Consider the following 288358-nt stretch of genomic DNA (forward strand, 5'->3'; position numbering starts at 1 on the left):
AATCTCTTACAGAGTCACAGAGACATAGAAGCTGGTCACTGAACTGCAGCAGGAGGTATCCACATCTAGGACAATGGTCTCCGAACTTAAGACGCTTATGACAGACCTAGATGATCAAATGGAGGACTTGGAGGGACAGTCCCAGAGAAATAATCTCTGATTTGTGGGCTTCCTGGAGAAGGCGGAGGGGCAGTCCACTGAGCTGTTTCTAGAAAACTGGATAATTAATATGATATAGCTCAGACAACTATGTTTTTCACCACTGAGCGTGCCAACCGAGCACTGGCTCCGGTGCCTAAATCAGGGGCACCGTCCAGGGCCATAATTGCACGCCTATTTAATTTTCACAATAGGGATGAAATACTGCAACATGTTAAAGTGAAGGGTACCCCCCATTCGAGAACAATAACATAATGATTTTCCTGGACCATACCAGAAAGGTACAAGATCTTCGTAAAAATTACGTGTCATCCAGGAAACGACTTCGGGATCGGGGCATCCGGTATTGCCTAATGTTCCCAGCAAAATAATGAGTCCCACATGAAGGGTTCTTTGTTCCCCCAGAGGATGCTAATGACTGGCTTGACTCTTTCCGCCATGTACCACACAAACACTAGCAAAATTCAGTAACTCTGGGGCACCTCGTAGGAGTGCGAGGAAATGGAGACCCAACACGAACTCTGCACGAAGCTCAGATCATCAACACACTGGAAAGATACTAGTCCGGCCCGACTGCACACTTATGGATTCAAATTGTGTGCCTAGGGGGCTGTATCATTATACCATCTTTGTTGTGCCTTTAAATGTACTAGAATTATAGTTTAGTGGCACGTCTGTATGACTTCTTTATCCTACTAGGGAATGGTGTTTTCCAAATGCATATACTTCATGGTATGCTGCATATTTCAGTTGTATTGGGGCCTATTAACTGGTGGGAGGTCAGAGTAGATGGCAAACTCACTTCCTATGGTTGGAGAGCCTTTGGCCTTGCCATCTGAGGGAGATGCAAAACTCACTGCAAGATGTTATAGTTACTGTTGGGGGGGCCAAGTATTTCATGCTCACTACTTGTGGGTGGGAGGAAATGTGTTTTTTTTTTACCTTCTTGGCAGGTGCTGGGATTCAACTGTTTTTTAGGTATTGTCATCAAAAAGAATGTGTGTTTGATTATACACTGAACTACCTGGTGGAGATTACGGACCAAGGCATTGGGGTGCGTGCCATGCTGTAGGTCAAACAGATGGTATTGATGACATGGACTCATGGCCACCAAGTGGGAGTTTGTGACCTGGAATGTAAGGGGACCAGGTAAGACTGATAGGTGACAACAAATGTACTCAAATCTACAGCATTATGGGGTGTCTGTGGTGTTCCTGCAGGAGACTCATACCTGGGGAAACTCCATTACAAGCTTGAAACGTAGGAGGCGGGTCACATTTTTTCAACCTCTTACTCTGGTTATGCGAGGGGGTCCTGATGTGGGTGGCCCCTGGAGTCCCATTTGTGGCTAGGGGTGTGGTCTTAGATTCTAATGGGGGGCATACCATCGTTCAGGTACAATAAAATGACAGGGGTATCTGTTTTTTTTTGTTTTGTTTTTTATTGAATTTTGCCATATACAAATAACATACATTAACACAAACGAGTCCCCTCATCATAGCAATAAGTGGTAAATGCTACAGTCCTCTTCAGCTATAGCGTTGTCCCGGACAGCAAGGGGAAGTTAACGAATGTATCTCATAGTAAGCATCAGTATCGAGGGACACTTCTCCAAACCACCTCCACTGGCTGTCAAACGACATAGTCCGCAACGCCAGTGCAGGAGGCAAGTCATAATCAGCAAAAGACTCAGCATATCATCGCAGAGGGGGAAAACAGCAGAAAGAACAAACAGACAGAGAGGCAGGTGGAGCACACAACCAAGTCATGCTAGCCCATCTCAGCAGCACAAGATCATACCCAGTCCAGGGAGGGGAAGAGCCTCTAGCGTGGGCATCGCCAGCCACACCACATACTCACTTCGGGTCACCAGATATTCATTCAACGGGGCCCAAATATCCTTAGGACGAGACCCTTCAGGCATAAGTTCCCAAAAAACGGGGCGTGGCCAAGATGGCGACCGGAGCAGCAGCATAAACTGCGGCTCCGATCCCTGGGCCGGTAAAGCATCCTGTTGAAGGCGCCCGGGCCCCCCCCAGAGTGGGTCCGACTGCCGTTAAGGGGGCTGCCCAGGGGCGGCATTGTTGAACGCGGCCGGAGACGCGATACCGTAGCACGGCTGGCGATCGGCCGGGTTGAGGCCGTGATTGTGCTGCGGACAACGCGCTCGCGGCGAGCGCTACATGGAGTCACTCGCGACCCGCTCCCAGAACACGGGTTTGCGATCTGCTGAGGCGACACAACACCATCGTTTTTTACCCGGTGGTGAGAGGCGCTGGGGTACGCCGTCTGGCCACGAGCACTCTGGAGGGGCGGTGCCGTCCAGGCCACCTCCGACGCGGCGCCATCTTATCGAGATAAGCCCTGCCGTAGCAGGCTTAACTGTTTTACACCCAGTGAATGGGGCTCCCCGTACTGTGGCTCTCTTGCTGATCTGCGACAACACACCGTTCCGCGGCCGACCTGGAGGTCAGACCGCACGGGACACGCCTCCTGTTGGTGTGGCCTGGGGATCGCGCTGCATGCATGGAGGGCGCCAGCGGGAACTCTACACAGAACTGTGCGCCGTTGCGACGCGCCTGCCCGTGAGGAACATCTTGCAAGGGCGGCGCCGGCTGGAATCTATGCACTGCGGCGAAGCCCCTCGCGGGCCGAGACCTGTCGAGGTAGGCCCCTCCGCACCATAATTACCGAGGTGAGCAGCCGGTGCGGTTGACTGTGTCCTGGCTCCCTCCGCTTACCCACAGCTACACGGCGCCCCGCGCTCCGGCTACTGATTAGTCCATCGCATCAACAGGCCCACCAGGCGGCGGCCAATACTCAACACCTCTGCATCCTTTGCAAATAACAGCGCCTAATTCTGTCATAAAAGGCCCACTGGCGCGTGGGTGGCGCTGCGCAACTGCGCGTCACATCAGGGCGCACACCCCGAAAACTCACTCTGCGTCGTTGCTGTGTGGTGGCATCGTCCTGTGGCATCCCTGCTCCCTGCACGGAGCAGTCCGCGAAAACAGGTACACAAATTGACCGGCTCCAGTGTTGCAGGCCACGTTGGATGATTAATTGCGGCCAACTAAATGTACTGATTCAATGCGGATTGCTACACCAGCACAGGGGGCCACAGCCGCAGCCCCTACTGTACGGATCCTTGTCCTGCACTGGCCCGTGCTCCACCTCTAGGAGATAGAGGTATCAGGAAATCAGCTATCTGGGAGAGTGGAAAACACATAACGGACCTGGCCGTCTATAAGGGGAGTGCCTATTGATGACAGTTATCGTGTGGTAGGGCACACACGCCTGAATCATCCCTCTTGGGACACTAGTTACCATGTGCTGCTGCAACTTCCGTCACAATGCACAGCGTATTGCTCCCTATCCCACCAGTCTTATAAAGTCATACCAGCACTGTCATTAGTAAGTGTCACAAGTGATAGCAAAAGTACCAGGCCCTTATCTATCTAAAGCCTTGCTTGATCCTGGCCTTGCTCCTCCTCAACGCCTAGGTTGAACTGGCAGGACACTTGACTAGGTCGCACATACTGCTTCGCGTTTTCTCAGCACGCTAACGCCTAAGAGCTCCTGTACTTGCCAAATGGTCAAACCAAAAACCTCACGTGCACCGCTGGGCAAGATGGAACACGCCACCTCATCCTCCTCAGAGCCCTATGCCACCACACAAGTGGCACTTCAGAAGCTAGAATTGACCCTACAATCACACACATCACAATTTGAAAAGATACTACAAGCCATTCTAGACACTAAAACTACTCTAGAAGCTAAAATAGGTTCGGTAACAGAAGGTCAGATACTTCGCACTGACCAACACGCACTGGCTGATAGGGTATCGGAACTTGAAAGAGATACTGTGGCCCTCCCCCGCTCGGTGAAAGATCTCCAATCGCAACTAGTTCACTTATCGACAGAGGTGGACTCTTTAAAACGCAGAGCTGAGGATGCAGAGGGTAGATCCCGTCGCAACAATATCCGTATGGTGGGATTTCCCGAGCGTGCCGAGGGCCTCAGTGCTGAACTATTTATAGAGAAATGGCTTACTGATACTATTCTGAAGGATAACATCCCGAAGTTCTTTTCTGTCGAAAGAGCACAGAGGATCCCCGCCAGGCCTCCCCCTCCTGGCTTACAACCACGCCCGCTTATAGTAAGACTCCTTAATTATCGTGACAGAGATCTTATCCTACAGCTATTCCGCAAATCTGGTCCGGTAAGCTTCGAAGATGGTGTGATTACAGCCTACCCAGATTTTACAGAAGAAACGCAACTCGTTCTACCATGTTAAGGCGTGTCTCCGAAAACATAACATTAAGTATGCGCTGTTGTTCCCTGCCAGACTCCGGATACAAGATGACACTCGCACACTCTTTTTTACTTCTCCAGAGGACGCCTGGACCTGGCTACATGCCAAGGGGCTAGCCGATCCGTTAGACACAAATGCTCTGGGAGCCGATAGACCCTCCTCCACGTCGGGTCGTAGACAGCGCAAAAAACAAGGCGCGAAGCCCTCGCCTGAACAAGCGCAAACTGAACGCTCCCGTCTCCTGCGAGCCACATCCAGATTTGTTAACGCGTCACCTACTGCCTCCTCTACACAAGCGGACGCTGAGCAGGAACAAGATGCAAACTCTGATTCAGCTGAATCCACACGTGGCCCTACCCTCACACCACGCACAGCAGATGATATCTGCTAAGCAGCTGGGCCCTACTGGTTCTTACAAATCGGGGACAGCATCACAATACTATTACACCTCCTTCTGAGCGCCATCGGCATCTACCTGCTACGCCGCGTGATTCGATTCTGCCCCTGGGCGGCACACTCTTCACCACAAGTGAACAGGGCAGGGTAAACCCTAGACTCTGTATCAATGCTTCCCGACACCCCCCTGCTCCATATGGACCATTCTCTCATGCCAGCAATTGCTGGAATTGATTTCTATTTTTCAATTCAGTTGTTATTGTGTGTTGTTTTAGAGTGTACCCTTTTATTTAGTCGTTGGTTTTATCACATGTTAGTTAATTGCAAATGCAGCAGCAAATGTACATGTCATGATTATCATAGCAATAGGACTACAGCTCGCAATGTCGCAGGAACAAGTTACCCAATCTTAGCGTGCGCACGTCACAATGTTTTTATGTCATGGTCAGCAGACACTCATTCCCTTGGACATACGAAAACCACAAAAATATCATGGCCACTCAAACACATCAGAGTATAGCAAAATACAAGGTGCTCACATGGAATATTAGAGGCATGGCAACTCCACAGAAGCGTCAGAGGGTTTATGCCTTTCTCAAGAGACATCAGATACATATAGCATTATTGCAAGAAACACATCTCTCTAAAACTACGCTAGAAAACACACGCTCAAAATGGAAGGGGCAATTGCATGGCACAACTTCTTCATCATTTGCCCGCGGGGTAGCGATTTGGATCGCCCCCGGGATTCCATTCACCGTGTCTCGCACACAATGTGACTCAAATGGTCGCCACGTGATAGTTGAGGGCATACTAGATGGATCCCCTTTAGCCCTAGTTGCACTGTACTCCCCAAATGCAGACCAACGCGATTTCCTATCTACACTTTCAACCGGCAACCTTAACGACCCTACGTTGGAATGCGTTTGGGGAGGAGACTTTAACAGTGTCTTAGACACTCAAATGGACCGCTCGTTCCCCCCGCTTACCTCAGCTCCTTCCACTCGTGCCTCTCAAGCACTAGCAAGTTGGGCTTTAAACAACGGCCTGAGTGAAGAATGGAGGACGGCCCATCCCGCCCAACGGGAATACTCTTATTATTCCCCTGTACATAAGTTGTATACCAGAATAGATATGGTCTTTGTATCTGCAACAGTGATTCAGAAGGTGTGCGGATCTGAATACTTAGCGCGCACTATATCAGATCATAATCCTTTATGTGTAACGATAGCTTGGGGACACATGCACACTCGCATACCAACGTGGCGCTTACAGCCGGAAGCCCTTTTAGATCCCCCCTTTCAAACAGATATAGCAAAAAAATTAGCTGATTATTTCCTGCTAAATAAAAACTCATCATCATCCCGCTCTATAGAGTGGGATGCCCATAAAGTGGTGATACGGGGACACTGCCTTGCAGCCACGGTAGGGGTGAGAAAAGCACTCACTAAAGAACTACAAACACTAGAGGTAAAAATCCGCAATGCGGAGGCTGCGGTTGTCAGGGACGAGTCCATACTAACAACACTGAATTCGCTTAGGGCCGCCCATAACGAAGCAGATGCTAGGCTAAGCAAACATGACTACAGACATTATATAACAAGACAGCACGCTGAAGGAGACAGATCCGGTAGACTATTAGCCTGGCTGACTCGACAGCCCTCACAGCCAACGCCTATCGGCGCGATACACTTAAACCCCGACGTTATCGTTAACACTCAGTCTGGCATCAATGAAGCCTTTTTCATATATTATCGTACACTTTATACGTCTCCTCCCCCTCCGTCGGAATCACACCTAACTGATATACTACAACTTGTCTCTCAAAACCAACTTATCCTCGATAACACCCATATTCTGGATGGCCCCATTACCATTGAAGAACTGCGCTCAGCTTTGGCACAAATGGCGCGCAGTAAAACCCCCGGGTTGGATGGACTTCCGGTGGAATATTTTAACTCTCATGCGAGTCATCTCCTGCCCCCGCTCGTAGAAGTGTTTAATGAGGTGTACCATAATTTGCAAATGCCAGACTCCATGCGCGAAGCTTTAATAGTGGTCCTTCCAAAAGCTTGTCGAGACCCCCTTGATGTTAAATCATACAGACCGCTCTCTCTCCTAAATACAGACTGCAAATTACTAGGGAAAATGTTAGCGAATAGGCTCCTCCCCTACCTACCGAGTCCGAGAACATCAAGATCAGTCCGGCTTTATTCCCGGTAGGAGACCCTTCCTAAATATTAGGAGACTGCTTCATATAATGCATAACAACACAAACACCGAAGCGGTCGCCCTCTCCCTAGATATTGAAAAAGCGTTTGACACACTAAGCTGGAATTATCTTATTTGCACACTCAGGGCGTTCGGCTTCGGACCTGGCTTCATAAACTGGATCAAGACGTTGTACTCTAAGCCCACAGCACGTGTAAAAAATGGTCGCATTATCTCCGAAGCATTTTCCATAAGCAGAGGCACCAGACAGGGTTGCCCATTGTCCCCCTTGCTGTTTGCCATTGCTATGGAGCCACTGGCAATCAAACTACGTAGTTTCGCGTATGTGTGGGGCATCCCGGAATCTAACACCTATCATATCATATCTCTATATGCAGATGATGCCCTGATTTATCGGCGTAATCATTCTACCTCCATGTCAGAGGTGCTGAAATTGTTGGACTCTTTTGCCCTCGCCTCTGGACTTCACGTCAATTGGTCCAAATCCAGTATCTTCCCTCTTATCTCCATTCCGGCTGATGCACATACAACACTTCCACAATATAAACTACCGTGGTCATATACAACCATTAAGTACCTCGGGGTGCAGATTTACCACTCTGTTATAGATCTAAAAGAGGGCAACATTGACAGAGTAGTGAGATCCACTCGCAGCTCGATACCATTCTGGAGTTCACTCCCCTTATCCCCGTTGGGCCGGGTAGCAATTGCCAAGATGCTTATCCTCCCGAGGTTCCTATATTACTTTACTGCTCTGCCAGTGTGCCTGCCACGCTCCTTCTTTAGTAAATTACATTCAATATTAACCGACCTACTCTGGGGCAAAGATAGACGTAGAGTAGCGTTGACCATAACACAACATCCGCAGGAAATGGGCGGGCTGGGCATGCCTAACCTCGAAAGATACTACGCGGCCGCCCAATTGTCGTGGCTGACTGGATGGCTGCATGATGCCCCTTCCGCTGAGGGCGTACTGCTGCAGTCATGTATGGCCCCAAAGGGGCTGCTGCTCACATTGTTATCCACCCCTCACTCCCTACCCTCGAAACACATACTGATGGAAGCAGCTCGCTTTTGCTGGTATAGATATGTCCATGGCAAGTCCCCCTCCCCCCCTTATTCACCCTTGATACCGCTGTTTCAATTGCCGGGCACCCAAATTATTTCAACTCATCATAACACACAGGACTTAAATACACTGAAGGTAGGCGATCTATACTCCCATTCCGCGCTGTGCTCCTTTACGGAACTGGTGTCTGCCGGGGTGATGCACAATGGGGCCTTTTTGACATACAGCGCCATTAAACGGCTGCTAAACAAGATCTGGGGCCTCGGCAATAATATACCCCCTGAGTCCCCATTGCTCACCACTATCCTTACAATAGGTAGCGCAAAAGGTACCATAACTAAAATATACAAAATACTATTAGCAGCAGTTTGCACTACCCTGCCGCACGCTAAAGAACGCTGGGACATGGTCCTTCCTACGCCATTACCACAAAAAACCTGGATCGCAGCTCTTGCAACGATCAAATCAATATCCCGAAATCCTCGCTTACGCTACACCCAATTCAATTATATTCACCATGCTTATTTATCCCCAGCCCGCATTCTAAGAATATACCCGAACACAACTCCGTCGTGCCCAAGATGTGCTACCCCGGCAGCCGACTTTTACCACATGGTTTGGAGTTGTCACTCAATAAACTCAGCCTGGCACCGAGTTACACACGTTACAGCAGACATCTCATCCCTCGCATTATCCCCCACACCAGAGTCCTGCTTATTGGGCATACGTCACCGCACTAGGGGAGATAAACAGGCACACAGATTCATAGACTTAGCGTTTGTTGTATTCAAACGTCTGATTGCAACACATTGGAAGGCTCCACATGTTCCATCCCACTCGGTTTGGCTGCGCGACCTACATAGTCGCTCACAGGCCGAGGCGCAGACACTCAACCTATTGCAACGTAAAGGTCTCATTGAAGTGGGCCCTGAAGTCTGGAATACCTTTGTGGTGGCAATAGAAGCGCGTGATGACTTGCACCCCCCGTGAATAGTGCACCATACACAAATTTTACAGCAAGGTGGATACGATCAGCAGGATACTTGAACTGCCTCAATCTCAATTATAGACATTGCTGACACTCTCATTCTAATCCTCAAAGTATTAACCTAACAAACCAGGCTGTCTCCACTGCGTACAAGACTTTACGCAGGCCAAACCCAGTTCGATCAATGCCAATTAGGCTCAGCATCCCGCTGTACCCCACAAAACATAATCCTTGCCCCCACCTCTGTCCTTCGCTCTTCACACACTTACATATATCAGCTGCATTCCTTCCTCTAACCCCTCCCTACCTCGGCTTGAGGTAGCAAATATTATCAATGACATTGGTCGTGCTTAGCTGCATTGTTATTCGGCAAGTAGTTGTCGCACAGTATTTAAGCTGTATGTTTCCTTTCTTCCTGCTCTGTTAGCAATATCTTATGTTTGTTTATAATTTGATTTTTCTCTCTCTCTTTCATACCAGTTAATATGCAACGAGGCCGTGCAAGATTATTTATGCAAGTAAATAATTCGATAAATTGTAAACAGCCAATGTACTGGTATGTGAATGTTATGTTTAATAAACAGATTTTAAAAAAAAAATTAAAAAAAAAGTTCCCAAAAAACCGTCAGCTGGTCATGACAAAAGGCAGCATCTCGCCACCATTCAGATCTACGCAGCGCTCTCTTCCTACCCCAGCACATGGCAACCCTATGCTTGGCCAGCAACAGAAGCAGGCCCACTATATGCCTATGCGGCCCCTGGATCTCATCTCCGCACCCAAGCAGCACAACCCTGGGAGAAACAGGCATCTCCAGATCAACCATTTCAGTAATCACTTGCCAAACCTCTACCCAAAAAGCGTGGACTTCCACACACTCCCACGCCAAGTGCAAAAATCCTGCATCCAGCACCCGACAGCGAGCACAGCACGCATCCGCACGCAAAAACATAGAGTGGAGCCCCTAAGGTGTATAATATAGAAGTGCAAAATCTTAAAGTGCAGCAGTCGCAACCTATAATTCGGGGACAGCGCTCTCATATGAGCACAGCAGCTGCGCCACACTGCCTCTGTGATGGGCTCCCTCACATCTCTCTCCCATGCAATCCTGGAGGACTCCCCAGAGCCACTCCTCTGCTCTTGCATACAGTTATACAGTTTGGTGACCAGCTTGCTCGGCGACCGTGCACTACAAAGCACCTCCAGAGCTCGGAACTCCAAGAGGGCCCCGGCCGGGCCAAGAAATCGGTCCCGCAACAGAGCACGGACCCGGAGAGCATACATGCGCTGCAGCGCCGTACCATCACAGCCAGCCAGCGCCTCAGAAATGTCGAGCAGACGACCGTCCACCAGCCAGTCCCCCAGCTCTGTCAAGCCAGCATTTTGGAGAAAACCACGTACCCCGCCGTCTCGGAACATCTGAGCATCAGCAACCGCCATGACGGGCAACGAAGGAGCAAAAGGCGCAGTAACCCCAGAACGCTGCATCAACACCCCCCACGCTCTCACTGTGCATGCCACCGTGTCAATTCCCTTAACTCAGGACTGCACTTGACTCCCGAGCACGCGCATTAAGCCATCTGGCCACACGGAGTCACTCTCAGGCGCCAAATGCGGCAAGTAGCAAATCGGATTCAGCCAATAGTACGCAAAGTGTGCCTGTGCACAGTAGTAGTATAACTCCAGATCCAGAGCAGCAAGCCCGCCCAGTTCAAACGGCAGCGTCAGTCTCTCCCAGGAGATGCGCTGCTGGCGTCCCGCCCATGCCAAACGAATTAGCGCAGGGGTCGTAAGTAGCCCCTCGCGAGCGGAAGGAGAAGATTCACAAACAGATACAAGAACTTAGGGAGAACCACCATCTTTGCAATGGCAATACTCCCAATTAACCATAGTGGTAGGGCGTGCCAAATCTCAACCTTTTCTTCTAGCCATGACAGTGTAGCACCGTAGTTAGCCAGCCATAATGTTTCAACATCGCAGCTCAGCTGTATACCCAAATAGCGCACCGGCCCCTCTGCCCAGACCAGAGGGTATCGAGAATCAAATCTTATCACATTGGGAGTCAGAGGCAAAACCATCGATTTCGACCAGTTGATAGTGATGCCAGAAAAGGTACCAAAGCGCACGATTTCCTCCAATAAAATATCCAGATTCTGACCAGGATTCCGCACGTATAGTGCGATGTCATCAGCATACAAAGATATCAGGACAGGTCGCTGTCGAAACTGTAAGCCTCTATCATTGTATTTCTGTTGCAGCCCCGCCGCCAGAGGCTCCATAGCCGCTGCAAAAAGGAGTGGGGACAGCGGGCACCCCTGATGCGTACCGCGCGCAACAGGAAATGGAGCCGACACGCATCCGTTAAGGCGCAACCTAGCCGTAGGCAGAGTATACAACAATCTAATTTAATTCACGAATCGCGCGCTGAGTCCCACTCGGCCTAAAAGTGCAAACATATAGTCCCAAGCCAGAGAATCAAAAGCCTTGGCGGCGTCAAGAAATACCGCAGCCGCATTATCTTCTGCCCCCCAGTGAGCCCGCCACCACGAAAAAGGTGCGCAAGTTGTGACATGTAGACCTCCCGGGGACAAATCCCGACTGATCCGGTAGCACCAACCTAGGGAGAAGTGGCTGCAGACGCGCCGCTATCATTTTTGCCAGGATTTTATTGTCAATGTTGATCATAGAGAGTGGACGGTACGAGTCGCATTGCATCGGGTCGGGTCTGGTCTTTCCCAGGCTTCAGGACAGTTACTATCAAAGCCTCCCAGAGCGAGGCTGGCAGTGACCCAGTCGCCATGGACTCCGCATACACCTCCAACAGGCACGGGGCAAGAATATCCACATATTCTTTATAAAACGCTGGGGTCAGGCCGTCTGCGCCCGGGGACTTATCACCAGGTAGGCCACGAATCGCCGCTGCCACCTCCTCCACAGTGAACGGTTCATCCAAATACACCCTGTGCGCCTCATCAAACCATACTAGCGCAATATCCGCAAAATACGTCTGTGCAGCCGCCGCACTCAGGCCCTCCGGGGCCGCATAGAGCTGCGTAAAATATTCTGTAAACACTTGCATTACACCATTCGATCCCGTCACCTTTCCTCCCTCAACGTCAACAACCTCAGTAACATAATTACTGGCCCAAGGCCTGGAAGCATATCTGCAAGTGTGCGCCCCGCTCTCTCACCCTCCCCATACCGACTGAGTATGTCTCCCGGAAAAACAGATCTCTCTCAGGGAGGCCTCCTCATATAAGGACACCTCTCGCCGGATCTCCGCAAGGACCTCTCTGGACCAGCTCGCAGCCGGGCGCCTCTCCAACTCTATAAGCCTTCCCTCGTTGTCAGCCATCTCCTGTCTCAAGGCCTTCACTATGCCATGTTGTTTCGAGAGACACACTCCCCGAATAACAACCTTAAATGTCTCCCATAAGGTACCCGCAGACCCCACAGATCCGCGATTCTCAGCAAAAAACAGCTTAATCACCTCACGTACTTCCTCCCGAAAGGCCTCATCTCGAAGCGCCCCACAAGGCAACCGCCACATAACCGACTGGCGCAGTTCGCTAGGTATCACTAGCTCCAGCCTAATTGGCGAGTGATCCGACAATGTGCGGGGGAGATCATCTACCACTCTCGTCCAAACCTCCACATCTCTGGTACCCAGCCAATGATCTATTCGGGACCAACTGCCATGGACATAATCCAGACACGTTCCCTCTCTCACATCTCCATGCTTCCGCCGCCACAAGTCCACCAGCGCGCCACTCCGCATCACTGCCGCTAAAGACTTATCCGCAGAAACATGCTGCACCCTGGCCACACTCTCACGATCCATCTTAGCATCCAAGATCACATTAAAATCACCACCCCAGATCACTGCCCCCACACCTAGCGACTCCACACGACGCCACAGCTCCAGGAAGAACTCTGGGTCATCAACATTCGGCCAATACACCGCCACAAGCCGACAAGCTCTGTCAAGCAACGTACCGCTCAGTAAAACATATCTGCCATTTGGATCAACAATAATTTCTCGTGTGCGCCACTGCAACCCCTTGCGAATTAAAATTGCGACTCCACGAGCATAGCCAGAGTACGTTGAGCAGTGAGCCTCACCAACCCACCCAGCTTTCCGTCTGCCCACCGCAGTCGCCACCAAATGTGTCTCTTGTAGCATACAAATATCAATTTCATGTCGCTTAACATATGCAGCCACCAATCGAGCCTTCCGCCTGTCGTTAAGCCCACGCACATTCCACGTCAAACATCGGACCAACGTCATATCATCACCCCTCATCCCATTCTACTGACATCCAACGCTGCACGAGAAAGCTCATCTCCACCTGCCAGAAACATAAAGAAAAGATAACCAAAACTACATCTGAAACAGTCACCCTACGACCAGAAGAAACCCGCGCCTCCCCCCACGCACTCAGGCCCCCCAATCGGACCATTTCAGTGACCCGCCCGCTCAACCCCCAGACCCACCCCCTGTAACTAAAGCAAAAATTATCAGGACTCATCCCAGGGGCGGTAGCTGGCCTAACAGCTCTCCACCCAGTATACACTAGGGAAGAGGGGCCCATGGGCCAGGTAGCAAACTACACATCAGGCGGATCCCTGCACAAAGCGGCCCGCGCACCCCAGCAGCCCCAATCAATTCTATTAGGCCAATCAAAGCCGGTTAGTCATTGTCACTTAAGACGGCGTCCTCTGCCCCCGGCCCCCCTGACTCCGCAGCCCCCGCCCTTTAGGCAATCGTCTAGCAAACCTGGCCGCCTGTTTTGGGTCCGTGAAATACAGCGCCTTGCCCTCGTGCCGCACCCTCAGCCAGGCCGGATATAATAGGGCGAACCCGACTCCAGCCTGGCTCAACAGCCGTTTGGTCGGCAAAAAAGCACGCCTCTGAGCCTGCACACCAGGGGTGTAATCAGGAAAAAAGTTGATTTCCGAGTTCTTGTACACCAGCAGCCTTCTCTCCCTTACCAGTCGAAGGACAGCATCACGGTCCCCGTAATTCAATAGGCACGCAATAATTGGACGCGGAGGAGTTCCTGGCGGGGGCTGAGGCCCCAAGGACCTGTGCGCCCTCTCAACCTACAGCATCCGTGAGAGCTCGCCTGCGAACAAGTCCAGCAGCATACTCTCCACAAAGTCTTCCATGCGACCCATATCAGTCACCTCCAGCAGCCCCACAATGCGGATATTATTACGGCGGGACCTTGCCTCCAAGTCCTCATTTTTATTCCATATCACCTCCAGGATGCGCTCCATTTGTGCAATCTGTTCTCTATCACCCCGGTGTGCATCTTCCATTTCCGACGTGCGTGACTCCAGAACCTCAAACCTGGAATCGTGGTCATCGACCCGGGCTCTGATGCGGTGGAGCTGTTCCGTCACATGGTCCAGCTTGGCGTCAATGCCAGCCAAGCTAGTCTTAAGCTCCAAAAACATGGACCGCACAGACACCTCCGGGCTCTCCTCTCCAATCTCGACATCACCGGGCTGGGAGGCAGAAGCAGCACTCCTCTTTTTCCCACCCTCGAAGGTGAGTTTTGCTTGTCGTTGATCTGCCTTGCCCATAGTTCAGCTCAACACATACGGACTCCTGCCAGCGCTATAGCAATGGAAAGGATCCGGAACAATGGGCTCCCACCACCGATATCGCTCTCCCAGCTGCCCAGGTCGCTCCGCAGGTCCGCCAGCCAGCATCCAGGTCACCAGGCCTACCTCAAAACACTCCAAAGAGCAGGCCAGTCCGTGCTGGTGCCACACGATGCTCCACTAGCACCAGCTCAAGCACAGTAAATTTGCACTGCAGGGGGTAGCCAGGCCCCCAGTCAAATCCAGCACCCCTGAGAGAGGGGCTATCTACAGCTTCAGGCCCTCAGGAAACCGTCACGGGCTAAATCAGCAGCACCATCACCAGGTCACCATTACTCACTTTCCAGCAATCGGCCCTAGAATCCAATCAGGCACTCCAGATAGCGCAGCATATGGCCTCCAGTATAATCTGACGGGCCCTCCTGGGCACCGCCCAGGGGGGTGCACCACAGAACCAAGCCGCGACCCCCCCCAGCCGTCCACTCACCAATGTCAGGTGCCTCCGGCCGCCACAGTCCTCAGGCCTGTCCCCCCCCTCTCAGGGCCAAACCAGCATTCCGCACTGGGCCCGCTCCTCGCTCGCCCGTCTGCGTTACCAGGCCGTCCAAGCCCAGGCACCACCAGCAGCAAACAGCGGCCCAAAATCCAAAGGGCCGCGGGCCCGAACAAGTCTCTTCAGCCGCGGGGCCACGGAAGCCCCGGGGGGCACGAGGCAGCAAGGGCCACGGCTCGACCAAGCCGCCGATCAGGCCCCCGGGCGCACTCTCGCTCCCGGCACAGCACGCTCGCCGGGAGCGGCTTCAGGCCTCCTCACCTCCTCGCTTTCTAAACCACGCGCGTGGGCGGAGGCCAACGTCAGGCCCGCCCACGCGGCTTCAAGTTCCAGCTCCGGCCTCGGCCGCTCCAACGGCACCCAAAGCGTCACAGGGGCTCCAGCAGGGTATCGCCCAGGTCCGCCCCCGCCACAACCGCCTGCAGGATAAATAAAACAAATAAACGGCCCGGGCCCGGCAGAGCCTCACACGGTGCCGGCCATCTTGCCCGGCAGCCAGGCCACGCTCCAGGGATATCTGTTTAATGTCTATGCGCCGAATGTGGATGATGGGGCCTTTTTTGGTACGGTGAAGAATGTGGCAGCGACACACCTGGGTACTGGGGTCATTCTGGCTAGGGATCTGAATTGTGTCCTAGATGGCAAGATTGATCCGCTTTCCTCAAAGGTGGATACAAAACCATTAATGATCGGTTCTCTGACAGAGGTTATGGAAAGTTTGGGGTTGCTGGATGTGTGGAGAGTGCAAAATCCTAACATTAAAGCATATTCATGTTTTGTGCCAGCTACGGGTACTTACAGCCGCCTGAACTATTGTTTGACCTCGGGCGCATTACTACAGAGTGTGGACAGTGCTTCTTACCTTGCACAATATATTTCTGATTACTCACCCCTGTTGGTTTCCTTCAGAATGTCTCAGGATGTCCCAAGGACGCCCCTGTGGAGGATTCGGGTGGAGGCCCTGAATGACACAGCCTTGAATGAAATGGTGAAAGGAGTAATTAATAACTATTTCGTAGAGAACTAGGGTAGTCCATTGATGAGGGCAATTTAATGGGACACCATGATGGTGGTGCTCCGTGAGGAATGTCTGAATACAACCTTTTAGATGAAACAACAACGTATTAAGTTGTTTGACAAGATGGAACTGAAATTGGGTAAACCGCAGGCGAAGCTGGTGGATCAACCATAGGGACTCTAGAAGTGGAGAGAATGTAAATGGGAATTGATGGAAATATGGGAATGCCTCGATAAAGTCACCCAAACTAACTTTCAGCAGCCACTTCATTTGGAGGGAGACAAGGCAAGCAGATTACTTGCCACATTGCTACGCAATGAGACGCAGATACCCCCTTTAGTAGGAATCTGAGATAAAACGGGTAGGATGGTATGTACACAGGGGGACATACTTGAGGTCTTTGCGTCCCACTTCCAAACATTAGATGCACCCCTGTTTCCTTGCTACCCTTTAGAACAACACAGCTACCTGGTGGGTTTGGAGATGAAGGTTATTACAAGGGAGGAAAGTGTTGCATTGGGTGCCCCCCAACCTAGGAAGAGATAACAGCAGCCATTAGGGCACTGAAGACAGCAAAGGCCCCTGGTAGAGATGGTTTGTCAGCATAGCTCTACCAATGCCGGACGGGTACTATATCTGAGAAACTCCTTGAAGTCTACACTGAAGCATATGATAGAGGGGTGCTCCCAGCCTCTATGAAGGAGGCCTCATAGTTATGCTGCCTAAGCCAGATAGGTATGCTGCAGAAGTTGCCTCTCATCGGGCCTGTTCCATGCTAAATGTAGATGTAAAGATTCTGAGTAAGGGGCTGGCAACTCGGCTACTGCCATACATGTCCTGCCTTATACAGGAGGAAGAGTCTGGCTTTATTCCAGGGTGTAATATCCTCTGCAACTTACGGCAATTTTCGCTGATACAGCATCCATTGGAGGCCGAGAGGGACCCCTATGCACTGGCCCTCCTCAACATTGAACAAGCATTTGACTCCCTTTTGTGGGACTACTTGTTGGGGGTACTCCACTGGATAGGCATTGGGGATACATTTCTGAAATGGGTACAGCTACTTTTGTCAGCCTTAGTAATCAGTACCCATCATGTTGCCTCTCCTCACTGAGTTTTGGGAGATATCTGGGCTTTAAGTTAATTGCACAAAATCCAAACTGTTGCCAATGGGAGGTCTGGCTGGCCTGCATGCGGAACCCCTCCCCTGGAAGGCACTTTAGTGGGAGATGGGGACCATCAGATACCTGGGGTTAGATTAACAAATGGTGGGGCCGAGTTTGGGGCGGTCAATCTGTATTGAGTGGTGGAGAGCTTGAAACTGTCCATAAAATCTTGAAATACTCCGAGACTGTCCCTCATGGCGAAATTGGCTATAGTGAAAATGATTATACTACCTTGTTGCCTACATGCCTGTCAGGGAACTCTGTGTGAGATCCCTAGTGTAGGGTTTCAGGAGCTCAACAAATTGATCACCAAGCTACTACTGGCTTCAGAGAGGAAATGAGTGAGCCTATTCACCCTCCGGTGCTCTTGGATAGGGGTGGCCTTGAGTGGTCTTATCTCAAATTATATTATCTTACGGCTCAACTACACCCCACAGTGTAGTGGATGGTTGACAGCAAAAACTGTGAAACCAGATTACTACGAAACACGTATGGAAAGACATCTTTCCTAGAGTTACTGATGATGGAAGCTGGAGTGCCGATCACTGTGCCACTTGTAGTGGGCCTCATGGTCAAGTCCTGGGAGAGAGCAATTAAGATAGTATTGAGGACCACCAGTAAATGGGAAGAGGGTGCGAGACTCTGCACAATCTGTATCCAGATGACCAATTCATCACATTAGTTGACGGTGTCCTCTTTTGGTCTCGGTTTGGGACACTTTCTACAATGCTCTAAAAAGCTGCCACAGCCCCGGGCGTATGACCATCATTCCCTGACACCCCTTCGGAAGTCTTGTACCCTTATAGTTATACTGACACTGGGAAGAGGCCGTAGACTGATTTCACATTTATGCAGAGCCCTGAATACCTCCCAAGATATAGGACAGTGCCTGTCGGGACGGGCCCCTATTAAAAAAAAAAAAAAAAAGTTGAATAGACGGCTCCTCATTCTGGGTGTCATGCTGGCGAAGCGAAGGATAGGCATTCATTGGCTGTCCTCCAAACAGGCTGACTGGAAAAGAGATGTGGCTGAATGGGCGATGGCTGAGGAGTGCTGTAAGCGCAGATCCTGGAGGGATCACAAATTGTTATGCAAATTTGAGAGCCTGGACATCGATGCTCACTGATTTGTTGGACCCTCCAGATACGTGTCCATTGTGACCTGTATGAAGTGAAGGGAACTAAATGCTAATAAAGGGTGAGTCTGTTGTAGTGATATACATGTCACAGTTGCAAAAGTATGTGAGGCAGTATTGTTACTTTCCATATATTATGATCACTTACGTTCAGTCCTAATATGTGAGGGGGGCCTTTTTAATGGGGCAGGGGACTTGCGGACCATCGCTGAATTGATGTTGACTACTTGTACGTCACATGATCCACTGCTGATTAATTTTGTCGATATGCAGTACTGTAATCTGATGTTGATTAAATGGCAATAAAAAATAAAATAAAATCTTGTAAAATTATGACCGTTATTCTCAGCTCACATCTGAAAGTGCTTTCATATGCGGTAATGAGGATAAAGGAGTTTTGGTAAAATAAAATATTTGCTTAAGATCAAACAATTTAAGCGGGAAGTTGCAATTTATCCAGGTTTTCTGGTTTCACTTTGTAATAAGCAGCGGGGTAGTTGCAATTTATCCAGGTTTTCTGGTTTCACTTTGTAATAAGCAGCCACTAATGGGGTATCTATTTGTCTCTCCTTTTTACCTGAAATCTTTATGCTTTGTCTTTACCTTTGTGCACGAAAGGCACAGTGAGTGGCAATCAGAAGCCACTTGAAATGTCACCCCGTTATGGCTCAGTGGTCCAACTGGACCTTGGGCTGAGCCAGGGTCAAGCTTCATCCTCGAGCTTTCAGTGAGTCACCTGCCTCTAGTTCATATACTTAACAATCCCTTCATAGACAGGTCACAGCTACTTTACCACAACAATTTAGTTCAACTTGGAACACACTAGATAACTCTCTTCTTCAGCAGATGTTGTGAATCGTTTTAAGCATGCAGGTGTCAGCTTAGGAAGCACAGTCAGAGCAAAGCTCCTTACCTTCTTGTGCAACATGATGCAACAGCTGTTCAAAGCACTGAATAACCCAATCATAATGTCACAGACACCTTGAATAGGTCTCTGAATTTGTTTTCTTTGTGCGCTTCCTTCTACTCAAGTAACTGCTATGCCTTGAACAGTGGTCTGAAACTTAGAAGGTAGAAATCCACGGTTTGAAAAACAATCTTTAGCTTTTTAAGAGATACTAATACTTTTTTTGAAAGAAAACGACCTACAGGCCTCCATCAATTTTAGAAACAACAGGTTAAGCTCCACATTTTGATAACCCTGTGCAGCTTCATACACGGTTAAAAGTAAGATTAGCGCCCGACCGCGCCCTGCTCAGTTCCTCAGCTCTCTCCACCATGCCACGCTCAAGTTCTTCATCGACAGTCAAGCACGTGCGCAAACGTTTGCGCCATGACGTCATGCGGATCAATCCATTCTAGCTCCCGTGTGGAATCGTCCATCTCAGACCAGCAACGCGCGAGACAAAGGACGCCCTCTGCGCGTCACTGCCTTCCAGAACTTTCCCTTCTTGCGTGTGTACGTCACCGCGCTCTCTCCTAACACCCCGTCCCTTCTCCTCGCCTTTCGGGCGCGCGGTTTGAGCTGCGCTCCATTGGGTCCCGACTACGTCCTTCAACCGCTGCTGCCCGCCCACGTCCTCCCCGTCGCCTTGAGTGTGGGGCTCTCCTGGTTTAAGCTGGCAATAATGTCCGCCTGAGGACGAAGCACCTCAGAAACCCCCGTCCTCGGCGTCGCGCAAGACCCGTGCTCCGACGATTGGCCAGGGAGTATCTGAGACGCCGATATCACCTGAAGGAACTCCGAGGAAAGAACTGGGAGCTACAGCTCGTCACAGGCCTCTTCAGAGTCAAGCAGCTAGCTGGTGTCGGATCAGCAAGTTCGCGTTCTGGGCCCGCTTCTCTGAGGATTCCCGACATTCAAGATTCTCCTCAGAAACTTCTTTCCGTTCCAGTATCACTTCTGACAGCAACTGGACCCTTATGTTGCTCTAGAAACTGCCAACCTGACGCCGGAGTCATCTGAAAGAGTACCTCAAGAGTAGAAAAGATCAGAAAATGCCCGCCCATCCTGAATCCCCTTGAAAAATGCCCACTGTGATAGCTCCTCGAATGAGCCTTACGTTCACATCTCAATTCATAATACTCAACCCCCGTGAGAACCTCAGGAAATTCAAACATCACAAATGTCTGAGGAAGTGGTAGGCCAATGAGTGTTGCCCCAGAAAACTATTTATCACTCCACTGTTGACCCAAAAAAGCACCCGCCCTTCCATAATTACCACAGCACACTAAATAAAAGCTAAAATGTCTGTCAAAAATCGCCATGTTTCTATTTCAGAAGTTGCAGCAGTCCCTGATGAATCCAACCCCAACACCGGCAGCTCTAATGTTTCCTCAGTGAACACACACAGCACTGATGAGTCTGGGACCAACAAACCATTGAAATCTAGATTGAGAAAACAGCGCTCTAAAAGCCCAGCAAGAAGAACACCTACGAAAAGGTCTCCAAAAAGCAAAAGGCAATCTAAAAGTCCCTCAAGAATTACACCAACCACTAAAAGCATCTCAAAAAGTAAACCACGCTCTAAAAGCCCGGCAAGAAGTACACCACCCCCGAAAAGCTCCTTAAAAAGCAAACAGCAATCTAAAAGTCCTTCAAGAAGTACACCACCAGCTAAAACCACCTCAAAAAGTAAACCGAAGTCTAAAAGCCCCTCGAGAAGTACTCCACCTCCTAAAAGCAGTGCAAAAAGTAAACTGGGTTTTAAAAGTCTTTTCCGGAGTAAACCATCCTCTAAAACCCCTCAGTCTAATCCTGCCTCAGACAGTGCACAATTTTCTAGACCCTCAAAGAAAAACTTTTTTAGCTCCTCTAAGAAAGAAAATCTTTCTGATACCTCCTCAGGGAAAATTGCCACCCAAAAATTCTCCCCAGGGAACTCAGATGCTCCTATCGCTTTGGGTATTACTACCAGTCCCGAAGCTACCAGTGTATCCAATGCCACATCAGTAACATCTGACTCAAATAATGTTTCAGTGGGCAATAAATCATCTAGTTCTATAGAACTTTGTTCTCCCTGTATTCCCTTAACCAAGAGCACATGCCCTCCTGAAAGTTCCCCAGGGATTACTCTCCCTTTTAATGTGACTCCAGAAGTGATCTGCTCTTCGAATATCTTTTCAGAGTGCCCCCACCCTATTAGAGTTTCCCCAGGAATAACTTGTCCCTCTAATATAAACCCAGAAGTTATATGTCCTGCTGTTCTTTCTCCTGGACTGCCCTGCTCTACTAATTTACCTTCAGAGGCGAGCTACCCAACTAGTATCTCCTTGGGAAAGTCTTGCTCTTGTGATAATTTGTCAGGGAAATGTTATGCATGCCCCAGTGATGTTTGCAATGACACCTACCCTAATGACAACTCGTCATGGATTACACACCCCTCCCCCATCACTCCCTGGACAACTTGCCCATATAACTCCTCATGGAAAATCTGCTCCCCTAATATCTCTTCAAAGAACATGTGCCCCTCTTATACCTCAACAGATATTACCTGCTCGCCTAATATCACCTCTGAGAAGACAAGTAGTACAAGGAACTGCTTTACTACTTCTGCCAACTCTTCAAAAAGTGAAATTTACTCAACAACCAATTTATCACAACCTGTTTCTAAATGGAAATCATGCCCATGCACTGTTGTGCCTGTGTCAGCCTGTTCCTGCTCTTTTTCCATCCAGGAGACTTGCCCTAATCCTCCCACACTGATTACCTGCTCTCATCCTTCATCAGGAACAATCTGCCCTTGTGCTTCATCCTCAGGCCACATGTGTAAGTACATGTACTACCCGAATTGCAAACATGCTGTATACTCGCCCCTGTGCCAACTAAACAGAGAATCAATGCCTCATCGGTGCAAGTCATGCAATGACTAATTGCTCATCCCCTGTCTCTTCTGAGTGTACCTTATGGAATGTAGGCACCTGTGCCTTCTCCAATACATTCGTTCACTTTCACAGGACCACCTATACTCCTATAGTCTCCACAAGCTCTGCCTGCTCATTTAATATTTCCAGTTCTTCGGCAGTCAAATATTTCACATGACTGTAGTAACCCACACAGTACTGCTGCATTAAGAGTTTTCCTCCCTGCACTATCATGGGAATGCCCTTCTGGCCTGCCTCCACTCTGTACACGTTCCTTTAAAAAAGCATAGATTCTTTTCCACTCCGCAACTATTGGGCTTGCCCTCGCTACCATAATATACCGACAGGACAATATCTCATCTAATATTTCCCTATAGAATAGCTTTGTTCCTACTCAGTTTTCAAAAATTGACCCTTTTACTAAAATCTCCCTTTAGGTTGATTAGCTCTCCAATTTTTTTTAATATACACTACTCTAATATATTAATATATATTGCTTTTTTTATGTAAGCAGTATGTGTTTGCTATATTTATTTTAATTACCTGCACATATGATCATCTTTCCCTCTACTATGTTAACACAATCTCCTCATATCGCAGACAGATCTAAACATATCATGTTAAACTCTCCCTACATAAATTACCTATGCACCGTACCTTCATAATATATCTCCTCTGATATGTTTCATAGATTATCAGTCTCTCTGCTAAATTTGCAAAGATTATCTGTCCATCTGTAATATCTAAATAAAATGCCTCCCCATTCTGTGTTAAAACCAAATCTATCCCGCAGAGCTGACTATTTCTACAATTTTACGCTTTACTGTATTTACACAGATTACCTTCCCCTTTCCTGAAATTCAGCATTACCTGCTATGATGTCTGTGCTAGTCAAAAGTTTCACGTGCATCCGCAGGAATGACGTAAATTATTGTTTTATTGTTGTACCTACAGTCTATGGAAGAAAACATAGACATTGCTCATATGTTTCATATGGGCATTAGTATCCTTTTCTGTAGCCAATAAGATGGAAGCCACATACCAGGAATGCAGCAAGTTAAAATCACACATTGCAACAAATCCAAAAAAGTATACAGTGTATTGGATCAATTGTTTGGAGTTGTGGAGCTTCCCTTTGACACCTACAATAGAAGATGAACATGGATTGGCGAGACTCTTCATTGTATAGTCAATGTGAGTATTTGTTGGGCACTTCTAGTTTATTTAGCTTTTTCTTGCCATTACAGGTGGGTAAAGTGTTACCATGTTTCTGTATTCTAGCATCATCTCTATATTCTCTATGTTTCCTAGGTGTGTTCTTGTGTGTGTCAGTGATACAAGTTCCCAGTTAAGATCACATCATATGTGGGTCCTTGGTCAATGTGTTTTTGGGCAAGCCATTATTCTGTTCTAATTACCAAGCCAGTTAGTATGATTTCTTAATTCCCACTTGGGAGTCTTCGGTAGGTCTGCAAAGATGGATTTCCACCCCTGTTCAGGATGTCTGTCTACTCTCACAAATGACTTTGATTTACTGACAGGGCGCTGCAAGACTTAGAATGTGGTCTTCTGTATTTTCTCTCTAGTTTCATGGAGTGATGCAAGATGTTATTTGTTGACTGTGGTCCACTCTATTGCCATATTTGCATATGCAGGAAGATAATGGTGTTGATGAATTTGTAGGCTGTGCAAATAAATTTTGTAACATTTTGATTTGTATTGAACAGAACTTACAGAAAAAAACGCTTCACATTCGTTTTTTTTTAAAAAAAATATATTTTTATTAACATTTTGTTGTTACACAGTTTTATACTTGTTCATTTTACATGCATTTTTTGTTTATAATGCTATATTCTGCTTTTTGCTCATTGTTTGCACTTTTTATTATCATTAGTCTTAATGTTCTTTATTCAACAAATTGTATTCATTTACTTGTTAAGGCGTATTTCCTTTCTTCAATTCGCTGTTCTGCATAATCAACAATCAAACAACAAACTTGAACCCCTTCTTCCTTGTAACTTGGGAGGGTGGCATAAGGGGTTAGGTGCAGGAAGATAAGGGTGGTGGGAGGGGAAGAGGAAGGTGGGGGAGAGGGAGAACACGAGGTATGTGATATACAGTTTCTGGTGACAATCTTATTGGACTAGTTGGGGGTAGGGAAAGGAGGAAGGGGAGAAAAAAGAAAACAAAGGACCCCAAAAGGTCAACTTTACGGCTTTGTGCGAATGGCTTTTGTGATTGTTAGCTTGAAGGTACTATAATGTATCCGTTTTTGGGTGGGGGAAGATGTCAACCCAGGGCGCACTGGTGGGGGCGGCGTGTCACTCATGTTGCTTGCTATTACTGTCAGTGGAGTGGGGGTCAGAGGTCCAACTGTCCTCACACCCTTACTCTTGGTGTGATCTATGTGTTGTTTGGGTCTGTTTTTGGGTGCCTATCTATGTGCTTCCACCATTTGGTTCCATCCTCGGTGTGGATTGGATTTCACTAGTTTCTCCTACTGGGCTTGCCAGCCTCTTATTTATACTCTCCCAGCTCGTCATTAAATTCTCCTACCCCGGAGCTATAGGAACCTGGCGAATATTCCTGGCTTCTTCTGCTTTTAGGACCTGTAGTTCAGCTCTAGACCATGTTGATATATCCTTTTTCCAGTCGGACAGCAGAGGGTGATCTGTGGTCTTCCAGCCCCTCGAGATTAGTCTCTTATAAAGGGCCAGGGAAAGGTCCAGAAAGTGCCCCTTCACTTTTCCGCAAAGCGCAGCTGGTCTGAGGCCCAGCAGGCACAGCTCAGGGGTGGGTCTCAACTCAAACTCAAACAATTCAGTTAGGGTGGGCAATATTTCCCTCCAGCCTGTCTGGATCGCTGGGCAAGTCCAAACCATGTGGTCAAAATCCGCCCCTCCTCCTCCGCATCTCGGGCAAGTCCCCGAAGCCCCTCCATATATACGGAACAGTCTGTGAGGCGTGAGGTACGTTCTGTGTAAATAATTATACTGAATATATCTTAACCGTGTATTACGTGATACCTTCCGGGGGTAGGCCAGTATTCTCTTCCACTCTGAGTCCGTTAGTTCCCGCCCAATTGTGCCCTCCCACCGTCCTCTCAGCGACCGTAATGGGTCTAAGGCTGCCTCAACTTGGGCCCGATATATTTTGGTGATCAGATGTGATTCCTCCCCTAATGTCAACAGTGAGTGCAGGACCTCATGTGTGGTAGGTTCCGCATTCACCGTGTCTCAGTGAGTCTTAAGAGTGTGTACTAGCCTCCCGTAATGCAGGAACTGCCCCCCGGGAACACCCTCTTCCGTTAATTCAGCAAATCCCCTCATCACTCCCTCCTTGAAGAGTCCTCCCACTACTTCTATTCCATCTGACAACCAGGGGCCAAGTCCCGTGCTTCCCGGCCCCCTCCCCCTAGGTTCTATGGCGAGCACCGCCAGGGGCAGAGCTGGGGAGTATGGAGGGCCCACTCCCACCCTTTTCGTGCATCTTTTCCAGCATGCCATTGCCACTTTTATCATTATATTGTTCCCAGGGGGGGTTATCTTTCTGTTCGTCATGCATGCCGCAATCCACGGCATGTCAATTGCTCCCTGGGCTGTATATAAATCCAGTTGGCCCCGGCCCGCAAGCTAGCCGGGTATCCACTGTAATTGGGATGCCAGGTAGTATGCCTCAAAGTCAGGGGCTCGACAGCTTCACATTCGTATGCATATATTAACAAAACTACCATTCTCAGCATGTGCACATACAAGATCTGGCTTTTTTTTTAGTTGACATAGTTTAACCTGCGCTTTTGGGTACTCTCTGAGTACATACTACATCACAAAGCAAAATACTTCACTGCCCTAACTAATTATAAAGGAATACGTTTCTCTAACCTAATAAACAATACTTCTCCTAATATGGCCTCACTCTGCCCCTCCCCCCAAGGCACCCGCAATCATGTAAGCCATCTCAAGGATGTCCCACTCGTCTCCTCTGCTGTATCTCAGATTAAGATCATTATTTTTTATTTTTATTGACATCCACCACTACTAGTGTTCGGATTTTAGATGGAGTAAGGTGTACACCAGGTAGTTGTGACAAGTATTTAATCACCGGAGCCCAGACTCTATCATATTTCTTTTCGGTTCTCTGAATCTTGTGTGTTAATTTTTAAACTACAATTGTGTGTTCCAAATTCTGTATCCATAACCCCTCCATTGTACTCTTGAGTGTATCCACAATCACCAGACACTTTACTGTCTTCCAGCTGTCAAGTCTCATGCTATTTATGGGTCTTTTATTGGGGCAGTTGAGGCCTCTGCATTTAAAGTGATTAGCTTGAATAATGTACATCAGGCATACATGAATCCAATATTTTACAACTGGTGGTGCGTGTATTTTGTGGTGCAATGGATGACAGCCCACATAATGTGAAACTGTCCTAACTTGTAATGTGACCATGGAAACACAAAAAAGAAAACATAGGGTGTGAATTACTCTATTATCCGATGCACAGCGGTCATCTTCATCAGTAAGTATTGGGGATACTGTGTTGTATAGGAGATGTGTTACCTTCTCCCTGTTGCACGTGTCTTTCTGCGGCTCATACCCCACCATACCTTGACTTGGATAGACAGATGTGTGAAATCACCGGGCACACAACAAGGATATTTCTCACCATAACAAATCTTAATCCCTATACACAGTTCCAACAATGCCACTACTTTAATGTTCATGCTAATGTCATTGTTTACATATATTCTGTTGGAGATCCCAGACCCTCAATCTGTGTTCCCCCTTTGTTGATTCTCCCCCCCACCAAGACCATTTTTGGTAACAAAAAACATGTTTAATGTCTCATTTAATGCTTTCTGGTTGCTTCCTTTTAAATAGCATTTCTTGATTGTCAGAGGGCCTCATAGTGTCCTTAGTAAATTACTCACCAGTCTTTTTTTGCGCCGAATACTTGGAAGAGAACTCTCCTGTTTGCAACTTTATTATCCTTTCAAAACCTTTTCAGATGAACTGCACCATGATTTTCCCTTTTACTAATAATCTGTTGAGTTTGACCACCATGTCTCTGGGCTGTTCCCTTTTTGAGTTTTCCTGTATAGGTTACCCCACAATTTCTTTCAAGACTCCTCCGAACAGCTCTGTGACACAGCTTGTTATATTGTTTCCTTGTGGGATCTTTTTTCTAGATCTTCACAATTTGTCAGAAGCCATTTAGTCTGAAACTCTAGATGACAGATTGTGGTGCGTCAGCTAAAGCTTGAAGTTAGGCTTCTGCTTAGTCTAGCCTTTGCCTCATGCTTTGAAGGTCTGTTTTGATTTCTAGTACATAATTCCTGATCTGGGCTATTAACTTCACTAGGCCACCCTGAAATAATTACTCTGTCTAATTTCATCTCGCTAAGCTCTTTCATGAATTAACCTTGCTTAGACACCATTGTTTCTGTGATGGTCTGGGGGCCTTTGTGCTGTTTGAGTAAACACAAAAAATCTGACATTGGTGTTAGCTGTGATTTCTTGTGCGGGTACTAAATGTACCAAATAATGTGGCACGATTATTGAATACCCCAGGTTTATATACATTGTGTGCAAGACACCCAGTTGATTCAGCCCTGTTGCTGTTCTTTAAGATAGGCCCATCAGAAAAGCTTTGTTTGACACTCTTGCTCAGGGCTCCTAAGATCACTAGTAGGTAAGATACACGGTAGTTCCTTGTTACTTGAACAAAATTCCAGCAACCACAGGGGGTTTGTGAGGATTGCTTCTGACCTCCTTGATCCTGCCATTAATTTCCGCTGTACATAAGTGTATTTGCTGCACTCATGACTGGCTATGTTAGGCAATTGCTTATGCTAGTAGCATGGCTCTTGTATTATGAGAATTATGGTTTCATTTTTTTTACAGGTCCCACAAGCTCTGTAATCCTCTCCTGGGACTGAGCTTGCATGGTGCTCTGTTATCGTGTTCACATTCTTCTTCAGTGCGGACCTCTCAGCCATTTTATAGCTGTCTTGTTTTATTAATTTTTTAGTTTATTTTATAAATTAAATAAATTCACAACTAGGAAGTAATAATGATCCTCTCTTAAACAATCATGAGTCTTAACCCTCCGCTCACACCTACAGTTCAGCACTCTGCTGTTCTCCTGCTAGGTTTGTGCTATACTTGTACTGCTACTTTCAAATAACTAGAACATCCTGTGTCATATTAGAGAAGGCTTTTTTGTGAATTGTTTCCATTGCACCACACTGCATTTACACAAGACCATCAATTTGCTCCTATTTGTTACTATGCTGGGGATTTTCCTAGCTTTAATGCTCAAGAAATGTCAGTCAACTTATTTTGACTAAAAGACAGCCATAAAAATACTCTTCATACAAAATAAAATTATGCATAACATCATGTAAAATATACATTCCAATGATAACCAAGAACAGATAAAATTAATCCTCACTAATACAAAAGGAGATTCTCCCCCCACCCCCTTCAAATATCTAGCAGTCTAATGCAGGCAGACTGCTGAACCATACCTCTTCCTTGTAGCCAAAGAACTTCAGATAAATTTAATAACTGCATAACAAGAGTGTAAAATGCCTAGTTTTTGCAAATAAGCTAGAGCTGCCTTATTTTGTCTGTTTGCAGCATGCAATATCAGGACCAAAACGTGCTTATGTGAGAAATACAGTGTGCAAAACAATATAATGTCCATTGTGATTTGGTTTGAGATATGATCACAAGGGCAGTTGGAAAGAGTAAGAAACCAGATGCCAGGCTCTGGGAAAGCCACTAAAGTGTAAATAATGTTAAAACCCAACCTAGCAAGATCAAATGTGTGCTCTATATTTTGAATGAAGGACAGATAAAAAGCCAATTCTACTGATGATTCAATAAGTTTATAATTAGAAGCTAACTGCAAGTTGTAAAATTCTCTCACACAACTCCCATCTCCCCATTAAAATAAAAAAAAAGGTCTCTTACCAAACCTTTTGTACCCTCTTTTATACTATCTGGGTTCAAGAAGACCTCTGGGATCCCCAGGACAATAAAAACTAATTTAACATACCTTAACCAGGGAATAGCTGGAGCATTGTAATCGGAAAGTTTTGGAAAAGGCCCTCTTTCAGGGTCACCCCCAAACGTTATGCCTTTCGCCTCCCACAATTTGGTAGCTTTTTGCTTGTTGACCTTAGGACTCTGTGCACTTCATTACTGCTAACCAGTGCTAAAGTGCTACTGCTTACTCACCTAAAAATAGGTTGATTAGCAAATACTGGATTGCCTTATTAATTAAATTTACATTTAGGTCCATTGTAGAGTGGTATACTATATACATAGGGCCTGAAAATTAAATACTACTAATGGGCCTGCAGTACTTATTGTGCCACCCACTTAAGTAGCACTTTAAAACATGGCAGACCTGCCATTGAAGCGTGAAGGCAATGTCCCACTGCTATGTCAACTTGGCATTTCAAACCTCTTGCCTAGCCTTAAACTTTCCTTTTATTACATATAAGTAACCCCCAAGGTAGGCCCTAGGTAGCCCATAGGGCAGGGTGCTATGTAATTAAAAGGTAGGATATTTACTTTTATGTTTTTACATGTCCTAGTAGTGAAAAACTCCCAAATTTGTTTTACACTACTGTGATGCCTAACCTTCCCATAATATAACATTGGGGAGTCCTTATTACATTTAATTTGCTGTAATTCCTAAATGGGAAGAGGCACATGTGGCATGTTTGGTACCTATGAACTTGTAATCATCTTTGCCAAAGTGTTATCCAACTTTGTGAAACTGACTTCTGTTACAGCCTTCTGCTTCATCTTGCTTAAGATTTTCGACTTCCATCTCAGTCACGAAGTCTGATGGTAAAATTCTTCACCACGGCTTTGCTCCACAACTATCCGACGATGACGCTACCTCCACGGACACTCCTGCAGCCTTGCCCGGCCAAACGTCTTTGTTCTCAGAGGCTTTTAATTTAGAAATTTTCTAAGTCGATGGTAAGCACTGACTGAGCCCAATCTTTTTGATGTGTCCAAACCATGCACTACTGCGGTCAGCCTTAACTTGTGACTTTGCCCCTTTCTATCGCGACCAGATGTCTGGGGTTGGCACTTTTTGCTTTTAAATGCTATTTTGAACCCAGAATTTCAAAATTCATAACTCAGGTTCTACTGATTGGATTTTTGTTATTTTGGTGTCCAGTAATTTATTACAATGTTCTCTCTTTTTCTAAATTGGTATTTTATTTTTATTGTGTTGTGTTTTCACTTTTACTGTTTGTGTGCTGCATAAATATTTTACACATTGCCTCTAAGTTAAGTCTGACTATTTTTTTGTGGCAAACTACCCAGGATTAAGCACAGGGTAATTTAGTGCCTTTTTGTGGTTCACCCTGCAATGGATTGTGGCTGTTGTGTGACCAGGGCTCACACCCCAGTCAACCAACAACCCAATTTCTCACTTTGGTGTTCAGCGGTGTGGATCAGGACTTGTGTTTATGCAGTACCATACAGTTGATTTTTGTTACACAAAAATACCAGATAAATAACTTGGCATCATAATGACCTCTTTTTAAAAACTACTTAGTCCCCATTGACTATTTTCTTTCTAAATTTAAGTAACCCTATCTTCCTCTACTACATTGGAGATGGAGCTGGTGAATGTTGACTACCTCACTAAGATTGGGCTGCAGAAGCTCTACAAGGTGAAGGGGCTGAATGTGGACATGAAATCTTCCAATGTGGACCTACAGATAGTCCTCTGAGCATGTGAGGAGGTCAGGAGGCCACAAGCAGCAACAGAGGAGGATGATCCGAAGTCTGGGACCAAATGATGAGAACCAGAACCCAGAGGAGAACCCAGAGCTACAGGGAGAACCCCCACTACCCACAAGAGCAGAATTAGGATACCCGAGATGGGACAGGGAGCAGTGTGTCTTCCAGAGGCCTCATTTAAGTGGAGTTGGAGAATAAGAGGGAGGAAAGGAAATTCAGGCTGAAGCCAGAGCTAGTCAGGCTAAAGTTGGAAAAGGAGAAAGCTGTGGGCCTTGGCTGAAAATAAACTACTGTTGAAGCATGAGCTAAACATGAGGGAGTTAGACATTTAAGCAAAGCCGGTGGAGCAGTAATGGCGGCAGTGAATCAGCAGTGTTTACTTGAGAAGTGAGATTTTGCATACCCAAAGACCTGGTGCCGAGTATGTGATGTAGATAAATGTTTTTCAGCCTATGAGGTGGCCCTGAGGGTACACAAGGTCCCAGAAGAGTACTAGGGGATAGCTTATGGAGGTGCATGCCCACAGTGCGGAGTGGGCTCACTTTTGACAGTAGTGGTAGAAGACCAGACCAAGTATGCCCCCATGAATACCATTATTTTTTCCAAATTTGGGCTGACTCCCTTAGAAATACAGGCAACGGTTCTGGGACAGCCACAAACATCCAAATCAGTCTTAAGTGGATTTAATAGATTATGCCAGCAAGCTACTGAAGGGCTGGGTGAGGGGCATCAAGGTAGAAGATTTCACTGGGCTGTACAACCTGATTTTGAGGGAGCACATGCTCAATATTCGTTTTACAGACCCACACCGACACCTGGTAGATAAGAAGCTTGCTGGCCCTAGGAAGGGTGCTGAGGAGGCAGTTCTCTGGGTCAGCACCAGAGTGTCAAAAGGTACCTAGAAGTGACTCCAAGAAGTGTGGTTCAGGTTCCTCCCCCGTTGCAGAGTGAGAAGGTCTAGGGAGATCCAGGCAAGTCTCTGGGGAAAGGGTCCCCAGGTCCCTTCTGAGCAGAATGAGGGTGGTTTTGGTTGGCAGTGGCCCGGGCACCCCATTTCCAATCCCACTGCTTTGTTTGTTCTTAACTAATACACAAGCATGGGGAATCCGTGCAAAGAAAGCCCTTAATTGTGAGACCTGTACTGGGGTGGCTAATATGGCCTTAGGGGAGAGTAGATCCCAGCGGCAAGACATATTACATGCCCTAATCTTCCTTAGTTGGGAGATAGACTCAGAGGGCAAGCTTGTGATCCCAGAAGGTGGGAGTCACCGCTTTCACCAGGTGGAAGTAAATGGGTTCCCTGTCACTGCTCTGAGGGACAGTGGAGCTAGGCAGATCAGGGTAGTAAAAAGGCTAGTTTCTCCAGAGCAGTACAACGGCCAGGTGTGTAGGATAACTATGGTCCATGGGCAGGACATTTTACTCCCTATAGTCCTGGTATTTCTGAAGTGGGGTGGGGAGGTGGTCCAAAGAAGGGTCATGGTTACTTCCTAGATGCCCATAGGCTGCATTCTGGGGAATGAATTGCTCCCGGAGTCAGGAGAAATGGGTGGGGCAGCTGCCACAGTTGCCCGAGCAGTACTGTTTTCTGGGGGTACCACTCCACAGCAGAGGATACAGAGGCCAAGATGGAGGGGGAGGAAGGATTCACCTCTAACTCCTGATCAGCCTTGGTTTTAGAAATGATGTCTCTAGTTGGCAGTCGGTGTGAACCCTGTCCAAGTAGGGACCCTTACTCTAGTCAGGATAAGGGAGATACCCGCTCAGATAACTCCTGCTCACCTGCTTGGTAGCTTGGCACGAGCAGTCAGGCTTATCTCAGAAGCAATGTGTAAAGCATTTGCATAAAAAAAACAGTAATACAGTGAATACACTACAAAAGGGCACCACACCAGTTTTAGAAAAATAGCCAATATGTATCTGGTATCTGTGTAAAACAAGACCAAAATGATAAAAATCCAACATACAGTAATAAATATATTAATTTTGTAAGATTTATCTTAAAAATACAGATCTTTTAAGTCGATAGCTCCGCCTGGGGCTAGCCTGGTGTCGTGATCAAAACCAACAGTTCAGGCCGGCCGCGGCATCGAGGGCCAGCTAAAATGTCGGGAAGACTCGCAAACAGTAACTTTGCATTTGCAGGGCATTGTGATCCTCGCGGTGAGCTCCGGAGAGCGGCGTCGTTGGTGTCCGGTTCCGGAGTCAGTGCGGGAGTCGTCGGGCCTTTGAAGTCATACAGGTTGTAGATCGCACTCCAGGCTGATGACGTCAGGAGTGCTGGCGTGGATGGCGTTGGGGCTGCAGTTCGAAGTAGGACGTGGCAACGTGCTGTGCCCACAGGTCACGGTGCAGGCAGCGGCTCAGTGACTGTGTCCAGTGGCGTTGGTGACACCAGGGCTGTGGTGTGGTAAAACATGTGGTGTCCATAGGTCATGATGCAGGCAACATCATCGTCGTTGCTGAAGCGCTGTCGTCGGTAGGCCCAAGCCAGCGGTGCAGGACAGTGCTTTGTGAGCCTGACAAGCGGTGTCCATAAGCCACGGTACAGGCAGGGATGCCTGGTGATAACACTGGAGTCAATGGTGCTGGCGTCAGTTGACTGGGGCTGCAGTGCAGGACGGGACAGTGCTTTGTGCTCCTCGCGAGCAGTGTCCACAGGCCACAGTGCAGGCAGTGTCGTCGTCAGCAGGAGCAGCGGTGTCGGGGATGCCCAGGCTGAGGTGTGAGCAGGCAATGCCAGAGTGCAGGGCCCACAGGTCGCGTTGCGAGCAGTGGCTCGGTAAAGTCGTCCGATGACGGCGTTGTTGAGACCAGGGTCGTGGTGCGAAGCGGGGCAGTGCGACTCCGTGCGGCGTCAGCAGTCCCCATATTAACCTATGAGAGATAGGCCTTGTACAGTGAAAACCGAATTTGGCAGTAGTTCACTGTTAGGACATATAAAACTCACTGGTATATGTCCTACCATAAACATTTAGTGCACCCTGCCTATGGGGCTACCAAGGGCCTACCTTAGGGATGCCTTACATGTAGTAAAATGGTAGGTTTAGGCCTGGCAAGTGGGTACAGTTGCCAAGTTGAATTGGCAGTTTAAAACTGCACACACAGACACGGCAGTGACAGGGCTACTAATGTGGGTGGCACAACCAGTGCTGCAGGCCCACTAGTAGCATTTGATTTACAGGCCCTGGGCACCTCTAGCGCATTTTCCTAGGGACTTACCAGTAAATCAAATATGCCAATCATGGATAAACCAATCAACAGTAAGATTTACACAGAGAGCATATGCACTTTAGCACTGTTCAGCAGTAGTAAAGTGCCCAGAGTCCTAAGACCAACAAAAACTGGTCAGAAAAATTAGGAGGAAGGAGGCAAAAAGACTGGGGATGACTCCGCAAAAAGGGCCAGGTGCAACACTTAAGTTACAAATCTTGGGCTGAGTGACCAGTCTGAGGATACCACCCCTGAACTGGTGGGAGGGAGAGTGGAAGAAGGGTGCCTATTACCTGGGACTGCTGCCCCCCTCCCCACTTTGGGAAACCTCAGAGGCCAGATCCTAGGGAGGACTGGGACCTGGCTTTGGACACTGACAGCTGTCAGTGGCCTCTGTTGGTTTTTGTTCTTGTGGACAGATGTTTCCTTGGGTTGGGGACAGGAGTCTGATCGAAGGGGTGAAATGGACCGCATCACTTTGTTGACCATGGTGGTATTGTATTGTCTGTCTACTGGGATGCATCTGAGAGCAAGTTAAGGTCAGGTGCTGCTCAAGTGGGATTCACAGGTGAAGAGAGTGGATCCCCATGGGTCAGCTCAGTGGTTCAGGAGATTGTAAACATAGAGGTCCAGCTGAACTCAGAGATGCATAGAACTGACGAGTGCCCCTGCAGTAGAGGGTCATTGTTCACGTTTTACTGCCTAAGCAGGGAAGTCAATCAAGATATTGATTTGTCTACCCTGGTGTTAGGCTGGACAGGGGTCGTGTTGAAAATACCCACTCTACAGGGTCATCCCCAAACCTTTTGCCTTCCTCTTTTTTTTTTTGGCTAGATTTTTGCTTGTTGGCCTTAGGACTCTGTGCACTTTACCAATGCTAACCAGCACCAGTGCTGAAGTGCTTGTGCTCACGCCCTTGATAATGGTTTGATTGGCATATATCTGACTAGCATATTTAATTTACACGTAGGTTTCTTCTAGAGTGACATACCTAGGGCCTGTAAATTAAATACTACCAGTGGGCTAGCAGTACGTGTTGTGCAACCCACATAAGTAGCACTTTAAAACATGTCCCAGGCATGCCATTGCAGCCTGAAGGCACTGTCCCACTGCTATGTCGAGTTGGCATTTTACCCCTTTTATTACATATTCGTCACCTCTAAAATAGGCCCAAAGTAGCCCTTAGGGCAGGGTGCTGTGTAATTAAAAGGTAGGACATTTACTTTTAAGTTTTACATGTTCTAATAGTGGAAATCTCCCAAATTTGTTTTTCACTTCTGTGAGGCCCACCCCTCCCACAGGATAACATTGGAGATTCCTTATTACATTTAATAAGCTCTAATTCCTAAATGAGAAGAGGTAAATATGGCATGTTTTTAGTACCTATGAACTTGTAATGATAAACCCTCTTTAATGGTAAAGGCAAATGTATCATTACAAGTTTGAAAATGCCACTTGTAGAAAGTTGCCATTTTCTTTTCCTTAGCCCCATGTGCCTGCAGCCTGTCCTAGGTCTCATTTCTGGGTGTAACTGATAGTTGGGATTTTGTGAATTCACCCCAGACAGTTATACAATAGTGTGATTAGCTGAGCGCGATTGGCCGGGGGCGAGCTGAGCACTGTTTCACTTGCACCCAAATAGGCAGTGCTTTGGCTCCTCCCAGTAGGCTTCTCTGGCCTTTATTGTGAGTGCAGCCAGCTTGGGGCCAGAGCAGGGGAGGCAGAACACCCAAAGGACCTTTCCAGAAACTTCTCCCACCTTTTAGGAGCAGGCCACAAGGCTATAAAAATAGGGCTCTCAGGCCCACATTTCAGTTGACTGCTGGACATGCAGAAAGACACTGAGAGGACTGCCTGCTTCTATGACCTGATGTGTAATCTACCAGTCTGCTGCTTAACCTGGAAGGACTGCTTTGCTGCCTGGAGATAGTCTTGAACCCTCATCAAAGGCCAGCCCTGCTGTTGAGCCTTGCATCTCTACCTGCACCCAGGACTTCCTGAAGTGACTCGAAGGGCTAGTTTGATGGCCTCCTGTTCAGAGCCACAGGGACATAACAGGCTCCCACCATCTTGATCCCTTCTGCTTCGTCCCGCTGGAGATTTTGGAATTCCATCTCAGCGACTAAGCATGAAGATAAAAATCTTCACCGCTGCTTTGCTCCACAGCTATCCAACGACGATGCTCCTTCCTCGGACACGCCTGCAGCTTTGCCCTGCTGAACTTCCACATTCTCAAACTTAATGTATCCGAACCACACACCATCGCAGTCCGCCTTAACTTTTGGCTTTGCCCTGGTCCTGTGTGACCAGATGTCGGTGGTTGGTGCTTTTTGCTTTTAAGTGCTATTTTGAACCTTGAACTTTAAAACTTCATACCTCCGGTTCTACTGATTGAATTTTTGGAGTTATGGTATTAAATGATTTATTAAAATTCTCTCAGTTTTTCTAAATTGGTATGGTAGTTTTATTGCCTTGTGTTTTCACTGTATTGCTGTCTGTGTGCTACATAAATACTTTACTGTACGTTAAGCCTGACTGCTTTTTGTCCTAAGCTATCCATGATTAAACACAGGTTAATTTGGTGACCTCTAGTGTTTCACCCTGGTTGTGGCTTTTGCTTGATCAGTGCTCACACTCCAGTCAACTTACAACCCACTTTCTCTTAGAAAGGAAGTCTTGAATTACCTCCCTTGAGAAACCAGCTGCAGGTGTCCCCCATACACTTATTAAGAGTAACAGAGGACTAAGTTTTAATTTTGTCGCCCAGAAACTCTGAAGCCCACTTCAGAGTGGCATATAAAAGAGGGGAATGATTGAGGTGCAGCCAAGCCATCAATCTGCGCAGGAATTTATTTTCCCAACCTTTTTGAGGTTGGTACGAATCCTTATGCCCCCATACCCAAGGGCCATAGCATGCTATTGCAGCACACTTACTATTGTGAATGGTAAATGTTTCCCTTACTGGTTTATGGCCCAATCTATTGGTGGAACTAAAAACAGATTCAGTGGATCTCTGAAGTTGCTGGACTTTTGATCTGTATAAAAATTCCCAGCTGAAAGTTGAGTAAAACAGAATCCCTAGATCTGTAACACTTTCCATCTTGTCTAGCTAGACACCTCCCTATCGAAATGTCTTTGTTTTAGTATTTTTATGCCCCAATTTCATAATAAGGGACTTACTGAAGTTTGTTTCAAGATCTAAATCGGTCATAAAAACACTAAAAGCATCCAGAAGTATTTGGAAACCGTATGCAGTTCTGAAGATTAAGACTGCATTGTCTGCATAGGACAGTACCGGAATCGACATGTTCTGTAACTGGCAAATCTTTCCTACTGAAACCAAGAATCTCTATAGGCCATAAATATATATTAAATAAAGGAAAGCAGAGGGGCCACCACACAACCTTGGTGTACTCCCAAGGTGGATTTAATATCTCAGGAAAGTCACTCATAATGGATTTTAGTCACTGTTCTAGTGCATCCTATATAGCAAATCCATCAGGGCTTGATCAAACCATAGCCACTTCCCCCTCCAGAATATTAAAGAATTTAGATTGATTTACCTTGTCAAATGTGCAGGAGAGGTTCATAAAAGCTAGATTTGTGACCATCTCTTGGCCTTGACATATTTCCCTATTGTAGGCTGAAGAGTAAAACACTGGTTATAATGCCTAACCCTTGACGAAACCCACACTGCACCCTGAAGAGAATCTGTGGTTTTTTTCTACCCTAACTTCCAGTTTGGAATGTAAACTTCTGCCCGGTATTTTTCAGGAATTGCCCTGCAAAGAAATTGAATGGAAGCAGGAAGGAAAGTTCCTACCCCCTTCTTTATAAATAAGAGCCACAACTGCTTCATTCCAGAATGGAATTAGCTGTCCTGTTACGGCAGTGCTAATCACATTTGTTAGGAGAGTGCCCAGAATGAATTATTTTCTTTAAACAAATCCATTGGGACATCAATTGGGGCTTTCCCATTGCATGATGTTAGACCTGACAGCCTTAGGGTGCCCCCCCCCAACCTTTCGCCTGCCTCTCTCCAGCTTTCTGACACTGTGTGTGCTGGTTGTAGGACTCTGAGCACTTTACCACTGCTAACCAGTGCTAAAGTGCATATGCTCTCTCCCTTAAACATGGTAACATTGGTTCATCCCAATTGGCATATAACATTTACTGATAAGTCCCTAGTAAAGCGCACTACATGTGCTGAGAGCCTGTAAATTAAATGCTGCTAGTGGGCTTGCAGCACTGACTGTGCCACCCACCTAAGTAACCCCTTAACCATGTCTCAGGCCTGCAATTGCAAGCCTGTGTATGCAGTTGTACTGCCACTTCAACTTGGCATTTAAAGGTACTTGCTAAGCCTTAAACTCCCCTTTTTCTACATATAAGTCACCCCTAAGGAAGGCCCTAGGTAACCTATAGAGCAGGGTGCTATGTATGTAAAAGGCAGGACATGTACATATGTGTTTTATATGTCCGGATAGTGAAAAACTCCTAAATTTGTTTGTGAGGCCTGCTCCTTTCATAGACTAGCATTAGGACTGCCCTCATACTCTTTGAGTGGTAGATTCTGATCTGAAAGGGGTAACCAGGTCATATTTAGTATGGTCAGAATGGTAATAGAAAATTCTGCTTATTGCTGAGGTCGTAATTTATAATACTATTTTAGAAATGCCGCTTTTAGAAAGTGAATATATCTCTGCACTTAAAACCATCGGTGCCTTACTGTCTGCCTCCAGTCAACGTCTGGTAAGTGCTGCTTGACAGCTCCCTTGTGCATTTCACCCAGACAACCACAGGACTCTGTCACATCTGCATACTGAATGGGTCGTCTTGGGTTAGAAGGGTGGAGGGCCTGAAACTTACATTTCAAAGGCCAGTAGCCTGCCCTCACACAAAGGACTAATAACCCCCCACTAGGACCCTGGCAGACAGGACTGGGCAGAAAGGGGAATTTGTGCACTTCAAAACCACTCTTTGAAGTCTCCCCCACTGCAAAGGCATTTTTGGGTATATAAACTGGGTCTCTGACCCTACCAACTCAGATACTTCTGGACCTACACCTGCACCCTATCAGGAGCTGCCTGGCTGGCCAAAGGACTCCAATGGACTGCTTTGCTGAGAAGGACTGCTGCCCTGCTGCCCTGCTGGCCTTTGACTTTGCTAGAAGGACTCTGCCTTTCCAAGGGCTTGGATTGAGTTTGCCGCTTGTTTCTCAAGTCCCAGGACCAACAAAGACTTAATCCCTTCAAAAAACGCCTTATGCGTCAAAAATCAATGCAACGCCTGCAGAAATTGACACAAAGCTTGCATTACAGTGTAAAAATAGCCATACAGCCGACTGGAACGACGCAACACCAACTTCCTGACTGGAAATTCAATGCAGTGCCTGCTGTGCGACAGAAAATTCAACGGATCGACGCAGCACCTGCTCCTTCCAAGCGCATCAAGAACTTTCAGTGCATCGTTCCTGGGCATTAAAATGTCCCCGCATTGCAGTGAGGAACCAAGACTGCGTGCCAAAAAATGACGCAAACCCCTTGCAGCGTGGAAAGAAACAATGCATCGTCTGTGACGTGTTGTAAAACGCAACACCTTATTTTTTTGACCCGTCTTCTCTGCGGTCTCCGTTCGTTGGTATTTTTGAGGCATCACAGGTACTGTGTGTAAGAAACAACTGCTTATTCGAGACATTTAAAAGTGATATTTCAACTTGTGTTTATTGGATCTTGTCGTTTTGACCTTATTTTATTCAGATAAATATATATTTTTTCTAAACCTGCGTGGTGTATTTTTGTAGTGTTTTCACTGTGTTACTGTATGACTTATTGCAGAAATACTTTACACATTACTTTCTAAGTTAAGCCTGACTGCTCAGTGCCAAGCTATCAGAGGGTGGGCACAGGATAAAGGGAATTGTTCTGTGACTTACCCTGACTACGATTTCCTAATTGAACAAGGGTGAATACCTCTGCCAACTAGAGACCCCATTTCTAACACATGAATAACATCCTTAACCTCAGTCGAATGGCTAAATAAAAATGCAGGTTTCTCATAGAGTTGGTTAAGTTCCCAGTTAGCCGGGTGAGGAATGCCATTTAACAGATAAAAAATTGATGAGACGTGTTCAACCCAGGATCGTACTGTGATGTGCTTTTCAATCATGGGTTTGTTATAGCCTGAGTAAAAAAAGGTTTATTTACAATGTTCCAAAAAACAGTATTATCCTTGGCTGCTTGCTCTAGATCCCCCCCCCCCCCCCCAGCTTCCTTTCTAAGCTCCTCTTTTCTCAAATCTATAATTTCTTTGTAAGCCCTTCTGCGTGATTTCATTTTTTTTCCTCTGGAGAAAGGACATTTAGAAAGAACCGTTTTAAGTTGCTTTACAAGCATGGTTAAACCAACCTTGGGGAGGGAGTTTGCTTCTGGGCTGTTTGTGTATCGGTAATCTTGAGGAAATGGAAGTACAAGGGGAACAAAAGTCCTCAAGGATTCTTTCAGGGGCTTGATCATGTAATGCCAAAGTTGAGATAGTATTCTGATAGGCTCATGCATAGATGCTTTTCTATCAACCTTTTCCCATTTGATTCTGGTTCCACTATTACAGGAATGCACTACTTCCTGACTCTTCTCTTGTAAGCCATCCTCAGCTAAATTGAAACCAAGGGAAGCTATAAGTGGATTTTGATTGCTGATACAACTAGCAGCTATATTCTAATCCTGCTGTAAAGGAATTAGATCAGCAGAGAGGGTTAAGATCCTGTAATGACTCACAAAGGCCATGTTTCTAAATATTATAATCCTACCAACTGCCTTCCTGTAAGGAGCTTGTTTGAAATGTGTAATTTCCTTCTCCTCTGAGTCCCTTAGGCCACAGGATGATATGTTGCTAGGACTACACAAATGAAGATTAAAATCTCAAACCCATACAATTAAAACCATATTTAGAGCCGGCTTTGCACATCAGCAAATTGTTCTTCAAGATCATCAATGACCTTAGTATAATAGACATCAAAAACATTACAATAAAAATTAATCTGCATTAAATCAAATGAGTCATGCAACACAAATAATATTTGGTAAAAACAGGTGACATTAATTTCCTTGACCCTAAATTTAGCCAGCTTGACTGAAATAAAACCGTCCAAGTCCCCTTTTGCTTTACAAGAGTGTGAGGGCATAGCTGGGCAACTAATGCAATAATAATAATCCTTTAGACTAATTTCATCAAGGACCACATTATGTGAGGGGTTGGAAAGATGACCTGAAGTTCCTGTACCTCAAGTAGGGATTTCACTAGTATATTATATTTTACACACGTTTTAGGCACAGGCAGATTTAGGACCTGATGTTAGATGCTGGCAATAACGGTCCTGCAGTAGACTTTTTGACTGGAAATGCACCCACTCTATTTAGATGTCAGCTGGAGCACAGGCGAAAGACCGCAGATAGCCTGCCGTCGCCACCAAGAAGCCTTGCCCGCACTGACAGCAGCATAGGCAAAAGTGGCTGGCAGCAGGTTGACAGCCCCTTTAACCTCTGAGCCAATCATGATATGCAGTTCCGCTGATGCAACTGTGGCAGCTAAACCTTCACACCTGAATTGGCAGACTAGGAGCTATAGAAGGATTAAATTCACATTTTTATTGCTTTCCAAATATCCTGCCGTCATGAACCGGCTGCTACCAGTCCTACCGTTGCTCCTGGGACAGGTCCCAGATGGAAATCAACTCTGTCATCGCCAGAACAGAAGGTAAGTCAGAGGTATTCCTGTTGCCCTCAGAGTTGTAGCATCACAGTTCACAGTAATGCTAGACTTATGCATGGCTCAATAATTTGTGCCAACACCACCATAATGCTGTGCAATACTAAAGTAATGTTGTAGTCAGAAAATTTATCAGGACACAGTAGACCCCAAGATGTAAGTAGCACCCACCAATCTGGTACGGACTGCCTTCATGGCAATGGACACCTACATAAAAAGTGTCAACAATCCCAAATAGAAATTGTCTGCACAGCTATGTGCAATAATGTCCCAAAAATCTTGAACGTATCAACTGAAAGAGCATACCTATTCTGAACCAAACAATCCCATGATAAAGTAGCAAATACATTACAACATGCTACAGGTGGTTGTACACAGAATGTACTACAATTTTTACTGGTGAACTGCAAACATGGCAAAGTCCCATATCCCATTGGTGTGTGAAATATATCACAAACATAAGATCCCATTTAACTGTAAAATGCCAGGTTCCCTGTGTAATGCATATGTGCAGATTATTGACATGTAATGTCAAAATGAACACAGATGCATTCTTCAGTCACAAAAACAGAAATATATTTGATTTTAGTGTAAGTGTCCAATGACATGAAGGCTTACGCCACAATTAATATGGCCATCACAAATGTACAACAATAATGTATGTATTGACAAAATATCTAAAAGATACAACCTGTGCTTGTGGAGGGGTGGATTTTCATTTGGAAGGGATGGGGTGGGATGTGGAAGGGGTGGGAGGCTGAAGGTTAAAGACGTGTGTGTGTGTGTGTGTGTGTGTGTGTGTGTGTGTGTGTGTGTGTGTGTGTGTGTGTGTGTGTGTGTGTGTGTGTTTTGAAGGTGTGGGAGCTTTGGGTTCTGGTGTATGTGCTGCATCATTAGATTTGTGTCTCTTACTGATTGTTGAGTGGGTGAGAGTGGGTGTTTGGGTCCAGTATATGTGTGTTTAGTGGATGTGTGTTGGTATGGTGCCTGTATGTTGTGGTTGTGTGGGGTGGGCTTGTGGTGGGTGTTGGTGTAATGGTGGGTGTTATGTCTGTGGGGGTGGGTGGTTGTGTCTTGTGTGCACTGGCTAGGGGTGTGATTGTGATGTGTGTGGATGTTGGTGTAGTGGTGGGTGTTGTGTCTGTGCTGGTGGTGTGATAGTGTCATGGTGGGTGTGATATAATTAAAAAAATGAGGGACTGGGAGATTAGTGGTCCAGTGTACAGTCTCCCTTGGTCAACTGTTTGAAAATATAAGTACACTGTTCCAAGAAAAAGCAAAATAGCACAGGGTAACCCTTATGTTAGAAGCAAGTGCCCTCACACACCCAATAGGGTGTCATGCTTCATCGGGCATGCTCCTCGTCAGACCGGCAGTGCAATGTCTGACGGGCACCCCTAGAAGGGGGCTCTTTGCCAGAGATCTTTTTTCTGTGCCATGATAAGGATACAAAATAGTCAATGCCCTCTTTCAGGCACTATAACAAGTAGGAGAGTGAAGGGAAGTTAAAACTGTCTCAAAACCCAAACAAGACACCTAAATTTAATGGTTAAATAAAGGGTAATGGCCAAGGTGATAAAAACACAAAAGGCGAGTGGGGAATGAGATAATGCTCAAGCACTCTCACAAAACAATCAAAAATAGGGGTTGGGAAACGATCTCAAATCCTTATGAGCAAGATCAACATGTTTCGTGTCTTAGATGGTCCATATGGATCCAGCGACACTTCATCAGGACCAAAACACTCAAATGAATACTACTCCTATTGATCTAATTACAACACTTAAATAAGTCCACACCTGTCAATCTGATTAGACTCCAGTCACTTACTAAATGTAAACTGCACGTCAGGCTAGTCTGTCTCAGGGTAAGCCTCCACAAGGATGCAGGCCATTAGTGGCAGTCAGGGTGAAGAGCATCTGCCTGGATCGCTGAGAGTACTGCCAGACTTGGCTCTCATCAGAGTTGTGTGTCACCTGACACAAGTCCTCCTACCTCTTCTGACAGTGCAGGCTATGCCGCTTGTGGACCCCTGGGTCCGGACCTTCTTTGCGAATGGCCGTCTAGATCTCCCACTTCTGATGGGCGTTGACCTGTGTGGATGACATAAAAGAAAAGAAAATTCAGTATTTCTGTTTGGCAGTACTGCTGTGACATTATACTTTGGATATTCTTAAGTACATGCACCAAACGGTTATTAGATTTTTTTCCCAGCAAAATGTTACAGGCAGATCGAAAATACTGGTTTGCAGTGATCTCATGTGCACCATCAATACTTTCTAGCTTCTCTTGTTACATTATCAGGCCTACAACCTCATCTTGGCCAGGGCTATGCAAACTGCCCTGTTGTGAGAGCAACCCTGATTACTCACAATCATTGTGAGCTACAAAAGGCCAAACCACCTGTACAATCCTTGCACATAATCACACTCAAAGATACAGTTTCTTCCGCTTAAACTCCCAAGAGTCAAAATCCATGGTCTGCATCACATATAGTGACTAAGGGCAAGATAGAAGGGCTGCTGTGTGTGTCAGTGAGAGCAGGGATTTGTGGTTTGTGTGAACAAGTGTGTGTTGAAATGAGACAGACTGGGATGGATGATTGAGCCAGTGTCATCTGAACTCTCTGCACATAGGTTTAAACCATACAGAGCAACCTAATAAACATTATGTGCTGGAATCCCACGTGACAGTACAGCATCAGACAACTCCAGACCCTCTTCATTTTTAACTCAACATAATTTCAACATTGGCTGGATGTCAGTCATGCTACTGGTACACTGTGTACCGGCCACTGGTATTCAGTGGCCTGCTGTTTGTGTGATGAAATAGGATTTGTGTGTTACATGGATACACAATACAACTTCAACTTTCAGGTGACTTAAAATTGCCATGCACGAACATTTCAGACGACAAAAACCAATCTGTTCCAACTACATTATTCTGTCAGCTCCAATCACAGCACTACCCCAATTACAAAAAACGAACAAAATAGCTTGTGTATCAGAAAGGAAGAGGTTACTCAGTCAAACATTCCCCAATCAGACATGTACACGTTCCTCTGGGGTTCCATAGAGTTGGCTGTACAGGGACAGAACCTCCCTGGCAAGGAGCTCCAGCTCCTCTGTGCTGAACGCAGGGGCCCTGTCACTTGTTTTGCCCAGCATCATGGCTTCCAGAGGTTGGTAATAGCAGCAAAAAAACAAGAAGGTCTTGATGGCTGCAGTGTGCGGAGGCACGTGAGTGTTGTTTCACAACGCGGCGTTCAAGTACACAGCAGATGCGATCTGTGGCAAAGATGGACACAGCCATTGGCTTTCATGTGTTGCCATCACACACGTTAGCCTATGGCAGAACCTGTCAGGGAAGTTACAACCTATTACGTGGTCAACTTCCGCTGTCGAGTAGCCAATGTCCTGATGGCAAGGTCAGACAGCCTCCATTTTAGGGTGTGAAGCAATTATTAGTGCGTCACCAGCACTCAAAATGGAGGCTAGTGTATTTCTAAATGTCAAAGATGAATGACGCTTTTCTTGGCAAGATATAACACAATACAACGTCAACCGTGACTGTGTTTGACACCGAAAGTGCTGCGGGGGGAAGTACTACCTTCTTTGACTGTATAGTTGTAGGAAACTTTTTTTTTTAAATGATGTGCATTTTAAATGTATTATTTGCACATAATGGAAAATAATACATTTTAAAAATTGTGAATACTTTTCCAAAAATTAGATGTTGCTGTGTGTACATGTTTTAGGCAATGACATTTCTACTATTACCAAGAAGTCAGATGTGTGTTGTCATCAAAAGTATCGTGTGACCATTTCTGCTGATCTTTTTCCCATACATACAGACATCTGAACCCCAGCCATGGGTAGGAGGAGACAGCCTCAGCTGTTCCAGACCTTGCCACCATGGAGGAAAGTGATGTCATCAAACAATTTTGACTAAATAGGCAAACTATCCTGAATTTGTGTCAGCAGTTGGAGTCTGATCTCCTCCCTCACAATATGAATCCAACAGCAATGACACCAATAGTAAAAATGCAAGTAGTACTGCATTTTGTTGCCATTGGCACTTTTCAATACACTGTGGTAGTATTGGGGAGGCATGTCCCAGCCAACTTTCAGAGGTGTGCTACAGGAAGTCCTTGCTTCCTTGATGAAACACATCAACAGTTACAACCAATTCCCATGTCCACAGGATTTGGTCACGGTGAAGCGAGAGCTTTATGGTTTGGTTGGACTACCACGCTTATTGCCTTGGTGCTACCACACTCAAATGAACAGGTCTACCGCAATCGGAAGAACTTCCATTCCATCAATGTGCAAGTTGTCTGCTTAACAGAATTATACATCTTAAGTGTGTGTGCCTGCTTTCCTTGGTCAACACATGATTCATTCATCCTACGGAACAACCACGTACCCATGTAAATTTCACAACTTGGACCGGTGAGGGCCTGGCTTGTTATTAGGTACAAAATGATTTGACAATCTTTTGCCTGAATCCTAGTTCAAGAAGGGACAATGGCTTGATATGCGAGTAAACCTTCACATGTTCTGCCCCTTGAGAGCAGTAATTGACCTCTATGTGTTGCTTCCATTTAGGAGACTGTGCATACTAACCGTCCCTGGTTATTGGCACAGCTGAGAAATCCAACAATGCCAGGGAAAGTCCGCTTCAGTGAGGCCCATGGAAGAACACTGAGGCCAGTGGAGTGGGCTTTCGGGCTCCTCAAGGCTAGGTTTAGGTGGCTGGACAAGACCGGTGGAGCCTTCCTCTACTCACCTGATGAGGTGTGCCACATCAAGGTTGCCTGCTGCAGTATCCATAACATCGCCCGGTGAAGGAACATCCCTGTAATTGCAGAGGATGGGGACCATGATCAGCCACCATGTGAGGATGTTGAAATGCCCAATGAAGGTGACACTGGTGAAAAATGAATTGACCCTCGTCAAGATGTGATTGTTACCGGAGTGTAAGTTTACATTTACAAATGGTAACTTCCAATGTCAGTACAACTTGTGACATAAGGAACATATCTGTCTGCTACGGTAATTTGTTAGCAATGGTCAGTGCAGGAAAATTCAAGGCAAAGATGTTAGTGGATCAGAGTTTTCCTACATTGACTACTGTGGGCATTGACGGAGATTAACTGTGCTTGTCCTACGTATGTGTGTCCTCATGACTTGTTAATTGAGTTTGATTTATTATATAGTAAAAAATAATTTCCCCTTGTTATTCTGTTTCAGGGTCCTTCACCATGTCATCTTCATTTAGATCAGAGGTCTTCAAACTGGGGGGCCCGCCCCCTTAGGGGGGCCCCAAGTGATCCGGGGGGGGGGTGCCAGACACTGGCCAAAAGAAGCATTATACAGATAGCAGGCCTTTGTTTTATTCAGAAGCATGTTATTGAATTTTTAAAAAGGTAACAGTACTTAACTGCAATGTTTAAATATGTCTAGACATATTTCAACATTGTCATCTTTATAAAATAATTGTGAAACATTCTGAGGGGGGCCCCAATGATTTTTATTTTTCAACTGGGGGTGGCGCTGCATTAAAAAGTTTGGAGACGACTGATTTAGATGTTTCAACGTTGTGACATTTGCTGTTTGGAAGTACAAAGTGGATATGTGTTAATCCTGGGACAGACACCCACTTGGGATGGACAAATCCTTTCCAGAGATAACTTGCACTCTGATAGTTTGGAAGTTCCGAAGATTGTATTAGACCTGTTTTCTGTGTGACGCTGCCATCAAGGCAATACATGTCACTTGACTTGCTCAAACCACATGTATGTAAAGCCCTAGCATACTTTTCTTCCTTCACAATAGCTAAATCTTCAATTTTTGGACAGTGGAGTTAGCTGTTGATGTGTTTCCTCAGAGGTGGTTTAACTTTTTGTTAGCACAACACTGATTGATTGGCGAATGTGTCATTGCACCAGATACTGCCACAGTGTCCTGTAATAGTCATGTGGCCTCAAATATTGTTTCTGCCATGATGTAGACTATTGGTGTTATTGATCTAGGATTCCTCTTGTGAGATCAGGATGTATGGCTCCAACTGAGGTTGTGCATCAGTGATAGTTTGTCTATTTTATTTTATATCACCGCATAATCCCTTTTCTCCATGGTGTCAAGGTCGTGGAGGGTATAGCCCTGAAAGGCAAGGACTGTTGGGGTTAGGCCTAGTATTTAAACCTAGATTTCATTTCTACAAGTACTTGTTACCAACATACGTATGTTCCAAATACATTCTGAGTTTGTTTTCTTTAAATGAATTGGGTAACACTTTACCTATTTGTCATTTCAACATTTGTTTGCAAATGAATGTTCAAACGATCTGAGAAGATGATGGTGGAAGATGGACATGACAAATGAAAGGCCACAAATAATCCAACAAGAATCTTGTAGTCTGTGTCCATACCATTTATTATCATGACACAAAAAAAGAGTAAGGTGGGTCAAAAAAGAATAAACAAAAAGAGTCTTTAATGGTTGATGGAAACATGGTAGTGGAACCAAAAACAGTTTGGATACCAATGTCCAAAATACAATTTTCCTCAGAAAAGGTAAATGTGTCCATGAAGCAGTCCACAGAGTGAATGATAGACACACACAGGAGGAAGTTAGGTTCTGCGTTTCTTTGAGGTGTTGGCCTTGCCATCCTCTTCTGCTGATCCGGATGACTGTCCCCTCCTGGGAGGAGGTGGGTGGCACAGGTACAGTGACTGGGGTGGTAGGAGCAGGCTCCTCATGTGGCAGGACCTCCCTGTCATGGCTGGTAGTGGTGTACTTTGACCAGATGTGGAGGGACCACAGACCTGGGCAGTTGGAATGGGAGAAGCCCTGCACATTTGGTGATAGATGTCAAATAACACTCCAGCCAGGGAGCTCATTCTTTCATTGTGGTTCTGTAGCTCTAAGATGTGCTCTCTCTGAACTTCCTTTATTGCCCGAGCTCAGTTAGAACCCGGCCCATCACTTGGCTGGCCCACAGACTCCCACCCACAACTCCACCCCCTACTACCCTGTGCCCTTGAGGCAGTGTGCCCCATTCCACTTGGTCCCGTCAGAACATGAGGATGTGTTGGTGGTGTCTCAACTGCAGACAGGACTGGGGGGTGGGAGAGGTCACAGGACTGGTGTGCACTCCTCAGTGCACAGGATGTGGAGTTGTGATGCTGAGATGTTGTTGCAGCTGTGGTGAGAGGTGTAGGTGTGGGCTGAGTTTGGCTCACTGGAGCTGTCTGCCAGATGGGGGTGTCTTGCCTGGCTGATGGGGTCCGCTGGGCAGGGTTGTTGGACCTGTGAAGGCTGCAGAAAATATGCAATTAATACATAATTTATCATTTAATGTGTCTTTGTCTACAAATGGACAAACCTAGAAAAGTTTAAACAGAGTGATAGACTGGTTAGGCCTTTGTTTTGTTTCAATTATTTTAATACATGCAGCCTGATTAACACATATGACAACTCCAGTGCTATCATTGTTGAAATGTCCTGAAATGCAAAAGTGTTATTTCAGAATTGCATGTTACATGCAGCAGACCTTGAATCTAACACAGTGGTGAGTAGCTTGGAGTATGGGACCATTCCAAGGCCTAGCAGGCAACAAAACATTGGAATCAAAGTGCTTCAACTTTCAAATATCACTGTATTTGGTCATCAGATGGACAGTGCAAATTAACTTGTGTGTGGCTACTACTTCTATTCAGCATGCCAAAACACATTTTAGGAAAACTTGGATTCAATATACAATGAATTATATAAGCATTTTCATCAATTCTGTGTCGCTATGAGCAGATGTCAACATGATTGTGATACACAAGAACTGACATTTTAATCCATAGAATGACATGGTGACTGACAAATGCACTTGTTTTTTTAAATGTGTGTGCATATGGCAGTAAAGGACGGTGGAACATTACATTGCACTATTGTTTTTCAGATCTAAAAACAGAGCCTCAGACAATACTTGTTTAAAAAGTAAGTTGCACATATCACTTTTGATGACTATATTGGAGATGAACACGCATTTGAAACATATACACGCATATGGATATAATGTAACTAAGAGGAAATACTACTTAAAAACACAATACTTTACAGTGAAAATGGATGTAGTTTTGGACCTGTTTTTGGAAGCACAACAGCATACATTGATGGAAAGTAATTGGCAGAGCCAATGCAAGGGATGATCCACGGGGAACTACACACAATTGGACTATACATATTGCACATTGTTAAAAGGCGAGCTTCAACCATGCTGCTGGTAATTGGTATGACACTATGGGGGTCATTCTGACCCTGGCGGTCAAAGACCGCCAGGGCGGAGGACCGCAGGAGCACCGCCGACAGGCCGGCGGTGCTCCAATGGGGATTCCGACCGCGGCGGTAAAGCCGCGGTTGGATCGGCACCACTGGCGGGCTCCCGCCAGTGTACCGCCGCCCCATTGAATCCTCCACGGCGGCGCAGCTTGCTGCACCGCCGCGGGGATTCCGACCCCCCCTACCGCCATCCAGATCCCGGCGGTCCGACCGCTGGGATCCGGATGGCGGTAGGGGGGGTCGCGGGGCCCCTGGGGGCCCCTGCAGTGCCCATGCCACTGGCATGGGCATTGCAGGGGCCCCCGTAAGAGGGCCCCTACATGTATTTCACTGTCTGCTGCGCAGACAGTGAAATACGCGACGGGTGCAACTGCACCCGTCGCACAGCTTCCACTCCGCCGGCTCGATTCCGAGCCGGCTTCATCGTGGAAGCCTCTTTCCCGCTGGGCTGGCGGGCGGTCTGAAGGCGACCGCCTGCCAGCCCAGCGGGAAAGTCAGAATTACCGCCGCGGTCTTTCGACCGCGGAACGGTAACCTGACGGCGGGACTTTGGCGGGCGGCCTCCGCCGCCCGCCAAGGTCAGAATGACCGCCTATATTTTGTGTAGTCAAAATTAGCTATATCTGTTTTGCTGAAGGTGTTGCAGCATTCTAAACGTCTAACTGAAGCACAGGACTCCATTAGTGAGACATACATAGTTGAAACTTACCAGTCTCCACTCCTCCAGGTTTTCATGTCAAGCATTCAGGATGTAGGATCTGCAAGACCATCTCCTACAAGGGAAATAGTGGCAGTGGGGGGCTGGGAGAACCAACACCAGTCTTCTGGGCCTCCAGGTGACGCTTGGGGCCAGTGAACAAACTTTGCCCCACAGGTCATTCCACCTCTTCCAGTGTGTGCAGGTTGTTAGCTACAGCATTCACTATGTCAACTATTCTGGACCACGTTTGTCTGTTTTGGGCTATGGAAGTATTTTGTACTTGTGCTCAAAACAATTGTGGTTCTACTCTTATGATTTTATCTACCATGACAGACAACTCTTCCTCTGAAAATGGGGAACTCTACTCCCTGCTAAAAAGATGAAGCAAAAACAATTAATAATGGTTTTAACATGAAAATGTAGAGGGAGAGTAAAACAGAAAAAAACTGTCTCCTTTGTGGCAATACCTGCACCCAAATGTTGTTCTGCAGTGTGATGGCAAAGGATCATGGTCTAAAATGGAGTGTGTTTAGTAGTTTGTTTTGCAGGTGTTCACAGTTGTCCAATTTACAACAGGTGTGGGCTGCTAGCATCCATCTAATGGCCACAGCCATAGTACTATACTGAACGATTTCTGCGATGGACTCCCTCTGCCATGGCCCGCCACTGACCCACCACCAGCAAAACTGTGTGACCCAAATAAGCCTGGCGGGATGCCGCCATCAAGATGGCGATGGAGGACCTATTCATCTGCATTAGAATCCGCCACATCGATTACTGGATGCAGCTGGCATGACGGAGTATAATCCGTTGTGGTGATCTTTGGCTTAGCAGCAGTACATCTAAATACAGCAGGCAGGAGACAGCCATTGTTACAGTCTTTTTGGGCCTGACGCGGCTTAGTGGTGCAACTGCCAACATCTAAAACGGGCCCTAAGTGATTTTCCCAGAATCACACAATGTTGAGTCAAGGCTGAGGCTATCTGTAGCTTTGCCCCACCCACATTGCACTGTTGCAGGAGATACACCCAATACAAGCAGAAGCCACTAAGCTACACAGGCACTGGTGAGGCCAAGTATTTGCCACTAATTTCTCCACCTGTGCTAGGGGCTTATTGATGGTGATGAAACTAGACTCCCCCTTTGTGGCAGAGGACACTGTTATAGACACAGAAGGCCCATATGTGATCTTGAAAGGCCGCCTTGATGGTCATCAAATCCTTATAGGCTTGATGTATGCTCCCAATTCCAAGCAGGCCTTACACCTTCACAACCTATCTGAAACACTGTCCCGCTGGAATGGGCTGCTGTGGCTCATAGGAGGAGATTTAGATTGTGTCCTCAACACTGCCCTTGACTGTTCCTTCCCGCCACTGTCTCGTACATCTGCAACCTTCAGCGCTCAAGCATTGCATGACTGGCTCCAACATTGACAGCTGGTCAACATTTGGCATTTCCGTAATGCAGACACAAGAATGTACTCACTTGTCTCCTCACCACACCAACTACATGTCTGCATAGACAGACAAATTGGCACAACCTCACTACTTCCTTTCGTTTTATACTCCGAGTATCTGGCCCATACTCATTCCGACCACAATCCTCAGTACCTACAACTTGTGTGGGATGCAGATCCCCCTCTTATTCCTACCTGTGACTTGCAGACAACTACCTTGGAAGACCCCCCCCCCCCCCATTCCACGCCTCTCGACATTGCCATTCCAAACTATTTTGAGCTTAACAATGACACGGCCTCCACCAAACTAACAGAATGGGATGGATTTGAAGTGACATTACAGGGACATTGCTTGGAGACGCAGTGGAACATGCAGCAAATACTCAATAGGGACATCTCATGTATTGAACATACACTTTTAGATTACAAGTGGTGCAGAACCCCACCAACACACATCAATTGGCAGAAATGCACTTCATTTTTGGAAAGATTACATAGTCTTCATTACTCTGCCTACTCAGTCCTCACACAGCCGATAGGTCTGGGTGGTTACTAGCGTGGCTTATCCGACACAAACAGTCCACACATCCCATAACGACGCTGCGATCCGCCGACACATTACTCTATACCCAATGTGAAATAAATGATGAACTAACGTCCCATTACATGCTCTTATACCAGTCAGTCTCTAATGTGCGCCCTCAAGACTTTGACTCTTTCTTCTCCACAGTATCATTGCCTTCCATCACATCACATCAGACCAGCAAGCAAATCTAGATGATCCTATCACACTGTTCGAAATCCAAGAAGCAATAAGAGCACTTGCCACAGGTAGATCTACCTGCTGAATTTTATAAAACTATGTCTCTTCACGCCCTGCCTGCTGAGATTGTATGAAGCAGACCTCTCAGCCACCTGTCTTCCTCCCTCCCTACTTAGCTCCCTCCCCAGGCGAGACTGAGATCCCACTATGTTGTGGTTGTACAGACCTTTGTTTGATTGAGAGATGTCGAGAATGTTGTTGTCCACACGGAGCTGAGCGTTGGTCGCCTTTTTGATGACCTTGGCTGGAAAAGACAATAGAGAGATGGGGCAGTAATTCTTGACGTCCAAGGGGCCAGCCATGGGTTTCTTCAAGTGAGGACAGATCTCTGTGTGGGTGTGTCGGAGCTCAGGTGCGATGGATATGTTGGTCGTGTTGAAAATGTGGTGAGGACAGGGGTCTGTAGGGGCTCCGGAGTGTATGCTGCTCATGATGGTGTGGGTCTCATTTGTGGAGAGTGTGATCCAGCGGTGTAGAGACTGTGGTGGTTCGATAGGATGGATCTGGGGGGGGGTTGTTGGAGGGCTCGGAGGGTCTTGGGATCCAAAGCTGTTGTGTAGGTCTTTGATTTTCGGGTGGAAGAAGTTGGCTAGCCTGTTGCAGAGGTCTTGAAATGGAGGGGTGCTTGTTGTTTCTGATTGGGGAGGGAAGGGGTTTGCAAACTCCTTGACCACGCCGAAGAGCTCTTTGATGTTGTGAGCGGTGGTGCTGATGCAGTCCTGCAAGGTGGCTTTCCTGGTGACTTGGATGAGGTAGTGGTGGGATTTGGTGGCCGCTTTGAAAGCCTAAAAATCTTCCTGTGACTTTCTGTTCCCCCATCTTTTCTCTAGCCGTCTTCAGGTGCACCTGGAGTGCGGGGTAGAACCAACTTGCCTTGTGGTGGTTTTTGGCTGAGGTCTTACGGAGTAGTGCTAGGGTGTTGGCGCATTCGGAGATCCATTGGTGGAAGTTCTGTGCTGAGATGTTTGCGTCTGCGGTGAGGGGTGGGGGAGACTTGCTGAAGATGTTGGAGAGCTGTTCCTCAGTGATCTGGTTCCATTTTCTGCTTGGGGCGCAGAGTGTGTGGAGGTGGGTGGTCGGTGAGGTGATAGTGAAATGGATGCAGTGGTGGTTGGTCCAGTGAAGGTGCTGTCGACGGTGATGTTGTTGCTGGTGGAAAAGATGGTGTCAAGCATGTGTCCTGCGATGTGTTGGCGAGGTGACCAGTTGTTTTAGTCCGATTGTGGTGGGGTTGTTGAGCAGGGAAGTGGTGTTGGTGTTGTCACTACTGTCAGTGTGGTAGTTGAGGTCGCTGGTTGAGGAAGTGAGAGCATGAGGAGAAGAGATGTCATGGTGAAGTCCAGGAAGCTGCTGACCTCAGAAGGCGATTGTTGGGGTTCAGCCTTCCTAATGTCTGCTACTTTGGCAAGGTCCACCCTAATCCCTTCACCAGAGAAGATGTATCCACAGAACTACATGTTGGCAATCCTTTGGAGCCTGTTGTTTAGTCTTTATTTGGGGTCTGAGATGGTAGGGGCATACATTAAGATATTATCACTAACACATGATGTCATCAAGTGTCAATAGGACTTCTCAAATTGCATTCTGGAAAACTTCCACCACCAATGAGATGCTGAAGTTGAGGTGGCGATAACTCCTAAGGTTAGTGTTGGAAATTATGCTTTTTACAGGGTAATCCCCAAGCGTTTTGCCGCCTTCCTCCTATTTTTTCTGACCTATTTTTGTTGGCCTTAGGACTCTGAGCACTTTACCACCGCTGACCAGGGCTATAGTGCAAGTGCTATCTATCTAAATGGTATTGGTTTATCCATGATTGGCATATTTGATTTGCTGGTAAGTCCCTAGTATAGTGTACCATGTGTGCCCAGGCCACAACGGTAGCCCTGTAAACATATCTCGGACCTGCCACTGCAGTGTCTGTGTGCAGTTTTAAACTGTCAGTTCGACCTGGCAAGTGCACCCACTTACCAGGCCCAAACCTTTTACTACATGTAAGTCACCCCTAAGGTAGACCCAAGGCAGCCCCGTGGACAGGGTGCAGTGTGTTTAAAAGATAGGACATGTACTGGTGTGTTTTACATGTCCGGATATTGAAATATTGCTAAATTTGGGTTTCACTATTGCAAAGCATATCTATCCCATAGGTTAATATGGGGATTCCCTAGAAATGTCTTTCAAGTGTAATTGCCGATTGAGAGCAGATAGAGATATGGAGGTTGGGGAGTCTCTGAACTCGCAATTTAAAAAAGCATCTTTTGGTGAAGTTGTTTTTTAAATTGTAAGTTTGAAAATTACACTTTTAGAAAATGGGCATTTTCTTGCTTAACAATTCTGTGCCTGTGCCTGGCTGTGGAATAAATGTTTGGGTCAGGGTCACAGTTGGGCTGTTTGTGAGTTCACTGTAGACAGTCACACAAAGAGAGCTAAGGTATATCCTGATGGGTCTTCCTGGGTAAGAATGGAGGGAGGAGCTGACACTTGCACCTGAATAGGGCTGTGTCTGTTGTTACACAAAGCAGTCTCCAACCCCCTAGAGTGTGTATGGGGCCAGGATAGGGAGAGGCAGGGTCTTGTGCACTACAGAGACTTTCCTTTGAAGTTTGCCTACTTCAAGGGCAGAAATGAATATAAGAATTGGACCTCTGAGACCACAACTTAAGAACACTTCTGGGCTGAGGACATTCTGCCAGGAAGAAGAGCTAGATGCCGTAGGCGGGACTGCCACTCTGCCTGTTGCTTTGTTGTGCTGGCGATTGCTGCTTCTATCCTGGGAATGAAAAGACTGGACTTTACTTTCTACATCCTGCTTCGCAAGGTTCTCTAAAGGCTTGGACTGAGCTTGTCTATTGTTAGAAGTCTCAGGGACAACAAAGACTTCATTTGCCAGCACCTGGGCTCTCTTGCTGAGAGTCCTGACATGCCAGGTGGTGCCAAATCCACTTCCGGGGCAATTATGGTGTAACCAAGAAGAAAGCAGGTACATGGACTTCAGAACAACTTCAAAACTGGTATTGCTGTCTGACTCCGCACCGCTGCCTTCACCACAGCTATGGTCCCCGCTGAGTGAAATGACTAAGATTGGCACTGCAGCGCATCTGAAGTCCCACCACAGCATGAGTCCTGAGTGTTGTGTTCCCGATGTCCGTGACACCCGACTCTGCCACAGCACCTATAGCTCTGTGGTGTGACTGCGACACTACCAGGTCAATGCCTTGCGTCTTTACCTGCTGGATTCGTGAACCTCACCGGATCGTAAGGAACTGACACCTCACAACCGACTCCGCATCACCTCCCCTGCAACTAGATGTAACTGATGCATCACCTCCTCTGCCTGGCAGTAACAAACCGACACTTCACCTCCCTGATAGCTGTAAGGAACCAATGCTGCACCGCCTCCAGTGATGTCTCACCTCCCTGACTCTGTGCAATGTCTTTGCTTCCTCATTGTTCCGAAGGTACTGTGTCTGGGATCCGTGCGACACACTGACAACCCTCACTCCCTTGCGAGTGGCGGCGGACTGTTGTGAACGAGTCCGTCAATGACGTCATGATAGCCCCATTTGGAGCTATTGTGTTTCTGAGCGCTTTACTGAGATTTAATCTTTAAAAATTCTTAACTTTGCTTGTGTAGGTTGGATTTTTGTTGTTTTGCTCTCGTTTTAATCAAATAAATATTGGCTAATTCTTAAACTGGTGTGGAGTCCTTTAGTAGTGTTTTCAATGTGTTACTGTGTGTATGTACCAATACTTTACACATTGCCTCTGAGATAAGCCTGACTGCTTGTACCAAGCTACCAAAGGGGGTGAGTGGGGGTTATCATAGCTGTGAGGCTCCCTTACCCTGACTAAAGTGAGGGTCCCTACTTGGTCAGGGAGCAAACCAGTGCCAGCTACAGACCCCATTCCTAACAGTCAGCATGGGTAGAGAAGGTTGTTATGTAGTGACACTTCACTGAATTGTAGCTGGTGGTACACCAAGTTCAAATTAAGGGCCTGATTAGGAGTTTGGCGGACGGGTCAACCCGTCTGCGAAACTTCCAACAAGGAGGTTGCCACCATACTGGCTACCTCCCCGTCGGGCCCATTATGGCTTTCCCGCTGGGCTGACAGGCAGAACCAAGGTTTCAGCCCGTCGGCCTAGTGGTAAAGTGGTGGCAGCATTGTCACTGGCTCATAATCGAGCCGGTGGCAATGCTGCCGTCCACAGCGGGCACCAGAACCCTCACAATGCTGTCTTCACAGCAGACAGAGAGCACTGCTACGTAAATTTTGCGGACCAACGGATACATGTAGAACAGCTCCGCAGGACTTACCATGGTCCCATAACTTCTTTATCTTTCATGACTCTTTCTATTACACACGGATGATACATACCAAAGGTTACAATTGTTTTGAAATAGCCATACATCAAACATCCTCGCTCTCCAAACTTGGACACAGTTCTTTCACACCATATATCTAGTCGGACATCTGCTATCTGTGAAAAAGTCACTGTGTGACGAAACACGTGTTGGCTGTGTATGAATACATATATATTCCAAAGGCTATTACTATATGTTGCCTATGACTTAACCGACTATACAGAGCATTTGTTGATCCAAATAAATTACTGGAACACAAAGAAGATTACTGTAGTATTCACAAATGGACTCCTGGCATCAGAATTCGTTGTTGTGTTTGTAAATATCTGTGCTTTGAGTGCTGTGGTCTTAGCTGTTTTATGAGCATTGTGAGAGTGCTGGACAGGGGGGACACCTGCACTGCTCATGCCAACTGCATGGGCAGTGCAGGGGCTCCCCCGTGGCTCCCTGCACCTGTTTTCTGTCAGTCTTTTCATGGAGGTGAAACCGCCATGAATAGGATGGCGGAGAACCAGATTGTAATCAGCAGGGCGGGGCTGACTTCAGCGGTGCTCTTGCTGGTTCCAACCTCCTCAACTGTTAGCCCGTCAGGATGGAAGATCCCGGTGAAGACCTCGGTAGGTTAGCAAGGCTGCCTGCCAACCTCGTAATGTGGCAGTCAGACCGCAACTACTGCGATGGCCCGAGGACTGCCACACTTGTAATCAGTACATTCCAGTGCAAGTTCTTGTTCTGCCAGGCTGCTTGAGTTTACTACCAACTACAGTGGGAGAGACCACCCAGGTGGTTGTTAATCCACATCATTTGGACTATTTCAACGTATGAGTTTTAGTCAGAACACAATCGTCCCACATTGTAAAATCGTACACTGAGGTGTGCTGGTTGGTTCAGAGTTAAAACTTCGTACACAGAGATCAAACTGGTATAACTCTGTACTCTCCTCTTCCACCTTATGCTTAGATGGAGGATGTATAATGGGTGTTCTCTACAAAGTCAACTTTAAGCTATGCAGTGGCATACATGATCAGCAATTTACTAACAAACCTATCTTCAATCAATTCCAGTGCAATTTTGTCTGCCAAAACGTATGGCAGGGGCTGCCCGTTATCTATTGCCATTTCAGCCACACCTAGAACCATTCCCCTTTCTTCTCATGTACCTTCCTTTTTATTCCAGTGCTGGGCTATACTGTATTTTTTTCCATTTTGCCTTCTTGAGCAGCTGTCTGTTCTGGGAACTCAGGGGCTCTTCATTACTTCCCCCTTGCAAGAAATGTTGATTGTGGCGCTGATGTCTTCACAAGGCAAATATGTTTTAAGTAAAATGTTGTCACCCAAAGGCCATTTCTAGACTGCATTGCCTCGGGTTGCCAGCTGAGACAATTTAATTCCCCCTCTCCCCTCACTCACTTTCCACATACACCTCCACGTTGGGTGTATTGGTTACTTGCATGTGGAGGCATGGCTTGACAAGATCTAGCAATGGCTCCTGATCCTTGGCTACATGTCTGCCCCTTTGGAGGATGGATAAATGTTTCCAGAAGTATACTGTCTTCCTTAAAACCTCTTCCCAAACCATAGCGAGGCATTGTTTTGTTCACATCTGTTTGCTACAACCGCAGTAAAGAGTACATGCTTGAATGCTTGTTAAGAAATTAGTATGTGGCGTTGCAGCCAGAGCTGGCAATTCTCGAACTTGGGACCGAGATTCGAGCCTTGGGGTGAGCTTAATATGTTGTGATCCTGGGCAAATTACTTAGACACTTTGGGTTAAAGTAAAGAAAATCATAGCGTCATAATGCTTTTATTTTCTTTACTTTCAGCCATGTTAAACAGCAGTGCAATTGCTGCTGTGCAACATATCTAAAAACATTGACAAAGAATTTGCATAGGCAAAACCTATTGGCTTTGCCAATGCTTTTTTTTTTTTTTAGGTGTGCTAGAAAAGAACGAACATTTGTTTTCTCTTACATGGGTATTCAGCAGGATTGTCACATAAATTCTCTCACTTAAAAGCAAGGGGAAAAAACTAAACACCAAGCTCCCTGGAAGAAAGAGCCTGACTTTTGACCTTTGTCTTTCAATGTGTATATAGCAAGTGTGATAAGATGATAACAAGATTCAGAGACATGTTTCCTGATGAAAGCAAGTTTGGGAAACACTACAGTAACCGCAGTCTAGGCAAAGGGAGGGGGGATGAACTGAACTTGGAAAGCCTTAAGCAAATAAAGGCAGAAAATAGCCAAAAATTTGAATTACAAAGCCAATGGACTTTGACACTGGAGGCCACTTCTAGAAACTTGGCGCCTAGAATATTTCAAATGTACTCTGGTATTCTCGCCTTGCTGCGCACCCCGCAGTGCCCCAGGGGCACTCTGTAGGGAACACGCGGCACCAACACTGTGACGTCGGGCGCCGCCCACTGACGGGACAGGCTAACAGAGGAGGAAGAGGAGCCCGCGGGGAGGAAGAGCGGCAACAGTTGGCGCGCTCCTTCCGAGGCGTCCACCCTGCGCGTGACGTACGAGCTAGCGTCTTTTTGTTGCTTAATTGTGCGTAGATGGCAGTGACGTAGATGACAGCAGGCCAGCCCGGCGCCCTCCTCACACCTAGGCGTGTTCTGTGCGCTGCCTCGGTGAACCCTCGCCCGTTCAAGTACAAAGGCTTCGCAGGCCACGCGTTGGACTCCCCCTCTGTCCAAATAAATGGACCCGGAGGCGCATGCGCAGCGCAGCTGTCCGTACGGGTCGATGGCGGCGCCCGGCGCGTGTTTGCCGTACAGCCCAGCCACTCTGTGACGTAAGGCGGGCGCACGCACTTCCGCGCAGGCGCAGAGGGCACTTGGCCGTTTCTCCGCTCGCTGATGTCGTAGAAGAAGAGGCGACGGACGGGAGAAAGAGCGGGGACGGGTGAGAAGGCGGGGGGTGGGTGGGTGGATCTGGGGGGCGGTGCGGGGGCACGCGCGATGCCGCGCCGGGGCAGGGCCCGAGGGGCGCCCTAGAGCACGGGGTGGAAACGGAGGGTTTGGGAGGAAGAGGTCAGGGGGGAGAACCAGCCCTCGCCCCCAGCCACGGTCACCCAAGCCCCCTCCCGGGCATCGGGGCCGCGAGGCACACCAGCAGCACTGCCCCTGGATTTCCTCCGCCTTCAGAATGTCCACACCGCCTCCTCCGGCACAGACAAGTATCCCTCCCGAGGCCCCGCTGAGGACCGCAGCCCCCGCCCCCTGCAGACTTGAACAGTCACCTCTTCTGCACCCTAGAACTTCCTCCCCTGCACTGGGCGGCTCTATCACTCCCGCACCCCCCGCCGCCCGGCGACACCTCCAGCGACAGACAACTGCCCCATCTATAGACATAACCCCCTCCCTTTCTGTAGCCATTGATACTGCCCACCCTCCAGTGTCAACATATTAACACTCATCCACCCCAGATATAGATATTCATCCCCCCCAACTGCGGATGTTAAAGCTCCTTTCTGGAACTATAACCTCTCCTGGCTCCCCAAAGTGAACTCCCTCCCCAGACTTATGTAATGAAAGCTCCATCTGTAGCAATATGCCAGTTTCACCTCCCAGTCTAAGTGTGAAAAGTAACACCCGTTTCTGTTGGTATAAAGGCCTTCCAATCTCCATGCTGTGTATGTATGTGTATTTATAGAGCGCAATCCTGGCTAGGAAGCCACGGAGCTTGAGGGCGTGGAAAACTACAAGATTGTTTACATTAAATATCCATTACACATATGCATGTGGCGACAAGCGCCGAGGTTGGATTTGAACCTGGGTCCCAAGTCCCGAAGTCAACAGTTTTACCTGTTAGACCATATCTTCTGCCTAAACAAACAAAGCACAGTTCTTCAGCCTTAGATATCAGTACTCCGTATGGTGCATAATAACATCCTCATCAGTAGATACAAACACTGCTCTCTCCACCAACCGTACATGCTTGTACCACCCACAGTAACGTCCCTCTTCATGATTGTGCTGCACTCCAGAGTTATCAAATCTTACACCAATCATGGATACTAGCACATTTCATACCTAGCCATGATAGCCTAGAATGATGTGGCTTCTTAGCTTTCTGCAACGGCCTTTTCCATGTGTGAAATTTGGTTTACAGAGAGATCTGTACTTTCCTCTGCGTGAATTTAATTGGAACCAGGACCAGCTTAATGATCCTCTTGGTGGCCCCAGAGCAGTTCCATGTCACGCCCAACTGATCTACGTCCCTTGACTCATTGTTTCTGATCACTTTGGCTTTATTCAGGGCTTGGGGCAATGATGGCAACTGATGGTGGTGTTTGTATGGGCTGTTGTGGTAGAACTTCTGATAGATACCTAACGTCATGGTGGTCACTGGACTGATGCCGTTGTGTGACCTGTGGCAAAAATAGTGGTGATGATTTTTACTGGGCTATTGATGGGATCTCTGCCACAAATCATAGGCCTGCCACTCTTTCTCACATGAGGGGTTATTAGAGAGCTGTTATGCAAGCCAAGAGTTACTACTGTCCCACTCATATGAATACTTTAAAGCAAACAAGTGAATTAAATAAAGCTTTCAAAAAACGTTCTGACCCAGAGTGTGTAAAGTACACCCACTGCATCATATTAACACTGTACTAATTAATACTTGTATTTCAAATTGAAGTTCTTCATGATTCAACAGGCGACTATCTAGAACACACAAGCATTCCTTGTTTCCTCTTGACCTTACCCCTAACATTTCTTAGAATTTTGAGGTCAGTGAACATGTTGCTAGTGGTAGATGCAGCAAAATCTGCTTGGTGCGCCCGGGGTTTTACCACCAAATACATGATAAATCACTGCGGGGTCTGTACTTCTCTGTCTGATTACTCATGTGCATGTAATAAGGCCCTCCTTCAGTAACGAACATTGTCTAATCTACCATTTCCTATCAAAAATCGGTAGGAGGGAAGTTAAAAACAACCTTGGTTATACCTAAACAACAACAGAAGACTAGTCTTTATATTGCTGTAGATGTTTAGAGGTGCGGATTTTGTTAAACAAAGGTGAAGACCTTCTGACTGCCCTGAATGGAAGACCTGTTAGTGATTGTCTTTCTGACACCTCAGCCATCTAAGGCGAAATGAAATAAATCTAGATTTGTTTGGCTGGAAAAGATTGTCTTGTGAGATAACTTAGTTGCTCTTACCTCCTCCTTTTACATGTTTTATTGCTCCGTATTGACAGGCTATCAAACTGTACCACCTTTAATTCACATACATGTTGAAAACACACACACACACATCCAGGATAAGGCTCCGGGATCCAAAGAACCACTTACAAATATCTTGTGCATGAATTGACGTTGGGTTATGGAAATAGTTCGCTAGAATGGGGGAAAACAGAGGTCTGCATTGTAGGAGTGAGCCTCACATTTCTCTGCTTTTCCTAGCCACACCTGCTGGGTTAACTCACAATTCCTATAACACTGATGTAAAACACATGGGAGACCTTTTTGACAGGGTTTGTCAATTTTCCTGCGCACCAGTGCAGTGTTGTGGTCTAAAGTACAAACTTTAATTTTTCTTTGCTCTGGAGAGAGCACCCACTATCATGCACTAACCAGCTTCCCATGTCCCTTTGAGGTTGCATGGTGAGAGCCTCCTGTAGGTTGGACGTTATAGTGCACTGATCAAAACATTGCAGATAGTCTACAATTTGCAGTTAGAACTTATTTACATTTTCAAAATCATAAGCGTTACCTCCGCCTTGAAGTCACTCCGTGCCTGCCAGTGTACAAAAAAACTTGATCATTTTGAGACACACATTCTTCAAATTCAAGAGGAATCTCAGATTAGTGCCAGTCCACTGGAATAAAACGGTTAATGAGGTACCCCACTCAGTTTCCTGCATCTCCACCTTTAGAACAACATTGACTCAGCCTTAAAATTTCAGGACCACTCTCTTCAAGGATGCTTTTGGAGTATCAATGAACGTGACTAGTAGAGGACAACTGTTCTGTGTTTGACAGCATGCACTACTTCAAGAGCCTCTGCACCTGTGACAATTTTAGTATCTACAAGGTGTTGGCTTGACCCCATACTGTGTTCTCTTAGACATATATTTTAAGAGGTTAATGAACCATCTCTGAGACAATCAACCGCTGTCAGGATCGCTACATCAGTTTCAGCTCCCAGTGCTCTAAAGTGATCTCACTGGGGCTTGTCTTGCGATTTACAAAAGTGATTAAATTAGCAACTTGTTGTGTATTGGATTTTACTTTAATCTGTGCTTGAGATCATGATGGCATTGTTAGCCATTGGAGAACGACTAATGGGCCCTGTGCTCTCTTTCCACCGAAGGGAAGTTCGCCACTTGGTAATAGTCATAGGTAGTCCTTTGGTACTTCTTACTGGGACAACTGCCTTTTCATTGAAGAAGTTCCTGTTGTAAGTGACCATGTTTTCCATAGTTTTCCTCCCAGTTTTTTTTTTTTTTTTTTTTTGCTGGACCCGTTTTTATTGGCTTTCGACTGTCCCCTTTATTCCTAACCGTGGTAAGGTGCTAATGCTCTCCTTTCCAAGCATGGTAAAATTGTCCTACCTCTACGTGTTTCAAGACCTGTAAGTTACATGCTGATAGTGGGCCTGCAGCCCTCATTTTACCACATACTAAGAGTAGCCCTGTAAAATGTCTAAAGCCCTCCATTTCGACTTGGCAATATAAAGTTGTTCCCCAGGCCTAAACTTTTCCTTTTTGATACTTATATATCACCCCTTAGGTAGGCCTTAAAGGCTACTAGGGCAAAGTGCATTGTATTTGAAAAGTAGGACATGTGCACTTAAGATTTACATGTCCTGGCAGTGAAAAACTCCCATAATTATTTTAATTTTCACTTTTGCAAGGCTAGCCTCTCATAGACTAACAGGTTGCCGTATTATTATATTTAATGATTTAATAAGTGTTAACTTCATTTTAGGAACAGCTAGAGAAATACTTATTCCACTCATTTGAATTGTAATTTTAAAACCTTTTTAATGGCAAAGTCTGATTTTTAAATTACCATTTTGGAAAAAGAAACACTTTTAGTTAGAAAGGTGGCACTTTTTCCTTAAATCAATTTTGTCTTTCTGCTAATGTCCAGGGTCACATGACTGTTAATGGCTCTCCTGTGGTGTGATATGTACCCCCCCCCAAACAGTCCACAAAGGGCCTTGTGTGTTGGGGCGATTTTCTTTTCCTGAGCATGATGGCCTAGGGGTTGTTCTCACCCCTTTCCTAAACGCTGAGGGGTAACTTGAAGGCTGTAGACTTTAGAAAGTGCTTGCCCTTTCACTATTAAATGTAGCTCTCCCCTTGACCTGCCAGCTCTTTGTTTCACTAGCTATGCTGAAACCAGTCCAAGGGGAAAGGTAAAAACTGTCTGGAACCAGTTTGTTACAACAAAGGGGGTGATCCCCTTCTAAAGGCTGGCACTGGGTATAAAACTAGCACCCTCGGAACCTCTCATGGGACAATGCTTGACATGCAGAGGTTCAGAAGAGGGACTGTCCTGCTGCTCGAGGCCTGAAGAAAAACTGAAACTGCCTGGTTCCAACCAAGGAACTCAGAAGTGACTCCAAGAGTCAGTTGACTGAACTTCTGTTTAAGCTGGAGAGATACAAAAAGCTTCCAGAGGCCTTTCTCTGGAACTACCCAGCTGATGGGTACCTACTGGACCCTCCTGAGATGTGCTGCTGGCCTCTGCATGAGTGAGCCCTAAACCCCAAAAGGCATCCCTTCAGGTCCTGGACCCTGGGCTACAAATGGAGTATGCTCCTCCGACCTTAAACTGGACTCCAGGTGAAAATCCAGAGGCTCCGAGGTCTTTGCCTAGAAAAGAACAGTCCCTGGTCTCCCTACGAATGCTAGCAGACTTCATGGAGGCCAGTGTGGAAATCCTTACTGGGTACAAACCTAGGACTTCACATGCATGGAGCTCTTTGCATTGAGAACGACCGCCCCATGTTTCCCAGCAACTCAAAGCTCTAGTCATCGACTGACTCTTCATGTGGACAACAACCTTGTTGCGGTCCTACGTCAGTGCAGTGTTCTGTCTGAGGCATAGAATTTCAGCAACCTGCTGTCGACCAGCTCCTCTACGGTGCCAGCCTGGAGCACAACTGCTGACAATCTCATGAGACAGGCCTAAGTTAAAAGATAAACTTTACATAGGATGAGCCTGGTACCTATTTCTGACTTGTGCTCTATTGGAGTCTCCCTTAACTTTTGACTTTGTTCCGTTCACCTGTGAGCAGATAATGACGATTTTTTTTTTTTTTTTTTTTGCGTTATTCTACTAAAATCATTTAAAATTAATATAGCCGGTTCTACTTATTGGATTTTTGTCATTTTGGTTTATTGCTTACAATATTCTGTCTTCTAAATTAGTGTGGGAATTTTCTGGTGCTGTGTTTTTACTTTGAGTGCTACATAAATGCTTTACACATTTCCTTTAAGTTAAGCATGACTGCCTAGCACCAAGGTTTCAGAGGGCTAAGCACAGGTTTATTGGTGACTTTAGTGGTTCACCCGAGAAGGGTTGTGTTTATTACTTGATTGGAACTCCTACCCCTCTCAACTAATAACCTAGTTTTGTTACAGTTCCCTTTGCATATACACAGGTGTACCTTGTGCAGTGGTCCTAGAGGGTGGGGATGACACCAGTGAGACGTGTATGTGCATCTATCTATTTCCACCACTGACACATGGGTGCAAGTTTTGTTCTAAAGAGGTAACATACACTTCCCAAGACCTCTCACTCATCCTTCTTATAGCTTGTTCAGTACCAGGAGTATAAACATCTCTAGGTTCTTCTTGCGAGGCAAGTGAAGGGGCGCCAAATTCGCATGATGGAATAAAAGGCTAAACATTACTTGTTTGGATTTTCTGTTATTTTGTCTTGGGTTAGTTTATCTCTTCACAGTCTACTTCTTATCAGCACTACAGTGTCTTCCTGTCCCGAGCTAGCTTGTAAGAAAACAATCGCCTTGACAAATGGGATTTCTCATATTTAATGTGCAATTATTTGGGTTTTACTTATTGCTGTATGTGCAAAGCTCTTAATGTACGAGTTACAAGACCCCTTACATTGTGTGTTTAGGTGTTTACCTTAATTTTGTTCATATGATGATTAAGGTCCTTTGTTGAAAGTTGTAATCTCTTCTTTCTCTCCGCAGATGCCTCACTGATGCTTCTGTCTTCAGAGGACTGCTTTTTATTTGCAGTTTAACTGTTGCAACTTTGACCTTCCTGAGAGCCAGTAGCTACTCTTTACCATTTTGAAAAGGCAGAACCTGTTAGTGGGTGCTTGCAGACGGCTTCGTTTTAAGGTTTTGTACTGGATCGTAACTACCAATATGTTTACAAAGAGTGAAATGTCATAGAGGAAACGTGGCTGCATTGCATTAGCTCAGTCATACCAATCGCCGAAGCTTTGCTGCCGTGGCACCCACTGGCGGCAGCAGGGACACCTTCATGGCAAAGCAGGACGGGGGCATCATTGTCCTGGATGATGATGATGACGACGATGAGCTGAAGATTGGCTCTTCTTGGGTTGCTCGACCGTGGAAACTCCCTTCCCCTTTGAATGTTCAACGGCGGACGTTTACCACTGGTTCTTTGACTCAAACCCAGAGTCCTTCCTCTGCTTCCAACCTTCCGTTGAAAACCCACCCATCTACTTCAAAAGCTAATTTGCGGTCTGTTCCATGTACTCAGTCCCAGACCCCACCTTCCACCTCGAAGTCCCACCCCACAACGCATCTCTCAAGCAGCGAGAGTTTGCCAGCCCCTCAAACCAATGGGTCAGATGTGATGTCCGTGTCAGATAAAGAGTCAGCACAGATTTTACTCAAGGCCACAAATGAAAAACTGTTCAAAGAGGTGAGTTTTTCTTTTTTTTGGCCTAATTATTTATGTGATCTTTCTTCCATGATCTTTTCCATTTGACAAGTATGAGTTGCTAAATGAGCTTCACAACTGGAAAAAAGGCTTAATTTGGAAATTTAAAAGATGTAAATTGTAATGGTTAGGTCTGCATCGCCCAGGAAGTTGTGGTTATGTTGTCAGTACTGTATTTTGTTCTGTGGGCCGCCTTTTGTATTGTGTTGCTGTGAGTGCTTGATGGAGTTGTTTTGGTTTTTCTTTGGGTGCATTCTTGCACTGTCTTTTGTGTGTTAATTCTGATTAGGGGAGTACCCTTGCGTATCATGTGCGTGGTTGGTTGGCTGTATTGTTTAGCTGTGTGTAAGGTTGAAAGTGTGTTTGAATGTCATCTGGCTGGTCTGTTAGTTGTTTGACAGCAGTAAATTGGAGGCGTGTAAGCGTATGCGGTAGCACGCTTTGTGCTTAATCACCTGTGTTGTATTGGGTTTGGTGAGGTTGAATTGTTTAATGATTTCTTGATTGTGATGTGTGTGCTGAGGTTGGAAGCTCCTCTATTATGTTCCTGTGTAAACTCTTTTGCACTGTTGTATAGCTGTTAATGTTGGAGGTAAGTTAGTTTCCTTGGCAGTTTTCTCTGGTGACTTGGTTGTTGTGAGGTACATTTGGAGGTGATGTAGTATATGGCTTCTGAATAGCCCTGCATCGATTTAGGCAGGTGAGAGATTGGAGGTTCTGCAAATTGGTTGAGTGGCTGCTTTTTGGATATTTGAGGGTGTTATAAAATTGGCAGCGGATTGGTTTGTTCAGAAACTATCCTTGAAAAGACCCTTGTTGTTTTCTCTTTGTATTTAGTTCATGGACCTTTGTGGAAATGAGACTGTTGAACATCCCGAGGTCATGTCTTTCTTATTGGGACGTTATCAAAAAGCCAGTCCAGCCTTCCTGGCCTCAACTGAGTTCCGTAACGTGATTGGCCGTTGCCTTACTCGAGTCCAGAACAAGAAAAGTAAGGTATATGTTTACATCAATGAGCTCTGCACTGTTCTGAAGTCCAATTCTGAGAAAAAGAAGGTAGTGCTTAGCAGCGCTCCTGCCCCTGCATCAAAGCAAAAGCAGTCACAGCAGCTTCAAAGTCATCCCCCAGCTGATAACTCTGCCATAAAAACCACTGATGACTTTGAGCAAGACGAGAAGCAGGAGGATAATGAAGATACTGGTGCAGAAACTAAGGAAGATGTGGAGCATCGCAAAGCCTCCAAACGGCAGATTCGCTACCTGGAGAACCTTCTGTCAGTTTACACCACAGAGATTCGTAGGCTTCAGGAGAAGGAGCTGGATCTTACGCAGCTGGACGATGAGGACTCTATTTATATCCAGGAGAACCGTCTGAAGCGGAAAATGATCCGCATTTTTGAAAAGCTGTGTGAGTTAAAAAGTTGCTGCAGCCTCACTGGCCGGGTCATTGAGCAGCGCATACCATACCGTGGAACACGCTACCCTGAGGTCAACCGCCACATCCAGAAGTTCATCAACAAACCTGACAATTTCCCTGACTATGGTGATATCCTCAAGGTCATTGAAAAGGCAAACATTCGTCACAGCTTGGATTTGACCAAACGGCAGATGCAGAGCATGGCTGCAGATGCCTTCCGTGAAGTGGGCAACCGGCTGCAGGAACGGCGACACCTAGACATGGTGTACAACTTTGGAAGTCACCTAACAGACCAGTACAAGGCTGGTGAGTAGAATTTGCTCCATGGCAGGTTTATTCCTTTATAATTATATAACAGCTAGCATTGCTTCTCTGGCATATTGTTGTGTCAATCTTAGCATATGCTTTAGTCTGCCCATCCTGGTTGCTATAGTTCTCATCCAATATTTGGTTACTTTTGCTTTTTGTCTGTCTTTTGGTTTGCTTCCTCACTTCCTGTTTTTGCTTGTCAATTGGTTGTGTTTTGTTTGATCCACCCGTTTCACCACTTCCTTACCGTATAGGTGTCACGTTCTCTTCCTCCTTTCCGCTACTCCCTTTGGTGTTTCTCTAGCTTTCTCTCCCTGCTTACCTCCATTCCCACGTCACTCCTTTATGCCTGTGTTAATAGACCAGCGTCATCTGTTTTATGGTTCACGGAGTTAGATTAGCCCACATTCTCAGTGGTACTCTTCTGTGGCTTTTGCATGCATCACATTTGTTGTCTTCTGAGCACTGCCTGATTGTTGGAAGAAAGAGCATTTTAGTGAATGAGTTTTCTTTTCCTGTAACTCCATTTGTTTCAAGACATGATTTTTGTCAGACTGTGTATTGCTTACTGGTAATGTGGCCTCAATGATAATGTTATGCTTAGATTGCCTAATCTAGATCACTGCTCCATGTTTCCATGCTCATTGTTCACAGCACTACTTTCTCTAGAGTCCAAGGATGTCATAGCTGCAGGGTAGGGCACAGTAACACCTGGGCGAGACTTGGGCTGGAGCATACTATAGGTTCCAACACATTGCGCATCTTCTTGCTGCGGACCTCTGTTATTTTGCTTTAGCTACCAGTGATAAGCCACTATTTATACTCGGAGCCTGAGAAGCCGTGACCTTGCTGTGTACACTGCAATTTTATCTTGATAGTAGGGTTCTTTTGTGACACGCCGTCATAAAATCTACAAGAGGTAGATGTTACATCTCGGATGAAAGCTGAGGAAATTTCGGGTTAAAGTACCTAGTTTTCATTATCATTGATATGTTCCTACTGTGCAGGTTGTGGTAGCAGTTGAGAAACAGCTGACTGAGCCAGTTAGTTTGATTTTACGTAGCTTTGTCACATAGTCAGGGCCACTGGAATTATGCAGTTGTGCAGCTGTGGCGATTTTCACATAATTGTAGATTTGTCACTTTTGCCACATAATCCATCATCTGATGCATAATCGGCAGGTTTTAACAAAACAATTGTTTCTAGGGTAGTCGATTCAAAGGTTAGTAAAAACACAGTGACGTGTTCCTGCACAGTGAAAGGCCCTTTGCAAAGCTGGGCTGGTCACCTTTCTGTGGCTTTTTGCTATATTTGGGTGTTAAATTGGTACTAATAAGGTGTACCTAACGACCAGACACTGTTAACAAGCTCAAAAATGACAAAATTATGTCGTAATACTATCACAAAATATACAGCATAATGGTGCATAATTTGCCTTTTCTTTCCACATAATTTTCTCAACCCTGCCGCATAATTTCAGTGTCCCTGCACATAGTGTACTCGGTTATACACATTTAGATCAATCATCATTATAATTCTAGGCACATAAATGTTTTGGATTTTCAGCATTTATTTTTGTAAACTACTTGTATATTCTTGGTTCTAGCAAGACCATCACACCTTACTAATACCTATAGAAGAGAATTGCAAACCAAATTAGAACACTTTGGGTAAAACTTAGTTTTGAGATTATTTCTAAAATCTAATTGGGTAATTGATCTCAATTTATCCACACAGTTAAAATGAATTGACATAATCTGTTCTAGAGCCAATAATTTCTGAGATGGCCCACCTCTTTCCATTATCGTTAACAAACGACAGAATCTTCCAGAGTAATTTTAAGGGGTCTGATCACTCAGAAACCAAGGCTGATACCTGATTAGGAGATAGATTAGAGTCAGTGTTTACTCTCAAACTATTAACTGCCTTTTCTGCAGCCACATGTCTACTTTCTCATTTGTCACCATCCCCCAGTTTTTCTCTATGCTCAACTTAAGCTGGTTACTTCCCTCCCTTTCCTGGATGAATCCCAAACTGTTGGGATTGTACACCTGACATCAGACTGCCACACAGTCTAACTAGCTACTGTTTATCTTCGGCAAACATGTGAAAGATAACTGGTTGATGAATTTGACCAGCACTTCGGTTAATGAGGTGGGCAGATGAAACATAAGCCTGAAGAACCCCATGTTACGGGGTAACATCGGGCCCATATATGGCTGGAGTCTGTCTGATTGCGTTATTGCATCAACCTTCAGAGTTTTAGATCTGACGTGAAACTAATTAACCTGCTAGCACCTCAACCACATGTGACTCGATACCATTTTCCGAGTTGTTCAGAATGAAGATGTTGGAGGAAAGGGTCTTTGTGTTTGGAAAGGAACGCATGAGAGATTCATTCATAATGTTAGACATCACAGAATGCCTTTTGGTCATGGATAGAACACTGTCCCTTTTCTTTTTCCATGCCCTCGATGGATATGGTACTGGAATCTACACTAGTGTCCTATTTTTAGGGTCAGTTGGTAATTGGCTGCTCATTTAGACGAGTAAGAGGGAGGAGTTAGAAACCTGTTTACCTGTAGAGTATTTCAGCTGATCTACCAGGCCACTGACTGAATGGGACCTGCTGCCAGTCACCATTTACTATGCTCTGGCTCATGTAAGCCATCATTTGTATAAATGAAATGCCTGCAAATCTGCCTTTTCATATTATGCTCTCAGACTCTGAATCTTGCTGCAAAGAACAAAATGATGGAAGTAATACTTGAATTAATATCACCCAATTGTCATCGCCCGAGCAACATTCCAGCCCATTGCTTTTCATGTATTATTCCACATCAGACAAAGACCAATCATATGCACATTGGTCTTCGTTGTGCTCCACTTTAAACATTCCAGGCTGAACTGTCAGGCTGTGTCCCCTCTGATCGGAATACAAGCAATACCGAACCTGTTTCAGCCAATGTAAGCCTTATCATTCTGCACAGGATCATGTTTGGACCTACCTGTCACACTTGGAGTGTCTGCTCTGACAAAGTGATGGGAAGAATGCTGCACTTTATAGAAGGCAAATTATAACAAGCAATGGAAAGTGAGCGTTTTCCTGTTTTTTATTTGAATCCCACATCATCTTCATAGAGATCTTAACTTACTGCTTTCGTTGTTGAGGATGTTCATGAAACTTTGGATGAATTGAAGTGAAGCACTTCTTCAGACTTAATCAGTGTTCATTGTGAGACAAGTGCAGGTATCAACATTGGAAACCCCTGGACTCTCATCCAGTTTGTCTGGATTTCGCGTAAGTGTCCTTTTAATTCAAAAAGCCCATAACCCCACTGGTGATGACACTGATCCAGCAGTGATGAGAAACTGTTGTGCGATATCCGTGGTAATTGTAGCTGGAAAGTCTCATCTCTATATAAAAAAATGTATCTGAATATATGCAAACTGCTGAAGTATTAATTGTTAATTAAGCAGATTTCCATCCAGTCCTCAGTACTATTTGTCCTCCTTTCCGCACTGAATGACCTCACAATCTCTGGTGGTGGTTTCATGGGAGGGGCTCAGCGAAGGTAAGGTGGATATTACAATAGTAAATTGCTTTTCTGATCCTCACTTGACAGAAGTCTTACGGGCCTGCTGAGAGGGAACCACTTTCTGTGCTTCTTAGAGATAAGCTAGAGTTATTTGCGACACACAAACTCACCTATCCATTGAGATCTCTGCCTTTTATTTCAATAGTTATTTGTTATTCACAAGGTGCAACCCGTCACAAGAGGCATCATGGCACTAGTATACAAACAACAACCCTACATCTGAAAAAGGACGCACACAAAGATTAACAGAAAAGTCAAGTCCTTTCTGGATTTCCTGAAGACATAAGTGTCTGGATTGAGGGCAGCTGCAGGAGAAGGGTGTTCCACAGTTGGGCCCCTAACACTCTCAACTATCTTCCACCACAACAGACTTTCCTGTTATGCGGAATTATCAGTAGGGCCTTAAATCCATGGACCACACTAAATGGCAGTGAAGTATGACCACATTTGGGACCAGTATGAAGCACAGCTCAATATACAAAGTGCCCGTTGTAGGGCCGTTGCTTAAATTGGCAAGCAGCTGCCTGCTGTGCATGTTTGAGTGGATGTGTATTTACTTATATAGACCCAAAGGTGATCAACCAGCAATCTTGTATGCATTGAAGCTTTCTTAGTTGTTGTTCAGGTAGGCCACTCTATACTGCGTTTTCATATTCTGACCAGACCACAGGAAGAGGCCTCACATCTGAGGCTCGCTGCTCTTCTGGAATGAAAGGCATGCTTTTCCTTAGAGTGTGAACTAGAAGAAATTAAGCTGACCAGACCTGTTGTATTCTCGAGCCGAAAGTTAATTTGTCATCTAGCCATACTGTAAGGTACTTCACCTGTGAGGCTGGGAAGGGCAGGTCATCTATCGAAGAGGGTTGAAAACTTTGAGCAGCATGAAGGTGCTTATAAGATCGGAACCTACTCTTGCTCCTGTTTTAATTTAAGGAAACTGTCCTACATCTACGTGTTGACTGAGGATAGGCAGGCCTTTATTATTCCTGTGTTCTAGGTGGAACCAGAGTCCAATTTCAGTAGCTCTTGGGTGTCATCATTGTAGGACAAGACCTTGAGCCCATAGTTACAAGTCAGTTCCAAAAGTGGTTGCACATAGATATTAAAGAGATTGGGAGAAAGCTCTGTGCCCTTGTAAACTGTGGACAGTTTTCCTCCCTCTACCCTTTGAAATGATCAAAGCCTTCTCACTTGGGTTCTTAGGATAAACTACATTATGGCCGGGAGACCCACTGTAGTGCTGCATGCAAAGACACGTACAAGGGAGAAGCTCAAGGTAATCTTTCTGCGTCCAATATTTATACACTTCAATGGACATTGAGTACAATAGCTCATGCATATGTTACAATCCGGCATGCACATCTGTTAATCATGAGAGCTCTCTCTCAGCCTGTATCTTTTTTGATAGTGACGCCCTACACTCAGTGGGCTAGAGGTGTTCTGCTACCTATAGATAAGGTAACCTGTTCTGTTTCTTGGCACTGTCTGTGTTCTTTCCCTGCGTACGCCTTTCTATGTAGTGAAACTCAGGGCATAGGGCGTATTTTATAAGTTTGTTTTCTGCAAGTTTATGTGGTTGAGTGGCACAAAATGGAGTCTCTTCACAAGATGGATTTAAGGTTCTATTACCTATATTCACATTCCTCTCCTCTTGTTGAATCTTCAACACTTATATCCTTCTGATCTATCCTTGTGTACTCTATGATGTTTTTTTCTAGAGTGCCTATCTGTGTTATTCCTTTGTAGCACCATTGCAATATTGTTTGGAAGCAGTATAATAATAAGACAATGGTTATTGGTAATGAGGCTTTTAACAGGCCTGATAGCCAGGGTGGTAGCCATGAGAACTAACCGGAAAGCTAACTACTGGGACCTTCTGTTATCCTTCCTTGCTGTCCCTTAAAGCATGCAAGGCCTGAATAGCCTTGGTCAATATTCCATTTTCTTCATCATTTCCTGGGATGAACGTACAATAGGAAGACCCACCATCCTGTTTTGCACAACAGTGATGCACCTAACCCAAAGCTCTTCTTTGATGGAATTGAATCCATCTTCTCTGCCGTTTACTAGTAGCATTAAATCATACCTGGTCAGTTGTAACCAACGCGCTTTGGCTATAATTTGTGGGGCAAGCATCAGTCCTGCTGGAGAGATGCTAACCACCCATATCTCAGCTCTGTTCCACAACCTGTACTCATCTGGCACTGATTGCACATCTGGGGTGAAGTATTGGCGTACATCCATCTTACATCTATGCACTGGCGCATGTTGTCACTCCTGTGCATGTGCATCTTCCACTGTTATATTGTCATGTACTGGAACTATCAATTTTTGGGAACACCAATATGTCAATGGAGCATAGGCCCTTCCAGCTATATGGCAGCACATCTGCTAACGTACCACATACCCAATAGATATCCATCAATGCTGCAACGCCCTCCTGTAGGTATGTCATATCTATTATCTGTTCATATTCATTCCTACTCTGTGTCCCATTTCTTCTAAAACACAGTGTATTCTTCGGAAAGCAAAATGTGTGTCCCACATATGCATAATATTCATACATGTCTGATTCTATGCTATATCATTATTATACCTTTCCTTTATCACCCTCGAGGGGCAGTCCATCGTCATATTTCCTCACCATTACCCCCTGATATAAGCCTCAGCCTGAATTGTTCACAGAGGCCAGTGTTCACAGGTGGAGTCGCTATCATTATTACATTTCCTAGTCTTTAGCCTTGCATCTGCCACTGTTAAAATAATGATTTTGGTTGGCTGAGAAATCCTGACTCTTCAAACTGGCTATAATTTTGAAACATTGATGAGCGTGTTCCTCTAATATCGCTGTGCAGTTCCATTTTGGTGTTGAAAAAGTTCCAACCATGAAATTGCACTCTCCCTTTGATGTAACATGACATCAGTGTTATCCAACATATGGGGAATAGGCATTCTGAACCCTTCTTATTTATTGGCAATCAACAGCGTGTGGTTTAAGAGTACAAACAAAGCAAGATGCATTGAAATGTGCAGTAACTGTTGTATGTAAACTTCTGTACCACATGTTCTGGCACCACACGGGATGCATCGACTGCTGAGATACTAGCAAGCTTGTTGTAAGTGAACCCTGTTTATAAAAAACCTTGACAGCGCTTGTGAGGGCTGACATATATGCTGATATTTCTTGCCATACTACATCAACAGTTTTAAGTGCATCCATATTTTTCCTTTATGGGGCGTCTTCTGTTGGCATGGTTCTGCCCGTGACAGTTTGGTGTGGCGTTGGGTGATGGCTTTGGGAATGCCCCATTTTTGTTACTTCTTCATTTAGAAGGAATTTAGCCGTGTTTTTTTATCCGCAGCGTGGCATGGGCCTGCTTCTGTCCACCTAGAGAAAGAACATACTACCACGATCATGTACCTCATGGTGTTACATCTTTTGACCCTTCTGCAAAGTTAATGTGGAATTCTTGGAAAGGATCCTCGGCCTAGGTATGGATGATGGTGGCAGTGCTGGTGGTCTGGGTGAACTGTATTGTTAACAGATAAGACATTGATATATAAAACAGTCAGTTGGTTTTGGAAGGTCTGGAACAATCAATCTGTTGATATAGTGTCTGACAATGTCTTTTTAGGGACATGAGTTGGTAAGTGTAAGTGTGTTGATGCTAAATGGAGCAGTCTCCGGGGCATCACTAGTTGGCCCGTATCTATATGTTTATGCAGAAAATCAGTGGATATCCCACATCCTTTCTGTTCCCAAACCTCCTTTTCCTCAGAATGAGCGGTTTCTTGTATGTTCTGAAGGTAGGATGCTGCGAATGTCATAAAGAGGACATCACCTCCCTCTGTATCACGTCTGCACTGTACATATGGTACTAGCTATCTGCCTAGCATCCTTAGCTGTCTGGTCAGCTATGTTGTTGCACTGTGACACAGCATCCAAGCCCCTCATATGCGCTTGGCATTTTACCACTGCTTTGTCCACCCCCCTCTTCGCAGTTCTGTTATTAGTTGTTGTAAGAGGGGGCCATGAACTACTGGGGTACCATCACTCTTCTGTAAACCTCTTCTCTGCCAACTGGTTATCCAGGAATGGACAGTAGAGGCTACATATGATGAGTCTGTATGTATTATAACATCATCTGGAGGCACCAATTGTAATGTCTGTACCAGGACTTGTAGTTCCACTGCTTGGGCTGAGAAGTGCAAAGGCAATGGTAAGTACTGCAGTACTGAGTACATCACATTAGATTAGTCTGTTCCACGATGACTGCACCTGTGTGTCTAATTCCTGTCTCCTGATCTATCATAGAGTATTCATCAGTATATAGTATCCGGTTGTCCTCAGTTGGCATCTCTTGTGCTAGGGCAACATGTTGTTCCCCATGTGTGGCACAATCCTGGTCTGTCTCTACTAGGAACTGTGCAGAGTTAACAGAGTAACAAAGTAAACACACTATTTTAATAGCTGCATTAGAAAGTATGACTTCATATCCGGATGCCCTTTGAGTTGTGATTTCTGTAAAACTGCAAAAGAGGCATGTTTGGCATACAATGTGGTGGGGATACCATGTGTCCTTGCTGATGCTGTCTCTACATCAGTCTGCTGCTGCTAGGGACTGCTCAGAGGCAAAATGTCTTCTCTGGATATAATAGCATGCCATAAAAAGCATTTTTCAAGCCTATGACAGAAAAATACTTTGCATCCTTTGTTTGTTTGTAAGGATAAATGAGGGATCAGGAACCACTGGAAATTCCTGCTGCACAGTGGCATTCAAAGGTCGTAAATTCTGGGCCATTCTTCAGGTATTCCCATTGCCTTTGCACACAGGAGAAAAATGTCAGCATGGAACACTTTTTTAACCCTTCATTATCTAGCAAGACAGCCTACCATAGAACATCCTCTTTGCTAACATGAATTTCGCCTTATTTTTGGGATATTGTTCTTATGATCTTGTGGTATGTCCCTTTTTCATATGATACCTCTTCTGACTTGACTTCACCGGGTTTACACTGTGAGGACTTCACACTTACTATTAGGGAAGGGTGTGGTTTGGTTATGACTAACATCACTTCTTCTTGCTTTTCGGTGACGTACAGGTATTACAGCCTTACAGATCTGAGACACCATTACTTATTTTGCATGTACGCAGAATCTTTCTAATCTCTTGTTCAGGGTTACCGTGCACAAGCTTGAAACAACGACTTAAGTGCTATCTTCTCATGTGATTATAAACCAACACCTTTGAGGGAGTATTGTACGTTCCCTGTAGAAGGCTGGCCTGGCTTATAGTGGGTACCTTGTGGTACTTACACCTTGTGCCAGGTCCAGTGATCCCTTATTAGTAGAATAGAGATGTTTCTAACATTTTAGGCTGATAGAGGTAGCTATGGCAAAGCAGCTTAGGCTGAACTAGGAGACATGCAAAGCTCCTACTATACCACTTATATCATATAGCACAATATCACAAGAAAACACAATACTCGGAGTTACTAAAAATAAAGGTACTTTATTTTAGTGACAATATGCCAAGAGTATCTCGGAGGATACCCTCACTTAGGAGGTAAGTAATATACACAAATGATATGTACACAAACCCAAAACAGGTAAGTAACAGTAAGAAAAGTAGTGCAAACAATGTAGAATCACAATAGGATGCAATAGGTAGACATAGGCCTAGGGGCAACACAAACCATATACTCCAAAATTGGAATGCGAATCACAAATGGATCCTAGGCCTATGGGAAGTTGTAGAGGGTCGCTGGGACTGTAAGAAAACAGTAAGGGTGTCCAAAATACCCCACCCCAAGACCCTGAAAAGTAGGAGTAAAGTTACCCTACTACCCCAGAAAGACAGAATAGTCATGATAGGGGATTCTGCAAGAACCACAAGCACCAGCAAAACACTGAAGATGGATTCCTGGAACTGAGGACCTGTAAAGGAAGGGGACCAAGTCCAACAGTCACGAAAGTGTCCGCGGGGGGGGGGGGGCACTAAACCCCAGATGAAGGTGCAAAAGGGGGCACAAAGGAGGGTCCCACTACGTCAGAGTCCAACTCAGCGAGTTGGGCAATGCAGGACAGAGTGCCGGGGACCCAGGCTAGGCTGTGCACAAAGGAAGTCCTGGAAAAGTGTACAGAAGCCGGAGCAGCTGCAAATCACGCAGTACACAGGTTTGCTGTCTGGCGTGGGGAGGCAAGGACTTACCATCACCAAATTTGTACAGAAGGGCCACTGGACTGTGGGAGACACTTGGACCCAGCTCCTGTGTTCCAGGGACCACGCTCGTTAGGATGAGAGGGGACCCACAGGACCGGTGATGCAGAAGTTTGGTGCCCACTTTGGCAGGGGGAAGATTCCGTCGACCCACAGGACATTTCTTCTTGGCTTCCAGTGCAGGGTGAAGGCAGACAGCCCTCAGAGCATGCACCACCAGTAAACCGCCGAGAAAGCCGGCAGGATGAGGCGCTACAATGTTGCTGGTAGTCGTCTTGCTACTTTGGTGCGGTTTTGCAGGCGTCCTGGATCAGTCAGCGGTCGAGAGAAGTAAGCACCTATCAGGAGGGGTCTCTGACGTCACCTGCTGGCACTGGCCATTCAGATGTCCATTGTGCCCCAACACCTCTGAATCCAAGATGGCAGAGTTCTGGGACACACTGGAGAAGCTCTGGGCACCTGTTCTGCTTTCCTACTTATCTCATATCAGAGCTTACAGAACCTCTCTGGAATGCACTTCTGAGTTCAAAGAAGACCTTTATTGTTGTTAATTCTTCCCCACCCACAAGTTCTTGAGAGACAAATTAATAGATTTCAAGCACACGTTCAAAAGAGTAAAAGTAGTTGCAGCAAGAAAACAAATTGTATCACAGTACTTCTCAGTTGCAATGTACACAGCATATAGATAATATATTCAAAGCAAAGCATAAAAGTCAAAATTCATCACCGTATGAGCAAGTAGGACCTATCTTCAGCTTCATCTTTCTGGGGTCTGCAAGTTGATGACTCCGGTCAACTGCGAGAAAGAGATTATCTACCCACATGGGAGACTGGCAACTGACGCCTGGTTCCAGCCTGAAGTCCAGCAGATTCGAATCTAACTCACTGTAGCCCGAGTCATCCTTACAAAAGCGTGCCCCCTCCTCTCAGACTTGGGAAAACTACGCAAGCCTTTGGAGACTGGCCAGATCTCCTAGACTTCTCCTATTCCCAAGGCTGAGCAGAAAGGAAAACACCAAATGTACTCTCTATCAGGTCTAGTCTGGTGTGAAGAAAACAGCTTGGTTAATCTTGTGGAAAAACACAGCTTGGAAGAATACAGACATCTGCGATGTTACAACTGCAATGTCTAACTCCACGTTAAAGCCAATAGGCAGCTAAGCTGAATACAGAATGTAATGTCTAATATCATGTCAAAGCCAATAGGCAGCTGAGCTGAATACAAAATGTAATGTCTAATATCATGTCAAAGCCAATAGGCAGCTAAGCTGAATACAGAATGTAATGTCTAATATCATGTCAAAGCCAATAGGCAGCTGAGCTGAATACAGCATGCCAAAGCCAATAGGCAGCTGAACTGAACAAAACATACAATGTGCTACTGGTGAACATTGAGCAACTAATATGCGCAGCGGTGAAACACAAAATCATTGGTCAAACACAATTAATAGCATCACAGCACCTCCCCTGGGAGGTGCTGGTCAGTGGAGTGGTCACTCCCCTTTCCTTTGTCCAGTTTCGCGCCAGAGCAGGGCTGGGAGATCCCTGAACCAGTGTAGACTGGCTTATGCAGAGATGGTCACCATATGTGCCCATCAAAGCATTTCCAGAGGCTGGGGTAGGCCACTCCTCCCCAGCCCTTCACGCCTATTTCCAAAGGGAGAGGGTGTAACACCCTCTCTCATAGGAAATCCTTTGTTCTGCCTTCCTGGGACTGGGCTGCCCAGGCCCCAGGGGGCCAGAAACCTGTCTGAGGGGTTGGCAGCAGCAGTAGCTGCAGTGGAAACCCCGGAAAGGCAGATTGGCAGTACCCGGGTTCTGTGCTAGAGACCCGGGGATACATGGAATTGTCACCCCAATACCAGAATGGTATTGGGGTGACAATTCCATGATCCTAGACATGTTACATGGCCATGTTCGGAGTTACCATTGTGACGCCACATATAGGTAATGACCTATATGTAGTGCACGCATGTAATGGTGTCCCCGCACTCTCAAAGTCCATGGAATTTGCCCTGAACAATGTGGGGGCACCTTGGCTAGGGCCAGGGTGCCCACACACTAAGTAACTTGGCACCTAACCATCACCAAGTGAGGGTTAGACAACTAGGTGACTTATAAGTTACTTAAGTGCAGTGTAAAAGGGCTGTGAAATAACGTGGATGTTATTTCCCTCAGGCTGCAGTGGCAGTCCTGTGTAAGAATTGTCTGAGCTCCCTATGGGTGGCAAAAGAAATGCTGCAGCCCATAGGGATCTCCTGGAACCCCAATACCATGGGTTCCTAGGTACCATGTACAAGGGAATTATAAGGGTGTTCCAGAGTGCCAATGAGAATTGGTAAAATTAGTCACTAGCTTGTAGTGACAATTTCATAAGCAGAGAGAGCATAAACACTGAGATTCTGGTTAGCTGAGCCTCATTGATACAGTTAGGTACCACACAGGGAACACATATAGGCCACAAACTTATGAGCACTGGGGTCCTGGCTAGCAGGATCCCAGTGACACCTATCAGACATACTGACAACATAGGGTTTTCACTATGAGCACTGGGCCCTGGCTAGCAGGATCCCAGTGAGACAGTAAAAACACCCTGACATATGCTAGAAAGAGGCTACCTTCTTACATTCCCCCTCTTTTTTTTTTCAAAATGTTTTCACACAATTGGAAACTTTACAAGGGTTATGATGGAAACTAAAACAACAATCATGAGTCCCTGTTACTGTCATTCTATCTTACTTTTCCTCTTTTTGCATATCCATTTTGCAACCTTGTGAACATCTTGATGACGAAATGCGTGTCAGCTGTTGTTCTTTGGATTCACCGTGCCTTGGATAAATAAATTCCAACTATTCACAGATCCGCGTTCAGAACCTTGATTTGTCCACTACGATATGGACTATTCTGGTGTGCCTTGGTAACTCAGTAATAAACCTTTCAGTGTTGATTGGACCTTCAATTGGCACAACCGCACCCGAGGTGGTTGGGTGCTGTACCAGTAGGGCACCCTTTAAATACTATCTGCACCTTTAAACACTATTTCCCCTATAAATTATATACACATATAGGGAGTGAGAACATGAAAGCATAGCCACCTTTCTTATTAGCTCACCTCTCCTGACTTTGATCTACTGCTTCCAATACCCCATATTTGCTTGTCACCCTTATGCCCATCAATAAGAGTACTGGTACCTCTCGTACTTTAGCTTTGGGTCAGGCTTCTCCAACACGTAGCTTGTGTGCTATGGGTAGCTCACCAGCTACCTGTAAGTAGCTCTAATGTGTTCAGCCCAGCCTAGTAAATCAGAAACTTTCCTTGGTTGAGATAATACGGTATATCTGTGTCAAAAATGGAAAGCATGTATTTACAATGAAAATGTATGCATTTTCAGAACTCATTAGCTGATGCTTGGAGAAAAATATTTTATTTTCTAAAATACATTTAATGCTGACATTGACAGATTAATCGTGCAGAGCTGTAGAGACTTAATACTAATACTATTGCCTTGATACCAACGGCCCTGCAGCTATGGCTTTTATGTATTACCAAGGTAGAATCATTCCACATTCTCAAAGGCTTTTTACACTGTTGCAAGCAACCATGCCTGATGAACTGAGGTGATCAGTGCTTGCGGTCTTGCATATAGTGGCCACAAGTATAATCATGCTCTGATGCAGTCACCCTTACACCAGTAATAACATTAGTAGCTCAGGATAATTTTCATTGAACAATCTGATCTGAACAGAATTTTAAGTGGTATCTCTAACCACTTGCCTGTCAGTATTGGTTCAGCCATTAAATTATATGTTCTATCCCTACTTGAATACTGGACCTATTCAGTGGGACCCCTCTTGTTTGCGGGTCCCATTTCTTTGGTGGTGTTCTGAGGCTCCTGCATTTTAATGGTACCCTAGGAGTAGAACAGCACATTGATCTATCTGGACAAAATGTTATTGTCATTTTACATTTATGTAACCGGTCTCTACCCAGTACAATTGCAGAGGTCTGAGGGGCATATAACAATGATTGAAAAATTACTGTAGCCCCAATTTGGACTAGAATGTCACAGGTATATGGTACTGTCATTATTTTATCTGAGAACCCCTGTGCAGCCATCGATTTATATTTGAAAATTGCAGTCCTGGATCGCTGATGAATGATTGTGTGGCCCCTGTGTCAAACAAAAACTTGTACTTTTTCCCTAATATACATATTTGAGCTGTTGGTTCCTGTTGTTAATTGGAAGTTCTAGATAGAACTGGACATTAGGGTCTCAGGTCCCGACCATCCTGGAAATGGATTGCCTCCTTGTACAATCATACCTTCCAGCATTTGTCTGGAAATATATCTTCTCTAGTCAATCCTCGTGTCGGAGGTGGTCACCTCCCAATCCCATGGTATTCATATCTTCCCCAAAGGGCATGAAAGTTGGGTCCAGTCCGTCCCCATCAAAGTAACTGTCTCCCCCATATTCTTACATCATTGGAGGTGACCCTACCGTCTTATGGGTGGCCCACAATATGTGCCCTTATTGTGTTGATTATGGGTGGCGTGTAATATGAAATGACATGGAATCTTGCTCCTGAGGGTTATTCTTCTCGTAAGGGTGTGTAACTTGATGTGACTATGTCTGTGACTGATTCGAATTTTGTGTTGCTATCATCTAATTTTAGAGTAAATTGGTTTCAACGTGTCCTGAATACTACTTCAACTTTCCATCATCCTTCTTCTCTTGATTAGACCCCTGTTTTGTGTGACGCCCGTTTCTTACAGAAACGTTGTCCAGATTGGTGTCTACACTACTCGTGCTGTCTCGCACAGAAGCATTGTGGGCAGAAGTGTTTCTTCTATAGTAGACCTTGGAGGGGGTCACACTTTCTCCTCTAAAGTGTGCATGCCCGCTATTGCTTTCTTTAATAGAGGCTTTACCTCCTTATATCGGTTTCTACATTCTTTTGTTTCCTCTTAAGGGGGAGGTTCTGTAGGAGGCGGGAACCATGAATCTTCTGACCCCTGCTCTACCTGTTCAGGCTGAAATTCGTTTCCTTAATTCACAATCTGTTTCCTTAATTTTCTACCCTTGTAGGCCCCATAAAGGTATGTTTGTACGTGACTAAGAGTCACTGAATCGAATGTTCCCTCCTTTGGCTACGGGTGTGAACTTTTACATGTACCCTTATACCATTCCTCACAATGTTTAGCAATTCTTTTTGAGTCCTCCTTGAATAGTTTTGAAGCAGGTTGTAAAGAAGACATCCTGATCATTCGTCTCAAACTATATGTACTAAATACATAAAATATTAATTTACTCACAACACTACATGAACCATGTCACCACAGTTTCCTCATATTGCCACTACTGCTAGTGGCACTTAATTCCTGCCGAACCTCAGTGGTGTGAAATGGTTTACTTTCTAATGTTAAACTTAATGCAGACACTTGGACGTTTCTGATCAAAACAAGTATGACCAGACTTGTAGTCCACCTCAAAATCTGTACCTTATGTTCCTTCTAAGACCCTTAAGCGGTAATAGAAAATAAGGGCAATTTTAATACTTCGGAAACCGGCCTGGGCTTATCTGTTGTTTGTTGCTGCGGGGTGCCACACCCCCTACCGATTAGCATCTGCTCACCTTTTGTACGCACTTATAACCGGAGGGTTATGACGGGAGGAGTCCCTGGGCCTGACTGGTCCAACTGCAGGGGGTCTCCTGGCTGGCTTCACCAGTGTCCACTGTGGACAATTTTTCTCCCTCTGCCCTTAGAAGTTATCATAGCCTCATGTCTTGGGTTCTGAGGATAAACTTTATTCCATGTCCAGGAGACTCACTGTATTTCTGCATGCAAAGTCACGTACAAGGGAGAGACTCAAAGATAATTTGACTGTGTGCAATATTTATACACTTCAACGGGCATTGAATAAAATAGCTGATGCATATGTTAGAATCTTTGGGCTGAGGGGTATTCTGCTACTTATAGATAAGATAACCTATTCTGTTTCTTGGAACTGTTTGTGTTCTTTCTGTGCCTACGCCTTGTAACTAATCTCTGTACTGAAACTCAGGGCGTAGGACATACTTTATAGGTTTGTTTTCTGCAGGCTTTTTTTGGTTGAGTGGCACAAAATGGAGTCTCTTCACAAGATGGGGTTAACGTTCTGTTTCCTATCTTCACACCCTGCCGCACACCTCTGATTACTAATTGCTCTTCTGATCTGAAAAGGGGCAAATACACTACTTGTGAGTGACCAAAAAGGAAAGTACCTGAGAGTTTAGAGGCACTTTCAACAACACTGTTGATTTAAACGGTTTAGTAACAAGAAGTTTGCAGTACTAAAAGTGGAAGATAAGTTGATAAGCTTCCAAGCAGCCTGGACATCCTGGTCAAGAGTGAGTCATGTCTTATCAAAAGGGCTTCTGGGACCACCTCCTTACTGTGCCTTGGATGAGTGCCAGCTTGTCACCATTAACTGCATCAGTTGTGGAGGATGGTCACTTGGCCAGATGTTGCTTCTGTGATTTTGTAGACTGCATCAGCGAGGTAATTGGTTAATAGTTTTTCAGTTTGGAAGGGCCAAGATCTAATTTTTTTCAATATGGGGTTACAATTGCTTTTTACATGCCAAAGGCTTTGGTATCTACATGCTCATGTCCTAGGAGGAATTAATGGAAATATCTTCCTTTTCTCATGTTGGCAAAATAGAAGCGGTTGTAGGTTCAATGCTGGATCGTGCCAGTGTTCTTTCTGTTGGTGTACCAGCTTTGACGTCCAGGTGTTATTCACAATCTAGACATAAGATTGGATACACTATATTCTTAAATGCTTGCCTCATTAGGAAATCACTTAGTTTGATTCCATGTATTACTAATAGGCAAGAAAGACAAGGTCTTAACCCTTGAAGTCCATTATATATGGTGCTATGCTGTCTTGTCCTAGCATGAAGCAGCTACCATATCTGCTTTTCTCAGGGAAAAGCAAGACTCTGTTGGATTACTAGAACTCTGTGGGTCAAGTGATGTAGATTAACACTGTGGTCGCAAACGATGCCTGAGATGCAACTTAACTTATATACCTATAACATCTCTGTGTTGAAGGTACCAACCCCCCTCATCTGATTCCCTAAGCTTTCTCTCTCCTTATGTGACCAGCTCTGTCATGTTATGCTGTATGATACATAACTTCTGGTCCAGTCTTAAATGGAAATAGCTAAAATTATCATTGGCGTGCACCTGTAACACATAATGCTTACAGAAACGTGGCTGCTTGAAACCTCTCTACCTCTCATAGATTTACTTTTAGCCACTTAACGACTTCATCTTTTGCATGTACATATAGGATAGAATTGGCTGTGGAATTCAGATGATCTGCTGCAGTTCTGTTCCTTGCCATCTGGTGTGTTCCAGTGCTCTCCTTATCGTTATTTACCACCCTCTGGATGAGAACAACATCTTTGTTGAACAGTGCTTGTCACTCTAGGCATCCAGCAATATCCATACCTTTGTTGAAGACTCCAGTCTTCACTGGAGTCCACTATGGGATTGCTTGTCCTCCTTCTTTGCCTTCTTCCTCCATAGAATGATTTGATCCATTACCTCTTGAACCCCCACAAACCCTGAATCTGTTAATCACTCAAGATGATTGTATTTTAGTTGATGACTCCCTCATAGTTGACCTAAAAGCATAAATGTGGGACAATTTAAGAAGAACAAACAATGGGTAAGAACAATCAACACTAAAGATTTTTTTTTTAAATATATTTTATTGGTTTTATATTTCAGATATACATTACAAATCGTAACATCATCAACCACAGGATTACAGTATATCTGCTTAAAAGAAAACATATGAGAACCCTATCCCCCTCACACCACACACGTCACTGATCACTATTAAACCTTCACCATTATTCCTTACTGCGTTTAGCGAATACCTTAAGCGTGTGCTAATTAGCCAATGGGTAGACCCCATATGTGTCTAGCATGGGCTTTTTGTTGCTGGGACTGTATCACCAGCCGTGCGGTAATAGCTCGGGATAGGGCCTGTCGCTACCAGAGAGTGCGGAGAGTGGGTGCTAGCCCATTGCGCTGTGTTTATTCGCGTGTATGCGTGCCGATGAGCAGCTAGCTTGTTAGGGGGAGGGGTATGCAAGCCGTTGCGGCTTTGTGTATACCGTGCGTGGATTGTGCGGTTTGCGGAGAGTGCATGAATGTAAACATGCTGTTTAATCTATCATTGCGTTCCCGGCTCATGGAGGTTTATCATCATTTTTGGCCTCGAGTTTAGCTACTAGTATCTCCCATGCGGCACTTCCTGTATGCTGTTGTCCCTCTCGTGCCATCTTTTTCAATACTTGATGTTCCGTGCGGGCCCAACGTAGTGTTAATATGCTCCAAGTTTTCCGAACTGGTGCCGTGGGCGCCTTCCAATGCATAGCTATTAATCTTTTGTATATTAAGCAGGCTAGATCTATAAATTTATGCAGGTGTCTTAGTTTTTTTGATCTCGTCCTCAGCCCCAGTAGGCAGGATTTGGGTTCTGTTATCAGAGTTAGCCCTGTTAATTCGGAGAGCTCCTGGACCACCTCCGACCATGCTTTTTGTATGTTAGGGCACTCCCAGACCATGTGATAGAAGTGAGCTAGCGGTGCTTTACATCTAGGGCAGGACGGGTCTGAGTCCGGGAACATGCGCTTTATCCTGGCAGGGGACAGATATGTTTGGTGTGTGTAGTTGAACTGGGTGTATCTAAATCTGGGATTCCTTGACACTCCACGGGCGTGATGTAGGTCAGGGAGGACGGAGTTCCATCTCTCCCTTGCTTTCTCCGCATGCGGCTCAGGAGGTTTATTCAGGATTTTATATAGGTTAGATATTACTTTTGTTTGAGCATCGTATTGTAGAATATGGTGGATTGTAGGACAGGATTCTGGTTCACTGTTGCCCTGCCCCCATGTTTTTTTGATTGCATGGCATATGGCATGATATGTCAGGAATTGACCAGAATTTTTTCTTAGTGAGATCCTGTATTGCCTCGAACGACATAAGCCTTCCGTCTTCAAAACAGTCGCCCACTGTCTGCACCCCCGCCTCTGTCCACACTGCCGTTACTTGCGCGCAAGCTCCCGACCACTCCGGGAGGTGGTCCAATGGAATGTATGGAGAATAGGGGAGCACAAGACCCCCTCCCTGTACATATTTGGCCCAACAGGCGTGCACAGCCGCCATCAGTGGACTAGCGTTTCTTGACTTGGGGTGTTTGGACGCCAGCCATTGCAACAAGGGGACACCTTTCAGCCAGTTCCTCATCCACGTTGCCTCCGCCATTGCCGGTCTGTGGATCCAATTCTGAACCCACTGCAGCTGTGCGGCTGCATAGTAGCGTTCAAAGTTGGGGGCCCCAAGGCCCCCCACTTCCACCGGGTGCTGCAGCATGTAAAGAGCCACCCGAGCTCTGCCCCCTCCCCAGATGAGTCGCCGCAGAACTAAGTTCAAATCTCCAAAGAAACTTTTGGGAATAATGATCGGTAGAGCCGCGAAATAGTATAATAGTCTGGGCAGAATTAGCATGTTTGCGATCACCACCTTCCCTGGTGGGGAGAGCGGGAGTTTATTCCAAAACTGCAACAATCCTTTTATAGCGGCCAGAGCCCTGCCCAGGTTGCCGTCTCTGAGATCTGCTGTGTCATGGTATATATTAATCCCTAGATATTTGAACGTTGCAGGGCACCATTTTAAGCGCCCAAGTAGGGGAGCCCCTTGTCTCTCGGGCGGCCACTTTGCGAGGGGGAACGCGCATGACTTTTCCCAGTTTACCACTAAACCCGACAGGTCTCCGAACTTGGCTAGCAGTGATATTACCGAGGGGACAGCAACCTGCCCCTTCCGAACATATATTAATGCATTATCTGCATATAACGAGATTGTATGGTGGACCCCATTTCTAACTATCCCCCAACTGTGTGCCATGGAGCGTATTCTTGCCGCAAGTGGCTCCATTGCAATTGCAAATAACAGTGGGGATAGTGGACAACCCTGTCTTGTGCCTCTTGTGATTGAAAAACTGTCGGAGATCACCCCACCTGTCTTCACCCTGGCTTGAGAGGCCGAGTATAGTGTCCGAACCCAGCGTATGTAGTTGGGGCCAATACCCATGCGGCCCATTGAGGTCAGTAGATAGTCCCATTCGAGCGTATCCAACGCCTTTTCAATATCCAGCGAGAGCACCATTTCTTCGTGTGCGTCTGGGGGGTGGCACCCATTATGGACAATAATCTATGGATATTTAAGAAGGTGTTGCGCTTTGGTATAAAGCCATTTTGGTCGTCATGTATTATAGTGTGCATGATAGGGGCTAGTCTATGTGCCAGGATTTTTCCTAATATCTTACAGTCTAAGTTTAGGAGCGATAGTGGTCTGTAGGATTTAACTTCTGTGGGGTCGCGCCCTTGTTCGGGGATCACCACTATCAAGGCTTCTCTCTGTGATGAGGGGAGGTTCTCGATTGCCCACGCTTCCTCAAACACCCTCAGCAGATGGGGTTTTAGGGAGGACGAGTAAGCCGTGTAATATTCCAGTGGGAGGCCATCCGCGCCAGGTGCTTTATTCCTGGGCATCTGCGCTAGGGCTGATTCTATTTCTCCCAGTATTAAGGGGGCTTCTAACAATTCCCTGTGGGTTTGTGTTAGCTGTGGTAGGACAGAGCCCGACAGAAAGGATTTGAGTTGCGAAGGGGTGCACGAGGTGCGTTTGGTGTATAGCTGTGCGTAGTATTCTCTGAACCTTTAATTTATCTCAGCTTGTGTGGTGGCCATATCGTGTGTGTCAGTTCGGATGGCCCTGATTGGGGGTTGCTGTCTATCCTCACGTAGTAACCACGCCAGCATTCTGCTTGACCTATCCCCTTCTGTTTGCAGACGCATTAGGTGATAGTTATAATCGTGGCAGCGGAGTTTGCTGTCTGCCTCATTGTATTTTGTGCGCCTTGCTTTTAGGACTGTGTAGGGGATCTCACCACGTGCTACCGCTATTTCTGCCACTCTTAGCTCTTTTTCTAGTTTGTCAATTTCCATCTGTAGTGTACGTCTTACTCCCCACGTAGACGATATGCAAAAACCGCGGATCACTACCTTATGCGCATCCCACTCTGTCGCGCGTGACGTTGCCGTCATAGCATTTGCCTCCCAGTAATGGCTTAATGTGGATTTCAACGTTTCCGCAAATGCTTAGTCCTGCAGGGCTGCTACTTGAAATCGCCAGGTGGGAATCACCTAACGTGTCTTACCCCAGTTCAGGACTATTCTCAGTGGTGCATGATCTGACAGGGTTTTTGCTAGGTATTCTGACTCCCCAAGCAATGCTCCTAGATCCTGAGTGCCCCATATTATGTCTATTCTAGTGTGGGTTTTGTGCGGGATGGAGTAGAATGAGTATTCCCTCTGCTGCGGGTGTCTCAGGCGCCATAGGTCGTATAAACCCATAGTACCCGCCCATTCCTGCAAAGGACCTGGGGATTTCCTATGTATCACGGAGCTCGCCAGAGCGTGGGATCTATCTAATGATGCATTCGGGGTGCTGTTAAAGTCCCCTCCCCATAGGGCGGGAGCCATTGGATTAGTCAGTAGTGTCGGTGTGAGTGAGCCCAAGAATCCTACAATCCCGGTGTTTGGAGCGTATACCCCAACCACCGCCAGCTGTCTGCCATCTAATTGGCCCTCCACTACCACATATCTCCCGCCTTGGTCTATCTTGTGAGCCGATATGTGGTATGGGACCCCGGGAGCGATCCAGATCAGCACCCCCCTTGCAAATGCCGAATACATGGTACCTATAAGCTGACCCCCCCCCCATCTTGCGCGTAGCTCTCGCAAGTCTGGCTCTAGAATGTGCGTCTCTTGTAGTATGGCAATGTGTGCTCCCGATCGCCTAAGGCGTGCAAATACTCTAGATTATTTGGTCCGTGTACCCAGTCCCCTCACATTCCATGTCACCATAACATACTGGTTTATATTATTGCCCCTGTGTGGCGTCATTTGGGTGCCTGAGGTGGCACACTGTGCTTAGGATGTGGTCTCTGTGCCTAGCCCTCTTTATCAATGCCCCTTTTGCACTTTCATTTATTAAAGGGGTCTTGCGCAGCGTTTCCCTCTGTGTTTTAAGTGAATCCGGCGTGTGTGTATATACTAGACTACTGAACCCAACCACCCCAAAAGAATCCCCAACCCCACTAACTATTTGTGCACAACTTCTAAACCTATTCATGTGATATACAACTCGTATCCGACTGGATTTCTGTGGAGGAGTATACATATATGCCAGATGTGTCTCTTTTGCTTGGCTCACATCTTTCCGCAGTCTAAGTCTGCTATTGTCATTGGGAGCCCCCCGGTTTTGTGTGCGCTCTGCGCTCCCTCCGCCCCCCCCAGTCCCTCCCCTCCCGGTTACTTATGCTTTCATACCAAAGTTACTCATTGCTGGTTGCACTTTCGCCTCAGCGCTCATCGTCTCTCCGGAGTGGGGGGCACGCCTGGCACTGTAGAGCCTCCAGTGCTGATGCCGCCAGTCCATAAGAGCAGTTGAATGCGTTCAGAGTTCGTCAGCTGATCTGGGGGTGATCCTCGGTCCACCCAGCTCGCCTGTTATTGTGGATACGGAGCTTGTTGCGTCCGAATCTGTGCCCGTCTCAGGGGGTTTTCTGGCCGAGGTGAAGCTACTCTGCATTAGCAGGGGGGTCTCTTTCAGTATTCTTGCTCTTTCTTCTGCCGCCTGACGGTCGTTTGGTTGGCCTCTAGTTCGCCTCTTGGTCCGTTTTCTTGAGGTGGATGTTTGCCATTTCTCATCTCCTTCTGAGTCTTCTCTTGTTAGGGCAAGACCCTTGGCGTGCAGCCAAGTCCAGGCGTCTTCTGGCGTGGTGAATATGTGGGTGTGGTCTTCTGACACCACCCTCAGCTCCGCGGGGAATAGCAAAGCGTACTTAATATTGTGTTCTCGTAACCGCAGTTTAATTTTTGCACAAGAGTTCCGTTGGTTCTGTACCTCCTGCGTGAAGTCTGGGTAGGCATTAATGGTCGAGTCCTCGTATTTGTAAGAGCCTTTATTGCGGAACTGTTGTAGTATTGCGTCTCGGTCTCTGAAGTTGAGGAGTCTGGCGATCAATGGTCTAGGTGGCTGGCCTGGGGCCGGTGGTCTGCCCGGCACTCTATACGCCTGTTCTATCGAAGAACTTGGGTGGGGCGCCGTTCAACACCTCTTTGATGAGCCATTGTTCCAGAGCAATTTCCGCGTCGGGTTGTCGCATTGTTTCTGGAAACCCTAAGAAGCTAATGTTATTGCGGCGCGCCCTGCTCTCTGACTCTTCCGATCTTCTCCAGAGCACTTTCAGCTCTGCGTCCATGCGTTGGATCTGTTTTCGATTATCTTGGGCCATGGGGGATAGTTCAGATAGCCCTTCCTCGTTTGATTTCACTCTTTCCGCTAGTTTGCGGTGATCTACTCGCAGGAGGTTCAGGTCTTGTGAAACTGCGTCTATCCTATTTTCCAATGATGATTTAGTGTCCATTATTGCCTGTAGCACTTTCTCAAACTGCGCAGTGTGTGCCATAAGAGTGTTCTCCAATGACTGTAGGGACGTGTTGGTCTGTTGGTCGTTGGGCGTTGTGCCTGTAGTGTTGCGGTCTAGATGTTTAGTAGTTTTGGCCCTTCCAGCCATTGTGACTGTCCAGGAGTTTCCTTGTAGGATGTTGTTGTGTGCGGCTTAGCGCCAATTCCACAGGGGGAGGGATCGGCCTCTTGACTGCTGTTCTCCAAGTGGCTTGCTCTTTTCTGTCCCCTTCGTCGTAGTGATTAGCAGGGCCCCAGCTGGGCTTATTCTTGGCTTCCGAGTATTACCAGTGCAGCCTGGGGAATGGGGGACGCGCACGATGTCAGCTGCGCTAGGCCCTTGCAGGTTGCATTGCTGCTCCCGTCGCGTGGATAAGTCCGCTGCGCGTCTAGTTAAGGTTCAGCTCGCCACCAGGGCGATAGGAGCATCAGGCAACAGCTGTCCCACGGGTCGCCCCACCAGGCGAATCGACCGGAAGGGATCGGGTCTTTTTGAGGGCCTCTAGGCGAGTCCTGGTGGTGTCTCTTGCGGACTCCGGTGATCAACCAGAAGAGCAAGGCTCCCACTTTATGGGAGGTTAAGTCGAGGGGGGGCACAGGCACCTATCTTCCACCCTCAATATGGCTCACTTCCAGGTTGCCCCTCACTGTGAGGCTGGGGCCGACTCGGTACCGCCCGTGTGCCCAGAGGTGAAACTCCACAGCATGATGTGGCCAACAGTCAGAAGCCGGCCCTCGTGTGCTATTTCGTTTGCTGGAGGTAGACACAGTGAATTGCGATAGTGGCACATATGCAATGGGGCATTCATAAAAGACTAGCCTAGCTCAGCGTTGCCTACAGTCATAGCCCAGTCCTTGTGCTCCATTCCTCGCTGGCATTGGGAGTACAATGTTCCCTGCCCTCTGAGTGAGACACTCATTGGAACATTCAGTGATAGTACTATGCTATCTAGGGTCAGAGGACAGCCATCATGCACCATTCCTCACATTAAAAGTGCAGTGGTAACTACATTCAGAGATAGCCACTCGTTGGAAGAGTTCACTCAGCAAATGATAGCTCAGCGTTACAACTGGAGGTCTCCACTTGTTTGTTCATTTCTCACAGCCTGGGTTAGCACAGTCTTACAGCATAGTCCTCCTATGTTGTTCAACTGGTAATACAAATGTGCCTACCGTCATAGGTAGGCACCCACTGGATCTTTTGTAAAAGCTAAAGATAGTCCCTGGGCCAGAGAAAGCCCCCGCAGGACCCAGGCTGAGCCCCGGTGGCCCCACCTCCACTGGGGCGGGGAGGGAGGCGCAGATCCTTTGTTTTGCCACCCGTGCGGCAAACGCCAGTCGGACGGCAGGGGTGGATGCCCTCTCTCTGATTTCCCAGCACGTGCGGGCGTCTGGCCCTGCCGGCCAAAAGCTGATCGCGTCTGGTGCCGCCCAGGCGCAGTGCACTCGGCTCTGCCGCCGCGACCGCCTCCTCTGGACCGCGTGATCAGGCCAGGGGCCGCGGCCCAGCGACCTCCGGGCTCGTGATGAGTCCCCTGCCGTCCAACCTTTATTCTGGGCGGGTCGGAGCGCCCGCCAAATTCCGCAGTTCTCGCCGGGCGATCCGCTTCTCTTTGGCCAAATATGGAGGATCGGCGGGCGCCCTTAAGGATACTTTTCGGCAGGCCCTGGACGGAGCAGTCGCTCAGGCGTCCATCCCGGCTGCCATTTTGGCTCCTCCCCCAATCAACACTAAAGATATTGCTACCTTTATTGTTACATTATCACCCGTGGTTCCTTTAGAATTATGTGAATGATGGTAAAATGCATTCAATGCTATGGTGACCAAGATTGTTAATGATATTGCACCAGGTAAAGCAACATTAATCAATTGGAAGAGGTCTGTATCTCAGTATACCAAGGAACTTAATGACAAGACAAAAGTACTCTCTGAGTTGAATTACTCTTGGTGCGTCAATCCTTTCGAAGGCTAATCTGGAACACCTCAGTGCGGCCAGAAGGGCATAATCCAAATCAATAGCCGCACATATTAAATTATCCAACAGCCCTAAAGAGCTTTTTTAAATTGTTAAATCTGTCACAAATGCACCGCCCTCCACAAGTGTTATTACATTTGAAAAGAAATGTGAAAAATGTAGTTGCTTCTTGATTTCATGGTCTGCGCTTTTGAAGATTCCCTTCTACCACTTCCCAGTTCACCTCTTCTGCTCATAAGCTGAGTACCTTTGAACAGTTCACCCAGTTTCAAAGCAATGTCACAGACAGAACATCTGTACATTATTTCCAGACTTAAACCTTTCAGCTGTGATGCCGACCTGAAACCTTATAACCTAGTAAACGGATACATACAAATCTTGCCCCATACTTGGCCAGCTTGATTAATCTCTGACCTTGTCACTGATAGTTTAAAGATTATTTTAAAATGCATTGTCAGCCTGCTTAATTTTTTTTTTTTTTTTTTTTTTAAATCTACCGACCTTTCCGGCCTGCATTAGTTCTGTCTGGTACCTCGCCTACCTCTTTAAGCTAAAATCAGTAAGATTGGGTAAACGACAGTAAGCTCCTCATTTACTTTAAAGTCTGGCTTTAGAGGAGGCTGCAGTACTGAAACAGTCATCCTGCAAATGATTGATACTGCCCTGCATGTTATGGACAAAAGTGACTCTTGCCTGCTGATATTAGTAGATCTTTCATCTACTGTGACACAGTTAATCATTATTACATTATTCGTGCAGTAAATCATACTGTCTGCTTCCAATTTGAGGTTCGGAGGTGGGTCAAATCATGCCTCAAAAAATGCTCTTAAGTTATAACAATTGATAACTATTTTCCAACCTGCAACTATGAGTTCCGAGGGGTCTGTCTTAGCTGCTGTGCTGTTAACCTCTACAATGAACCACTGTGTTATTGGATAACTTGGCATTTCATTCCACCAATATTCTGATGACAAGCAATTCCATGGAAAGTCTCTTCTCCTGTGGACATAATCTTGATTTCTTTGATTCTGGATAGCGTACAAGCCTGGGTGACTTTGCACCATCTTAAATTTAGTGCCAATAAATCTGACCCTACACCACAGTGCACTAGTCCACACTACTCCACTCCACTCTACGCAACACTACTCCCCACCCCTCTACTGCCCACCATGCTGCTGTATTCCACAGCAATCTGTTTTACACCTCTGTACTCCATGCTGCTTTATTCTATGCCACTTTGTGCTACCCCCTTTCTGCTCTGTGCCGCCCGCTATGCCCCTTCACTCTGCGTCACTCCATTCCAATCCACTTTCCTCTATGCCATCCCACTCCACATAGTGCCACCCTAGGGCGCACTACCTTTGCGCCACTCCTCTGAATGCCACAGCAATCCTCTCAACTCTAATCCACCCCACTTTGCCACTTTGCTCCTCCCTGCATCACTCCTCTCTACACCACTCTACTCTGTGCCACACTACTGTACACCATTCTCCTCTGCGCCACACCACTAACTTTCAGCCATGCTGAATAGCAGCCACTTGCTGTTCAGCATGGCTAAAAGACAGTGGCACAGCCAGTGGCTCTCACATAGGCAACACCTGTTGGCTTTGCCAATGCTTTTTGTTTTCTGTATTCTTGGAATCTGGGGGTATGGTTCATCACTGAATAATATTGCTCTGGTAGCCTGACCATATTTTATATATTTTTGATTTCTTATATTTAGATTTGTCTGTTTTGGTCCTGATTTACATTCACCTCTGTATATAAAGATTATTAAACTTAGGAGTCCTTTTTATGTTACAACTCATTTTTTCACTGATTTGGTACTGTATATATTGTCATGTGTTTACATCTATTTACCGTCATATATGCTCTAAAGCTATCGAGCTTTTTATGTACTGTGTAAAAATGTTCAATAAACACAATAGTTAATATGATGCTTTAAAGCTCTTTGTTCTATCAAAAGGGCGTGCACATGCTTTCATTCCTCCATATCAACCTAATCCTAATTCTAATACAGAATCTTGCTAATTTATTGACAACTCTCAAATGTCTTTAAATTGCTTAGGCATTCATAGTTTTTCAGTTTCTGCTGTGGAACAAAGGAATGCTTTTCCAGAAAATTTGAGCCCCTTCTACTGTTGCTAAGTTTAGACAACCGTTGTAAGACTGGCATTTGTTCTCAAGTCTTGCCGTTTGGTCAATTGTTACTTCATATTTGAGGTTTCTGTTATGAAGTTCATCTGAGCACCATGAACTTTCTAACGTACAGATGATGTATAGCTAGTAGTACCGTAGCCCACTTGACATGAAGTATAGAATTTTTTTTAATTCAGTGTCAGGATCAGAGGGTCCGATTATGCTTGCCTAAAGCTGAGCTGCCACAACCAAAACAACATCCACAAGGGGTTTGTAATAAAATGGCTTAAACGTAGATTCCGACGACCGGTCTGCTGCCATTAATGTATCCTCTAAAATAGAACCTAAATGTAGGAAAGTACCCTCTTTCTTGACATGTTTACCCCCATTCTCTGCCTGTTGTAGGTGTGCTTGACTTTGTTCTATGGGATCCTGCTAACAGGACCCCAGTGCTAACGCTCTCTCCCTTCTAACTTGGTAACTTGGTTACACACACCCCACTTCTGATGGATACAACTACCTGTGGATTCCTCACCTCATGAATACTCCCATGGCGCCAGCATTCGACGGAAATCTTCTTACTAGTCTCTGCACGTCGACGAGGACGTCACTGTCGCCCACGCGACGCCGTCTGACGTCATACAGGCAATAAGAGGTCCTCGACGACGTGCGGACGTCAGTTCCCTTTTTTCCGTGCATTTGAAACGGTTATCTTCGAGGGAGCAACTGTTACTCTTGCGGTTACAGTGTATATCTTGCTGCGTAGTCTTTCGCTGTGGAAATAATGTTGCAGAGAAAGTCTGGATTTAAGCCTTGTCGTGAGTGTGGAGGCAAGATGTCGGTGACGGATCCTCATTCCGATTGCCTTTGGTGTTTGAGCTCCGACCACGACGTCTCGACTTGTGATTCATGTCAGCACATGAATCCAAAGGCTCTTAAAGAACGTGAGGCGAAGCTGTTTATGGCCAAGTCAAAGGAGAAGCATCACAAGAAGTCTTCTCCAAGACATCGGCGTCATCGAGACTCCCGGCGCCGTAGAGAATCTCGGCGTCATTCAAGGGAGGCTCGTTCCAGGTCTCCGGATCGGCGCCGAAGAACATGGGAGGTCAGCCCCACGGTTACGCCGCATCCTTCGACGCCGTTGCCTTCTCCGGCGTCTCCAACTTCACCTGGACAGGCGTCGGTGATTGAGGTATTGGAGCCTCAAGTGTTTTCTCCGGCGCAGACGCCGAGGCCGGCGTCGGGGTCGCCTCCGAGACAGGCACCCCAGTATCCGGCTTTTCCCACCCCTGGAGCCGATAGTTCCGCATTCTTGAATGCGATGTATGCCATCTTCCAACAGATGGCTCCAGGGGGTGCTCCGGCTGGGCCTTTGGCCTTTTCTTTGGGTGATCCTGCGCCTCTTCGGCCGGCACCCTTTATGCCCTTTCTCCCGTTTGGGAACGTGGGCTCAGGGCCAGTGTCGGCGCCGGTGGCCGCTCCGGTGGCTTCGGAAGGATTGGCCCCAGGGATTTCCATCCCGTCGACGTCGAGATTTCGGCCTGTGACTCCGGTGGGTCCATCCGTTTCAACTGCTCTTCAGTCGGCGCCAAAGTTACCTGTGGCGCCGGATGCGGCGTCGGTGGCTTCGGAAGATCGGCGCCGATCTCCGACTTCGGCGGAGGCATTGTCGACTCCGCGGATTGAGCAACGACTGCATTCAAGGAGACGTGCTCTCCGGGTACTAGAAGAGCAGGAGTACCAACGAGCCCTAGAGGAAGGAGAGCTAGAGGACTCGGGTGATGGGCTGCGTGGACTGGAGTCGGCCAGTGGGCTGGACACTTCCCCTGAGTGGGACCTTTCGTCCCCGGGGGAATATACTGAGGAGGCTGCTTCCTTTCATGCAGTGGTACGGAAGGCAGCTAGTTTTTTGGACCTGCCTTTGCCGGTGGTGGAGGCGAAACAAAACCTTTTGACAGAGGTGTTACATCCGGCCTCAGCCGCGGCGGAGCCTCTGTTACCTTTTAATGACGCTCTGCTGGATCCGGTTTTAGAGGTGTGGAAGAGGCCGGCATCTTTCCCAGCAGTTCACAGAGCCGCGGCCAGGAGGTATCGGGCGGCTCCAACTGACCCTGGTTTTCTGTCCAGGCACCCTACGCCGGAGAGCTTGGTGGTGCAGGCCTCCTGTTCGTCCAAGTCAGCGCCTGGTTCTTTTCCGACGGTGCCTGGGGACAGAGATTCAAAGAAGCTAGAGGCGCAGTCGAAGAAGATTTTTTCGTCCTGCAGTCTGGCGTTAAAAGCCACCAATGCAACCTGTATCCTGGGGAGGTATATTCATGCTCTGATGGATGACATCTCCTCTTCGTTTACAGAGCTTCCCCAGGGTCTTTTGGATCTTGTCTCAAATGCCCAGGCTGCTGCGACCCAAATTATCCAGACGGGACTGGATACCACCGACTCGGTAGCCAGAGCAATGGGCACAACTGTGGTGGCAAGGAGACAGGCCTGGCTCCGTAACTCAGGCTTTTCGGCTGATGTACAGTCCACATTGTTGGATCTCCCGTTTGATGGGGACAAACTGTTTGGGGCTAAGGCTGATTCGGCCTTGGAACGTTTTAAGGAAAGCAGGGCCACGGCTAAGTCGTTAGGGCTCCAAGCTCCTTCTTCCACGGCCTCTTCCAGATTTTTCAGGAGGTTTCGTGGATTTGGGCGTGGCTCTTCCTCCTCTTCCTTTCGGGGAAGATATCAGCAACCTGCCTCTTCCCATCCCTATAGATCTTTTAGGGGGAGAGGTAGGGTCCGCACCAGAGGAGCCTCTCAGCAGCACTCTGCCTCTTCCTCATCCTCTGGTGGGGTGCAGCAGGGGAAGCAGCCTTAGGCTTCCACCATTTCCAACTCACGCCTCTCCTGTAGGGGGAAGATTACAGCATTTTCTCACCAAATGGGAGACTGTTACGTCGGACAATTGGGTTCTCAGTGTTGTGGGAAAAGGCTACACCCTTCCTTTTCGGGAGTTTCCGCCCCTCATCCCGCCCCGCCCTTCGTATTGTTCACAAGAACACCTCCTGTTGCTAGAACAGGAGGTAGAAGTCCTCCTTTTAAAGGGCGCGGTGGAGTTGGTCCCGGAGCAGGAAAGGGGTCAAGGAGTTTACTCAAGGTATTTCCTGATTCCCAAGAAGGATGGTCGTTTGAGACCAATTCTGGACCTGAGGATCTTGAATTGGTTCCTCAAGCAGGAAAAGTTCAAGATGCTGACCCTAGCACAGGTGCTTTTGGCGTTGAACATGGAAGACTGGATGGTGTCTGTCGACTTGCAGGATGCTTACTTTCATATCCCGATAGTCAAGTCACACAGGAGGTATCTCCGGTTTGTGGTGGGATCGCAACACTATCAGTTTGCGGTCCTTCCGTTTGGTCTTACTTCAGCACCTCGAGTCTTCACGAAGGTGATGTCGGTGGTTGCGGCAGAGCTCAGAAGGAAGGGGATAGCAGTATTCCCTTACTTGGACGACTGGTTGATCAAAGCCAAGTCCCCGGAGCTTGTGTTGCATCATCTGCAGTCAACAACCCAGTTGTTGTTCGACCTGGGTTTTTCGGTGAACGAGCCCAAATCTCACCTAGAGCCCTCTCAGCGCCTCCTGTTCATAGGGGCAGTACTGGATACAACATTGGGTCGGGCCTTTCCTCCGCCTCAGCGGATTCAAGATATTCAGGATTTGGTTCCAATGTTTCGAAATGGAGCGGTAGTTCCAGTCCTCAAGGTCCTTCGTCTGCTCGGTCTTTTTGCCTCCTGCATTCTGTTGGTCACGCATGCTCGCTGGCACATGAGGGCTCTTCAGTGGTGCCTCCGAAGGCAGTGGTCTCAACACAGAGGGGATCTAGAGGGTACTGTCAAGATCTCCAGAGATGCTGCTGTGGATTTGAAGTGGTGGATTGTAAGCAACAATCTTTCGCAAGGAAAGCCGTTCCAGCAGTCGCCACCAGTGGCCACAGTCATAACGGATGCTTCCACTCTAGGGTGGGGAGCTCATCTGGGGGATCTGGAGATCAAAGGTCTTTGGTCTCCAGAGGAACAGATTTTTCACATCAATCTGTTAGAATTACGGGCTGTACGTCTGGCTCTCAAGGCCTTCCTCCCTTCCCTTCGTGGTCAGTCGGTACAGGTCCTAACGGACAATACTACCACGATGTGGTACATAAACAAGCAGGGAGGAGTGGGGTCGTACCTTCTCTGCAGAGAAGCTCTTCGACTATGGTCCTGGGCAAAGGACCATCGGATTTGCTTGATAGCAAACCATCTGGCCGGAGTTTTGAACGTGCGTGCGGACTGTCTCAGTCGCCACTTCTCGGCAGACCACGAGTGGCGTCTCCATCCAGATCAAGTCCGTTTAATCTTCCAGAGGTGGGGGTTTCCTCGGGTAGATCTGTTCGCCACTCGAGAGAACGCGCATTGTCCGTTGTTCTGCAGCCTTCAGTATCCGATGCAGGAAGCGTTGGGGGACGCGTTTCAAATGACCTGGTGCGGCCAGTTGCTTTACGCGTTTCCTCCCATACCCTTGATTCCTCGAGTATTGAGGAAGATTCGCCAAGACCGGGCTCTAGTAATCTTAATAGCTCCGGATTGGCCAAGGAGGGTGTGGTACTCCGACCTTCTCCAACTCTCAATGTGCCCGCCGCTCCGTCTCCCTTTCAGGGCAGACCTCCTCTCGCAGGGGCAGGTTCTACACCCCAACCTCCAGAGTCTGCACCTACATGCCTGGAGATTGAACGGGGCAACCTGAGTTCCTTCTCTCTCCCGCCTGAGGTAGTGGATGTTATATTAGCGGCCAAGCGACACTCCACTAAATCTATCTACGCTAATAGGTGGTCTAAATTTGTTGCGTGGTGTGGAGAGAGGCAGATTGATCCTTTGCATGCTCATCTATCGGACGTTTTGTCTTTTGCTCTATCTCTGGCGCAGAAAGGTTGTGCAGTGGCTACCATTAAAGGTTATTTATCGGCCTTGTCAGCCTTCTTATGTCTTCCAGACCAACCATCTTTATTTAAATCCCCTATTGTTATCAGATTCTTGAAAGGTCTTCTAAATCAATATCCTCCAAAGCCATTCGTTATGCCGCAATGGGATTTGTCCTTAGTCCTGACTTTCCTAATGGGGTCCCCTTTTGAACCTATGCATTCTTGCCCCTTGAGGTATTTGGTTTTAAAAACAGTCTTCCTGATAGCTATAACATCAGCAAGGAGAGTGAGTGAGTTGCAGGCCTTATCAGTAAAACCCCCTTATACAACTTTTTATGGGGATAAGGTGGTGTTGAGGACCAAGGCTGCTTTCCTCCCGAAGGTTGTTTCACCCTTCCATTTGGCTCAGGCAATTACTTTGTCCACGTTCTATCCTCCGCCTCATCCTTCCAAAGAGGAAGAAAGACTGTACCGTCTGGACCCAAAGAGAGCGTTGAGCTTCTTTATCGATAGAACAAAGGATTTCAGGCTGGAGGATCAGCTGTTTATTGGATACGTGGGCAAGAGGAGAGGAAAGGCAGTCCACAAGAGAACACTATCCAGGTGGGTTGTTCTTTGCATTAAAATATGTTACTCTTTGGCAAAGAAGGATCCTCCTGAGGGCATTAGAGCTCATTCCACCAGAGCTAAGTCGGCCACTTCGGCCTTGGCCAGAGGTGTTCCTGTGGTCGACATCTGCAAGGCCGCAACTTGGTCGTCCCTTCACACTTTTGCAAAACATTACTGTTTGGATTCTGAGGTTAGAAGGGACGGCCATTTTGCACGGTCAGTGCTGCAGGATTTCTTGGTTTGACCATTTAGGCACCCACCGCCGGGCGTGGTACTGCTTTGGGACTCTATTCATGAGGTGAGGAATCCACAGGTAGTTGTATCCATCAGAAGAACGAGTTACTTACCTTCGGTAACGACTTTTCTGGTGGATACATTAGCTACCTGTGGATTCCTCACCTCATGAATAGAGTCCCAAAGCAATGCTGTAAGCGTGGTCTCTGGCCATAGAAGTTGTCAATTTATCTAAAGCCTCCGCGTAGAGGCCTTTGGGGGTTTTTGAACTGTGCTTGTCAGTGGCTGTCAAATTGCTGCCTTCAGCTGTCAGTCGGGTTTGAAGGTATCCAGCCCTGTTGTTGGGTAAAACCACATAGTTAGCATTTAAGAGGTCAATTGGCTTTCATGAGGTCTTTAACTGACTGTTACACCCATGGGTCAAGCTCTTCCACCAAATTTTCCTCTAAAGATCCAGTAACGTTGTCATAATAGTAGCCCTGTATGGCGTCGTCATAATCTTTGTACATTGTCTGCCAAGCAGTTATAATTACCTCAGGAGAGTAAAATTAGCAGTGTGCAGGAAAAAAAGAGACAATTCTACTAATCTAGAGCAGTCGGGGGGAGTGATGCAGATGAAACACCAAAGCAGGTCAAATTTCAGCTAAAACAGCAGAGTTATATTTAATAGAGCATGGCGAGAGGACTTGCAAAACTGTAGACAGAACCTCTGCTTTATTTTCCACACTTGGGGGAGCTCTCACCTCCCAGGGAGTGGTCGGGGAGCATGTTGAAACGAAGGCGTGAGGCAGAGAAATGTAACTCGTCTCTTCACCTTTAAAATAGCCTGCAGTTGCAGAGATTGACAAATCAACAAGTCACACCTGTACACGTTGAAGTAGAAAGAGGGCAGTGCGGTTGGAGGCCGCGCGTCCTTGCTCCCCTTCCTTCTGTCCACGTTTAAATGAGCGAGAGCAGGAATCTCCTCCACTGGGAGGTTAAATGCTCCCTGAAGATGCTTGGGAAGCGCACTAAATAAAAAAAAAAATTTAAAAAAATCTGAAAGAAAGACGCATGGAAGTGCCTAAATTACAAACTGTAAATACCATGAAGCTTGTACAGGAAACAGTGTTTCTCCTATCACATTAAAATATGCTGTGATAAGTACACAACCAATACCATATCTAAATGGGCTTTGTTTTATGGGGTAGGTGTTTTTTTTTTATGACTGTACTACTCCTTTAGTCACTTTCTTTGATTTTGGTGACAAAACTATGCTAACGGGGTACCATTGAATTCTATACTTGTAGATGTACACTTCTTTTGGGACTTCAGGATAGCCATTTAGGCATTTATGGAATTGATGCCCTATTTAGTTGCTGCTTAAGGTATGCCTTCCTACATCCTAGGAGTGATTTCTCTTCTCTTATGACGATATTTCTTTGTCAGACTTAGGAGATTTGCTTGCTTGGCATTTCTTTGGGATCTTATAAATGCACTGCTGGTCTTTATATAATGGGTGATTTTTATGTAATCATGGATAAGTTTTAGGATATTCACGCGGGTGTCATGACTTCCGTCATGTTTTTCCTTTGGCACTATAATATTACCCTCTATGTCAACGATTTACTTTATAAACATCAGGCATAGCTCTGTTGCTGTGCAGCTAGCTTATCTAATGGTGGCTTCATGTCCAATTTATTATTATTTTTATTGCTCACAAATATTTCACTCTTGGAGTTAAGGTCTTCCACGAAAGTCACATGGGTGTTGGTACTGGTTATCCATTATGAGTGATTTTGACTTTAATCATGGTCACAACTTGTATTTTTTACAGCCCTGATGAAGTCTTTGAGACTATTTATCTCACAGGACGAAACACGTGTTGGCTGTTGTTTGCTGGTTTTGTTGTTCTAATGGATACTTCATTCCAAGAATAAATTGAACTATTGCCAATTATCCTGGTCCGGCTTATGCTTGATGGCTTGGAACAAGACACCGAAGCCATAAAACACACGGAGGAATGAACTGATAAACACGAAGTGCCCTGACATCTGTTGCTGCGGAGTCAGGAATGAGTATGGGATCAATGTCGATTATGGGCCCAATCGACGCCGAGTGTGTCAACTGCTGCCCAGGTGCCAGGGAAGGGCACAATGGCTTGACTGGCGTCGGCTCGGATCCAGAGACGGATCCTGGTGTGCCCTCTGGACAGAGGCTGAAGCCACTGGTGCGGAACCCGAGGGGGCCCCTGCCAACCGTTCTGAGCCGTGTGGTGTCACAGGAGGATTGGTCTGCCCAGATATGAGGTGCATGGCCTCATGAAACTCCTTGAATTGGGCAGGGGTGACTCCAGCTCCCAGAAACTCAGGGCGGTGTGGAGTCGACCCAGAAGCAGGTTCTGAGGACAGAGGCTTACAAGGACGACACTCCTGCTGCCTCGCATCGGGCTAGCGACAGGGTGAAGTCAAACGCTTGTTCTTATTTGACTTCTTCTTGTGACCCGAATGTCCCATGGGCTTGGAGTGGGACGAGGATGAGTGGTGATGGCATCGCAAACGGTCTTGTGACCTTCCTCTTGAGCAAGACCGGGGGCGACGCAGAGCCGACAACCGGGCCGCCGCAAGCTTAAGGGAACGCTCGCTCAGAGCCTTTCGGTTCGTAGCCCAGCAGTCAGTGCACAACTTCGGGTCGTGGTCACGCTCCAGACACCACAAGGTGCGGATCTGTCACCAACATCATGTGGTGAGAGGACTCGCACGGCTTGAATCCGGTCTTACAGGAAGATATTGCGACGCACCAAGAAGTCAAAAAGTTCGACAAGAGTCATAAAGCGAATGAGGGTATCTCTTTTTGGGATACATGTGTAGGGTGGTTTGGAAAGAAAAGAACCGACGTCGCCACACCAGGGTGGGGCCTATATACAACCACGTCATCACGGCAACGAACGTGGAGTTGACTGACGGCACGCAAGGGTACTGCTTGAAGAAAAATCTCTGGATCCAGTCTGACGCCTGGGTTAAATTATGAGAAAAGGAATCTGCATCTAGAACATGTCTCTACCAGATAATTTGTTACTGAAGTTAAGTAACTTGTTCATCTAGCACTAGAATGTGCAAGCTATGAAAATATATGGGTTATATATCATTAACTTTGTATATCCTACTTCAAACTGTTCTGTTAATCAAGTTATTTCTACTTAAAAGATAAAATACTGACTGACCTTAAACGTTATTACGTCCTGTTTCATTCGGTATCTAAATCTTTATCCTGTACCATCTCTTCTTCACTGAGAGCTAAGTGACCAATATGTGTACTCAGTAACAGTTTTCAGCTAAGTTTGTCGTTCTGAAAAACTTGCAGCTCAAAACATTTTAAAGCTCTCCCAAGCTTTCCTCCCTCTTTCCAATTGGGTGACTACTTCTGAGAATAGTTGCTGGAAGGGTGAAGACCTCCTCTTCAGGGATTCTGATGCTTATGGCAGATGAAATAATAGAGATATATGATTAAGACAGTTAACAACCATTGTAACTTCGTTCTTAGTAATTCATCCCCACCTGTCTATAAAGTATTTGCTCACACATGGCACAGGTGCTGTGTGTGAGCTGGAGCAGAGCCTGCGAGACAACAGACACTCCCACTCACTGGCTTCTTTGCAGAATCTTCAGTATGTTGTGATGCTTTAAATACGTGACAGGTGTCCTGGCACCAGCCCTCTTGTGCCATCTTGTAGTTGTTCCTAATAGAACGGGTGTGACTGTGATGATTAACGCTTTCTATTTCTCTCCCACCTAGGGACTGACCCAGCCCTGATGGACCCTACCCTTGCTCGCCGCTTGCGAGAAAACCGCTCAGTAGCACTTACACATCTTGATGAAGTGGTTAGAAAGTATGCCGTGATGCAGGATGAAGGTGAGGAAGAGATGGATCGGAGAAGGCGACGAGGTTCCATGCAACTGAGGAGAGGAGTCAAGGTACTGAAATGGTGTCCATGCATTGTTCAAGGATGCTTCAGACTCATTCTAATAGCGCTTAACAATCCCCACATCAGTTAATCTTGCCATGACTTACAGGGGTTTAGGCTGCAGGTATTATCTTTACCAAATCTTCCCTCCCTACCCTTTTGTGATGACACATTGCCAATGGTTCCAGCAACAGTCTTTGATTGCTTTATTTTAGACCTATTGTTGGAAGTGGCATTCCCTTTCTAGTGTGTTTTTTTTATCATTAGTTTATTGTAGAGCTTACCAGGTTTAAGGGGATTACAATGGGGAGACCTTTTGCTGTGGTGAGATTTATCGGTCTCATGAATTTCTTCAGTTAATTTTTCTGTTGTTTTCACTTTATATGCCAGCTAGTATCAATGTCAGGTCTTCTTGGTGGCTGGTCGATTTCCTGTTTGTGAGAAGAAAGGGCTTTCCCCCTATGTGTTACTACACCTGGCTCCAGAGTGCAAAGTAGAATAAGAGTGAAGGAAGAAGCAGATTGAAGAAAACTCTGGATGTGAGAAAATACGAAATTAAACAAAAGAAATCTGAGTATTTGTTATTATTAAGGATTCTTGCAAAATTACCTGAAAACAAAAGGCATTTAAACATACCTGCACACTAGTTTGATACTTGGATACATTTTGTGTTGTGGAAAGGTTAGATTGCGCAGAGTAAACCAGAGTAGGCTCTCTTAAATGTCCTTGGTCGGGTGTCTGAGATCTGTGGCAGCCTAAGGAAAGTGCGCCATTGCCCCCTTCCGGAAGATGTCAGCCACAGCAGATGGTGTCACTCCGGGGCCAAATGTGTGTCGCCTTCCAAAGCTTCCTTGACTTGAGAGGAGCCAGGTTTGCTCAGCGCTCAAAAGAGGAATGTGCTACCAGTTAATCACTGCTTGAGGAAGAATACCAGGCCTGAACCGGGAAAAGCCGTCGGGTCATGGACAACGTTTCTTGAACTGTAGTTTGAGCTTATTGAGTCACGGTCTCTCTCCTCCCAGCTAGGGTCATAGAACTCCCTGGGCCCGCAATACCCAGCTAACTGCAAACACTCCTATTGCCAAGTAAGATGAGGCAGAGCAGACCCTGACACTTGACACGATAGCTAGTGCTTCAAGGACACCATTGTTGAACATATTGACTAAGGTGAGGTACATTAATGGAGTAGATTACTAAGACCTATCACACGGGGAGTAGTACCCTTTCAGATCGTTGTGATATTGTAACATTCATATGCATATACAGGAATCACTAACCTTCTTGATAAGGTATCCATGATCCTTGAACAATATGGGGTTAGGTTGAAATGTCATCTTTTTGCCAGGATGTAGAGGAAGAACACGGTTCATTAAGGACAGGTTGTAGGAAACTGGGTCTTTATACAGTGGACCACAAAAGAGGGACACTGTGTAAAGAGTAAACCCCAGAGTTATTACAAAGACACAAATGACACCCCAAAGCTCTCTCTTGTGATAGTGTGAGCGAGTAGGCATGTCGGAGGGTAGTGCTAAGCATGTAATGCACACACATAGGCAGTATGAGAGACACACAACAAAGAAAGTCAACACCAATTATTAAATAATACACACTTTTATATAAATTTAGGTGCAAAGATCATTGTAATCAGGTCAGTACTTTGAGTTACAAATTTTTACAGGTTTCAAAAGTCTGCATCCGCAATTTTACCTTTATGGTAGAAAAAACATGTATGGCAGACAAGTATTCCACGGCAACTTACAGGATTGTTCTCCAGGACTTAAGGTGTAAGGTGAGTATGAGCAAGGTCGAAGGCCACACTAACAGGTCAGCTCAGTGGGGCGAAGAGGGTGGGGTCAGGGGCGTCCTGGTTCAGAGGTGTGCTAAGGCATCAGGTGCCCCATTCATTTCAGTGGAAATGGTTCAATTACAAAGATGCTGCAGGTAGAGTCTTAAGGTCCAGTCTGGATGAGCCACTGCAGGGGGGTAAGGGTAGGGAGGCGTTGGTCGGGTCAGTTCTTGTGATGCTCATGGATTTAGGGGCCCCAGTGGTCCTCTTCTTCTTGGTTGGGGACGGCCGGGTGAAGAGGTGTCTTGGATCGTCGGGTTTCCATCACCGGGGCGGTCATGGTAGAGGGGGCCCACAGAAACAGGCTGCAGCCATGGACTGGGGCTCCAGTCCAAAGGAACCAACAAGTGGCTCGGATCTCATCTGACTGAACCAATAAGTGACTCAGGTCTCATGAGGCTTAGGGACGTAAGGACACCCGTTGTCCTCATCTCCTCTGTCTGGGGTGGTTGGGTACAGAGGTGCAGTGGACTTTTGGGCTGTGTCACCAGAGGCATTCACTGTAAAGGGGGGCCTGCAGACAGGCTGCAGCTCTGGTGGAAAGTCCACAGTGGGCAAACTCAAGGTGGGTTTTGTCTCTGGAGGGCTTGGGAACCATGCTGAAACAGTTAACCCACTTCAGCTAGGACTAGGAGGCTCGGATGCTGTGGTGGTGTTCAGTATTGGGTTTTGATGGTCCTGGCTCGTCTTCTATGGGTACCTGCAGAATCAGGCAAGCAGCTCCTTTGCTCCAAGGAAGATTCTTCTGGCAATTTGCGAAGCACTGGCATCTCTCTGGATTTCTTGGAGTCTGCACAGCGGTAGGACAGGTCAGTTGCTGAACAAGGGTCGGGTACAGCAAGGAGGCTGGCAGGGTTGGTGCCAAGTTAGTCGTACTCCTCGGGTCAGCCTTTTAAAAAAATTTTTTATCAAGTTCTTCTTTTGTGTCCAGTAGGATCTGAGGTCCTGGTATAATTTAGTACTAGATTTAGCAGTGTTAAGGGGAGTGAGGGCTAGTAGCCATTGCCTACTTACCCCAGGAGTCACTACGCCCCCTAAATGATGACTTCCTTTTGGGAGTGGGCCTCCCTGTCCCAGAATTCCTAATTCTACCACTCACAAAATGGCAGAATTCCTAAGGTTGGGTTAACTTCCGGCTGGTCACCCTAGGAGTGTGACCCTAGAAGTGCGTCCAGCCTGCCAGTGCAACACTCCTGCATAGCTAATTTTCCTGACTGTCCAGGCGCCAAATGGGCCCTGGGTCAGGGGTGCTGGCATCCTCTCACCCCTGAATGAAGCCAGATCTGCATACCAAAGGCGGTGGGCTCTTTGAAGCTCCCCTGCCTCGTAATGCATATTTGGAGGTCTTCCTGTTTAGAGGGGTGTGTAACACCCCTGCCAGAGCAGGTTCCCCCTACCAGAGTTTGTTCCCGACTGCCTGAGAGCAAAAGCTCTCACCCTTTTGGGGGGAAGAGAGGGGCGGGGGGCAGACACTCTTCTGTTGGTCAGCACACCAGCAGTTGGTAGGTTTTCAGGGGGCACCTCTAAGGTGCTCTCTGTGTGCATGTATTAATAAATCCATCAGTGGAATCAGTGAGGGTGTATCCATACAAGATGTTTGCTACCAAACATCTATATTTTCAGTGAAGCCCTCATGTAGCTGTGTAACTCATATTGACCATTGTCCAGCACATGTATTTAAAATGCCTTCCCTTTTCACTTACTATGTATAAGAATCTACAAAGACATAGTAGGGACAAATTTGCTAATGCAGATAGGTCACCATCTATAATGCACCCTGCTTTAGGGCTGAAAGGCCTTCTGTTGGGGTGACTTACATACATTACAGGCAGTGTTAGGGGACACGACACACACGTGTATCATGCTGTGTTTTCACTTTTTAGAGCACCTTGTCACACAGCTTGCATTGGCAGTCTGTGTAAGTTTGGTGCTTTGTCCCTTAGAGTGGCAAAAGTTATGCTGCAGCTCTTAGGGACCCTCTTTAGTACCTATCCCGTAGGTACCAAAGGTACCACTTACTAGGTACTTACAAAGGTGCTAGAGGCCTGATCACTTGGGGAATTAAGTGACTAGTTGTCTTGTTGCATCAAAAAACAGACATAAAGTGGGAGGCTTCTGCAACCAGAGCACAGATGAACTTCCAGATGAGGGTGCTGTAAAGATGCCAGCTCAAGGCAGACCATAACTGTAGGAAGTTGGCTCTGTATGTGCTATTTCAAAGTAAGGAATGGCATGCACAGAGTCCAAGGGTTCCCCTTAGAGGTAAAATAGTGGTAAAAAGAGATAATACTAATGCTCTATTTTGTGGTAGTGTGGTCGAGCAGTAGGCTTATCCAAGGAGTAGTGTTAAGCATTTGTTGTACATACACATAGACAATAAATGAGGTACACACACTCAGAGACAAATCCAGCCAATAGGTTTTGTTATAGAAAAATATATTTTCTTAGTTTATTTTAAGAACCACAGGTTTAAATTTAACATGTAATATCTTGTTTGAAAGGTATTGCAGGTAAGTACATTAGGAACTTTGAATCATTTCAATTGCATGTATACTTTTCAAGTTATTGACAAATAGCTATTTCAAAAGTGGACACTTAGTGCAATTTTCACAGTTCCTGGGGGAGGTAAGTTTTTGTTAGTTTTACCAGGTAAGTAAGACACTTACAGGGTTCAGTTCTTGGTCCAAGGTAGCCCACCGTTGGGGGATCAGAGCAACCCCAAAGTCACCACACCAGCAGCTCAGGGCCGGTCAGGTGCAGAGTTCAAAGTGGTGCCCAAAACGCATAGGCTAGAATGGAGAGAAGGGGGTGCCCCGGTTCCGGTCTGCTTGCAGGTAAGTACCCGCGTCTTTGGAGGGCAGACCAGGGGGGTTTTGTAGGGCACCGGGGGGGGGGACACAAGCCCACACAGAAATTTCACCCTCAGCAGCGCGGGGGCGGCCGGGTGCAGTGTAGAAACAAGCGTCGGGTTTGCAATGTTAGTCTATGAGAGATCAAGGGATCTCTTTAGCGCTGCAGGCAGGCAAGGGGGGGCTTCCTCGGGGAAACCTCCACTTGGGCAAGGGAGAGGGACTCCTGGGGGTCACTTCTGCAGTGAAAGTCCGGTCCTTCAGGTCCTGGGGGCTGCGGGTGCAGGGTCTTTTCCAGGCGTCGGGACTTAGATTTCAGAGGGTCGCGGTCAGGGGAAGCCTCAGGATTCCCTCTGCAGGCGGCGCTGTGGGGGCTCAGGGGGGACAGGTTTTGGTACTCACAGTCGGAGAGTAGTCCGGGGGTCCTCCCTGAGGTGTTGGTTCTCCACCAGCCGAGTCGGGGTCGCCGGGTGCAGTGTTGCAAGTCTCACGCTTCTTGCGGGGAGTTGCAGGGTTCTTTAAAGTTGCTTCTTGAGACAAAGTTGCAGTCTTTTTGGAGCAGGTCCGCTGTCCTCGGGAGTTTCTTGTCTTTTTCGAAGCAGGGCAGTCCTCAGAGGATTCAGAGGTCGCTGTTCCCTTGGAAGGCGTCGCTGGAGCAGAGTTCTTTGGAAGGCAGGAGACAGGCCGGTGAGTTTCTGGAGCCAAGGCAGTTGTCGTCTTCTGGTCTTCCTCTGCAGGGGTTTTCAGCTAGGCAGTCCTTCTTCTTGTAGTTTGCAGGAATCTAATTTTCTAGGGTTCAGGGTAGCCCTTAAATACTAAATTTAAGGGCGTGTTTAGGTCTGGGGGGTTAGTAGCCAATGGCTACTAGCCCTGAGGGTGGGTACACCCTCTTTGTGCCTCCTCCCAAGGGGAGGGGGTCACAATCCTAACCCTATTGGGGGAATCCTCCATCTGCAAGATGGAGGATTTCTAAAAGTTAGTCACCTCAGCTCAGGACACCTTAGGGGCTGTCCTGACTGGCCAGTGACTCCTCCTTGTTGCTTTCTTTGTTCCCTCCAGCCTTGCCGCCAAAAGTGGGGGCCGTGGCCGGAGGAGGCGGGCAACTCCACTAGCTGGAGTGCCCTGCTGGGCTGTGACAAAGGGGTGAGCCTTTGAGGCTCACCGCCAGGTGTCACAGCTCCTGCCTGGGGGAGGTGTTAGCATCTCCACCCAGTGCAGGCTTTGTTACTGGCCTCAGAGTGACAAAGGCACTCTCCCCATGGGGCCAGCAACATGTCTCTGGTGTGGCAGGCTGCTGGAACTAGTCAGCCTACACAGACAGTCGGTTAGGTTTCAGGGGGCACCTCTAAGGTGCCCTCTGTGGTGTATTTTACATTAAAATGTACACTGGCATCAGTGTGCATTTATTGTGCTGAGAAGTTTGATACCAAACTTCCCAGTTTTCAGTGTAACCATTATGGTGCTGTGGAGTTCGTGTTTGACAGACTCCCAGACCATATACTCTTATGGCTACCCTGCACTTACAATGTCTAAGGTTTTGTTTAGACACTGTAGGGGTACCATGCTCATGCACTGGTACCCTCACCTATGGTATAGTGCACCCTGCCTTAGGGCGGTAAGGCCTGCTAGAGGGGTGTCTTACCTATACTGCATAGGCAGTGAGAGGCTGGCATGGCACCCTGAGGGGAGTGCCATGTCGACTTACTCGTTTTGTTCTCACTAGCACACACAAGCTGGCAAGCAGTGTGTCTGTGCTGAGTGAGAGGTCTCCAGGGTGGCATAAGACATGCTGCAGCCCTTAGAGACCTTCCTTGGCATCAGGGCCCTTGGTACTAGAAGTACCAGTTACAAGGGACTTATCTGGATGCCAGGGTCTGCCAATTGTGGATACAAAAGTACAGGTTAGGGAAAGAACACTGGTGCTGGGGCCTGGTTAGCAGGCCTCAGCACACTTTCAATTGTAAACATAGCATCAGCAAAGGCAAAAAGTCAGGGGGCAACCATGCCAAGGAGGCATTTCCTTACACAACCCCCCCCCCCCCCAAACGAAAGAGGATGAGACTAACCTTTCCCAAGAGAGTCTTCATTTTCTAAGTGGAAGAACCTGGAAAGGCCATCTGCATTGGCATGGGCAGTCCCAGGTCTGTGTTCCACTATAAAGTCCATTCCCTGTAGGGAGATGGACCACCTCAACAGTTTAGGATTTTCACCTTTCATTTGCATCAGCCATTTGAAAGGTCTGTGGTCAGTTTGAACTAGGAAGTGAGTCCCAAAGAGGTATGGTCTCAGCTTCTTCAGGGACCAAACCACAGCAAAGGCCTCCCTCTCAATGGCACTCCAACGCTGCTCCCTGGGGAGTAACCTCCTGCTAATGAAAGCAACAGGCTGGTCAAGGCCATCATCATTTGTTTGGGACAAAACTGCCCCTATCCCATGTTCAGAGGCATCTGTCTGCACAATGAACTGCTTAGAATAATCTGGAGCTTTTAGAACTGGTGCTGAGCACATTGCTTGTTTCAGGGTGTCAAAGGCCTGTTGGCATTCCACAGTCCAGTTCACTTTCTTGGGCATTTTCTTGGAGGTGAGTTCAGTGAGGGCTGTCACAATGGATCCATATCCCTTCACAAACCTCCTGTAATACCCAGTCAAGCCAAGGAATGCCCTGACTTGAGTCTGGGTTTTTGGAGCCACCCAGTCCAGAATAGTCTGGATCTTGGGTTGGAGTGGCTGAACTTGGCCTCCACCTACAAGGTGTCCCAAGTAAACCACAGTTCCCTGCCCTATCTGGCATTTGGATGCCTTGATAGAGAGGCCTGCAGATTGCAGAGCCTTCAAAACCTTCTTCAGGTGGACCAGGTGATCCTGCAGGTGGAGCTAAAGACAGCAATATCATCAAGATAAGCTGTGCTAAAGGACTCCAAGCCAGCAAGGACTTGATTCACCAACCTTTGGAAGGTGGCAGGGGCATTCTTTAAACCAAAGGGCATAACAGTAAACTGATAATGCCCATCAGGTGTGGAGAATGCTGTTTTCTCTTTTGCTCCAGGTGCCATTTTTATTTGCCAGTACCCTGCTGTCAAGTCAAAGGTACTTAAGAATTTGGCAGCACCTAATTTATCTATGAGCTCATCAGCTCTAGGAATTGGATGAGCATCTGTCTTGGTGACAGAATTGAGCCCTCTGTAGTCCACACAAAACCTCATCTCTTTCTTTCCATCTTTGGTGTGAGGTTTGGGGACTAAGACCACTGGGCTAGCCCAGGGGCTGTCAGAGCGCTCAATTACTCCCAATTCCAGCATCTTGTGGACTTCCACCTTAATGCTTTCCTTAACATGGTCAGACTGTCTAAAGATTTTGTTTTTGACAGGCATGCTGTCTCCTGTGTCCACATCATGGGTACACAGGTGTGTCTGACCAGGGGTTAAGGAGAAGAGTTCAGGAAACTGTTGTAGGACTCTCCTACAATCAGCTTGCTGTTGGCCAGAGAGGGTGTCTGAGTAGATCACCCCATCTACTAAGCCATCTTTTGGGTCTGATGACAGAAGATCAGGGAGAGGTTCACTCTCTGCCTCCTGATCCTCATCTGTTACCATCAACAGATTCACATCAGCCCTGTCATGGAAGAGCTTAAGGCGGTTCACATGGATCACCCTCTTGGGGCTCCTGCTTGTGCCCAGGTCCACCAGGTAGGTGACCTGACTCTTCCTTTCTAGCACTGGGTAAGGGCCACTCCATTTGTCCTGGAGTGCCCTGGGAGCCACAGTCTCCAGAACCCAGACTTTCTGTCCTGGTTGGAACTCAACCAGTGCAGCCTTTTGGTCATACCAAAACTTCTGGAGCTGTTGGCTGGCCTCAAGGTTTTTGGTTGCCTTTTCCATGTACTCTGCCATTCTAGAGCGAAGGCCAAGTACATAGTCCACTATGTCTTGTTTAGGCTCATGAAGAGGTCTCTCCCAGCCTTCTTTAACAAGAGCAAGTGGTCCCCTTACAGGGTGGCCAAACAGAAGTTCAAAGGGTGAGAATCATACTCCCTTCTGTGGCACCTCTCTGTAAGCAAAAAGCAGACATGGCAAGAGGACATCCCATCTCCTTTTGAGTTTTTCTGGGAGCCCCATGATCATGCCTTTTAATGTCTTGTTGAATCTCTCAACTAAGCCATTAGTTTGTGGATGGTATGGTGTAGTGAATTTGTAAGTCACTCCACACTCATTCCACATGTGTTTTAGGTATGCTGACATGAAGTTGGTACCTCTGTCAGACACCACCTCCTTAGGGAAACCCACTCTGGTAAAGATACCAATGAGGGCCTTGGCTACTGCAGGAGCAGTAGTCAACCTAAGGGGAATAGCTTCAGGATACCTAGTAGCATGATCCACTACTACTAGGATGTACATATTTCCTGAGGCTGTGGGAGGTTCCAGTGGACCAACTATGTCCACACCCACTCTTTCAAAGGGGACCCCCACCACTGGAAGTGGAATGAGGGGGGCCTTTGGGTGCCCACCTGTCTTACCACTGGATTGACAGGTGGGGCAGGAGAGGCAAAACTCCTTAACCTTCTGGGACATATTGGGCCAGTAGAAGTGGTTGACTAACCTCTCCCACGTCTTGGTTTGTCCCAAATGCCCAGCAAGGGGAATATCATGGGCTAAGGTCAGAATAAACTCTCTGAACGACTGAGGCACTACCACTCTCCTAGTGGTACCAGGTTTGGGGTCTCTGGCCTCAGTGTACAGGAGTCCATCTTCCCAATAGACCCTATGTGTTCCATTTTTCTTGCCCTTGGACTCTTCAGCAGCTTGCTGCCTAAGGCCTTCAAGAGAGGGACAGGTTTCTTGTCCCTTACACAGCTCCTCCCTTGAGGGTCCCCCTGGGCCTAAGAGCTCAACCTGATAAGGTTCAAGCTCCAAAGGCTCAGTTCCCTCAGAGGGCAGAACTTCTTCCTGAGAAGAGAGGTTCCCTTTTTCGGACTGTGTTGCAGTTGGTTTCCCAACTGACTTTCCTTTTCTCTTGGTAGGCTGGGCCATTTTTCCAGACTCCAGCTCTACTTTTTCACCCTGTGCCTTGCATTGTGCTCTCGTTTTTACACACACCAGTTCAGGGATACCCAGCATGGCTGCATGGGTTTTTAGTTCTACCTCAGCCCATGCTGAGGACTCCAGGTCATTTCCAAGCAGACAGTCTACTGGGATGTTTGAGGAGACCACCACCTGTTTCAGGCCATTGACCCCTCCCCATTCTAAAGTTACCATTGCCATGGGATGTGCTTTAGTTTGATTGTCAGCATTGGTGACTGTATAAGTTTTTCCAGTCAGGTATTGGCCAGGGGAAACCAGTTTCTCTGTCACCATGGTGACACTGGCACCTGTATCCCTCAGGCCCTCTACACTTGTCCCATTAATAAAGAGCTGCTGCCTGTATTTTTGCACGTTAGGAGGCCAGGCAGCTAGTGTGGCTAAATCCACCCCACCCTCAGAGACTAGAGTAGCTTCAGTGTGGACCCTGATTTGCTCTGGGCACACTGTTGATCCCACTTGGAGACTAGCCATTCCAGTGTTACCTGGATTGGAGTTTGGAGTGGAACTTTTCTTGGGACAGGCCTAGTCTCCAGTTTGGTGTCCAGACTGACTACAGTTTCGACACCAGGCCTTTTTGGGATCAAAGTTTTTACCCTTGTACCCAGGATTGTTTTGTGAAGAGGCTCTGGGCCCACCCTCCTGTGCAGGTTTTTGGGGGCCTTTAGAAGACTCTTGACTATTTTTACTTTTGGCTGTCTCACCACCTTTCCCCTGGGGAGGTTTTGTGACCCCTTTCTTTTGGTCACCCCCTGTGGAAGTTTTGGACACCCTAGTCTTGACCCAATGGTCCGCCTTCTTTCCCAATTCTTGGGGAGAAATTTGGTCCTAGGTCTACCAGATGCTGATGCAGTTTATCATTGAAACAATTACTTAACAGGTGTTCTTTCACAAATAAATTGTACAGCCCATCATAATTACTTACATCACTGCCTTGAATCCAACCATCTAGTGTTTTTACTGAGTAGTCTACAAAGTCAACCCAGGTCTGGCTCGAGGATTTTTGAGCCCCCCTGAATCTAATCCTATACTCCTCAGTGGAGAATCCAAAGCCCTCAATCAGGGTACCCTTCATGAGGTCATAAGATTCTGCATCTTTTCCAGAGAGTGTGAGGAGTCTATCCCTACACTTTCCTGTGAACATTTCCCAAAGGAGAGCACCCCAGTGAGATCTGTTCACTTTTCTGGTTACACAAGCCCTCTCAAAAGCTGTGAACCATTTGGTGATGTCATCACCATCTTCATATTTAGTTACAATCCCTTTAGGGATTTTCAACATGTCAGGAGAATCTCTGACCCTATTTATGTTGCTGCCACCATTGATGGGTCCTAGGCCCATCTCTTGCCTTTCCCTCTCTATGGCTAGGATCTGTCTTTCCAAAGCCAATCTTTTGGCCATCCTGGCTAACTGGATGTCCTCTTCACTGGAGTTATCCTCAGTGATTTCAGAGGTGTTGGTCTCTCCTGTGAGGGAACCAGCATCTCTGACTATTATTTTTGGAGTCAGGGTTTGAGAGACCCTGTTCTCCCTAAATAGGACTGGTAGGGGGGAATTTTCCTCCAAGTCACTATCCTCTTCCTCTGAGTTGCCACCCTCAGAGGGGTTGGCCTTTTCAAACTCTGCCAAAAGCTCCTGGAGCTGTATTTTGGTAGGTTTGGGGCCTATGGTTATTTTCTTTAGTTTACAGAGTGACCTTAGCTCTCTCATCTGTAGATGGAGGTAAGGTGTGGTGTCGAGTTCCACCACAGTCACATGTGTGCTAGACATTTTGCTTCTAAAAGTTGGAATACTTTTTAAGAATCTACAACTAGTTCTAGGTTCTAATTCAAACTTTAGCATTTCTTTTAGAGTTTAAAAGTTTGTAAAACAGGATCTAACACAAGGCCCTAGCAGGACTTTTAAGAATTTAGAAAACTTTTCAAATTGCAAAAATCAATTTCTAATGACAATTTTGGAATTTGTCGTGTGATCAGGTATTGGCTGAGTAGTCCAGCAAATGCAAAGTCTTGTACCCCACCGCTGATCCACCAATGTAGGAAGTTGGCTCTGTATGTGCTATTTCAAAGTAAGGAATAGCATGCACAGAGTCCAAGGGTTCCCCTTAGAGGTAAAATAGTGGTAAAAAGAGATAATACTAATGCTCTATTTTGTGGTAGTGTGGTCGAGCAGTAGGCTTATCCAAGGAGTAGTGTTAAGCATTTGGTGTACATACACATAGACAATAAATGAGGTACACACACTCAGAGACAAATCCAGCCAATAGGTTTTGTTATAGAAAAATATCTTTTCTTAGTTTATTTTAAGAACCACAGGTTCAAATTTAACATGTAATATCTTGTTTGAAAGGTATTGCAGGTAAGTACATTAGGAACTTTGAATCATTTCAATTGCATGTATACTTTTCAAGTTATTGACAAATAGCTATTTCAAAAGTGGACACTTAGTGCAATTTTCACAGTTCCTGGGGGAGGTAAGTTTTTGTTAGTTTTACCAGGTAAGTAAGACACTTACAGGGTTCAGTTCTTGGTCCAAGGTAGCCCACCGTTGGGGGTTCAGAGCAACCCCAAAGTCACCACACCAGCAGCTCAGGTGCAGAGTTCAAAGTGGTGCCCAAAACGCATAGGCTAGAATGGAGAGAAGGGGGTGCCCCGGTTCCGGTCTGCTTGCAGGTAAGTACCCGCGTCTTCGGAGGGCAGACCAGGGGGGTTTTGTAGGGCACCGGGGGGGGACACAAGCCCACACAGAAATTTCACCCTCAGCAGCGCGGGGGCGGCCGGGTGCAGTGTAGAAACAAGCGTCGGGTTTGCAATGTTAGTCTATGAGAGATCAAGGGATCTCTTTAGCGCTGCAGGCAGGCAAGGGGGGGCTTCCTCGGGGAAACCTCCACTTGGGCAAGGGAGAGGGACTCCTGGGGGTCACTTCTGCAGTGAAAGTCCGGTCCTTCAGGTCCTGGGGGCTGCGGGTGCAGGGTCTTTTCCAGGCGTCGGGACTTAGGTTTCAGAGGGTCGCGGTCAGGGGAAGCCTCGGGATTCCCTCTGCAGGCGGCGCTGTGGGGGCTCAGGGGGGACAGGTTTTGGTACTCACAGTCGGAGAGTAGTCCGGGGGTCCTCCCTGAGGTGTTGGTTCTACACCAGCCGAGTCGGGGTCGCCGGGTGCAGTGTTGCAAGTCTCACGCTTCTTGCGGGGAGTTGCAGGGTTCTTTAAAGTTGCTTCTTGAGACAAAGTTGCAGTCTTTTTGGAGCAGGTCCGCTGTCCTCGGGAGTTTCTTGTCTTTTTCGAAGCAGGGCAGTCCTCAGAGGATTCAGAGGTCGCTGATCCCTTGGAAGGCGTCGCTGGAGCAGAGTTCTTTGGAAGGCAGGAGACAGGCCGGTGAGTTTCTGGAGCCAAGGCAGTTGTCGTCTTCTGGTCTTCCTCTGCAGGGGTTTTCAGCTAGGCAGTCCTTCTTCTTGTAGTTTGCAGGAATCTAATTTTCTAGGGTTCAGGGTAGCCCTTAAATACTAAATTTAAGGGCGTGTTTAGGTCTGGGGGGTTAGTAGCCAATGGCTACTAGCCCTGAGGGTGGGTACACCCTCTTTGTGCCTCCTCCCAAGGGGAGGGGGTCCCAATCCTAACCCTATTGGGGGAATCCTCCATCTGCAAGATGGAGGATTTCTAAAAGTTAGTCACCTCAGCTCAGGACACCTTAGGGGCTGTCCTGACTGGCCAGTGACTCCTCCTTGTTGCTTTCTTTGTTCCCTCCAGCCTTGCCGCCAAAAGTGGGGGCCGTGGCCGGAGGGGGCGGGCAACTCCACTAAGCTGGAGTGCCCTGCTGGGCTGTGACAAAGGGGTGAGCCTTTGAGGCTCACCGCCAGGTGTCACAGCTCCTGCCTGGGGGAGGTGTTAGCATCTCCACCCAGTGCAGGCTTTGTTACTGGCCTCAGAGTGACAAAGGCACTCTCCCCATGGGGCCAGCAACATGTCTCTGGTGTGGCAGGCTGCTGGAACTAGTCAGCCTACACAGACAGTCGGTTAGGTTTCAGGGGGCACCTCTATGGTGCCCTCTGTGGTGTATTTTACAATAAAATGTACACTGGCATCAGTGTGCATTTATTGTGCTGAGAAGTTTGATACCAAACTTCCCAGTTTTCAGTGTAACCATTATGGTGCTGTGGAGTTCGTGTTTGACAGACTCCCAGACCATATACTCTTATGGCTACCCTGCACTTACAATGTCTAAGGTTTTGTTTAGACACTGTAGGGGTACCATGCTCATGCACTGGTACCCTCACCTATGGTATAGTGCACCCTGCCTTAGGGCTGTAAGGCCTGCTAGAGGGGTGTCTTACCTATACTGCATAGGCAGTGAGAGGCTGGCATGGCACCCTGAGGGGAGTGCCATGTCGACTTACTCGTTTTGTTCTCACTAGCACACACAAGCTGGCAAGCAGTGTGTCTGTGCTGAGTGAGAGGTCTCCAGGGTGGCATAAGACATGCTGCAGCCCTTAGAGACCTTCCTTGGCATCAGGGCCCTTGGTACTAGAAGTACCAGTTACAAGGGACTTATCTGGATGCCAGGGTCTGCCAATTGTGGATACAAAAGTACAGGTTAGGGAAAGAACACTGGTGCTGGGGCCTGGTTAGCAGGCCTCAGCACACTTTCAATTGTAAACATAGCATCAGCAAAGGCAAAAAGTCAGGGGGCAACCATGCCAAGGAGGCATTTCCTTACAATAACCAAGTTAATGATAGAACATATGGTATTTTAGACTAGTGTAAATTTGGGGTAATTTAACAGAAAAAAAAACATACTCAGTCCCCAGCTGTGTAGAGTGGCAATGGCCTTCTGTGCCTGTTAAACTGCTGAGACTCGCAATCTTGGGCCTGCGTTCAGCAGGAGAGATCTCATTGTCTCTGTGTGTGATGGTACTTACACCTTACCCCAGGTCCAGTATCCCTTATTAGTGAAATGTAGTCAGTGTGTAGAAGCCAGGCTCTCTAGAGGTAGCTGTAGGCAGAACAGCCAAGGCTGAAATAGGAGACATGCAAAGCTCTTGCAATACCACTGTAGTCACACAGTACTCACACACATGAAATACAATACTCAGTGTTACCAGAAATAAAGGTACTTTTTTTTTGTGACACAATGCCAAAAATACTTTGTAGACTATACTCCCTTAGGTGGTAAGTAAATTACACAATATATACAAGAATAAAACAGGTAATAAATAGTCAGAAAATAATGCAAATAGGTTGCAATGGGCCTAGGGGGAACACAAACCATATACTAAAATAGTGGAATGCGAAAGTCGGTTTCCCACCTACGCAAGTGTAGAGGGTTGCTGGGAGTGTAAGAAAACACCAAAGGTACGTAAAATACCCCACCCCAGAGCCCAGGAAAGCAGGAGTAAAACACAGCAAGTTTCCTAATACACACTAGAAGTCGTGATAGAAGACCGTGCAAGAACCAGAAAAAACTACAAGACACCAATGATGGATTCCCAGATCTGAAGACCTGTGGAAGAAGGGGACCAAGTCCAAGAACCGATGAAGAGTCCAGGGAGAACAGGAGCCCCTGCTAACCTGGATGAAAGTGCAAAGGAAGACAAAGTCAGTATTGCACCAAAGAAGACGCGGGTTCCTGGTTGGTGCAGATGATGTCCCACATCGGATGGATGAATGCAGTCTGGTTTGCGTCGCTGGATTCCTCCAACAAGCCGTGGCTCGCGCAAAACACTATGTCCGGGACCAGGAGGGACCTGGTAGCCTCTACCCAGGAGGGGGAAGACAGAGAGGGCTCTCAGCAACTCAGAGAGCCCTTAGAAGACCAGGCAGAGCACGCACAGGAGTCCAACAGCATGGGGGCAAAGAAGATGCAAATGGAGGTTCACGCAGCACGACACAAAGGATTCCCACGCCGCCAGAGAATCACTCGGGAATCTGTGCGTCGCAGGATGGAGTGCTGGGAGCCTAAGCTGTGCTGTGCACAAAGAACTTCTTGGAAGGTCGCACACAAGCCTTGGCTACTGCAACGCTGCCTTGAGTGGGGAGGCAAGCTCTTACCTCCACCAAATTTGGACAGCTGGTTGTTGGGACTGTCGGAGTCATTTTAGTCTACCACCTGTGTCGCTGAATCCACACCTGTCATCTGGAGAGGGGGGACCCATGCCACCAGTTGTCGCTGAAGAGAGGTGCCTGCTGAAGCAGGGAAGTGACTCAGTCACTCCGTGGGAGATTCCTTTGGTTCTTCCGGTGCAGGCTGAAGACTTTCAGTCCTCAGAGGATGCACGACCTGGAAACTGCTGCAGTTGCTGGCAGGAGCTGAAGATACAATGTTGCAGAAGTCATCTTAGCTTCTTGGTTGCAGTTTTTTAGAGTTCCTTCAGCAGTTGGCGGTTGATCTGTCGGTAGAAGATAAAGTATAGGATGCAGAGGATTCCTGTTGGAATGTTGCAACCCGAATCTGAAGCAACACCCAGAGGAGAGACCCTAAATAGCCCTGAGAGGGGGATTGGTCACCTAATCAGGTAAGCACCTATCAGGAGCGGACTCTGACATCACCTGCTGGCACTGGCCACTCAGATGCTCCCAGAGTGCCCATTCACCTTGGAATCCAAGATTGCAGAAGCCAGGGACACTTGAGGAGCTTTGGGCACCACCCCTGGGATGATGATGAACAGGGGAGTGGTCACTCCCCTTTCCTTTGTACAGTTTCACACCAGAGCAGGGACTGGGGTCCCTGAACCGGTGTAGACTGGTTTATGCAAGTAGGGCACCATCTGTGCCCTTTAAAGCATTTCCAGAGGCTCTGGGAGGCTCCCCTCCCATGCCTGTAACACCTATTTCCAAAGGGAGAGGGTGTTGCCTTCCTGGGCTTCAGCTGCTCAAGCAACAGGAGGACAGAAACCTGTCTGTGAGGTGACAGCAGCTGAGGCTGCCTGGAAAACCTCGGAAGGCTGGTATGGCAGTACTGGGGGTCAACTGTGGAGCTCCCAGAGTACATGGGATTGTGCAACCAATGCTGGAATCAGTATTGGGGTACAATTCCCAGTTGGACACCTTACATGGCCATATTTGTGGTTACCATTGTGAAGCTAGGCATCGGTATTGACCTATGACCAGTGCACGCGTAAAATGGCGTCCCCACACTCACAAAGTCTGGGAAAATGGATCTGGATGACGTGGGGGCACCACTGCTAGTGCAGGGGTGCCCTCATACACAGGTACTTTGCACCCAGCCGTCAGGGTTGGAAGACCTGATATATAGGTGACTTATAAATGACCTGGTGCAGTGAAAATGGATGTGAAATAGTCCTTGCACCTTTTCACGCAGGCTGCAATGGCAGTCCTGTAGAAGCCTTTGTATGGGCTGTTTGCGGGTGGGAAAAGCAATGGTACAACCCATTAGGATCCTCTGGAACCCCGATGCCCTGAGTACCTATGTACCATATACTAGGGACTTATAGGGTGGACCAGTATACCAATTTGGAATCAAATACTGCGTCACCAGTATGTAGTAACAAATTTAGAAACCGAGGGAGCAGGAGCTCTGGAGTTCTGATTAGCAGGACTCTAGTGACAATTTAGAAAACAGTGAAACTCACTTACAAGCAGTACATAAACCATAAGCACTGGGGTTCTGACTAGCAGGATCCCAGTGACAGTCAGAACACACTGACAAACATGCCAAAAATTGGGGTAACCATGCTAGAAGGAGGCTACTTTCTCACACCTGCGTTCAGCAGGAGAGATCTCATTGTCTCTCTGAATGTGATGACATGAGATCTGTTGTGGACCGAAGGGACATGTTCCACGGTTGTATCTGTAAGTTGATGAGAATTGGCTAAAACCATTGGAGGACTAATTTGTGTTTTTGTGCTGGAGTCACTACAGTGGTCACCGGTATTTAAAAGTATTGGTTCCAAATCCTGGTGCTTTGTTCATAGAGCATTTCCCAGCACAGGACCCATCTACCTCAAAAATGTTTACTCACTATGCTTCCAGTCCACATTTTTGAACCACTGATGCATCCCTGATGATGGCACTGAAGTTTGATTGGGTGCACCTTAGAGGTAGATCTTTTTTCAGTCTCTGAAGCTGATCTGTGGAATGCTCTCTTGGTGACACTGTGGAAACTTTGAGATCAGTTGCGTCTTTAGAAGACCTTAAAAACCTGGTTGTGTACGCAGTCGTTTACAGTTCTTAAGTTCTGGTAATAGTGCTCTAAATACAAATTAACATAATATAACATTTTAAGTGGTCTGCTGCTTTCCAGTTATACTGAATAGCATTATTGATGCAGCATAGGTACTTTTCGAGGTTTCTGTCCATTTGTTTGTGTTTGAATGTTGGTTTAAAGGAGCAATCCTGTTAAAGCTTCCTAACTTGTCTCACAGCTGTGGCCATAATTTATTTAAAGATCAATTGAGGTCTATGATCAGAATTTTTTTTTTTTTTAAAGAAATTATCGCTATCTCAGCTGCTATAGGAATTTTAGATTGGGAGGAAAAATGGCCCATCTTGGAGAATAAGTCTATAATGCCCTTAATAGCAGTACAGCCATGACATTTCACTAAGTTAACGGTAGTCTGTATTTCCCAAGTTTGTTCAGGTAATTCTAAAAAAAATGTAGCTTTCCGGGTTTGAACAACTCCACAAAATCTGATGTGCCTTTATATTTTGGTGAATAGAAGACTACCAAAAGTGCTAAAGTATAAGATCTTTACGTAATAACAGGCAATCGGAGTGAAAACAAAAAAAAACAGGTAATCCGTGCAACTATAACACAGATAAGTGGAGTTCCTCAGTGAGGACATAATCTTTTTATAATTGAAAAGGAGCCCTTGATGGTACGCCAACTTGTGCTCCTCTTTAGTCCAAAGTTTGGTGCATTTTACCATTGTTTCTATCTGGAGGAGGTCAAGGAAGGATTCTGTTATAGAGATTGAGGCCAGAAATGTTATGGAAGACAGAACTTTCACTCTGCTAAGAAGTTATTGTTGTTCAAAGTTTTTTTCTTAATAAACTTTTGTGGCCCTGGGATCCATGTTGGGGCAAAATCCTATTGTTGGAAGAAAAAAGCCCATTTAGCTTGTCACCTCTTTAGGCATTCTGTTTGCTGTAGTGATTGTAGATTGAAATGACTGGTACAGGTAATAATTTGATGTGTTTAAAATAGAAAATGGATCCATTCATCAAAATCTTCCTTATATGACAACTAGTTCTTTTTCTAAAACATAGTCCTTTATCTTTAGCTTGGTTAACTTGCGAGCTTAGTGAGCGCTAAGATATTCATAATCTGCCTTGTGTGTATAAAGACTGCCCAATAGCTCAATTAGGGAGTTCAGTTTCCACCAAAAAGCCTTTCTGGCTGGAGAAGGACCAGTGCTTCTGTAGAGTGCTTTTTATTTTTGGGTTAAAAGCCTAAAAATTCTTTAATCCACTGGAAAGGCTTCCCTGTCTATAGTGAGTCATTGATAGATGTCCTGATCAGGGCAAAGTTCTTTATGAATTTTCTATGGTGATTGGCTTATCCCATTCGACATTGAGTTTCTGTGGCTAATTCTTCTATGGAGGGTACATAACAAGGTATTCATCTAACGTCTTGTCAGATAAACACGTCCGATTTGCCCACGAATTGATGTTTCCTTAAGTGAAGTAATCCCTCCTAGACATGGTCTGCGTGTTTTGTAGGGTTTTAGAGAAAATAAAAATGTATTTGAGGTATACAATATACTCTGTATCGATAGTGTCAGAGAAGCGTCCTCAAGTCAGGTTTCTATTCATCTCCCTCCTTTCTGTGAAGGAGAAAATTAACCCTTCTTAGATTTAATTTAGTAAACACATTTGTGTCTTTTTCAGCATCCAGAATGATTGTGATTATAGGAAGTGGATACCGATCCCTTGTGGTCATGTGGTGAAAACCTCAATAGTCTATGTATTATTGTAGTTAGGCAGAGTCCTTTCTTGGAATTTAAAATAGTTGTGCAAGAGATTATCAAGGGGCAGTCAAGCACTTTCGGACGTTTTTGGCAAGATAATCTTAACACTTTTTGTTCAGCAGAAGAATAAACATGGACCCTTCTGAAAAGTACAGTGGCACTAGAGTTCAAGTCCATGGAGCAGATTATGTGTGATGGTGTCCGTCTCAACAGTCGAGAATTCATGGTATTTCGTTGAAATTATTTTGTTGTAAGTGTAGAGACCTGAGCTACAGTTTCTTGATGGTGTGATGATTGTGAACAGAGATACAATGTTTGACAAAAAACTGAAACCTAGAAACAGTCTTGACAGACCAGTTTATATATGGGTTGTGTAATGACAGCCATTGTATTCCCAGAATGACTGGGTACAGTGGAGTGGCAATAGTCGAAGGGCAATAATGCATGGTGCTGAGAAATACTGAGGTACAAAGTAATCTTCTAGACCCTTTCCCAAGGGCATTGACGTTCCTTCTGCTTTTACTGTGGAATCTGATTATTTTTTCTTGTTCATTGTATGCCCATGTAAGCCTGCACTCCTCCAAAAAATAACGCAGCAAAATGTGATTTTGAAATTCCAATATTGCTTGAAGTATGAAAACTCCTGATGAGGCTGGAATCTGGTAAGCTGTGTGTATCATTTTCTTGCATTAAGGCCGTTTTCCAGGCTCCTTCTAGAGCATATTGTGCAGGTACCACAGCAAAGATACAGGTCCGTTTTAAGTTGTCTTTCCCAGTCTCCCCCTGTGAGAGGTCTCTGTTACTACCATCAGCACAGACTTTTTTTCAGGCTCCGGAACCTGTGCAAGTGGAGCCAAGGGAAGGCTGGAATGAAGTATGTAGTGGAAGTTAATATAGTGATTGATTCTTTGTTTTTCTCTAGATTTCTTTCCTGTTTGCATTTGTTTATTTGCACAATCGGTGAATCAGAGTCCAAAAGTGAGGTGGGTCTGGCTAGGCAGGCTCGCTCATGTTTTAAATCCTCCTTCAGCCCTTTTCAGAAAAAGCAAAACAAATTTGATTCTGCCCAATCTTTCTTGAGAAACAATACCTTGATATTCGTATTGAAGTCCCCAAGTATCTTGGGTAATTGGTCTTTTTTTTCCTGCGCTTAATAATGTTGATCGTGCCTCTCAAAAATGGTCTCTAACGCATTTATAAAGGCAGTACAATCATCTGCTATGACCCTCACCCTGGCATGGTTAAAAGCATAGATGCAAGCTTTGAAAGCAAAGTCAGGCATACATGTATAAGGACGTTCTTTGCATCATCTAGGTTTTCAGCACATTTTTCCTTCGCCAGCCCAGCTGTTGGTGGGTGAACTGGTGTGAAGTCGCATTCTCAGCAAGTAGACTGTGGACATGGCTTTCAAAGCATTTACTGAGTAAGGGCGTCTTGTACTAGGCCCGCTGAAGAGTTTCTAGATTAGGACATGGGTGTGGCAGTCTCTCAAGTGCAGGTCTTCTTGGCAGCACAGAATGTCTGCTTTATCTTTATAAGTGGCCGTTAATACATACAATCCCTACCGTTATCGAGCACAGGTGTGACGTAGTCTAAGCATTACTGGGAATTTTTGGCACGCAGATTAGTAAAATACGGTCAAGTTTCAAAATGGGCAACTAATCTATCTAAATTCACTGAGATTTGACACAAATCCTTTTAATTGTGGATGTCCTACACTCATGGCATCAAACCACTGACTGTCGACAAGCCTAGCATTAATTCTTGGGTAATCTGGGGTGTACACCCACGCAGGGGAACTTGAATTATAGGTAAGTAAAATTAGCTGGTGTAGCATAGTGTGATGTTTGTGAAGGTTCTTTAGAGGATATTCAGACTGTGGAATATTATTTCAGAGCTGTTAATCTTAAGACAGTACCCTTCTCTGACATCTATTGTTACAAGTAATTCACTTTTGATTATTGACCATTAAAGGAAGAAAAATAAAGAACCATTGCATGTTTGCAGGCAGATTTTCCTTGTGTGTTCCCCATTGCATATTGAACGTTCTTGGATGAGAACACCCACATTTAAAAGCCCTTTAACATAATTTGGTAAAGCGCAGTGCGTATCTTTGGGACATATTTGGTCTGGGAGTGCTAGTCCTGGAAATATGCAGCACCAGTGATGGCTTCAAGTGCAAAATAAATTCCAGGAAAACTCTGTAAGGGGAAAACAATCTTGCAGTTTCTCTTTTACTGTAGCCTTCCCATAGCAGTGGAATAGGGCGAGAGGGAGGGATTTCCGAGTGGTGACACTGACTGTCCCTCCTAGGGATTTGTTAACAGCACTTAAGGGTGCGTTACCTTTCCTGTTTTAAGCCAGACACTGTTTTGTTCTTTGCACAGTGGCTAATACAACCCTCCACCTAAAAGAACAAGTTAGCATGAAAGTAGTTGTTTGACTGATTTGCAAGTGCTTAACAATTTTATGATCTTTAGGGATCTCCTGCCTCCTCTTCCATTGATCAAGAATCCGAGGAGGACGAAAAAGAGAATGAGGAACAGGAGGAAGAAGATGACTATGAAGACGAAGATGATGTGTCCTCCGATACAGATATTGAAGAAGAGTTGCAGAAATGTGAAGACTTGTCAGAGCCTGAGGAGGAGGCTGCAGGTAAGTCTGACGCCTAGACTGTAAGGGTAGGGGTGTAGGGTTGTACCATTGACAGTATTGTTGCTGGTAGGACATGGAAATAGGCAGAGACTTCATCTGTGCTCTTCATGCTATCAGTCCTTTCATGTGCTCTATCTTAACTTCACAGTGCTATGTCGCCCAAGGGGATTGACTTCTAGGGTCCTGATTCACAAAGGTAAACCTAGACTTTTGGTCTAAACTTAGACCAAAAGTCTAAGTTTACGACTTTTGGTATTCACAGAGGGCATTTACAAGTAGTATCTTTACGTCTGCACTTGGGCAGAGATGCCACTCTGCATGTGGAGTGTACTGTTTGCATCCGGAGTGGATACTCTGTCCTGAGTGCGGATGTAAAGATACTATTCGGAAATGCCCTTTGTGAATACCGAAAGTCATAAACTTAGACTTTGGTCTAAGTTTAGAAGAAAGTAAGTTTACCTTTGTGAGTCTGGCTGTAGGAGTACCAGCGGTCCACACTGATGGATTCTCTGTCTAAGGCCAAGGAGAATATTCCTGTCTTAACAGATATACCCCAAGTGTCCCTGCTTATCTGCTCCTCCGATTTGTTTCCCTTCATTAGAAACATGATCTTATCTTAGATGAGCGTGACCCAAGAGCAAAATCTAGTGCCAAAAGAGCAAGATCACCATGCACCAGTAACTCCATAATGACAAAGAAGCATCTTAGTCTGACTGGGTATCAGGCTACTCCATGTGCTTTAAGGAGATGCATTAAATCCAGTGCTGCTTGAGCACCATTTTCCTCTATTCAGCAAAATGAGTGTTAGCCCTACATGATACCACTGCATTTAATGTCCTTATGATCTGAGTTGTTGTCAGGGACTGTATTCTGACCAACTCTGCCATAGGTGCAGTTCTCTGTGACCTGGGACTTCTTTATACTTTGGCACTGAAGTTGTATTAACTAAGCAGAACCCTTTGGACCAAGACCTATCTTTCTGGAGGAGTAAGCACCCCACTGATGCTGTGATAACATTTGTCCACAGGAAGTCCACACTGCATCCTCGTCTGACAAGCTAGTCACATGGATGTGTCAGGAAGAGAGGCTTTGGCTGTTTTGCTACATCCTTGAGAGCAGTCAGCTCTGTAGCACTATTGGTGGGAGTGAAGGAGAGGCTGAGGCAGGGGATAGCTGATACTGTGGGAGATGATCTAGATTCACTGAAAAGATCGTTAGAGGAGCAAAAGACAACAACTTCATGAGGTGTTGAAATAAGAATTTTGTGTCAAAACTTGCATCGTCCCTAGGCTGCTGCTTGTTGGGCTTTCATCCCGTAAACCTCAAGTTGGATTCTGTGCGGAAAGTTCTGGATCTGTTTTTTGTTTGTACCTGTTTCAGATGGCATCCTCTTCCATCTGAGGGATGAGGAAAAGTGGATGAGCGCCACGGCAGGGGAGTACTATGTGTCAAGAAGTCTAGCTTCAGTTTGTATTTAATGGGTAGTTGGCTATTTGTCCCAGGACCTCAGTACTCCATGCGCTTCATTTGGATAGCCAGTTTTGATCTTTTCTGCATGTGACTCAGTAAGGTGAGGTTGAGCATTCAGGGGCTGCTGTGGGGGATGGATTGGTTGAAAAACCCTGATACCATTCATAACAATAAATAACACTTGATAACTTGAATGTCTGGTCGTCCCTTCATCTTTTAAAAAGAAAAGGACTTTAACATTTCCCAGCTTATTGAAGCTCTTCTGCGTGTAGCCCCAAGGCCACCATTAACCACTGGTGCTTGTTTCAGGACGACCTAAAATGTGAGGGAGTATGTGGGCTTGTGATCTTTGTGAGATCGTTTCTCTTCCAAAGGGGTTTAGGATGTGGACCAGGAATAACATTGTGAGAACTTCTGATCCAATTCTGGTCCTGGGCCATCCCTCGAAACCTTGCTGGACAACTCTGTAGTTTCTCTGTTATTTAAACCATTACATTCTATGAGATCACAGTACATACCACAGATGCCGTTTTAAAATGACCAAACTTAAAAGAAGTAGTTTCACAGAAAACATTCAGAGAGGGTTATTTATCCAGATGTGTGTTTCTGCTGGCTGGGGAACGGCTGCATTGCCCACAATCCCCCAGAGTTCAGGAGGCAGGGGAGGAGATCTCAGAGCCCTCATAACACATATTGCTTTCCTGCAGTGCAGGATGCTCGATCTGTGTTGCTGCAGGTGGGGGAAGGGCTGCATTAACCACAATCCCCCAGCGAGCAGGAGGAGACACCAGAGCACTTACAGGGCACTTTGCTTTCTTCTACATCAGGACACACCTGGGTTGCGACGGGGGCAAACAGGGGCCTGTCTGCGCCCTTCAGGGCCCAGGTTAGCCTGGCCTGGGCTGCCCCTCTTGGTTCTGCAACTCTGCAGGTTTAGAGTTTGCATTATCTTCTCTTCTTCTTGGATATGGGTAAAAGAAAAGCTGTGACCCTGAAAGACAGCATCTTAGGCCTCCAGTAAAATTGCTAACAATTGTTTTCAACTAATGCTATGTGGATGATAAACTGAAAGATTATTCAAGAAGAAGTGACTTAGCGCTACTTAGAAAACAGAAACCAAGTAGGTCCTGTATATTAGTTCACCGTCCAGTCCCTGGTCCTTTCTCACCTGGAGAGTATCAGATAGTTGCTCACTACTATTCCTGACTGTGCTCAAGATGCTTTATGGTAAAGATGCCTAGTAGGATTGGTACTCATTAAAGTCTGTATCATCTTCAAAATACTGTGTCACATAGAAAGGTACTGGCTGGTAGAATATTTTTTGGGCCAATACAAGGATTTCGGACATTTCACATTGGAAATGAAGAAATACTAAAAAAGAAATGCCCAAGGAAGCTCTTCCCAATATGTGTCTATAACATGGTAAACATCAGGCTTGCAGCATCTCTGATGCAGTTCATAAAAAAAGCTGAACACATGTTGGAGCTTCAACATCCTTGTACCATCTCCCAAACCCACATAAGAAGCTACATCACCCCTTTCCAGTTTGTTATATGTGGTTACGATTAATCACGGTAACCCCATCAGTGCATCATTCACTCGCAGCCCATAAATAACAATATGCACATGTGGAAGTATAAGCATACAAAAACCACACCAGCGTGCTAGGATTAATGGTGGTCTAACCATCAGTTCCTTCCTTCAGAAGCATTGGAAAGTCATAGACAAATATATAATGCGAACACATTTTGTACCAATGTCACAAACAAGGAGGAATAAACTCCAGTAATCTCTTAACGGACAAAGGAAACCTTACTGAACCAGTGTAGACTTCAAGCCATCGGCTTTCGTGTCATAAATCCATCTTCCAGGTGCGCAAAAGGTTGGAAGCTACTGGTGATTCTTAAATGATGAGGTTTTTCAGGAAGCCTCTGAAAGAATGAAAATGTCTAAGCCGGTATGCCCAAAAAAGGTGTGCTGGCACTGAATAGAGGTAATGACTCAGGCAGAAATCGAGAGCGAGAGAGACGGCTAGGTCAGATAGAAGAGCCAAGCTGTTTTCTGAAAACCGTTTTCAAGCTGATGGATTTGGAGTTGAAAGGGGATAGAATTCCAGTGGGTAGGATCTAGGAAGAGAAAGGGATTGGATGTAGGAAAGCCCTCTTCAACTGAAAACTCTGAAGGCTAAGTGGAGGGAATTAAAGAATACTTAAAAGCTTTTTAGATGCCTGCAGTGGAGTCGTGCAGCAGCATTTTGGACACCTTCTAACCTTTGCATCAGGTGGGGTGGAAGGTCCAAATAGAGGGAGTTACTATTAACTTAGCAGTGAGTCATGCATTGACAGTTGCATTGTGGGATGACAGGAGTAGTGTTTGAGTGTTTTTGGTAATACAAAGCTACAGGCTGTAAACAGTGAGGCTGGAAACACAAAAGATAGATACTGATCAAATCTGATGGCAATTTGTTTAGCAGTAGAAGATGGAATTGGAGTTTGATCCATGTCAGTAGGCCACCCTTGGTACGATAAGGATGTATTGTGCTTACTGAATAGTAATGCTTCTGTTTTCTCACTGTTGAGCTTTAAGCAACTAGCATTCATCAGCTTTGATACAGACCAAGCAAGATCCAAATTTCTCCCAAATTGTACAGATGGTTAAGAAATCAATACTAATAGTAGTGTAGTGTCTGCATAAGATAGAATATCAAAGCCAAAATATCTGTCATGGCACCAAGTGACCCATGTGTACATTAATCAAGGAAGGACTTAGTAACAAAGCTTCAATCAGAGGAGAGAAAGATCTATAGCGTGGCAAAACGATAGATTGTGATCTGCAGGTCAAGAATAAGTGCAGTGAGCTGAGGGCATTTTTGTGAATCCTGATGCTAAAGATATCTTCTAGCATAATGGAGTGAGAGACTGCTTAGCACTGCTGACAGAGCCATTAAGATTAAAGTGGCTGCTCTGCCACATCCTAAGATAGTTCTTTGATGTTCCTAGGCTGCAAACATGGCAATGGCTGTGTTCCGGCCTAAAGCCTGAGTGCTACCCATCTGGATGGCCACTCGACTTTGCAGTTTTTTCAATTAGTTTGGGTAGTACGATCAGAAAGAAATACTGCTATAGACTGGAGACAAGACTTAACTTCTTGAATAAAGGCACAACAGAAGGCATTTCCAGCTGGCTGGCAAAGTGACATTGGAAAAATAAGTATTTGTTAAATGGATGAAACAGGACTAAGTATGTCAGCAATTACATTAAAAAATAAAAAAATACTTGAGGCGCAGAAGTTGGCAAGAGATCCAGACTAGCATTAATTAATTTGGATCAGTGTTGTTAAATGTTATTGGAGAGAGTTAAAAGATCACCCAGATGGTGAAAAGGAAACATAATCCAAAAACAGAAGACTGTCAGGGATGGCTCATGAGGGAGTTACTTTTTTATTTAGAGAAGGTAGCATTTAGAATAGTCTTCACAATGAATAAAATCCCTTTTGGTGAATGTTTGGCACTCTCAATTTTCTCTTTGGGATAGGCAGGGCAGGCCTAGCTAATGCATTCTGATAGTTACAAACTGCTGTCCTGTAAATATCTTTGGGTGTGTTGACATAGTTAGATGCCATTCTCCCGCCAGTTTTTTACATTGAGCAGCTTTAAGGGCAGTTGTCAACCATGGGGCTTAAGGTCCTTTACGATGGAAGTGGACAAATTTAAGCCAGGAAATGCAACAATTGCGTCCGTATATATTACCTTGTACTTGAACCAATAAAAGGAATGCCAATAACTCTGAGATACCCCATCTATAATAAGTCAGTGTCTGTGCACATATCGGTAACAACAATTCATATCAAATCTGATGAAGGGCTTGGGTGCTCCCAAAAAGAAAACAGACATGTGAGATTCAGTGGAAAAGGTGATTTAATTTCCTAAGAAATTTTGAAACCTTAGCATGCAGGGGTGTGGAATTTATTAAAATATCTACTTGTCCACGAGACAGGTTGCTTCTTAAATCCACTTGTGCTGTAAAATAAATCTACTTGTCCCTTTGGCACCATGTAGTGTGGCAACACATTATAGCAGCAAACTCATTATGTAAGAGCTCTGATAATAGCCTCTCTGATTATGCCAGGGCTACTACTATAGTATGTTTGCACACTTACAATTTCAATGCCTAATATAGCAGTTTTCTTATTTTGCCACCTTTGCGCAGATCTACATACTGGGGCTGGAGGAAGCAGTAAGCAGTAGTTCCAGGGCGGGAATGGCTTTGATTATGCAAACCTACTAACTTGCATGTTTTAAGGATTTTCCCCAGCTCTCCTCTAATAAAGTTTGGAAGTTTATTCCATACAGTGGCAGAAATAATTCTTCCAGGGTTTGGGAAAAAAGTGGTTGGAGGGAAAGTGGACTTGTAAACGCTCAATAGATTTTCACATGAGCAAATCTTCACATGCATATTTGCTTGTGCTAAAATACAGTTCACAAATATTTTCTAGGAGTGCGATTTCCTGGTCTACTTCTGTAAGTTCTTGTGAATTCATTAAAGCCACTAATTCAAAGACATATACCATGGGTGCATGTTTGTGACTTTCTTTTAGAATTGGGTCCCTAATGAGGTCTGGCATTAACAAAGACATTTTGTTTTTATTACACTTCTATTTCTCTCTCTATCGATCGGCTTTACTGTGAGTGATCTCGTTCTGTTCTTCTACAAGGAGCATATTGGCACACAGAGTAGTTTTGTTCAGTGCCAGGAACTATTGTGGCAATCAGTGGCGTAACGAAATTGGAGGGGGCCTCCTGCAAAGAACATAGAGGCCCTCCTCCCTCCAGACTCACTCAGGGGAGGTGCTGTGCTAAGGGGCACGAGGGGCCTTTGTTACACAATGGTGGCAATGTGTGCTTTTGAGACCAAAAACATGTTTTTCTTTTTGCCAGTGTTTTCTTACAGTGGTGAGGGCCTGGCAGCTTCCACAACAATGTGTTATGAAAGCCATGTCAAAACAAGACATGTATTGACAAAATCAAGAGACAAAAAATGTTAGATCAGTTGGCTTTGCCAGTGCTTGTTCATTTTCAAGCTTCCCATAATCGTGTTGAAAATGGTTACACTGATTTTCCATTTCAAATATTTTTTGGAAATACCAGCATGCATCAACACATTTTACTAAATGACGCTTCAAAGAAATGGCACCTCAAATTTCATGTTAGTGAAACCTTTTTCCCTACTTGCATTTTTTCCTGAACATTTTATTTTGAAAGCAAAGAATCATCACTCTTGCTTACAAGCTTCTGCAAACATTTGCATCTAATCGGAGAGCATTTTGGTAACATGATACCTCATATCATTAAACTTTTCAAAAGTGTGAACACTTATTTATTTTTTTATTAATCGGCACTGCAGTTAGAAGTGATGATAATGGCTGTGGCTGGGTTGGGAAGAAAGCAATGGTATGGGGGTGCACCCTGTTAAAAAAAAAAAACAATCACTGTCGGACAAACGCAGGCGTCAAGAGTCTGTTGGTGTTTTCTCCATCGTGAAATGTCCACTGGTCCTAAATGGTACTGCTTTGTTTGCCCCTTTTTACACACCATATTCAAAAATATGTTTTTGTCATCAGCCTGCTGTGAATCATGTAAGTTATTGAAGTTAAATCAACTGCACAGTAACTTGTTATAGGTTGTAAAGCCATGCAACAGCCAATCACCTCCTTCATTCATTTATTAAACCCAGTAACAGGATTAAAGCAAGCAGGCCGTGCAGTTCCAAAGCACACCCCACCCTGAGTAAATGTTTGAAAGCATCCTCTTAAACACATGCAATGGATCTAAATCCTGGTTTCTCATTGGATGGCATGCAGGCAGCTTTTGCTCCCTGTGAACTTTTCAGATGCCTGCCAGTTAAACAGCAGCAATCTGCTTCTGTTTGCTGGCTGCTCCTCTCAGACAAAGAGGGGAAGTCTATGAAGCTCCTCCTGCAGCTCTACACTCAGTAATCAAGAGCGGTGCAGAGGAGCTCTAATTTACATAGACAAAAGGATTAAGAAGTTGTATAACACAAAGGTGTCTTGCACATCTTTAGGGACACCTTTGTCTTTAGACATATTGTTAAGAATGCAAGCACCTACAGTAAAGCAGTAACTTAGTTAATTTCCAGCCTTGGGACCAGCAGTTTAACATCCTTAAAATTAAGATTTTGACCATTTTAGTGTCTCAAAAAGAAACGTACATCATTGTGAGTCAGCATCTGTGTCACACCAATAATGTATCTGCTGGAAATTTGCCATTTCTGCACAATATTTTTGCAATCCTAATGAAAAATAGCATGTCACAGAATATTGTGTTTGATTCATCATTTACATTAGTGGTTCAGGTGGCCATCACCTGTCAACTATCCCCATTTAGTCCCATTAACCTAAAATGTAATGAAATACTAATCATGAATGATTATGAACTTAGTGCTGATTTCCTACCGTCAGTCTGTTTCAAAGTTCTCACATAATGGCAGATAGGGACATAGGGATTGAATGATTATGATTTACTCAAGATCAAACAGTCTTGCAGCATAAATCTTCTCTGGAATCTTAATGCTGTGCATTATTCCGTGATGCCTCTACAAAGTCTCTTTACCTTCTTTATTTAAAAAAAATGTTTTTCCAGTGGGCATTGTTGACAGTTTGGGCCTAGACCCCTCCTCATGTGAAGTCAGATGTATGCCCTGGAAGTTCCTTGATGCAGTCGCCACCTTGTTTTTTTTTTTCTGCTAGTGGGTCTAGAAGTCTAGGAAGAAGAAATTGCAGAAAGAAAAAGGGTTTTCCACCAAAATCACCATTGAGGGAAGAGGATTGACGACAACGGATGGGATGAAAAGAGCACAGAGAAAATGCTGAAACCACATAGGAACTCTGAGGTGAGAAGACCAACGCAACAAGACCATGTGGTTGCAGAATGAGAAAGGGGCATGGAGCATATACCGCCTTTAGATTCTGCCCCTAGTGCTGCAAAAGTACACACAGAAAAATGCAAGAGGTCTGTAACCTCTGCCTCCCTACGGACTATAGTACAGAGGATAGTACGGCATTCTCTAAGTTCTTGCCCAAGACCATCAGGGCAAGGCAGAAGGAGAGGTGGGCACATTACGTGCTCCATCCCAACAGAGAGAATAGTAGTCCTTAAAAGATCTGTGCCTGTTGAATGACGACAAAGACATCCTGGTGTCAGAGAAGGCCCATGGGGAAGTGCTGAAACTTTGAAATAGTTTAGGACCAAACCGGGAAGAGACTCAAGAAGCGTTGAGGGAGGAATACAAACAAAAGGTAATCCCTCAGAGCTGATAGATGATCAAGCATAGGACATCTGACTCAAAGAGAGTGGCAGTAATGTCAAAATTGTCAACTCTGGAGGAACAGAGTGAAGCCCAAGGAGCCACACTGGTCCAAGACAAGAGACACTGATGAAGGCAGACCCTCGAAACCTCCGAGAGGGTGGTAGGCATGTGAGGGAGAGGATGAAAACCAGTTTGATGTCGAACTGCTGAGGCATCCAACCACTATGACAAAAAGTTCTGCATTGTTGATGTTGAAACAAAGATGAGGCGGATTTCAATGAACTAAGAAAATCACTCAAGGTAGAGTGGAAAAGAAAGCATCCTGAGGCCGAACTCAAAGCCCTATCTAAAAGGAAGAGGGAATTTGATGATTCCCTGCAGGGTTACAGAACCCCTATTAAAATGCATGTAGAAGTAGAGGAAACAGGAGCTCGAACAACCTGTTATCCCAGAGCTGCAGGAAGATTTGGAAGAAGAGTTCTTTGACTTGGAGGAAGAACAGCCAAAATGCCTCTCATACAGAGAGGCAACGGATGACTTGCAAGACATTTATGCAGACTCACCGCATGAAGGGGTGGAGTCTTACTCGTCAGACCATCATGACCAGATGACATCACTGCATACAATTCAGTAGTAAAGAGGGCTGCAGGCACCAATGGAGTGCAGGAGGAGGAAGACCAATTGGAAGCATGTTTCCTCAGGGAGATGCTGGTACCAGAACAAAAGAGAAATCTGTTTCTTCCAATGATCCCAAGCATGCTAGACTAGGGCAGAGCTAAGGCTGTAACCCCAAGAGTACAGAAGTACCACTTCTCATCAAGGGGCACACCCTTCATCAGGGAGAACAAGCCAGCAGACTCCCTTATCTTGACAGCGGCACTCAAACAAACTAATACACCCATGTCTACGGATCGCCTCCTGACAAGGAAAGCAAGAGAATAGACACAGTGGGGAGGTAAATTGAAAAGTCAGCAGTAACGCCTTGCTAACTTGGTATTCTCACCAACAATTAGACAAGATGGAGTAGCTAATGGTACATCTTCCAGAGGAATTCAAGAGAGGGCAAGCATAGTGTTGCAGAAGGGCAAGACAGTTGCCAACACGTGCCTAAAATCTGATCTGGATGCTGCAGACACAGCCAGTAGACAGCTGTGCAGCACCCCGACCTTGCACAGACACTGCTGCCATAGAATATTCAGGTTTTAAGCAAGAGGTCCAGTCAGCCATCATCAGTATGCCTTTAACTGGAGACAGCCTATGCGGAGAGTCGATAGACGAAGCATTTCAGCGCATGAAAAGGACAACAAGCCCACCAAGGCAATTGGAGCCCTGCAATACAAGGGACGGCACAGTCTAGAAAAACAAAGCGCTCGCAGCAAAAGGAGCCATGAAATCACACACCCCACACATGCTTCAGTAACCAGTGGAGTAAAACTGCCACTGCCCCCACAATAGCAGTACTGCTCTAGTTCCACCCAGCCCTTTTGCGGCCATGTAAAAGGAAGAGGCAGAACCCTGAAAAGGGGAAAACCACATAGCCACTCTGCCCACAAGGAACCCTCATACACAAGTCACCAGTAGGAGGAACAATTGGAGGATTCCTCTAAGGATGGGAGAGAATTACCTCCAAATAAAGGATACTGAATATCATAACATAAGGATATTGTAGAGAGTTAACAGTCCCCTCCAACACTACCACCAAAGTTAAAGAAGATAAAAGTAGAAGGACAATGACTACAACAAGTGGAAGAGTTGCTAAGCAAAAAAACTATAGAAGTAGTTCCCCAGGGACAAAGTCTCAAAGGGGTTTACTCAGACTACTTTCTGGAACTGAAACCAGACAAAACATAAAGACCAATACTGGATCTAAGGTGACCAATACTGGATCTAAGGTCACCAAACAAGTTCATAAAAACTCAAAGATTCAAGATGACAATCCTACTAGAAGTTATTCTCTTGATAGAAAAAGGAGACTACATGGCAACCATAGACACCCCTCCCCCCACAAAGACGCCTACCTACACATACCTTATAAACAACCGCCACAGACAGTTTCTCAGATTTGAGGTGAATGCGATACAGCACCAATTCAAGGTGTTACAGTTCGGAATAAAATCAGCACCACAAGTGTTCACAAAATGCTTGGGTGAGGTAGCGGCACACTTCTGACGCCAGGGAATACATATGTATGCATACTTAGAAGACTGGTTGGTGAAAGCAAAGACCAGCAGTCAGTGCAAGAAGAATATCAACAAGGTGATACATACGTTACACACACTAGGATTCTCCATCAGCCACGAGAAATCTTCACTGAACCCAGGCAAGAAGAAAACATTCCTGAGGGCAATCTTGGATTCTCAGACTGCAAAGGAGAGACCATTTGGCAAGAGGGTAGAAGCAGTCATAGAGTAATTTAAACTGACAACACAATGAAATGCACAACTTGAACAAACAAGGCGGGACAAGCTTCTACCCCCTATCAACGTTTGTTTAGGGAGATAACAAACTAGGTATCAGTAGTAGCAATATACCTACCAGGAAAAGAAAACACAGACGTGGACAGGCTTAGCAGAAAAGTGAACACCACACATGAGTAGAAGTTAAAACGAGAACTATCAAGGCAGATCTTCGGATCTGGGAACTCCACAAGTAGACCTTTTCGCAACACACAAGAACGCGAAATGCTCAAGCTGTGCATCCATGTTCTTTTTTTTTTTTTTGTTTGTTTTTTTTTGGGATAACCAATTTTTTATAGTTTTGTGCGGATAGTAACTAGCAAGAATAACCTCAGCCCACTCCGGTTAGTACACACCAAATGTGACATACATGTAACATGCGATAAAAGCATAGTATCCCCATAATCCAGCATTCCATTCCAGTGTTATTACAGTTCAGTGTCCATATCATCTAACCATTTGGACCTGATAGATCTTGGCATTTTTTTTGGGCATCCCCCTGCCACGTGCACATGTCATTCCACCTATGAGCACCAGTCTATCCCGCATGTCCATTTTGAGACCGCAGGAGGGCTAGGTGCTTCTAGTGTGCTGCTTTGTCCAGTTTGGCAATCATTAGGGTGGTATTCAACAAAGCCTTATTTGCACATGGGCCCTGATTGAAAGGGGGCCAACTTCAGAACTGGGTTGTGGTTACTATTCCTGCTACTTTCTTGTGTAGGAGGACAGAGGCCTTTACCCAATCCTAGACCTGCACCTTTTCCATCTCTTCCTGAAAAATAAATTCAAAATGCTTGCCCAAGTTCTGTCTGCTGCTCTGGATACGGAGGTGGTATAGGACTTGCAAGACACACATCTCCACATCCCCATCCTGCCTGCCCACTGACTTTGCCTTTGGTTCACTGTGGGCTAAGAGCACTTTCAGTTTGCTGTGCTTGCCTTCAGCCTTACCAGCACTCCTCGGATATTCACAAAAGTTATTGCGGTGGTTGCAGCTCATCTGTGGAGGTCAGCGGTTCCAGCTTTTTTCAACCTCCACGATTAGCGTTGAAGGGCGGTTTGCCCTAGGCAGTAGGCTCTTACCGCCAGACTATGGCAAACCACATGCACTCGCTGGGGTTCACTGTCAGCGTGACAAAGTCACACCTAACTCCTGCTCAGACGCTTCTTTTCATCGCAGCTGTTCTGGACACAGTGCAGTTTCGGGCCCATCCTCCTGAGCGCTGAGATGAGGATGCTCAGCCTATGATACCAATGTTTCAGCCACTCTCCTGGATTTTGGGGTGTGAATTATCCAGAGGTTGTTGGGCCTTATGACCTCCAGCATCCTGCTTGTAACTAGCTATGTAGTGGGGCCTGAAAACCCAGTTGGCGCAGCATCAGGGCTCTCTAGTGGTAGCTGTGGCAAGCAGCCAAGACTTATCTGTGAGGAGCGTAAAAGGTTGGTTAAAATACAGGGGGCATCTCTAAGATGCCCTCTGGGTGCATCCTCTGGGGTCAGCAAAACTTCAGCTGCACCAAAGAAGCAAGAAGGACTCTTCCTTGGAGTGAAGGAGTCAATTCCTTGCATCCGCAGGCATCTAAGGCAACAACGTCCGGCTGCTGGGATCTGTTCACTAGAACTGCATGGATCCTCCAACACAGGTGGTGGTTCTGAGTGGTTCTCTTGGTCCTCTCTTCCTTCTGTCCTACTTGGCGATGGCAGACCTGCAGACACAGTTTGCATGAGCTCCCATGGGTGGCATAATACATGTTGCAGCCTATGGGGGACCCCTGATGTACCAGTGTCCTGGGTACCCAAGTACCATATACTAGGGACCTACACGGGTACACCAGTATGCCAATTATAGGGTGTAAAGGGTACCAAAGAAACCAAATTTAGAGGAGAAAACTCAATCACTGGGGGTCCTGGTTAGCAGGATCCCAGTGAAAATAGTCTATGCACACTGATAACTGGCAAAACGTGGGGCAACTATGCCAAAAAGAGTGAATTTCCTACAAGGAGCTCTTGGTAATCTATTGGGGCGTATCCAGCACAGTGAGCTGCTCTTCCTGGAAAATTGTTTCTGCAACAGATTTTCCCCTCTGCAGGAGATGCCAGCCTGTCTGCTTACACAAAGGAGTGGGCTGACAAGTGTGTGATCACCATTTGTGTCACAGAGCTGGAAGCCCAATTGAAGCTGGGCCATTCGTAGCCACCATTACATAGTCATCCAGCTGGAGTAAGTCATACCTCCTTCCTTCAGCAATTCTCTGTTGCCTGTTTAGGGGAGTGCTTCACACTTCCTAGCAGGGGGCAGCATGTTGTCCCGGATGACAAACATTGCAGACAAACTAGAAAGGATACCAAAGATTTGGGCAGCAAAGTGATGACTTTCTAAAGTTGCCTTTCTATTAAAAATTACCTGAAGTCTGATTCCAGCAATGAGTCTCATTTAATGTACCGATTAATCAGATAGCTTCTGGTTGCAGATTCTTTACCTTAGAATTATCCCCAGATGTCCGACTGGATCCAGAAAATTTGAGTGAGCCATACCCCTGTGTGCCAGTAGGTGACGTCTTTCGGCTTCATGTGGTGTCATTGGCATAGTCCTGACTTGAAGTGATGTGCACAGTGCCTATATAGACCCTACTGGTCTTCAGCTGGTGGGTTCGCCCTCTGCGCCAGTCTGTCCCCTTGGATCTATTGAGGAATCTGGAGCAGCGCTGGTTGTACCACCTCGGTTTTCCCTGATGCCCACTCTAATGCTGATGCTCCCAGTAACACCATCCCCACTGCTGACACGGAGCTGGAATTGCGTCATCCGATGCAGGCTCCTGTGCTGACCAGTGGCAAGCCCCCAGTCTGGAGCCAGTCTTATTTGCTTGGTTCTGGAATTGTTGATGACTGGGAGGGGGCACTGGACTCTTATGAATCCCAGCCATTAGATGACACTGAGGACAGTACCTGGTACGAGGATCTGGTGAACTATAGCAGCCTGGATAACTCCCCAGACACTGGGTCTCTCCTCCTACTGTGGCTATGGAGGAGGGATCCTGATTTTCAGTGGTGGTGTGGAGTGTGGCTGAGGTCCTTAACCTGACTCCTGTGCATAGGACGATTGACGACTGCCATAACCCAGTCCAGGAGACACAAGTTACCTCACCCAGCACTCCAGACTGTTTGGTGATCCAGGCCTCCACTTCTAGAGCTAATCCAAGCACATTCCCTATCACATCACCAGACCCCCCACCCCCTTTCGCCATGTGACTACCCCGTCACCCACTTGCGATAGGCTGCCAAAGGACCGCATGTCTTTACTCCATCAGAAAGTGGTCACTCTTTTGGCCAAGGGGGAGCCAAAGAGAAGGTGCGAGCATCAAAAGCAGGTCATGGTAGTTTCTCCCACTACTTTCTGGTGCCCAAAACTGACAAAGTCCTTTGTTTGCTAGACCTGTGCCCTCTCAGTTTTTTCCTAAAAAAGGAGAACTTCAAAATGGTCACACTTGCTCAAGTTGTGTCTGCTCTGGACCCGGTAGACTAGCTGGTTGCATTGGACTTGTGGACGCACACCCCATGTTCTATTGTAAGGAATCTGCAGCTAGAAGTTTCTGTCAGATCAACAAGTTACTTACTTCCGGTCTTATCTCGTAGAAGCTATCTAGCTGCATATTCCTTACTGAGCGGCCCATCTTCCCCTCTCAGCAAACAGATTTTTAGGTACAGGGCTGCTCCATTTGCAGGGCTCTAGTTTCACACACTAGTCGTCGGTGTTCTTCGTGACTCCTCGCTCCTGGTGTGGAAATTTGCAAAAAAAGGAACTGATGTCGGTGTGCTGGGGCGGCAGCTATAAAGGCACTGTGCACATTCACTACCGATGGCTCTATGCGAAGCCGATCAGTGCCACCTACTGGCGTGCAGGGATGTCTGACACCTGGGGTAATTCTAGGGTAAGGAATCTGGGGCTAGATAGTCTGCACCAGATACGGCATTACTGAAGGTAAGTAACTTGGTCATTGGGTACTTTGGAGTAATATCTTTGGTGATCCCACATGGAAATTAGCTCTTAGCACTGTGGCTAGTGAAACTCCATTTTTGCCAGTGGGCCCACCAGCCTTTCTGTAGTGAAAATGTTGATTTCACTGTCGGGGCATAAAAAAGAAACATGCCCTTCTTTTTAATACTAAGCACCCTGCTGGTGAGCTACCCAGTCCTTTCCTGGGGGGCTTCCTAACATTGAAACACAAAGATTTGGCCCTTGCTAAAGGGTTTCTTTTGCCTTGTTGAATTGGCAAGTTTAAAGCTGCCTGATTAGACTGCAGTGCTAGGCCTACAGTCACGTTTTCACCTTGTCACCGTAGTGGTGGTAAAATAAGTGATGCAGTGCACTATTGACATTTAACTTATTACCCTTGGGTACCTCTAGTTGCATATACTAGGCACTTAGTTTAATGAGCCAATTGGGTATTAGCCAGTTGTCCATATACTTTAGGGATCAGATCTCTTGTGGTGGAGCCTCAACAGCAGGATCCAGTTTGCTAGCAGCATGATCATTCCAAAAACAGAAGAGGAGAGTTGTGGTCATATAAAAGAGGTCCTTTCCTGCAGGGATGCTATGAGATCTTAGATGGGTCCCTTTTCTGTTGGTGCTGGTCAACAAATAGGAAGAACCTTTATGCTACACTGACCAACAATTATACTGTACCTTCTTGGCTTATAGAATTTAATCTGTTTGCCTATGATGATGTTGGTGCCTCTGGCTAAAGGTCAGCTTCTCAACAGTGATTTTTGCATTCAGACATGAATAGCCATGAGGGAGGAGAGATATTAATGGTAACTGCCACTTTGGAATTTCTGTAACTTTGAATGATGAGAGATTTAAGATATCAGTATAATTTATGAAAAAGTACTTGGAACGCTAAAGATTGTACACCTTCAATCCCCTGGCAGAAGTTCAACTACATTTCTATCCCTACAGCGCCTTTGTGCACCTCTACCCATCGGACATGCTGTATGAGACACTTGCTCTCTTTTTCACTCTGTAATAACAGAAAGCTAGACCACACCTGTTAACTCCATTCAGTCTCTAAAACTGCTTCTGTTGTAGATCGTTGAGCTTGTATGACCATCCATCTTTTTGTTTCCAATAGAGGAAGAACCTGTGCTAGATATCACAGAAATCGATCAGCGAATGGACAACCGGTCGGAGCCATCGCAGTTCTCTTCAGCTGGCGAGGAAGTTGAAGATGAGGATGACGAAGATGATGAGGATGAAGATGAAGAGGAGGAAGATGATGATACTAATGTAAAAAATGACAAGGATTTTAGGGAGCCCCAGGGCGGTTTGACCACCAAACCAGATTATCCCAAATGGATGGAGAACCACAGCAAAAGCACAGAGTTAAATAGCAAAGAAAAGAAATGCCTGAAAATAGATGCCTTGGGATCCTATGGGAGTGAGAACATGGAACCAATGGAGCTTGAAGTTATCACAGAAGAGGTACCAAAGCAGGATATAAATGAAGGGGGAGTATTAGTGAAACAGCACAGGCAAATCTTTCTTGACCCTGAGAGCAATGCTGATCCCGTTGCTGAGGAGAGCGATGAACATCAAGAGGTCTTGCAGCAAGAAGATTTTGTTCTTAATATTGAACCTTTGTATGTGTCGGATACGGATAGCCCACAAATGCTAGCTCTGGTGCCCTCATCTACTCCTTCATCTGTGCCTGTAAAAGCCCAGTCTGATTTCCATACATCAGCTAAGAGTCCAAATGCCTCCTCCTCCGAGCCTGAGACCTTGCAGGTTTCTTCTACAGAGCCTGACTGCGCTTCATTGGAGCCCTCCGTTGATACAGAGACCATGAGCCAGAGGGCAGTATTGCTAAACTCGCTGCAGACACATGGATCAACAGCATCTTCTCCAGGATCTGAATCTACCGCCTCTGAGATTATGCTTCAACAGCCTGCTCTCCCGCAAGCATCCTGTGAGCTGCAATCCATACTCATACCCGAGTCTGCCAAAGCAGAGACATCATTGCCTCTAATGTCATCTGAGATGCCATCACTGTCTCCACATATGTCGGGGGGTTGTTCTTCAAACTCCCCTGACTCACAAAATGCTTCATGCAGGACTCTGTCTCCAATTCATTTGACAGCCTTGGAGCCCTCTGTGCCAAGTACTCCAAGTCAGTCACACTCTTTGCCAAAGTCCTCAAAATGTCAGGATTCATCTATAAGAACATCAGAGTCTCAGGGTGGGTCTTCCCAATTGGAGTCAGAACCCTTAAAGCTCTCAGGCTCTCATGTGCCATCTCCAGAGCCTTCTGCATCATCATCACCATCATCATCACCATCCTCACAAATGGCTTTGTCACCATGTCCAGATGGATCTATTTCTCACACTCAGTCTCCCAGGTCCACTGTATCTCTGAGTTCATCATCACAACCCTCTAGTTTAAGTGCAACTCCAAAGCTCCCTGGTTCTCCTAGCACATCTCCAAGGCCTCCTGATTCTACATCTGTTTGTCAAGGGCTTCCCGAATCATCTACTTCTTGGACCACATCTCCACAAGCTGTTTGTACAGGGCCTACTGGTGCTTCATCGCCTTGTTCTTCTGCATCTCGTACAACATCTCCAGAATCTTCTCAGCTGTGTCTCTCTCAGGGTGCCCCTCCGAAGCCTGCTAGATCCCTCCGTTCAGGAGCCTCAAAGCTTCAGTCAGTTTCCTCAGGACTTAGTAAAACAAAACTTTGTTCGAGGACTAAATCTTCAGATGCATCCAACTCTTCAGCTGATTGTGGCAAAAGAACTGACTCACTGGGATTCCATAATTCTGATGATGTTAGTCTTAAGGTACCCAGAGACCTCCAGCTAAATAAAGACATACAGCTGTCCTCTGGTGCATGCAAGGATACCTCAGCTGTGCACAAGGGTTCAATGAAAAGATCAAAGGATAAGCTTGTGCTTGCAGAGAAAACTGATACCCCACATACAGAGCCTCTTCTGCTCAAAGACTTGTCCAGGGAATCCAGATGCTTGAATGCAACAATGCCTCTGGTTCCAAAGTCGCCAGTTGCTACTTGTGTTACTAAGTTGAACTTAAAATCAGAGACCTCTTCCAATACACCAGTAAAAAGGAAACGCACTCTGGCTGACACTGTTAAGACTCTGCAGTCCAAGTTTGATTCATCTTCTCAGGAGAATGGCAGGAAACTCAGTGTTGCAACTATTAATGGAAACCCTGGAGTATCCTTTCTTCAAAGCCACCATCAGCCGAAGAGAGCCAGGAGAGACGACAGCTACCACAACAGGTACTGGTTGTGCAATTTAAAAAAAGGGACGAGTTATGTAGTGTGTCAAGGAGTAAGATTGCTTCTATTTCATGGCTGCTTGTGATTTTGCTATAAATATATACTCGAGTGCATGTTCCTTTTTCTTGTTCACCAACTTTCTGACATTAAGTTTGTTATATACACATCTTAAAACTATTCTTCCTCACTTCATATTAATGGAACTTAGTTGCAGGGGATAAACCTTGCCAGTTTTTGCCTTCTGGCATGAGTAGCGGGTGCATCAGGTTTGGAACTTGTAACCTGCAGTTTATCCAAGGGCTCTGAGATCTTAGAATAATACAAACTCATGATCTGCAGGTTACACTCAGCGTTCTGCAGAAAACGCTGTAACCTGACAGGCTATTTTGATGATTCAAACGTGCGGTAAGTGTATTACTCACTTGAGCTATTTTACATGTATTGTATCCTGATGCATCGATTGTACGCACAGATTTCTGCTGCAGGTGGCGTTACCCTAAGCTGTCTTAAAGTGTGATCTGTTTGAGACTTATCAAGTGTTCTGATATCATTTCCTCTTGTTAATTTATCTTTTAATTTATTTGGAGACAGATCGTGTTAAAATAATGCGTAGCTGTCACCACTACATCTAATTTCTCTGTAAATGGTTTCCATAAAGCTTTTAGCGGCCCTAATGTCAGATGCCAGCTAGCACGCTATTGAAATGCCCTCTTCAGGAAGTGTCTGGTTGCTCTGAAGTGGCATCCTCACTCTTGGACCCAGAACCTAAGGGCAAACAAGCAGGTCCAGGCAACCAGACTGCCTGGCATTCCTCATTCATGCACAGCTGGGCTACTGGGCCTGCCTGTGACTCCAGCTATCCCTTTGTAAAGAAATGGCTCCCTGTTGCAGTTACCCCCCCACTTTTTGCCTGATACTGATGCTAACTTGACTGAGAAGTGTGCTGGGACCCTGCTAACCAGGCCCCAGCACCAGTGTTCTTTCACCTAAAATGTACCATTGTTTCCACAATTGGCATAACCCTGGCACCTAGGTAAGTCCCTTGTAACTGGTACCAAGGGCCCTGATGGCCAGGGAAGGTCTCTAAGGGCTGCAGCATATCTTATGCCACCCTAGGGACCCCTCACTCAGCACAGACACACTGCTTACCAGCTTGTGTGTGCTGGTGGGGAGAAAATGACTAAGTCGACATGGCACTCCCCTCAGGGTGCCATGCCAACCTCACACTGCCTATGGCATAGGTAAGTCACCCCTCTAACAGGCCTTACAGCCCTAAGGCAGGGTGCACTATGCCACAGGTGAGGGCATAGGTGCATGAGCACTATGTCCCTACAGTGTCTAAGCAAAACCTTAGACATTGTAAGTGCAGGGTAGCCATAAGAATATATGGGCTGGGAGTCTGTCAAAAACGAACTCCACAGCTCCATAATGGCTACACTGAATACTGGGAAGTTTGGTACCAAACTTCTCAGAATAATAAACCCACACTGATGCCAGTGGTGGATTTATTAAAAAATGCACACAGAGGGCATCTTAGAGATGCCCCCTGTATTTTACCCAATTGTTCAGTGCAGGACTTACTGGTCTCTGCCAGCCTGCTGCTGAGAGACGAGTTTCTGACCCCATGCGGTGAGAGCCTTTGTGCTCTCTGAGGACAGAAACAAAGCCTGCTCTGGGTGGAGGTGCTTCACACCTCCCCCCTGCAGGAACTGTAACACCTAGCAGTGAGCTTCAAAGGCTCAAGCTTCGTGTTACAATGCCCCAGGGCACTCCAGCTAGTGGAGATGCCCGCCCCCTGGACCCAGCCCCCACTTTTGGCAGCAAGTCCAGAACAGATAATGAGAAAAACAAGGAGTCGTCACTGGCCAGTCAGGACAGCCCCTAAGGTGTCCTGAGCTGAGGTGACTCTGACTTTTAGAAATCCTCCATCTTCCTAGAAGGAGGATTCCCCCAATAGGGATAGGAATGTGACCCCCTCCCCTTGGGAGGAGGCACAAAGAGGGGTGTACCCGCCCTCAGGGCTAGTAGCCATTGGCTACTAACCCCCCAGACCTAAACACGCCCTTAAATTTAGTATTTAAGGGCTCCCCTGAACCTAAGAATTTAGATTCCTGAAACTACAAGAAGAAGAGGACTGCTGAGCTGAAAAACCCCTGCAGAGGAAGAACAGAAGACACCAACTGCTTTGGCCCCAGACTTACCGGCCTGTCTCCTGCCTTCCAAAGAAACCTGCTCCAGCAAAGCTTTCCAAGGGACCAGCGACCTCTGAATCCTCTGAGGACTGCCCTGCTTCAAGAAAGACAAGAAACTCCCGAGGACAGCGGCACTGCTCCACAAGAACTGCAACTTTGTTACAGAGGAGCAGATTTAAAGACCCCTGCAAATCCCCGCAAGAAGCGTGAGACTTGCAAAACTGCACCCGGCGACCCCGACTCGACTGGTGGAGAACCAACACCTCAGGGAGGACCCTCCGGCGACTCCGAGACCGTGAGTAACCAAAGTTGTCCCCCCTGAGCCCCCACAGCGACGCCTGCAGAGGGAATCCCGAGGCTCCCCCTGACTGCGACTGCCTGATCCTAAAGTCCCGACGGCTGGAAAAGACCTTGCACCCGCAGCCCCCAGCACCTGAAGGAACGGAACTTCTGTGCAGGAGTGACCCCCAGGAGGCCCTCTCCCTTGCCCAGGTGGTGGCTACCCCGAGGAGTCCCCCCCCCCTTGCCTGCCCCGCTGAAGAGACCCCTTGGTCTCCCATTGAAATCAACAGAGAACCCGACGCTTGTTTGCACACTACACATTGCCGCCACCGCGCTGCTGAGGGTGTACTTTCTGTGTGGACTTGTGTCCCCCCCCTGGTGCCCTACAAAACCCCCCTGGTCTGCCCTCCGAAGACGCGGGTACTTACCTGCTGGCAGACTGGAACCGGGGCACCCCCTTCTCTCCATTGAAGCCTATGTGTTTTGGGCACCTCTTTGACCTCTGCACCTGACCGGCCCTGAGCTGCTGGTGTGGTAACTTTGGGGTTGCTCTGAACCCCCAACGGTGGGCTACCTTGGACCCAAAACTGAACCTTGTAGGTAATTTACTTACCTGCTAAAACTAACAATACTTTACCTCCCACAGGAACTGTGAAAATTGCACTGCGTCCACTTTTAAAACAGCTAAATGTGTTTTATGTAAAAAGTATATATGCTACTGTAATTATTCAAAGTTCCTTAATTACTTACCTGCAATACCTTTCAAATGAGATATTACATGTAGAATTTGAACCTGTGGTTCTTAAAATAAACTAAGAAAATATATTTTTCTATAACAAAACCTATTGGCTGGATTTGTCTCTGAGTGTGTGTTCCTCATTTATTGCCTGTGTGTATGTACAACAAATGCTTAACACTACTCCTTTGATAAGCCTACTGCTCGACCACACTACCACAAAATAGAGCATTAGTATTATCTCTTTTTGCCACTATCTTACCTCTAAGGGGAACCCTTGGACTCTGTGCGTGCTATTCCTTACTTTGAAATAGCACATACAGAGCCAACTTCCTACACCCTTCCTTCCTGCCCTCTCCACCCCCACTTACCTCTCTCACGTAGGATAGCTGTGTGATGCAGTCTTTCCTGAATTGCTCTACACAAGGTTATTTACTGTCAGGCTGTGGTCGTGCGTGCCAGTGAGCAGGGTGTGGTGCAGTTTAACTGGGTCTGCACGCCCAGCAGCTTCTGCTCTCCCACATGCAGCCTCACCTTAGTTTTCCAGAAATGGATCCTTCACAAACTTGACTGAATTCCCTGTACCAGGCTTGAGAATCTTTGGTAAACTCTGTAAATTACAGAAAAAAAGTTAGATATTTAACATAGTTTCATGTATAGCTGATCTCCACTAGAAAGGCATTGAAATCCACTCCTCTTAGAGACGTGCATTACTCAGACTTTCTACATCATATCTAGTGAGAGTGAATAATTTCCTGAACTATGCTCTTTAACATTCAAATATTTCTAAAGACTGAGTCGGCTGATGGGTGTGCAGGTTTTTCCGCAGCATATACACTGATGCTTCTGGTTTTGTTTCTCCTGTTTTGGGTCTCTGAGGCAGTTGCTCTTTGCTAGTCTCTGGAAATGAGGTCTAGTGGAAAGCCTTTTGTCAATGTTTTCTGTCTGAATCGTTCATATTTATTTTTTACTATGGCTAAAGCGATTGATGAGCTTGCAAAAAAGCCTGTGGCTAAATGATATGTTCGATGGCATCTGTCGCTGTAGATACGCATGTTCTGCAATAGCTCGCCATCTGGTGTTGGGCCGGAGTGTTACAAGTTGTTTTTCTTCGAAGAAGTCTTTCGAGTCACGGGACCGAGTGACTCCTCCTTTTGTCTCCATTGCGCATGGGCGTCGACTCCATCTTCGATTGTTTTTTTTCCGCCATCGGGTTCGGACGTGTTCCTGTCGCTCCGAGTTTCGGAACAGAAAAAATAGTTAATTTCGGAAGATTTTCGTCGGTATTGTTGCGTTCGGGATCGGCGTACTTACATTCAACACCGCATCGAAGATCGAAGAGCTCCGGTGCCCTTCGGGGTAGTTTTTCGATCCTCCGTCGGGGCCTGGTCGGCCCGACCGCGTGCTGAGGAACGCCGATGGAACGGACCCCTTTCCGTTTCTGCCCCAAATGCCACAATAAATACCCCTACACAGACCAACACTTGGTCTGCAACCTGTGCCTGTCACCTGAGCACAGCGAAGACACCTGCGAGGCCTGTCGTGCGTTCCGGTCCCGAAAAACACTCCGAGACCGTCGAGCCAGAAGACTTCAAATGGCGTCCGCACCGACAGCCCGACGGGAGTTCGAGGAACAGGAAGAGGAAGGTACCTTCTCGATCCAAGACTCAGACTCCGAAGGATTCGACGATACACAAACCGTGAGTAAGACGTCGAAAACCACACAAAGAAACATTTACAAGGCCCAGGGGACGCCACTGCCACCAGGCCATGGCTCAACCCATAAAATCGGTGACCGACCGTCGGCACCGAAAAAGGCCCAAACGGTGCCGAGATCGTCCGACTCCGGTCGAGACACCGGCACGCAGCCTTCTCGGGACCGAGAAAGTGCTGGAGACAAGCCTCGACACCGAGATGCCGGTGTGGACACGGCTCGACGCCGAGACAGCGGCACCGAAACAGATCGACGCCGAGAGGTTTCGGCCCCGAAAAGGAAAAAAGTCACCTCGGAGCCGAAAAAACACGCAGACAAAGTTTCGATGCCGAAACAAACTGCAAGCGACCCAGCTTCAGGCTCTTATACAGAAGAGCACTCGCTAACCTCCCAAATGCAGAAGCATAGGTTTGAGGAAGAGCTACAAGCAACTGATGCGGACCATACGCAAAAGCGTATCTTCATTCAGCAGGGGACAGGAAAAATAAGCACCCTTCCCCCCATTAGGAGAAAGAGAAGGTTGGAGTTCCAGACGGAACAAGCACCACAACCAAAAGTGGTGAAAAGAGTTACACCACCACCCTCTCCTCCGCCCGTGATTAACGTTTCACCAGCACAAACGCCATCACACTCCCCAGCTCACACCACCATGAGCCAGGGTGACCAAGACCAGGACGCATGGGACCTATACGACGCCCCAGTGTCAGATAACAGCCCAGAGGCATACCCTACAAAACCATCTCCACCAGAAGACAGCACCGCGTACTCTCAGGTGGTGGCTAGAGCAGCACAATTTCACAACGTAAGCCTCCACTCAGAACAGGTCGAGGATGATTTCTTGTTCAACACACTCTCCTCCACCCACAGCTCCTACCAAAGCCTGCCTATGCTCCCTGGTATGCTCCGGCACGCAAAAGACATATTTAAGGACCCGGTCAAAAGTAGGGCAATCACACCAAGGGTGGAAAAAAAGTATAAGCCGCCTCCTACGGACCCGGCTTTCATCACAACACAGCTGCCACCAGACTCTGTTGTTGTAGGAGCAGCTAGAAAAAGGGCCAACTCTCACACATCTGGAGATGCACCACCCCCAGATAAAGAAAGCCGCAAGTTTGATGCAGCTGGTAAGAGAGTCGCAGCACAAGCTGCAAACCAGTGGCGCATCGCGAACTCCCAGGCACTACTTGCGCGCTATGACAGAGCCCACTGGGACGAGATGCAACATCTCATTGAACATCTGCCCAAAGACTTCCAAAATAGGGCAAAACAAGTGGTTGAGGAGGGACAGGCCATCTCCAACAACCAGATCCGCTCCTCCATGGACGCTGCAGATACAGCTGCACGGACAATTAATACATCTATAACTATCAGAAGGCATGCATGGCTCCGAACGTCTGGATTTAAACCAGAGATTCAACAAGCAGTTCTCAATATGCCTTTTAATGAAAAAGAACTGTTCGGTCCAGAAGTGGACACAGCGATTGAGAAACTCAAAAAAGATACGGACACTGCCAAAGCCATGGGCGCACTCTACTCCCCGCAGAGCAGAGGGAATTACAGCTCATTCCGTAAAACGCCCTTTCGAGGGGGGTTTCGGGGTCAAAGCACACAAGCCAGCACCTCACAAGCCACACCGTCCAGTTACCAAGGACAGTATAGAGGAGGTTTTCGGGGACAATATAGAGGAGGGCAATTCCCTAGAAATAGAGGAAGATTCCAAAGCCCCAAAACCCCTACTACTAAACAGTGACTCACATGTCACTCACCCCCTCCACACAACACCAGTGGGGGGACGAATAGGTCATTATTACAGAGCATGGGAGAAAATCACTACAGACACTTGGGTTCTAGCAATTATCCAACATGGTTACTGCATAGAATTTCTACAGTTCCCTCCAAACATACCACCAAAAGCACAAAATTTAACAACACACCATTCCAATCTCCTAGAGATAGAAGTGCAGGCACTATTGCAAAAGAAGGCAATCGAATTAGTGCCAAACACACAAATAAACACAGGAGTTTACTCACTGTACTTTCTGATACCAAAGAAGGACAAAACACTGAGACCAATCCTAGACCTCAGAGTAGTCAACACTTTCATCAAATCAGACCACTTCCACATGGTCACACTACAAGAAGTATTGCCATTGCTAAAGCTGCACGACTACATGGCAACTTTAGACCTCAAGGATGCTTATTTCCATATACCAATACACCCATCGCACAGGAAATACCTAAGGTTTGTATTCAAAGGAATACATTACCAATTCAAGGTACTGCCTTTCGGATTAACAACCGCACCAAGAGTCTTTACCAAATGTCTAGCGGTAGTCGCTGCACACATCAGAAGACAGCAAATACATGTGTTCCCATATCTAGACGACTGGCTAATCAAGGCCCATTCGTTAATAGAGTGCTCAAATCACACAAATCATATCATACAAACCCTCTTCAAACTAGGGTTCACCGTCAATTTCACAAAATCCAAAATTCTGCCACGCAAGGTACAACAATACCTGGGAGCCATAATAGACACATCAAAAGGAGTAGCCACTCCAAGTCCACAAAGAATTCAAAATTTCAACACCATCATACAACGCATGTATCCAACACAAAAGATATAAGCAAAGATGGTATTACAACTCCTAGGCATGATGTCATCATGCATAGCCATTGTCCCAAACGCAAGACTGCACATGAGGCCCTTACAACAATGCCTAGCATCACAGTGGTCTCAAGCACAAGGTCACCTTCTAGATCTGGTGTTAATAGACCGCCAAACTTACCTCTCGCTTCTGTGGTGGAACAACATAAATTTAAACAAGGGGCGGCCTTTCCAAGACCCAGTGCCACAATACGTAATAACAACAGATGCTTCCATGACAGGGTGGGGAGCACACCTCGATCAACACAGCATACAAGGACAATGGAACGTACATCAAACAAAACTGCATATCAATCACCTAGAACTTCTTGCAGTTTTTCAAGCACTAAAAGCTTTCCAACCAATAATAGTTCACAAATACATTCTCGTCAAAACAGACAACATGACAACAATGTATTATCTAAACAAGCAGGGAGGGACGCACTCCACGCAGTTAAGCCTGTTAGCACAAAAAATTTGGCATTGGGCAATTCACAACCAAATTCGCCTAATTGCACAGTTTATACCAGGGATACAAAACCAACTCGCAGACAATCTCTCTCGAGATCACCAACAGGTCCACGAATGGGAAATTCACCCCCAAATACTGAACACTTATTTCAAACTCTGGGGAACACCTCAGATAGACTTGTTTGCGACAAGGGAGAACGCAAAATGCCAAAACTTCGCATCCAGATACCCACACAAACAATCCCAAGGCAATGCCCTATGGATGAACTGGTCAGGGATATTTGCTTACGCTTTTCCTCCTCTCCCTCTCCTTCCTTACCTGGTAAACAAACTCAGTCAAAGCAAACTCAAACTCATATTGATAGCACCAACTTGGGCAAGGCAACCCTGGTACACAACGCTGCTAGACCTATCAGTGGTACCCTGCATCAAATTGCCCAACAGGCCAGATCTGTTGACACAGCACAACCAAAAGATCAGACACCCAGATCCAGCATCGCTGAATCTAGCAATCTGGCTCCTGAAATCCTAGAATTCGGGCACTTACAACTTACCCAAGAATGTATGGAAGTCATAAAACAAGCAAGAAGGCCATCCACCAGGCACTGCTATGCAAGTAAATGGAAGAGGTTTGTTTGCTACTGCCATATTAATCAAATACAACCATTACACACAACTCCAGAACATGTAGTGGGTTACTTGCTTCACTTACAAAAATCTAACCTAGCTTTCTCTTCCATTAAGATTCACCTTGCAGCAATATCTGCATACCTGCAGACTACCTATTCAACTTCCCTATATAAAATACCAGTCATTAAAGCATTCATGGAGGGCCTTAGGAGAATTATACCACCAAGAACACTACCTGTTCCTTCATGGAACCTAAATGTTGTCCTAACTAGACTTATGGGTCCACCTTTTGAACCCATGCACTCCTGCGACATACAGTTCCTAACCTGGAAGGTGGCATTTCTCATCGCCATTACTTCCCTGAGAAGAGTAAGCGAGATTCAGGCGTTTACTATACAGGAACCTTTTATACAACTACACAAAAATAAAGTCGTCCTAAGGACCAATCCTAAATTTTTGCCAAAGGTTATTTCACCGTTCCATCTAAATCAAACAGTGGAACTTCCGGTGTTCTTTCCACAGCCAGATACCGTAGCTGAAAGGGCACTACATACATTAGATGTCAAAAGAGCATTAATGTATTACATTGACAGAACAAAGAACATCAGAAAGACTAAACAACTCTTTATTGCATTTCAAAAACCTCATGCAGGAAACCCAATTTCAAAACAAGGTATAGCCAGATGGATAGTTAAATGCATCCAAATCTGCTACCTTAAAGCTAAACGACAGCTGCCCATTACACCAAGGGCACACTCAACCAGAAAGAAAGGTGCTACCATGGCCTTTCTAGGAAACATCCCAATGCAAGAAATATGTAAGGCAGCCACATGGTCTACGCCTCACACATTCACCAAGCATTACTGTGTAGACGTGTTATCCGCACAACAAGCCACAGTAGGTCAAGCTGTATTAAGGACATTATTTCAGACTACTTCCACTCCTACAGGCTGATCCACCGCTTTTGGGGAAATAACTGCTTACTAGTCTATTGCAGAACATGCGTATCTACAGCGACAGATGCCATCGAACTGAAAATGTCACTTACCCAGTGTACATCTGTTCGTGGCATCAGTCGCAGTAGATTCGCATGTGCCCACCCGCCTCCCCGGGAGCCTGTAGCAGTTTGGAAGTTACCTTCAATTATTTATATATGTATCATCTCAACCTTAAATAAGTGCATACTTAGTCACTCCATTGCATGGGCACTATTACTACAATTCAACTCCTACCTCACCCTCTGCGGGGAAAAACAATCGAAGATGGAGTCGACGCCCATGCGCAATGGAGACAAAAGGAGGAGTCACTCGGTCCCGTGACTCGAAAGACTTCTTCGAAGAAAAACAACTTGTAACACTCCGGCCCAACACCAGATGGCGAGCTATTGCAGAACATGCGAATCTACTGCGACTGATGCCACGAACAGATGTACACTGGGTAAGTGACATTTTCATTACAGTTCACCTAATGTATGTATTGCCCGATCAAAGTGACCCATTCCCCATCAGAGTGTCACTTTCATAATTAAGAACAGTATTTGCCCTGGTTAAAAAAGAAAAAAAAAATCACACTTTTGAAGAAAAGGGGGTAAGGAGGTCTTCTCTGTTGTCTATGTCCAAGAACCTGCAAAAGATCAAATGTCACTAAAAGGATAAGTGGCCTCTGAGCTTGCCTGGGGTTCCTGCCTTTCAGTTTTGCCGTCCCTATGTGCAGAAAGCAGTGAGGCTCCATGAAGCTTGAGAAAGCCACCAGGCCATCAAAACTGTCAACCGCTTAGTCAGTGAGATCTATGTCCACTTTGTCACCTATTCATTCAACTTCTATGGCTCATCGTTAACAAAGCATTTGGCTGACTGTATCCCATCCTCCTTACCCCAATTTTGATGACCAGGCGTTCCTCGTCGATAAATGACCAGTCATCTTCCCTGTTAAAGCAATGGTCTATTTAGTTAAATCCTTTTTTCCTCTTGAAATGAATAGCCAAATTGACACTGCTTTGCTTTACATTTTAAGACAGTAAAGCAGCATAATTAGTTGACAGCTCAGTGCCAGAATTATTTGAACAGAAAGGCCCATGTGCACCATTCCTTTTTTAAAATAAGGAGGCAAGACTGAGAATTGGAATTGCAGGCCAGAATTATTTCCTTCTGTTCTGAGTTTGGTACGTTGAGAAATTGGTAGTGAAACATTTTTATTTTATTAGATTCATATATCGGGCATCTTGCTCCAGAGGAGGATGACAGGGTGCTGTAAAGAGAGCAAAACAAACATTAGAGGTAAACCCACAATATCCTGTGAAAAGCAGAGGTGACGGAGAGATGTAGAAATAAATGTCGCAAGAAAAACCACTAAATCTTAATGAGGTTGTAGCGCAAGAGAGATAGCTGAAAACTGTTATGGCCAAATTGTAAGAACTAGGACTTCAGCCGGTATTAATTACTGTTTCCTTAATTTAAATTTGAACACTGGTAAGGAGATGGCAGTGCATAGATCCAGAAGAAAAGTTTTCTAAGTTTTAGGTGAATTCCTCCGGTCCCCCAGACCCCCACCCCTTCTGTGACCATGTGGCATTGATATCCCCCCCAGTTAGTTTAAGTACCAACAGTGAATGTATTCACCCAACCCATGTGTACTGCGTTGTTTTGCAATACTCTCACATATTTAGGCTAAACTTGAAGTCCAGAATGGCACCTAGAAACTTTGTTGATGAGATGGCTTATTGGGTAATAACCAGCGTTCCTAGTTTTTCATGCCAACTATTGGTATTGCATCCATTGCAAACCATGTTGTAGAGAGCTTCCTTAAGAGCTGTCCTGCCTGCTTAGTAAATATGTTGTGTTCTCAAATGACAATCCTGTCAATGAGGATTCTGTTGACAACCACGCCTTTGTAAACTACAAGAGCATCTTCAGCAGCAAAACCATCGTCAACCACAACACCATTGACCACCGCCCAAAAGATGTCTGTCCTTTCCCCATGGATGATACAGTCAACCGTGGCCCTTTTTCACCGTTGACTGTGAACCCAATGACAATGCTTTCCACCTTGTCATCTAAACTGCCAATCTCAGCCTTGTCGACAACACCATTGTTAACTGTCTTTTCTACTTCAGTCACTTTATCACCTATAGAAGTGATGGCAAGCCTCATCACCTAAATTCTGTACCCTAAACTGGAAACTTATTTCAACGACCAGAACATCTCTGAGACTGTCTGTGTCCTGAAGACCTGTATGTGCATTATGCACCAAGTTTGAGGAGTATGCTGAAGAGGAATATTTCTCAGCCACAGTCCTTCGTAGTTGACGGTCCTCCTCAATCCAGTGTACTTCCTCATTGCTGCAAGGACGTAAAGGTGCCTGTTTCATTTTTATCATCCTTGCAACACATGAATGACACCATTCAAAGATCACTACCCCCAGCATCCTGCCGGACAACCTATGTCTGCCCTGCTTGCACTACCACCTCCACTACTGACTCTTCCTTCACCACCCCATCTTCAACTAACCTGCCTCCCATGGCTCCCACTACACCGCTAGTTATGCCAACTACTATTGATAAGAGAGATGAAGTCTCTTTAGAATTGGTGTATTCTTATTTAGAGGAAGAGTGTGAATTTCTTCAAGACAGTGGAGGTTATGAAGAGTAAGATGATCATGCGAAAGCAGGCTGACTAATCCCCTATCCAACCAGACTCTCTTCCAGATGACTGGCTGTTTTCATGTACTGCTGGCCGATAGGGCTTCACCCCTACCCTCTCCTTCGGCAGTGGTCAAAATCCTTGGGGGTAAGATTTGACAACTTCTTGCCCTTTTGTACTGCAGGTGTCTGCAGTGGTTGGAGCCTGCTTTGGTCTGCTTCGTTCTCTAAAAATACTTTAGTTCGATGGCATCTGTCGCTGTAGATACGCATGTTCTGCAATAGCTCGCCATCTGGTGTTGGGCCGGAGTGTTACAAGTTGTTTTTCTTCGAAGAAGTCTTTCGAGTCACGGGACCGAGTGACTCCTCCTTTTGTCTCCATTGCGCATGGGCGTCGACTCTATCCTCGATTGTTTTTTTTCCGCCATCGGGTTCGGACGTGTTCCTGTCGCTCCGAGTTTCGGAACGGAAAATTAGCTAATTTCGGAAGATTTTCGTCGGTATTGTTGCGTTCGGGATCGGCGTACTTAGATTCAACACCGCATCGAAGATCGAAGAGCTCCGGTGCCCTTCGGGGTAGTTTTTCGATCCTCCGTCGGGGCCTGGTCGGCCCGACCGCGTGCTGAAGAACGCCGATGGAACGGACCCCGTTCCGTTTCTGCCCCAAATGCCACAATAAATACCCCTACACAGACCAACACTTGGTCTGCAACCTGTGCCTGTCACCTGAGCACAGCGAAGACACCTGCGAGGCCTGTCGTGCGTTCCGGTCCCGAAAAACACTCCGAGACCGTCGAGCCAGAAGACTTCAGATGGCGTCCGCACCGACAGCCCAACGGGAGTTCGAGGAACAGGAAGAGGAAGGTACCTTCTCGATCCAAGACTCCGACTCCGAAGGATTCGGCGATACACAAACCGTGAGTAAGACGTCGAAAACCACACAGAGACACATTTACAAGGCCCAGGGGACGCCACTGCCATCCGGCCATGGCTCCACCCATAAATTCGGTGACCGACCGTCGGCACCGAAAAAGGCCCAAACAGTGCCGAGATCGTCCGACTCCGGTCGAGACACCGGCACGCAGCCTTCTCGGGACCGAGAAAGTGCTGGAGACAAGCCTCGACACCGAGATGCCGGTGTGGACACGGCTCGACGCCGAGACAGCGGCACCGAAACAGATCGACGCCGAGAGGTTTCGGCCCCGAAAAGGAAAAAAGTCACCTCGGACCCGAAAAAACACGCAGACAAAGTTTCGATGCCGAAACAAACTGCAAGCGACCCAGCTTCAGGCTCTTATACAGAAGAGCACTTGCTAACCTCCCAAATGCAGAAGCATAGGTTTGAGGAAGAGCTACAAGCAACTGATGTGGACCATACGCAAAAGCGTATCTTCATTCAGCAGGGGACAGGAAAAATAAGCACCCTTCCCCCCATTAGGAGAAAGAGAAGGTTGGAGTTCCAGACGGAACAAACACCACAACCAAAAGTGGTGAAAAGAGTTACACCACCACCCTCTCCTCCGCCCGTGATTAACGTTTCACCAGCACAAACTCCATCACACTCCCCAGCTCACACCACCATGAGCCAGGGTGACCAAGATCAGGACGCATGGGACCTATACGACGCCCCAGTGTCAGATAATAGTCCGGAGGCATACCCTACAAAGCCATCTCCACCAGAAGACAGCACCGCGTACTCTCAAGTGGTGGCTAGAGCAGCACAATTTCACCACGTAAGCCTCCACTCAGAACAGGTCGAGGATGATTTCTTATTCAACACACACTCCTCCACCCACAGCTCATACCAAAGCCTGCCTATGCTCCCTGGTATGCTCCGGCACGCAAAAGACATCTTTAAGGAGCCGGTTAAAAGTAGGGCAATCACACCAAGGGTAGAAAAAAAGTATAAGCCGCCTCCTACGGACCCGGTTTTCATCACTACACAGCTGCCACCAGACTCTGTCGTTGTAGGAGCAGCAAGGAAAAGGGCCAACTCTCACACATCTGGAGATGCACCACCCCCAGATAAAGAAAGCCGCAAGTTCGATGCAGCTGGTAAAAGAGTCGCAGCACAAGCTGCAAACCAGTGGCGCATCGCGAACTCCCAGGCACTACTTGCGCGCTATGACAGAGCCCACTGGGACGAGATGCAACATCTCATTGAACATCTGCCCAAGGACTTACAAAATAGGGCAAAACAAGTGGTTGAGGAGGGACAGGCCATCTCCAACAACCAGATACGCTCCTCCATGGACGCTGCAGATACAGCTGCACGGACAATTAATACATCTGTAACTATCAGAAGGCATGCATGGCTCCGAACGTCTGGATTTAAACCAGAGATTCAACAAGCAGTTCTCAATATGCCTTTTAAAGAAAAAGAACTGTTCGGTCCAGAAGTGGACACAGCGATTGACAAACTAAAAAAAGATACGGACACTGCCAAAGCCATGGGCGCACTCTACTCCCCGCAGAGCAGAGGGAATTACAGCACATTCCGTAAAACGCCCTTTCGAGGGGGGTTTCGGGGTCAAAGCACACAAGCCAGCACCTCACAAGCCACACCGTCCAGTTACCAGGGACAGTATAGAGGAGGTTTTCGGGCACAATATAGAGGAGGGCAATTCCCTAGAAATAGAGGAAGATTTCAAAGCCCAAAAACCCCTACTACTAAACAGTGACTCACATGTCACTCACCCCCTCCACACAACACCAGTGGGGGGAAGAATAGGTCATTATTACAAAGCATGGGAGAAAATCACTACAGACACTTGGGTTCTAGCAATTATCCAACATGGTTATTGCATAGAATTTCTACAATACCCTCCAAACATACCACCAAAAGCACAAAATTTAACAACACACCATTCCAATCTCCTGGAGATAGAAGTGCAGGCACTATTGCAAAAGAATGCAATCGAATTAGTGCCAAACACACAAATAAACACAGGGGTTTACTCACTGTACTTTCTGATACCAAAGAAGGACAAAACGCTGAGACCAATCCTAGACCTCAGAGTAGTGAACACTTTCATCAAATCAGACCACTTCCACATGGTCACACTACAAGAAGTATTGCCATTGCTAAAACTACACAACTACATGGCAACTTTAGACCTCAAGGATGCTTATTTCCATATACCAATACACCCATCGCACAAGAAATACCTACGGTTTGTATTCAAAGGAATACATTACCAATTCAAGGTACTGCCTTTCGGATTAACAACCGCACCAAGAGTCTTTACCAAATGTCTAGCGGTAGTCGCTGCACACATAAGAAGGCAGCAAATACATGTGTTCCCATATTTGGACGACTGGCTAATCAAGGCCCATTCGTTCATACAGTGCTCAAATCACACAAATCAGATCATACAAACCCTCTTCAAACTCGGGTTCACCGTCAACTTTACAAAATCCAACATTCTGCCGCGCAAGGTACAACAATACCTAGGAGCCATAATAGACACATCGAAGGGAGTAGCCACTCCAAGTCCACAAAGAATTCTAAATTTCAACACCATCATACAACGCATGTATCCAACACAAAATATACAGGCAAAGATGGTATTACAACTCCTAGGCATGATGTCTTCATGCATAGCCATTGTCCCAAACGCAAGACTGCACATGAGGCCCTTACAACAATGCCTAGCATCACAGTGGTCTCAAGCACAGGGTCACCTTCTAGATCTGGTGTTAATAGACCGCCAAACTTACCTCTCGCTTCTGTGGTGGAACAACATAAATTTAAACAAAGGGCGGCCTTTCCAAGACCCAGTGCCACAATACGTAATAACAACAGATGCTTCCATGACAGGGTGGGGAGCACACCTCGATCAACACAGCATACAAGGACAATGGAACGTACATCAAACAAAACTGCATATCAATCACCTAGAACTTCTAGCAGTTTTTCAAGCACTAAAAGCCTTCCAACCAATAATAGTTCACAAATACATTCTCGTCAAAACAGACAACATGACGACAATGTATTATCTAAACAAGCAGGGGGGGACGCACTCCACGCAGTTGAGCCTGCTAGCACAAAAAATTTGGCATTGGGCAATTCACAACCAAATTCGCCTAATAGCACAGTTTATACCAGGGATCCAAAATCAACTCGCAGACAATCTCTCACGAGATCATCAACAGGTCCACGAATGGGAAATTCACCCCCAAATTCTGAACACTTATTTCAAACTCTGGGGAACACCTCAGATAGACTTGTTTGCGACAAGGGAGAACGCAAAATGCCAAAACTTCGCATCCAGATACCCACACAAACAATCCCAAGGCGCAATGCCCTATGGATGAACTGGTCAGGGATATTTGCTTACGCTTTTCCTCCTCTCCCTCTCCTTCCTTACCTGGTAAACAAACTCAGTCAAAGCAAACTCAAACTCATATTGATAGCACCAACTTGGGCAAGGCAACCCTGGTACACAACGCTGCTAGACCTATCAGTGGTACCCTGCATCAAATTGCCCAACAGGCCAGATCTGTTGACACAGCACAACCAAAAGATCAGACACCCAGATCCAGCATCGCTGAATCTAGCAATCTGGCTCCTGAAATCCTAGAATTCGGGCACTTACAACTTACCCAAGAATGTATGGAAGTCATAAAACAAGCCAGAAGGCCATCCACCAGGCACTGTTATGCAAGTAAATGGAAGAGGTTTGTTTGCTACTGCCATATTAATCAAATACAACCATTACACACAACTCCAGAACATGTAGTGGGTTACTTGCTTCACTTACAAAAATCTAACCTAGCTTTCTCTTCCATTAAAATACACCTTGCAGCAATATCTGCATACCTGCAGACTACCTATTCAACTTCCCTATATAAGATACCAGTCATTAAAGCATTCATGGAGGGCCTTAGGAGAATTATACCACCAAGAACACTACCTGTTCCTTCATGGAACCTAAATGTTGTCCTAACTAGACTTATGGGTCCACCTTTTGAACCCATGCACTCCTGCGAAATACAATTCCTAACCTGGAAGGTGGCATTTCTCATCGCCATTACTTCCCTAAGAAGAGTAAGCGAGATTCAGGCGTTTACAATACAGGAACCTTTTATACAACTACACAAAAATAAAGTCGTCCTAAGGACCAATCCTAAATTTTTGCCAAAGGTTATTTCACCGTTCCATCTAAATCAAACAGTGGAACTTCCAGTGTTCTTTCCACAGCCAGATACCGTAGCTGAAAGGGCACTACATACATTAGATGTCAAAAGAGCATTGATGTATTACATTGACAGAACAAAAAACATCAGAAAGACTAAACAACTCTTTATTGCATTTCAAAAACCTCATGCAGGAAACCCAATTTCAAAACAAGGTATAGCCAGATGGATAGTTAAATGCATCCAAATCTGCTACCTTAAAGCTAAACGACAGCTGCCCATTACACCAAGGGCACATTCAACCAGAAAGAAAGGTGCTACCATGGCCTTTCTAGGAAACATCCCAATGCATGAAATATGTAAGGCAGCCACATGGTCTACGCCTCACACATTCACCAAGCACTACTGTGTAGACGTGTTATCCGCACAACAAGCCACAGTAGGGCAAGCTGTATTAAGAACATTATTTCAGACTACTTCCACTCCTACAGGCTGATCCACCGCTTTTGGGGAAATAACTGCTTACTAGTCTATGCAGAACATGCGTATCTACAGCAACAGATGCCATCGAACTGAAAATGTCACTTACCCAGTGTACATCTGTTCGTGGCATCAGTCGCAGTAGATTCGCATGTGCCCACCCGCCTCCCCGGGAGCCTGTAGCAGTTTGGAAGTTACCTTCAATTAATTATATATGTATCATCTCAACCTTAAATAGGTGCATACTTAGTCACTCCATTGCATGGGCACTATTACTACAATTCAACTCCTACCTCACCCTCTGCGGGGAAAAACAATCGAGGATAGAGTCGACGCCCATGCGCAATGGAGACAAAAGGAGGAGTCACTCGGTCCCGTGACTCGAAAGACTTCTTCGAAGAAAAACAACTTGTAACACTCCGGCCCAACACCAGATGGCGAGCTATTGCAGAACATGCGAATCTACTGCGACTGATGCCACGAACAGATGTACACTGGGTAAGTGACATTTTCATTTTGCTTCTTCCACTGTCCTCTGATGTGGACAGTTGCCCATGCCCTTAATACATCTAAGCTGGACTATGCAAATGTGTTGTTGTAGGAAGTTGGCTCTGTATGTGCTATTTCAAAGTAAGGAATAGCATGCACAGAGTCCAAGGGTTCCCCTTAGAGGTAAAATAGTGGTAAAAATAGATAATACTAATGCTCTATTTTGTGGTAGTGTGGTCGAGCAGTAGGCTTATCCAAGGAGTAGTGTTAAGCATTTGTTGTACATACACATAGACAATAAATGAGGTACACACACTCAGAGACAAATCCAGCCAATAGGTTTTTATATAGAAAAATATCTTTTCTTAGTTTATTTTAAGAACCACAGGTTCAAATTCTACATGTAATAGCTCGTTCGAAAGGTATTGCAGGTAAGTACTTTAGGAACTTCAAATCATCAAAATTGCATGTATACTTTTCAAGTTATTGACAAATAGCTGTTTTAAAAGTGGACACTTAGTGCAATTTTCACAGTTCCTAGGGGAGGTAAGTTTTGATTAGTTTTTCCAGGTAAGTAAGACACTTACAGGGTTCAGTTCTTGGTCCAAGGTAGCCCACCGTTGGGGGTTCAGAGCAACCCCAAAGTCACCACACCAGCAGCTCAGGGCCGGTCAGGTGCAGAGTTCAAAGTGGTGCCCAAAACACATAGGCTAGAATGGAGAGAAGGGGGTGCCCCGGTTCCGGTCTGCTTGCAGGTAAGTACCCGCGTCTTCGGAGGGCAGACCAGGGGGGTTTTGTAGGGCACCGGGGGGGACACAAGTCCACACAGAAATTTCACCCTCAGCGGCGCGGGGGCGGCCGGGTGCAGTGTAGAAACAAGCGTCGGGTTTGTAATGGAAGTCAATGGGAGATCTAGGGATCTCTTCAGCGCTGCAGGCAGGCAAGGGGGGGGTTCCTCGGGGAAACCTCCACTTGGTCAAGGGAGAGGGACTCCTGGGGGTCACTCCTCCAGTGAAAGTCCGGTCCTTCAGGTCCTGGGGGCTGCGGGTGCAGGGTCTCTCCCAGGTGTCGGGACTTTGGATTCAAGGAGTCGCGGTCAGGGGAAGCCTCGGGATTCCCTCTGCAGGCGGCGCTGTGGGGGCTCAGGGGGGACAGGTTTTGGTACTCACAGTATCAGAGTAGTCCTGGGGTCCCTCCTGAGGCGTCGGATCTCCACCAGCCGAGTCGGGGTCGCCGGGTGCAGTGTTGCAAGGCTCACGCTTCTTGCGGGGAGCTTGCAGGGTTCTTTAAAGCTGCTGGAAACAAAGTTGCAGCTTTTCTTGGAGCAGGTCCGCTGTCCTCGGGAGTTTCTTGTCTTTTCGAAGCAGGGGCAGTCCTCAGAGGATGTCGAGGTCGCTGGTCCCTTCGGAAGGCGTCGCTGGAGCAGGATCTTTGGAAGGCAGGAGACAGGCCGGTGAGTTTCTGGAGCCAAGGCAGTTGTCGTCTTCTGGTCTTCCTCTGCAGGGGTTTTTCAGCTAGGCAGTCCTTCTTCTTGTAGTTGCAGGAATCTAATTTTCTAGGGTTCAGGGTAGCCCTTAAATACTAAATTTAAGGGCGTGTTTAGGTCTGGGGGGTTAGTAGCCAATGGCTACTAGCCCTGAGGGTGGGTACACCCTCTTTGTGCCTCCTCCCAAGGGGAGGGGGTCACAATCCTAACCCTATTGGGGGAATCCTCCATCTGCAAGATGGAGGATTTCTAAAAGTTAGAGTCACCTCAGCTCAGGACACCTTAGGGGCTGTCCTGACTGGCCAGTGACTCCTCCTTGTTATTCTCATTATTTTCTCCGGCCTTGCCGCCAAAAGTGGGGCCTGGCCGGAGGGGGCGGGCAACTCCACTAGCTGGAGTGTCCTGCTGGGTTGGCACAAAGGAGGTGAGCCTTTGAGGCTCACCGCCAGGTGTGACAATTCCTGCCTGGGAGAGGTGTTAGCATCTCCACCCAGTGCAGGCTTTGTTACTGGCCTCAGAGTGACAAAGGCACTCTCCCCATGGGGCCAGCAACATGTCTCGGTTTGTGGCAGGCTGCTAAAACTAGTCAGCCTACACAGATAGTCGGTTAAGTTTCAGGGGGCACCTCTAAGGTGCCCTCTGTGGTGTATTTTACAATAAAATGTACACTGGCATCAGTGTGCATTTATTGCGCTGAGAAGTTTGATACCAAACTTCCCAGTTTTCAGTGTAGCCATTATGGTGCTGTGGAGTTCGTGTTTGACAGACTCCCAGACCATATACTCTTATGGCTACCCTGCACTTACAATGTCTAAGGTTTTGTTTAGACACTGTAGGGGTACCATGCTCATGCACTGGTACCCTCACCTATGGTATAGTGCACCCTGCCTTAGGGCTGTAAGGCCTGCTAGAGGGGTGTCTTACCTATACTGCATAGGCAGTGAGAGGCTGGCCTGGCACCCTGAGGGGAGTGCCATGTCGACTTACTCGTTTTGTCCTCACTAGCACACACAAGCTGGCAAGCAGTGTGTCTGTGCTGAGTGAGAGGTCTCCAGGGTGGCATAAGACATGCTGCATCCCTTAGAGACCTTCCTTGGCATCAGGGCCCTTGGTACTAGAAGTACCAGTTACAAGGGACTTATCTGGATGCCAGGGTCTGCCAATTGTGGATACAAAAGTACAGGTTAGGGAAAGAACACTGGTGCTGGGGCCTGGTTAGCAGGCTTCAGCACACTTTCAATTGTAAACATAGCATCAGCAAAGGCAAAAAGTCAGGGGGCAACCATGCCAAGGAGGCATTTCCTTACACAACCCCCCCCCAAACGAAAGAGGATGAGACTAACCTTTCCCAAGAGAGTCTTCATTTTCTAAGTGGAAGAACCTGGAAAGGCCATCTGCATTGGCATGGGCAGTCCCAGGTCTGTGTTCCACTATAAAGTCCATTCCCTGTAGGGAGATGGACCACCTCAACAGTTTAGGATTTTCACCTTTCATTTGCATCAGCCATTTGAGAGGTCTGTGGTCAGTTTGAACTAGGAAGTGAGTCCCAAAGAGGTATGGTCTCAGCTTCTTCAGGGACCAAACCACAGCAAAGGCCTCCCTCTCAATGGCACTCCAACGCTGCTCCCTGGGGAGTAACCTCCTGCTAATGAAAGCAACAGGCTGGTCAAGGCCATCATCATTTGTTTGGGACAAAACTGCCCCTATCCCATGTTCAGAGGCATCAGTCTGCACAATGAACTGCTTAGAATAATCTGGAGCTTTGAGAACTGGTGCTGAGCACATTGCCTGTTTCAGGGTGTCAAAGGCCTGTTGGCAGTCCACAGTCCAGTTCACTTTCTTGGGCATTTTCTTGGAGGTGAGCTCAGTGAGGGCTGTCACAATGGATCCATATCCCTTCACAAACCTCCTGTAGTACCCAGTCAAGCCAAGGAATGCCCTGACTTGAGTCTGGGTTTTTGGAGCTACCCAGTCCAGAATAGTCTGGATCTTGGGTTGGAGTGGCTGAACTTGGCCTCCACCTACAAGGTGTCCCAAGTAAACCACAGTTCCCTGCCCTATCTGGCATTTGGATGCCTTGATAGAGAGGCCTGCAGACTGCAGAGCCTTCAAAACCTTCCTCAGGTGGACCAGGTGATCCTGCCAGGTGGAGCTAAAGACAGCAATATCATCAAGATAAGCTGTGCTAAAGGACTCCAAGCCAGCAAGGACTTGATTCACCAACCTTTGGAAGGTGGCAGGGGCATTCTTTAAACCAAAGGGCATAACAGTAAACTGATAATGCCCATCAGGTGTGGAGAATGCTGTCTTTTCTTTTGCTCCAGGTGCCATTTTTATTTGCCAGTACCCTGCTGTCAAGTCAAAGGTACTTAGAAATTTGGCAGCACCTAATTTATCAATGAGCTCATCAGCTCTTGGAATTGGATGAGCATCTGTCTTGGTGACAGAATTGAGCCCTCTGTAGTCCACACAAAACCTCATCTCTTTCTTTCCATCTGTGGTGTGAGGTTTGGGGACTAAGACCACTGGGCTAGCCCAGGGGCTGTCAGAGCGCTCAATGACTCCCAATTCCAGCATCTTGTGGACTTCCACCTTGATGCTTTCCTTAACATGGTCAGACTGTCTAAAGATTTTGTTCTTGACAGGCATGCTGTCTCCTGTGTCCACATCATGGGTACACAGGTGTGTCTGACCAGGGGTTAAGGAGAAGAGTTCAGGAAACTGTTGTAGGACTCTCCTACAATCAGCTTGCTGTTGGCCAGAGAGGGTGTCTGAGTAGATCACTCCATCTACTGTACCATCTTTTGGGTCTGATGACAGAAGATCAGGGAGAGGTTCACTCTCTGCCTCCTGATCCTCATCTGTTACCATCAACAGATTGACATCAGCCCTGTCGTGGAAGAGCTTAAGGCGGTTCACATGGATTACCCTCTTGGGGCTCCTGCTTGTGCCCAGGTCCACCAAGTAGGTGACCTGACTCTTCCTCTCTAGTACTGGGTAAGGGCCACTCCATTTGTCCTGGAGTGCCCTGGGAGCCACAGGCTCCAGAACCCAGACTTTCTGCCCTGGTTGGAACTCAACCAGTGCAGCCTTTTGGTCATACCAAAACTTCTGGAGCTGTTGGCTGGCCTCAAGGTTTTTGGTTGCCTTTTCCATGTACTCTGCCATTCTAGAGCGAAGGCCAAGTACATAGTCCACTATGTCCTGTTTAGGCTCATGGAGAGGTCTCTCCCAGCCTTCTTTAACAAGGGCAAGTGGTCCCCTTACAGGATGACCAAACAGAAGTTCAAAGGGTGAGAACCCTACTCCCTTCTGTGGTACTTCCCTGTAAGCGAAAAGCAGACATGGCAGGAGGACATCCCATCTCCTTTTGAGTTTTTCTGGGAGCCCCATGATCATGCCCTTTAATGTCTTGTTGAATCTCTCAACCAAGCCATTAGTTTGTGGATGGTATGGTGTAGTGAATTTATAAGTCACTCCACACTCATTCCACATGTGCTTTAGGTATGCTGACATGAAGTTGGTACCTCTGTCAGACACCACCTCCTTAGGGAAACCCACTCTGGTAAAGATACCAATGAGGGCCTTGGCTACTGCAGGGGCAGTAGTCGACCTAAGGGGAATAGCTTCAGGATACCTGGTAGCATGATCCACTACTACCAGGATATACATATTTCCTGAGGCTGTGGGAGGTTCCAGTGGACCAACTATGTCCACACCCACTCTTTCAAAGGGCACCCCCACCACTGGAAGTGGAATGAGGGGGGCCTTTGGATGTCCACCTGTCTTACCACTGGCTTGACAGGTGGGGCAGGAGAGGCAAAACTCCTTAACCATGTTGGACATATTGGGCCAGTAGAAGTGGTTGACTAACCTCTCCCACGTCTTGGTTTGTCCCAAATGTCCAGCAAGGGGAATGTCATGGGCCAATGTTAGGATGAACTCTCTGAACAGCTGAGGCACTACCACTCTCCTAGTGGCACCAGGTTTGGGGTCTCTGGCCTCAGTGTACAGGAGCCCATCTTCCCAATAGACCCTATGTGTTCCATTTTTCTTGCCTTTGGACTCTTCAGCAGCTTGCTGCCTAAGGCCTTCAAGAGAGGGACAGGTTTCTTGTCCCTTACACAGCTCTTCCCTTGAGGGTCCCCCTGGGCCTAAGAGCTCAACCTGATAAGGTTCAAGCTCCAAAGGCTCAGTTCCCTCAGAGGGCAGAACTTCTTCCTGAGAAGAGAGGTTCCCTTTCTTTGGCTGTGTTGCAGTTGGTTTCCCAACTGACTTTCCTGTTCTCTTGGTAGGCTGGGCCATTTTTCCAGACTCCAGCTCTACTTTTTCACCCTGTGCCTTGCACTGTGCTCTTGTTTTCACACACACCAGTTCAGGGATACCCAGCATTGCTGCATGGGTTTTTAGCTCTACCTCAGCCCATGCTGAGGACTCCAGGTCATTTCCAAGCAGACAGTCCACTGGGATATTTGAGGAGACCACCACCTGTTTCAGGCCATTGACCCCTCCCCATTCTAAAGTAACCATTGCCATGGGATGTACTTTTCTCTGATTGTCAGCGTTGGTGACTGTGTAAGTTTTTCCAGTCAGGTATTGGCCAGGGGAAACCAGTTTCTCTGTCACCATGGTGACACTGGCACCTGTATCCCTCAGGCCCTCTATTCTAGTCCCATTAATTAAGAGTTGCTGTCTGTATTTTTGCATGTTAGGCGGCCAGACAGCTAGTGTGGCTAAATCCACCCCACCCTCAGAAACTAGAGTAGCTTCAGTGTGGACCCTGATTTGCTCTGGGCACACTGTTGATCCCACTTGGAGACTAGCCATACCAGTGTTACCTGGATGGGAGTTTGGAGTGGAACCTTTCTTGGGACAGGCCTTGTCTCCAGTTTGGTGTCCATGCTGTTTACAGCTATGACACCAGGCCTTTTTGGGATCAAAGTTTTTACCCTTGTACCCATTGTTTTGTGAAGAGGCTCTGGGCCCACCCTCCTGTGCAGGTTTTTGGGGGCCTGTAGAAGACTCTTTACTATTTTTAGTTTTGGTTGTCTCATCACCCTTCTGCTGGGGAGTCTTTGTGACCCCTTTCTTTTGGTCACCCCCTGTTGAAGTCTTGGACACCCTTGTCTTGACCCAATGGTCCGCCTTCTTTCCCAATTCTTGGGGAGAAATTGGTCCTAGGTCTACCAGATGCTGATGCAGTTTATCATTGAAACAATTACTTAACAGGTGTTCTTTCACAAATAAATTGTACAGCCCATCATAATTACTTACACCACTGCCTTGAATCCAACCATCTAGTGTTTTCACTGAGTAGTCCACAAAGTCAACCCAGGTCTGGCTCGAGGATTTTTGAGCCCCCCTGAACCTAATCCTGTACTCCTCAGTGGAGAATCCAAAGCCCTCAATCAGGGTACCCTTCATGAGGTCATAAGATTCTGCATCTTGTCCAGAGAGTGTGAGGAGTCTATCCCTACACTTTCCTGTGAACATTTCCCAAAGGAGAGCACCCCAGTGAGATCTGTTCACTTTTCTGGTTACACAAGCCCTCTCAAAAGCTGTGAACCATTTGGTGATGTCATCACCATCTTCATATTTAGTTACAATCCCTTTGGGGATTTTCAACATGTCAGGAGAATCTCTGACCCTATTTATGTTGCTGCCACCATTGATGGGTCCTAGGCCCATCTCTTGTCTTTCCCTCTCTATGGCTAGGATCTGTCTTTCCAAAGCCAATCTTTTGGCCATCCTGGCTAACTGGATGTCCTCTTCACTGGAGTTATCCTCAGTGATTTCAGAGTTGTTGGTCCCTCCTGTGAGGGAACCAGCATCTCTGACTATTATTTGTGGAGTCAGGGCTTGAGAAGCCCTGCTCTCCCTAAGTAGGACTGGAGGGGGGGAATTTCCCTCCAAGTCACTATCTTCATCCTCTGAGTTGCCATCCTCAGAGGGGTTGGCCTTTTCAAACTCTGCCAAAAGCTCCTGGAGCTGTACTTTGGTAGGTTTGGGGCCCATTGCTATTTTCTTTAGTTTACAGAGTGACCTTAGCTCTCTCATCTGTAGATGGAGGTAAGGTGTGGTGTCGAGTTCCACCACATTCACATCTGTGCTAGACATTATGCTTCTAAAAGTTGGAATACTTTTTAAGAAACTAAAACTGGTTCTAGAATCTAATTCAAACTTTTAACAAACTTTTAAACTCTAAAAGAAATGCTAAACAGGATCTAACACAAGGCCCTAGCAGGTCTTTTAAGAATTTAGAAAACTTTTCAAATTGCAAAAATCAATTTCTAATGACAATTTTGGAATTTGTCGTGTGATCAGGTATTGGCTGAGTAGTCCAGCAAATGCAAAGTCTTGTACCCCACCGCTGATCCACCAATGTAGGAAGTTGGCTCTGTATGTGCTATTTCAAAGTAAGGAATAGCATGCACAGAGTCCAAGGGTTCCCCTTAGAGGTAAAATAGTGGTAAAAATAGATAATACTAATGCTCTATTTTGTGGTAGTGTGGTCGAGCAGTAGGCTTATCCAAGGAGTAGTGTTAAGCATTTGTTGTACATACACATAGACAATAAATGAGGTACACACACTCAGAGACAAATCCAGCCAATAGGTTTTTATATAGAAAAATATCTTTTCTTAGTTTATTTTAAGAACCACAGGTTCAAATTCTACATGTAATAGCTCGTTCGAAAGGTATTGCAGGTAAGTACTTTAGGAACTTCAAATCATCAAAATTGCATGTATACTTTTCAAGTTATTGACAAATAGCTGTTTTAAAAGTGGACACTTAGTGCAATTTTCACAGTTCCTAGGGGAGGTAAGTTTTGATTAGTTTTTCCAGGTAAGTAAGACACTTACAGGGTTCAGTTCTTGGTCCAAGGTAGCCCACCGTTGGGGGTTCAGAGCAACCCCAAAGTCACCACACCAGCAGCTCAGGGCCGGTCAGGTGCAGAGTTCAAAGTGGTGCCCAAAACACATAGGCTAGAATGGAGAGAAGGGGGTGCCCCGGTTCCGGTCTGCTTGCAGGTAAGTACCCGCGTCTTCGGAGGGCAGACCAGGGGGGTTTTGTAGGGCACCGGGGGGGACACAAGTCCACACAGAAATTTCACCCTCAGCGGCGCGGGGGCGGCCGGGTGCAGTGTAGAAACAAGCGTCGGGTTTGTAATGGAAGTCAATGGGAGATCTAGGGATCTCTTCAGCGCTGCAGGCAGGCAAGGGGGGGGTTCCTCGGGGAAACCTCCACTTGGTCAAGGGAGAGGGACTCCTGGGGGTCACTCCTCCAGTGAAAGTCCGGTCCTTCAGGTCCTGGGGGCTGCGGGTGCAGGGTCTCTCCCAGGTGTCGGGACTTTGGATTCAAGGAGTCGCGGTCAGGGGAAGCCTCGGGATTCCCTCTGCAGGCGGCGCTGTGGGGGCTCAGGGGGGACAGGTTTTGGTACTCACAGTATCAGAGTAGTCCTGGGGTCCCTCCTGAGGCGTCGGATCTCCACCAGCCGAGTCGGGGTCGCCGGGTGCAGTGTTGCAAGGCTCACGCTTCTTGCGGGGAGCTTGCAGGGTTCTTTAAAGCTGCTGGAAACAAAGTTGCAGCTTTTCTTGGAGCAGGTCCGCTGTCCTCGGGAGTTTCTTGTCTTTTCGAAGCAGGGGCAGTCCTCAGAGGATGTCGAGGTCGCTGGTCCCTTCGGAAGGCGTCGCTGGAGCAGGATCTTTGGAAGGCAGGAGACAGGCCGGTGAGTTTCTGGAGCCAAGGCAGTTGTCGTCTTCTGGTCTTCCTCTGCAGGGGTTTTTCAGCTAGGCAGTCCTTCTTCTTGTAGTTGCAGGAATCTAATTTTCTAGGGTTCAGGGTAGCCCTTAAATACTAAATTTAAGGGCGTGTTTAGGTCTGGGGGGTTAGTAGCCAATGGCTACTAGCCCTGAGGGTGGGTACACCCTCTTTGTGCCTCCTCCCAAGGGGAGGGGGTCACAATCCTAACCCTATTGGGGGAATCCTCCATCTGCAAGATGGAGGATTTCTAAAAGTTAGAGTCACCTCAGCTCAGGACACCTTAGGGGCTGTCCTGACTGGCCAGTGACTCCTCCTTGTTATTCTCATTATTTTCTCCGGCCTTGCCGCCAAAAGTGGGGCCTGGCCGGAGGGGGCGGGCAACTCCACTAGCTGGAGTGTCCTGCTGGGTTGGCACAAAGGAGGTGAGCCTTTGAGGCTCACCGCCAGGTGTGACAATTCCTGCCTGGGAGAGGTGTTAGCATCTCCACCCAGTGCAGGCTTTGTTACTGGCCTCAGAGTGACAAAGGCACTCTCCCCATGGGGCCAGCAACATGTCTCGGTTTGTGGCAGGCTGCTAAAACTAGTCAGCCTACACAGATAGTCGGTTAAGTTTCAGGGGGCACCTCTAAGGTGCCCTCTGTGGTGTATTTTACAATAAAATGTACACTGGCATCAGTGTGCATTTATTGCGCTGAGAAGTTTGATACCAAACTTCCCAGTTTTCAGTGTAGCCATTATGGTGCTGTGGAGTTCGTGTTTGACAGACTCCCAGACCATATACTCTTATGGCTACCCTGCACTTACAATGTCTAAGGTTTTGTTTAGACACTGTAGGGGTACCATGCTCATGCACTGGTACCCTCACCTATGGTATAGTGCACCCTGCCTTAGGGCTGTAAGGCCTGCTAGAGGGGTGTCTTACCTATACTGCATAGGCAGTGAGAGGCTGGCCTGGCACCCTGAGGGGAGTGCCATGTCGACTTACTCGTTTTGTCCTCACTAGCACACACAAGCTGGCAAGCAGTGTGTCTGTGCTGAGTGAGAGGTCTCCAGGGTGGCATAAGACATGCTGCATCCCTTAGAGACCTTCCTTGGCATCAGGGCCCTTGGTACTAGAAGTACCAGTTACAAGGGACTTATCTGGATGCCAGGGTCTGCCAATTGTGGATACAAAAGTACAGGTTAGGGAAAGAACACTGGTGCTGGGGCCTGGTTAGCAGGCTTCAGCACACTTTCAATTGTAAACATAGCATCAGCAAAGGCAAAAAGTCAGGGGGCAACCATGCCAAGGAGGCATTTCCTTACAGTTGTATTTTGGCCTTACTGAATATTTGATTATGTGACTTCAAATTGTTCAAAATGCTGCAGCTCAGATCATGCTTAGACTCTCCTATTGCATGTCTGTGGCCCTTCATCTAAGATTTCTTCACTGGCTTCCTATTAAAAAAAAAAAAATGTTGTAAAAAAAATCTTTACCACCCACAATCATTTTTTATGGGCGAGCCCACAGTATCTGGAGCCTAGACTACAACATTACTCTGCAGCAGTTAGGCCTCACTCTTCACAAGCCTCTTTCGCTATAGTTCCCAAGGTGAGGCAGGCCAGCCGGGGCTGCTGCTCCTTCTCTCACGTAGCTGCGCAAGCTTGGAATCTGCTTCCATTTGAACTTCATTCAATGACCTCCGAGTCTTTGTTTAGGAAAAACTCAAAACCTGGCTATTTACTTTGATGTGATCGCCACTCTCTGGACTTTGTTTTTAGCGCCGCGGCACTCCTGGCGTATCCATGCACTTCTAAAACTCTTTCATTCGTGCTCTGATGGAGAGAGCAGCTAAGAAGCTCAGTCTCCCAATAGCTTTGGTGGAACAGCTTTGTTTTCTATAAAACTTTAGGAAGTAGCCACGCAGAGTCTTCAGGTCGATGCTAATAAACTGGACTTTAGTCAGAATACCTAAAATTGATGAAATGCCTGCCACAGTTTCAGCTGTGGTGCCCCATTTGGAGAAGTACAGTGCCCCAGACTTGGCTCCTGTCTGCCTTATGGGCCATCTGAAACCACGCTCTGTTATTAGGTCCGTGGCCCAGTGTAGATCAAAGAACCCAGTCGCACCATCATCAGTGCTTCAGGACAGAGACCTCTGGCGGATAGATCATTTTGGCCATAGGCTTACTTTATCAATGACAATTGCATTCAAAGCTGCAAATGCTTTAGCAATATTAGGCTGTTATGATCACAAGATGTTGCATGATATCTCGCTACTAATTCACCTCATCCCAGAAAAGAGAAGTTGCTAAGGCAATTGTCAAGAAGGGAGCAATGACATCTGCAGTGAACATCGATGCTGCAGTAGAGGTATCTAAAATAGGCTTCCGTCAACTGGCACTTGCAGCTGTTTTGGTAAGGCAGGGGTGGCTGAGATCTACAGCCTTACTTCCGGTGGTCCAAGTAAGGATTGTAGATATAATCTTTGAAGGACTCACCCTGTTTGGATGACACTGCAAAATGACTGAGGATTCTGTAGTATTGTCATCTGGGCTCAGCTGCTGTTTACGGCTCATAAAGATACCAGACCTACAGGGGAGGTTTCGGTCAGTATGGAGGCTGGTCATATTTCTTATTACGACAGCCCGAAAATGTACACCCCGAAAGACAAGGGTATGGCAGATTGTACTGGAAGTGGAGCACCACTCAAATGCAGCTTACCCCCCTCCTGTGCCCTTCTTCGCAGGTCAAGAGGAAACTTTGTCATTTGCCCCGCATGAGAGTTCATTGCATAGGACCAATGGGTGTGGCAGATAGTAAACATAGGTATATATTAGAGTTTCTACAGAAGCCACTTGTCTGCCTGCCCAAGACCGAGAAGGAACATCATCTTCATTTGGGGGAGTTGCGACAAGCAACTCCCCTCCTCCTCAAGAAAGTGATGCACATAGAACCTAGATCCTGGAGGAACCAGGTGATGTTATTCCGTATTCTTTTTGATTAAGACGAAAACAGGGCAATGGGGGTTGATTCTGGGCCTGAGGGAGCTGAACACGTTCCTTGAAAACAAGTGTTGTTGCATGGGTATGCTCCAAGAAGGCCTTCTGATGCTCTGGGGGGTAGATTAAGACATGACCCGCCACTTAGTTCACTAATAGCATTGCCATCAGGGCAGGAATGTTTCTCAGTTTGTTTAAACACTCACTTTTAATGAATATATTACTAAACATGATATGGTAGCGCACTGTCATTTACAAACAGTAAGTTTCCAAAGAAATGTCCAAAAACCTTCCCTTTAGCTTGCAGCTTTAGTGATAAAACTATGTAGTGCTTTAACAAACATCTGTGAAAACTGTGTTACAGAAAACATATTTATCATTAGCACATCGCCAACTAAAGTGTTCTGATTTGTTTTCATCCTATTAAAATATTCGTTCATCATACAGAAGTACAGAAAATGAGCTTTCATAACTACTAAAATACATTTTTAAATGTTTGTACGGTTGACTTAGTTATTTAAATGTTGTGTACACCTTAACACTCTACAGCCTTTCATTTCACACTCTTTGTAAAGCAGGTCAGATAGTTTGCCTTACAAAATCCCGGAACTCTGCAGTCAGAAGGAAGAGTAATTGCAAAAAGACAGTGACTTTTGACCTCTGTCTCTGAACACTGAGCACATGTGACAATATAAGATTTAAAGGCGTCTTTATTGCTCCTTCACTTTCTGGCTGAACAGAACACCTGTTTTTTTTTTTTTGACTCTCATTAAGGGGAGAGTAGGTCCTAAAAATAGCTCGACCTGATAAAATATGACTCTCCATAGTGAGGGGGTGAGTAGATTTTTCAAGGCCTGACAGGCCTTGAAAAATCCTTCAAATGTTACTAGACTGGAGGTCTAGTGACTCAAATATTCCACTCTACCTAATTATAATGCTCTTGACCCATAAGATTGTTTTCAAATTATGTGATTGTGGGCAAATATTTTAATTCACTGAGCCACCATTTGCTTCTATATCACATAAGAGAGTACCTGTAAATACGAAAGTTCAGCATGCGTGCTGTACAAAAAACACATTTGTTTGAATTAATATAATAAACATTTGCTCCATATACAATACAAATCCAGCCACTTATAGGATACACATGACCCCTGACTTAACAGCATTGTCATCAGGGCAGGAATGTTTCTCTTATCATGTTTAACCCCTTCGCTAAGCTTTTCCCCTTCCGTGCTAAGCATTTGTTTGGCTATTAGAGGTAGTTTGCACTTAAGCCCCCATAATTATATGTCACATAAGCAATCCACACCAAATTTGCCTCCCTTTTTATCTCGTTTTTTTGGGGATTCTAAAGGTACCCACGGTTTGTGAAATACCCCGGTGGGGATCAATAAAGTTGCCAAAATTACAGGTCAAATTATTTTTGGGGGGTTTGGAAATTGGAAAAAGGTGCTGCAGAAGAAATCATGTTTTTTTTTCAGTGCAAATGGCATTAGCTAAGGGTTTGAGGTGCTAAACATCCCGATATCCCCAGAGTTTAGGAGCAGGCAGACTAGAATGAGAAAACCAACATTTCAACACAGTTTTGGCATTTTACTGCAACACACCCCAATTTTGCAAATTTTTGGTGCTTTCACCCTCCTTCAGTTAGTGACAGAAATGGGTGTGAAACCCAGTGGTGGAACCCGGAAAGCTTTACATTTCTGAAAAGTAGTCAAAATTCTGAATTTAGCAAGGGGTCATTTGTGTAGCTCCTTCAAGGTTTTCCTACAGAAAGTAACAGTTGAAATAAAAAAAAAAATTGAAATCGAGTTGAAAAAACACCCATTTCTGTCAACGTTTTAATTTGTAACTTTTTCTAGGTATGATTTCCAAAAGCAATATACTGTTACATCTTCTGAGCCCTTCTGGTTGCAGGGATATTTGAGGGGTTTGTAGGTTCCCCAAGAACCCAAGGTACCCAGAGACAATAAATGAGCTGCACCTTGCAGCAGGTTTTCATAGTGTACCGGGTATACAGCAATTCATTTGGTAAAATATAGAGTGAAAAATAGGTGTCAAGGAAACCTATGTATTTCCGAACTGGCACACAATACGGAGTTCAGAAGCAGTGGTTATTTGTGCATCACTTAATTTGGGGGTACCCATACTAGTATGTGAATTGCAGGGCATGTTTCAAAATAACTTCTTACATTTGGAAGGCGCAAATGTAGAGAAAGACAATTGTTCTGCTATTCAGTGCTCCCACAAGTCTCCCGATAAAAATGGTACCGTGTGTGTGTGTGTGTGTGTGTGTGTGTGTGTGTGTGTGTGTGTGTGTGTGTGTGTGTGTGTGTGTGTGTGTGTGTGTGTGTGTGTGTGTGTGTGTGTGTGTGTGTGTGTGTGTGTGTGTGTGCGCAAAAGCCTAATGCCTGCAGGAGTTAATGCCCCAAAAAGCAAAGTGGACAGATCACATTTTTCCACTGAAAACAGATGTTCGGTTTTTTGTGTAAAGTGCCTAGCTGTGGATTTTGGCCTTTAGCACAGCCAGCACCAAGGGAAACATAGCAAACCTGTACATTTCTAAAACTAGACACCTAGAGGAATCCAGGTTGCAGTGACTACTGAATTTTTCTAACCAGAATCCTTTGCAAACTTCAATTTGTCTAAAAAACACATTTTCCTCACAGTTCAGTGATGGTTCAGGAATCTGAGGGGGAGCCACAGACTTCCTTTCACCCAGCCTCCTGATACAAATGCTACCTCGCTAGTGCTGTGACTAGGAAGATCTCAAAATACATAGACACATCAGAATTATCTATTACCAATGTGAGAAGTTTTCTTTTTGATATGGTTATCCCCCACTTTTTGCCTAATGTAGCATAGAAAATGTGGTGCCCTGGCCCCTGCTAACCAAGTTCCCTGGGCCAGAGCTCTTTATCTAAAACTCTGGGAGTTTGTCAAACACTAACTCCACAGTTCCATGATGGCTAAACTGAAAACTGGGAAGTTTGGTATCATACTTCTCAGCACAATAAATGCACACTGATGCCAGTGTGCAATTTATTGTAACATACACCCAGAGGGCAATTTAGAGATGCCCCCTGAATACCTACCCGACTTCTAGTGTAGGCTGACCAGTTCCCACCAGCCTGCCACACACCCAACGTGTTGCTGGCCACATGGGGAGAGTGCCTTTGTCACTCTGTGGCATTTCCATTGATTCCGATGGTTTGTAATTACGCACAAAAAGACTATTTTTTTTACTAAACTTCAACACTCCATATCTCAAAAGTACTTTACCAATTTTGATAATATTGGTCTTAAAAATTACATAAAAATGTGAAGTATGTTTATAAATGAGTCTCCAGTTATTCCTTTGAATGAGTGATTTGCAAAATTGATACTGTGAGCACAACAAATTCTTTGCACTTCTCCAAGATTACTGTAAGGAAATGCCTCCTTGGCATGGTTGCCCCCTGACTTTTTGCCTTTGCTGATGCTATGTTTACAATTGAAAGTGTGCTGAGGCCTGCTAACCAGGCCCCAGCACCAGTGTTCTTTCCCTAACCTGTACTTTTGTATCCACAATTGGCAGACCCTGGCATCCAGATAAGTCCCTTGTAACTGGTACTTCTAGTACCAAGGGCCCTGATGCCAAGGAAGGTCTCTCAGGGCTGCAGCATGTCTTATGCCACCCTGGAGACCTCTCACTCAGCACAGACACACTGCTTGCCAGCTTGTGTGTGCTAGTGAGGACAAAACGAGTAAGTCGACATGGCACTCCCCTCAGGGTGCCATGCCAGCCTCTCACTGCCTATGCAGTATAGGTAAGACACCCCTCTAGCAGGCCTTACAGCCCTAAGGCAGGGTGCACTATACCATAGGTGAGGGTACCAGTGCATGAGCATGGTACCCCTACAGTGTCTAAACAAAACCTTAGACATTGTAAGTGCAGGGTAGCCATAAGAGTATATGGTCTGGGAGTCTGTCAAACACGAACTCCACAGCACCATAATGGCTACACTGAAAACTGGGAAGTTTGGTATCAAACTTCTCAGCACAATAAATGCACACTGATGCCAGTGTACATTTTATTGTAAAATACACCACAGAGGGCACCTTAGAGGTGCCCCCTGAAACTTAACCGACTGTCTGTGTAGGCTGACTAGTTCCAGCAGCCTGCCACACCAGAGACATGTTGCTGGCCCCATGGGGAGAGTGCCTTTGTCACTCTGAGGCCAGTAACAAAGCCTGCACTGGGTGGAGATGCTAACACCTCCCCCAGGCAGGAGCTGTGACACCTGGCGGTGAGCCTCAAAGGCTCACCCCTTTGTCACAGCCCAGCAGGGCACTCCAGCTTAGTGGAGTTGCCCGCCCCCTCCGGCCACGGCCCCCACTTTTGGCGGCAAGGCTGGAGGGAACAAAGAAAGCAACAAGGAGGAGTCACTGGCCAGTCAGGACAGCCCCTAAGGTGTCCTGAGCTGAGGTGACTCTGACTTTTAGAAATCCTCCATCTTGCAGATGGAGGATTCCCCCAATAGGGTTAGGATTGTGACCCCCTCCCCTTGGGAGGAGGCACAAAGAGGGTGTACCCACCCTCAGGGCTAGTAGCCATTGGCTACTAACCCCCCAGACCTAAACACGCCCTTAAATTTAGTATTTAAGGGCTACCCTGAACCCTAGAAAATTAGATTCCTGCAACTACAAGAAGAAGGACTGCCTAGCTGCAAACCCCTGCAGAGGAAGACCAGAAGACGACTACTGCCTTGGCTCCAGAAACTCACCGGCCTGTCTCCTGCCTTCCAAAGATCCTGCTCCAGCGACGCCTTCCAAAGGGACCAGCGACCTCGACATCCTCTGAGGACTGCCCCTGCTTCGAAAAGACAAGAAACTCCCGAGGACAGCGGACCTGCTCCAAGAAAGGCTGCAACTTTGTTTCCAGCAGCCTTGAAAGAACCCTGCAAGCTCCCCGCAAGAAGCGTGAGACTTGCAACACTGCACCCGGCGACCCCGACTCGGCTGGTGGAGATCCGACACCTCAGGAGGGACCCCAGGACTACTCTGATACTGTGAGTACCAAAACCTGTCCCCCCTGAGCCCCCACAGCGCCGCCTGCAGAGGGAATCCCGAGGCTTCCCCTGACCGCGACTCTTTGAATCCAAAGTCCCGACGCCTGGGAGAGACCCTGCACCCGCAGCCCCCAGGACCTGAAGGACCGGACTTTCACTGGAGAAGTGACCCCCAGGAGTCCCTCTCCCTTGCCCAAGTGGAGGTTTCCCCGAGGAACCCCCCCCTTGCCTGCCTACAGCGCTGAAGAGATCCCGAGATCTCTCATAGACTAACATTGCGAACCCGACGCCTGTTTCTACACTGCACCCGGCCGCCCCCGCGCTGCTGAGGGTGAAATTTCTGTGTGGGCTTGTGTCCCCCCCGGTGCCCTACAAAACCCCCCTGGTCTGCCCTCCGAAGACGCGGGTACTTACCTGCAAGCAGACCGGAACCGGGGCACCCCCTTCTCTCCATTCTAGCCTATGTGTTTTGGGCACCACTTTGAACTCTGCACCTGACCGGCCCTGAGCTGCTGGTGTGGTGACTTTGGGGTTGCTCTGAACCCCCAACGGTGGGCTACCTTGGACCAAGAACTGAACCCTGTAAGTGTCCTACTTACCTGGTAAAACTAACCAAAACTTACCTCCCCTAGGAACTGTGAAAATTGCACTAAGTGTCCACTTTTAAAACAGCTATTTGTCAATAACTTGAAAAGTATACATGCAATTTTTATGATTTAAAGTTCCTAAAGTACTTACCTGCAATACCTTTCAAATGAGATATTACATGTAGAATTTGAACCTGTGGTTCTTAAAATAAACTAAGAAAAGATATTTTTCTATACAAAAACCTATTGGCTGGATTTGTCTCTGAGTGTGTGTACCTCATTTATTGTCTATGTGTATGTACAACAAATGCTTAACACTACTCCTTGGGTAAGCCTACTGCTCGACCACACTACCACAAAATAGAGCATTAGTATTATCTATTTTTACCACTATTTTACCTCTAAGGGGAACCCTTGGACTCTGTGCATGCTATTCCTTACTTTGAAATAGCACATACAGAGCCAACTTCCTACATTGGTGGATCAGCGGTGGGGTACAAGACTTTGCATTTGCTGGACTACTCAGCCAATACCTGATCACACGACAAATTCCAAAATTGGCATTAGAAATTGATTTTTGCAATTTGAAAAGTTTTCTAAATTCTTAAAAGACCTGCTAGGGCCTTGTGTTAGATCCTGTTTAGCATTTCTTTTAGAGTTTAAAAGTTTGTAAAAGTTTGAATTAGATTCTAGAACCAGTTGTAGATTCTTAAAAAGTATTCCAACTTTTAGAAACAAAATGTCTAGCACAGATGTGACTGTGGTGGAACTCGACACCACACCTTACCTCCATCTTAAGATGAGGGAGCTAAGGTCACTCTGTAAACTAAAGAAAATAACAATGGGCCCCAAACCTACCAAAATACAGCTCCAGGAGCTTTTGGCAGAGTTTGAAAAGGCCAACCCCTCTGAAGGTGGCAACTCAGAGGAAGAGGATAGTGACTTGGAGGACAATTCCCCCCTACCAATCCTATCTAGGGAGAACAGGGTCCCTCGAACCCTGACTCCAAAAATAATAGTCAGAGATGCTGGTTCCCTCACAGGAGAGACCAACACCTCTGAAATCACTGAGGATAGCCCCAGTGAAGAGGACATCCAGTTAGCCAGGATGGCCAAAAGATTGGCTTTGGGAAGACAGATCCTAGCCATAGAGAGGGAAAGACAAGAGATGGGCCTAGGACCCATCAATGGTGGCAGCAACATAAATAGGGTCAGAGATTCTCCTGACATGTTGAAAATCCCCAAAGGGATTGTAACTAAATATGAAGATGGTTATGACATCACCAAATGGTTCACAGCTTTTGAGAGGGCTTGTGTAACCAGAAAAGTGAACAGATCTCACTGGGGTGCTCTCCTTTGGGAAATGTTCACAGGAAAGTGTAGGGATAGACTCCTCACACTCTCTGGACAAGATGCAGAATCTTATGACCTCATGAAGGGTACCCTGATTGAGGGCTTTGGATTCTCCACTGAGGAGTATAGGATTAGATTCAGGGGGGCTCAAAAATCCTCGAGCCAGACCTGGGTTGACTTTGTAGACTACTCAGTGAAAACACTAGATGGTTGGATTCAAGGCAGTGGTGTAAGTAATTATGATGGGCTGTACAATTTATTTGTGAAAGAACACCTGTTAAGTAATTGTTTCAATGATAAACTGCATCAGCATCTGGTAGACCTAGGACCAATTTCTCCCCAAGAATTGGGAAAGAAGGCGGACCATTGGGTCAAGACAAGGGTGTCCAAGACTTCAACAGGGGGTGACCAAAAGAAAGGGGTCACAAAGACTCCCCAGGGGAAGGGTGATGAGACAACCAAAACTAAAAATAGTAAAGAGTCTTCTACAGGCCCCCAAAAACCTGCACAGGAGGGTGGGCCCAGAGCCTCTTCACAAAACAATGGGTACAAGGGTAAAAACTTTGATCCCAAAAAGGCCTGGTGTCATAGCTGTAAACAGCATGGACACCAAACTGGAGACAAGGCCTGTCCCAAGAAAGGTTCCACTCCAAACTCCCATCCAGGTAACACTGGTATGGCTAGTCTCCAAGTGGGATCAACAGTGTGCCCAGAGCAAATCAGGGTCCACACTGAAGCTACTCTAGTTTCTGAGGGTGGGGTGGATTTAGCCACACTAGCTGTCTGGCCGCCTAACATGCAAAAATACAGACAGCAACTCTTAATTAATGGGACTAGAATAGAGGGCCTGAGGGATACAGGTGCCAGTGTCACCATGGTGACAGAGAAACTGGTTTCCCCTGGCCAATACCTGACTGGAAAAACTTACACAGTCACGAACGCTGACAATCAGAGAAAAGTACATCCCATGGCAATGGTTACTTTAGAATGGGGAGGGGTCAATGGCCTGAAACAGGTGGTGGTCTCCTCAAATATCCCAGTGGACTGTCTGCTTGGAAATGACCTGGAGTCCTCAGCATGGGCTGAGGTAGAACTAAAAACCCATGCAGCAATGCTGGGTATCCCTGAACTGGTGTGTGTGAAAACAAGAGCACAATGCAAGGCACAGGGTGAAAAAGTAGAGCTGGAGTCTGGAAAAATGGCCCAGCCTACCAAGAGAACAGGAAAGTCAGTTGGGAAACCAACTGCAACACAGCAAAAGAAAGGGAACCTCTCTTCTCAGGAAGAAGTTCTGCCCTCTGAGGGAACTGAGCCTTTGGAGCTTGAACCTTATCAGGTTGAGCTCTTAGGCCCAGGGGGACCCTCAAGGGAGGAGCTGTGTAAGGGACAAGAAACCTGTCCCTCTCTTGAAGGCCTTAGGCAGCAAGCTGCTGAAGAGTCCAAGGGCAAGAAAACTGGAACCCATAGGGTCTATTGGGAAGATGGACTCCTGTACACTGAGGCCAGAGACCCCAAACCTGGTGCCACTAGGAGAGTGGTAGTGCCTCAGCTGTTCAGAGAGTTCATCCTAACATTGGCCCATGACATTCCCCTTGCTGGACATTTGGGACAAACCAAGACGTGGGAGAGGTTAGTCAACCACTTCTACTGGCCCAATATGTCCAACATGGTTAAGGAGTTTTGCCTCTCCTGCCCCACCTGTCAAGCCAGTGGTAAGACAGGTGGGCATCCAAAGGCCCCCCTCATTCCACTTCCAGTGGTGGGGGTTCCCTTTGAAAGATTGGGTGTGGACATAGTTGGTCCACTAGAACCTCCCACAGCCTCAGGAAATATGTATATCCTGGTAGTAGTGGATCATGCTACCAGGTATCCTGAAGCTATTCCCCTTAGGTCGACTACTGCCCCTGCAGTAGCCAAGGCCCTCATTGGTATCTTTACCAGAGTGGGTTTCCCTAAGGAGGTGGTGTCTGACAGAGGTACCAACTTCATGTCAGCATACCTAAAACACATGTGGAATGAGTGTGGAGTGACTTATAAATTCACTACACCATACCATCCACAAACTAATGGCTTGGTTGAGAGATTCAACAAGACATTAAAAGGCATGATCATGGGGCTCCCAGAAAAACTCAAAAGGAGATGGGATGTCCTCTTACCATGTCTGCTTTTCGCTTACAGAGAGGTGCCACAGAAGGGAGTAGGATTCTCACCCTTTGAACTTCTGTTTGGTCATCCTGTAAGGGGACCACTTGCCCTTGTTAAAGAAGGCTGGGAGAGACCTCTCCATGAGCCTAAACAGGACATAGTGGACTATGTACTTGGCCTTCGCTCTAGAATGGCAGAGTACATGGAAAAGGCAACCAAAAACCTTGAGGCCAGCCAACAGCTCCAGAAGTTTTGGTATGACCAAAAGGCTGCACAGGTTGAGTTCCAACCAGGGCAGAAAGTCTGGGTTCTGGAGCCTGTGGCTCCCAGGGCACTCCAGGACAAATGGAGTGGCCCTTACCCAGTACTAGAAAGGAAGAGTCAGGTCACCTACTTGGTGGACCTGGGCACAAGCAGGAGCCCCAAGAGGGTGATCCATGTGAACCGCCTTAAGCTCTTCCATGACAGGGCTGATGTGAATCTGTTGATGGTAACAGATGAGGATCAGGAGGCAGAGAGTGAACCTCTCCCTGATCTTCTGTCATCAGACCCAAAAGATGGCACAGTAGATGGAGTGATCTACTCAGACACCCTCTCTGGCCAACAGCAAGCTGATTGTAGGAGAGTCCTACAACAGTTTCCTGAACTCTTCTCCTTAACCCCTGGTCAGACACACCTGTGTACCCATGATGTGGACACAGGAGACAGCATGCCTGTCAAGAACAAAATCTTTAGACAATCTGACCATGTTAAGGAAAGCATCAAGGTGGAAGTCCACAAGATGCTGGAATTGGGAGTAATTGAGCGCTCTGACAGCCCCTGGGCTAGCCCAGTGGTCTTAGTCCCCAAACCTCACACCAAAGATGGAAAGAAAGAGATGAGGTTTTGTGTGGACTACAGAGGGCTCAATTCTGTCACCAAGACAGATGCTCATCCAATTCCAAGAGCTGATGAGCTCATAGATAAATTAGGTGCTGCCAAATTCTTAAGTACCTTTGACTTGACAGCAGGGTACTGGCAAATAAAAATGGCACCTGGAGCAAAAGAGAAAACAGCATTCTCCACACCTGATGGGCATTATCAGTTTACTGTTATGCCCTTTGGTTTAAAGAATGCCCCTGCCACCTTCCAAAGGTTGGTGAATCAAGTCCTTGCTGGCTTGGAGTCCTTTAGCACAGCTTATCTTGATGATATTGCTGTCTTTAGCTCCACCTGGCAGGATCACCTGGTCCACCTGAAGAAGGTTTTGAAGGCTCTGCAATCTGCAGGCCTCTCTATCAAGGCATCCAAATGCCAGATAGGGCAGGGAACTGTGGTTTACTTGGGCCACCTTGTAGGTGGAGGCCAAGTTCAGCCACTCCAACCCAAGATCCAGACTATTCTGGACTGGGTAGCTCCAAAAACCCAGACTCAAGTCAGGGCATTCCTTGGCTTGACTGGGTATTACAGGAGGTTTGTGAAGGGATATGGATCCATTGTGACAGCCCTCACTGAACTCACCTCCAAGAAAATGCCCAAGAAAGTGAACTGGACTGTGGAATGCCAACAGGCCTTTGACACCCTGAAACAAGCAATGTGCTCAGCACCAGTTCTAAAAGCTCCAGATTATTCTAAGCAGTTCATTGTGCAGACTGATGCCTCTGAACATGGGATAGGGGCAGTTTTGTCCCAAACAAATGATGATGGCCTTGACCAGCCTGTTGCTTTCATTAGCAGGAGGTTACTCCCCAGGGAGCAGCGTTGGAGTGCCATTGAGAGGGAGGCCTTTGCTGTGGTTTGGTCCCTGAAGAAGCTGAGACCATACCTCTTTGGGACTCACTTCCTAGTTCAAACTGACCACAGACCTCTCAAATGGCTGATGCAAATGAAAGGTGAAAATCCTAAACTGTTGAGGTGGTCCATCTCCCTACAGGGAATGGACTTTATAGTGGAACACAGACCTGGGACTGCCCATGCCAATGCAGATGGCCTTTCCAGGTTCTTCCACTTAGAAAATGAAGACTCTCTTGGGAAAGGTTAGTCTCATCCTCTTTCGTTTGGGGGGGGGGGTTGTGTAAGGAAATGCCTCCTTGGCATGGTTGCCCCCTGACTTTTTGCCTTTGCTGATGCTATGTTTACAATTGAAAGTGTGCTGAGGCCTGCTAACCAGGCCCCAGCACCAGTGTTCTTTCCCTAACCTGTACTTTTGTATCCACAATTGGCAGACCCTGGCATCCAGATAAGTCCCTTGTAACTGGTACTTCTAGTACCAAGGGCCCTGATGCCAAGGAAGGTCTCTCAGGGCTGCAGCATGTCTTATGCCACCCTGGAGACCTCTCACTCAGCACAGACACACTGCTTGCCAGCTTGTGTGTGCTAGTGAGGACAAAACGAGTAAGTCGACATGGCACTCCCCTCAGGGTGCCATGCCAGCCTCTCACTGCCTATGCAGTATAGGTAAGACACCCCTCTAGCAGGCCTTACAGCCCTAAGGCAGGGTGCACTATACCATAGGTGAGGGTACCAGTGCATGAGCATGGTACCCCTACAGTGTCTAAACAAAACCTTAGACATTGTAAGTGCAGGGTAGCCATAAGAGTATATGGTCTGGGAGTCTGTCAAACACGAACTCCACAGCACCATAATGGCTACACTGAAAACTGGGAAGTTTGGTATCAAACTTCTCAGCACAATAAATGCACACTGATGCCAGTGTACATTTTATTGTAAAATACACCACAGAGGGCACCTTAGAGGTGCCCCCTGAAACTTAACCGACTGTCTGTGTAGGCTGACTAGTTCCAGCAGCCTGCCACACCAGAGACATGTTGCTGGCCCCATGGGGAGAGTGCCTTTGTCACTCTGAGGCCAGTAACAAAGCCTGCACTGGGTGGAGATGCTAACACCTCCCCCAGGCAGGAGCTGTGACACCTGGCGGTGAGCCTCAAAGGCTCACCCCTTTGTCACAGCCCAGCAGGGCACTCCAGCTTAGTGGAGTTGCCCGCCCCCTCCGGCCACGGCCCCCACTTTTGGCGGCAAGGCTGGAGGGAACAAAGAAAGCAACAAGGAGGAGTCACTGGCCAGTCAGGACAGCCCCTAAGGTGTCCTGAGCTGAGGTGACTCTGACTTTTAGAAATCCTCCATCTTGCAGATGGAGGATTCCCCCAATAGGGTTAGGATTGTGACCCCCTCCCCTTGGGAGGAGGCACAAAGAGGGTGTACCCACCCTCAGGGCTAGTAGCCATTGGCTACTAACCCCCCAGACCTAAACACGCCCTTAAATTTAGTATTTAAGGGCTACCCTGAACCCTAGAAAATTAGATTCCTGCAACTACAAGAAGAAGGACTGCCTAGCTACAAACCCCTGCAGAGGAAGACCAGAAGACGACTACTGCCTTGGCTCCAGAAACTCACCGGCCTGTCTCCTGCCTTCCAAAGATCCTGCTCCAGCGACGCCTTCCAAAGGGACCAGCGACCTCGACATCCTCTGAGGACTGCCCCTGCTTCGAAAAGACAAGAAACTCCCGAGGACAGCGGACCTGCTCCAAGAAAGGCTGCAACTTTGTTTCCAGCAGCCTTGAAAGAACCCTGCAAGCTCCCCGCAAGAAGCGTGAGACTTGCAACACTGCACCCGGCGACCCCGACTCGGCTGGTGGAGATCCGACACCTCAGGAGGGACCCCAGGACTACTCTGATACTGTGAGTACCAAAACCTGTCCCCCCTGAGCCCCCACAGCGCCGCCTGCAGAGGGAATCCCGAGGCTTCCCCTGACCGCGACTCTTTGAATCCAAAGTCCCGACGCCTGGGAGAGACCCTGCACCCGCAGCCCCCAGGACCTGAAGGACCGGACTTTCACTGGAGAAGTGACCCCCAGGAGTCCCTCTCCCTTGCCCAAGTGGAGGTTTCCCCGAGGAACCCCCCCCTTGCCTGCCTACAGCGCTGAAGAGATCCCGAGATCTCTCATAGACTAACATTGCGAACCCGACGCCTGTTTCTACACTGCACCCGGCCGCCCCCGCGCTGCTGAGGGTGAAATTTCTGTGTGGGCTTGTGTCCCCCCCGGTGCCCTACAAAACCCCCCTGGTCTGCCCTCCGAAGACGCGGGTACTTACCTGCAAGCAGACCGGAACCGGGGCACCCCCTTCTCTCCATTCTAGCCTATGTGTTTTGGGCACCACTTTGAACTCTGCACCTGACCGGCCCTGAGCTGCTGGTGTGGTGACTTTGGGTTTGCTCTGAACCCCCAACGGTGGGCTACCTTGGACCAAGAACTGAACCCTGTAAGTGTCCTACTTACCTGGTAAAACTAACCAAAACTTACCTCCCCTAGGAACTGTGAAAATTGCACTGTGTCCACTTTTAAAACAGCTATTTGTCAATAACTTGAAAAGTATACATGCAATTTTTATGATTTAAAGTTCCTAAAGTACTTACCTGCAATACCTTTCAAATGAGATATTACATGTAGAATTTGAACCTGTGGTTCTTAAAATAAACTAAGAAAAGATATTTTTCTATACAAAAACCTATTGGCTGGATGTGTCTCTGAGTGTGTGTACCTCATTTATTGTCTATGTGTATGTACAACAAATGCTTAACACTACTCCTTGGGTAAGCCTACTGCTCGACCACACTACCACAAAATAGAGCATTAGTATTATCTATTTTTACCACTATTTTACCTCTAAGGGGAACCCTTGGACTCTGTGCATGCTATTCCTTACTTTGAAATAGCACATACAGAGCCAACTTCCTACAATTACCCTAACTGCTCGACTATACTACCTTAAAAATTAAAATATTAGGTGATCTAGTTTTCACCTCTGTAAACCAACGTATGGCTGCCTGGACCCCCTTCACAGTGTGCCTAGCTTTGCACACTTCATAGAGGGCCAGCCTCCTACAACCAAACTACTGTTTTTTGCAAGGTGGTGGCACCTGTGTTTTTGGTCCTGGGCTTGGCGGCCATCTAGGGCAACCTAGAAGACCCAGACATTTCTGAAAACTAGAAACCCAGGGGAGTCTAGAGAAGTGTGGCTTGCGTGGATCCCCCAAGGTTTTCCTACCCATAATCCCCCTGCAAGCCTCAACTTTAGCTAAAAATCACATTTTCCTCACTTTTCTGTGGGGGATCAGCACATGGGCACAAATTTCCTACCACCAAGTATTCTCCTCTGTTTCCCGACAAAACTGAAACTGCTAAATGGAAAAGGTGGATACTCAATGTCTTACACCAAACATAAGCTTTACGAACAGCAGTGGAAGGTTCCAACCTCTGATCTACTCTATCTACACCACCCATGTGCTTATTGTAGTCTAAAATGCACACAGGCTTGTGCACTTCAGCAGCCTAACCCCAAACAATCACAGTCATCATGATTGGTAGTCAGCATGTAGACATCCCCCATCTGCACATTTCACAGCTAGCAGTTCATTATCTCACCCAAATTCCATCGTCCATAAACAAGTCCAAGAAATGTATAGGCAAAAACATTTCAGTATTCACTCTACACCTTGCGACACCAGTATGGGCAGGCAACACCGGCTGCCACTTGTTTGGGGCAACCCTGAGTTCAGATCTTGCAATGAGAAGCCTTTCAGCCCAAGGCTGCTGCACTGTCGACACATCAGTGTCATCCTCTAAAACAGGCACTGCATCCACACTGACAGTGGCTTTAGCATCGGATGATACCTCTCAGCCAGAATCTTGCTCTTTCTCCTCTGTCTCAGATGCAGTCAGTCTCATAATAATGGTCAGGGGAGGTTTCAAAAAGCATACCAACAACCTGCTGAGTGGGTAATCCTGTGTTTAGCCATGATCCTTCCTCATAACATTAACTTGACAAATAACATCAACAACAACCAACACAGTATAAAATAATTAATAAAGTGTGGCTTTATCATAAAGACCTGTCCTCTCAAAAATTATACCACTGACTTGCCGGAGACAACTAGACTCACCAGTACCTACTCTGAACAGACATAACAAGCACCAACAATATCCCACTAAAAAGGAACAACAAAATAAAAATAAACACAAAACAAAATTACACATAAGACAGTACAATTCACATTGTGCACAAATCTAAGGAGGATTACACACTCGAAGCATAAGCTAAATATGCTGCTGTTAGTACACCATGTACAAAAAAACTCATTCAAGCATGGCAGTGATACTCATTTGGAGTAAACAGTACAAAAAATGTTTTCTTACCAAACACATGAAAGTAAGCAAACTGCAGGAGTCGCAGCAAAGGAATTAAAAGCTTTGAACTAGAATAAAAAGGAGTAGTATAACTTTATGACCCCAAATGCAAATAATGTGTTAGTTCACAAATACCCCGCCACCAAACGTTCAGAAACTTTCCCTGGTGTCTAGTGGTTTTCTGCATCCCTTGGGGGCAGATGGGCCTAACATAAGTAGGTAGATCTGCCCCCAAGAGGGGCAGAAACTGGCAAAATGAATGCCCCCTCCCCCCCAAAGGGGAGAGACCCTTGCCCAAGAGACTGACCCGAAACAATATACACAACATAATCCCTTGTGCCTAGTGGTTTCTGACCCCCTTGGGGGCAGATGTGCCCAACATAAATAAGCTGCTCTGCCCCCAAGAGGGGCAGAAATTGCCTAAATTAAGTCCCCCCTCCCATACCCTCCCCCTGTGTCAGTTGAGCATTTCTACTGCACAATCACTTCGCAGTCGTGCAGTAAGAATGTTCAAAGAAACATTGGAGGAAAGGAAAGCGCTTTCCTTTCCCCTCATGCCTCTTTGTTCTAAGTAACAGGGTGGAGAAACGTACATCTTTCTCCTTGGAGTCGCTGGAAGTAAATAGCTTCCATCGCGTCTGGGGCGACCTCTAATGATTTTAGTGCATTCTGATGTCTTTAGATGCCGCAGGGGTGAGGAGGTTGGGATGGGGGTGGGTGGCATGAGAAGTGCTTCTGCATGCGCCAACCGCATTAATGGGCGCCCCCCGGCTGTCACTAGCACCAAAGAGGTTAACATCTTTCACTTTTAATAAATCCATACCTGAAGCATGAAGTGGAAGCACACTTATTTGCAATCTGATTCTCCATTGAAATGGTCACAACATTTCCCACTGACGTCTGTATTTTCTGATACAACTATGTAGTGTGCAATATTGGGAAATCAAGTTTCTGTAAATAATTGTCATTTGGCCACCACCAAATAAAGTGTACTGATTTATTTTGCTCCTATTTAAATCTTTGTTTTTATCACATTTCTGAATTACAAAAATGTTTTTGTAATTCCTGATATTTTTTAACTTTTTGTAGTTTTCATTTACAAACTGTTTAAATGTTTGTTAGAAAAAAACCTGACATCTTACATGTTTTCATTTCACAATGATTGTCAGAGGCTCGTCTGAGAAAAAACTCTAACTGTAATAAGAGAAAGAAAAGTAAACATTTTCCAGGATAAGATGAGAAACACTTAGTAAAAAGACAAACTTACATTTGACCTTTGTCCTTGAACCAACAGCATATGTCAAGATAATAACATGATTTAAAGGCGTCTTTATTGCTCACTCACTTTCTGAATGAAGAGAACACCTGTTCTCTTCAGTTTAAGTTCATTCGCCAGAATGAACAAGTAGGTGCTAAAAATGACTCGACCTGATAAGATCTGACTCACCATAGCGAGTGAGCGAGCACATTTTATGAGGAATTTTTGAAAGTATTTGTAGGAAGTTGGCTCTGTATGCACTATTTCAAAGTAAGGAATAGTATGCACAGAGTCCAAGGGTTCCCCTTAGAGGTAAGATAGTGGCAAAAAGAGATAATACTAATGCTCTATTTTGTGGTAGTGTGGTCGAGCAGTAGGCTTATCAAAGGAGTAGTGTTAAGCATTTGTTGTTCATACACACAGGCAATAAATGAGGAACACACACTCAGAGACAAATCCAGCCAATAGGTTTTGTTATAGAAAAATATCTTTTCTTAGTTTATTTTAAGAACCACAGGTTCAAATTCTACATGTAATATCTCATTTGAAAGGTATTGCAGGTAAGTACTTTAGGAACTTTGAATCATTACATTAGCATGTATACTTTTTACATAAAACACAATAAGCTGTTTTAAAAGTGGACACTTAGTGCAATTTTCACAGTTCCTGGGGGAGGTAAAGTATTGTTAGTTTTAACAGGTAAGTAAGTCACTTACAGGTTTCAGTTTTTGGTCCAAGGTAGCCCACCGTTGGGGGTTCAGAGCAACCCCAAAGTTATCACACCAGCAGCTCAGGGCTGGTCAGGTGCAAAGGTCAAAGAGGTGCCCAAAACACATAGGCTTCAATGGAGAGAAGGGGGTGCCCCGGTTCCAGTCTGCCAGCAGGTAAGTACCCGCGTCTTCGGAGGGCAGACCAGGGGGGTTTTGTAGGTCACCGGGGGGGACACAAGTCAGCACAGAAAGTACACCCTCAGCAGCGCAGGGGCGGCCGGGTGCAGTGTGCAAACGTGCGTCGGGTTTCCAATAGTTTCCTTTGGGAGACCAAGGGGTCTCTTCAGCGATGCAGGCAGGCAAGGGGGGGGCTCCTCGGGGTAGCCACCACCTGGGCAAGGGAGAGGGCCTCCTGGGGTCACTCCTGCACAGAAGTTCCGATCCTTCAGGTGCTGGGGGCTGCGGGTGCAGGGTCTTTTCCAGCCGTTGGGAAATGGAGTTCAGACAGTCGCGGTCAGGGGGAGCCTGGGGATTCCCTCTGCAGGCGTCGCTGTGGGGGCTCAGGGGGGACAACTTTGGTTACTCACAGTCGTAGAGTCGCCAGAGGGTCCTCCCTGAAGCGTTGTTTCTCCACCAGTCGAGTCGGGGTCGCCGGGTGCAGTGTTGCAAGTCTCACGCTTCTTGCGGGGAGTTGCAGGGGTCTTTAAATCTGCTACTTGAAACAAAGTTGCAGTTCTTTTGGAGCAGTGCCGCTGTCCTCGGGAGTTTCTAGTCTTTCTTGAAGCAGGGCAGTCCTCAGAGGATTCAGAGGTCGCTGGTCCCTTGGAAAGCGTCGCTGGAGCAGGTTTCTTTTGGAAGGCAGGAGACAGGCCGGTAGGACTGGGGCCAAAGCAGTTGGTGTCTTCTGTTCTTCCTCTGCAGGGGTTTTTCAGCTCAGCAATCTTCTTCTTCAGGTAAGTTGCAAGAATCTGTTTTTCTAGGTTCAGGGAAGCCCTTAAATACTAAATTTAAGGGCGTGTTTAGGTCTGGGGGGTTAGTAGCCAATGGCTACTAGCCCTGAGGGTGGGTACACCCTCTTTGTGCCTCCTCCCAAGGGGAGGGGGGCACATCCCTATTCCTATTGGGGGAATCCTACTTCTACAAGATGGAGGATTTCTAAAAGTCAGAGTCACCTCAGCTCAGGACACCTTAGGGGCTGTCCTGACTGGCCAGTGACTCCTCGTTGTTTTTCTCATTATCTCTCCTGGACTTGCCGCCAGAAGTGGGGGCTGTGTCCAGGGGGCGGGCATCTCCACTAGCTGGAGTGCCCTGGGGCATTGTAACACAAAGCTTGAGCCTTTGAAGCTCACTGCTAGGTGTTACAGTTCCTGCAGGGGGGAGGTGTGAAGCACCTCCACCCAGAGCAGGCTTTGTTTCTGTCCTCAGAGAGCACAAAGGCTCTCACCGCATGAGGTCAGAAACTCGTCTCTCAGCAGAAGGCTGGCACAGACCAGTCAGTCCTGCACTGAACAATTGGGTAAAATACAGGGGGCATCTCTAAGGTGCCCTCTGTTTGCATTTTTTACTAAATCCAACACTGGCATCAGTGTGGGTTTATTATTCTGAGAAGTTTGGTACCAAACTTCCCAGTATTCAGTGTAGCCATTATGGAGCTGTGGAGTTCTTTTTTGACAGACTCCCAGCCCATATACTCTTATGGCTACCCTGCACTTACAATGTCTAAGGTTTTGCTTAGACACTGTAGGGGCATAGTGCTCATGCACATATGCCCTCACCTGTGGTATAGTGCACCCTGCCTTAGGGCTGTAAGGCCTGCTAGAGGGGTGACTTACCTATGCCACAGGCAGTGTGAGGTTGGCATGGCACCCTGAGGGGAGTGCCATGTCGACTTAGTCATTTTCTCCCCACCAGCACACACAAGCTGGCAAGCAGTGTGTCTGTGCTGAGTGAGGGGTCCCTAGGGTGGCATAAGACATGCTGTAGCCCTTAGAGACCTACCCTGGCATCAGGGCCCTTGGTACCAGGGGTACCAGTTACAAGGGACTTACCTGGGTGCCAGGGTTGTGCCAATTGTGGAGACAATGGTACATTTTAGGGGAAAGAACACTGATGCTGGGGCCTGGTTAGCAGGGTCCCAGCACACTTCTCAGCCAAGTCAGCATCAGTATCAGGCAAAAAGTGGGGGGTAACTGCAACAGGGAGCCATTTCTTTACAGTATTATTAATTAAATTCTGCCTGGAATAAGCTTGACCTTAGAAAGCTTCTCAACATTACTGATGAGGTTCAATATATCTAATGAAAGACAAAATATGTTTATAAGTTGTGACCCTCTTCTACATTCATCTATTTTACATTATTTCACCATCTTGTGTTTGCATCTGAAGATCCTCTTAGCAAAGCAATTTCCTTTTTGGCTTTCGACCATAGTCCTTAGTGATATGAGGCAGGTTCTGTGCTGAATTTAATAACAAAGGGTCTTGCACAAGGGATCTGTATTTTTCCTCCATTCTGGGTGTAAAAGCTAACAGGAAGGTGGTGCTTAAAAGGCTTCTTCCCACTATTGTAACACGCTAGGTGGTATTGGGAAGTAGTGTTTATTACTTTGTAAACATTGTTCAGTTTCAAGGAGAAAGCAAAATCCATCATCTTAATTCTTTAACTACAAATCTTGTGTATCTGCTGCCCTTTAATCAGTACATGGTAAATGAAAAGATCAACTGGTGGAGGTGGTCCTGTTGGGTAGGCTTCCACCTCCTCTTGCGAGGACATTTTCTACATGATCCCTTATGTCACTGTCTGATTCTGATCCTTCCCTGGACTACCCATCGTTCTCAACAATGTCTCCCACTCTGGCTTAATTCCTTCCGTTTTTTTTCTTCATGATTGAGTGACCTTTTATTCATCTTTGTTCATAGTCTTAAGGGCCATCTATTTATGTTGCGTTATCTTACACTTTGTCCTTAGCCTTCCTCCTGATGGTTTAGGCTTTTAAGCATTCGAGACATAAGAGTATATTTTTATACTTCCTAATACTGAAACACAATCTAATATTTTGTTTTGTAAAACCTACTTTTTTTTTTTTTTTTTTTAGTGTAGGAAGTGACACCCGCAGGGGTGCCATTAACAGTATATAGTACAGATTGATGACCGGGTGCAACGGGAACATAGTAATTGCAATTTCCAGAATATTAAAGCAACTGCACCGAAAGCTGTTTTTGCTTTCTCTTTTCTCTCATTGAACCTTGTTCTAGCTTTTGTATTTCATTAACCGTGGATAAATGCCTCACATACAGGCTTCCGTGGTATACTGGCACGTTCTATCAATGTTGGTGGCTGTAGAATCAGTGTAATCGCTGACAAGTCCATATCATGTTGTGGAGGTAGTCATGTTCCTCCCTGCAGCAGGTCTTGGATGTATTGGAGGTGGGTGGATTATTCTGAGTCTCTTCAGCATGTGTAACATAATACATTGTATACATATACAGCTGACATGTCTTGAGACCGTCGTTCCTGGATATTCTAGACCTCTCCTTCCTTCTGTTTCATTCTATGCCCTCTTCAAGTGCTCTTCCCGTTGTTGCTTGAGTGGTTGGTGCAGTACTATAGTATATTCAAGGATAGCTTTATAGAGCCACAGGATTGGTCTGTTTCCTTCCTACATTGTGTGTAGGACAGCGGGTGTATCCAGCTCCACCCCATTTGTATTATTTTGTTACTTTATCACATACATTATTTTACCATACTGTTGGAATTAGCCACTGCCTACCTTGTTCTTCAAAGTATGAAAGTCCATAGCAAACCAGTTGATGAATACATCACACAGTGTAAGCAGGATCTAATATTAAGGTTAACTCTCGACTTTACATTCTTAACTCCTTAGCTGCTGTGGCTTCTTACCATTTTTCCACAAAAGTTATTCAGGCCAAATTTGCATCCTTTCCTCTGCTAAGATCACCATATTTCCAGCTTTTACGAACAGACAGAGCTGTCCTGAAATCTATCTTTTAATCAGTTTACATTAGAGTTTTTACATTTTCTGAAGTGATGGTCTATTTTTCCTGTTCTTTTTTTTATTTTTTTTTATTACCTCTACCTACTTGCAGTTTGAGGCGGAACTACTTTAAACTCGTGGGTGAACTGGAAAGCTGTATATTTCCCCCAAAAAAATCCAGATTCAGCATGGGGGTCATTCTTGTGTAGACTGCTCATGGTTTACCCAGATTAACTAATTATTGAAATTAAGAACTAATGAAAATATATAGGAAAAATAGCAATTGGTGCCGGTCACTGCCATTTTTTCCCCCCAGATAGACAATTTACAATGTAATATACTGTTGGTTGCTAGACTACAGATTGTTTGCTGGTTGTCCAGAATCAGGAGAGAAGACAACTGAGCTGTACCTCATAGTAACGTTTCATTGTGTACCAAACATGCATCACTTCACAAGCTAACAAGTAATGAATTGTAAATGGGTATGAAGAAAACCTAGGAATTTTTGTAATGTGCCCTAGATACTGAGTTTAGGAATAGTGGAACCCAGAATGCCTTGCAAACCCTCATACTTTGACTAAAATCGCACATTTACTCACATGTCTGTCAGTCAAAGTTCGGTAGTCAAAAAAATCTGTACCACCCAATGGCCCTAGATTTATTGTTCTCCATTAGTGCACTCACTGGACTAAATCCTTCTGCTTCCACTGTGTGGTAGTGTGTTGGGGATATCTGAGGATGCCTTGTACTTCTTCTCTTGGGCAGTATCAGCATAACTATGTTTGAAACCTGGGGTAAACAGGCTGGGGCACACTCTCCTAGGTTTACTAATCAGCACTTCCAGAAAGACTAAGGACCTTGGTCTTGGCAGACTGAGTGTTCCGTCAAAACAGACCCCAAACCATTACCAGAGAAGTTCTCTCACTGTGTTTGTTGTAACACACTTATGTCCTTTTGGAACTTCTTAAAAACAAGCTCTTGAAGGAACCCTCTGCAGGAACCCTGAATTGCACGATAGGCCACAGTCCAAGATGGGCGCAGCTCACTTAGCAACTGAACTCCTCTATAGATGTTGTCCACATAAAGGTAAACCCTAATGAAGGAGTGATTGCGCAAGCTCCAATAAATCTTCTTACTGATTACTAACATGGAAGGGGAACCCTGCAGGAGTTATAGTGAAGTCATCCCGATATATAGTCTCAGGGCTGTACACGTAATCAGTAGAGCTCTTGCACAGCATGTTCAGACTGATGACATAACAAGCTGTTTTGTTTGATATGTGCTGTCTGAACAGCAGCAACTCTCTATACAGAATCAGCGACTTGTTGAGCCCTATCTTCTTCTCAAGAGTATACTTGAGACTAACTTGGCATACTAATGTGCCATGATGTGGAACAACCTTTCATGGTCTGGATGATCCCAGACAATGCTGCAGATTTATCACTGAAATCCCACATAAGCTGCTGATTTGAAAAAGAAAATCTTTGGGTAATGACTGACGCTAAGCTGGGTGTTGGTCAAATGAGATAAGTTGACTATTAAATTATATTATTGTTTTTTGCACTTTTCCGTGAGGAGTGTAAAAGCCCTTGAAATGTTTTCAAGTCCACAAGTTAAGCAGGTCTGCCTTAGATTGAGGTTCCAGAAAGGAAAGGACATCACAACTGCCCTTGCCCATATTCTTCAGAATCACTGGAAGACAAGTCATTATCGAATGAAGCATCAATAACTGAACAGTCACTTACAAATTCTGATGTATGATCCTCTCCCTCAGACACAGTGTCTGTATTACAACGTACCTTAGAGCTTTCCGCCTTTTGAGTTGAGACCTATGCAGTACTCATCCAACCATACGCCATCTTTGTGAACTCAAATACTAAGTGCTGGGTAAAGTGCAGAGGTACTGGTAGGAATGGTAATGGACCAAGAATGTTGTGCATGTGATATGATCTCAAATGAAAATACAGTGCTATGCAAGTCAGTGTAGCACAAAAGAAAGGCTGCAAAGCAGTTGAAAGAATCAACAATAAAACATTTATCTGGGCGTCGAGCTGGTTTGTTGAATTCGGAAAAACCTGAAAGAGAAAACAAATCACTTCAACTTGCTACACACAATAAGGCAAACTAAGATGCACATTATTTTGATCTCAAAAACATATATTGAAAACGTAGTCTGACACTGACAAGAAGTACTTTGTGAGGATGTGCTCATTGTGAAAGGGCAAAATGTGATCATTCAGAGTGGAGTTACCAGTGACTGAAGTGGTTTGACCTATTGCCTCATGCTGTAAGCTGCATTTGACCAAAGACAGATGTCAAGGACACACCAGCACTATTGGAGGAAGAGGGCTGCTGGACTATAAAGTGGTCCAGTTCACAGTAGTATTATTGAATGACTGAAGTGGTCTTATCAATTACCCCATGTAGTATGCTGTAGTGCGACAGAGACTAATGTCAGTGATACAGATGAACAATGGATAAAAAGGGCAGGCTGAGCATTGCCTGCTGACATTTTCAATTCTCTGGAGGGGCCAGTCACACTCTGCTTGGTCTCCCAGAGCATAATTTGACCCCGGTTGGGCCCAAGGACTCAAACCAGGTTTCAGCCAATCCAGCTGTCCTTCCCTTTAGAACACTCCTGTAAGAAGCTCCAGTGCCTTAGATCTTCTACCACACGTCATGATAGGGAGTCTCTACTGAACTCTACTCAGTCCCGCCCTTCAGAAATCAGTTCTGGTACTTTTTCTCCTCAAAATATTGCTATTACTAGTCAAAGGCTACCAAGTCTCTTCTCTGGTCTGCTCTACACCTAATTTCTGTATTTTTCACCATGTCGGACAGAGAGGAAGAGTCTCTTAAGGGCCTACAAGACCTGTGGAAAGAAAAGGCTTCACATTGAGGGCCCGACAAAAACTGCATATATTGCCTTTATCCAGACCATTCTGCTAAGGATTGTAAGGTGTGTAGGACATTTTCTAACAAGACTCTTAAGGACAGGGAGGGCAGGCTGCTTCTTTGGCTCCAGAAATTAAAAACTAGGAAAAATCCTGTTTCTGGTTCTGACAGGGAGTATATCCTCCAGAACAACTCAAAAAAGGGACAGATCACCTCAAACTGATCATATGGAGGACCAGCCTAAAAAAGCTTTAAAAAAGACTAAACAGCTGACAGCCCCTCAAGTTCTCCTCAGAGAAAGAAGAAATGTTCTGCCTCGTCAAAACATAGTAAAAAAAAGTGTCTTCTGAGCCTCCTGCACTGCCTCCAACGACTAAACATTCTTTCAAGAAGCCATCCTTCAAACCGACAACATTGTCAATGAAATCACCGACAACTACAGCGACGAAGAACGTGTGCACGACAACCTACGATGACTACGGTCTGTACAGCATGCAGTACTTTCAATGTGCACACGGCGACGACACTGTCGGCAGCAGCCCCCTCCATCAGGTCGGCAACGCTAAAAATAACTGTCTCCTCACCTCTATCAACGAATCCGACAACAAAACCATCATCAAAGATGACACCCTTACAGCCGCCAACTGCTCCGTCGACGAGACTCGCACAGTCATTTCTGCTAGCACAGTTGACGACACCGTCGACGGTGAAGATCGTAGAGAAACCTGGAAAATTGAAATCCCTGACACACTTCCACCTAGTAAAGTGTCACCTTTAATTGCTACTCATCTTTTGGAGGACGATGACTGATGGGGAAGGGTAATTTGGTACTGCCCACAGTCCTTCTGAACTACATGTGAAGTGTCAGGATTTGGACGACGACAACCAACATGATCCTCAATCCTTTTATTCTCCTGAGGATCAGTATTCGTACCAGGAACTGATGTTCCCTATGCCAGGTTCCCTTATTTCAGACCTGCAATTAATGCTGGTGGACTAAAGGAAGAGATTTCTACCAGTCGAATCTGATGTCCAGCAGGTATCTATACCTTCACCAGTGCCGCCTCCTTCCTCACCTACTAGGCATGGGGTATTGCCATTTGATGTACCCTCACATACACCTCTTTCTGTTCCACCACAAGACCCTTTAACATCTGATAATGACAGGGAAGGGGGGGAGTTACCAGATCCTATTGCGAAGTGGGATGACTATCAAATACTTTCACCTTCTTCCCCTTCCCCAGTCCCAGTAGACTCTCCACCATGTGACATTGGTGGATTCCACAGTTTGTTGGAGTGGGCAGCAGAGAGATTTGCACTACCTATGCCTACAAAGCAGATGGACTGCTTTCTCTATGACTTTAAGGAACCTTTTTTTAAAAAGTGTAAGATCCATGCACTACATATTGAATGAGGGTCTGAAGGTAATGAAAAATCCTGCTAATGTTGACTAACATCCCAAGCCGGACTCTTATCACTTAGGCAGCGCAGATCTAGAAATCCTTCAGCTCCAATCTCTGCTCCACCTGATAAAGAAGAAAGAAGGCTTGATAATATAGGAAAGCACTTCTCCTTGATGTCCTCTCTTACACTAAGGGTGTAAAATCCATTAGCTGTACTAGGCAGATAAGACAGGCAGCTATGGGCAGATATTGCTCCTTACATAGGCCAACTACCAGAAGATTCAAAGCAGAAGCAATCAAGATACTACAGGAAGGGGAAAAGACTTCTACTGAAGTCATCGACTGCAGTGGCTATTGCTACCATGGCCTTAAGTCAGCTGGCAGGTGCAGCTGTTTTAAGAAGACAGGGCTGGCTTCATGCAACTTTTTAGACCTGAAGTGCAGAACAAAATTCTCTACTTACTTTTCGAAGTAGAAGCCCTACTTGAAAAACATATTGCTATTGCCCTGTAGGCTATAAACACAGATATGGACACAGCAAAGTCCCTTTGAACCCTGTAATTAAAAAAAAACAGCCCCTTCTGGGTGCCTGAGGAAGGGTATATCCATCCTACAGAGGGGGATTTCAACAATCTAAATATCCTTCTTCCATTTTTTTCCACTTACCAATCCTTTCGTCCCCAATATCAACAGAGGCAGCCTCCACCGGCAGCATATGTTAAAACCACGCAAAGAACAAGAACAAGAGCAGGACGACAAACGAGAAGCAGGACGCAGGCAATGACTTCTCTCTTACTCCGGCTACTTATCCTTCTTCAAAACTAACAATAGGAGGGAGGATCTCCCAATATTTACACAATTGGCAAATAATCACCTTCAACCATGGGTATTAAACCTTATTGAATTCGGCCATACACTGGAGTTCATGCAAATTCAGCCAGCAAGACAACCTCCTCTACGCTTTCTGAAACACCTAAATCTTCTCAGAAAGGAGGTTCGAACAATGTTCAAGGAAGGAGCTATAGAAAGAGTTCCTGTTCCAGACAGAAACAAGGGGTTTTATTCTAGTTTCTTTCTTGTCCAGAAGAAATGGAAAGAGTGGCATCCAGTCTTGGATCTCAGGGACCTAAATACTTACCTCAAAGGCAGTCATTCCGTATGATTACTTTACAATATATCCTTTCCCTTCTCAATCCAGGATATTATATGTCCACCCTCGATCCTCAGGGCGCATATTTCCATGTTCCTAAACATCTATCACTCAGAACATTCCCCAGATTCGTAGTAGCCGGAGAGCATTTCCAGATCAAAGTTCTTCCTCTTCAATCTGCAGGTACCAGACTAAAGTTTGCCTACTGTATCACACACTTCCACCCCACTCTTCCTTTGGGCCTTCTTTTTTTTTTAAATTGTTTTTTAGATCTTGTCAGGGTTGCCTCTGCTTGTCGGGGTTGCCCTGACCCACCCTCCCTCCCCTAGTCGGGGTTGCCCTGACCCACCCTCCCTCCCCTAGTCGGGGTTGCCCTGACCCACCCTCCCTCCCCCTCTCCCTCCTTCCCCCTCTCCCTCCTTCCCCTTGTCGGGGTTCGCCTTCGCCTCTCTCCCTCCCTCCCCTTGTCGGGGTTCGCCTTCCCCTCCCTCCCTCTCTACCTCCCTCCCTCCCCTTGTCGGGGTTCACCTTCCCCTCCCTCCTCTCTCCCTCCCTCCCTCCCTCCCTCCCCTTGTCGGGGTTCGCCTTCCCCTCCCTCCCTCTCTCCCTCCCTCTCTCCCCCCTTGTTGGGGTTGCCCTTTCCCTCCCTCCCCTTGTCGGGGTTGCCCTTCCCCTCCCTCCCGCCCTCCCCTTGTCGGGGTTGACCTTCCCCTCCCTCCCGCCCTCCCCTTGTCGGGGTTGCCCTTCCCCTCCCTCTCCCCCCTTGTCGGGGTTGCCCTGATCCTGTCTCCCTCCCGCCCTCCCCTTGTCGGGGTTGCCCTTCCCCTCCCTCCCTCCCTCTCCCCCTTGTCGGGGTTGCCCTGATCCTCCCTCCCTCCCGCCCTCCCCTTGTCGGGGTTGCCCTTCCCCTCCCTCCCTCCCTCTCCCCCCTTGTCAGGGTTGCCCTTCCCCACCCTCCCCTTGTCGGGGTTGCCCTTCCCCTCCCTCCCCTTGTCGGGGTTGCTCTTTCCCTCCCTCTCTCCCTCCCTCCCCTTGTCGGGGTTGCTCTTTCCCTCCCTCTCTCCCTCCCTCCCTCCCCTTGTCCGGGTTGCTCTTTCCCTCCCTCCCTCTCTCCCTCCCTCTCTCCCCTTGTCGGGGTTGCTCTTTCCGTCTCTCCCTCCCTCCCACCCTCCCTCCTTCCCTCCCTCCCACACTCCCTCCTTCCCTCCCTCCCACACTCCCTCCTTCCCTCCCACACTCCCTCCCTCCTTCCCTCCCACACTCCCTCTCTCCCCTTGTTGGGGTTGCTCTTCCCCTCCCTCCCTCTCTCCCCTTGTTGGGGTTGGTCTTCCCCTCCCTCCCTCTCTCCCCTTGTTGGGGTTGGTCTTCCCCTCCCTCCCTCCCTCTCTCCCCTTGTTGGGGTTGGTCTTCCCCTCCCTCCCTCTCTCCCATTGTTGGGGTTGGTCTTCCCCTCCCTCTCTCCCCTTGTCGGGGTTGCTCTTCCCCTCCCTCACTCCTTCCCCTTGTCGGGGTTGCTCTTCCCCTCCCTCACTCCTTCCCCTTGTCGGGGTTGCTCTTCCCCTCCCTCACTCCTTCCCCTTGTCGGGGTTGCTCTTCCCCTCCCTCACTCCTTCCCCTTGTCGGGGTTGCTCTTCCCCTCCCTCCCTCTCTCCCCTTGTTGGGGTTGCTCTTCCCCTCCCTCCCTCTCTCCCCTTGTTGGGGTTGCTCTTCCCCTCCCTCCCTCTCTCCCCTTGTTGGGGTTGCTCTTCCCCTCCCTCCCTCCCTCTCTCCCCTTGTTGGGGTTGCTCTTCCCCTCCCTCCCTCCCTCTCTCCCCTTGTTGGGGTTGGTCTTCCCCTCCCTCCCTCTCTCCCCTTGTTGGGGTTGGTCTTCCCCTCCCTCTCTCCCCTTGTCGGGGTTGCTCTTCCCCTCCCTCACTCCTTCCCCTTGTCGGGGTTGCTCTTCCCCTCCCTCACTCCTTCCCCTTGTCGGGGTTGCTCTTCCCCTCCCTCACTCCTTCCCCTTGTCGGGGTTGCTCTTCCCCTCCCTCACTCCTTCCCCTTGTCGGGGTTGCTCTTCCCCTCCCTCACTCCCTCCCCTTGTCGGGGTTGCTCTTCCCCTCCCTCATTCCCTCCCCTTGTCGGGGGTTGCTCTTCCCCTCCCTCCCTCCCCTTGTCGGGGGTTGCTCTTCCCCTCCCTCCCTCCCTCCCCTTGTCGGGGGGTTGCTCTTCCCCTCCCACCCTCCCCTTGTCGGGGTTGCCCTGACCCTATCTCCCTCCCACCCTCCCCTTGTCGGGGTTGCCCTGATCCCTTGTCGGGGTTGCTCTTTCCCTCCCTCCCGCCCTCCCCTTGTCGGGGTTGCTCTGATCCCTTGTCGGGGTTGCTCTTTCCCTCCCTCCCGCCCTCCCCTTGTCGGGGTTGCTCTTTCCCTCCCTCCCGCCCTCCCCTTGTCGGGGTTGCTCTTTCCCTCCCTCCGGCCCCCCCCCTTGTCGGGGTTGCTCTTTCCCTCCCTCCGGCCCCCCCCTTGTCGGGGTTGCTCTTTCCCTCCCTCCCGCCCCCCCCTTGTCGGGGTTGCTCTTTCCCTCCCTCCCGCCCTCCCCTTGTCGGGGTTGCTCTTTCCCTCCCTCCCCTTGTCGGGGTTGCTCTTTCCCTCCCTCCCCTTGTCGGGGTTGCTCTTTCCCTCCCTCCCCTTGTCGGGGTTGCTCTTTCCCTCCCTCCCCTTGTCGGGGTTGCTCTTTCCCTCCCTCCCTCCCCTTGTCGGGGTTGCTCTTTCCCTCCCTCCCTCCCTCCCCTTGTCGGGGTTGCTCTTTCCCTCCCTCCCTCCCTCCCCTTGTCGGGGTTGCTCTTTCCCTCCCTCCTTCCCTCCCCTTGTCGGGGTTGCTCTTTCCCTCCCGCCCTCCCCTTGTCGGGGTTGCTCTTTACCTCCCTCCCTCCTGCCCTCCCCTTGCCGGGGTTGCCCTTCCCCTCCCTCCCCCACCCTTGTCAGGGTTGCCCTTCCCCTCCCTCCCACCCTCCCCTTGTCGGGGTTGCCCTTCCCCTCCCTCCCTCCCTCCCCTTGTCGGGGTTGCCCTTCCCCTCCCTCCCTCCCTCCCTCCCCTTGTCGGGGTTGCCCTTCCCCTCCCTCCCACCTTCCCCTTGTCGGGGTTGCCCTTCCCCTCCCTCCCACCCTCCCCTTGTCGGGGGGTTGCCCTTCCCCTCCCTCCCACCCTCCCCTTGTCGGGGGTTGCCCTTCCCCTCCCTCCCACCCTCCCCTTGTCGGGGGTTGCCCTTCCCCTCCCTCCCACCCTCCCCTTGTCGGGGGTTGCCCTTCCCCTCCCTCCCACCCTCCCCTTGTCGGGGGTTGCCCTTCCCCTCCCTCCCACCCTCCCCTTGTCGGGGTTGCCCTTCCCCTCCCTCCCACCCTCCCCTTGTCGGGGTTGCTCTTTACCTCCCTCCCTCCTGCCCTCCCCTTGCCGGGGTTGCTCTTTACCTCCCTCCCTCCTGCCCTCCCCTTGCCGGGGTTGCCCTTCCCCTCCCTCCCCCACCCTTGTCAGGGTTGCCCTTCCCCTCCCTCCCACCCTCCCCTTGTCGGGGTTGCTCTTTACCTCCCTCCCTCCTGCCCTCCCCTTGCCGGGGTTGCCCTTCCCCTCCTTCACCCTTGTCAGGGTTGCCCTTCCCCTCCCTCCCACCCTCCCCTTGTCGGGGTTGCTCTTCCCCTCCCTCCCCTTGTCGGGGTTGCTCTTCCCCTCCCTCCCACCCTCCCCTTGTCGGGGTTGCTCTTCCCCTCCCTCCCACCCTCCCCTTGTTGGGGTTGCTCTTCCCCTCCCTCCCACCCTCCCCTTGTCGGGGTTGCTCTTCCCCTCCCTCCCGCCCGCCCTCCCCTTGTCGGGGTTGCTCTTCACCTCCCTCCCTCCCTTCCACCCTCCCTTTGTCGGGGTTGCTCTTCACCTCCCACCCTCCCTTTGTCGGGGTTGCTCTTCACCTCCCACCCTCCCTTTGTCGGGGTTGCTCTTCACCTCCCTCCCCTTGTCGGGGTTGCTCTTCACCTCCCTCCCTCCCTCCCCTTGTCGGGGTTGCTCTTCACCACCCTCCCGCCCTCCCCTTGTCGGGGTTGCTCTTTCCCTGCCTCCCTCCCCTTGTCAGGGTTGCTCTTCCCCTCCCTCCCACCCTCCCCTTGTCAGGGTTGCTCTTCCCCTCCCTCCCACCCTCCCCTTGTCGGGGTTGCTCTTCACCTCCCTCCCTCCCTTCCACCCTCCCCTTGTCGGGGTTGCTCTTCACCTCCCTCCCTCCCTTCCACCCTCCCCTTGTCGGGGTTGCTCTTCACCTCCCTCCCGCCCTCCCCTTGTCGGGGTTGCTCTTCCCCTTCCTCCCCTCCTCCCCTTGTCGGGGTTGCTCTTCACCACCCTCCCGCCCTCCCCTTGTCGGGGTTGCTCTTCACCACCCTCCCGCCCTCCCCTTGTCGGGGTTGCTCTTCACCACCCTCCCGCCCTCCCCTTGTCGGGGTTGCTCTTCACCACCCTCCCTCCCTCCCCTTGTCAGGGTTGCTCTTCCCCTCCCTCCCCTTGTCGGGGTTGCTCTTCCCCTCCCTCCCTCCCCTTGTCGGGGTTGCTCTTCCCCTCCCTCCCTCCCCTTGTCGGGGTTGCTCTTCCCCTCCCTCCCTCCCCTTGTCGGGGTTGCTCTTCCCCTCCCTCCCTCTCCTTGTCGGGGTTGCTCTTCCCCTCCCTCTCTCCCCTTGTCGGGGTGGGTTGCTCTTCCCCTCCCTCTCTCCCCTTGTCGGGGTGGGTTGCTCTACCCCTCCCTCCCTCTCTCCCCTTGTCGGGGTTGCTCTACCCCTCCCTCCCTCTCTCCCCTTGTCGGGGTTGCTCTACCCCTCCCTTGCGTTGTCGGGGTTGCTCTTCCCCTCTCCCCCTCGTGTTGTCAGTGCTACTTGTTCCCTCCTGCCCTCCCTCCTACTATGTGTTTTGCAACCGGGCCCACACCAGCCATACTAAAAAGTGCTATGCCAACTGCATCAATAATTGAGACCTATTGGCTTGTTGTAATCTTTAGGTAGTTCCCAGCCAACTCTTTCATGAGGTCCACCAAGTGATGCCAATTGCCTCTGAGCTTTATGCGCATCTATTGTTACCCCTGATATTATTTACTGAATATTTCCTTCAGTATTGTCCTTAAAATATATTAGTATAATAGTGCCACACTGCTCATGCAACTAATTCTGCACTCTACAAATATCAGTATATATATATGTTCGGTGGCATGTGTAGCTGCAGATACACATGCTGTGCACAGTCCGCCGTCTGGTGTTGGGCTCGGAGTGTTACAAGTTGTTTTTCTTCGAAGAAGTCTTTTCAAGTCACGAGACAGAGGGACTCCTCCCACTTCGGTTCCATTGCGCATGGGCGTCGACTCCATCTTAGATTGTTTTTTTTCCGCCATCGGGTTCGGACGTGTTCCTTTTCGCTCCGTGTTTCGGGTCGGAAAGTTAGTTAGAATCTCGGAAAAAATCGTCGGTATTGTTGCGTTCGGTATCGGGTTAGTTAGAACAAATCGACACCGAATCTTGAAGAGCTCCGGTGGCCCTTTGGGGTAATTTCGATCCCCCGTCGGGGCCTGGTCGGCCCGACCGCGTGCGACTTCAAGACTGATGGAATGGACCCCGTTCCGCTTCTGTCCTAAATGCCACAATAAATATCTGTATACGGATCAGCATCTGGTCTGTAACTTGTGCCTGTCCCCCGAGCACAAGGAGGATACGTGTGAAGCCTGTCAAGCGTTTCGGTCGAGGAAGACGCTCAGAGACCGAAGAGCCAGGAGATTGCAAATGGCGTCCACGCCGACAGGACAACAACGGTTCGAGGACGAAGAGGAAGCGTTCTCCATCCACGTGTCGGATTCGGGGGAATCCGACGCCGAAGACATAGCAACCGTGAGTAAGACGTTGAAAATTAGGACTCACGAAAAGTCCACAAAAGCTCAGGCGACGCCACTGCCAACAGGCCATGGCTTAACCCAAAAACTAGGTGACCGAGCCACGGCACCGAAAAAGGGCATGCTGGTGTCGAAGTCATCCGACTCCGGTCGTGATACCGCCACACAGCAACCTCGGAGCCGAGACACCGGCTCCGAGAAACTTCGGCGCAGAGACAGCGGCGCAGAAGATGTTCGGCACCGAGATACCACGCCGAAATCAAAGAAAACTTCTTCAGAGCCTAAAAAGACTACCGAAACGGTTTCGGTACCGAAAAAAACCTCGGTACAGAAAATTAGTTCCTATACAGAGGAACAAGGACTAAACACCCAATTGCATAGATTTGGGGAAGAGCTTCAAACTGTAGAAACTGACTACACTCAAAGGAGGCTTCACATCCAGGAAGACACAGGGAAGATAACCATTCTTCCCCCAATCAAGATGAAAAGGAAACTTGCCTTCCAACAAGGGGACAAGCAACCACAAGCAAAGGTGGTAAAGAAAGTAACACCACCACCTTCTCCACCACAATCAACACATGCATCACCGGCGCAAACTCCACCACTAACGCACTCACCAGCTCATACCACAATGAGCCAGGATGATCCCGATGCATGGGACCTCTACGACGCTCCAGTGTCTGACAATAGCCCAGACTCGTATCCAACTAGACCGTCACCACCCGAGGACAGTACATCATATGCACAGGTGGTAGCAAGGGCAGCCGAATTCCACAATGTTTCACTACATTCGGAACCTATTGAGGATGACTTTCTCTTTAACACCCTGTCCTCCACCTATAGAGCCTTCCCATGCTCCCAGGAATGCTAAGGCACTCAAAACAAATATTTCAGGAGCCAGTTAAAGGCAGAGCCATAACTCCAAGGATGGAGAAAAAATATAAGGCACCACCCACAGACCCAATATTTATTACAACACAACTAACACCGGACTCAGTAGTTGTGGGGGCAGCTCGTAAGAGAGCCAACTCTCATACATCAGGCGACGCACCACCTCCAGACAAGGAGAGCCGCAAATTTGATGCAGCAGGGAAAAGAGTTGCAGCAAATCAGTGGCGTATCGCCAACTCGCAAGCACTCTTGGCAAGATACGACAGGGCTCATTGGGATGAAATGCAACATTTCATCGAACACCTACCCAAAGAGTTCCAAAAAAGAGCGCAACAAGTGGTGGAAGAGGGACCAAGCATCTCGAACAATCAGATACGGTCTTCCATGGATGCAGCCGATACAGCTGCAAGGACAATAAACACTGCAGTCACAATACGGAGGCACGCATGGCTGCGCACTTCTGGGTTCAAACCCGAAATCCAACAGGCTGTGCTCAATATGCCGTTTAATGAACAGCAATTGTTTGGGCCGGATGTAGACACTGCCATTGAAAAACTAAAAAAGGACACTGATACAGCCAAAGCCATGGGCGCACTCTACTCCCCGCAGAGCAGAGGCACATTTCGGAAAACACCTTTTAGGGGAGGGTTTCGGGGTCAACCCACAGAAACCAACACTTCACAGACAAGACCACCTACCTACCAGGGTCAGTATCAAAGGGGAGGTTTTCGGGGACAATATAGAGGAGGCCAATTCCCAAGAAATCGGGGAAAATTTCAAAGTCCCAAAACCCCTCAAAATAAACAGTGACTCACAAGTCACACAACCCCTTCACACAACACCTGTGGGGGGGAAGACTAAGCCAATTCTACAAATCTTGGGAAGAAATAACAACAGACACTTGGGTCTTAGCAATTATCCAACATGGCTATTGCATAGAATTTCTCAAATTCCCTCCAAACGTCCCACCGAAAACACACAATATGTCAAAACAGCATATAGATCTTCTAGGACTAGAAGTTCAAGCATTACTACAAAAGGACGCAATAGAATTAGTACCAAGCCTACAGGAAAACACAGGAGTTTACTCACTGTACTTTCTAATACCAAAGAAGGACAAAACTCTGAGACCAATACTAGATCTCAGAACACTAAATACCTACATCAAATCAGACCACTTTCACATGGTCACATTACAAGACGTAATCCCACTGCTCAAACAGCAAGACTACATGACAACATTAGACCTAAAAGATGCGTAGTTCCATATACCGATACATCCTTCCCACAGGAAATACCTAAGGTTCGTATTCAAAGGAATACATTACCAATTCAAAGTGTTGCCATTCGGAATAACAACTGCGCCAAGAGTCTTTACAAAATGCCTGGGAGTAGTAGCTGCACATATCAGAAGGCAGCAAATACACGTGTTCCCTTACTTAGACGACTGGTTAATCAAGACCAACACTCTAACAAGGTGTTCACGTCACACAAAATATGTCATACACACCCTTCACAAGCTGGGTTTCTCCATCAACTATGCAAAGTCACACCTTTTGCTGTGTCAAACACAGCAATACTTAGGAGCGACAATCAACACAACAGAAGGGATAGCCACTCCAAGTCCACAAAGGGTTCAAACATTTCACAAGGTAATACAGGCCATGTATCCAACACAAAAGATACAAGCAAAAATGGTATTAAAACTCCTAGGCATGATGTCCTCATGCATAGCCATTGTCCCAAACGCAAGATTGCACATGCGGCCCCTACAACAATGCCTAGCATCACAATGGTCACATGCACAGGGTCAACTTCTAGATCTGGTGTTGATAGACCGCCAAACATACATCTCGCTTCTATGGTGGAACAGTACAAATTTAAACAAAGGGCGGCCTTTCCAAGACCCAGTGCCACAATACGTCATAACAACGGATGCTTCCATGACAGGGTGGGGAGCACACCTCAATCAACACAGCATCCAAGGACAATGGGACATACATCAAAGGAAGTTTCACATAAATCACTTAGAACTGTTAGCAGTATTTCTAGCGTTGAAAGCATTTCAACCCATGATAACCCACAAATACATTCTTGTCAAAACAGACAACATGACAACAATGTATTATTTAAACAAACGGGGGGACACACTCGACACAGTTGTGTCTCCTAACACAAAAAATCTGGCATTGGGCAATTCACAACCACATTCGCCTAATAGCACAATTTATTCCAGGGATCCAAAACCAGCTAGCAGACAATCTCTCTCGGGATCACCAACAAACCCACGAATGGGAAAGTCACCCCCAAATACTGAACACTTACTTTCAAATTTGTGAAACTCCTCAAATAGATCTATTTGCAACAAAAGAAAACTCAAAATGCCAAAACTTCGCATCCAGGTACCCACACCATCAATCCCAAGGCAATGCTCTATGGATGAATTGGTCAGGGATATTTGCGTACGCTTTTCCCCCTCTCCCTCTCCTTCCATATCTAGTAAACAGATTGAGTCAAAACAAACTCAAACTCATACTAATAGCACCAACATGGGCAAGACAACCTTGGTATACAACACTACTAGACCTGTCAGTAGTACCTCATGTCAAGCTACCCAACAGACCAGATCTGTTAACACAACACAAACAGATCAGGCATCCAAACCCAGCATCGCTGAATCTAGCAATTTGGCTCCTGAAATCCTAGAATTCAGACACTTAGACCTCACACAGGAATGTATGGAGGTCATAAAACAAGCTAGAAAACCTTCCACTAGACACTGCTATGCAAATAAATGGAAAAGATTTGTTTGTTACTGCCATAATAATCAAATTCAACCATTGCACGCATCTCCAAAAGATATAGTAGGATATTTACTACATTTGCAAAAATCAAATCTAGCTTTCTCTTCCATAAAGATACATCTCACCGCAATATCTGCTTACCTGCAGATTACTCATTCAACTTCCCTATTTAGAATACCAGTCATTAAAGCGTTTATGGAAGGCCTAAAGAGAATTATACCACCAAGGACACCACCTGTTCCTTCATGGAACCTCAACATTGTCTTAACAAGACTCATGGGTCCACCTTTCGAGCCCATGCATTCTTGTGAAATGCAATACTTAACGTGGAAAGTTGCATTTCTCATTGCCATCTAAGAAGAGTGAGTGAGATTCAGGCATTTACCATACAAGAACCATTTATTCAAATACACAAGAATAAGGTAGTTCTAAGGACAAATCCAAAATTCTTACCAAAGGTTATTTCACCGTTCCACTTAAATCAAACAGTAGAATTACCAGTGTTCTTCCCACAGCCAGATTCGGTAGCTGAAAGAGCACTGCATACATTAGACATCAAAAGAGCTCTAATGTACTACATTGACAGAACAAAACTAATTAGGAAGACAAAACAACTATTCATTGCCTTTCAAAAACCTCATACAGGAAATCCAATTTCAAAACAAGGCATTGCTAGATGGATAGTTAGGTGCATTCAAACCTGCTATCTTAAAGCAAAGAGAGAGCTGCCTATTACACCAAAGGCACACTCAACCAGAAAGAAAGGTGCTACCGTGGCCTTTCTAGGAAATATTCCAATGAACGAAATATGTAAGGCAGCAACATGGTCTACGCCTCATACATTTACTAAGCACTACTGTGTAGATGTGTTATCTGCACAACAAGCCACAGTAGGTCAAGCTGTACTAAAAACTTCATTTCAAACTACTTCAACTCCTACAGGCTGAACCACCGCTTTTGGAGAGATAACTGCTTACTAGTCTATGCACAGCATGTGTATCTGCAGCTACACATGCCACCGAACAGAAAATGTCACTTACCCAGTGTACATCTGTTCGTGGCATTAGTCGCTGCAGATTCACATGCGCCCACCCGCCTCCCCGGGAGCCTGTAGCCAGTTAGAAGTAGATCTTGAACATTTGTACATTTGTAAATATATTACTTCAAACCTTTATTTTGTACATACGTACTCATTCCATTGCATGGGCACTATTACTAGCATACACAACTCCTACCTCACCCTCTGCGGGGAAAACAATCTAAGATGGAGTCGACGCCCATGCGCAATGGAACCGAAGTGGGAGGAGTCCCTCGGTCACGTGACTCGAAAAGACTTCTTCAAAGAAAAACAACTTGTAACACTCCGAGCCGAACACCAGACGGCGGACTGTGCACAGCATGTGAATCTGCAGCGACTAATGCCACGAACAGATGTACACTGGGTAAGTGACATTTTCCATATATATATATATATATATATATGTTCGATGGCATGTGTAGCTGCAGATACACATGCTTTGCACATCCCGCCATCTAGTGTTGGGCTCGGAGTATTACAAGTTGTTTTTCTTCGAAGAAGTCTTTTCGAGTCACGAGATTGAGGGACTCCTCCCCTTTCGGCTCCATTGCGCATGGGCGTCGACTCCATCTTAGATTGTTTTCTTTCCGCCATCGGGTTCGGACGTGTTCCTTTTCGCTCTGCGTTTCGGTTCGGAAAGTTAGTGAAAAACTCGGAAAATTCGATGGTATTGTTTGCATTCGGGATCGGGTTAGTTACAACAGATCGACACCGAATTTGGAAGAGCTCCGTCGGCCCTTCGGGGTTTTCGATTCCCCGGCGGGGCCTGGTCGGCCCAACCGTGTGCATCTTCAAGGCTAATGGAACGGACCCCATTCCGCTTCTGCCCTGAATGTCACAACAAGCACCCTTATACAGATCAACATTTGGTCTGTAATTTGTGTTTGTCGCCAGAACACAAAGAGGATACCTGTGAGGCCTGTCGAGCATTTCGGTCCAGAAAGACCTTAAGGGACCGAAGAGCAAGAAGACTACAGATGGCGTTGGTGCCGACAGGACAAAAACACATGGAGGAAGAAGAGGAAGCCTTCTCCATCGAGGATTCGGACTCGGAAGAGGTCGATCCAGAACAGACGCCGAAAACCATGAGTAAGACGTCGATACACAAGACTCACGTAAAGACCAGTAAAGCCCAGGGGACTCCACCGCCAACAGGCCATGGCTTAACCCGAAAAATAGGTGACCGGGCATCGGCACCGAAAAAGGGCATGCATGTGTCGAAGTCATCCGACTCCGGTCAAGATACTGGCACAGAGCACACTCGACCCCGAGACACCGGGTCAGAGCAATCTCGGCACCGAGAGAGCGGCACCGAACCAAGTCGGCACCTCTCAGTACGCCGAAGAGCAAAAAAGTGTCGTCTGAACCGAAAAAGGCATCCGAAAAGGTTTTGATACTGAAACATCCGGCCTCGGAACCGAGATCAAGTTCCTACACAGAGGAACAAGGCCTGTCCTCACAAATGCAAACACATAGATTTGGACAGGAACTAGAGACAATGGAGCCAGACTACACACAAAGAAGGCTCCACATCCAAAAAGAAACTGGGAAGATCAGTACTCTCCCTCCGATTCGAATGAAACGAAAACTTGCCTTCCAAGAGAAAGACAAGCAGCCACAGGCGAAGGTGGCTAAACAAGTAACCCTGCCACCATCTCCACAACGCTCTCCACAATCATCACCGGTAGCCACTCCACCAGTGATGCAATCCCCAACTCATACAGGGATGAGTCAGGATGATCCAGACGCGTGGGATCTTTATGATGCGCCAGTGTCGGGTAACAGTCCTGACTGTTATCCAGCCAGACCGTCACCACCAGAGGATAGTACAGCCTACGCACAGGTGGTGTCAAGGGCAGCGGCGTTTCATAATGTCATCCTGCAATCTGAGCCAATTGAAGACGACTTTTTATTTAATACACTGTCGTCCACACACAGCCAGTACCAGAGCCTCCCCATGCTACCTGGAATGCTAAAACACTCCAAACAAGTGTTTGAGGAGCCTGTGAAAGGAAGGGCCATTACTCCAAGGGTGGAGAAAAAATATAAACCGCCACCAACAGACCTCGTGTACATCACACAACAGTTAACACCAGACTCATTGGTAGTAGGGGCAGCTCGCAAGAGGGCGAACTCACACACTTCAGGAGATGCACCACCTCCAGACAAAGAAAGCCGTAAGTTCAATGCGGCAGGGAAAAGAGTGGCGGCACAGGCAGCAAACCAGTGGCGTATTGCCAACTCACAGGCTTTGTTGGCCAGATATGATAGGGCTCATTGGGACAAAATGCATCACTTTATAGAACATTTGCCCAAGGAGTTCCAAAAGAGAGCACAGCAAGTGGTGGAAGAAGGACAGAGTATCTCAAACAATCAGACACAGCTGCTAGGACTGTAAACACAGCAGTGACAATACGGAGACATGCATGGCTGCGTACATCAGGATTCAAGCCGGAAATACAACAAGCCGTGCTGAATATGCCGTTTAACGGACAGCAGTTATTTGGGCCGGAGGTGGACACTGCTATCGAAAAACTTAAAAAGGACCCTGATACGGCCAAAGCCATGGGCGCGCTCTACTCCCCACAGAGCAGAGGCACATTTCGTAAAACACAGTTTCGAGGGGGGTTTCGAGGACAAAGCACGGAACCCACAACCTCACAAACAAGGCCCACTTATCAGAGCCAATATCAGCGGGGAAGTTTTCGGGGACAATATAGAGGGGGACAATTCCAAAAAAGTAGAGGGAAGTTCCAAAGTCCCAAAACTCCACAAAACAAGCAGTGACTTTGACGTCACAAATCCCCAACACATAACACCTGTGGGGGGGAGACTAACCAAGTTCTACAAACAATTGGAGGAAATAACAACAGACACTTGGGTCCTAGCAATTATCCAGCATGGTTATTGCATACAATTTCTCAAATTCTCTCCAAATGTCCCACCGAAAAACACAATGGGGGTTATTCTAACTTTGGAGGAGTGTTAATCCGTCCCAAAAGTGACAGTAAAGTGACGGATATACCACCAGCCGTATTACGAGTTCCATAGGATATAATGGACTCATAATACGGCTGGTGGTAAATCCGTCACTTTTGGGACGGATTAACACCTCCTCCAAAGTTAGAATAACCCCCAATATGTCAAAACAACACATGGCTCTTCTACAGCTGGAGGTCCAAGCGTTGTTACAAAAAGATGCAATAGAACTGGTACCAATTCATCAGAGAGGAACAGGAGTTTACTCGCTGTACTTTCTCATACCCAAAAAGGTCAAAACTCTTTAAGACCTATATTAGATCTCAGAACATTAAATCTCTACATCAAATCAGATCACTTTAACATGGTGACATTACAGGACGTAATCCCATTGCTCAAACAACAAGACTACATGACAACACTAGACCTAAAGGATGCATACTTCCATATACCGATACATCCTTCACACAGAAAGTACTTAAGGTTTGTATTCCAAGGGGTACATTACCAATTCAAAGTGTTGCCATTCTGGATAACAACTGCGCCAAGAGTTTTTACAAAATGCCTGGCAGTAGTAGCTGCTCATATCCGAAGACAGCAAATACACGTGTTCCCGTACCTAGACGATTGGTTAATCAAACCAACACGCAAGAACTGTGTTTACAACACTCAAAGTATGTCTTAGAAACCCTCCACAAATTAGGTTTCTCACTCAACTACACAAAGTCACACCGTCAGCCGTGTCAAACACAGCAATACTTAGGAGCGACAATCAACACAACAAAAGAGGTTGCCACTCCAAGTCCACAAAGGGTACAGGCATTTCACAATGTAATACAGGCCATGTATCCAAAACAAAAGATACAGGTCAAGATGGTGATGAAACTACTAGGCATGATGTCCTCATGCATAGCCATTGTCCCAAACGCCAGATTGCACATGCGGCCCTTACAACAGTGCCTAGCATCACAATGGTCACAGGCACAAGGTCAACTTCTAGATCTAGTGTTGATAGACCGCCAAACATACACCTTGCTTCAATGGTGGAACAATATAAATTTAAACCAAGGGCGGCCTTTCCAAGACCCAGTGCCTCAATACGTAATAACAACAGATGCCTCCATGATAGGGTATTTCACTATTTAGGATACCTGTCATTAAAGCGTTTATGGAAGGCCTCAAAAGAATTATACCACCAAGGACACCACCCGTTCCTTCATGGAACCTCAACATCGTCTTAACAAGACTCATGGGTCCACCTTTTGAACCCATGCATTCTTGCGAAATACAATTCCTAACCTGGAAAGTTGCATTTCTCATCGCCATCACATCTCTAAGAAGAGTAAGTGAAATTCAGGCGTTTACAATACAAGAACCTTTTATCCAAATACACAAAAATAAGGTAGTCCTAAGAACCAATCCTAAATTTCTACCAAAGGTTATTTCACCGTTTCACTTAAATCAAACAGTAGAACTACCAGTGTTCTTCCCACAGCCAGACTCGGTAGCTGAAAGGGCACTACATACATTAGACATCAGAAGAGCACTAATGTACTACATTGACAGAACAAAAGACATCAGAAAAACTAAACAACTGTTTATTGCATTCCAAAAACCTCATACAGGAAACCCAATATCAAAACCGGGTATAGCCAGATGGATAGTTAAGTGCATCCAAATCTGCTACCTTAAAGCAAAAAGGGAGCTGCCCATTACACCAAGGGCACACTCAACCCGAAAGAAAGGCGCTAGCATGGCCTTCCTAGGGAATATTCCAATGCACAAGATATGTAAGGCAGCCACATGGTCTATGCCTCACACATTTACTAAGCACTACTGTGTAGACGTGCTGTCCGCACAACAAGCCACAGTAGGTCAAGCCGTACTAAGAACTTTATTTCAAACTACTTCCACTCCTACAGGCTGAGCCACCGCTTTTGGGGAGATAACTGCTTACTAGTCTATGCACAACATGTGTATCTGCAGCTACACATGCCATCGAACTGAAAATGTCACTTACCCAGTGTACATCTGTTCGTGGCATTAGTCGCTGCAGATTCACATGTGCCCACCCTCCTCCCCGGGAGCCTGTAGCCGTTTGGAAGTTATCTTCAACTTTGTACATTTGTAAATATATTATTTAAACCTTAATTGGTACATACTTATTCACTCCATTGCATGGGCACTATTACTAACACACACAACTCCTACCTCACCCTCTGCGGGGAAAACAATAGAAGATGGGGTCGACGCCCATGCGCAATGGAAGCAAAGAGGAGGAGTCCCTCGGTCTCGTGACTCGAAAGACTTCTTCGAAGAAAAACAACTTGTAACACTCCGACCCAACATCAGATGGCGGGCTATGCACAACATGTGAATCTGCAGCGACTAATGCCACGAACAGATGTACACTGGGTAAGTGACATTTTCAAAATATATCGCTTTAAACCACATTATGTACATTCATATTTACTGCATTGCATGGGCACTATTACTTTAATACACAACTCCTACCTCACCCTCTGCGGGGAAAACAATCTAAGATGGAGTCGACGCCCATGCGCAATGGAGCTGAAAGGGGCGGAGTCCCTCGATCTCGTGACTCGAAAAGACTTCTTAGAAGAAAAACAACTTGTAACACTCCGAGCCCAACACTAGATGGCGGGATGTGCAAAGCATGTGAATCTGCAGCGTCTCATGCCACGAACAGATGTACACTGGGTAAGTGACATTTTCCATATGGGGGGCATCTCTGGCTGCTCACGGTCTCAGTCACCGGGGAGTCCTCCCTGAAGTGTTGTTTCTCCACAAGTCGAGCCGGGGGCGTCGGGTGCAGAGTAGCAAGTCTCACGCTTCCTGCAGGAAACCCAAGTTGTTTTAAAGTTGCTCCTTTGAAACAAAGTTGCAGTCTTGGGTGAACAGAGCCGCTGTCCTCGGGAGTTCTTGGTCCTTCTAGAGCAGGGCAGTCCTCTGAGGATTCAGAGGTCGCTGGTCCCTGGGGAAAGCGTCGCTGGAGCAGTGTCTTTAGAAGGGGTGAGACAGGCCGGTAGAGCTGGGGCCAAAGCAGTTGGTTTCTCCGTCTTCTCTGCAGGGTTTTTCAGCTTAGCAGTCCTCTTCTTCTTAGGTTGCAGGAATCTGAGTTCCTAGGTTCAGGGGAGCCCCTAAATACAGAATTTAGGGGTGTGTTTAGGTCTGGGAGGGCAGTAGCCAATGGCTACTTGCCCTGAGGGTGGCTACACCCCCTTTGTGCCTCCTCCCAAGGGGAGGGGGTCACATTCCTATCCCTATCCCTATTGGGGGAATCCTCCATCTGCAAGATGGAGGATTTCTAAAAGTCAGAGTCACCTCAGCTCAGGTTGCTTTAGGGGCTGTCCTGACAGGCCAGTGACTCCTCCTTGTTTTTCTCATTATCTCCTCCGGCCTTGCCACCAAAAGTGTGGCCGTGGCCGGAGGGGGCGGGCAACTCCACTAGCTGGAATGCCCTGGAGTGCTGTAACAAAGGGGGTGAGCCTTTGAGGCTCACCGCCAGGTGTTACAGTTCCTGCAAGGGGGAGGTGATAAGCATCTCCACCCAGTGCAGGCTTTGTTACTAGCCACAGAGTGACAAAGGCACTCTCCCCATGTGGCCAGCAACATGTCTCGAGTGTGGCAGGCTGTTAAAACCAGTCAGCCTACACGGGTAGTTGGTCTAAGGTGCCCTCTGGGGTGTATGTTACAATAAAATGTACACTGGCATCAGTGTGCATTTATTGTGCTGAGAAGTTTGATACCAAACTTCCCAGTTTTCAGTGTAGCCATTATGGTGCTACAGTTCCTGCAGGGGGGAGGTGTGAAGCACCTCCACCCAGAGCAGGCTTTGTTTCTGTCCTCAGAGAGCACAAAGGCTCTCACCGCATGAGGTCAGAAACTCGTCTCTCAGCAGAAGGCTGGCACAGACCAGTCAGTCCTGCACTGAACAATTGGGTAAAATACAGGGGGCATCTCTAAGGTGCCCTCTGTTTGCATTTTTTAATAAATCCAACACTGGCATCAGTGTGGGTTTATTATTCTGAGAAGTTTGGTACCAAACTTCCCAGTATTCAGTGTAGCCATTATGGAGCTGTGGAGTTCGTTTTTGACAGACTCCCAGACCATATACTCTTATGGCTACCCTGCACTTACAAGGTCTAAGGTATTGCTTAGACACTGTAGGGGCACAGTGCTCATGCGCTGGTGCCCTCACCTATGGTATATTGCACCCTGCCTTAGGGCTGTAAGGACTGCTAGAGGGGTGACTTATCTATACTGCATAGGCAGTGTGAGGTTGGCATGGCACCCTGAGGGGAGTGCCATGTCGACTTACTCGTTTTGTCCTCACCAGCACACACAAGCTGGCAAGCAGTGTGTCTGTGCTGGGTGAGGGGTCCCCAGGGTGGCATAAGATATGTTGCAGCCCTTAGAAACCTTCCCTGGCATCAGGGCCCTTGGTACCAGAGGTACCAGTTACAAGGGACTTACCTGGATGCCAGGGTGTGCCAATTGTGAAAACAAAAGTACAGGTTAAGGAAAGAACACTGGTGCTGGGGCCTGATTTAGCAGGCCTCAGCACACTTTCAAATCAAAACTTAGCATCAGCAAAGGCAAAAAGTCAGGGGGTAACCATGCCAAGGAGGCATTTCCTTACAAAAAATATATATATATATATATATATATACTGATACTGCAAAACAAGCTGAGTAAAGACTTGCTCGCCAGTCTCAAAAGACTTGAGGGCCTTGCAAGGGGTAGGAAGTGCTATATGAATACCGTATGGATGTTCCTTGTGCATTTAAATAATTAATAGATTCAGTATGCAATTCTCACATCCTCCCCGCTGCTTGTATCCTCCCCATCTCTCATGTAACAGTCAAGAAAAGGTATTCTGGTGACATTGTGGTAAATGGGAGCCTTGCTTTCTAGGCATGGCCTAACTATGGAAATTCACTCCAAGGCAATGAAAGAAAACTTGATTTCTGTGAAAGATTTTTGAGTTCCTCCCGAAAGTCAAACATACATTAGCTGTGTATTGAACTTTCCAAAGAAATCATAGCAAAGAATGTTGTGAAAACATGTAAAACTCCTGGGCCCCTATGGGGTGGGTGAAAGGTACTGTCAGGTGTTCTGTTACTGATCCATGTATTGCTTTTGTTAGTATAGGCTTTAAAAAGTCACTTTTCATTTTTGAATCACTTCACAGCAACGTTGGGGAGGTGCATAGTATCAATTCTGACTCTGACAATGAAGAAGGAAATATCTCTTTGGACCTCCATGTTACCTGTGTCACTCCAGACAGTCCTGGTCCTCTGGTGGATTCCACGCAAGACTCTGCCTTTCTAAACCTTGTGAACAGCTCCCCGTTCAGCTCTAGACCGCAACACAAAAGCACAAAGGTGAGGAATGAGTCTGTGCAGAATGCCTATTTTTTTCTGCTGTGAATGATAATGGTGTAGCTTGACTTAGCTGGAATGCAGTGGGACACTGCTTGTAGCCTAGACTTAGCTGGGGTTTTGTGAAAGACTGCATGTAGAGTGGGCCTAGGTGGGATGTAATGGAACACTGCATACAGCGTGCTATTAACCTGGGATGTATTGTATGCTGTATGTAGCGTGGACTTAGGTGAAATTTAATGGAACACTGCATGTAGCGTGGAATTAGCTGGGATGTAGTGAAACACTGTAGATTGGATTTAGCTGGAATGTAATGAAACACTATGTAGTGTGGACTTAGCATGGATGTAATGGAACACTGCATGTAGCTTGGACTTAGCTGGGATGTAGTGAAACACTGTAGAGTGGACTTAGCTGGTATGTTATGGAACACCGCATGTAGCATGGAATTCGCTGGGATGTGGTGAAACACTGTAGAGTGGACTTAGCTGGGATGTTATGGAACACTGCACGTAGCATGGAATTCGCTGGGGTGTAGTGAAACACTGTAGAGTGGACTTAGCTGGGATGTTATGGAACACTGCATGTAGCATGGAATTAGCTGGGATGTAATGGAACACTATGTAGTGTGGACTTAGCTTGGATGTAATGGAACATTGTATGTAGCGTGGACTTAGCTGGGGTGTAATGGAACACTGTGTGTAGCCTGGACTTCGGTGGGAATGCAATGAAACTGCATGTAACGTGGAATTAACATGAGATTTATTGTAACGCTGTATGTAGCGTGGACTTAGCTGTGATCTAATGGAATGCTGGGATATAAGGGCACACTATATAGTGTGGACTTAGCTGGGATGTAATGGCACACTGCATGTAGTGTGCAGTTAGCTGAGATGTAGTGGAACACTATGCAGCATGGACTTAGCTGGGATGTAATGGAACACTATCATGGAATTAGGTGAGATGTAATGGAACACTGCATGTAGCGTAGACTTAGCTGGGATGTAGCGGAACACTAGAGTGGACTTATCTGAGATGTAATGGAACACTGCATGTAGTGTGGACTTAGGTGAAATGTAATGAAACTGCATGTAAAGGGCTTAGCTGGGAAGTAATGGAACACTGTATAGTGTGGAGTTAGCTAGGATGCACTGGAACACTATGTAACGTGGATTTGGCTGTGATATAAGGGCACACTATGCAGTGTGGACTTAGATGGGATGTAATGGTAGACCGCATGTAGTGTGCACTTAACTGAGAGGTAATGGAACACTGTATGTATCATGGACTTAGGTGAGATGTTTTGGAACACTGCATGTAGTGTGCACTTAGCTGAGATGTAATGGAACACTGTATATAGCATGAACCTAGCTGGGCTGCAGTGGAACACTGTATAGAGTGGACTTACCTGGGATGCAGTGGAGCACTGCACATGAGCAGGAGAGCTCAAGGACTGGCACAGTTTATTAGGGAGTTGGAGAAAAGAGGGGGGAAATGTAGTGCGGTGTGGGGGTATATGTTCCTTGGAGTCTGATTGGCATGGACCCAATTGGTAGTAAAAGTGGTCTGTAGATTTTCACTGTGATAGGAAATGCAATAGAGCACTGAGCGCAGTGTAAGGAAGGTACAAGGTAAGACATTTGTGCTGTGTTGGAGGTGCCAAGCAGGAGCTACATTCTCAACAAAACCGATAGCTAGAAAGTACACGAACAAACACCTAACTCAGTGCAAAGAAATAAGATAGTTAATTCGTACTATAGTTCAACATTGAAGGCATTTGAATGGGAAATATTAATTTCAGTACATTTGTCAGCTAAAATGGAAGGATGAGGAAGCATACAATCACAGAAAGGAAAGCTCCAGTAAAGAGCAGGAAGCTCTGCCAGTGGACAACATCAAAGTACAACAGGTGGTCTTGAAGATTCTTTCCAAAGAAGGATCCTTCTTCAAGGTTGCCGTCAGTGCATTTCAAAGCTTAGTCGCCAGTGCTGTGAAGCCGTTGATGATTGAACATAACTGTCTAGAGGGCTGATGCTTGGGGCATGCTCATGAAGGCATTTGAAGTAGACGTTGAGATGTTGTCCTGATATTTCCAAAAATGTAAAGCGAGTCTTTCATATTTAGTACATTTTAAAGATTGGATGTTTGATTTAATGGAATCAGTCTGCGAGTATAGAATACCAGCTACTACTCCTATCACTTAGCGGCTGTATGCTTGCCTTCGACCCTGTACAGAGCATTACTGCATTTTGACTAGATTTGATATAAGAAAAAACCACATGTATTCAGAATCGCCTAGAAATACCAGGGTGCCAATCCCAGCTCAAGAGGCTTCATTAGGGAGAAACATTAAAACCAGTGTTAAAGATTTCGGATGGTTAAATAGTTTATTTATAAAGATGTATCAGGCTTTACATGGCAAATTGAGTGGCGTCCTCTATTGTGTGTCCTCTCTGCCGTACAATTTTTGCCCATAACTTATTTTTATTTGTTTTTGCAGATAAATGCTGCCACCCAGTGTGATCCGGAAGAGGTCATTGTCCTGTCTGATTCGGATTAAAGCTTGCACTAAAGCGGAGTGCCCCACATGATACTGTTAATTAATTCTATTTTGGATTTTTTTCTTTTTTTTTGTACATTGTGTTTTTTTGAGGGGGACTGTGGGGCTAAATAAAACATAGGATTCTGACTGGATTTTCACTGGCTCACAGATGAAGTGAATAAAGAGTTAAAATCTGACACTTCACCAGGACCAGGGATTTGAGCTCTAGCATCTAGAACATGGGGAATCCAATGCTTCCTCCCATGGATGGGAGATTAAAGGATGCAGAATCTTCTTTTTTTTTTTTTTTTTTTTTTTTTTGCTGGCGAACTTCCCTCGGACATCGGTTGTTGAAGAGGAGTGTGCTGACCAAGAAGCTGGATTCCTGGTCTTATGTGCATCCGTCCAAGTTGCTCTAGTACGAGGGTGTCAGGGGAATGCGAGTGAATCAATATCTGCCTCTCCATGAACGTCGCACTTGCTTTCCGTAGTACAAGGGTCTTAAGACTCAGGGTTTTGGGAATGGATAAATTTCTCTTTTCCCAGGGCTTGGTGCTTGCACTTAGCCAGTCAAACTTTTCTGCTGAGCTTTTTTTAAATGACCTAAATAAACTTGTTTCCTAATCTTAGTATTAAGGAGGACTTGTTGAGTTATTGTGTCACTGAACAAAGCACTGCTAGAGTAATTGCTTTCTTAATCTTTATATACAAGGTCCTATAAATAAATGGCACTTGGCAGTCATTGGTCTTTTGAGTGTCTATACCAAAATACTATGGGGTATTGAAATTTAGGGCAGCGTTCTTACCCGTTGTGCCTCCTTTTTACCCCGACATATTGCCCTGCCCAATGCTGACACCACAATAGTATGTTTCATGTTTTATGGATTCCCTCCAAAACAAACTGACTGAACTGTTTTTGTTTTTAATGCCATGCACTACTCTCCTTGCCTTACTCCTCTTGGCCCTGTATCTGATACAGGCATCTAGCCACAGATTCCTTACCTTAGAATTCTCCCCCAGACACAAGACTGCATCCAGGAATGTTTTCCCAGCAGTACCTTGGCGTGTCAGAAGAGGGTGTTATGCGACTGTAGCGACGTCGTCCACTGGGTGTGATGTCAACAGAGTCCATATAATCTCCTGTCTGACGCACTCATGTTAGTTCCTTCTTTTCCATGCTACAAAGTGGATCCATAGCAAGGTTTCGCAGGCTGTTTTTGACCTATTTCGACAATTTCTCATAAAGGTAACAGTGTGCCTCCCTTTTATCTACATGTCCCTGTGTTTCAAACCCTGTGGGTCCTGTGGCAGGCAGATGTCACCCACAGACCCTCATACTAGGTACCAGGAAGAATTGCGAGTCTGTTCCAGGAGCTGTTCCTGTGAGTGCATGTCACTCTCGATGTCAAAGGAGCAGACTTTGAAATGCAGGCTTAGTCGCGGCATCCACCTACATGGTGTTCCCGACACCCCTTACCCGCCTTCGGCGAGGTGTCTGCGCACGAGTCCACCCCGTGCCTCCCTGCTTTCACTGGAGCTTGGGCGACTCTTGCCCAAATGTGGGATTATTATAATTCCCTCAATGCCAATTTTGGGCCCCAACCTCACTCTAGTGCGAGGTATCCTACCTGACTCTACGATGGTGGGTTCACACTCTGCGTCTGATAGGCCCTCCGGATTGATACTCTGATCTGTACAGACTCCAATGCACAGCCCTTTGGGGTTCCCACCTGCAATGCTGGAGTGCGATCAGGTGACCTTGTCACGCTGCCAGTCGATGCTGAATTAATCCTCCTCTCCGATGCCACACCGACACCAGGTTTCAGTGCCAGCGGTGCCATCCGTCTTGGATGCCTTCCCCCTCATTCCACACATTCCCTTGCTGTTTTTCCTCTGGGGAACAGACTTTTGAAAGTGAAGGGGAAGAAGTGAGTTTAGCAACACCATGGATGAAACTGCCCAGCCTCCTCTATGGGTAAGTTGGCCGACCGAGCTGAGTGAAGCTAGTGGTCCTGAGTCCTCACCAGCTTCGGACCTCCTTGGCACAGCCCCAAACCCCCCAGTCGGGGTGGAAAAGACTCTTAAGTTGCCTATTCCCATTTTCACAGATGGACTCATTCCAAAGTGGAGTCCTATATTTCCTGTTGAGTCCAAGTTTCAGCTCCCCTTTACTGATCCATTCCAACCTCTGGTGGCACCTGGTGTGGTGTTCCTGTCATCTGCAGTTATTACTATTTTTTTTTTTAAGGCTGTCAATTACAACGTTTTGTTGTTGCTATCTGGGGGGTATATTTTTGGGCCCTAAGTGGGTTTAGCGCCTGTTAGACCCAGTTTTTTTTCTTTTTCTCTGAAGACAGTCAACATGCTCAAGAGATATTTACCAGTATGGTATGTTCCATGCTCTGTGTAGAGCATCTTCTGTATGCCTTAGGTGTGGCTGTATATATTTGTGGTGCTACAGGCCACTCTTAGTCAAGAGGCCACGCACCATCCAGGACCTTCATATTTCTATATGTTTATTCTTGGGCACTGCCATGTAGCTAGCTTCTGTGTGGAATGGTATCTTCCATCTTCTGGTGGACATCTGGTAGCTTACACATGTTCCTTGTATATTATGGTTCCGTCTTTCTTGGGATTCATTCGTAATAGGGATTGGTTCTTTTTTCGGACACTGTCTCCCTGGTTGGTTCATTTCACTCCATTCTACAGGGTTTCCTAATATTCCCACCCTCGGGTAGTTACAACACTTCTGCATTCTTGTTTGGGCTCCTTACTTCATAAGGGAATATTTCCTGCTTGCTGTGTACCTTAATTCCTTCGAAGATGACCTTACTTCCTTTGATTAGTATAGTGGAGGAGGTAGCCGTTCTTGCTTTTGTACCTTCCAGTGATTTTAATGTCTCCTATTTCCCGTAGGAATATTATTTCCTATAATCAACTACTGTTTCCCTTCTATAGGTCCACTTATTGAGCTTTAGTCCCTGCGAGATTATGTATTTTACCTTTGGTTCCATACTTCAGTTTTTCATATCTGTTGTCATCTTTTAAGCTTTTGATCTCGGCGACCTTATTGTGGGTCACTCAGTCTATTAACTGCTTATGCAGACTTTACTAGGGTGTGTGATGCCCTCCACACTTTCCATTCTCTTATGTTAGTACTATCTTGTGTGTGTGTGTGTGTGTGTGTATATATATATGTGTGTGTATATATATATATATATATATATATATATATATATATATATATATACACACACATATGTTCGATGGCATGTGTAGCTGCAGATGCACATGCTATGCATAGCTCTTCCGACACCTAGTGTTGGGCTCGGAGTGTTACAAGTTGTTTTTCTTCGAAGAATTATTTTCGGAGTCACGGGATCGAGTGACTCTTCCTCTCGGTTACAGTGCGCATGGTCATCGACTCCATTGTTGGATAGTTTTCTTTCCGCTGTCTGGTTAGGACGTGTGTCCTCTCACTCTCAGATTTCGAATCGGAAAACCTCAGAAAAACGACGTATTCGTCGGTATTGTTTCAATTGCGTTTCCCATCTAGCATCGAACCGGTAGTATCGTCAGAAACTTCATTTCGCCCTTCGGGGCGCGTGCGCGCCCAACTCGGGCCTGTTCGGGCCTACTGCGTGGATAGCCTGATGGATCGGACTCCATTTCCATTATGCCCTCGGTACCACGCGAAGTACCCCATACAGACCAACACCTGGTTTGTAATTTGTTCCTTTCTCCAGACCATCAGTAGGAACATTGCAAGGCCTGTCGATCGTTTCGATCAAAGAAGACCTTGAGAGATCGCAGGGCCCGAAGACTGGAAATGGCATCGAAAAGCACCGAACATCTCGACGTCATGGAGGAAGAGCAGGAGCCGAATACTATCTCCATCTGAGACACTGACTCCGAACAAGAATCGGAAAACGATAAACCCATCACAGCTGGCCAGCATGTGAGTACGTCTGCACCTACACCCCTACATAAAAAACATCCGAAGGCCTCGGGTGCACGACTGCTGGAAGACCGTGGTTCAGCCTGAAAAAAGACTCTTGCCGACTGACCTTCAGGATCAGCGCCAAAAGGGTCCACTCCTCTGTCCACCTCAGAGTTGAGTAAATTGGTTAAAACTTCCACTTCAGACTCCAGTAAATTATCTAATTCCTTGGAGTTGAAAATTCGACACTCGATTTCCCAGCTGAAACAGACTACTTTTTCGGGACCGAAAAAGATCCACACTTCGGAGCTGGAAAAAATCCTCATACACAGAGGAACAAGGACTTTCGAGCAAATCTCAAAGCCCGTGCTGGAATCTCACAAAGCTTCTAAAGAAGAGACTGAGATTGAGCCAATATTAGAGGTTATTGGTGAGAGACAATCAAGAATCCACATACATAAGGAGACTGGACAAATCATCACTGCACCTCCTTTAAAGACTAAAAGAAAGCTGTCTTTTTAAGAGGAGTTAGACTCTGTTCAACCACCAGCAAAAGTGCAGAAACATAAGGAGAAACCAACACCTCTCCCTACTTCTCCTCCTCACTCTCCACAGCTTTCTTTTTCACCTCACAATAGTCCACCACCATTGCCTTCTCCAACACATTCATTATATTCACATGGAGATACAGTAGACCAATGGGATCTCTATGACCCTGATCCCATTCCAGACAATGATAGACCTCTACCCAGCTAAACCTTCTCCTCCAGAAGACACCGCTGCCTACACTCAAGTAATCTCTAGGGCAGCGGCTTATCATGGAGAGCTTATGCATTCTGAACCCCTGGAGTCATCACACCTAGAATTGGCAAACAAAATATAAGCCTGCCCCTACGGACCCAGACTATATCACACATCCGGTCCCTCCAGACTCTGGTAGTCAGTGTGGCAACGAAAAGAGCAAACAGCCAGTCATCAGGAAACTCACCTCCTGATAAGGAAAGTGGGAAATTTGACACAGCTGCAAAACTGTCTCTACACAAGCAGCTAGCCAATGGAGAATTGCCAGTTCTCAGGCACTTCTAGCCAGATATGACAGGGCCCATTGGGACAAGATGTAAGATCTGATACAGCACCTCCCAAAGGAGCACCAAAAGAGAGCACAACAGGTTGTGGAAGAGGGACAGGCTATAAGCAATAACCAGATAAGGCCTGCCCTCGATGCTGCTGATACAGCCACAAGGAGCGTCAGTACTGCCATTACAATTAGAAGGTATGCATGGCTAAGCTCCTGGTTTTAAACCAGAAATTCAACAGGCAATACTTAATATGCCTTTTGACAAGAAACATCTATTCGGCCCAGAAGTAGACACCACTATTTAAAAACTGAGAAAACACTCAGATACTGCAAAAGCAATGGGGGCTTTATATACCACACCATATAGAGGCTCCTTTCACAGACCCCAGTTTAGAGGAGGTTTTAAGCCACAGTCCTCTGATGCTTCTACCTCCCAAACAAAGCAGGGACAACAAACCCAATATCAAAGATCGGGTTTAGAGGGTCCTTTTAGAGGGACAATATTTCAGGAACAGAGGCAAGTTGCAAACCTCAAAGCAAGCCACTACACCACCTAAACACTGACTTCCTTCCCACCCTTCCACTCCACACTTCTCCTGTGAGGGGAAGACTACATCAATTCCACTCTCATTGGCAAAATATCACCACAGACGATTGGGTATTATCAATTATCCCCAATGGCTATTGCCTAGAATTAATCTCCACCCCTCCAAACATTCCACCACAATACCACAAATTGTCACCAGAACACAGCATTCTATTGCAACAAGAGGTACAATCTCTACTATTAAAACAAGCAATAGAATTGGTTCCACATTGTCAACAAGGAACAGGAGTATACTCACTGAACTTCCTCATTCCCAAAAAAGATGGCACTCTCAGGACTATCCTAGACGTCAGATCTCTCAATCTATACATCCTGTCAGAACATTTTACATGGTAACTCTACAGGATGACATTCCACCACTACAAAAGCAAGATTACATGATCGTTTTAGACCTCAAAGATGCGTATTTCCACATACCCATTCATCCAGCTCACAAAAAATACCTCAGGTTCGTCATAGCAGGAAAACATTCCCAGTTCAAAATGTTGCCATTCGGCATAACAGCTCCAAGAGTGTTCACAGAATGTCTAGCAGTAGAAGCAGCCTATTTAAGACAACACATCCACGTCTTTCCTTATCTAGACGACTGGCAATTTTGGCAAGATTTGCAAGCAATTTTACTCAATGCCAACAACACTCGTGATCGAAACCTTGCATATGCTAGGGTTCACTCTCAATTACCAAAAATCACATCTTCAAGCAGCACAAGTACAACCTTACCTAGGTGTTATCCTAAATACTCAAAAAGCCCTAGCTTATCCACATCCACAAAGGATACAAGCTTTCCAAAATCTAACACCACAAATACAGCCAAATCAATATACTGTAAGATGTATCATGAAGATTCTAGGGATGATGGCATCTTGCATAGCTATAGTTCCACATACAAGACTAAGCATGGGACCCGTGCAACAATGCCCCTCACAACAAGGTCTCAAGCACACGGTCTAGTGTTGATGGACCGGCAAACACATATATCCCTTCAGTGGTGGAATCTCAGCAATATAATAAAGGGGCGGTCATTTCAAGACCCTGTGCCTCAGACCATAATTGCAACAGACGCATCCATTATAGGTTGGGGAGCTCATCTCAACAATCATACCATTCAAGGGGAATGGGATGCCAAGCAGAAACCGTTTCACATAAACCACCTAGAATTATTAGCTGTATTTCTTGCCCTAAAAGCGTTTCAACCACTTCTCAAACAGAAGACTGTTCTAATAAAATCAGACAACATGACAACTATGTATTACCTCAACAAACAGGGTGGGACGCATTCATTGCAACTGTCCCTACTAACCCCAAACAATATGGAAATGGGCAATTCGCAATCACATTACTCTGTTAGCACAATGCATTCCAGGGATAGACAATCAGCTGGCAGATCTCCTAAGCAGAAATCCCTAACAAACACACGAATGGGAGATTCGCTCCCAAGTGCTTCAAAAGTACTTTCAAAAGTGGGGAACCCCAGAGATAGATCTGTGGGCAACAAGCGAAAACGCAAAATGCCTAAACTTTGCATCCAGACACCCACATCCTCTGTCCAACATCAATGCTCTATGGATCAATTGGTCAGGGATATTTGCTTATGCTTTTCCCCCTCTCCCACTCCTTACCTTTCTCGTCAGCAAACTACGTCAAATATCACTCACCATGATTCTGATAGCACCAGCATGGGCATGCCAGCACTTGTTCACAACACTCCTAGATCTGTCTGTAGTTACCTCATTCCAAACTCCCAAGCAGACCAGACTAGTTGACACAGAACAAAGGTCAAGTAAGGCACCCAAACCCCAATGCTCTCAATCTAGCTCCTGAAGTCTTAGAGTTTGATTACCTAAAGCCTCCATCAGAATGTATGGAAGTAATTAAACAAGCACGTAAACCTACTACTAAACATTGTTACGCAAACGAGTGGAAAAGATGTGTCTGCTACTGTCAATCTAAAAACACTAATCCACTTGCAGCATCTATAGAAGATATTGTATGCTATTTACTTCATTTGCAAAAATCAAATGTAGCTTTTTCATCCATCAAGATACACCTTACTGCAATATCTGCATACATACAGACTATTCCAAATACTTCTCTATTTGGAGTTCTAGTTAATAAAGCCTTCATGGAAGGATTAAAACATATTATTCCACCTAGAACTCCATCTGTTCTATCGTGGAATTTAAATATCGTACTTACCAGACTCATGGGACCACCTTTTAAACCCATGCACTTTTGTCAAATCAATTTTTAACATGGAAGGTTGCCTTCCTTGTAGCTATTACTTCTTTAAGAAGAGTTAGTGAAATACAACCATTTACTCTTGAAGAACCTTTATTCCAAGTGCACAAACATAAAGTTGTACTTGCAGCAAATCCAACATTTCTACCAAAAGTAGTATCTCCTTTTCACATCAACCAAGCAATAGAATTGCCAGACTCTGTGGCAGAAAGAGCTGTTCATACCCTAGATCTCAAAAGACCTCTTATGTACTATATATATACAGAACCAAAGATTTTAGAAAAACAAAGCAACTTTTCATTGCTTTCCACAACCCCATAAAGGCAATCCTATATCAAAAGAAGGTTTAGCAAGATGGGCTGTTAGATGCATACAAACATGCTATATCAAAGCAAAAAGACAACTTTTGACTACTCCTAGCGCACATTTGTAGGGAGTTGGCTCTGTATATACTATTTCAAAGTAAGAAATAGTGTGCACAGAGTCCAAGAGTTCCCCTTAGAGGTAAGATAGTGGCAAAAAGACAATTCTAATGCTCTATTTTGTGGTAGTGTGGCTGAGCAGTAGGCTTATCAGAGGGTAGTTGTAAGCATTTGTACACACACAGGCAATAAATGAGGAACACACACACTTACTCCAGGCCAATAGGTTTTTATATAGAAAAATATATTTTCTTAATTTATTTTAAGAACCACAGGTTCAAGATTTACAAGTAATACTTAAAATGTTGGTTCCAGTGTTGGTTCCAGGCATCGGGTCCCTTGTTACAGGCAGTCGCGATCATGGGAAGCCTCCGGATTTCCTCTGCATGCGTCGCTGTGGGGGCTCGGGGGGGTCGTCTCTGGCTACTCACGGGCTCGCAGTTGCCGGGGAGTCCTCCCTGTAATGTTGGTTTTCCGCAGGTCGAGCCGGGGGCGTCGGGTGCAGAGTGGAAAGTCTCACGCTTCCGGCGGGAAACATGAAGTCTTTAAAGTTGTTTCTTTGTTGCAAGAAAGTTGCAGGTTGTTGAACAGGGCCGCTGTTCACAGGAGTTTCTTGGTCCTTGGTTGCAGGGCAGTCCTCTGAGGCTTCAGAGGTCGCTGGTCCCTGTTGGATGCATCGCTGTTGCAGTTTTCTTTGAAGTTGGGGACCAAGGCAGTTGTCGTCTGTCTTCACTGCAGGGCTTCAGGTCAGCAGTCCTTCTGGTTAAGGTTGCAGGAATCTAGTTTCCTAGGTTCTGGGGAGCCCCTGAATACTGAATTTAGGGGTGTGTTTAGGTCTGGGAGGGCAGTAGCCAATGGCTACTGTCCTTGAGGGTGGCTACACCCTCTTTGTGCCTCCTCCTTGTGGGGAGGGGAGCACATCCCTAATCCTATTGGGGGAATCCTCCATCCACAAGATGGAGGATTTCTAAAAGTAAGGTTCCCCTCAGCTCAGGACACCTTGGGGGTTGTCCTGACTGGTGGGTGGTGACTCCTTGTTTTTCTAATTGTCTCCTCCAGCCTTGCCGCCAAAAGTGGGGGCAGTGGCCGGAGGGGCGGGCATCTCCACCAGCTGAGGCTCACCGCCAGGTGTTAGAGTTCCTGCAGGGGGAGGTGAGAAGCACCTCCACCCAGTACAGGCTTTGTTCCTGGCCACAGAGTGACAAAGGCACTCTCCCCATGTGGCCAGCAACATGTCTGGTGTGTGGCAGGCTGGCAGAAACTAGTCCGCCTACACTGGAGGTCGGGTATATTTTCAGGGGGCATCTCTAAGATGCCCTCTGGGTGTATTTTACAATAAATTGCACACTGGCATCAGTGTGCATTTATTCTGCTGAGAAGTTTGATACCAAACTTCCCAGTTTTCAGTGTAGCAGTTATGGTACTGTGGAATTCGTGTTTGGCAAACTCCCAGACCATATACTCTTATGGCTACCCTGTACTTACAATGTCTAAGGTTTTGCTTAGACACTGTAGGGGCATAGTGCTCATGCACCTATGCCCTCACCTGTGGTATATTGCATCCTGCCTTAGGGCTGTAAGGCCTGCTAGAGGAGTGACTTACCTATGCCACAGGCAGTGTGAGGTTGGCATGACACCCCGAGGGGAGTGCCATGTCGACTTAGTCATTTTTCTCCCCACCAGCACACACAAGCTGTGAAGCATGTGCAGTCTGAAGTGTGCATGTGCTGAGTGAGGGGTCGCCAGGGTGGCATAAACCATGCTGCAGCCCTTAGAGACTTTCCCTGGCATCAGGGCCCTTGGTACCAGTTACAAGGGACTTACCTGAGTGCCAGGGTTATGCCAATTGTGGAGACAAAGGTACAGTTTAGGGAAAGAACAGGGTCCCAGCACACTTTAAAGTCATAACTTAGCATCAGCAAAGGCAAAAAGTCAGGGGGTAACCATGCAACGGAGGCATTTCCTTACAAAATTCTCCCCCCCCCCCCAAATGAAAGAGAATGTGACTAGCCTTTCCCAAGAGAGTCTTCATTTTCTAAGTGGAAGAACCTGGAAAGGCCATCAGCATTGGCACGGGCAGTCCCAGGTCTGTGTTCTACTATAAAGTCCATTCCCTGTAGGGATATGAACCACCTCAACAGTTTTGGGTTTTCTCCTTTCATTTGCATGAGCCATCTGAGAGGTCTGTGGTCAGTCTGAACTATGAAGTGAGTACCAAAGAGGTACGGTCTCAACTTCAGGGACCAGACCACAGCAGAGGCCTCCCTCTCAATGGCACTCCAACGCTGCTCTCTGGGGAGTAACCTACTGCTAATGAAAGCAACAGGCTGGTCAAGGCCATCATCATTTGTTTGGGACAGGACTGCTCCTATCCCATGTTCAGAGGCATCTGTCTGCACAATGAACTGCTTAGAGTAATCTGTAGCTTTTAGAACTGGTGCTGTGCACATAGCTTGTTTCAGGTTGTTAAAGGCCTGTTGACATGTCACGGTCCAGTTAACCTTCTTGTGCATTTTCTTGGAGGTAAGTTCTGTGAGGGGTGTCACTATTGATCCATATCCCTTCACAAACCTCCTATAGTAACCAGTCAAGCCAAGGAATGCCCTGACTTAAGTCTGGGTTTTTGGAGCTACCCAGTCCAGAATAGTCTGGATCTTGGGCTGGAGTGGCTGAACTTGTCCTCCACCTACAAGGTGTCCCAAGTAAACCACACTACCCTGCCCTATCTGACATTTAGATGCCTTGATAGAAAGGCCTGCTGCTTGCAGGGCCTGCAAAACCTTCTTCAGGTGGATCAGGTGATCCTGCCAGCTGTAGCTAAAGACAGCAATATCATCAAGATAAGCTGCACTAAAGGACTCCAAGCCAGCAAGGACTTGATTCACCAATCTTTGGAAGGTGGCAGGGGCATTCTTTAGACCAAAGGGCATCACAGTAAACTGGTAGTGCCCATCAGGTGTAGAGAATGCTGTTTTCTCTTTTGCTCCTGGTGCCATTCTTATTTGCCAGTACCCTGCTGTTAAGTCAAAGATACTCAAGTATTTGGCAGCACCCAGTTTATCAATTAACTCATCTGCTCTTGGAATGGGATGGGCATCTGTCTTGGTGACAGAATTAAGCCCTCTGTAGTCCACACAGAACCTCATATCTCTCTTGCCATCTTTTGTGTAAGGTTTGGGGACTAAGACCACTGGGCAAGCCCATTGGCTGTCAGAGTGCTCAATCACTCCCAATTCCAGCATCTTGTGGACTTCCACTTTGATGCTTTCCTTAACTTGATCAGACTTGATCAGGCAGAAAAATTTGTTTTAGACAGGCATGCTGTCCCCTGTGTCCACATCATGGGTACACAGGTGTGTCTAACCCGGGGTTAGGGAAAGGAGCTCAGCAAACTGCTGGAGGACTTGCCTTCAATCAGCTTGCTGTTGGCCAGAGAGGGTGTCTGAGTAGACCACTCCATCTACTGAGCCATCTTTAGGGTCAGAGAAGAGGAGATCAGGGAGAGGTTCACTCTGTTTCCTGGTCCTCATCTATAACCATCAACATGTTTACATCTGCCCTGTCATGAAAGAGTTTGAGGCGGTTCACATGGATCCCCCTTTTGGGGTTCCTGCTAGTGCCTAGGTCTACCAAGTAGGTGATCTGACTCTTTCTTTCTAGCACTGGGTAAGGGCCACTCCATCTGTCCTGAAGTGCCCTAGGAGCCACAGGCTCCACAACCCAGACTTTCTGCCCTGGCTGAAACTCAACCATATCAGCCTTTTGGTCATACCACATCTTCTAAAGTTGTTGGCTTGCCTCAAGGTTTTACTTGCCTTTTCCATGTACTCTGCCATCCTTGAACGTAGGCCTAGTACATAGTCCACTATATCTTGTTTAGGCTTGTAGGAAGTTGGCTCTGTATGTGCTATTTCAAAGTAAGGAATAGCATGCACAGAGTCCAAGGGTTCCCCTTAGAGGTAAAATAGTGGTAAAAATAGATAATACTAATGCTCTATTTTGTGGTAGTGTGGTCGAGCAGTAGGCTTATCCCAGGAGTAGTGTTAAGCATTTGTTGTACATACACATAGACAATAAATGAGGTACACACACTCAGAGACAAATCCAGCCAATAGGTTTTTATATAGAAAAATATCTTTTCTTAGTTTATTTTAAGAACCACCGGTTCAAATTCTACATGTAATAGCTCATTCGAAAGGTATTGCAGGTAAGTACTTTAGGAACTTCAAATCATCAAAATTGCATGTATACTTTTCAAGTTATTGACAAATAGCTGTTTTAAAAGTGGACACTTAGTGCAATTTTCACAGTTCCTAGGGGAGGTAAGTTTTGATTAGTTTTTCCAGGTAAGTAAGACACTTACAGGGTTCAGTTCTTGGTCCAAGGTAGCCCACCGTTGGGGGTTCAGAGCAACCCCAAAGTCACCACACCAGCAGCTCAGGGCCGGTCAGGTGCAGAGTTCAAAGTGGTGCCCAAAACACATAGGCTAGAATGGAGAGAAGGGGGTGCCCCGGTTCCGGTCTGCTTGCAGGTAAGTACCCGCGTCTTCGGAGGGCAGACCAGGGGGGTTTTGTAGGGCACCGGGGGGGACACAAGTTCACACAGAAATTTCACCCTCAGCGGCGCGGGGGCGGCCGGGTGCAGTGTAGAAACAAGCGTCGGGTTTGTAATGGAAGTCAATGGGAGATCTAGGGATCTCTTCAGCGCTGCAGGCAGGCAAGGGGGGGGTTCCTCGGGGAAACCTCCACTTGGTCAAGGGAGAGGGACTCCTGGGGGTCACTCCTCCAGTGAAAGTCCGGTCCTTCAGGTCCTGGGGGCTGCGGGTGCAGGGTCTCTCCCAGGTGTCGGGACTTTGGATTCAAGGAGTCGCGGTCAGGGGAAGCCTCGGGATTCCCTCTGCAGGCGGCGCTGTGGGGGCTCAGGGGGGACAGGTTTTGGTACTCACAGTATCAGAGTAGTCCTGGGGTCCCTCCTGAGGTGTTGGATCGCCACCAGTCGAGTCGGGGTCGCCGGGTGCAGTGTTGCAAGTCTCACGCTTCTTGCGGGGAGCTTGCAGGGATCTTTAAAGTTGCTGGAAACAAAGTTGCAGCTTTTCTTGGAGCAGGTCCGCTGTCCTCGGGAGTTTCTTGTCTTTTCGAAGCAGGGGCAGTCCTCAGAGGATGTCGAGGTCGCTGGTCCCTTCGGAAGGCGTCGCTGGAGCAGGATCTTTGGAAGGCAGGAGACAGGCCGGTGAGTTTCTGGAGCCAAGGCAGTTGTCGTCTTCTGGTCTTCCGCTGCAGGGGTTTTCAGCTGGGCAGTCCTTCTTCTTGTTGCAGGAATCTAATTTTCTAGGGTTCAGGGTAGCCCTTAAATACTAAATTTAAGGGCGTGTTTAGGTCTGGGGGGTTAGTAGCCAATGGCTACTAGCCCTGAGGGTGGGTACACCCTCTTTGTGCCTCCTCCCAAGGGGAGGGGGTCACAATCCTAACCCTATTGGGGGAATCCTCCATCTGCAAGATGGAGGATTTCTAAAAGTTAGAGTCACTTCAGCTCAGGACACCTTAGGGGCTGTCCTGACTGGCCAGTGACTCCTCCTTGTTGCTTTCTTTGTTCCCTCCAGCCTTGCCGCCAAAAGTGGGGGCTGTGGCCGGAGGGGGCGGGCAACTCCACTAAGCTGGAGTGCCCTGCTGGGCTGTGACAAAGGGGTGAGCCTTTGAGGCTCACCGCCAGGTGTTACAGCTCCTGCCTGGGGGAGGTGTTAGCATCTCCACCCAGTGCAGGCTTTGTTACTGGCCTCAGAGTGACAAAGGCACTCTCCCCATGGGGCCAGCAACATGTCTCTAGTGTGGCAGGCTGCTGGAACCAGTCAGCCTACACAGATAGTCGGATAGGTTTCAGGGGGCACCTCTAAGGTGCCCTCTGGGGTGTATTTTACAATAAAATGTACACTGGCATCAGTGTGCATTTATTGTGCTGAGAAGTTTGATACCAAACTTCCCAGTTTTCAGTGTAGCCATTATGGTGCTGTGGAGTTCGTGTTTGACAGACTCCCAGACCATATACTCTTATGGCTACCCTGCACTTACAATGTCTAAGGTTTTGTTTAGACACTGTAGGGGTACCATGCTCATGCACTGGTACCCTCACCTATGGTATAGTGCACCCTGCCTTAGGGCTGTAAGGCCTGCTAGAGGGGTGTCTTACCTATACTGCATAGGCAGTGAGAGGCTGGCATGGCACCCTGAGGGGAGTGCCATGTCGACTTACTCGTTTTGTCCTCACTAGCACACACAAGCTGGCAAGCAGTGTGTCTGTGCTGAGTGAGAGGTCTCCAGGGTGGCATAAGACATGCTGCATCCCTTAGAGACCTTCCTTGGCATCAGGGCCCTTGGTACTAGAAGTACCAGTTACAAGGGACTTATCTGGATGCCAGGGTCTGCCAATTGTGGATACAAAAGTACAGGTTAGGGAAAGAACACTGGTGCTGGGGCCTGGTTAGCAGGCCTCAGCACACTTTCAATTGTAAACATAGCATCAGCAAAGGCAAAAAGTCAGGGGGCAACCATGCCAAGGAGGCATTTCCTTACACAACCCCCCCCCAAACGAAAGAGGATGAGACTAACCTTTCCCAAGAGAGTCTTCATTTTCTAAGTGGAAGAACCTGGAAAGGCCATCTGCATTGGCATGGGCAGTCCCAGGTCTGTGTTCCACTATAAAGTCCATTCCCTGTAGGGAGATGGACCACCTCAACAGTTTAGGATTTTCACCTTTCATTTGCATCAGCCATTTGAGAGGTCTGTGGTCAGTTTGAACTAGGAAGTGAGTCCCAAAGAGGTATGGTCTCAGCTTCTTCAGGGACCAAACCACAGCAAAGGCCTCCCTCTCAATGGCACTCCAACGCTGCTCCCTGGGGAGTAACCTCCTGCTAATGAAAGCAACAGGCTGGTCAAGGCCATCATCATTTGTTTGGGACAAAACTGCCCCTATCCCATGTTCAGAGGCATCAGTCTGCACAATGAACTGCTTAGAATAATCTGGAGCTTTGAGAACTGGTGCTGAGCACATTGCTTGTTTCAGGGTGTCAAAGGCCTGTTGGCAGTCCACAGTCCAGTTCACTTTCTTGGGCATTTTCTTGGAGGTGAGCTCAGTGAGGGCTGTCACAATGGATCCATATCCCTTCACAAACCTCCTGTAGTACCCAGTCAAGCCAAGGAATGCCCTGACTTGAGTCTGGGTTTTTGGAGCTACCCAGTCCAGAATGGTCTGGATCTTGGGTTGGAGTGGCTGAACTTGGCCTCCACCTACAAGGTGTCCCAAGTAAACCACAGTTCCCTGCCCTATCTGGCATTTGGATGCCTTGATAGAGAGGCCTGCAGATTGCAGAGCCTTCAAAACCTTCCTCAGGTGGACCAGGTGATCCTGCCAGGTGGAGCTAAAGACAGCAATATCATCTAGATAAGCTGTGCTAAAGGACTCCAAGCCAGCAAGGACTTGATTCACCAACCTTTGGAAGGTGGCAGGGGCATTCTTTAAACCAAAGGGCATAACCGTAAACTGATAATGCCCATCAGGTGTGGAGAATGCTGTCTTTTCTTTTGCTCCAGGTGCCATTTTTATTTGCCAGTACCCTGCTGTCAAGTCAAAGGTACTTAGAAATTTGGCAGCACCTAATCTATCAATGAGCTCATCAGCTCTTGGAATTGGATGGGCATCTGTCTTGGTGACAGAATTGAGCCCTCTGTAGTCCACACAAAACCTCATCTCTTTCTTTCCATCTGTGGTGTGAGGTTTGGGGACTAAGACCACTGGGCTAGCCCAGGGGCTGTCAGAGCGCTCAATTACTCCCAATTCCAGCATCTTGTGGACTTCCACCTTGATGCTTTCCTTAACATGGTCAGACTGTCTGAAGATTTTGTTCTTGACAGGCATGCTGTCTCCTGTGTCCACATCATGGGTACACAGGTGTGTCTGACCAGGGGTTAGGGAGAAAAGCTCAGGAAACTGTTGTAGGACTCTCCTACAATCAGCCTGCTGTTGGCCAGAGAGGGTGTCTGAGTAGATCACTCCATCTACTGTACCATCTTTTGGGTCTGATGACAGAAGATCAGGGAGAGGTTCACTCTCTGCCTCCTGATCCTCATCGGTTACCATCAACAGATTGACATCAGCCCTGTCGTGGAAGAGCTTAAGGCGGTTTACATGGATCACCCTTTTGGGGCTCCTGCTTGTGCCCAGGTCCACCAAGTAGGTGACCTGACTCTTCCTCTCTAGTACTGGGTAAGGGCCACTCCATTTGTCCTGGAGTGCCCTGGGAGCCACAGGCTCCAGAACCCAGACTTTCTGCCCTGGTTGGAACTCAACCAGTGCAGCCTTTTGGTCATACCAAAACTTCTGGAGCTGTTGGCTGGCCTCAAGGTTTTTGGTTGCCTTTTCCATGTACTCTGCCATTCTAGAGCGAAGGCCAAGTACATAGTCCACTATGTCCTGTTTAGGCTCATGGAGAGGTCTCTCCCAGCCTTCTTTAACAAGGGCAAGTGGTCCCCTTACAGGATGACCAAACAGAAGTTCAAAGGGTGAGAACCCTACTCCCTTCTGTGGTACCTCCCTGTAAGCGAAAAGCAGACATGGCAGGAGGACATCCCATCTCCTTTTGAGTTTTTCTGGGAGCCCCATGATCATGCCCTTTAATGTCTTGTTGAATCTCTCAACTAAGCCATTAGTTTGTGGATGGTAAGGTGTAGTGAATTTATAAGTCACTCCACACTCATTCCACATGTGCTTTAGGTATGCTGACATGAAGTTGGTACCTCTGTCAGACACCACCTCCTTAGGGAAACCCACTCTGGTAAAGATACCAATGAGGGCCTTGGCTACTGCAGGGGCAGTAGTCGACCTAAGGGGAATAGCTTCAGGATACCTGGTAGCATGATCCACTACTACCAGGATATACATATTTCCTGAGGCTGTGGGAGGTTCCAGTGGACCAACTATGTCCACACCCACTCTTTCAAAGGGCACCCCCACCACTGGAAGTGGAATGAGGGGGGCCTTTGGATGCCCACCTGTCTTACCACTGGCTTGACAGGTGGGGCAGGAGAGGCAAAACTCCTTAACCATGTTGGACATATTGGGCCAGTAGAAGTGGTTGACTAACCTCTCCCACGTCTTGGTTTGTCCCAAATGTCCAGCAAGGGGAATGTCATGGGCCAATGTTAGGATGAACTCTCTGAACAGCTGAGGCACTACCACTCTCCTAGTGGCACCAGGTTTGGGGTCTCTGGCCTCAGTGTACAGGAGCCCATCTTCCCAATAGACCCTATGTGTTCCATTTTTCTTGCCTTTGGACTCTTCAGCAGCTTGCTGCCTAAGGCCTTCAAGAGAGGGACAGGTTTCTTGTCCCTTACACAGCTCTTCCCTTGAGGGTCCCCCTGGGCCTAAGAGCTCAACCTGATAAGGTTCAAGCTCCAAAGGCTCAGTTCCCTCAGAGGGCAGAACTTCTTCCTGAGAAGAGAGGTTCCCTTTCTTTTGCTGTGTTGCAGTTGGTTTCCCAACTGACTTTCCTGTTCTCTTGGTAGGCTGGGCCATTTTTCCAGACTCCAGCTCTACTTTTTCACCCTGTGCCTTGCATTGTGCTCTTGTTTTCACACACACCAGTTCAGGGATACCCAGCATTGCTGCATGGGTTTTTAGCTCTACCTCAGCCCATGCTGAGGACTCCAGGTCATTTCCAAGCAGACAGTCCACTGGGATATTTGAGGAGACCACCACCTGTTTCAGGCCATTGACCCCTCCCCATTCTAAAGTAACCATTGCCATGGGATGTACTTTTCTCTGATTGTCAGCGTTGGTGACTGTGTAAGTTTTTCCAGTCAGGTATTGGCCAGGGGAAACCAGTTTCTCTGTCACCATGGTGACACTGGCACCTGTATCCCTCAGGCCCTCTATTCTAGTCCCATTAATTAAGAGTTGCTGTCTGTATTTTTGCATGTTAGGCGGCCAGACAGCTAGTGTGGCTAAATCCACCCCACCCTCAGAAACTAGAGTAGCTTCAGTGTGGACCCTGATTTGCTCTGGGCACACTGTTGATCCCACTTGGAGACTAGCCATACCAGTGTTACCTGGATGGGAGTTTGGAGTGGAACCTTTCTTGGGACAGGCCTTGTCTCCAGTTTGGTGTCCATGCTGTTTACAGCTATGACACCAGGCCTTTTTGGGATCAAAGTTTTTACCCTTGTACCCATTGTTTTGTGAAGAGGCTCTGGGCCCACCCTCCTGTGCAGGTTTTTGGGGGCCTGTAGAAGACTCTTTACTATTTTTAGTTTTGGTTGTCTCATCACCCTTCTGCTGGGGAGTCTTTGTGACCCCTTTCTTTTGGTCACCCCCTGTTGAAGTCTTGGACACCCTTGTCTTGACCCAATGGTCCGCCTTCTTTCCCAATTCTTGGGGAGAAATTGGTCCTAGGTCTACCAGATGCTGATGCAGTTTATCATTGAAACAATTACTTAACAGGTGTTCTTTCACAAATAAATTGTACAGCCCATCATAATTACTTACACCACTGCCTTGAATCCAACCATCTAGTGTTTTCACTGAGTAGTCAACAAAGTCAACCCAGGTCTGGCTCGAGGATTTTTGAGCCCCCCTGAACCTAATCCTGTACTCCTCAGTGGAGAATCCAAAGCCCTCAATCAGGGTACCCTTCATGAGGTCATAAGATTCTGCATCTTGTCCAGAGAGTGTGAGGAGTCTATCCCTACACTTTCCTGTGAACATTTCCCAAAGGAGAGCACCCCAGTGAGATTTGTTCACTTTTCTGGTTACACAAGCCCTCTCAAAAGCTGTGAACCATTTGGTGATGTCATCACCATCTTCATATTTAGTTACAATCCCTTTGGGGATTTTCAACATGTCAGGGGAATCTCTGACCCTATTTATATTGCTGCCACCATTGATGGGTCCTAGGCCCATCTCTTGTCTTTCCCTCTCTATGGCTAGGATCTGTCTTTCCAAAGCCAATCTTTTGGCCATCCTGGCTAACTGGATGTCCTCTTCACTGGAGTTATCCTCAGTGATTTCAGAGTTGTTGGTCCCTCCTGTGAGGGAACCAGCATCTCTGACTATTATTTGTGGAGTCAGGGCTTGAGAAGCCCTGCTCTCCCTAAGTAGGACTGGAGGGGGGGAATTTCCCTCCAAGTCACTATCTTCATCCTCTGAGTTGCCATCCTCAGAGGGGTTGGCCTTTTCAAACTCTGCCAAAAGCTCCTGGAGCTGTACTTTGGTAGGTTTGGGGCCCATTGCTATTTTCTTTAGTTTACAGAGTGACCTTAGCTCTCTCATCTGTAGATGGAGGTAAGGTGTGGTGTCGAGTTCCACCACATTCACATCTGTGCTAGACATTATGCTTCTAAAAGTTGGAATACTTTTTAAGAAACTAAAACTGGTTCTAGAATCTAATTCAAACTTCTAACAAACTTTTAAACTCTAAAAGAAATGCTAAACAGGATCTAACACAAGGCCCTAGCAGGTCTTTTAAGAATTTAGAAAACTTTTCAAATTGCAAAAATCAATTTCTAATGACAATTTTGGAATTTGTCGTGTGATCAGGTATTGGCTGAGTAGTCCAGCAAATGCAAAGTCTTGTACCCCACCGCTGATCCACCAATGTAGGAAGTTGGCTCTGTATGTGCTATTTCAAAGTAAGGAATAGCATGCACAGAGTCCAAGGGTTCCCCTTAGAGGTAAAATAGTGGTAAAAATAGATAATACTAATGCTCTATTTTGTGGTAGTGTGGTCGAGCAGTAGGCTTATCCCAGGAGTAGTGTTAAGCATTTGTTGTACATACACATAGACAATAAATGAGGTACACACACTCAGAGACAAATCCAGCCAATAGGTTTTTATATAGAAAAATATCTTTTCTTAGTTTATTTTAAGAACCACCGGTTCAAATTCTACATGTAATAGCTCATTCGAAAGGTATTGCAGGTAAGTACTTTAGGAACTTCAAATCATCAAAATTGCATGTATACTTTTCAAGTTATTGACAAATAGCTGTTTTAAAAGTGGACACTTAGTGCAATTTTCACAGTTCCTAGGGGAGGTAAGTTTTGATTAGTTTTTCCAGGTAAGTAAGACACTTACAGGGTTCAGTTCTTGGTCCAAGGTAGCCCACCGTTGGGGGTTCAGAGCAACCCCAAAGTCACCACACCAGCAGCTCAGGGCCGGTCAGGTGCAGAGTTCAAAGTGGTGCCCAAAACACATAGGCTAGAATGGAGAGAAGGGGGTGCCCCGGTTCCGGTCTGCTTGCAGGTAAGTACCCGCGTCTTCGGAGGGCAGACCAGGGGGGTTTTGTAGGGCACCGGGGGGGACACAAGTTCACACAGAAATTTCACCCTCAGCGGCGCGGGGGCGGCCGGGTGCAGTGTAGAAACAAGCGTCGGGTTTGTAATGGAAGTCAATGGGAGATCTAGGGATCTCTTCAGCGCTGCAGGCAGGCAAGGGGGGGGTTCCTCGGGGAAACCTCCACTTGGTCAAGGGAGAGGGACTCCTGGGGGTCACTCCTCCAGTGAAAGTCCGGTCCTTCAGGTCCTGGGGGCTGCGGGTGCAGGGTCTCTCCCAGGTGTCGGGACTTTGGATTCAAGGAGTCGCGGTCAGGGGAAGCCTCGGGATTCCCTCTGCAGGCGGCGCTGTGGGGGCTCAGGGGGGACAGGTTTTGGTACTCACAGTATCAGAGTAGTCCTGGGGTCCCTCCTGAGGTGTTGGATCGCCACCAGTCGAGTCGGGGTCGCCGGGTGCAGTGTTGCAAGTCTCACGCTTCTTGCGGGGAGCTTGCAGGGATCTTTAAAGTTGCTGGAAACAAAGTTGCAGCTTTTCTTGGAGCAGGTCCGCTGTCCTCGGGAGTTTCTTGTCTTTTCGAAGCAGGGGCAGTCCTCAGAGGATGTCGAGGTCGCTGGTCCCTTCGGAAGGCGTCGCTGGAGCAGGATCTTTGGAAGGCAGGAGACAGGCCGGTGAGTTTCTGGAGCCAAGGCAGTTGTCGTCTTCTGGTCTTCCGCTGCAGGGGTTTTCAGCTGGGCAGTCCTTCTTCTTGTTGCAGGAATCTAATTTTCTAGGGTTCAGGGTAGCCCTTAAATACTAAATTTAAGGGCGTGTTTAGGTCTGGGGGGTTAGTAGCCAATGGCTACTAGCCCTGAGGGTGGGTACACCCTCTTTGTGCCTCCTCCCAAGGGGAGGGGGTCACAATCCTAACCCTATTGGGGGAATCCTCCATCTGCAAGATGGAGGATTTCTAAAAGTTAGAGTCACTTCAGCTCAGGACACCTTAGGGGCTGTCCTGACTGGCCAGTGACTCCTCCTTGTTGCTTTCTTTGTTCCCTCCAGCCTTGCCGCCAAAAGTGGGGGCTGTGGCCGGAGGGGGCGGGCAACTCCACTAAGCTGGAGTGCCCTGCTGGGCTGTGACAAAGGGGTGAGCCTTTGAGGCTCACCGCCAGGTGTTACAGCTCCTGCCTGGGGGAGGTGTTAGCATCTCCACCCAGTGCAGGCTTTGTTACTGGCCTCAGAGTGACAAAGGCACTCTCCCCATGGGGCCAGCAACATGTCTCTAGTGTGGCAGGCTGCTGGAACCAGTCAGCCTACACAGATAGTCGGATAGGTTTCAGGGGGCACCTCTAAGGTGCCCTCTGGGGTGTATTTTACAATAAAATGTACACTGGCATCAGTGTGCATTTATTGTGCTGAGAAGTTTGATACCAAACTTCCCAGTTTTCAGTGTAGCCATTATGGTGCTGTGGAGTTCGTGTTTGACAGACTCCCAGACCATATACTCTTATGGCTACCCTGCACTTACAATGTCTAAGGTTTTGTTTAGACACTGTAGGGGTACCATGCTCATGCACTGGTACCCTCACCTATGGTATAGTGCACCCTGCCTTAGGGCTGTAAGGCCTGCTAGAGGGGTGTCTTACCTATACTGCATAGGCAGTGAGAGGCTGGCATGGCACCCTGAGGGGAGTGCCATGTCGACTTACTCGTTTTGTCCTCACTAGCACACACAAGCTGGCAAGCAGTGTGTCTGTGCTGAGTGAGAGGTCTCCAGGGTGGCATAAGACATGCTGCATCCCTTAGAGACCTTCCTTGGCATCAGGGCCCTTGGTACTAGAAGTACCAGTTACAAGGGACTTATCTGGATGCCAGGGTCTGCCAATTGTGGATACAAAAGTACAGGTTAGGGAAAGAACACTGGTGCTGGGGCCTGGTTAGCAGGCCTCAGCACACTTTCAATTGTAAACATAGCATCAGCAAAGGCAAAAAGTCAGGGGGCAACCATGCCAAGGAGGCATTTCCTTACAAGGCTCATGAAGAGGTCTCTCCCAGCCTTCTTTCACAAGAGCTAGTGGTCCCCTAACAGGATGGCCAAACAGAAGTTCAAAGGGGGAAAACCTTACTCCCTTCTGAGGCACCTCTCTGTAGGCGAAAAGCAGGCATGTCAAGAGGACACCCCATCTCCTTTTGAGCTTTTCAGGGAGCCCCATGATCATGCCCTTCAATGTCTTGTTAAATCTTTCAACAAGACCATTGGTTTGTGGATGGTATGGTTTGGTGAATTTGTAAGTCACCCCACACTCATTCACATGTGTTTCAGGTAAGCTGACGTGAAGTTGATACCCCTGTCAGAAACCACCTCCTTAGGAAATCCCACTCTGGTAAAAATACCAATGAGTGCTTTGGCTACTGTAGGGGCAGTAGTGGACCTAAGGGGAATTGCTTCAGGGTACCTAGTAGCATGATCCACTACTACTAGGATATTCTGATTCCCTGAGGCTGTGGGAGGTTCAAGTGGACCCACTATATCCACTCCCACTCTTTCAAAGGGGACCCCCACCACAGGAAGTGGAATGAGGGGGCCTTTGGGTGGCCACCTGTCTTACCACAGGCTTGACAGGTGGCACAGGAGGCACAAAACTCCTTTACTTTCTGGGACATGTTGGGCCAATAGAGATGGTTGACTAACCTCTCCCAGGTCTTGGTTTGTCCCAAATGCCCAGCAAGTGGAATGTTATGGGCTAAGGTCAGAATGAACTCCCTAAACTTCTGAGGCTCTACCACTCTCCTAGTGGTACCAGGTGTTGGATCTCTTGCCTCAGTGTAAAGGAGTCCATCTTCCCAATAGACCCTGTGGGTTCCACTGACATTTCTTTTGGTTTCCTCAGCAGCTTGCTGCCTAAGGCCTTCAAGAGAGGGACATGTTTCTTGCCCCTTGCACAGTTGTTCCCTTGTGGGTACCCCTGGGCCTAAGAGCTCAACCTGATAAGGTTCCAACTCCATAGGCTCAGTTCCCTCAGGGGATAGAATTTCTTCCTGAGAAGAGAGGTTCTTTTTCTTTTTCTGTGCTGAAGCTGGTTCCCCCAGTCTTCTTTCCTTTTCTCTTGGAGGGTTGGGCCATTATTCCAGACTCCAACACCTCTTTTTCACCCTGAGCCTTGCACTGTGCTCTTGTCTTGACACATACCAGTTCAGGGATACCCAGCATGGCTGCATGGGTTTTGAGTTCTATCTCAGCCCATCCAGAGGACTCCAGATCATTTCCAAGCAGACAGTCTACTGGTATAGCAGAGGACACTACCACCTGTTTCAGGCCAGTGACCCCTCCCCATTCTAAAGTTGCCATGGGATGTACTTTAGTCTGATTGTCAGCGTTGGTGACTGGATAAGTTTGTCCAGTCAGGTATTGTCCTGAGGAAACCAGTTTGTTTGTCACCCTAGTGACACTGGCACCTGTATCCCTCAGGGCTTCTACTCAAGTCTCTTTAATAAAGAGCTGCTGCCTGTATTTTTGCATGTTAGGGGGCCAGGCAGCTAGTGTGGCTAGGTCCACCCCACCCTCAGAGACTAATGTAGCTTCAGTGTGAACACTGATTTGCTCTGGGCACACTGTTGATCCCACCTGGAGACTGGCTATTGCAGTGCTAACTGGAGTAGTAGTTGAAGTGGAACCTTTCTTGGGACAGGCCTTGTCTCCAGTTTGGTGTCCCTGCTGATTACAGCTACGACACCAGGCCTTTTTGGGATCAAAGTTTTTACCCTTGTACCCAAATGAGGATTGTGAAGAGGCTTTGGACCCACCCTCCTGGAGAGGCTTTGTGACCCCTTTCTTTTGGTCACCCCCGCTGCCTCTCCAAAGCCAATCTTTTGGCCATCCTGGCTAGCAGGAGGTCATCTTCATTGAGGCTGCCCTCAATGCTTCCAGAGTTGCTGGACTCCCCTGTGGAAGAAGCAGCATCTCTGCCTATCACTTGGGGAGTCAGGGTTTGAGAAACCCTGGTCTCCCTAACTAGGACAGGAGGGGGGAAATTATCCTCCTGGTCACTAGCTTCCCCCTCTGTAAGGTTGTCTAAAGAGGTATGGCCTCTAGCAAACTCTGCCAAAAGCTCCTGGAGCTGTACTTTGTAAAATAAAGATAAAAACTGGATCAAACCCTACCAGAGTCCTTAATTCTGACATCCTAAGATGCAGGTAAGGGGTGAGGTTGAGTTCCACCACCATCTCATCTGTACTAGACATTATTTCTCTAAAAGTTGGAATACTTTTTAAGAATCTAAAACTATCTCTAGAACTTAAATCCAAACTTTTACAAAACTGTTAAACTCTAAAAGAAATGGTAACGGGGACTAACACAAGGCCCTAGCAGGACTTGTAAAAATTTAGAAAAATAGCTCAAATTTCAAAAATCAGTTTTTAATGACAATTTTTGGAATTTAGTCGTGTGATCAGGTATTGGCGGAGTAGTCCAGCAAATGCAAAGTCTTAGACCCCACTGCTGATCCACCAATGTAGGAAGTTGGCTCTGTATATACTATTTCAAAGTAAGAAATAGTGTGCAGAGTCCAAGGGTTCCCCTTAGAGATAAGATAGTGGCAAAATTAGATAATTCTAATGCTCTATTTTTTGGTAGTGTGGTCGAGCAGTAGGCTTATCCGAGGGTAGTGTTAAGCATTTGTTGTTCACACACAGGCAATAAATAAGGAACACACACTCAAAGACTTAACTCCAGGCCAATAGTTTTTATATAGAAAAATATTTTCCTTATTTTTATAACCACAAGTTCAAGATTTCAAGTAAATACATAAAATGCAAGGTACTTCACACAGGTAAGTTAGGAACTTTGAATTAAAGCAATATCATATACAGTCTTTGTTAAAATGGCAATAAGCTATTTTAAAAGTAGACAGTGCAAAAATCAACAGTTCCTGGGGGAGGTAAGTATTGGTTAGATTGTGAGGTAAGTAAGACACTTACAAGTCTCAGTTCTTCGGTATAGGCAGTCCACCGTTGGGGGTTCAAGGCAACCCCAAAGTTACCATACCAGCAGCTCAGGGCCGGTCAGGTGCAGAGGTCAAAGAGGTGCCCAAAACACATAGGTGCCCATGGAGAACAGGGGTGCTCCGGTTCCAGTCTGCCAGCAGGTAAGTACCCGTGTCCTCGGGGGCAGACCACGGGGGTTTTGTAGAGCACTGGGGGGACACAAGTAGGCACACAAAACACACTTTCAGCGGCACAGGGACGGCCGGGTACAGTGTGCAAAGGAGGCGTTGGGTTTTGTATAGGAAACAATGGAGGGAACCGGGGGTCACTCTAGCGGTGCAGGCAGGCACAGGGGGAGCTTCTTGGGACAGCCACCACCTGGGCTAGGCAGAGGGTCGCCTGGGGGTCACTCCTGCACTGAGGTTCGGTTCCTTCTGGTCCTGGAGGCTGCGGGTGCAGTGCTTGGTCCAGGCATCAGGTCCCTTGTTACAGGCAGTCGCGGTCAGGGTAGCCTCTGGATTCTCTCTGCAGGCATCGGTGTGGGGTTCAGGGGGGTCGACGTGGGCTACTCACGGGGTCGCAGTCGCCGGGGAGTCCTCCCTGTGGTGTTGGTTCTCTGGATCTTGAGCTGGGGGCGTCGGGGGCAGAGTGTGAAGTCTCACGCTTCTGGCGGGAAATGTGCAGTCTTTGAAAGTTGCTTCTTTGTTGCAAAGAATTAGCTGGTTTTGAACATGGTCACTGTTCTTGGGAGTTTCTTGGTCCTTTAGTCCAGGGCAGTATTTTGAGGCTTCAGAGGTCGCTTGTCCCTGTCGGATGCGTCGCTGGAGCAGGTTTTCGAAGTTGGAGACAGGCCGGTAGGGCTGGGGCCAAAGTAGTTGTCTTCTTCCTTCTTCTCTGCGGGCTTCTAGGTCAGCAGTCCTTCTTTCTTCAGGTTGCAGAAAACTTGTTTCCAAGTTTAAGGGGTGCCCCTACATACTGAATTTAGGGGTGTGTTTATGTCTGGGAGGGCAGTAGCCAATGGCTGTCCTTGAGGGTGGCTACACCCTCTTTGTGCCTCCTCTCTGTGGGGAGGGGGGCACATCCCTAATCCTATAGGGGGAATCCTCCAAAATCAAGATGGAGGATTTCTAAAGGCAGGGGTCACCTCAGCTCAGGACACCTTCGGGGCTATCCTGACTGGTGGAGGGTGACTCCTTGTTTTTCTCATTATCTCCCCTGGACTTGCCACCAAAAGTGGGGGCTGTGTCGAGGGGGCAGGCATCTCCACTAGCTGAAGTGCCCTGGGGCATTGTAACACAAGGCCTGAGCCTTTGAGGCTCACTGCTAGGTGTTAGTTCCTGCAGGGGGGGAGGTGTGAAGCACCTCCACCCAGAGCAGGCTGTGTTTCTGGCCTCAGAGGGCACAAAGGTCCACACCAGAGGGGGTCAGAAACTTGTCTCTCAGCAGCTGGCTGGCACAAATCAGTCAGTCCTGCACTGTAGGACTGGGTAAAATACAGGGCACATCTCTAAGATGCCCTCTGGGTGCATTTTTTAATAAATCCTATACTGGCATCAGTGTGGGTTTATTATGCTGAGAAGTTTGATACCAAACTTCCCAGTATTCAGTGTAGCCATTATGGAGCTGTGGAGTTCGTTTTGACAAACTCCCAGACTATATACTTAATATGGCCACTTACAATGTCTAAGAATAGACTTAGACACTGTAGGGGAATATTGCTCATGCAGCTGTGCCCTCACCAGTAGTATAGTGCACCCTGCCTTAGGGCTGTAAGGCCTGCTAGAGGGGTGACTTACCTATGCCACAGGCAATATTTTGTGGGCATTGCATCCTGAGGGGGATGCCATGTCGACTTTGCCATTTCTCCCCACCAACACACACATTCTACAATGTCCCTTAGGGTAGCACAACATATGCTGCAGCCCTTAGGGACCTTCCCTGATCACAGGGCCCTTGGTACCACTGGTACCTTTTACAAGGGATTTATCTGTGTGCCAGGGGTGTGCCAATTGTGGAAACAATGGTACATTTTAAGTGAAAGAACACTGGTGCTGGGACCTGGTTAGCAGGGTTCCAGCACACTTCTCAGTCAAGTCAGCATTAATATCAGGCAAAAACGTGTGGGGGGTAACTGCAACCGGGAGCCATTTTCCTACAGGGCAGTATCCCAGAAATAGAGGTAAATTTCAGACCTCTAAGCAAACCCCACAGCACCATAAGCAGTGACATGTCTCATCCCCTTCCACTCCACACCTCTCCTGTGGAGGGAAGACTACAACAGTTCCACGCAAATAGGCAAAACATTACCATGGACAATTGGGTACTATCAATTATCCGCAATTGCTATTGCCTAGAATTGATTCACACTCCCCCAATCATTCCACCAAGGTCACACAAACTATCCACAGAACACATCAATCTGTTACAGGAAGAAGTCCAATCTCTATTACTCAAACAAGCAATAGAATCCGTACCACAAGCTCAAATAGGGACAGGAGTTTATTCGCTATATTTCCTGATTCCCAAAAAAGATGGCACCCTCAGGCCAATATTAGATCTCAGGACCCTCAATTTTTATATCCTGTCAGAACATTTTCACATGATAACTCTACAAGATGTTATCCCACTTCGCCAAAAACACTATTTCATGGCAACATTAGACCTCAAGGATGCGTATTTTCATATACCCATCCACCCTCACACAGAAAATATCTCGGGTTTGTCATTCAAGGAAAGCACTAACAGTTCAAAGTGTTACCCTTTTGAATAACAACAGCTCCAAGGGTGTTCACAAAGTGGCTAGCGGTAGTCACAGCCTACCTAAGAAGACAACATTTACATGTCTTTCCATATCTAGACGATTGGCTAATAAAATCAAACAGTCATACGCAGTGTCAAAACCATACGGATTACGTAATACAATCGTTGCACACGCTAGGGTTCTCAATAAATTACCAAAAGTCGCATCTATAACCGGCACAAATACAACATTATTTGGGTGCAATACTAAATACTCAAAAAGTGCTAGCATTTCCAAATACGCAAAGAGTACAAGCTTTCCAAAATATAATCACACAGATACAAACAAATCAACGGTACACTGTCAGATTTGTCATGAAGATCTTAGGAATGATATATACCTATATATTCTATCACTCCTACCTTACCCTCTGCGAGAAAACAATCTAACATGGAGTTGATGGCCATGCGCAATGGAACCGAAGAGGAGGAGTAGCTCGATCTTGTGACTCGAAAACACTTCTTCGAAGAAAAACAACTTGTAACACTCCGAGCCCAACACTAGATGGCAGAAGAATAATGCACAGCATGTGAATCTGCAGCGGAACTTGCCACAAACCGATGTACACTGGGCAAGTGACATTTTCCATATATATATATAAATATATATGTTCGGTGGCATGTGTAGCTGCAGATACACATGCTGTGCATTATTCTTCTGCCATCTAGTGTTGGGCTGGGAGTGTTACAAGTTGTTTTTCTTTGATGTCTTGCGCATGGGCATCAACTCCATCTTATATTGTTTTCTTTCCGCCATCGGGTTCGGACGTGTTCCTCTTCGCTCCGGTTATTTGATTCGGAAAAATTCTTTAATCACCAAAAAAAGTCGGTATTGTTTTGATCGCGAACTAGCTTCCATCGAGACCTCAGCACTGGCGAAACACACTTTCGGTTGCCCTTCGGGGCACCCGCGCCCATCCGGGGCCTGGTCTGCCCGACTGCAAGAAGTGTCGAAGCCTCATGGACCGGACCCCGTTCCGAATTTGCCCTCGGTGCCACGCCAGGTATCCCTACACAGATCAACATCGGTCTGTAATCTGTGTTTGTCACCGGACCACTGAGAGGATACTTGTGAGGCCTGCAGGTCCTTCCGTTCCAAGAAGACCTTGAGGGATCGAAGGGCAAGACGACTGCAAATGGCGTCAAAAAGTACCAAGCACCTCGAGGAAGAGGAGATGGCCATCTCCATCCAAGGTTCCGATTCGGACGATTCCGACGCAGACCGACCACCCACAGGAGGCCAACACGTGAGTACGCCTGCCCTGACCCAAGCCCAGAGTCAGTCCAAGACTAAACAAAAGGCCCCCGGGGACGCCACTACCGGAAGGCCATGGCTCTACCCACAAGAGATCAAGCGGTGATCAAGGAACACCTTTGGCACCGAAAAAGGCCACATCTGCGTCGAAGTCTTCGGATTCGAACCGAGACACCGTCTCTGAAAAAGCTCCACATCGACTCGTCGAGTCGAAATCTCAAGAGTCTTTCGGAACCGAGGTCTGCTATCAGTATGGGCATTTCAGTGCCGAAAAACCCAGCTTCGGAGCCGAAGAAAGCCTAATCTACTGAGGAACATGAACTTTCAAAACAGATGAAAGAAAGACACAGATTTGAGGCAGAACTTCACCAAATGGAGGAGTTTGATGAGACACAAGCAAAGATACAGATCCACAAGGATACTGGAAAAATCCAAACAGCACCTCCTCTCAAATTTAAAAGGAAACTGGGTTTCCAAGGACGTACGGACACTTAGCAGCCAACAGCTAAAGTGCCCAGTGAGCAATCTCCGCAACGCCAGTTTTCCCCAGCAAATTCTCCTCCGCATTCTCCTCAAAGAACTGTTTCTCCTCTTGCCACACCCACTGCACAGTCACCCACACACACTGTGCAGTCGCATCAAGATACAGACCCATGGGACCTTTATGATGACCCTGTGTCGGACAATAGCCCGGAGTACTATCCTTCTAACCCCTCTCCACCCGAAGATAGCACCTCCTACCCACAGGTCTTGGCTAGGGCTGCCGCTTTCCACAATGTGAGCATGCACACCGAACCATTAGAGTACGACTTTCTTTTTAATACCTTTTCCTAACGCATGCATCTTACCAAAGTCTGCCCATGCTCCCAGGCATGCTTAAACATGCCCAACAGATTTTTCAGGAGCCTGTGAAGGGAAGACCCATAACACCAAGGGTGGAGAAGAAATACAAACCACCACCTTCAGACCAAGTATTTATCACCCAGCAGCTGCCCCCAGACTCGGTAGTGGTCAGCGCAGCGAGGAAGAGAGCCAACTCCCAGTCATCGGGAGATGCACCCCCTCCAGACGCGGCAGGAAAGAGGGTAGCGTCACAAGCAGCCAATCAGTGGCGCATAGTGAACTCTCAGGCCCTCCTCGCAAGATATGACAGAGCTCATTGGGACGAGATGAGCGACATCATCCAACATCTCCCCAAAGAATACCATCAAAGAGCTCAGCAATGGTAGAGGAGGGACAGGCGATAACTAATAATGAAATAAGATCTGCATTAGATTCAGGCGATCCTGCCGCAAGAACAGTAAACCGTAAACAAAGCTCCCATACCAATCACAGTATCAGAGAGGGGGGTTTTGAGGGTCCTTCAGAGGGCAATTTCCAAAGTCCAGGAGAAAATTCCAAACTACAAACCAAGCCACTAACACCAAGCAGTGACTTTGCCATCACCTTCCCCCAACACACATCCCCTGTGGGAGGAAGACTGGAAATGTTCCACAATCAATGGTCAAACATAACAGACACATGGGTACTATCAATTATCCAACATGGTTACTGCATAGAATTCACACATTTTCCTCCAGATATTCCCCCAAAAGCACACAAACTATTGTTGCAACATCTAACGTTACAAACAGAGGTGCAGGAACTTTTAACAAAACAGGCCATAGAACTAGTACCTCATCAACAAAAAGGAACGGGTCTATTCAATGTACTTCCTTATTCCCAAAAAGGACAAAACACTAAGACCAATATTAGATCTCAGGACTCTCAGCCTATACATCAAATCAGAAAACTTTCACATGGTGACACTACAAGATATAGTCCCATTACTAAAACAGGGAGAATATAGGTCAACACTGGACTTGAAAGATGCGTATTTTCATATATTCATCCATACATCTCAGAAAATACCTCAGGTTTGTTATACAAGGAAAACATTACCAATTCAAGGTATTACCCTTCGGGATAACAACAGCCCCCAGAGTATTTACAAAATGCCTTGCCGTGGTAGCGGCATACATAAGGAGACAACACAAGCATGTATTCCCATATCTCGACGATTGGCTAATAAAGGCCAACACTCAACCGCAGTGTCAAAATCACACACGTTACGTAATAGATACCCTACACACATTAGGGTTTTCTATAAATTACCAAAAATCACACTTGCAACCTTCCCAAATTCAGCAATACTTGAGAGCTTCACTCAACACTCAAAAAGCGATCGCAAGTCCAAGCCCACAAAGGGTACAATCATTCCACACCATGGTGCCAAAAATACAACCAAATCAGCACTACACAGTCAGATTTGTAATGAAACTCCTAGGCATGATGGCATCATGCATCGCCATTGTCCCAAACGCACGGTTACACATGTGGCCCTTACAGCAGTGCCTTGCACAACAATGGACGCAGGCACAGGGTCACCTCCAAGATCTAGTGTTGATAGACCGCCAAACACACTATTCGCTTCAATGGTGGAACCCTGTAAATTTAAACAAAGGGCGGCCTTTTCAAGACCCTGTGCCTCACGCCATTCTCACAACAGATGCATCGATAATTGGGTGGGGAGCAAACCTCAACAATAACAGTATACAAGGGCAGTGGGACAACAAGCAAAAACAGCTACACATAAATCACTTAAAGCTGCTAGCAGTCTTTCTAGCACTAAAAGCTTTTCAGCCTCTTCTAGCTCACTAACACATTCTTGTCAAAACAGACAATATGACAACAATGTACTACTTAAACAAACAGAGGGGAACACACTCATCACAACTTTGCCTCCTAGCACAAAACATTTGGCATTGGGCAGTTCACAACAATATTCGCCTAATAGTGCAATACGTCCCAGGCATTCACAATCAATTAGCAGACAATCTCAGTCGGGATCACCAGCAAACTCACGAGTGGGAAATACATCGTCAGGTACTACAAAAATACTTTCACCAGTGGGGGACACCAGACATAGATCTGTTCGCCACAAACCAAAATGCCAAAACTTTGCGTCCAGGTACCCACACCCTCAGTCCAAGGGCAATGCTCTATGAATCAATTGGTCAGGGATATTTGCTTAAGCTTTTCCCCCTCTCCCACTCATTCCTTTTCTAGTCAACAAACTGTGTCAAAACAAACTCAAACTAATACTTACAGCACCAACGTGGGCACGCCAACCGTGGTGCACCACACTGTTGGACCTTTCAGTAGTACCTCACATCAAACTTCCAAACAGACCAGATCTGTTAACGCAACACAAACAACAGATCAGATACCCCAATCCAGCAATGCTCAATCTAGCAATCTAGCTCCTGAAGTCTTAGTCTGGCTATCTTACTCTTACAAACAAGTGTATGGAAGTCAGTAAACTGGCAAGAAAACTTGCCACCAGGCATTGTTATGCTAACAAATGGAAAAGATTTGTCTTCTACTGCCAAGCAAAACACATCAGACCGTTGGATGCGTCCATACAGGTTGTAGGTTATTTACTACACCTACAAAAAGCAAATCTTGCCTTTTCATCCATCGAAATACACCTCACTGCAATTTTGTCTTATTTGCAAATTAAACACACAAAATCCCTATTTAGAATACCAGTCATTAAAGCCTTCATGGAAGGACTAAAGCGGATCATACCTCCAAGAACTCCACCAGTACCCTCGTGGAATCTTAATATTGTACATACACGTCTCATGGGTCCACCTTTTGAACCCATGCATTCATGTCAGATCCAATTTTTAACTTGGAAAGTGGCATTTCTAGTAGCTATCACTTCATTACGAAGAGTTAGTGAAATACAGGCTTTCACGATCGATTAACCCTTTATACGAGTACACAAACATAAAGTTGTTCTCCACATAAATCCAAAATTTCTACCAAAAGTAATTTCACTGTTTCATTTAAACCAAACAGTGGAACTCGCAGTCTTCTTCCCAAAGCCAGACTCAGTGGCAGAAAGAGCACTGCATACATTAGATATAAAAAAAAAAGCTCTAATGTACTATATAGACAGAACAAAGCCATTTAATAAAACTAAACAATTGTTTGTCGCATTCCAGAAACCCCATGCTGGTAACCCTATATCCCAACAAGGCATAGCCAGATGGATAGTTACGTGTATACAAACTTGTTACCTAAAAGCGAACTACTCATTACACCAAAGGCACACTCCACTGGAAAGAAAGGGGCAACTATGGCCTTTCTAGGTAACATACCAATGACAGAGATTTGTAAGGCAGCCACTTGGTCCACACCTCATACTTTTAACAAACACTACTGTGTAGATGTGTTAGCAACACAACAAGCCACAGTAGGACAGGCTGTACTAAGAACATTATTTCAAACAACTTCAACCCCTACAGGCTGACCACCGCTTTGGAGAGGATTACTGCTTTGTAGTCTATGCACAGCATGTGTATCTGCAGCTACACATGCCACCGAATGGAAAATGTCACCCAGTGTACATCTGTTCATGGCATGTTCCGCTGCAGATTCACATGCGCCCTCCCATCTCCCCGGGAGCCTGTAGCCGTTTAAGTTGAAATTAGAAATTGTACATATGTAAATAAACATACCTTTACCTTAAACTTTGTACATACATATCTATTCCATTGCATGGACATCTTTACTATTCTCACTCTACCACTCCTACCTTGCCCTCTGCGGGAAAACAATCTAAGATGGAGTCGATGCCCATGTGCAATGGAGCCGAAAGGGAGGAGTCACTCGGTCCCGTTACTCGAAAAGACTTCTTCGAAGAAAAACAACTTGTAACACTCCGAGCCCAACACTAGATGGCAGGAACAGTGCACAGCATGTGAATCTGCAGCGGAACATGCCACAAACAGATGTACACTGGGTAAGTGACATTTTCCATATATAATATATATATATGTATGTATTTTTGTTGTTACAGATGCAATATTGTTTTTTTATCTCCTATGTGCGCTATACATTATCGATAGTCCCAGAGGTGTTAACATCATCTTTGTCAGTTTTTCCTTATGTCTAGTGTTGCTATAGTGACTGCTGTTGTCTTTGCCATACTTCTATTAAAGCATCGTTCGATTTATCTGTGGTTTTACAGAGCAGGTTTGGCTGAACTCACGGTTTTCTGTGACAAAGAGCTTTAGCTCGGGGGAGTTAGATGTTGACTCTGGACCCCATGTAATGGCTGAACATGGGTTCAGTCTCATCCTGGGAATAAATAGTTTCTATGTTCATATTGTCTTGTGTCTTTCAACACATTTTTGTCCCTCTGGCATGGTAACATTCTCACGTACTTTTCAATGCCTTATGGTGTGGAATATGTCCTTACTCACCTAAATTCCTGAGAGTATCCGGTCCTGTTTCTTCTTTTTCGAGACCAGCTTGTTCTAATCGTAGACTTTTAATGGGGGCAGTCATGATCAGCATTAACATCTGCTATGCATTGGCCAAGAATCAACCCCTCAGGCTTTGCTTGCTCATTCTACCAGAGCCAGATCTGCGACCACTGCAATAGAAGGTGGAGTTCCGATTTTGGATGTCGGCCGGCAACATGGGCTTCTTGCACATGTTGCCCTAACATTACCGGCTGAACAGTCGGGTCCGATGTCACTGACATTGTCTAAATGGTCCGCAGACCCACCGGGGATAGTATTACTTTGGTATCTAATTCTAAGGTAAGGAATCTGCGGCTAGATGTCTCTATCAGATAAAGAAGTTACTTACCTTTGGTAACGTCTTAGGCTGTAGAGACATGATTTAGCTGCGCATTCCTTACCAGTCCTCCCTGCGGACAGATTTCTAAGGCTGAGGACACTCCTTTTCAGGGTTAGTTTGGTCACTGGTTTGGGAACTCTTGTTACAGTAACTGACATTCGCGCACCAAGATGGTGCCTACGAAAGGTGACTGCATCACTTCCGGCACAAATGATGCCAACAGCGTCATGCAGCTCTCCCTTGGCATTATGATCCCTTCATTGGGAGTTTGTAATTAATTGACACAGTCTCTTTTTTGGCACACACTCTCCAAAGGCAGTTTCTATAAGTGTCTCCACATTTTTGGCCTAGAAAACAGTCACAGAAGAAACTGATGTCAGCGCATCAGAGAGAGGCCTATATGGACTCTATGTCACATCCGATGGACGACGTTGCTAGGGAGTCACACAACGATCTCTTCTAACACGCAGAGGTACTGCTGGGGAAACATTTCCAGATCCAGTCTGGTGCCTGGGAGAGAATTCTAAAGTAAGGAATCTGCAGCCTAATCATGTCTCTACCAGATAAGTAACTTGTTTTGCAGCATGAATCCTTTTCTGGATTCACATGCTGTGCATTATTCCGCCATCTGGTGGTTGGGTTTGGAATTGTCTGTTTTTCCCTTTTTCTTTTTTTCAGTTCAAGTGCGCAAGTGCTTTGACCTATGAGTATTGAGGGCCTTTAACCACGTCCACCTCATGCTCATCACCTTCACTCGTTTGTGGGCTTGCCTTTTAAAAATCCTTTGTTGTCATTGGTAAATGATTAACATTTGTCCCTCCTTGGGAAAGTTTTGTTAACGCCTTGCAGACTGACCCTGTTATGTGGATAATTGAACGATTTCCGATATGTTTGACTGTGCGCAAACATCTTTTCCCCTTTTGTGTGTCTCCTGCGCGCTCATGGTGTCCATGGTGCTTTGTCAGCTTGCTTTTGTCAACTACTGTTTTACTTTTAATTTTCAATTTATGTGGCAAGCAGGTGTGGCCTCTCCGCTATGGTGGAGGATCGTTTTCTCTCTTCAGCGCCCCCCCCCCCCCCCCCCCCCCAACCAGCAGCAGCTGCAAAACGATTACTACAAATTGATAATAAACAAGGTTTATTATTGTTTTGTAGTAAAAGGGGTGGGGCATTAGGGATGATGAGCACTGAGGGGGAGCGCTCTCCCTCAGTGCACACGTATGTTCGGCCGGCCAAACATACATGCGCAGTAGGCTCTCTCCAGCCCAGGAATACAGTTGCCGGGCTGGAGAGAGCAAGCACAGGGTCCCAGTCAATCTGAACGCTGCTTTGAGCAGCGTCAGGATTGGCTGCAGGGCAGGCTGGGAGCCTGTGCTTGCAGTGCAGGAGAGGAGTGGCGCTGCGGTGGAGAAGCAGGTAAGTGACTTTTTATTTTTTTAATCAATTCACCGCAAACCTCTCCCTCCCAGACCCCCCATGCCACCTCACCCCAACAAAGCCCCATGAGCTGCTCTCGGTGGGAAGAAACATCCAGTTAGGAATTTACAACGCCAGTAGCTCTAACTGGAGCACTGGAGCAAATGCAATACCAATTGCATTGCAAATGCTTGTTCTTTTTTTTTCTCTCTCTTTTTGGGCATCTTCAAACCACCGTTAGGTGCTTGGTCTGTTACCTGTGTGACGTCAGACGGTGCCCCACAAGTACCTGTGCGTGGTAGCCATCGTCAGATTCTTTTTCCGCCGTTGTGTCTGGAAGCAAGACGAGGAGCTCCAAAGTTTTTGGGGACAATGTCAAAGAATCCAGCAAAAATCAAGGTTTTTGCTAAAGAAAATTGCAGAGAAGGGAAGAGCGACAGATAGAACAACCGGTCACATTTCCTGACGGGGAACATCAACAAAATTCACACGTGGCAGGAGAAAGTAGCAAGGTAGAAGTTATGGAAAACATCCCCTTTAGATTCTTCCCAAACTGCACCCTAAATTTGCCCAGACATGCACAAGGTCTGCAATCTCTGCCTGCCGAAAGATCACAAGGACGAAAACTGCAAGGCCTGCTCCGCATTTGTACTGAAAACGCTTGGGGTGGGCCGAAAGCAGAGAGAGGAACAGCTCACAGCAGTGCTCAGCCAGAAACCTCAGGCATCCCTGAAACACATAGGCCTATCCAGTGTTGATTAAAAGCAGGTTGGGGCGCAGAATCAATCTATGGGGGAGTCAGACATAGAAATCCTTGAGGGGCGCGCCAAGAAGAAACGCATGCCGAAGAAAGCTACAAAGGACATTGAAAATAGACTCAAGAAGGTAAAGAGACCACTGAAAACCTCGGAGCACAAGATCACCGAGAAAAAGTCACACAAGGCAGCCCCAACATCCAAGAGACGACTATCGAGGGTCAGCTGCGTAAAAAGGAGGCCCACGTATTCCAGACAAGGGATACAAAGGAAGGCAGAGCGTTGAAACAGACAAAAACTTCCACGGGGAAAGAAACCCTGAAACCGTCGGAGAAAGAACCGCCGACGCCAAGGTGGTGACCCAACGCCAACACAGAATGTTGAAAAGGCATTAGAGGTGGGGAAGAAGATGTGTCGACTAAAGGTAGAAATAGCAGGGCTCCTTCAGCACAAGAAAGCGATTGACTTACTGTAACAATTCAGGATCCCAGCTAAGCCTTCGATGAGAGCAGACGTCTAAGAAGAGGCTGCTCTAGAGGTGCTGGCTACTCCTGAGCCCCACAAAGAGGATGCAGAGGAGGATTTCTCCGATCCCAAAGGGGAAGAGGCAACAGGGAGCTTTTAGGACGAATGGAATGACCTTGACATGGAGAGCCCAGAAGAAGGGGTCGACAGCTATCTCTTGAGTCCTTTTTTCCCCCCGCCCCGACGACAACATAGTCTACAACAGCCTGCTTAAGAGGGGAGCTGAAACATATGGTGTGCCTCTAAAGGAAGAGAAGGGAGACTCGTGCTTCCTCCTAGAAACTCTCATGTCATCAAGCAAGGGGAATCTGGACTGCCTAATGCTACCCAGCGTTCTTGACCAGGCAAGGAGGCCTTCAAGGAACCTGCTGCTGCAAAGTGGATGACACCAAGGGTAAAAAAAAAAAAGTATAAACCTTCAAAGGACCCCAAATACGCCCAGGGCAACACAGTGCAGATTCTATCATCGTCACTGCCACAAGAAGGGGGAGCAATGCAAACTAGCCCAAGAGTCAAAAGAGGAAATGGGCAATACCACAAGGTTTCAATTTACAAACAGTCCACCTACCGGGGAAAGACAACATAGAAGCAGACAGGAAAGCAGCTCAAAAGAATGGGAGATAAAAAAAGAAAGTCTAGAAAAGATCTTCAGGATTTGCGGCACACCAACAATTGACTTGCTTGCATCAGTAGAAAAAAAACAAATGCCAACTCTTCGCCTCCATTGTTCAACACCATCAGTCAGATGGAAATGCCCTGTCATTAAACTGGTTAGTGAGATTTGCCTGTGCCTTTCCTCAGATTCACCTAATACCAAAGGTAGTAGAGAAGGCCAGGCAACCATGGGCTAGTCTCATTCTAATCACCCCACAGTGGATGAGACAAATCTAGTATTCAAGTCTTTTTGAGCTGTCCAAAGGACAAATGATCAAGGTGGAGCGAGATCTGCTCACAATGCAAAAGGGGCTAGTGTTCCACCCGGAACTAGCAACACTCAATCTTACAACATGGCACCTGAATACAAAGAATTCAGACACCTAAACCTGCTACTTAGGACCATGGAAATGCTGAAGGGGGCTAGAAAGCCAACAAGCAGACAATGCTGCGCTACAAAATGGAAAAGGTACCTCTTATGGTGGGCAAAGAACAACACCTTGGAGACAGTATCTAGACAGGAAGCAGTAATAACCTATCTGACACACCTGCTGGACAGCGGGATCAAATACTCATCTCTCAAAGTACACTTGGCAGCAATTGTGGGCCACACCAGGGGGAGCTTTGTGTAAAAGTTTTTTCACAGCACCTGTAATAAAGATTCCTGGAGGGGTCCAGAATAATTGCCCCCACCCCCTCAAGGAAAGTACCAGCCCCAGTGTAGAGCTTGAATACAGTATTAACACAGTTGATGACAAAACCATTTGAGCCTATCCACAAAGCAGAGCTCCGGTTTACCACATTAAAAACTGGCTTTCTGACAGCAGTCATATCGCTACGAAAAGTAATCGAGCTTCAAGTGCTAACAATACAGGAACCATATATGCAAATTCACATGGACAAGCTAATCCTTAGGACAAATCCTCAATTCCTTCCTAAGGTGGTGAGCAAATTCCACATCAACCAAAGCATCCAGTTGCCAATATTGTTTAAGAATCCACTGACACAACTGGAAAAGACATTACATACTCTTGATGTAAGAAGAGTGTTGATATACTGCCTAGAGGAAACCAAACTGTTTCGCAAAGGAAATCAACGGTCGGTTTCATATGCCAAATCCAGCAAGGGGTCACCTGTCACAAAGGGAACTATTGCACGATAGATCGTTGTAGGAAGTTGGCTCTGTATGTGCTATTTCAAAGTAAGGAATAGCATGCACAGAGTCCAAGGGGTTCCCCTTAGAGGTAAAATAGTGGTAAAAATAGATAATACTAATGCTCTATTTTGTGGTAGTGTGGTCGAGCAGTAGGCTTATCCAAGGAGTAGTGTTAAGCATTTGTTGTACATACACATAGACAATAAATGAGGTACACACACTCAGAGACAAATCCAGCCAATAGGTTATGTTATAGAAAAATATCTTTTCTTAGTTTATTTTAAGAACCACAGGTTCAAATTTAACATGTAATATCTCATTCGAAAGGTATTGCAGGTAAGTACTTTAGGAACTTCAAATCATCAAAATTGCATGTATACTTTTCAAGTTATTCGCAAATAGCTGTTTTAAAAGTGGACACTTAGTGCAATTTTCACAGTTCCTGGGGGAGGTAAGTTTTGGTTAGTTTTACCAGGTAAGTAAGACACTTACAGGGTTCAGTTCTTGGTCCAAGGTAGCCCACCGTTGGGGGTTCAGAGCAACCCCAAAGTCACCACACCAGCAGCTCAGGGCCGGTCAGGTGCAGAGTTCAAAGTGGTGCCCAAAACACATAGGCTAGAATGGAGAGAAGGGGGTGCCCCGGTTCCGGTCTGCTTGCAGGTAAGTACCCGCGTCTTCGGAGGGCAGACCAGGGGGGTTTTGTAGGGCACCGGGGGGGACACAAGTCCACACAGAAATTTCACCCTCAGCAGCGCGGGGGCGGCCGGGTGCAGTGTAGAAACAAGCGTCGGGTTTTCAATGTTAGTCTATGAGAGATCTCGGGATCTCTTCAGCGCTGTAGGCAGGCAAGGGGGGGATTCCTCGGGGAAACCTCCACTTGGGCAAGGGAGAGGGACTCCTGGGGGTCACTTCTCCAGTGAAAGTCCGGTCCTTCAGGTCCTGGGGGCTGCGGGTGCAGGGTCTCTCCCAGGCGTCGGGACTTTAGGTTCAAAGAGTCGCGGTCAGGGGAAGCCTCGGGATTCCCTCTGCAGGCGGCGCTGTGGGGGCTCAGGGGGGACAGGTTTTGGTACTCACAGTATCAGAGTAGTCCTGGGGTCCCTCCTGAGGTGTCGGTTCTCCACCAGCCGAGTCGGGGTCGCCGGGTGCAGTGTTGCAAGTCTCACGCTTCTTGCGGGGAGCTTGCAGGGTTCTTTAAAGCTGCTGGAAACAAAGTTGCAGCTTTTCTTGGAGCAGGTCCGCTGTCCTCGGGAGTTTCTTGTCTTTTCGAAGCAGGGGCAGTCCTCAGAGGATGTCGAGGTCGCTGGTCCCTTTGGAAGGCGTCGCTGGAGCAGGATCTTTGGAAGGCAGGAGACAGGCCGGTGAGTTTCTGGAGCCAAGGCAGTTGTCGTCTTCTGGTCTTCCGCTGCAGGGGTTTTCAGCTGGGCAGTCCTTCTTCTTGTAGTTGCAGGAATCTAATTTTCTAGGGTTCAGGGTAGCCCTTAAATACTAAATTTAAGGGCGTGTTTAGGTCTGGGGGGTTAGTAGCCAATGGCTACTAGCCCTGAGGGTGGGTACACCCTCTTTGTGCCTCCTCCCAAGGGGAGGGGGACACAATCCTAACCCTATTGGGGGAATCCCCCATCTGCAAGATGGAGGATTTCTAAAAGTTAGAGTCACTTCAGCTCAGGACACCTTAGGGGCTGTCCTGACTGGCCAGTGACTCCTCCTTGTTTTTCTCATTATTTTCTCCGGCCTTGCCGCCAAAAGTGGGGCCTGGCCGGAGGGGGCGGGCAACTCCACTAGCTGGAGTGTCCTGCTGGGTTGGCACAAAGGAGGTGAGCCTTTGAGGCTCACCGCCAGGTGTGACAATTCCTGCCTGGGAGAGGTGTTAGCATCTCCACCCAGTGCAGGCTTTGTTACTGGCCTCAGAGTGACAAAGGCACTCTCCCCATGGGGCCAGCAACATGTCTCGGTTTGTGGCAGGCTGCTAAAACTAGTCAGCCTACACAGATAGTCGGTTAAGTTTCAGGGGGCACCTCTAAGGTGCCCTCTGGGGTGTATTTTACAATAAGATGTACACTGGCATCAGTGTGCATTTATTGTGCTGAGAAGTTTGATACCAAACTTCCCAGTTTTCAGTGTAGCCATTATGGTGCTGTGGAGTTCGTGTAAAACAGACTCCCAGACCATATACTCTTATGGCTACCCTGCACTTACAATGTCTAAGGTTTTGCTTAGACACTGTAGGGGCACAGTGCTCATGCACTGGTACCCTCACCTATGGTATAGTGCACCCTGCCTTAGGGCTGTAAGGCCTGCTAGAGGGGTGTCTTACCTATACTGCATAGGCAGTGAGAGGCTGGCATGGCACCCTGAGGGGAGTGCCATGTCGACTTACTCATTTTGTTCTCACCAGCACACACAGGCTTGTAAGCAGTGTGTCTGTGCTGAGTGAGGGGTCTCTAGGGTGGCATAAGACATGCTGCAGCCCTTAGAGACCTTTCTTGGCATCAGGGCCCTTGGTACTAGAAGTACCAGTTACAAGGGACTTATCTGAATGCCAGGGTGTGCCAATTGTGGATACAATGGTACATTTTAGGTGAAGGAACACTGGTGCTGGGGCCTGGTTAGCAGGGTCCCAGCACACTTCTCAGTCAAGTCAGCATCAGTATCAGGCAAAAAGTGGGGGGTAACTGCAACAGGGAGCCATTTCTTTACACAAGCCCCCCCCAGCCTGCAGGCCAGGAGACTCAGCCCAAGCTGGGAGAGTCTTCCTAGTCTGTCAGGCGAGGAAGAGTAGGAGAAATAGGCTGGTTAGTTGCAGGGCCTACTCTGCCTTACATCCTTCTGTTCAGGTCATTCCCTTTGGGGAACTGACCCACTTCCACAGTGATAGGACCTAGTCTGAATTGCCTCTTGTCTGCCTCTTCAATGTCTCCACCCATTCTTTCTATTTTGGTCTTAGAGGTGTCCACCTCTGCTAACCTTATCTTGGCCAGGGTCACCCCTAGCTTACCCAGAGAGGTTACCCAGAGCTGGAGTAACCCCACCATGACCAATAGGGTCAGGGGGCCTAACTTGCTATTTGGCATGGGGTCAGACCACCATGCTAAGGATAGTGCAGCCATAAAGGCTAACACCCAGCAGAGGCCACTGACAGCTGTCAGTGCCCAGAACCACACCTTTAGCTCTTCACCTAAAAGGGAAGGGGCTAAGTTACAGGCTTCTTTGGGTTCAGGTTGCCTGTCTGCTGTATTGGAGTGGGGGGTTACCACATCTTGTAGTAAACACCCTTCTTCCACTCTTTCTTCTGTTGGCTGAGGAGCCACCCACTCAGGTTTAACAGTTGCCTGACTAGCCAGGACTTCTTGTGGGTCAGGTTGGACTTTATCAGGGCCATTTTTGGAGTTCTCCCCTACTGGAGCAGAATCTCCCTGGCTTGCTGTAACCTTGGCTAAAGGTTGTCCACCCCTCCTACTCTGTTTTCTTTTCTTCTTCTTCTGGGGCCTGCTTGCATTTACTGCAGAGGCAGGATTTCCAGAATCCTTGGGAGAGGACTGGCACTGGACCAGTTCCTCTCTTGGGCTCTGACTAACCTCTGGGTAGTCATTTCCAAGGAGACAATCAAGGGGGAGGTCTGTACTGACTACTACCCTTCTCCAGCTAAGAGTGCCACCCACTTCTATGGGCACTAAAGCCACAGGCCTCTTAGTGACCCTGTCTAGGCTAACTCTTACCCTGGCAGTCTCACCTGGGATGTACTGGTTCGAGAGCACCAGCCTGTCATGCACAATAGTGTGACTGGCACAAGTGTCTCTCAGGGCAGTGGTTGGGATTCCATTCACCAGTAGGTGGTGGAAGTGTCTACTTCCCTCTGGAATCTCCAACTCACCTGTTGGGCCCTGTTTCCAGTTGAAGGCTATGAAGACCTCCTCATCTGAGGAGTCATCTCCCATGGCTACACTGGTTACCCCTGGAATTTTGTTCTGGGGTTTGTTTTTGGGACAAGAAGTGTCCTTGGTGTGGTGCCCAGACTGTTTACAGTTGTGGCACCATGCCTTAGTGGCATCCCAGTTCTTACCCTGGTACCCACCTTTGTTTTGGGTTGTGTCTTGGGGCCCACCCACCTGTTCTGGTTTTTGGGGGCCTACAGAGGACTCTTTTTCTTTGTTTCTAGTGTCACCCACTTTCTCCTGGGGAGTTTTTGTAACCCCTTTCTTTTGGTCACCCCCAGTGGAAGTTTTGGTTACCCTAGTCTTGACCCAGTGGTCTGCCTTCTTTCCCAATTCTTGGGGAGAAATTGGACCTAGGTCTACCAGATACTGATGCAACTTTTCATTGAAGCAGTTACTTAAAATGTGTTCTTTCATAAACAAATTATAAAGCCCAACATAGTCACACACTTCATTTCCAGTTAACCAACCATCTAGTGTTTTTACTGAGTAGTCTACAAAATCAACCCAGGTCTGGCTCGAGGATTTTTGAGCCCCCCTGAATCTAATTCTATACTCCTCAGTGGAGAATCCAAAGCCCTCAATCAGGGTACCCTTCATGAGGTCATAAGATTCTGCATCTTTTCCAGAGAGTGTGAGGAGTCTATCCCTACACTTTCCAGTGAACATTTCCCAAAGGAGAGCACCCCAGTGAGATCTGTTTACTTTTCTGGTTACACAAGCCCTCTCAAAAGCTGTGAACCATTTGGTGATGTCATCACCATCTTCATATTTTGTTACAATCCCTTTGGGGATTTTTAGGATGTCAGGAGAATCTCTGACCCTATTTAAGTTGCTGCCACCATCGATGGGACCTAGGCCCATCTCTTTTCTTTCCCTTTCTATGGCTAGGAGCTGCTTTTCCAAAGCCAATCTTTTGACCATCCTGGCTAACAGGGGGTCATCTTCACTGGAGTTATCCTCAGTGATTTCAGAGGTGTTGGTCTCTCCTGTGAGGGAACCAGCATCTCTGACTATTATTTTTGGAGTCAGGGTTTGAGGGACCCTGTTCTCCCTAGATAGGACTGGTAGGGGGGAATTTTCCTCCAAGTCACTATCCTCTTCCTCTGAGTTGCCACCCTCAGAGGGGTTGGCCTTTTCAAACTCTGCCAAAAGCTCCTGGAGCTGTATTTTGGTAGGTTTGGGGCCCATTGTTATTTTCTTTATTTTACAGAGTGACCTTAGCTCCCTCATCTTAAGATGGAGGTAAGGTGTGGTGTCGAGTTCCACCACAGTCACATCTGTGCTAGACATTTTGCTTCTAAAAGTTGGAATACTTTTTAAGAATCTACAACTGGTTCTAGAATCTAATTCAAACTTTTACAAACTTTTAAACTCTAAAAGAAATGCTAAACAGGATCTAACACAAGGCCCTAGCAGGTCTTTTAAGAATTTAGAAAACTTTTCAAATTGCAAAAATCAATTTCTAATGACAATTTTGGAATTTGTCGTGTGATCAGGTATTGGCTGAGTAGTCCAGCAAATGCAAAGTCTTGTACCCCACCGCTGATCCACCAATGTAGGAAGTTGGCTCTGTATGTGCTATTTCAAAGTAAGGAATAGCATGCACAGAGTCCAAGGGTTCCCCTTAGAGGTAAAATAGTGGTAAAAATAGATAATACTAATGCTCTATTTTGTGGTAGTGTGGTCGAGCAGTAGGCTTATCCAAGGAGTAGTGTTAAGCATTTGTTGTACATACACATAGACAATAAATGAGGTACACACACTCAGAGACAAATCCAGCCAATAGGTTATGTTATAGAAAAATATCTTTTCTTAGTTTATTTTAAGAACCACAGGTTCAAATTTAACATGTAATATCTCATTCGAAAGGTATTGCAGGTAAGTACTTTAGGAACTTCAAATCATCAAAATTGCATGTATACTTTTCAAGTTATTCGCAAATAGCTGTTTTAAAAGTGGACACTTAGTGCAATTTTCACAGTTCCTGGGGGAGGTAAGTTTTGGTTAGTTTTACCAGGTAAGTAAGACACTTACAGGGTTCAGTTCTTGGTCCAAGGTAGCCCACCGTTGGGGGTTCAGAGCAACCCCAAAGTCACCACACCAGCAGCTCAGGGCCGGTCAGGTGCAGAGTTCAAAGTGGTGCCCAAAACACATAGGCTAGAATGGAGAGAAGGGGGTGCCCCGGTTCCGGTCTGCTTGCAGGTAAGTACCCGCGTCTTCGGAGGGCAGACCAGGGGGGTTTTGTAGGGCACCGGGGGGGACACAAGTCCACACAGAAATTTCACCCTCAGCAGCGCGGGGGCGGCCGGGTGCAGTGTAGAAACAAGCGTCGGGTTTTCAATGTTAGTCTATGAGAGATCTCGGGATCTCTTCAGCGCTGTAGGCAGGCAAGGGGGGGATTCCTCGGGGAAACCTCCACTTGGGCAAGGGAGAGGGACTCCTGGGGGTCACTTCTCCAGTGAAAGTCCGGTCCTTCAGGTCCTGGGGGCTGCGGGTGCAGGGTCTCTCCCAGGCGTCGGGACTTTAGGTTCAAAGAGTCGCGGTCAGGGGAAGCCTCGGGATTCCCTCTGCAGGCGGCGCTGTGGGGGCTCAGGGGGGACAGGTTTTGGTACTCACAGTATCAGAGTAGTCCTGGGGTCCCTCCTGAGGTGTCGGTTCTCCACCAGCCGAGTCGGGGTCGCCGGGTGCAGTGTTGCAAGTCTCACGCTTCTTGCGGGGAGCTTGCAGGGTTCTTTAAAGCTGCTGGAAACAAAGTTGCAGCTTTTCTTGGAGCAGGTCCGCTGTCCTCGGGAGTTTCTTGTCTTTTCGAAGCAGGGGCAGTCCTCAGAGGATGTCGAGGTCGCTGGTCCCTTTGGAAGGCGTCGCTGGAGCAGGATCTTTGGAAGGCAGGAGACAGGCCGGTGAGTTTCTGGAGCCAAGGCAGTTGTCGTCTTCTGGTCTTCCGCTGCAGGGGTTTTCAGCTGGGCAGTCCTTCTTCTTGTAGTTGCAGGAATCTAATTTTCTAGGGTTCAGGGTAGCCCTTAAATACTAAATTTAAGGGCGTGTTTAGGTCTGGGGGGTTAGTAGCCAATGGCTACTAGCCCTGAGGGTGGGTACACCCTCTTTGTGCCTCCTCCCAAGGGGAGGGGGACACAATCCTAACCCTATTGGGGGAATCCCCCATCTGCAAGATGGAGGATTTCTAAAAGTTAGAGTCACTTCAGCTCAGGACACCTTAGGGGCTGTCCTGACTGGCCAGTGACTCCTCCTTGTTTTTCTCATTATTTTCTCCGGCCTTGCCGCCAAAAGTGGGGCCTGGCCGGAGGGGGCGGGCAACTCCACTAGCTGGAGTGTCCTGCTGGGTTGGCACAAAGGAGGTGAGCCTTTGAGGCTCACCGCCAGGTGTGACAATTCCTGCCTGGGAGAGGTGTTAGCATCTCCACCCAGTGCAGGCTTTGTTACTGGCCTCAGAGTGACAAAGGCACTCTCCCCATGGGGCCAGCAACATGTCTCGGTTTGTGGCAGGCTGCTAAAACTAGTCAGCCTACACAGATAGTCGGTTAAGTTTCAGGGGGCACCTCTAAGGTGCCCTCTGGGGTGTATTTTACAATAAGATGTACACTGGCATCAGTGTGCATTTATTGTGCTGAGAAGTTTGATACCAAACTTCCCAGTTTTCAGTGTAGCCATTATGGTGCTGTGGAGTTCGTGTAAAACAGACTCCCAGACCATATACTCTTATGGCTACCCTGCACTTACAATGTCTAAGGTTTTGCTTAGACACTGTAGGGGCACAGTGCTCATGCACTGGTACCCTCACCTATGGTATAGTGCACCCTGCCTTAGGGCTGTAAGGCCTGCTAGAGGGGTGTCTTACCTATACTGCATAGGCAGTGAGAGGCTGGCATGGCACCCTGAGGGGAGTGCCATGTCGACTTACTCATTTTGTTCTCACCAGCACACACAGGCTTGTAAGCAGTGTGTCTGTGCTGAGTGAGGGGTCTCTAGGGTGGCATAAGACATGCTGCAGCCCTTAGAGACCTTTCTTGGCATCAGGGCCCTTGGTACTAGAAGTACCAGTTACAAGGGACTTATCTGAATGCCAGGGTGTGCCAATTGTGGATACAATGGTACATTTTAGGTGAAGGAACACTGGTGCTGGGGCCTGGTTAGCAGGGTCCCAGCACACTTCTCAGTCAAGTCAGCATCAGTATCAGGCAAAAAGTGGGGGGTAACTGCAACAGGGAGCCATTTCTTTACAATCGTGGAGACAATATAGACATGCTGCACCCCTTCTGGCAAATGTCTAAGTCATCGCCCAAAAGCACACCCAACAAGAAGGTAGGGCACAACCCTAGCATTAATGGCAAATGTGCTCATAGACACTATATGCGCAGCAGCAACATGGGCATCCCCACACACATTCACAAAGCATTATTGTATAGACATACAAATGCATAAGCAAGCTCAAGTGTGGCCGAAGGTACTACAGCACCTGTTTGCAACCTCATCATTTCACCCCAACCAACCCAAGGGCAACCTGTTCATAATCTAATGCACAGCATGTGAATCCAGAAAAGGATTTGTGCTGCAAAACAAAATGGTTACTTACCCAGGAGTAGTTTTGAAGCCATAAAAGTTTTCTGGATTCACATGCGACCCACCCACCGCCCTGAAAATGAAAACAAGACAAATAGGTGGAGAAGAGGTCATATATAAAGATAAACTTTTAATAATAAAAAAGGAGAACAAGAACTGAAAAAGAATCTGAAGATAGCTCCCACGCACAGGGACTTCCAAGGTGCTGTCTGCCCTCACACAGGGGACAAGCACCAGATGGTGGTTGACGACGTCCAAAAAGGGGAAATACAGACAATTCTGCACCCAATTGCTTGATGGCAAAATAATGCACAGCATGTGAATCCAGAAAACTCTTTAGGCTACAAAACTGCTTGTATTGATAAGTAACCATTGTGTTCTTATTTTAGCTTAGGCAGCATTCTACTTAGTCTGCAACAGCACACCTACTCCATAAAGCCCTCTGAGATGAACCTCGAAGTACCATGGAGAGCAGCTTCCAAAAGGAGGTCTGATCCTGGCTAAAGGAACTGGCTGTGGAAGAGGTGCTTTATCACCAAAAAGGAATGGGGATGTTCATCCAGGGCAGTCCTCTTCAAATCCTAAGCACTGAATTGTCCTGCCCACTTGCGAGATCCCAGAGCACTGTACAAAAAATACATAAATCTACAATTTGAACTCCGCCCCAAGGCCTTTTCATAACAAATTGCTCTTACCTATAGAAAAATGTATGTTTGTAGTGTGTAGCTACAGGTATATCTTGTGGGCGAGGCTTCATTCCAGACTTCCTCTGGAGCGATGGGTGGAAATCTTAGCTGATAAGTGGGAATTGTCTTCAGTTGAGGACTGCTGACTTTGGGAGCTGGTAAAGCCTCCTTGTCTTCCTTGGGGCGCTGGAGGAGATGGCCTCTGGGTGGGATGTGGCTTGTGGTGGCGGAATGCCAGAAAGGTCAACATTCTCTCTTTACTCTGCTCCAAATCGGTTTTGTTCAGTGAAGAAGTCGGGGGCATCGATGGTGTACAGCTAACGGATTTTGCTGAGAATCCTACCTTCACTAGCATAGTGTTTTCTTAAAACAGAAGGCCAGGCAAGCTTTACACAAGCCGTTGTCATGGTCCAGAGCGAAGCAGGGGTTACAGAATTGTGATGGTCTGTCCGTGGGTACTTTGCATGGCAAGGGGGACGGGGGCAGTACCGGGTCCATTCCATCACTTTATAAACCTCCACATTTTCTATTATTGAAGGCCAGTGAAGCAAGCATGTGGCGCTGGTGGCACTTGCGTTCGCTGGGTGTTGGTCTCCGGACGGTGTCTACTAAAAGAAATGCGGTAATCAAACTAGTTCTTTTAATGGTGTGAGTTGAAGTTTCACCGCGTGGGACTGACAAGTTTCACCACATTGGACAGAGAAACTTACACACCCAAATCTGATGGCAGAAAAAAACATAATAACATAGAGTGTCAGTGCCCATGTGTATTGTCCAGAGAGGGAACAGTGACAGTGCATCCTGAATCTCTGAAGACTTCTTCAAATAAAACAGATTACAAACCTCTGAGGCCAACAGTAGATGGCAGGTATAAGCATGGCAGGTGTATGATGTACAGCACTATTTGTTAAAAACATTTGCTTACAGGTTCATAAATATTTTCCTTTTGCAGCCTATTACTAGGCTACGTAATGGCCAATATTGATATATTTTCAATTAAAATAGCTATCCATTTGGCAAAGAAATAGTCACTACATTAGTAACAGTGACTGAAAACATCTTTAACAAACCTCTTGTTTTTAATTAAGAAAAAAGGAAGGAAGGACAGTGTTGGCATATAAGCTGGCAAAGCCATGAGTGAGAAAAATGGTCACTGCCTTTAAAGTGCCTCACCCTTACCCCCCCCCCCCCCCGAGTCCCATCATGCCTCACGGGTGACACTTCAATTCTTTTTGTCTGGCTCCTGGTGACAGGATTCTGGAGCATTAAGCTCACACTAACTTTCTGAAACATACTCAAAAATATTTTCAAAGCAATTTCACTTGATACCTTTAAGGGCTAGGAGTGTGTCCTTTACTCTCTCCCCTCCCCCCCCCCCCCCCCCCCCCCCCAGTCAAAATACATTAACTTTTTATGAAATGCCCTATCTGCGGCAAGAAGAAAAGGCAGTCAGAACTGATGGGCTGTGCATATTGTGCTTCCCAGTAGATCATCATCTAGAAGACTGCAGACACTTTCCAATGGCGTCGAAGGCATCCTTATAGGACTGGTAGAAATTCTGACTGTACGGTTCAAAGGAGAGGCTCCCGAAGGAACTTTTATGGTGATTTGAGAGGTGAGGGAGGAGGTGCTGTGTCTATCTAGGCCTTCATTCTCTAAGGACACCCATAGAGGTAGTGGACAGATACAGTTCCAACCTTCTGCCTGTCGAATTCTGTTGAGGAAGTTGATGTAACCGATGTCAAAGAACCTAGAAAGACAACGTGAAGAACAGCTAAATCTGTAAAGAAAGATTTTTTTTTTTTAATTCTTAACGAATTTCGAAAACCTAAATGCATGGAAGGAACTCCTCCCATTACTCAATTCACAGACAAACTGGCAAATCATTACACAACTAAGGCAGACGCTTTGGACTCCTATTTAAAACCAAGAAAAACCACCAGCACCAACCTGTTTCCTAAAGGCCCCTACAAGAATAAGCCAACCCAGCCTCTGCACTACTTCAAATAAATATCACAAAGTGAATTTATGGACTTGGTCAAAGCAAGCAGGCCTTCTGGCAGCCCTTCCGAACTTGTCCAGCACACATCTTCAAGAACATTCCTTTATCTACTTCTGCTGCCACACCAGTTTGAAGAATCATCAATAATTCTTTTACTATGGGAACCTTTCCTGAAGACCTTAAAAAGGCATACATAAGCCTGTTATTAAAGAAAGCAAACCTGGACCCAAAGGACCCCAACAACTACAGACATTTTACAAATAGACCTGTTCTGGCAAACTGATAGAAAGAGCAGCATTCACAATTCATTGAAGATAACACCATACTTTCAGACTACCAAAATGGATTCTGCCCAGGATGAGGCACTGAATCTCCACTCATCTCAATCTGGGATGATCTTAAGAACGGTAGACCACAATGGAATTGCTGCACTACTTCTCTTGGACTGATCAGCTACCTTGGACACTGTTGATCACGACACCCTAATTCAAAGACTTCATGAAGCCGGTATAGAAGGAACTGCTCTTGACTGAATCACATCCTACCTTCAAAACAGAACAAATGTCATCTATTCTCTCCCTTTCTCGTCCAAACCCACTTCACAAAAGCAGGGGTCCCTCAAGGATCAATCATCTCACCTATGCTTTTTAACCTCTACATGATGTAATTACCAGAATTGACCAGTGAATTTCAATTCACATGCTACAACTATATACAACCCCCCCGCCCCCACTGAGTACACAAGAGGCTGCACCCGTAGCTGGTGCAGGAGCATCGGAGACCCTGCGGCTGGAGGGGTGGCCTATTGGTGGTGGAGGCGTTTTCAGGATTGGGGCCGGGACAAGAGGCCTGTTTGCTGGGCTCGCTTCTGGGCTGGCCTGTGGGCAGAGCGGCTTGTCGTGCCGTTGAGCCTGCTGGAATCGGGTGGCTGCGGGCTAGGGGACGGCATTCCGAGCTAGGAGGTGTGCTGCTGTGTCCCCCTGAGGCCCAGGAGTGACTGGCTGCCATCCTGGGCTTCTGGGCTTACGGAACTGTATTGATGGGCGGCGAGTTTCGCGGAGTGAGCGCCTGGAGGTATCCTTTGACGACCTAGCTGTTTCCTCACTCTTTATGGCCTCCATCGTGCTGTGGTCCCTATGCTGACCTTGCTGGTGCATATTGCCTCTTAGCTTCGCATCTGCTGGTGACACAGGTGGCCATCTGATCTTCCTGCCTGGTTGGACACTGAATTCTTGTGGAGTGGAGTATTGCAACAACTGTTCTTGGGGTGCTTTGTTGCTTGGACTCTGCGGAAGGCAGCCAGTTGCATTTAGGCCCTGTGTGGAGTAACATGGGGCGCCACAGACAGACGGATGCTTCACAGGGCACTACTATGGAACAGTATTCTACCCCTGTGGCTCAACCGCAGCAGTTGGCGGGATTGGAGGGGAGTGGAGATGCAGCCGGTGCTCCTCTGAGTGCTGGTGAGCTGTCACGAGCGGAGCTACCTGTGGCCATTCAGGACTCCCAGGTGGCACTGGAGGGCAAAATTGAGACAGTCGCTGTGGAGGTCAATCTGCTGAGAGTGGACCTTAGTAAGGTGTTGGAGAAGGGGAAGGTGGCGGAGGGTTCCATTGTGGAGCTGCAGTCCGAGAAGGGGACACTGTGGACGCAAATGGCGCAGGCCACATCTACTGTGGGACGGCTGGAGGACGCAGAAGGGAGGTCCCGGTGGAACAATGTCAGGTTGCTGGGCTTTCCAGAGCATGCGGAAGGGTCTGCTGTCGAATCCTTTGTGGAGAACTGGATCAAGGACGTGTTACAGCTTGCAGGGCTATCCAGAGTGTTTTTTGTGGAGTGTGCTCATCGGGCCCTTGTGGCGCCTCTGTGGCCTGGTGCTCCTCTGTAGAGAAATGCGTCCTTGGCCTGGGTACCCCCTGACTTCTTGCCTTTGCTGATGCCAAGTTTTGATTGAAAGTGTGCTGGGAGCCTGCTAACCAGGCCCCAGCACCAGTGTTCCTTCCCTAAACTGTACCTTTGTTTCCACAATTGGCACAACCCTGGCACTCAGATAAGTCCCTTGTAACTGGTACCAAGGGCCCTGATTCCAAGGAAGGTCTCTAAGGGCTGCAGCATGTCTTATGCCACCCTGGGGACCCCTCACTCAGCACATGCACACTGCCTCACAGCTTGTGTCTGCTGGTGGGGAGAAAATGACTAGGTCGACATGGCCCTCCCCTCAGGGTGCCATGCCAACCTCACACTGCCGTGGCATAGGTAAGTCACCCCTCTAGCAGGCCTTACAGCCCTATGGCAGGGTGCACTGTACCACAGATGAGGGCATATGTGCATGAGCACTATGCCCCTACAGTGTCTAAGCAAAACCTTAGACATTGTAAGTGCAGGGTAGCCATAACAGTATATGGTCTGGGAGTTTGTCAAACACGAACTCCACAGTTCTATAATGGCTACACTGAAATCTGGGAAGTTTGTTATCAAACTTCTCAGCACAATAAATGCACACTGATGCCAGTGTGCCATTTATTGTAACATGCACCCAGAGGGCATCTTGGAGATACCCCATGAATACCAATCCGACTTCTAGTGTGGGGCTGACCAGTTTCTGCCAGCCTGCCACAACCAGACGAGTTGCTGGCCACATGAGGAGAGTGCCTTTGTCACTCTGTGGCCAGGAACAAAGCCTGCACTGGATGGAGGTGCTTCACACCTCCCCCTGCAGGAACTGTAACACCTGGCGGTGAGCCTCAAAGGCTCACCCCCTTTGTTACAGCGCCCCAGGGCATCCCCCAGCTAGTGGAGATGCCCACCCCTCCGGCCACTGCCCCCACTTTTGGCAGCAAAGCTGGAGGAGAAAATGAGAAAAACAAGGAGGAGTTACCTACCAGTCAGGACAGCCCCTAAGGTGTCCTGAGCTGAAGTGTGACCTCTGCCTTCAGAAATCCTCCATCTTCAGTTTGGAGGATTCCCCCAATAGGATTAGGGATGTGCCCCCCCTCCCCTCAGGGAGGAGCCACAAAGAGGCTGTAGCCACCCTCCAGGACATTAGCCACTGCCCTCCCAGACCTAAACAAACCCCTAACTTTAGTATTTAGCGGCACCCAGGAAATCAGATTCCTGCAACCTGAACTAAGAAGGACTGCTGACCTACAGCCTGCAGAGACGGCGGATGATGACAACTGCTTTGGCCCCAGCCCTACCGGCCTGTCTCCTGACTCAAAAACCTGCAACCAGCAACACATCCAAGAGGGACCAGCGACCTCTGAAGCCTCAGAGGACTGCCCTGACTCCCAGGACCAAGAAACTACCGTGAGCAGCGGCTCTGCTCAACAACCTGCAACAAACTTTCAACTTTTCTACAACTTTAAAGACCTCACTCTTCCCGCCGGAAGCGTGAGACTTCACACTCTGCACTCAACACCCCCGGCTCTAGATTCAGAGAACCAACACCACAGGGAGGACTCCCCGGCGACTATGACCCAGTGAGTAGCCCGAGACAACCCCCCTGGACCCCCACAGCGACACCTGCAGAGAGAATCCAGAGGCTTCCCCTGACCGCGACTGCCTGTAACAAGGGACCCGACGCCTGGACCAAGCACTGCACCCGCAGCCCCCAGGACCAGAAGGAACCGAACTTCAGTGCAGGAGTGACCCCCAGGCGACCCTCTGCCTAGCCCAGGTGGTGGCTGGCCTGAGAAGCACCCCCATGGCCCGCCTGCACCGCTAGAGTGACCCCCGGGTCCCTCCATTGTTTCCTATACAAAACCCGACGCCTGCTTTGCACACTGTACCCGGCCGCCCCTGTGCAGCTGAGGGTGTGTTTTGTGTGCCTACTTGTCCCCCCCCCCCCCAGTGCTCTACAAACCCCCACGGTCTGCCCCCCGAGGACACAGGTACTTACCTGATGGCAGATTGGAACCGGAGCACCCCTGTTCTCCATAGGCGCCTGTGTGTTTTGGGCACCTCTTTGACCTCTGCACCTGACTGGCCCTGAGCTGCTGGTGTGGTAACCATGGGGTTGCCTTGAACCCCCAACAGTGGGCTGCCTATGCCCAGGAACTGAGACTTGTAAGTGTCTTACTTACCTCACAATCTAACCAAAACTTACCTCCCCCAGGAACTGTTGATTTTTGCACTGTCTACTTTTAAAATAGCTTATTGCCATTTTAACAAAAACTGTATATGTTATTGCTCTAATTCTAAGTTCCTAACTTACCTGTGTGGAGTACCTTGCATTTTATGTATTTACTTCAAATCTTGAACTTGTGGTTCTAAAAATAAATTAAGAAAATATATTTTTCTATATAAAAACTATTGGCCTGGAATAAAGTCTTTGAGTGTGTGTTCCTCATTTATTGCCTGTGTGTGTACAACAAATGCTTAACACTACCCTCTGATAAGCCTACTGCTCGACCACATTACCACAAAATAGAACATTAGAATTATTTAATTTTGCCACTATCTTACTTCGAAGGGGAACCCTTGGACTCTGTGCACACTATCTCTTACTTTGAGATAGTATATACAGAGCCAACTTCCTACATCCTCCTAGGGCCATTATTGCATGCTTGCTTAGCTATAAGGACTGGGACTGTATCCTGCGCACAGCACGGGAGTCGGAGAAGGCGATATATGAGAACTGCAAGATCTCAATTTATCCTGATTACACTACTAAGGTGCAGAACTCTCGTAAAGGATTCATGGAGATCAAGGTGAAGCTCCGAGCCATGAACATGAGATACATGCTCCTGTATCCGGCCAGTTTGAAGGTTTTGTCGGGTTGCAAATCACACTTTTTTGAGCAACCTGAGGTGTGGCGTTGGCTGAAGATGTGGGACAAGGTGGCCCCTGGCAGACTGGAGGAATCTGGAGGCGCCGCTCGACGGGCATCGGGCTCGGAAAGCCCGGACTGGAGATCACATGGTTCGGGGCGGCTGGAGGAATCTTGCCACAGGGTTGAGATACAGCGAGATGGAACAATGGCGGTGGTGCCTGCAAACTCGGATGGGGGCACAGCATCGGAGCGGAACTTGGAGGCGGGTGGGGATGCCGAGATGACCTGACTGTTGATCTTGCTGTGTGCTGTTTGTTGGCGGTCCTGGAGAGATGATGTGGGCCTGGGATGGGACTGGTCCTCCGGGGCGCTTTTTGTGCTTTAGTTTTCAGGTTTGGGGTGGTACTGGTTATATCGGGATTTGATGCTAGGGGGGGGTGGTCACTCCACAGTTGTGGTAGGCCATTTACTGTGGTAGGGTGGGGTTTAGGCTGTGGTCCTGGCAGCATTCACGGACTGGACTTACAGTATGGTCTTTTTTTGGTTGTTTTACTGTATTTTCAGGGTGGGGGAGGTTATGTTTATGTTCATGTTTATAGTTTATTCAACAGTGCGGGAATTGGAGCGGGTGTGCAGGTTGTCCTTCTCTGTGTCGTCCTGGGGGGGGGGGGGGTAACGCGCAGTGGGTTGTGTCCTGTGGGTGGGGGCATCCTTTTCTACTGACCTGGCTCTTATTAATATGCTGACCTGGAATGTCCGGGGCTTGAAAAGCTATACAGAACGCTATAGGGTGCACTCGTTCCTTCGTAGGCACATGGTTCATATTGCATGTCTTCAGGAGACTCATATGACGGATGAGGAAGCGCATAAATTGGCCAAGAAGTGGCGGGGACAGATGGTTTCGTCCTCCTTTTCTTCCTATGCACGAGGGGTTTCTGTGTGGGTGGCCCCCGGGGTTCCCTTTACCCATGTGTACAGTGAGGTGGATGTGGAGGGTTGCTATGTTCTGATGGAGGACATGTTGGATGGTCTACCCATTGTGATCCTTAATATACATGCTCCCAACACGGATAATTCCATCTTCTACTCTAGAATACCTGAGATCTTAGGGGACAGCTTGGATAAGACCTTGGTCTGGGCAGGGGACTATAATTGTGTGATAATTGGAGGGTTGAATCGCCACCCGCCGAAGTTGGGAACCAGACCCCTAATGGTACAATCTCTTAGAGATGTGATGGTGCATTTGGGTTTCCGGGGTGGTTGGAGGAAACGACACCCGTATAGTAAGGAATACACTTGTCATTCTAGAATACATGATACTTATTCTCGACTGGACAGGTTTCTGTTGGGTGGCCTCGACGGTTCGCAGGTCCTGGATGTCACTCATCTGGGTCAGTTTTTGTCAGATCACGCGCCGGTTCGGCTCCAGTTGCAATGGGGACAGACATCCCCCCCATGCGGCTTGGGGTTGGCGTATGCCTGCGGACTTGTTGTCTGATCAGGGATGTCGAGAACAAGTAAACACTGCCTTAAAACAGTACCTGGACTGAAACTGGAACACAACTACGTCTTGCGGTTAGGAATGGGAGGCTATGAAGGCTGTCCTTCCTGGGGAATGTATAAGCATGGTGGGAGGGGTGCACAGATAGTTGGAGCGAGACCTTACGGCCCTAGAGGTGACATTAGGAGAGGTACAACTGTGGCCGCCCGAATCGAGCGCAGACAAGCTGGAAGAGCTCAGGTTGTACAAGGAGGTGAATGCATGTTGGGACACACTAAGTAGAACAACTTTGAGAGGGTATAGGCAGCGGTTGCACTGCGAAGGTTGCGGAGGTTGGACCTGGAGAGTAGGGACACGCTTGAACTCCTGATCACGGTAGAAGAGGTGGGAGTGGCAGTGACAGTAATGGCAAAATCTAAATCTACTGGTAGTGACGGTTTTCCTGTGGAATTGTACCAGGCTTTTTCCTCCACACTCAGGGAGAGACTGTTGGAAGTGTTTGAGGAAGCGTGGAGGTGTGGTAAGTTACCAGATACCATGCGCCAAGGTATAGTGTGTTTGTTGCTTAAGCCAGGGCGAGACACTGTGGATCCATCTTCCTATCGACCACTAACCATGTTGAACAGTGATATCAAGGTACTCTGTAAGATTTTGGCCACTCGGCTCAGGGGAGTGATTCGGGGCCTGGTGCACGAAGACAAATGTGGGTTCGTACCGGGTCGTAGTACGTCCATTAATCTACGTCGATTGGCGCATGTTATGCATGAAACTAAGTGAATGGAGTCGGAAATGGCGTTGGTGTCTCTCGATTTGGAGAAAGCGTTTGACAGCATTGAGTGGGATTATTTATTGGATGTGCTGCGGGAAATGGGCTTTGGCTCCGGCTTTTGCGATTGGGTTCGACTACTGTATACTGCCCCAACAGCTCGTGTGCGTGTTGGGGGAGAGACATCTGCTGACTGGGAGATCGGTTGGGGTACGCGACAGGGGTGCCCGTTCTCGCCTCTCTTGTTTTCCCTGTCTGTGGAGCCCTTGACGATTTGGCTTCGTGAGGAGTTAGTGCAGTGGGGGGGTCCCGGTGGGTCGGGCTGTGCATGTAATCTCCATGTATGCAGATGATGCTCTGGTATATGTGCAGGATCCTCGTGTGTCTGTGCCAGAGCTGCCACAGAGAATGAAGGTATTCGGGGCTGTATCTGGTCTTAAGATCAATATGAAAAAATCACTTCTGTTCCCTCTGGGGTCTCTGGTTGGGGTTCTTCTGGTCGGGCTCCTGTGGCTGGGGTTGCACTGGGAGTTTGAGTGCTTTAGGTACCTGGGTCGCTAATTCTGTGGATGTGTACAATGAAAACAATGTTGAGCGGGTCTGGTGGGCTCAGAAACTTTCTGGAACAAGTTGCCCCTTTCCGTTATGGGTCGGGCCGCAGTCACAAAGATGGTGTTTTCGCCCCGGTGCCTTTATTTGGTGCAGAACTCATTGTACCGCTGCCTGCTCAGCTCTTTCGCCGCCTGGATAGCCTGTTGATCTCCCTAGTATGGGCGGGCAGGTGAAGTAGGGTGGCGCTATCTGTCCTGCAGAATTGGGGGGGGACTGGCAATCCCCAACATAAGATATTATTATGAGGCGCAGCTACAGTGTGCCACGAAATGGATGTTAGAGGCTGATAACTGCGAAAAGAGGTTGTATGCTGGTATGTGCGATGGGCGGTTTCGGCGCACATTCTCTGTCTGGGGGCAGATCTGATTCTGCCACACCTTATCTGGTGAGGACTACTGCTTGGAGCAGGTGGTTAAACAGGTGCTAAGACGGGCCCCCTTTGACAGGGAATTAAGGATATGGGGCCAGATGTAGCAAAAAAATATTTTGCGAGTTGCAAATTGCGAGTCACAGCGACTCGCAATTTGCAACTCGCAAAATATTATGTAGAAAGGTGTCTCAGACACCTTCTGCAACTTGCTATGGGGTCGCAAAGACCCACCTCATGAATATTAATGAGGTGGGTCGCAGTTTGCGACCCCATAGCAAGTCACAGCGCTCACAGGGATGGTGGCCTGCTGGAGATAGCAGACCACCATGTCTGTGACTGCTTTTAAATAAAGCAGTTTTTTTTTTCTTTTTGCAGCCTGTTTTCCTTAAAGGAAAACGAGCTGCAAAACTAAAAACTTCCGAAACCATTTAGTTTCGGTTTTTTTCAGAGTCCTATGGACCACTGCCTGCTCTGAAAAAATATTTTTGGGGGCATTCCATGGGGACCACTTCCCTTTTTGCGAATGTGTTACCATCCACTTCAAGTGGATGGTAACTGCGAGTTGGTTTGCGACCGCATTCGCGGTCACAAACCAACTCAGCATGGCGATGCAGTCGCAAATAGGAAGGGAACACCCCTTCCTATTTGCGAGTCGCATCCTCAAATTGCGAGTCGGTACAGACTCGCAATTTGAGGTTGTGCATCGCATTAAGCCTTTTGCGTGTCGCAAACTGCGTTTTTCGCAGTTTGCGACGCGCAAAAGGCTTCCTACATCTGGCCCATGGTATCTGTCTCTGTTTCGGGATATAGTAAGGACAATGTTGATGGAGGCCTGGCGGTCGGGTGGTTGTGAGGTGGCCGGTGATCTGTACCCTAATGGTGAATTTATTTTATTCTCTGATGCTCAGGAGCTGTTTGAGTTGGACTCTGGCCAATTTTTGCAATATGCCAAACTTGAAAGTGTAACCCGCGAAATCTGGGATGGTTTCCGGATGGCCCCCAAGGCTTCTTCGGTTTTGAATGGTCTTAACTGGGGCGAGGATACGCACTTGATCGCTCAGTTCTATAAGGCATTACAGGACGATCAAATGGGTGTGATTAGTGCAGGACGTAAGGCGTGGGAAGTTGACTTGGGGATGCCCATTGAGGACGCTGATTGGGATGCGGCCTTATCTTTGGTCTGAACAGTCTCCTGTAATCACAGGTTTAAACTTTTGCATTTCAGCTTTGTCCACAGAACGTATATCACTCCCGTAAGCTAAATAAGATAGACCCAGGTCGAGGGGCTTATTGTCCTCGATGTGGTGAGCTTGATGCTTCATTTCTGCATATGTCTTGGTCCTGTAGTGTTGTTCTTGCATTCTGGCTACTCGGTTGTCTTGTCTCCTGGGGTGGTGCATAGGCTGCGGGGTATAGGGGTGGTCTATAGGATGGTACAGTTAGTGTTAGTATTGGCCAAGCGTAGAGTAGCAATTGGTTGGATGAGCGTGCGGAGCCCTATGACTTCTACTGGCTGTGGGATTTGCTGGAGTGGGGGGTGGCGAAGGAGCAACATATGCGCATAACACGCAGCGATGAGAGGGAACTCACTGATGTGGTTGCTTGGGGCGCACTGCTGGAAAGGTTCACTGATGAGGAGGATGTAGGTTCTGTGAGCAGCAATAGGGCAGCGGGGATGGGGACACATCCTCTCCCTCTTCGCACTCGTGAGGACCGAATGTGGAGTTTAGTTATCTTGTTTGATCATGCTATACAATGTCTGGTCTCATCAGGATGTGGGATGCGTTTTTTGGGCTAGAGGACGGGATCAGTGGTGGGTTTTGTCTACAATGCTGTGTGCGCTCTTTGGGCATCATTATATGGTGGTGACATACTGCTCTGCTGTAACCTGCACTGTGTTGAATCTTTATATTGGTTTGTAATGTTTTCATTGAAAAATAAAAACATATAAAAAAAAAACTAAAAACTATTTTATCAGCAAGCATTTCGCTACTGAAAACTGAGGAATAATGATAAAATAATATTAGAAAAGTACACTAATAAATTAACCTCAAATAATGCAAATCTTGAAACTGTTTATACAACACAAATTTAAATCTCAAAATATTATCCATTATTATATTGTTTACACATATATTCCCTTACTATGTATTTACGTATCTTTTTATTACTTTAGTCCTACTGTAAACGAGGGGAAAAGTTATTTTCTCGTAAGCTTTACTCTGTCTCCTCGTCACCCAATAACTCTATCTCTATCCTCCCTCCCCACTCTGACTCATCCCAAACCCATTCTACTACTAGGATCTCCAAATAACCCTGCCTAATCTCTTCCCTCCTACCATTCCTGACTCACCCGAACCTCAGTTTACTATTATGCTCTCCCAAACAGCCCTACTAAATTCTCCCTTACTTATCTCACCGTTGACTCATCCAAAACCTCTTTCTACAGACTCTTCCCTCCTCCATCTCTCCTTTACTTATCCCAGGCCTCATCCTATTACTCTAAACTTCCAATTAAAACTTCTGGATTATTCCCTCCTCTACCCGTCCATTGTTCTTTTCAACCCTACTAACAAACTCACATATCCTCTGCTCAAATCAACTCAAACTAATACTGTAATCATATTTATCAATGCTAATCCACCGCT

At 46.9% G+C, this 288358-nt stretch overlaps 1 protein-coding gene across 2 annotated transcripts; it reads left to right on the forward strand.

The window, feature by feature from the left end:
• Positions 1 to 60365: 60365 nt before the first annotated feature.
• On the forward strand, positions 60366 to 227298 carry DAXX (death domain associated protein). 2 transcript variants are annotated; one of them, XM_069241866.1, is made up of 8 exons: positions 60366 to 60457; positions 67120 to 67825; positions 68681 to 69566; positions 106653 to 106831; positions 128990 to 129164; positions 145546 to 147706; positions 223938 to 224130; positions 226628 to 227298. In XM_069241866.1, exons 2-8 carry the CDS (start codon positions 67418 to 67420, stop codon positions 226685 to 226687), a joined length of 4062 nt encoding a protein of 1353 aa, XP_069097967.1. In that variant the 5' UTR covers positions 60366 to 60457; positions 67120 to 67417; the 3' UTR covers positions 226688 to 227298. The 2 variants fall into 2 exon arrangements, with proteins under 2 accessions (XP_069097967.1, XP_069097965.1); XM_069241864.1 differs by lacking the exon at positions 60366 to 60457 and adding an exon at positions 60714 to 60845.
• Positions 227299 to 288358: the final 61060 nt, after the last annotated feature.

Source organism: Pleurodeles waltl, chromosome 6 (assembly GCF_031143425.1).
Source record: "Pleurodeles waltl isolate 20211129_DDA chromosome 6, aPleWal1.hap1.20221129, whole genome shotgun sequence".
Classification (NCBI taxonomy): domain Eukaryota; kingdom Metazoa; phylum Chordata; class Amphibia; order Caudata; family Salamandridae; genus Pleurodeles; species Pleurodeles waltl.

Coding starts and splice junctions, on each gene's coding strand:
- DAXX (XM_069241866.1), top strand. CDS start 67,418: ATGGCAAAGCAGGACGGGGGCATCATTGTCCTGGATGATGATGATGAC. Junction 67,826..68,680: donor ATGAAAAACTGTTCAAAGAG/GTGAGTTTTTCT, acceptor CTTTGTATTTAG/TTCATGGACCTTTGTGGAAA. Junction 224,131..226,627: donor CGCAACACAAAAGCACAAAG/GTGAGGAATGAG, acceptor TTGTTTTTGCAG/ATAAATGCTGCCACCCAGTG.